The sequence below is a fragment of the Dama dama genome, chromosome 13 (assembly GCF_033118175.1).
Source record: "Dama dama isolate Ldn47 chromosome 13, ASM3311817v1, whole genome shotgun sequence".
Lineage (NCBI taxonomy): Eukaryota > Metazoa > Chordata > Mammalia > Artiodactyla > Cervidae > Dama > Dama dama.
The window spans coordinates 30,994,276-31,247,257 of NC_083693.1; the positions used below are offsets into that span (position 1 = coordinate 30,994,276).

A 252,982-nucleotide genomic window follows, 5' to 3' on the forward strand; every position below is an offset into this window, starting at 1 on the left:
CAGAGTCAGTGGCCTCACTCCCAGGCCCCAGGGCAAGCCTCTTCCTTGCTCCCTGCAGCCCCTGCTCCCCTTGAGTGTCACAGGAGGCCCTCCTGACTGGACGTCACAGCTGTCTCTTAGTATCTGGGTGCCACCCCTTCCCCAACCTCCTTTCCTGGACCACCTGTACACACATCACCTGGCCAGTCACATTCCTGGGAGGACTGTTGGCCCCTCAAAGACAGGACTCAGACATTTCTGGGTCCTCATGGTGCTCAGCACAATGCTGGGCTTGTGAAAAGTAGGGGTTTCCCAGGTGGCACCAGTGGTAAAGAACCTGCCTACCCATGCAGGAGACTTAAAGAGATGCAAGTTCGATCCCTGGGTCGGGAAAATTTCCCTGGAGCACAGCATGGCAACCCACTCCAGTATTGTTGCCTGGAGAATCCCATGGACAGAGGAGCCTGGCGGGCTACAGTCCATGACGTCACCAACAGTTGGACATGACTGAACTGACTTAGCATGTACTGAGCACATATTGTGAAAGGTGTTAAATGAGTATTTATGGAATGGAATTCACCTTCTGTCAGAGGCACCAGCATGCATGCCGTGCTATACCTGTATGGACTGCTTCCAGCTCAAGGCTGTCCTGACCCAGGGGACTCCTTGGTCATCCGAGCAGCAGACTCTTACCCTCTCCTCCACCCACAATGCTCCTTCTTCCTCTTCTTGCACCTGCAGAAGCTGGGAGCCCCTTGAGGGTGAGACTGCAAAAATACACTGCTTAGAGGAGGTGCCTGTGCTGGTACCAGCTGCCTGTGCCTCATTCAGTTCAGTTCAGTTCAGTCACTCAGTCGTGTCCTACTCTTTGCGATCCCATGGACTGCAGCATGCCAGGCTTCCCTGTGCATCACCAACTCCTGGAGCTTACTCAAACTCATGTCCATTGAGTTGGTGATGGCATCCAACCAACTCATTCTCTGTCGTCCCCTTCTCCTGCCTTTAATTTTTCCCAACATCAGGGTCTTTTCCAGTGAGTCAGTTCTTTGCATCAGGTGGTCAAAGTATGGGAGTTTGAGCTTCAGCATCAGTCCTTCCAATGAATATTCAGGACTGATTTCCTTTAGGATTGACTGGTTGGATCTCCTTGCAGTCCAAGGGATTCTCAAGAGTCTTCTCCAACACCACAGTTCAAAAGCATCAATTCTTCAGCGCTCAGCTTTCTTTATAGTCCAACTCTCACATCCATACATGACTACTGGAAAAACCATAGCTTTGACTAGACAGACCTTTGTTGGCAAAGTAATGTCTCTGCTTTTTAGTGCCTGTGCCTAATTGCACCCTAAGCAGTAGCTTCTGGGTCAGGATTGGCCTGGATGCTTCCACTTACCCCACCCACAGTCATGACAGGCATTGCTAATCAATCACAGCATTTCTTGCAGTGAGTCCAAAAGGGGCTTCAGAATCCAGATGAGCTCAGTACTGGACGAGCCCACCACCAAGTGATTCAAGGTGGGTTTACCAGACCCCAAGGACCCAAACTGATTTTGTGTCACTGGCCTGGAAACATCTCAGGTTTTGTGAAACACTCTAGAAATTAATGAGGACAGGGTTGCCTAGTGGTTAAGGCTGAGGGGTTAAGCTGCTAGCTCATTGTGCTCTATATACATGAGTTCAAATCCCACCTTCATCAGATGTGTACTTTGGGGCTTCCCTGGTGACTCAGATGGTAAAGAATCTGCCTGCAACTCAGGAGACCTGGGTTCAATCCCTGGGTCAGGAAGATCCCCTGGAGGAGGAAATAGCAACCCACTCCAGTATTCTTACCTTGGAAATCCCATGGACAGAGGCTATAGTCCATGGGGTCAAAAAGAATCAGAGACGGCTGAGTGACTAACACTTTCACTAGGAAATCAAGGGGGATTAAAGCAGAGAGGGATCCTTGCAAAGAGTGAATCCTGTGAAAGACCTTTGTCCACTCCAGGTTTGTATATTGCTTGTTTATTCAGTCAAGTACCTAAGATCTTACTTGGCCTGATTTCCCAGTACTGCAGACTGCACAGCTGAAAACAGAAATTAATTTTGTCACAGTTTTGAAGGCTGGAAGTCCAAGGTTAGGGTGCCTGCATGGTTGGCTTCTGGTGAGGTCTCTTTTCCTGATTTATAGACACCACCCTATTGCCGGGTCCTCATACAGCAAAGAGAGACAGCAGCTCCCCAGTTTCTTTTAATAAAGGCCCTAATCTCGCCCATCATGGGAACACCACTCTCATGACTTCATCTAACCTGGCTTACTTGCAAAGGTCCCCATCTCCAAATACTGTCACACTGGGGGTTAAGGCTCCAACATAGGAATCTAGGGGCACACAATTCAGTCTGTAACACCTACTATGGGCTGGACTGTGAGCTAGGTAGGGGGACAGTGGTGAACCAGACTGAGTAATGAGCTAAAGAGCTGGAAAATTCCTGCAAAAAGAGGATCCACTGGGAAGGGAAGCCCCAGCAGAGGCTGGGTGGAGATGGCCTCTGGGGAGGAGTCCTTGAGAGGAGGGAAGGGGAAAGTGACTCCAGTGGGGCTGGTGGGGTGGGTACCCATCGTGGCCTGGCCAATGGCATTTTCTGAGGCTCTTAGTATATTATAAAGTGAAAATAATGCCAGAATAGGATTATACAAATTGCCACTTAAATTTTTATATATTTTAACACAATACACTGTAGTATCAGGTTATCTACAAGATAACAACAGCATTCTTTTTTTTCCCCAACTAAAGCCCAAGTCAATAATTTAAACAACCATTTCTATTTATACCAAATATTTGAAAGCACTGAATCCTAGTCACTAGACCACCAGGGATAAATCAAATATTTGAACATGCTTGTGTGTTTTTACATAAATTAGGTTTCTTGAAATATGCAGATTCTGTGTTCTTCTATACCTGGTGTGATATCAATCCACATACAAGAAATATTTATAATTTTTAAAAAATTGATTTTATTGAATGTATAATTGATTTGCAATATTGTGTTAGTTTTCCATGTATAGCAAAGTGATTCAATTTTATATATATGTGTGTGTGTATATATATAGTTTACATCTGCTAATCCCAGACTCCTAATCCATCCCTTCCCTATTACTCTTCCCCCTTGGCAACCACCAGTGTTCTCTGTGTCTGTGAGTCTGTTTCTGTTTCATAGATAAGTTCATTTGTGTCATATTTTAGATCCCATATATAAGTGATATCATGTGGTATTCGTCTTTCTGACTGACTTTGCTGAGTATGATAATCTCTAGGTCCATCCATGTTGCTGCAAATGGCATTATTTGTTTTTTATGGCTGAGCAGTACTCTATCATATGTATATCTGTATGTATATATGCCACATTTTCTTTGTCCACTAAACTGTTGATGTAAATTTATGTTGTTTCCATGTCTTGGCTATTGTAAATAGTGCTGCTATTACATAGGTGGTTCACACAGGGCTTCCCTGGTGGCTCAGAGGGTAAAGCGTCTGTCTACAACGCAGGAAACCCAGGTTTGATTCCTGGGTCAGGAAGATCCCCTGGAGAAGGAAATAGCAACCCACTCCAGTACCCTTGCCTGGAAAATTCCATGGACGGAGAAGCCTGGTAGGCTACAGTCCATGGGGTCACAAAGAGTTGGACACAACTGAGCGACTTCACTTTCTTTCACTTCAGACAGTGAAGAATCCGTCTGCAATGCAGGAGATAGAGGTTCAATCCCTAGGTTGGGAAGATCCCCTGGAAAAGGGAATGGCTACCCACTCCAGTATTCTTGCCTGGAGAATTCCATGGCCAGAGGAACCTGGTGGGCTACAGTCCATGGGGTTGCAAAGAGTCAGACACGACTGAGCGACTAACACTTTCATGAGCATGGTGGGTACGTGTATCTTTTCGATTATAGTTTTGTCTGGGTATTCACCCAGGAGTAGAATTGCAAGGTCATATGGTAGCTCTATTTTTAGTGTTTTGCTTTTTTGTTTTAGTTCTTTTGAGAGACCAAAGAGACCGCCATACTGTTTTCCATAGCAGTCGCACCAATTTATATCCCCACCAACAATGTAAGAGGGTTCCCTTTTCTCCAGACCCTCTCCAGAATTTGCCGTTTGTAGGCTTTTTAATGATGGCCATTCTGACTGGTGCATGGTGGTACTTCATTGTAGTTTTGATTTGCATTTCTCTTAACAATTGGTGATATTGGGTGTCTTTTCACGTGCCTGTGGGCCATCTGTATTTATCATTTTAAATTCAGCTCTGGTGTGATGGCCTGGTCAGGGACTCCTCTTAGTCACATGACTATATGAATGGCTGCATTTGGAGAGAGCAGTAAGAGTCGACATCGGAAGCCCTTTCAGGATTCGAGGCTCCTGCCCCCCTCCTGCTGCTCCCTGCATGTGCCTGACCACGAGTGAAAGGAATTGAAAGGGCTTTGCTCATGGAAAGGCCTGGATGCCCAGAGGGTGGTGAGAGCAGGCCTTTCCCAGACGGGGCTGGCTGTGGCTGCCCATGGAGCTGACTGCAGATTGGAGTTGACCACAGCCAGGCTCAGAGCAGCAGAGTGCCGCCCGTGGGGGCACCACAGAGGGATTGTCCTGCCTGTGGGGGGAGGGCAGTGAGAACGGCATGCCCTGTAGGGAATGTCACTGCCACGAGGTTGGGGGGTGGGGCCCAGACAGCTGCCCACTGTGGGGGTGTCCAGGCCTCACTCACATCTGGGATCAAGGGGCAAATGCAGGGTGGGTAAGGAGAAGGGGGCAGCCTGGAACACCAGAGGCTGCGTGAGGCCCCACATAGTGGGGTTCACTCTGTGCTGGAGACCATTTTCTGCCCCCCCATTTCATCCTGGACCAGTCCTTGTATAAAGTACAATAAAAGTGAATTACTGGGAAAATAATAATAAGAAAGGCATCTTTATTATTTGATTCAATGAACATAAGATTACTCTGCTATGCAGTTTCTAAATGTCACTTTCAACACCTGTACGTATGTTACTGCAGACCCGGAAGCAGATGTGGACCACAGCAGTCCATGCTGTGAATAACTCTATCCTATAGCATTTTCTGTTCTTAATGAAAACTCTTCAGAGCACTGTCTCCTCAGATGATTTGTCCTGTGTTTCATACGCACTAAGGGGAACTGGGGAAAGGCCATGGGACTCTGGTTGGCATCCATGAAACCTGCCTTTCGTATGATAGCATGCATGTAAAATTGTAAGGGCAATAGAAGAATTCGAAACGATGTATGCAAATGCTCCCCACTCAAGCAGTGAAGCATTACTCCCCACCTCTTAAGGGTGGACTGTGCTTAGTGATGTTCTTCCAAAGGGGACAGTATGGAAGCAGGGAAACAGGAAAGAAACTTTGCCGCAGAGAAGCCTGGTAAACACTTCTTTAGCCAGGTGGTCACAGTTAACCTCTTCAGTGGTAGGTTCAGTTAAGAACACGCATGCTTGATATGTTGTGTTGAGAAGGGCAATTCACCTCTGTGGTGCTCCTCCCCAAAGCTCATAACCTCAGTTGCTAAGTGGTGTCCAACGCTTTGTGACCCCATGAACTGCAGCATGCCAGGCTTCCCTGTCCTTCACTGTTGTCCTGAGTTTGCCCAAACTCATGTCCATTGAGTCGGTGATGCCATCCAACCATCTCATCCTCTGTCGCCCCCTTCTGCTTTTGCTTTCAATCTTTCCCAGCATCAGGATCTTTTCCAATGAGTTGGCTCTTCACATCAGGTGGCCAAATATTGGAGCTTCAGCTTTACCATCATTCCTTCCAATGATTATTCAGGGTTGATTTCCTTTAGGATTGAGTGGTTTGATATTGCTGTCCAAGGGACTCTCAAGAGTCTTCTCTAGCACCACAATTTGAAAGTATCAATTCTTCAGCACTCAGCCTTCTTTATGGTCCAGCTTTCACCGTCCAACCCCAGTCTAACCATGAGAAAAACATCAGACAAACTCAAATTGAGACACAGCCGACAGAATATTGATCCTCAATCACCCTCAAAAAGGGTGTCAATTAGAAGCAGGGAAGCTCTGAGAAACTGTCACAACCCCAAGAAGCCAAAGGAGACACAATGACTCAATGTGTATCACAATACATTGAATTTTGTCCCCCCCCAAAAGCTATGTCCAAATGCCAGCCCTCACTACCTGTGAATCTGACCTTCATTGGAAGTAGGATTTTACAAATGTAATTAGGTTAAGGACCTCAAGATGAGATTATCCTGGATTTCGTGTGAGCCCTAAATTCAATGACTGGCTGTCTTTATAAGAGAAAGGAGAGGGGAGTTTGAAGCACACAGGCCCAAAGATGCACAAAGAAGATCGTATAAAGAAGGCCACAGAGATCAGCATCGTGCTCCAAGATATAGCCCACCCCAAGCCAAGGAGCACCTGGGGCCACCAGAAGCTGAAAGAGGCAGGAAGGGTTCTCCCCTAAAGACTTTGGAGGGATGGTACTCTGCACACTTAGGACTGCTAGCCTCCGGAACTCCAGAGAATACATTTCTGTTGTTTTCAGCCACTAAATTTGTGGTGATTTGTTCCAGAAACACTAAGAAACTAATCCAGGTATCTTGCATGGGATCCTGGAATGGAAAAATTACATTAGGGAAAAACTCATGAAATCCAAATATAGTGTGGAGTATAAGTTAAAAACATTGATATTTCTCTATTTGTTATGATAATCATAGTAACTGGGAGAGGAAACTGGGTGGGGAGATCTATAGGATACATGGGAACTCTATTATTTATACAGCCTTTCTGTAAATCTAAAACTATTTTAAAAATAAAAAATTTTTAAACTGCTTGGGATAGGCTTCCCTGGTGGCTCAGTGGTAAAGAATCCACCAACCAGTGCAAGGAACACGAGATCCCTGGTCTGGGAAGATCCCACATGCCACAGAGAGCTAAGCCCATGTGCCACAAATACCAACCGGAACTCTAGAGCCTGGGAGCCACAGCTACTAAAGCCCCCTCATCCTAGACCCTGTGCTCTGCAATAAGAGCAGCCACCACAATGAGAAACCCTTGCAACTAGAGAGTAGCCCCCTCTTGCTGCAACTAGAGAAAAGGCCACGAAGCAATGAAGACCCAGCACAGCCAAATAAACAGTTGCATGGGAAAAACCCTGCAGGGACACAGATTTTTTGTAACTTGTAATTCAGCCCAGGGGTAGCTCTGTCCTAGACAATGCTTGTTCCAGCCGGCAACCAATCAAGATCTGTGAGTCAGTCAATGGGCCCCATTTACTCTTTCCATTTATTCATCCTGCTCTCACCTCTGTTGACTCCTCACTTTAATTCAAGCGCGTGCCTTCGGCTGAATATGAACTAGTCCTGGCCTCTTTACAACCGCATGGAGAACATTATCTGCTTGAAATTACTAATGACTCAGAATTGGTGAGCCCTGAGTTTGCACAGGACTCTGTATATAATTTTGAGGCTGTCTGTCCCTCCCAACTTTTCTGAGAATTTTTATACCCACAGCGTGGATGGTCTCTGTCATCAGAGAGATTTTACGTTTGAATCACAAGACTCCACCCCCATGACCACTGTAGACTGAATCAGCACTGAACACCTGACTCAAGAGAAGCAAATCTATGGTCATGTCAATGGTCTCTCACATTTTGGGGAAAGAGATCAAACTAAAGGAAAAAAAAAACAAACAAAAAAAGAAACCGAGCTCTGAGCTGAGTCATCACAGCGGGCCTGGCTTGGCGCTGATTTCGTTTCCACCCTTCCTTCAGCCTCATTGCTCAATTTTTCCTTGGATTCAGTGAGAGCTGAACTCTTTCCCAAATCCCCTCTAACCTGAGCTAAACAAGAAGGTTCCGTTTACTTTTCAGTTAAGAGGATGCCGCCTAGGAGTACCACATTGTTCAGCTCCTCATTCCACTTGAAATCAGGTGTTCATCGTCATCTTCTTGCATACCATCCAAACAAGAATCTCACTGCTTCTCCAGGCAACCCATCTCATATTGGACAGCTCCACTTCTTTGAAGGTTTGTTTTGATTCTGCATCAAAAAGTGTTCTTTTTTGATCCCAGTTATGCCATTCTGGGCTACTCAGAACAAGTCCAATCGTGTGTGTCTTTATTGTTCTTCCCTCCCGCCAAAACCAAAGTAATACTTGCTCATTGGTTTTTATTAAAAAATCACATGTTACAGAAGCCTTATGGAAATGTTCTACTCTCTCTCCACAAGACAGCCCTCCAACTGTTCAAAGATGGCAACCATCCAGTCTTCTTTTCTGAGCTGGGAACCTTGAGTTCTTTCACTTGTTACTCACATAGGACATAATAGTTTCAGAAGTTGCCCCAGACTTGATTCACAGTTGTTCTTCACTGATGTACAGACAGTTCATGAGTCATGAGCAAGTTCAATATTGAAGCCAGAATACAGGGTGGTAAATAAGATCTCATGGGTGTAACCAAGATGATGTGTTGGGGAAAAAGAGTGAATATAGCCTTGGGAGGGTGTTTGAAAGAGGCAGACCTCTTAGGATGGAGGAGTGTTAAGAAATCCACAGAAATCCACAAAGCTGGAAGCTTGTGTGTTGAGAATAAAATGCCAGGAGGAATTGTCATGGAGGGGAGAGAATGGAAGGAAGTCCTGACCCAAATCACAAAGCAGACCAGAGCTAGGATACGAATGGAGTGGATGGGACCTTCTCTATTGGGACATCTATTAGGATTCCTACCTACCCTCCATCGGGGTACAACAAGTTCCTAACTTGCCTGGGGAGTGATTTCCATTCCAGAGGGGGAGGGGAATTGCTGTTTTGGACCAGGTTCTGACAAAGACATGGAATGGTAACGTGGGAGTAACTGCCCACAGAGACTTTGTGAGTGGAAGTGAAGGAGAAGCTGGCATAGCCAGGCATTGATTCCACACTTGAAAATACAGCCATTCAGGAAGAAGTCAAAATGGAATGCTGGTTCTGCTGTAGTAAAATATCCCAATGAGAAAAGGAAGGCAGAGAGGACAAAAGAAATCAGCATGGTTATAAATGAATATTTGGGCAAACTACGGGAGATGGTGAGGGACAGGGAGGCCTGGTGTGCTGCAGTCCATGGGGTTACAAAGAGTCGGGCAATACTTGGGGACTGAACAACAGCAACATAAATTAGTATCAGGAACCTGGCTTACAAGAATTTAAAAATAATGGTCACCAAAATCTGACCAAAGAACACGTGACCTAGTGTGGGAAAGATGGCCTCCCTGCAGTCTCTAGCTTGCTGACCACTGCCTTAGATAAAGGGACACACCCTCCATGTCCCTGAAACATTTCACAATGTTGCTGCAAGCCTGCTGGAACACAGATTCAAAGGTGAGCCCCCTTAGGTCGTGGAGACAAAAGCAACAATCCAGGGATGGGGCAGCCACAAGTTAGAAGGAGCCTGAGCCCCAGAGGTCTTTGAAGAGCAAGACTGCCATTGCAGTGCAAACTTTATGTGATTGAAGAAGAATATGTATCTTGTACATGTCTTATTTGGGATCTTTGTCATACACACCCTGCCACTGGACAAGAAGAGCAAGACAGGCAGGAAGAAAGAGCAGCTTTGCCTTTTCCCTGTGGGGTTCTTGATGAACAAATGGGAAACAAGACCAAACTGGAGGAACTTCCCTAGTGGTCCAGTGGGCTTTCACTGGGGGAAAAAGTTCAATCCCTGTTCAGGGAACTAAGATCCTACAGGCTGCCCAGTGCAGCCAAAAATGTTTTGTTTTGTTTTTTAAATAAAAATGAAGAACAAGAGAGAGGTAACCTTATGAGGACTGTTTGGAACAGATTTCAAATTCTCCTATAAGTTTATGTGCTATTTGACTTCTCTCCAGTCACCTTCCATATCTTTTTAAGATGGGGCTCATTTTTCTTTTCCATTTTTTTTTTTCTTTTCAACTATACCTTACGGCTTGCAGGATCTTCATTCCCCAACCAGGGATCAGACCTGGCCTGGCAGTAAAAGAACCGAGTCCTAACCACCGGTCCACTGGGGAATTCCCAAGATGGGACTCATTTTTCATATAAATGAAGTAAGATAGGCAATTGGAGAAGAAGATGGCACCCCACTGCAGTCTTCTTGCCTGGGAAATCCCGTGGACAGAGGAGCCTCGTGGGTTACAGTCCATGGAGCCACAGAGTGCTGTACACAACTGAGCGATGGAACAGACACAAGATAGGCAATAAACAGAGCTTGCGTGTCTGACTCTTTGCGACCCCGTGGACTGTAGCCTGCCCGGCTCCTCTGTCCATGGGATTTCCCAGGCAAGAATACTGGAGTGGGTAGCCATCCCCTTCTCCAGGAGATCTTCCCCACCCAGAGATGGAATCATGGTCTCCTGCTTTACAGGTGGATTCTTTACCACCTGAGCTGCCAGGGAAGGCTTTTGAAGCTACTACTAACAGCCCACCTACTACACGTGGGCTGTTTCTGCTATTCAGCGCCAGCTGACAAAGGACAAATTTTGCTTTCCCAAGCAAAATTTTTGTTTTCCTTTCCAAGAAAAAAAGATAAATTATTTAGGGATGAGATGGGAAACTTGCTTTGTGAACTAAAGATTGCTTTTATCTCCTGAAACTTGGTTTCTCAGTAAGATTCTTTTCTACTTTTAGAGGCATTGCTTGTTTATATTCTAACCAATCTACTTTTTTCAAAGCCAGAGCCTCCATTAGAGGAGAAATGAACTGTATCAAAGCATACAACTTTCAAAGGATCTTTTCTTCCACAGTGACCCAGAGACAAGTATCTCTAATCTCCTTTGTTGGGACCCGGGGCAGGCTGGGTTTTGCAGTGTCAGCTGTTTTGAGCCAGAATGTGGCCAAATGCTGGAGGCTGGGTCCAGGGTCATCTTGGTAAGAACAGAACCCCAAGTGAGAAAACTTAGTGGCTGGTAGGGGAAAGGACATGACCTGTCTGCTGAAACGTTTCATCATTCAGTGAATCAATGTCATCTACCTAAGCTAGAATGAATTCCAGGAAGCTCAAGTCAGCAGCTCTCAACACACCTGTGGGTTTTATCCTTTGTGAGGTGTGTCACAGTCATTTACTGTTGTTGTTCAGTCGCTAAGTCATGTCCAACACTTTGCAACCCCAGGGACAGCAGCACACCAGGCTTCCTTGTCCTTCCCTATCTCCCAGAGTTTGTCTGAACTCATGTCCATTGAGTCAATGATGCCATCTGATGATTTCATCCTCTGTTTCCCCTTCTCGTCCTGCCCTCAGTCTTTCCCAGCATCAGGGTCTTTTCCAATGAGTTGGCTCTTTGTATCAGGTAACCAAAGTATTGGAGCTTCCATTTCAGCATCAGTCCTTCCAATGAATATTCAGGGTTGATTTCCTTTAGGATTGACTGGTTGGATCTCCTTGCTACCCAAAGGACTCTCAAGAGTTTTCTCCAGACTAGTCATTTATTGGTTTTCTTATAATAGTGCAAGTACTGGAGTTTATGAACGATTTACCTTTTTAATAGAAAATATATAAGTCAAAGCAGTATTTTACTCAGAGTTCATCTGGTTGCAAGCCACAGAAAACAAACAGTTCCAGAGAAAAGGAGAGGATGGACTCTCACCAGAAAGTTGCAGGAGGACAGCCCCAGGCAGCGGGACCCAGGGATGGTCCAGGACTCTCTCTGTGCCTCACGGCCCCTGCTTTTCATTGCGCTTGTATCTTCCTGTGTACACGGTGACTTCCTGCTGTAGAACTGGCTTTCTCCATAAGGCTGGGATCCTGGCCGTCGGAAAATCATGGATTCACATGGAAGCTTACTTCCCTCCCTGACAGCTCGTTGGAGGAATAAAAAGTGGGCAAATCTCCAAGAGTGTGATTGATCCTGTGATTGAGGTGTGGTCATGTTCCCTCCTCCAGGCCAGTCACTAAGGGCTGGAAGGTGGGATGTGCTCATTGGTCTAGTCTGGCACTTTTCCCTACTCCCAAATCTATCACTGTGACCCGGAAGGCAGAGATGGCAGCTTCTGTTCAGACAGCACGGTTGGAGGCAGGGGGTTGAACAATTCCGCCAAAGAATGGGGAGTGTTGTCCCCTGAAGAAAGGCAGCTATTCTTTCCATATATCTGTAAACACTTGCAATGCTACCACATCTTTAAAAAGTCTGAGAGGACTTCCTTGGTGGCCCAGTGGTGAAGAATCTGCCTGTCAGTGCAGGGGGCATGGGTTTGATCCTGGCTCCAGGGAGTTCCCACATGCCAAGGGGCAACTAGGCCTGCGAGCCACAACTACTGAGCCCGTGCACCCTAGATCCCATGCTCCACAACAAGAGAAGCCACCACAATGAGAAGCCGGCCCACCGCAGCTAGAGAGTAGCCCCTGCCTGCTGCAACTAGAGAAAGCCTCATGCGGCAATGAAGACCCAGTGCAGCCATAAATCACTAAATAAAACATTTAAAAAATGTCTGAGATAATAGAACTAATGGAAATTTTGAAAAAACTAGGATAAAAGGGACTAATTTTCTGAATGCTTATTGTGGTACAAATTATTTGCATATGCCATCCTGTATAGTCCTCAAAAACAAAACAAAAACAAAAACCCCTAAAACTCTGTGAAGCAGATATTATTACCCTCATTTTACCGCGAGGAAACAGCACAGAGTGCCTTGCTCCAAGACACACTGCTCCATGGCTGAGCCAGTCTTTGAACTCAGTTCTGTTTGATTTTAACCCCAAACTCTTAACCATCATAATACTTGGCTTCCTCATGAATCTACCCAATGAGCCAACACATGTGTGAAAACATTAATACCCTATTCTTGTTCTGATTAATAGTATTGGACTTCTGCGGCAGTTTAAAAAGGTGGCTGTGAACTCCCTTTGAGAGGCCAGTTCATGTCCCCTCTCCTTTCATCCAGGCAGGCTTGTGACCACTCTGATCAGTAGAGTCTGGGGAGACGATGCTGTAGGACTTCTAAGGCTGAGTCGGTCAGCCTTTGGTTACTGCTGTAACACTATTGTGTTAGTCTGGGTGGCTTAATCAACAAACATTTATTTCTCACAATCCTGCAGGCTGGGAAGTTCAAGATCAAGATGCTGGCAGATTTGGTGTCTGGGGAGAACCCTCTTCCTGGTTTACAGATGGCCACATTCTGGCCCTGTCCTCCCTTGACCAAGAGAGAGAAAGCCATTTGAGTCCTCCCAGCTGAGGCCTCAGACATCACGGAACAGAGACAAGCCATTTCTATGGTGGTGGTGGTGTTTAGTCATGTCCAACCCCCATGGACTTCAGCCCTCCAGGCTCCACTGTTAATGGGATTCTACAGGCAAGCATACTGGAGTGGATTGCCATTTCCTTCTAGCAGGTGTTTGTTGTTGTTGTTGTTGTTTTTTGCTGAGCTGCCGGGGAAGCCCTTATTCATGATGAAAGTGAAAGTGAAAGTTGCTCAGTGGTGTTCAACTCTTTGCCACCCCATAGACTCTACAGTCCATGGAATTGTCTAGGCCAGAATACTGGAGTGGGTAGCCTATCCCTTCTCCAGCAAATCTTCCCTATCTAGGAATCAAACCGGAGACTCCTGCATTGCAGGCGGATTCCTTACCCACTGAGCTATCAGGGAAGCCCTTACTCATGGTACCCCATGCAAATTTCTGATTCACTGAATCCTAGTGCGTAACAGATGGTGGTTGTTTGATGTGACTAGCTTTGGGAGGATTTATTAGACAGCAGTGAATGGGTGGAGCGGCTCCAGGGTAGGAATCAAAGATGCGTGGTCTCAGAGTGTTTGAAATAAGAGGATGAAATTGAGGACTAGCCCGGAACAAGCCAAGTAGCAAAGCAGTCGTTTTTCCCAATAGGGAAGCTGTTGCAAAAATCTTTGGCTCCAGGCTGCAATCTCCCTTCCTCCACCAGGTGGCGTAGATGCATCGGCCGCTGCCTCCTCGGCCGGTCCCCACAGCGCGGTGAAAGAACCGGTGGGTTATGCGATACTGGAGAAGGCAGGGCGGCTTCGCTGGTGGCTCAGACAGTAAAGCTCGATCCCTGGGTTGGGAAGATCCCCTGGAGAAGGAAACGGCAACCCACTCCAGTACTCTTGCCTGGAAAATTCCATGGATGGAGGAGCCTGGTAGGCTACAGTCCGTGGGGTCGCAGAGTCAGATACGACTGAGCGACTTCACTTTCACTTTCAGAGCCTCCAAAGGAGGGTAGACCTGAAAACAAAATTTTCCTGGCGGGATCCACCATCCCACTACAGGAGGGATCAGTCTCCTCATTGGGAGCCCCTTCAAATGGCTCAGTTTCTCCTATCAATAGGATTTCATCAAGGGACATTGTCCTCAGCCCTCCTGATGAAAAGCCAGAGAATCCTGGATTTACTGCTTCCTTTTCTCACTTCTTTTCATTCCATCCAAACCAGAGTACTCCATACACATGATCTAACAAGTCTAACAGTACCAGAAAAAGAGTATACCTCCTGCCTGTGTGGGTCAATTATTTTCTTGTCTTTCTGATTTTGGTGGAAAATGCAAACACAGGAGATGAAAATTTTCTGAGGCATTGCATACCTTAAAATGTCTCTATTCTATCATTACATTAGGTTACTAGTTGACAGGGCATAGGATTTAAGTTTGGAAATCATTTTCTTTTATAGTTTTTAAGACTTTATCCAGCTGTGTTCTGGCTGAGAAAGCTGATCTCACTTATTCTCATTTTTGATCACTTGTATGTTAATGACTTTCTCCTTTCTGGAAGCTTTTAGAGTAATTTCCTTATCCTTGGTATTCTAGCATAATAATGGATCTTTTTCCATTCTTTGTGCTGGGAATTAGGTGGGTCTTTTTTTTTTAATTGATATATGATTGACTTTTAATATTATATGAGTTACAGTGTATAATATAGTGATTCACAATTTTTAAAGGCTATACTCTATACTCCATTTATAGTTATTATAAAATGCTATATTTACTACACTGTACAATATATCCTTGTAGCTTATTTTATTTTATTTTTGGCTATGCTGGGTCTTAATTGCCGTGCGGGCTCTTCTCTAGTTGTGGCGAGTGGGGGCTACTTTTTAATTGCAGTGCACAGACTTCTCATTGTGATGGCTTCTCTTGTTGCCGGGCATAGACTCTGGGCATGGACTTCAGGGCTTGGGCTCAGTAGTTGTGGCGCATGGGATTAGTTGCTCCAAGGCATGTGGGGTATTCCCAGATCAGGGATGGAATCTGTGTCTCCTACACTGTCAGGCGAACTCTTTATCACTGGAAGCCCCTTATAGCTCATTTTATACCTAATAGTTTCTACCTCTTATTCCCCTTTCCTCTCTCCACTGGTAACCACTAGTTTGTTCTGTGTATCTGTTAGTCTGCTTTTTGTGTGTGTGTATTATGTTCACTAGTTTGCTTTATTTTTTAGATTCCACATATAAGTGAAATCATATAATATTTGTCATTCTCTGTCTGGCTTATTTCACTCAGCATAATGCCCTCCAAGTCCATCCATTTTGCTGCAATTGGAAAAGTCACATTCTTGTTTATGGCTGAGTAGTATTCCATTGTATATATACATATACCACCTTTTCTTTATCCATTTATCTATTGATATGGTTGTTTCCATATCTTGGCAATTGTAAATAATGCTGCTATGAATTTTGAGGGTGCATATAGCTCTCCAAGGTGGGCCTTTCAATCTGTGAATTTGTGTCATTGAACTCTGGGAAGAATCATGGAATTCTCTAGGCAAGAATACTGGAGTGGGTAGCCATTCCCTTCTACAGGGATTCCTTTTGTTATGATTCCACCATTATTTCTTTTTGGAACAATTATTTGACTGTTGGACTCTCTGGATTTATCTTCTACTTTACTACTATGGTCTCTTTGTGATTTTTGTTTGCTTTCTTGCAATTGTCCCTTAAGCTTATCTTCCAACTTCTCTCTCAATATTTTTCCTGCTGCCATAATTTTAATTTTCAAATGCTTCTTCCTTATAATAGAGTTTTATTTGTTTTTAGCATCTTTTTTCTGTTTCATGGGTGTAATACCATCCCCTATGTGTCTGAGGATATTAATCATTTTAAGGCATTTTTCTCTGTCCATCAGTGTTGTCTCTGAGCTCTCCACTCCTTTTTTTCTTTTTGTTTTTAACTTCTGTCTTCTATATTGGATTCTCTCTTCAGATATCTGGTAATCCTTTGTTCAGTCTTATATTTCTTTTCTTTTCCTTTTTTCCTTTCTTCGCTGTGCTAATGCAGCTTGCAGGATCTTAGTTCCCCACCCAGGGATCAAACCCATGCCTTCTGCAGTAGAAGTGCAGAGACCTAACAGTACTTATATGTCAGGACAGATCACTGTCCTGGGGTCCTTGTGTTTCTCTAGGGAAGAATGTTCCAGTGTCCTGCCTGAGGTGTATCCATTGGGCAGAGAGAATTCTGAGAATGGGGTGGCACAAAGCAGGAGGACTTAATCTCTCACTTAATCCCTCTTTTAAAATACAGAGCCTTGGGATTTCCCTGGCAGTCCAGTGGCTAAGACTACACATTCCAATGCAGGGGGTGCAGGTTCCCTGGTCAGGGGCTAAGATCCCACATGCCTCGCGGCCAAAAAGCCACAGCATAAAACAGAAGCACTATTGTAACAAATTCAGTGAAGACTTTAAACATGGTGCACATTAAAAAAAAATATTCTAAATAAATAAAGTAAAATACAGAGCCACATCCCCTCCACTGTGCCTGTTTCCCCGATTCAACCTCTGCTCAGAATAAAAGCCCAGTTTCCTGTGTGTGTGTGTCAGAGGCTGGGGCATCCTTGGGGCTGCCTAGAGTGGGCCGGTGGGTTGGGGACCCCACTTCCAACCCTGCCTTCGGCCCCACCTCCACTCCTACCTTCTGCTGAAACAGGTGCCTCTGAGTCCTTCTCAGCTCTGCCCCTCCTTCGTCTGCATCTCATCTTCCAAAACATCAACTTCTCTTCCCTCCATTGTTGCTGCTCCCATTCTCTTTGTCCTTCCTATTTCATCAACATCTTATTTCTCTCCTGTCTTTTCAGCGGGGCTTTGAGAACAAACAGCTGAATGCATGTGCTCCATCCTCCATGTTTCGCTGGCAGACCGGAGTCTACCGTGCGGGAGCAGAAGGGCAGGGTGAAGTGAGAGGGCGGGCTCCAGAGCCAGGCACGTCTATGGCTGAGTTCTGGCTTCACGTCTCCATATCCCTGGGTGACCTTGGGCAAGATGATCAGCCTCTCTGAGCCTCGGACTGCTTACCAGTAAAATGAGCCGAAAATGACCTGTTAACTCACAGAGGTGTTGTGAGCACTAGCTCTGATGAGGCTGGATTTTCACCCCAGGCCTGTTGGAGCGCAAGGCCACACTCTGAGCCATCACACCGGCCTGCTTCCCTAGAGAATGGCACAAGTCTGAGATGGGCTTCTTGGCCAGCCAGGGCTCCGGGATAAAGACACATGGAACAGAACAACCCCCAAGCTGACTTAACACTGTTAAGTGAGGGAAAAATCTTTTTTTTAATTGTGAAAGGCCTATATAAGAAAAAAAGTTCTTTAACAAATTGAAATGACAAAATTAATCTATTATTGCTCCAAATTGCACATTTGTTGGAGAGTTCTCAGCAATGCCAAATCCCATATAAACCTTCCATTCACACTATGTATATCATGGTAACAACTAACGGGTTAAAAATGTGTTTAGTTAGCATTTAAAAAAAAAAGATATATTTATTTATTTTACTTTTTGGCTGTGGTAGGCCTTCGTTGCTGACAAGGACTTTCTCTAGTCGCAGCTGCCTGGGGCTACTCTCGAGTTGCGGTGCGCTGGCTTCTCATTGCAGTGGTTTCTCCTGCGGTGGAGCAGGGGCTCTAGCACGCGGCTTCCGTAGTCGCAGCATGCGGGCTCAACAGTTGCGGCAAATGGGGGCTCTAGAACACAGGCGCAGTGTTTTGTGCTGCACGGACTCACTCGCTTCAAGGCACGAGGATAGCCAAGTGGCTGATTCCGAAGACGGCCACTCGAAGAAAGAGAGGAGGGTCCCTTGGTGGAAGAACAGCAAGGGGCGTCCCTGGGTCTGTCTCGTCCAAACCCTGTTGAAGCAAGAGATGGATTCTCAGGACTGTGGAGTGTGCTGCCTGAGACTGAATGTCTTACCAGTTCAGTGGGATAGTGAGTTTGAGTCAGATTTAAATTGAATTAGAAAAAAAAAAAAAAAAGAAACAGGCCAGACCACTGCAGGTTTGCAGTCCCTAACCCTGGTGCTTGCTCTCACGCCCACCAGCAAGCAAGTGGCTCCCTTGTGGCCCTCCCTGCAGGAGCAGATGCCCACCGATTGTGTGCTCCTGAGTGGGGCCCCCCAAAGCCTCCATCCTGAGGTCCTGCTAGAATGGCCTGTCAGAACACCTCCTGACCAGAGGGACCAGGGGAAGCAGGGCCCAGCTCTGGAAGCAGGGGAGAGGCCACCGCGCCCAATGGTGGGCAGGGGGTGGGACACCCATCACCCCGTGAGTGGCAGCGGACAGGGCTGGTTCATCTTCAACACTGGCCTGGCCTGGATACCTTCCTGGCGGTCCTGCTACATCTCATCTTGACTCAGGACAAGCCGTGGATGACAGCTGAGCGGTACACAGGTAACTGGCTGGTTAAGAGGCGGGAGGTCCAGGTATCCTTTCAGGCAGTGCCAGCTCCTTACTGTGGCTCATGAAGACTGTTGTGATCCACCTCTTGATGACCCCCCGTCATTCCATCTCTAGCCACTTCCCAGCACAGCTTCATATGACGCAGCCATGAAAAGGAGTGAAGCTCTGACACGGGCTACAATGTGGATGCACCCTGAACACACGATACTCAGTGAGAAAGACTCACTGTCTTAGTCTGCTTGGGCTGCCATAGCAAAACAGAAGGCTGGGAGCTTCAGCAACAGGAATGCATTTCCTGCAACTCTGGAGTCCAGACGTCTGAGATCAGGGCATCAGGATGGTCAGGTTCTAGTGAAGCTCTATTCTTGGTGGGGGCCAGAGTCTTCACTGCATCCCCACATGGAGGAAGGGCTGAGGGGGACTCCTTGGGGGTCTCTTTTATGAGAGAACTAATTCCATTCATGAGGTCTCTACTCTCATGACCTCATCACCTCCTCAAGGCCCTCCTCCTCACACCATCGCCTTGGGGGTTAGGTTTCAACATGTGAGTTTGCAGGGAGGACACCAACATCCAGCCCAGAATAATCACAAACTATATGGTTCCATTTACAAGAAACATCCAGAACAGGCAAATGCAGAGACAGGAAGTTGGTGAGTGGTGCCAGGGGCTGGGGGAGGGGAAGGGCAATGGGAGGACCTGAATAAATCCTGCACCTTAGGATGTTCAGGAATAAGCCAGTTCTGACTTCAGAACTGTTAGAACTGTGTCTTTGACTTGCTCTCTGTTACTTTTGTTACTATAAATCACACAGAATCCTGCCTCTCTGCCTGGCTGCTAAGCTCAAGTGCCTTCATTCAGAACCCTGTCTGCTGGTAGATGGCAGGAAGGGAGAAATTAACACATCCCCTGAGGCTTGCTGTTCTACAAGATATCTGCAAGATTAATGGCCTTTTTAGTTTGTTTCTTCACCTCCTCCTTCTCTAATTTATAAAAGAACCTGGCATCCAGACCCTGACAAGATGGTTATTTGGAGACATTAATTGGCCTACTTCTTTGTCAGCTGGTCCTTAGAATACAGTTGTATTCCTTGCCTCAACACCCCGTGTCATGCAGGGAGCATAGCAAGCTTGGACTTGTGCGTGTCCACACCTGAGGGACTCCTGACCCTGCTCCTGGCCTCTGTCCTTGGCTGATTTTAGTCTGCATCCTAAGCAGCTCTGTGGAGCTGCAAAGAGAGGGAGCCTGTTCACACGCCCCTCCCAGGGCAGGCAGGGGGCCCCTCTGCTAACCGGGGCAGAGCCCTCCCAGGGCCGGGCCGTCTGGGCAGGGCTCAGCGCACAGGAACTGTTCAGAGCACTGTTGCAGAGCACCTCCCAGCTCTCTTCCTGAGGTCAGGAAGAGCTGGCCCTGAGCACCTCAGAGCAGGACACGGACTAACAAACAGCTAGCTGCTCCTGGGCAGGTCAGTAACCCTGGACTTCACTCTCTGCTCCCTCCTTCCGGTGGGTCTTCAGAGGCTTCCACTGCACGCTGTCTGCACCTACCACCCCTCCTCTCCCTGACTCCTGGGTTCCTCTCCTTAGGAGAAGGTATTCTTAAAATTTTCTCCCACTCCTGGGCCAGATACAATGATTAGAAATTAAGTCAGAGCTGCAGCCCCATATCTATCCCAACCCTCAGACCCACACTTGTTCCTTGCACCTGGCCGGCACAACAAGGCCCATTTTCTGCAACGGTGAGCCCCTGATGGGTGAGGATTGGCTGCCCTGGATGAGTTGGCCAGCCCTTCCCAGCAACTCCTGGGTTGAGGTCTTTATAAACAAGCCCCCTCCAGGCAGCAGGGCTTCCCTGGGGGCTCAGGTGGTAAATGAATCTACCTGCAATGCAAGAGATGCAGGCTCGACCCCTGGGTCAGGAAGACCCCCTGGAGAAGGGAATGGCAATCTACTCCAGTATTCTTGCCTGAGAAATCCCATGGACAGAGGAGCCTGGTGGGCTATAGTCCATGGGGTCACAAGAGTCAGACACGACTTGGTGACTAAACCACCACCACCATCCCCTCCAGGCAGCAAGAGTGCCTACAGCGGCACCTGAGACCATCTTCTCTGCCCGCCAGGAGCACAGCTGGGCTGGAGACAAGTGGTGAGGGGCCACACCTTGTGGGCTGATTTCTTATTTTTGGTTTATTTTTCATTGTTCTAAGAGGTGGATCCCAAAAGAACTTGCTGCAATGAATGTCACAGCTTCTCCTGCCTGTATTTTTTCCTCAAGAATTTCATAGTATCCAACCTTACATTTAGATCTTTATCCTGAAAGTCTGTCACTAAGTTGTGTCCGACTCTTTTGCAATGCCATGAACTGTAGCCCTCCAGGTTCCTCTATCCATAGGATTTCCCAGGCAAGAATACTGAAGTAGGTTGCCATTTCTTTCTCCAGAAAATCCTCCCGACCCAAGGATCCAAACCTGAGTCTGTTGCATTGGCGGGCAGGCTATTTACCACTGAGCCATACTAAGGTGGGATCATTATCTTTGTTGTTCAGTCGTTCAGTCATGTCTGACTCTTTGCCATCCCAAGGACTGCAGTACGTCGGCTTCTCTGTCCTTCACCGTCTCCTGGAGCTTGCTCAAACTCATGTCCACTGAGTCAGTGATGCTGACCAACCATCTCGTCCTCTGTTGCCCCCCTCTCCTCCTGCCTTTAATCTTTCCCAGCATCAGGGTCTTTTCCAATGAGTCGGCTCTTCGCATTGGGTAGCCATAGTACTGGAGCTTCAGCTTCAGCATCAGTCCTTCCAATGAATATTCAGGGTTGATTTCCTTTAGGATTGACTGGTTTGATCTCCTTGCTGTCCCAGGGACTCTCAAGAGTCTTCTGCAGCACCACAGTTTAAAGGCATCAACTCTTCAGTGCTCAGCCTTTTTTATTGTCCAGCTCTCACATCTGCACATGACTACTAGAAAACCCATAGCTTTGACTAGGTGGACCTTTGTAGGTATAGTGATGTCTCTACTTTTTTTAATACGATGTCTACAATTTAATACGATGTATATGATTGCTTTTCTTCCAAGGAGCAAGCATCTTTTAATTTCATGGCTGCAGTCACCATCCACAGTGATTTTGGAGCCCCAAGAAAATAAAGTCTCACTGTTTCCATTGTTTCCCCATCTAATTGTCTTAAAGTGATGGGACCGGATGCCATGATCTTAGGTTTTTGAAAGTTGAGTTTTAAACCAGATTTTTCACTCTCTTCTCACTTTCATCAAGAGGCTCTTTAGTTCCTCTTTCCTTTCTGCCGTAATGGGTAGTGTCATCTGCTTATCTGAGGTTATTGATATTTCTCCCAGCAGTCTTGGTTCCAGTTTGTGCTTCATCCCAGTCCAATATTTTGCATTATATATTCTGCATATAAGTTAAATAAGCAGAGTGACAATATACAGCCCTGACATACTCCTTTCCCAATTTTGAACCAGTCCATTGTTCCATGTCCCATTCTAATTGTTGCTTCTTGACCTACATACAGGTTTCGCAGGAGGCAGATAAGGTGGTCTGGTATTCCCATCTCATTAAGAATTTTCCACAGTTTGTTGTGATCTACACAGTCAGAGACTTTAGCATAGTCAGTGAAGCAGAAGTAGAGGTTTTTCTGGAATTCTTTATCTCATTTGGAGTTTACTCTTGTGTGTGGTGTTTGGGAATATTCTAATTTCATTCTCGTTTCCACTGTTGAAGGAACCAGTGAAGTAGGAGATAGATGAGCTCCAGGTTGGAAATTCGCAATCAGCCAGCCTCTTCTTTTCATTTCCTGAGGCAACATAGGTAGGTTCCAGTTGAGAAATATACAACCAATCCCGTCGGAAATTGAGGTAACAGCAGAAACGGGGGAATGGCCAGTCTTTGTCTCTTGTAAACACCTCCAGGGAATAACCTTGGCAAGGACAGAGAGAGGCAAAGCCCTGTCTGACTAAAGGATTAGGGAGAACGCTACACATGCGCAGAAAGGCTCCTTGGAGTCAAAAGTCAGAGGCTAATTCCAGGCCATAATGAGTCTTGCTCCTCCCAGAAGCCTTCACTTTGAGATCCATCTTGGCTAAGGTTTGTGTGCACCCCAAGGGCGGGTCCTGAGACACAGTATCTGGGTGGGTGGGGGCGGCGGGGAAGACAAAGCAAGATGATTGGCCAGAGGGAAGACAAAGACTTGGAGAACCGGCCCCTTATAAAGGCACTGCTCCGTCTCTGAGCCCGCCCCTGCCCCTTTACACATATACTTTTCTTTTCAGTAAACTTTTTACTTTACTCTTCACCTTCTGACTCCTCACCTGAATTCGTTCTTGACTAGGCAGGCAAAGACTAGGGACCTTAGCCCTGACTGCTGGCTCTGTGGTCCAGTGGTTAGGACTCCTGGTCTGGGAAACTAAGACCCTGTTTCTAGGTACCCCTGGCTGCCGCTTACTGCTGGGCACATCGGAAATGACCGGCGCACTGTCCTCCAGACTGGCTGTCACCAATTTGTGTTTCCAGCAGCAGAGGAGGAGGGTTCCCCTTCCTCCACAGCGTCGGCAGCGTTTAACCTTTGTGGAGTGTTTAGCAGTGGCCGGTCTGACGGGTGTGAGGTGATAGCTCTTGCAGGACTGACAGGACCTCCTCAGCGATGTTGACATCCTGTCATATGACCTTTTTCTTAAAGGATGTGAGTTAAAGGCGAAATCGCCTGAAGTCGACTCCCTGAACATCGGCCCAGTTTTGAATTCTTTTTCGTTGACCACCCCGGGGGACTTCTGGAGAGCAGTTATTTACCTCCAGGCCCAGGGACCTTGGGGATAGGAAGTGCCAGTCAGCACAGTTGCTGTTACAAAAAATGTCCACAAGGAGGCAGGATTTCTTCGTGTCCCACCTTTCATTTTTCCTTTTTCTGGACCTTCATTGTTATTTCGGAGTAGTTGCTTTCTGATACTGTGTTTGTTTCAGGCATATGGGAGCTTGATTCACTTATACACAGACGTTTATCAGTTCCTTTTGGGGTTCTCTTTCCCATGTAGATAATTAAAATGCATTCCATAGACTACCTTGTACTTTTCAATGTATTTATTTTGATCAACTGTTCAATATCTATTAATGAGCATGTGGTATTAGCAATTTATCCCTTAATTTATCCCTCAATCCTAAGATCTTTTTGGATAATCATGTTTGTTTTCTAAGTTTGTGAGTCTGTTTCTATTGCATAATATCCAACATTTACATTCATTTCAAAAATATACCTCTCAGGGATACCCTGTGATATTTGTCTTTCTCTCTCTGACTTCCTTTACTGAGTATGGTAACCACTCTGCCCTTCCACGCTGCTTTCAATGGCATTCTTCTGTTCTGATTCATGGCTGAGTAGTGTTCCAGTGTAGAGGTGTATCACTCGGTCCTCATTTTTCTGTCAATGGATATCTTGGTTGAATTTGTTGCAGTGAAAGGGAAAAAAAAAAAAAAAGAGGAATGAGTTTTTTCTTTCACTTTCCTGAGAACAAAGACAATAAAGAGAACAGTGAGCAGGACTGAACATTCCATTTTTTACTTTAATGCTCCTAACTCTGCATGTCTGTGACTAAGTTTGCTTTTCTGTCCCCTAACTCTGCAGGCTACACTTTGCACCAATTTTCCTTTGACTCTGGTAAATACATCCCTATCTGGTGTTTACTCTTACAACACCCTTCCTCTTGTAGTTGCACATCAGAAAGAAGGCCGCAGAGCCACCGAACTGCCAGACTCAATTACTGGGTTACTGATGTCAGTCTATGACTGTCTTTGGAACAATGTAAGAGGAAGAAATCAAGATCCTATCAGCTTTCCTCATGACTGATTCCTGACTGAAGCCCTCATCTTATTAAGCCCCTAGACTCCTCATGGTGGGGAGGGCGCACAGTTCTTGAGGCATGAGCCTCCTATATTCCTCTCTCTGCTGGGTGAGAATTAAAGTCACTTTCTGTTTCCTCCAAAATCTGTCTCCATATTTTTTATTTGGCTTCAGTGGGCAGAGAAAGCCATTATTTTGTCCAGCAGCAATTCTAGTTCTTGGCCGTTGTTAACCGTGCTGCCCTGAAAAGAAGGATGCATGGGTTATTGTGAATTCTGATTTTCTCTGGGTTTAAGTCCAGACGTGGGATTGTCGGACCATGTGGTTTCTAGATGTTAAGTTTATAAGGAACCTCCTTGCTGGTTTTTATGATTCCTGTACCCATTTACGTCCGCACCAAGGCGTAGTTTCCCTTTTGCCTCCATGCTCTGCAGCACGGATTCTTTGTGGATGGTTTAGATGGTGGCCATTCTGACCAGTGTGAGGTGACTTTTCATAGTAGTTTTGATTTTGTTGTCATTGTTCAGTGGCTCAGTTGTGTCTGACTCTTTGCAACCCCGTGGCTTGCAGCATGCCAGGTTTCCCTGTCCTTCACCATCTCATGGAGTTTGCTCAAACCCACGTCCATTGAGTCGGTGATGCCATCCAACCATCTCGTCCTCTGTCGTCCTCTTCTCCTCCTGCCTTCAATCTTTCCCAGCATCAGGGTCTTTTCCAATGAGTCAGTTCTTCACAACAGGTGGCAAAAGTACTAGCGCTTCAGCTTCAGCTTCAGCATCAGTCCTTCCAATGAATATTTAGGACTGATTTCCTTTAGGATTAACTGGTTTGATCTCCTTGAAGTCCAAGGGACTCTCAAGAGTCTTCTCCAACACCATAGTTCAAAAGCATCAATTCTGCAGTGCTCAGCCTTCTTTATGGTCCAACTCTCACATCCATCCATGACCACTGGAAAAACCATACCTTTGACTAGACAGTCTTTTGTTGGCAAAGTAATGTCTCTGCTTTTTAATATATTATCTAGTTTTGTCATCATTTTTCTTCCAAGGAACAAGCGTCTTTTAATTTCATGGCTGTAGCCACCATCCATAGTGAATTTGGAGTCCAAGAAATTATTATATTGTCCTCATTATACTGCTGCCTAATTCATTTATGACATACACATACAGCATATCTCTTTTTTTGGATTCTTTTACCATAGAGGAATTGCATAAGGTCTAGCAAAGTTCCGTGATGAACATCAGATCTTTGTGGAATATTTATTAGAGATACAGATTTCTGTGTATATGTTAAAGATACAGATTTTGGTAATATATGTTAGACCTACAGATTTTTGTTTATATCTGGAGGAAGGAAGCAAGGGAGGAGATAATCTTGCTGATTATCTCTTACAGATATAGATTTCTGTGTATATGTTAGTGATACAGATTTCTGTGTATTCACAGAGATTCTGAGATTTCTCTATTTGTGGAAGGAAAGTTAAAAAAAAGTGAAAGTGTTAGTCACTCTGTCACGTCCAACTCTTTGCTACTCCATGGACTGTGGGATTCTCCAGGCAAAAAATACTGGAGAGAGTAGCCATTTCCTTCTCTAGGGGATCTTCCCAACCCAAGGATGGAACCTGAGTCTCCTGTGGCTCCTGCATTGGCAGGAACAGCCCCAGAGCCCTTGTTAATTGGAGGTGCTAGTAAACACGCAGTGGGTGAGTTATAGTTACAGGAAACGTCCGCAAGGCGGCAGCACTTCTTCATGCCCAACTCTGGTTCCACCTGCAACCCCAGCCTTAGGGAAAGTGGGCTTCCTGGTCTATGAATCAGAGTGAGATGTGCCTGAGCAAACCTCCAAGAGCCTGTGTCTCACTACTTCTTCCCCCTAAAGCTTCACCCCTTCCCTCCAGCCTCATCTGAACCTGGGGCACGGCTCCTTGCTGAGGCTGCACTCTTAGGAAGGAGGCTTCAGCTGGGACTCCAGCGCCAGTGAACCTGGATTCTTGGTGACTTTACCCTGGTCCTCAAGGCCAGAGGGTCAGGCCACCATCGTTAGGGGGCACTAGGGATTCTGGTTCCAGCCAGGGCAAGCCAGACAGTGCAGGTTTAACAGGGATGTCAATGAAGGGCACCTCCTGGCCTGTCTCGACCCCACCCCAGTCCAGCCGTGGGACTCAAAGTCTACTCAGGTTCCAGGAATGAGATATCAGCCCAAGTTAAGGAGGTGGCAGGGTGTAAACTAGTGATTCCTTTTCTTTAATCTCATGGGATGCTGTGCTGGGATGGTTTTCAGTTTTGTGCCTGTTGGCAGTGTACAGCCACCTGAGTCAGTTGTGACATATACAGACAGCTTATCTGTTGTTTTCTTCAATTATTTCTCCATAGAGGATATTGCACAAACTCAACTAAAGTTCAGTGTGATGATCCTCAGGTCCTTGTGGAGTATCTATTAGAGATAGAGTTTCTGCACATGTGGAAAGAAGGAAGGAGATAAAGCCTTTATTTATTCATTTTTTGGGCTTATTTCATTTGTGTTGGAAATCTGAAAGTCTCTTTTTGTCTTGTAAATTAGTTCCCTGTATCTGCTTTTTTTAATTTTCTAGAATGGACTCATATGCTGTGGTCTCTGTCCATTGACTTCACTTAGTGTGGGATCTTCCAAGGTCCACCCCTGTGGCTAGCAGGGGTGTTACTTCAGTTTCAGCAGCAGTTTCTCTGGGGGAGTAACAGTCCACTGTCTACATGTATTGCACCTTCTATAAGTTTTAGCCTGTGGGGGAACATCTTGCTGGTTCTGTGTCTTGGCTATTGTAAGGAGTGCTGCAGTGAAGGTTAGTATGCACGTGCCTTTTTGAATGTTGATCTTCTCAGGATATCAGCTGAGGTGTGGGAAGGTCAGATCAGAGGGTTAACTGTCTCTACCCCACCCTAGTCCTTCCTTCCTTGTTTATCTTTTTTGGCCAGGTGTGTGTTTCAATCCTTACCAAATTTTATTTGGGTTGTTTGGTATCATGTGAGTACAGATCATTTATCTGATATGTGGTTTGAAAATAGTCTCTTCCAGTTTGTGGTTCATTTTTTGATTTTCTGAATGAGGTGTTTCATAGTGTAGAAGTTTTTAATTTTATAAATAATTTTATAATTTTTATTTTTCTGAGGAACTTTTTAATTTTTTGAGGAAGGTTTTAACTTTCTAAAGAAGTTTATTTTAATTGTATGAAAGTGAGTAATTTTATGAAATGAGTAAATCTATGAATATTATTAATGTATGAAAGTTATTTATTTTAAGAAAGTTAATAATTTGTGAAAGTTATTCAATATATAATAGTTATTCAATTTATGAGAGCTATTCATTTTATGGAAGTTTTAATTTTATGGAAATTTTCAATTTTATGGAGGTTATTAATTTTATGGAAGTTATTAATTGTATAGAATATCTATCTATGTAGCAATATAAATATTTATCTACCGAGAGATATAAATATCTATCTACCTAAACATGTAAACATCTATAGAGAGATACAAACAATGCTCTAGATACTGATATAAATTTCTATGTACATATCTGTTTATATTCTTTGGCCAGGTATGTATTTCAATCTTTATCAGGTTTTAAGGAGCTGTTTGATATACTTTGAGTACAGATCCTTTATCTGATATGTGTTTTGGAAATAGTTTCTCCCAGTCTGTGGTTCATCTTTTGGTTCTGAATAAGGTGCTTCATTTCATGGCTGTAGTCACCATTGCAGTGATTTTGGAGCCTGTTTCCATTTCTTCCCCATCTATTTGCCATAAAGTGATTGGACCAGATACCATGATCTTAGTTTTTTGAATTTTGAATTTTATTCCAGTTTTCTCACTCTCCTCTTTCACCTTCATCAAGAGGCTCTTTAGTGCCTCTTCACTTTCTGCCATTAGGGTGGTATCATCTGCATATCATTACGGAGTAGAAAAGATGGCAGAGTAGAAGGATGGGTGCTCATCTTCTCCTGTGAGAACTCCAAAATTGCAACACGTTGCTGAACCACCATCAATAGGATAATGTTGGATCCCAGCAAAAAAAGATACCCCACGTCCAAGGGCAAAGGAGAAGCCCCAGCAAGATGGTAGGAGGGGTGCAGTCGCATTTAGAATCAAACCCCATACCTGCCAGAGACACTTAGAGGGCTCAAACAAAACCTTGTATGCACCTGGACCCAGAGACCCCACAGAGACTGAGCCAGACCTGCCTTTGACCTGTGGACACACAGGTCAGCAGTGGCCGCATGGGGACAGGGGCTCTGGCTGCAACAGTCCTGGGAGGCGTGGCATGTGGCATAAGTCCTCTTGGAGGAAGTCACCATTAGCCCCACCATACAGCAACTGAGCAGACGACCCATAAATTGGAGAACAATTATATCAAAGAAGTTCTCACACTGTTGCAAAAGTTCTAGGGCCCACAACAGATTTCCCAACCTGGGGATCTGGCAAAGGGACTGAGGACCCCAGTGAATTTGACTTTGGAGGCCAGTGGGATTTGATTGCAGAACTTCTACAAGACTGGGGAAACAGACTCCTGGAGGGCACAGTCAAAACCTTGTGCGCACCAGGAGAAAGAAACAGTGACCTCACAAGAGACTGACCCAGACTTGCCTGCGAGTGTCCAGGGGTCTCCGGTGGAGGCACGGGTCAACAGTGACCAGGGGCATGGAATACGATAGTTCCGGGAGCTGCAGGGCATGCTGGCGTAAGTCCTTTTGAAGAAGGTCGCCATTACCCCCACCATGGTTTGGCCTGTGGCTACAGCTCCACCATGATGAGGGGACACAGCCCCACTCTTCAACAGAAAATTGGATTAAAGATTTACTGAGCATGGGCCCACCCATCAGAGCAAGACCCAGATTCCCCTACAGCCAGTCCCTCCCATCATGAAGCTGCCACAAGGTCTTCTCCTTATTCATCAGAGGGCAGACAGAATGAAAACCACAATCATAGATAACTAACCAAACTGATCACATGAACCACAGGCTTGTCTAACTCAATGAAACTATGAGCCATGCCATGTAGGGCCACCCAAGACGGGGGTCATGGTGGAGAGTTCTGACAAAACATGGTCCATTGGAGAAGGGAATGGCAAACCACTTTGAATTCTTGCCTTGAGAACCCCATGAACAGTATGAAAAGGCAAAAAGATAGGACACTGAAAGATGAACTCCCCAGGTCAGTAGATGCCCAATATGCTACTGGGGAAGAGTGGAGAAATGGCTCCAGAAAGAATGAAGAGGCTGAGCCAAAGTGAAAACAACACCCATGTGGATGTGACTGGTGATGGAAGTAAAGTCTGCTGTTGTAAAGAACAATATTGCATAGGAACCTAGAACGTTAGATCCATGAATCAAGGTAAGTTGGAAGTGGTCAAACAGGAGATGTCGAGAGTGAACGTTGACATTTCAGGAATAAGTGAACTAAAATGGACTAGAATGGGAAAATTTAATTCAGACGACCATTACATCTACTACTGTGGGCAAGAATCCCTCAGAAGAAATGCAGTAGACCTCATAGTCAACAGTAAATGCAGTACTTGGGTGCAATCTCAAAAATGACAGAATAATCTCTGTTTGTTTCCAAGGCAAACCATTCAGTATCACAGTAATCCAAGTCTATGCCTCAACCACTAATGCCAAAGAAGCTGAACAGTTCTATGAAGACCTATAAGACCTTCTAGAACTAACACCAAGAAAAGATGTCCTTTTTATCATAGGGGACTGGAATGCAACAGGAGGAAGTCAAAAGATACCTGGAGTAACAGGCAAGTTTGGCCTTGGAGTACAAAATGAACCAGGGCAAAGGCTAACAGAGTTTTGACAAGAGAACACACTGGCCATAGCAAATACCCTGTTCTAACTACACAAGAGATGACTCTTCACATGGACATCACCAGATGGTCAATACTGAAATCAGATTAATTATATTCTTTGCAGCCAAAGATGGAGAAGCTCTGTACAGTCAGCAAAAACAAGACTGGGAGCTGACTGTGGCTCAGATCATAAACTCCTTATTGCAAAATTTAGACTTAAATCAAAGAAAGTAGGGAAAACCACTAGACCATTCAGGTATGACCTAAATCGAATCCCATACGATTATGCAATAGAAGTGACAAGTAGATTCAAGGGATTAGATCTGATAGACAGAGTGCCTGAAGAACTATGGACAGAGGTTCATGACATTGTACAGAAGGCCATGATCAAAACCATCCCCAAGAAAAAGAAATGCAAAAGGGCGAAATGGTTGTCTGAGGAGGCCTTACAAATAGCTGAGAAAAGAAGCAAAAGACGAAGGAGAAAAGGAAAGATATACCCATCTGAATGCAGAGTTCCAAAGAATAGCAAGGAGAGATAAGAAAGCCTTCCTCAGTGATCAATGCAAAGAAATAGAGGAAAACAATAGAATGGGAAAGACTAAAGATCTCTTTAAGAAAATTAGAGATACCAAGGGAACATTTCATGCAAAGATGGGCACAATAAAGGACAGAAACAGTATGGACCTAACAGAAGCAGAAGATATTAAGAGGTGACAAGAATACACAGAAGAACTGTGCAAAAAAGATCTAATGACCCAGATAATCACAATGGTGTGATCACTCACCTAGTCAGACATCTTGGAATGCAAAGTCAAGGGGGCCTTAGGAAGTATCACAATGAACAAAGCTAGTGGAGGTGATGGAATTCCCTCTGAGCTATTTCAAATCCTAAAAGATGATTCTGTTAACATGCTACACTCAAAATGCCAGCAAATCTGGAAAACTGAGCGGTGGTCACATGACTGAAGAAGGTCAGTTTTCATTCCAATCCCAAAGAAAGGCAATGCCAAAGAATGTTCAAACTATCGCACAATTGCACTCATCTCACACACTAGCAAAGTAACGCTCAAAATTCTCCAAGCTAGGCTTCAACAGTACATGAACCAAGAACTTCCAGATGTTCAAGGTGGATTTAGAAAAGGCAGAGAAACCAGAGATCAAATTGCCAAAATCTGTTGGATCATAGGAAAAGCAAGAGAGTTCCAGAAAAACATCTACTTCGGTTATCAACGCGCGCCCGGAGTCCTGTGGGATCGGGAAGGGTCGCCGTGGCGGGCGCCTGGGCCGCTGGGTGCAGAACTTCGTTTTCTCCGACCGGTAGTCGTCTCTGCAGTGACTCCAGGTCTTTTCAAAGCAACGCCACTGTTCCTTGGTGTGCACGAAGATAACCCATAGACCTGAGGAAGTCACCAAGAAGCGTGTGCTGGGGATGCAATAATTAAAAAAAAAAAACAAAACAAAAAAAAAAAACATCTACTTCTGTTTCACTCATATGCTAAAGCCTTTGACTGTGTGGATCACAAGAAACTGTTGAAAATTCTGAAAGAGATGGGAATACCAGACCACCTTACCTGCCTCCTGAGAAATCTGTATGCAGGTCAAGAAGCAATATTCAGAATAGTACATGGGACAGTGGAATGGTTCAAAATTGGGAAAGGACTACATCAAGGCTGTATATTGTCACCCTGCTTATTTAACTTATATGCAGAGTACAGCATGCAAAATATTGGACCGGATGAAGCACAAACTGGAACCAAGACTGCCGGGAGAAATATAAATAACCTCAGATAAGCAGATGACACCACCCTTATGGCAGAAAGTGAAGAGGAACTAAAGAGCCTCTTGATGAAGGTGAATGAGGAGAATGAAAAAGCTGGCTTAAAACTCAACATTAAAAAAATGAAGATCATGGCATCCCGTCCTATCACTTTGCAGCAAACAGATGGGGAAAAAATGGAAACAGTGACAGACTTTACTTTCTTTGGCTCCAAAATCACTGTAGATGGTGACTGCAGCCATGAAATTAAAAGACAGTTGCTCCTTGGAAGAAAAGCTATGACTAACCTAGACAGCATATTAAAAAGCAGAGACATTACTTTGCCAACATAGTTCTGTCTAGTCAAAGCTATTGTTTTTCCAGTTGTCATGTATGGATGTGAGAGTTGGACTATAAAGAAAGCTGAGAGTCGAAGAGCTGATGCTTTTAAACTGTGGTGTTGGAAAAGACTCCTGAGAGTTCCTTGGACTGCAAGAAGATCAAACCAGTAAATCCTAAAAGAAATCAGTCCTGAATATTCATTGGAAGGACTGATGCTGAAGCTGAAGCTCCAGTACTTTGGCCACCTGATGCAAAGAGCTGACTCATTTGAAAAGACCCTAATGCTGGGAAAGATTGAAGGCAGGAGGAGAAGGGGACAACAGAGGATGAGATGGTTGGATGGCATCACTGACTCAATGGACATGAGTTTGAGCGAGCTCGGGGAGTTGGTGATGGACAGGGAAGCCTGGATGCTGCAGTCCATGGGGTCACAAAGAGTTTGACATGACTAAGCAACTGAACTGAATAGTTACTCCACAGGGAACTGATGTTTGGCACAGAGAACTTTACTCAACCTTGTTCAATAACCTCTGTTGGCAAAAGAATCAATAGAAAGTAATAAAAACTGTATGTATATGTCATAACTGAATCAGTCCATTGTATACTGAGGACAAGCACAAAACTGCAATTGACTAGACTTCAACATAGCATCGGCATGAGATGAAAGAAAAGGAAAGGAAAGAAAAGTCATTCCCTCCGGCCTCCTTGACTTGAGATGCTATCAGATCCCTGGAGCCTGAGGAGGCATGAGACCCAGGGCTGGACTGATGTGGAGTCAAGGTGAACGGTGTCCTTCATAGAGGCTCCCCTTAAGCCTGTGCTGTCTGGTTTTCTCTGGCTTGGACCAGAGTCCCTATTGCACCCCAAAGATGGTGGCCTAACCCTCTGGCCTCGAGGATCAGGGTAAAGGCACCACCAGGCGTTGGGGTACCCAGTTGCAGCCTCCTTCCTGAGAGTGAAGCTTACTAGGAACCACAGCAAGGAGTGCTGTCTCAGGTGCAGAATAGTCTAGCACGGAGGGGGGAAGCTTCAGAGGGGAGAAGTAGTGGGACCCAAGCCCTCAGGTGTTTGCTCAGGCACATTTCACTCTCTTTTTTTTTTTTTTTTTCACATTTCACTCTTAATTCACAGCCCAGGAAGCTGACTTTTCCTAAGGCTCTGGTAGCAGGTGGAACCCTGGGCATGAAGAAGTGCTGCCGCCTTGCGGACATTTCCTGTAACTACAACTTGACCACCAGTGCTTCAGTTCAGTTCAGTCGCTCAGTCGTGTCCGATTCTTTGCGACCCCATGGACTGCAGCACGCCAGGCCTCCCTGTCCATCACCAACTCCCAGAGTTTACCCAAACCCATGTCCATTGAATCGATGATGCCATCCAACCATCTCATCCTCTGTCATCCTCTTCTCCTCCCACCTTCAATCTTTCCCAGCATCAGGGTCTTTTCAAATGAGTCAGCTCTTTGCATCAAGTGGCTGAAGTACTGGAGTCTCAGCTTCATCATCAGGCCTTCCAATGAATATCCAGGACTGATCCCCTTTAGGATGGACTGGTTGGATCTCCTTGCGGTCCAAGGGACTCTCAAGAGTCTTCTCCAACACCACAGTTCAAAAGCATCAATTCTTCGGCACTCAGCTTTTTTTATAGTCCAACTCTCACATCCCTACATGACTACTGGAAAAACCATAGCCTTGACTAGACAGAGCTTTGTTGGCAAAGTAACGTCTCTGCTTTTTAATATGCTATCTAGGTTGGTCATAACTTTCCTTCCAAGGAGTAAGTGTCTTTTAATTTCATGGCTGCCGTCGCCATCCGCAGTGATTTTGGAGCCCAAAAAAATAAAGTCAGCCACTGTTTCCCCATCTATCTGCCATGAGGTGATGGGACTGGATGCCATGATCTTAGTTTTCTGAATGTTGAGTTTTAAGCCAACTTTTTCACTCTCCTCTTTCACTTTCAACAAGAGGCTCTTTAGTTCCTTTCACTTTCTGCCATAAGGGTGGTGTCATCTGCATATCTGAGGTTATTGATATTTCTCCCATTAATCTTCATTCCAGCTTGTGCTTCTTCCAGCCCAGCGTTTCTCATGATGTACTCTGCATATAAGTTAAATAAGCAGGGTGACAATATACAGCCTTGATGTACTCCTTCCCCGATTTGGAACCAGTCTGTTGTTCCCTGTCCAGTTCTAACTGTTGCTTCCTGACCTACATACAGATTTCTCAAGAGGCAGGTCAGGTGGTCTGGTATTCCCTTCTCTTTCAGAATTTTCCACAGTTTCTTGTGATCCACACAGTGAAAGGCTTTGGCATAGTCAATAAAGCAGAAATAGATGTTTTTCTGGAGCTCTCTTGCTTTTTCTATGATCCAGCGGATGTTGGCAATTTGATCTCTGGTTCCTCTGCCTTTTCTAAAACCAGCTTGAAAATCTGGAAGTTCATGGTTCACATATTGCTGAAGCCTGTCTTGGAGAATTTTGAGCATTACTTTACTAGCGTGTGAGACCAGTGCTCACTGGCACCTCCAATTCACAAGGCCCATGTGCAATTTATGACAGCTGTCCTCAGGAAAGCTCCTACAGTGGGTTGTTGCAGAAATAAATTCCAAACACAAACAACTTTCAAGAAGCCAATTATAACAGGTAAATTTTCCTCACATCCTTTAAGGAAAAAAAAAAAAAGAGAAAAAAGACCCAATAGGCCAGAGGACAAGACGCTCTGCATCCCTAATTAGGACAGAAGGAATGCCAACTAAAAGGACAAGAAATCAATTCCCAAAGAATAGCCATCCTGACTGTCTGCAAACAACAAATGGGGCAGATAGCTGGGAAATGACAGAACCCCCTTCACATTCCGTGGGAATGGTCATGGGCAACAGCCCCTAGGAAGGTTAGCCTCCACTGGCCAGGAAAAAAAAAAACTTCAAGAGAGCTAAACCTAGGATTTTAATACCCATGCTACTGCTGCTGCCAAGTCGCGTCAGTCGTGTCCGACTCTGGGCAACCCCATAGACAGCAGCTCACCAGGCTCCCCTGTCCCTGGGATTCTCTGGGCAAGAATACTGGAGTGGGTTGCCATTTCTTCCTCCATATCTGGGTCTATATTACGAAAAATCATCCCTCAAAATGACACATGCACGACAGCGTTCACTGCAGCGGTACTTCCGGTTGCGAAGACACAGACCTAAGAGTTGGGCATGGAGAAGTGCTGCCGCCTTGTGGACAGGTCCTATAACTACAACTTGACCACCAGTGCTAAGGGCACCTCCAATTCACAAGGCCTGTGGGGCTGCTAACAGCAGTTGCTCTCAGGAAAGGTCCTGTGGTGGGTATTGCAGAATTAAATTCCAAACACAACCGACTCAATTGAAACAGGCAAATTTTCCCTCATCTTTCAAGGGTAAAAAAGAGAAAAAAACCCAAAACCAAACAGCCACAAGACAAGATGCTCAACATCCCTAGTTATTACAGGAGGAATGTCAATCAAAACGACAAGAAACGAAATCCCATCTGACAGAACAGCCATCCTGACTGCAAACAGTAAATGGTGGAGAGAGCTGAGAGATGATGGAACCCCCCCTCTACACGTTTTGTGGGAATGGACATTGGCAACAGTCCCTAGAAAGGATAGCCTTCATAGGCCAGAAAGAAAATTTTGAGAGAGCTAAGCCTAGGATTTTCATACCCACAGCTGGGCCTATATTACAAAAAAGCCATCATTCAAAATGACACATGCAACCCAACATTCACTGCAGTGCAACTTCCAATAGCCAAGATACAGACCCAAAAAATCATCCATGAACAGATTAAATCTTAGAGAAATGTGGTACTTATATACAATGGGCTTTCCTGAGACATGGAAAACCACCATTGAAATTATGAAATTCTGCCAATGGTCCCCACAAGGATGGAATTTGGAGGATCATTCACTTAAGTATAGTCAGCAACAGACAAAGAAAATAGCAGATGATGTCTCTTCTAGGAAAAATTTAAAAAAGAAATACAGGGTAAGTAATTTACAACACAAGAAAAGACTCTGAGAATTAAAACACAAAGTTTTCAAAAAAAAAAAAAAAAGGAAAAGCCAGGGATGAATTGGGAGGTTGATACTAAGATATACCCAAAAAGCTGTATCTGTAATAGGTAGTCCACAAGGATTATTTCCTTCTTTCATTCTTCCACATTTACACAGAAATCTGTTTATCTAACAGATACTGCACAAACACCTGATGTTCACTACAGGGAACTTTGTTTGAAATTCTGCAATAACCTCTAGAGCAAAGCAATCCAAAAAAGAACAGATATGACATATGTTAATATATATATTACTGAATCAGGTGGCTGTATAATGACCACAGGCACCAAATGGCAAATCAACTATATTCCCATATAGCATCACCATTAAGGGAAAACAAAGAAAATCAAAGCGTAGTTAATCTCCTCCCTGACTTGGGCTGCTCTCCCATCCCTGGAGTCTGCGCAGCCTTGGATCCCATGACTGGCCTGGAGTGGGACTGAACAGCCACGCTGGTGATCCCGAATTCAGCCCCCTCTTTAACCTGTGCTGTCTGGCTTGCTCTGGCTGCGACCAGACATCCTAGCTCAACCAAAGAATGGTTGCCCAACCCTCTGGCCTTGAGTTTTAAAAAGTAATCTAGACTCCAGGTCTATTGGTGCTGGGGTCCCCAAATCAATCCTCTTTCCTGAGAGAGGAGCCTCTTAGGCACCTCAGTAGGGCTCTGTGGGCAAGGTAGGGATGCGTTGGGAGGTGAAGAGGGAAGTGAAGCGTTGGGGGGAAGCGGTAGTTTGTTTGTTGTTCAGTTGCCCGGTCGTGTCTGCACTGGGATACCCCATACTGTTGGGGATCTCCCCGACCCAGGGGTTGAATTCACATCTCCGGTACAGAAGGCATATCCTTTACCACCTGGGTCACCAGCGAAGCCCTTTGGCTTCCTAAGGGTTTTCTGAACATTTCCTAGGAAAGCACGTCACTTCAGAGATAACGTCCAGCCATCTCCAAAGGTCTCAGCATTTCCTTTTTTCCAGGGCATACGTGACCTTCCAGAGCCCCGCTGGGGAGGAGTCAGGAAGATGTAGATAGCCTGTATTTGCAGCAGTGTTGCAGGACTCTTCCTCAGAACACCAGGCCTGCCTGTTCATTAAAGGCCTCTGGGTCTGGGACCTGACTGCAGTCTGGAAATGTGGCAGCTGAGCCACCTGGGCAGCCCAGTGGTAAGTTAATTTGCCTGGTCCCAGGAATGCTTAGGACTGGGGCAGGAAAGTATTTTCACTTCAGCTATCCAAGCTGAGTGCAGAGGACAACTCAGCCATACTGGAGCAGGTAAAGAGGCTTTTGGAGGGACACTTAAAAAAGAAATGAAAGTGACAGCACCTCTTGAGAAATACCTTAGGGATGTCTCAACCTCTTAAGAGAGGTTAAGTTAATTGAAAGTTTGGGATCTTATATAAGTAAGCAAGTAGACAGACAAAAGCCAATTATTTACTCAAGGGGAAAACAAAGCATTTTGCAAGGATGGAAATCATAGTGTACTAAATGACTCCGCCATAATTATGCATAACTGTAAAAATGGAGTGTAGGGAATTCCCTGGGTAAGGAATTAAGGTTTTATTTTAAGGTTTTACCAAGGCCTCAGAAAGAGGAAGAGAATCAGGGCTGCTCAACTCTGAGATTCTGACCTGCAGGCAGTGGTTAAGAAAACAGTAATTCTGCAGCATTAACACACTCAAAAGAACATCCCCCAAAGGATAGTCAGAAGCAAGGTAGCTCTCACTGCTAAGGGCACAGGTTTGATTCCTGGTCGAGAATTAAGTCCCACAAGCTGCACAGTGTGGCCAAAAAAAAAAGGGGGGGGGGGTTGTAATAATAGGTATAATATAAGCACCTAATAATGTTAAAACTAAGATTATGTTGGGGTGTGTAGGGATTGGATTATCAGGGAGAAAAGCTGAAAAATGGAAGGAACAGTGAATAAGTAAGGAGTCAGCAGCTCACGAGAGAACCCCAGCCGCCTGGTTCTAGACTCACACGTTTGGCCCTGGAGGGACCTGTGACTCTTTCCACAAGTGTTGTGAGCAGACTGTCTGCTGAAACTTGAAGATGAGCATCAGCATAAAGGGTTGTGAACACATGAAAACCTGTGACGGAACTAAAGGCTTAGGGTTGGCTAACGTGGAGTATGTTTTTGAAACCTTAGTATTTTTTATTGTATGTTGTGATGACTCAGAAGGATTTTGTTGTTTTCACTGAAGGGTCAACCTGTCTTCTCCAGAGACACCAGGGAATGCCTCTTGTCTGTTTATCGGCAGCCTCAGCCACAAACAATAGAATTGCTCTCTCCAAGCCTTGTATGTGGTGTGAAAGAGATGCTTTTAGAAAAACTAGCTAGCTCTCCACCAGAATTGAGGGCCAGGAGGAATATAATGCATTGTTTTCTACTTGCAGAAAAATTAGACACTATGTGTCCATTATCAGAGTGTGCAATGGCAACAATAAGGTATGTAGGGGGAGCCCTGGGGGCCCAGCAAGATTTCCCTTACTGCATCACTAGGCACTCAGAACTAACGGCTTCTGATATTTATTTCTAGGTGGAGAAGATAGCTGAAAGTGTTCAGACTGACAGTTACACAGGTACGGTGCCCTGTATTCATGCTTAGGGTTCACTGAGCTTTTTTTTTTTTCATTGAGCTTTTGAAAAACTGAAAACAGGCCCTGCCTCCGATGAGCTCACCTGGTGCGTAGGTGGCACTGTGTTTTCCTAGCGCTGTAGCAGCATCTCTCTCCCCGACTCCCAGGTCCTGAGCACAGGTGGGCATTCTGACAGGTGTCCAGGGCACGTCTCACCTCCAGTGCATGCACGTCCGTGAAGCTGTGCTGAGCGGAGTGTGGTCTGTCAGCCTGATGCTTGAAGAGGCAGTGGTGTTGGTGTCGGACCACGTCTTCAGCGGGGACACCCCATCAGACCTGCCTCACCTCAGGGCTGTCTCGGGAGGACTTAAGTGGGGGAGACACCTTACAGACCAGGCTCCCTTTTTACAGACAAGGAGATGAAAAGCCCCATGATTTGCTCTGGGACATCCAGCTAGGAAGTGGTCAGCTGGCACTCAAGCCCAGACGGCCAGCTCCAGGAGTCTGAGGCACGTGCTGGGACAGTTCCCCTGGGCACCGGGAATGATCAGGCTTTAACCTGAAAAGAGGAGGGACATATGGACAGCAGGGGCACACAGCAGGTGATCAAGAATGACTGTTACTGGGGAGGAAGGCAGGGGAGCGAGGCACGCTCCAGACAGGGAGAGGTGGACTGGAGTGAGGAGACGGGTGCAGAGGAAAAGCGATCCAGGCATAAGAACAGTGACTAAAGAGGGAGAGTGCAGTGTGTTCTACAAAGAGCGGGGCAACGTTCCGACTGGTACAAAAGGTGAGTGTGGGAAGGAGGTGGGATCGTGGAGGGTCCTTCGGTGTTTGGGGGGAATGAGGATCTCCATCTGGAGGCAGCAGCCTCAGTCGTCTTCGCATCCCTGGTGCTTGCCTTAGAGCCTGACCTGCCCCAGGCGCTCAGCGAATGTTTGCTGAGCAGCAGAAAGGGAGACGAAGGAGGGAACTGCAGGAGGTCACAGCACAGCTTCTCAGCCTGCCGTGTGGACACCGATCTCCTTGGAGCTCAGAGGGAGGAGACGCAGCAGTCTGAGTGGCTAGAGTAGGTGTGGCTGGACGGGGTAATGAGCATTTGGGCGGGACACCGTGTCCCCGGTTGGAGGCGGAGGAGCAGAGTCAAGGCTGTTCCTGAGACAGGAGAGCTGTGTCCCTGCAGCTCACTTGTGGGCCAGACTGCGAGAGATCAACAGCCCACTCCAGTATTCTTGCCTGGAAAATCCCACACACAGAAGAGCCTGGAGAACTACGGGTCACGGGGTCTCAAAAGAGTCAGACATGACTGAGCACACACACACATCTGGTTTGTCAGCCTCTGTATCATTTCTGCACAGAACTATCAAATTAGACAAAATATTTTAAATACTGTCATTTATAGAAACTTATTATGAAACAGGTGTGACCACAGATTGGAAGGCGTGTATATCAGGAAGCTAAAAGTGTCATAGTTTGTCTCGGAATCTATGTTAAATAATACAGTGGAAAATTATGAGTGAATTGCAGAACACTCAACAATAAAATCTAGATCATCTAAATCAGCAACAGGTCAAAACCTTAGGGCAAAATTCCTTTGCATCTGTGAATCAGTGAAGCATGACATCAATAGGGCTCTTGCTTCCAAAATGTAGTGATGGGATAGGCATATTGTCAGGTGATTGTATGCTCTTCGGTTCTGTCTCGTCACAACAAAGATTTGGAGTGACAGACAAAGTCCTCGGCGTGTCACAGCTCTCGGGTCTTGGACAGACCGTGTTATAGCTCTCAGGTCTTGAACGGGCTGTGTTATAGCTCTTAGACAAATCAGTGTTACAGCTCCGTGTGACAGCCCCATTTTATTTAGAAAATAGCAGGAAAATCCATCCTCAAGGCGTGAGGGCATGTCGACCCAAAGACACGAAGAGAAGAGCGCCCCAGCACGTGGGAGAGAGAGAGAGAGCCCTTTGGCTCCTCTTTTTATATGTTTTTTTTCTCCCCCTGGGCCTGCCCTATGTAAATTGGGCTAGCCAGGAGTGTTGTTTGTTCTACCTGAGGTCCTCATTCCTGCCCTCGGACCTTCCTTTCTTCTATTTTTGAGGGCTTTTCCCTTCCTTATCTTTTAGCCACCACCACTTTGGACTCCTTTTCCCTATTCTAACTACCTAACATTCCCCCCTCAAGAGATTGGAAATTCCCAATTCTTTGGGAATGGGGCATCGAGGTCTCTCTGGCTACTTCCTGCTGAACTGGGATGGCGAGGGGTATTGGGCCTCCCCCTCTTGCTAGTCTCAAGCCTCAGAGTCCTGATAGCGGTGTCCATCTAATGGTGAGTGATATTCTCCGTGGTCGGCTATAGCTTTATATCTTTGTTGAACTGGCACTGCATGTTGTAGCTTCTTGACCTGGAAAGAGACAAAACAGATTAGACAATTGATAATACACGGAGCAATCATAAGCAGCATCAATATGGGATAACAAGGACTAGTAGGGGCATTACCCAACTCCAAATTCATATAACACATATGATAATAGTTATAGACATTCCTATTCCAGGAAGGAAGAAAACGGAACAGACATAGAAAGGAGTTCCTTGTCCTGATGAGTTTCAGAATTTGGCCCTGCAGAATCCCTTTCCCTGGTGGCTCAGATGGTAAATGCAGGAGACCTGGGTTGGGAAGGTTGACTCCTGGTTGGGAAGACCTTCTGGAGGAGGGCGTGGCAACCCACTCCAGTATTCCTGCCTGGAGAATCCCATGGACAGAGGAGCCTGGAGGGCTACAGTCCGTGGGGTCACCAAGAGTCAGAAACGACTGAGTGACTAAGCACACAGCACAACAATAAAACACACCACCATTAGAAGTGATGATCATAGAGAATTAAATCACAGGGGAAAATGTTTATGACGAATACAAATTCAAGGGGTAAAATCATACCTAGTGTATGTTCTTGGTCATGAAGATGACAAGGAGGAGGAGGTGTGGTGACGGTGTTGTAACCACACTGCCGTCTGGGAGCCCTTCCCTCCTTGGGCAGGGGCTCGAGGCCTGCTGGGCGTCCCTTCACCTCCTCCTCCCCACAGCCCTGCAATGGTTGACAGATGAGGAGGCTGAGGCTGAGAGAGGTGGGCTCGGGGAAGCCAGGCTGCAGATCCCCACGTTATCGAGGAGGTTCACGTGTTGGTTACCAGGCCTGGTTGCCAGCTGGAGACTGCCTCAGGGAGTCGGCTCCGTGTGGGTTCTCTGTTCTGACCTTCTACCTTTTTATGTCCTTTCCTCTTTGGTGTTGGGGGGGCAGGGCGGCTAACTGTGTAGGAACTGGATTATCAAGAGGAACAGCTGAAAAATGGAAGGAACAGTGAATAAGTGAGGAGGGTCTGAAGATGAGCTCTTCCCATGAGCATTTGCATGGGGGTCGCCACGCCCCCAGCAGAGATTTCAGAACTGATCTTGTGAAAGCGGACAGACAGGAGACTTGAGCTAGGCTGCCCAGGCAATCCATTTTCCACCTGGGTCATCTCTGGGTCCTGAGGGCCTCTGGAAGGTCAAGAAGGGGTGAAACGCCCTAGGCATGCAAGGGCCTATGGAGGCTTGAGGGATTTTCATAGTTTCAGGACTTTGGTCATTCTGGGAGGAATTTACAACATTTTATGTGAGTGTCTTTTCCTACCCGTTCACCACCCAGGCTTCTCCCCACCCCAGAGGAACTGGGTCTTGACAGGAGCAACAAAAAATTAACAAACAGTAGAGCGTAAGACCTGCCACCTACCTCAGCTAATTTAGATGGATTAGGTAACAATCTCAAGCAGAACAGTGGAAAGCACCAAAGGATGCCTTGAAAAACTGAACCAGAAATACTCACGGATTTCAGTTAATTGAGTTGTATTTATTGTTCCCGCCATATATGAAACAAAGGGCCTGTGTAGCATTGTCTTTCAGAACGTTTCTCTCCTGGGTAGCAGCAAGCTGAGTTATAAAACGTCATTGTTACAGACACAGAGAGGCTAATGTGTGGCCTCGACTTGCTAGATGGCTTCCTCTGTCCTCTCGCTGGCCTGTGACCTCAGAGGTTCAGTCTAGGGGGTCACATGCCTCCCAGTGCCTTGAACCAAAGGAGGCAGAGTTGGTCTGCCAGAATCCCAGGCTTGGTAGGATGGGGAGGGAGCTGAGCCGCCAGGTAGCTCTGGTCCTGCCCCTTCACTCGGGCCTGGAGGAGGGTGGGAGACAGTGACTGAGGCCGCGCTCGCCCTGATCCCTGCACCACCTGGTCTCTCCACAGTTTCCAGCCAGAGACGACACTCTTCCATGGCCCGGATTCATTCCATGACGATCGAGGCGCCCATCACCAAGGTGACACGGCGACCCCCAACAGTGATGAGGCTCCCCTAGTTGTGCGGAGCGGCTGCCTCTGCGGAGAGAGGAGGGCGAGGGGAGCACTCTGACTGTCTTAAGTTAACAACGAGCCCTACCGCCAGCCCGACTCTTTGGATTGCTCTCTCATTGCCTTTAAGGTGATGAGAGTCAGGACTTTTCTTTCCGTATTATTGTAGGTCATCAATATCATCAATGCTGCCCAGGAAAGCAGTCCCATGCCTGTGACAGAAGCCTTAGACCGTGTGCTGGAAATTCTAAGAACCACTGAATTATATTCACCCCAGTTCGGTGCTAAGGACGATGATCCTCACGCCAACGACCTCGTCGGGGGCTTGGTGTCTGTGAGTGTGCTGGCAGGCTGCCGCCTCGGTCCCGCTGCTCTCGCCTGTTTTCTGAGGCTGCTTGTTGACAGCCTGCCCCACACAGCGCTCTTTGTGTGCGGGGTCAGCCAAAGCCTAGATCATCCATTGCCCAGGCTCAGCTGCCCTCCGGCTGAGCCGTCACCCACCTGCGGCCTGTCCGGGGGGGTGTGGGGTACAGCGGGACCTCAACTTGGAACAGAGGGAGGAGCGTGTTCAGGACAGCCAGCTTGTCTGCTGCGTTGGGTCTCCATTTTTACTTAAGGGCTCTACAAGTAGTCGATTTAAATAAAATTTGAAGATTTTGAAAACTGGGGCAGAAAAAAATATGAAGTGTTTCATACCACATTACAGAACAAAATGACTGGCTCCCTCCAGAGCATCCTGTACAGACTAGGTGACATCATGGGAGGAGGCTGGGGGATCATGTGTTAGCTGGAGGCTCTGGCCCGTGGGCTCCAGGTGCCGCCTCCAGCCATCTAGGATAGAGGCCTCCAGCTCTGTGGGAAACAGACCATTCCATTACCATCTGTCACCTTCTGTCTTGGTGACAAAGTTCAGAAATAAAAATTCACCTCCCTGCCTAATTCCTGCTTGCTAAAGCCACTAGATTTCATACCAGTGAGGCTGTCAGCAGTCATCAGATGGGTGATCACCGGGGAGCTTCAGTGTGTGCATGTGGATGGAGAAGGCTGCCCGCAGCTGTCCTATGACCAGCTGACTGGAGGTTTTCAAGGAGTGAGGAATACTTGTGATTTCCCTGTTTCTTATTTCCTTGATTTTTATCAGGATGGTTTGCGAAGATTATCCGGGAATGAGTATGTTCTTTCAACAAAAAGTAAGTTTTTCCTTTATAATTTTTTGTATTGCTATTAGTATTTTAGCTAATACTACTGGGGCTTCCCTGGTGGCTCAGATAATAAATAATCTGCTTGCAATGAAGGAGACCTGGGTTCGATCCCTGGGTCGGGAAGATCCCCTGGAGAAGGGAAAGGTTACCCACTCCAGTTCTTGCCTAGAGAATCCAGAGAGCCTGGCAGGCTACAGTCCATGGGGTTGCAGAGTCGGACACGACTGAGCGACTAAGTTTCATTAGTATTATAGCCACACTTAAGTGATGAAGAGAAATTTTCAGATAATAATTTTGAGGTTTTTTTTAATCAGTAAGAAGTTTTTGGTTTATCATAAACCCTAAGAAACAAAGCATCCGCCCCCAAAGATCTACCGCTCCCCCTGAGGGACCGAAATCGCCGTCAAGCCTGTTGATTCTGTTCTGTTCACCCTGCAGACCTTCAGCAGGTTCCCAGCAGCATCATCGTCCCCGTCTCCCTTCACGATGTCCCATCACAGGTAACTCGGGCCATGGAAAAGGAGGAATACTGGGACTTCAATATTTTTGAACTGGAGGCTGCCACTCATAAAAGGTGAGCCCATGGAAGCTCAGCAGACAGGGAGTTTGATTCCAAGGGCCAGTGTGGAGAAAGTCTCCCCGGGAGTGTAGGCTCTGCTCAGAGCCAGTCCCTGGTCAGGGAGGAGGCCCCAGGGAAAGAGCAAGAGGTACCTTGAGTCTCCAGGGCCTCGGCGTCAGCGAGGGATCAGGGAGAAGCCAAGGGGAGTTTACCTGGCCATGACTGCCGCAGAGAGAGCAAGTGTCGTAAGTCAGAGTCTGCAAGTAGCAGAGGTTTTCTTTTTGTAAGATACAGTTATTAATTTCTCCTGTAGGTATTAAGTAGTGATATGTTGACATTGCCACAAAGAGCCTCACTTTAGAGCTCAGAACCATTGGCAGTCCAGTGGTTAAGACTCCACGCTTCCAATGCAGGGATCTTGGGTTTGATCCCTGGTCAGGGAACTAAGATCCCACATGCCACTCAGCACAGCCAAATAAATAAATAAATACACAGATGTGCATGCTGATAAGAGCTGTCCCCAGATCTTAGTTGCTGTGTTCGTGACAGGCATGGGGACACTTCAGTGTCCTGACCTGAGTGTGGTCCCCAAGAGCAAGGTGGGATTGGGTTTCCCCTCCCATTTCATACCTCTCTGGAGAACACTCAGCTAGAGCCATGTGGTTGGCCTGGCACATGGGAAGGGCGTTCAGACCTGATGCCAGCCAGCGCCGCCCTTCAGGAGGGTGAAGCGTGGACCCCAGCAGACAGCAGAGAGAGGCGGTTATAGGAGACTTGTCGGGTCCCGTCCCGGGTGGGTGGTGGTCCCCGTGACAGCCCCTGCCCTTTGCTCACACTCAGTGCGAGTCAAGCTTCTGAGACACTCTGCATCCGCGTGCCCCACAGGGCCAGTGACAGCGGCAGACAAAGCTGTGGGCACTGGTTTACGTCCTAATGTGAGCTGGGACGGGGCAGGTCTGTCCAAGTCCTGAGAGCCCAGCCGGCTTGGACACTGCCTCAACAGAGCCAAGAGCAAAGGCCAGAGGCTAGATGACGGTCACTCTCAAGGACAGGCCTCATTTGGCATCATCTGGTCACCTGTCTGGGGAAACCCCCACCTCCAGAGTGTTGAGACCATCACGGGATGTGTGCCAGCGTCTGGCTGGTGTGCTGCCGTGGGGAACTGGTATCTGCTTCCAGCAAGACGTCTGGCCAGTGACACATGTCCAGCAAGGCCACAGGGGAGGATGGGGTTAGCCTGGCAGCATGTTGACCTGGAGACCCTCCTGGTGCCGGGAGGACTCTGCAGCAGCTAGGGCAGTGGGGAGCACCAGGCGGGTGCCCCCAGAATTGCAGCTGGGCTCTGCCCAGGGCTGGTGCAGGCCACCTTCACAGGCTCCACTTTGCTGCCCCACTCGCTCCCTGAAGTCTGGCTCAGGTTTGCTTGTTGGATCTGAACAGATCAGACACTGCCAGTTTCTCTGCTATTTTAATGCTGTGGATATTTTTCTCTATAGGCCTTTGATTTATGCTGAGATCCTGGTTAAAGATGATCGAAGCCAATTATCACACTTCCAACCCCTACCACAACTCCACACACTCCGCTGATGTGCTGCATGCCACTGCCTACTTTCTATGCAAAGAGAGGATCAAGGTGAGCTGTGTTGGCGCCCTGTGCTTCACAGCAGGGATGAGGGTGCAGGGTGTTGGGTGCAGTCTGGCCTGGGAAGGGTGCAGCCTCCTGAGAAGCAGGACCACACCCTGGCTCTGGGGAGTGGATAACTAATTCCCAACTAATTCCCAAGAGGGCGACAGAGTGCCCCCTGCAGGCCACCCTCATAGGCTCCACTTTTCTGCCCGGATTATTCTGTGAAGTCTGTGGCTTAGGTTTGCTTGTTGGATCTGAACAGATCAGACACTCTACCCGTTTCTCTACTTTGATTTAATGCTGTGGATGTTTTTCACTATAGGCCTTTGATCTGCCTTTGTCTCAAAGTGTTTGCTTGCTTGGGAGTCTGTGAATTCTTAAAATGCCCTGAGGCAACGCTGAGATCCTGGTTACACATGGTGACCCCATGACTATACAGTCCATGGAATTCTCTAGGCCAGAATACTGGAGTGGGTAGCTGTTCCTTTCTCCAGGGGATCTTCTCAACCCAAGGATGAAACCCAAGTCTCCCACATTGCAGGAGAATTCTTTACCAGCTGAGCCACAAGAAAAGCCCATCCCTGCTGGGGAAGACAAGCAATTTTTAAAAGTTACAAAGTGTCCCAGTAAGGCTGATAAAAAATTAACTTCATTCTGCTGAATGCTTTAAAAATCACGTTTCTACATCACGGGATCTCACCAACTGAAGCCTCCATCATAGGAGCGGTCCCCTGCCTCCCAGGACGGATACTGCCTGTCCTGAGCCCATGGGGCCCCCATGTTGGGGCTTGCACCCACCACCGCCAACACCCAGTGCGCCAACAACTGGTCAGGGAGAACGCTCTCCCGCCATATACCAGCACCTCCACGGCCCTCACGTGCAACCTGTTGTGCCCAGCTTCACCCCTCAGGGACTGAGGGCACTTCTCTGCCCGGGGACGCCACCAGCCACGGAGGCCAGGGAACAACACCCACATGAGTGCTGGAGCAGCGAGCAGCTGAGAGGAGATACCCATGTCCAGTGCCCAGGAGGAGATACCCCAAGTTCAACGTCAGGAGCAGTGACTGTGATGTGCTGGAGCAGCCGTGAAGAGATATTCCACGTCCAAGAATGTATTGTCCAGAAGGCGAGAAGAAGCATCCCTCGGAGGTCAAGAACATCAGTGACGAGCTGGTTGAAGAGAGTTAGTTGTTGGCCACATAATAGGGTGCACGCTATCATTGACCCAGATGAAGAGCTCCCTGAGGACCAGGTGGAGGAGGTATCCAATTCAATGCTGGAGGAAGAGGCTCTGCCCACCTCTGTGACATGCGAAGCAGACAACGAACATGATATCCAGGAGGACCTGATTGAGGAACTGCACCAGGCCTGGGATGAGCAACAGTCTCTGAGTACCCTGAATGAATATGAAGCAGTCTATGAACACGCTTCCCAGGAGGACCTGGTGGTGGAAGTGCACCAGGCCTGGGCTGAGGAAGAGCCTCTGAGGGCCCAGAAGCCATGTGGAGCATTCCATGAACACGCTTCCCAGGAGAGTCTGGTGATGGAACCCTTCCAGGACTTGCCTGAGGTAAAGGCTCTGAGTACTGTGAACGAATCTGGGGAAGCCAATGAACACGCTTCCCAGGAGAGTCTGGTGATGGAACCCTTCCAGGACTTGCCTGAGGTAAAGGCTCTGAGTACTGTGAACGAATCTGGGGAAGCCAATGAACACGCTTCCCAGGAGAGTCTTGTGATGGAACCCTTCCAGGACTTGCCTGAGATAAAGGCTCTGAGTACTGTGAACGAATCCGGGGAAGCCAATGAACACGCTCCCCAGGAGAGTCGGGTGATGGAACCCTTCCAGGACTTGACTGAGGAATCCGGGGAAGCCAATGAACATGCTCCCCAGGAGAGTCTGGTGATGGAACCCTTCCAGGACTTGACTGAGGAATCCGGGGAAGCCAATGAACACGGTTTCACTGAGGACCTGCCAGTCAACCCAGCTTGTGACAAGACAGAAGAGACTCCATGTGCCGCCAAGGTGGCGCTTTCAGAATGTGAAAGTGGCTCTATGCTGAATCCCTAAAGACCTGGACCCCATTCTGGACCCCAGAGGGGATGGAGCCCCCACAGCACCAGGAGCCTTATCTGCACCAGACCGAAGGAGGCCTCACAGCTTCTTTCCTGAGGGCCCTCATTTAGTATAACTTAAGTTGTTTTGTTGTATAGATAGTGTTTTCTATTTCATTTCAGTTCAGTTCAGTCGCTCTGTCGTGTCCAACTCCTTGCGACCCCATGGACTGCGGCACACCAAGCATCCCTGTCCATCACTAACTCCTAGAGCTTGCTCAAATTCATGTTCATCCAGTCGATGATGCCATCCAACCATCTCATCCTCTGTTGTCCCCTTCTCCTCCTGCCTTCAATCTTTCCCAGCATCAGGGTCTTCCCTAGTGAATCAGTTATTCACATCAGGTGGTCAAAGTATTGGAGCTTCAGCATCAGTCCTTCCAATGAATATTCAGGACTGATTTCCTTTAGGATTGATTTTCTGATTACACGGGCTTTAAGTACAACATGCATGCTAAACAACGGGAATCTTAAATACATGTGCAATGAAGCAGGTCTGATACAGTACCCCGGCTTCACAGGCTGGCCGCCCTTCCCTTTCCACCACGAGAACCAGAACAACGTTCACACTGACTGAACGTTCAGGGCCGCGCCAGAATATCCTGGGGGGCTGGGTTTGGGGGGCGTGTCCTCCGCATTCTCTGTCCGGTAGGGAATGGATTCAAGCGCCTCGGTCAAGTTCACGGCGGTCCCTCGCCCCAGACGGCGCGAAAAGACGACGCGGTTCGGGGAGCGTCCTCCTCACAACTCGGCTAAGCGGGGCCCCCAGGGACCGGGGTCGGTCCTCCTCCCGGCGCCGCCCCGGCCAGGACGGTCCGCGGGCGTCCGTCAAAGCCGGCCGAGAGGGCACCGCGGCCGGGGACGGGGCCCCGCGGGAAGGCTGCCGCCCCGCGGGGCCCGAGTTTCACCGCGGACCGCAGCCCCGGAGCCCCTTCTCTTCTTGCCGCTGCCGCGGCCTCCGCGAGGCTCGGACTCTGCGGGTCGAGGCGGCCGTCCTCTGGCCGGGTGGGAGGCTCGGCCCGCCGGGCGCGAGCGGCGGCGCCGCGTACACGATGGCGGGCAGCCGCGCTCCCGGCAGCTCACGGCCAACATGGCCTCGGGGCTCCAGCGAGAGCCGCGTCATCGCCTCGTGGGCGGGGGGTGGGGTGCGGCGAGCAGCGGGAAGGGCGGCCGCCCCTTTTCGTCGCTGCCGCCCCTCAGGGCATGCCCTTCCCGACCTGAGGGCGGCCGCCTCCCTCACAGCCCCGCGCTTCTCTTCATCACGGTGCAGCTACTGTCCAGTGCGGGGCTGTTAGAAGTGATCTGTCATGAGGGATACTTGCTAATTTGGATTTTTAAGTTATTGAAACCTAAGGGATTTAAAAAAAAACAACAAAAAACTCCTTTCTTTGCGTTTAGAATTTCATATGTGGACTTAAAGTTGGTTTTATTCATAGTTGCTTATATATACATAAGTTATCTCTGGAAAAATGCACAAGACCCTGACAACTATGACTGTCTCCAGGGGAAAGAACAGCTGTAGTTGCATAGAGTTCAGTTTATACTCTTTGTATCTTTAGAATTTTTAATTACATGGTTTCCATCCTCAAAAAATTTTTAAAATAAATATAAAGGACTAGAGGAAGAGGCATCAGGTACGCCCCATTGATTCTCTCAGCTTTCAGAAGTTCCCCCTTCTGTGTTTCTGGGAACCAAAATTGTTGGGTCTCAAGGTTCCTCTGTTGGGGTACCTTCTTCATAACCCCAGCTGCCTTAGTTCCATCTCTTTTTATCTTGAGAACTCTATGCCTTTTGCTTATGACAGCACTATGAACCCTCTATCTATAGTCTTGCCCCTAAGCTTCCAATTTTAACTTCTGTTCAGGTTCCCCTTGCTAACAACAGTCTTGGCAGCAACCTTTAGCCTCCGCATTCTTTAAAGCATGCCCTGCCACTGCTGTCCTGGAGAAGGGAATGGCAACCCACTCCAGTTTTCTTGCCTGGAGAATCCCATGGACGGAGGAGCCTGGCGGGCTACAGACTGTGGGGTCACAAAGAGTCGGACACGACTGAGCAACTAAGCAGGCCACTGCTGTCCGGTTGGTTAGAATCTCAGCCGCAGTGGACACAGGTCCTAGATCACAGCTAGTTTTCAGGAGCACCTGTCTGGTCTGGATCAGTAATCAGCAGCAGTCTCTCCTTTTTCATCTGAAACAGGAATGATTACCAGATGCTGCACCAGGGTATCATCGACATGGTCTTAGCCACAGAAATGACAAAGCACTTTTGTCAACAGCATCAGCAAGCCCTTGGTAGCGTTAGAAGATGAAAAGGTAAGTGAGCTGACTTCAAACAGAGTCTGTGTTTAAGGCCCTTCGTTCTATGTGTTGTGGGGAAACCTGGGCTTAAGAAATCATGAATGTTATCATCCCTGCACTGGGCTCACTGCATTTAAATAATTTTTTAACCAATGGAAATTAAAGTTCAAAGACTTGGCAAGACATACAAGAATAGACATGACAATTCTGAAGGGATTGATGATAGACTACCTTTAGATAGGTGGGCCATTCCTGCACCCTTTCTCAACAATTGCCCCGTTCCGCTCCTCTGAGTATTTTGGAGTCAGTTGGAGCCATGAAGTCTTTTACCAGCCACTACCTGCTGGGCAGCCACACCTGTCCTCTGCTGGTTTGTGTCACAGGAGGGTGGGGGTTGGGGAGGCTCCTGAATTTGGACCACAAGGATGTTGGTGTTGTTGGCTTTGAGGCATGGAGTCCAGAAGCACTTCCTGCCTAGGAGAACATTAGCCACTTCCCCAGGCAGGAACCCACAGCTGAGAAAGCAGCCAGTCTGAGTTCTCAGCTTTCCTTCTCCGCTTCCTTGTCTCAAATGGGCACAATAGCCCTTGAGGCACAACATTGAGGACATGGCACAAGCTATGCTCTGGATAAATAGCACCTGTTGTGTTCGATTCAGTGTGAGCACACCACCCGGAAAAGCATGCTGTCCCACGAACCCTCTCCCTGAGGCCCACGTCTGCCTGACCACCAACCCTACATTCCTCCTCCCCAACCCCATCACCCCCCTGCCAGTCTTCACCGAGCACAGAGATGACTTATCCTAAGAGGACAGCCCTTTGAGCTCCAACTCTACTTCTGCGGCTCACTTGTTTGGCTGTGGCTTTTGTCTGTCCCTGGCTTTCTAGTTTATCACCCTTCACACTTGTCCCTGTTTCACCTGATCTGAAACCTGGTGAGAACTCTGCTTGCCTTACCCTGCCTTACCCTTGCCCATTCTCCAGTCTGTCAGTCTGCCTTTACTTTGCGCCCTTTCCAAGGACTCAGTCATTTTTTCATATACAGGCACCTCTCAACAACACTCTTAGCCACCTTACCATTGTTAATGTTTACACCACATGTCTACGGAGTATTTATTAAGGACACTGATATGTTCACCAACATGCATCATGCTATGCCACAGAAAAGATTCAGTAAATTTAAAATAATTGAAATCATATAGAATCTATTCTCCAAGCACAGTGGAATTAAATCAGAAATTAGTAACAGTAAAGTACCTAGGTAAACACCAATTATTCAGAAACTGACAGCACATTTCTAAATAATTCATGGTTCAGAAAAAAGAAATTAGAAAAAAAAAAGAAAACAAAATAGAAAACAAAACAAAACAAAAAAAGAAATTAGAAAACAGATAGAATTAAAAGATTATGAAAGTATATTAAAATTGTAGGATGCAACCAAAACAGTGATCAGAGGGACATTTATAATTAGAGGAAAAGCCCTAAAGTTAACGTCTTAGATTTCAGTTTAAGAAACTAGAAAAAGACAAAGTAAACCCAAAGTAAGTAGGAAAGAAATAATGTAAGAGCCAAAAAATGAGGAAACAGTAAAGAAACACTAGAAAAAATTAAAGGAAACAAAATGGTAGAGTAGAAGGACTTGAGCTCATCTCCTCTCATGAAAGCACCAGAACCACAACTAACTGCTGAACAACCTACCTAGAAAGATACTCTACACCCAAAGACCAAGAAGAACCACAAGACAGGAGGAGGGGTGCTTTTACAATGTACTCAAATCCCACACCTACAGAGGTTCTCCCATCGGAGTGAATTCTGAACCCACATTAGGCTCCCACCCTGGGGGTCTGGCATCAGGGGGAGGAGCCCCCAGAGCATTTGGCTTTGATGGCCAGCTGGGCTTGAATGCAGGAGCTCCACAGGACTGCGGGAGACAGACTCCACTCTTGAGGGCACTCACAAGGTTTCATGAGCCCTGGGGCCCAGGGCAGAGCAGTGAATCCATTAGAGCCTGAACCAGACCTACCTGCAGGCCTTGGAGGGTCTCCTGGAGGCGGGGGTTGGCTGTAGCCCACTGCAGGGGCAGGAACACCAGTGGTGGAGGCCCTGTGGTATATTCCTCAGCTGAGCTCTCCTGGAGGTCACCGCTTTGGCACTGAGACCTGTCCCCACCCAGCAGCCTGCAGGCTCTAGTGCTGGGACGCTTCTGGCTTTCTTGGATTGGAAGAATCAGTACTGTCAAAATGACTATACTGCCCAGGGCAATCAAATTCAGTTTAATCTCTATCAAATTGCCAATGGTATTTTTACAGAACTATAGCATTTTTTTTTAATCTGTATGAAAACACAAAAGACTCCAAATAGCCAAAGCAATCCCAAGAGAGAAAACCAGAGCTGGAGGAATCAGTCTCCTTGACATCAAGCTATATTGCAAACCTATAGTCATCAAAACAGTGTAATGTTGGCAAAAAATAGAAATATAGATCAATGGAACAAGATAGAAAGCCCAGAAATAAACCCATGTACAGTGTGCGCGTATGTGTGTGTGTGTGTGTGCTCAGTCATGTCTGACCCCCTGGGGTCAGCCTGCCAGGCTCCTCTGTTCATGGGATTCTCCAGATAAGAATACTGAAGTAGGTTGCCATTTCCTTCTTCAGGAAATCTTCCCAAGCCAGGGACCAAACCTGTGCCTCTTGTGTCTCCTGCACTGGCAAGCAGATTCTTGACCACTGCTGTGGAAAACAATTACACTCGCGCATGGGTATTGTGAGGCTGAGATGCAAAAATTCAGTCCGAGGCCCAGCTTGGTGTGGCTAAGCCGGTGGTTCAGGCCTGGATCTCTCACGAGGCTGTGGTCAGACTGTTGGTTGGGGCTGCAGACCCTTGAAGGCCTGATCAGGGCTGGAGGATCCATTTCCAAGATGGCCCCCTCCTAGGCTTTTGGTTAGAGGCCCCAGTTCCTCTGTACGTGGACCTCTCCTAGAGCTCCCTGAGTCTTCATCCCACCACGGGCTTCCCTGGTGGCTCAGGTGGTAAGGCTGCCTGCAATGCAGGAGACTGGTTTGATCCTTGGGTCTGGAAGATCCCCTGGAAAAGGGAATGGCTACCCACTCCAGTATTCTTGCCTTGAGAATTCCTTGGACAGTGGAGCGTGGGGGGGCTACACCCCACAGGGTCACAAAGTGTTGGACACAACTAACACTTTCACCCCATCTCGGCTGGCTTCCTCCAGAGTGAGTCAACCAAGGGACGGAGCAAGGTGGAAACCACAGTGACTTTTACCTCATAGCTTAGAAGTCACCTGCTGGCATTTCTGCAGTGTCCTGTTGTCTTCACATCACAGAAGTACTTAACATGAGAGGGACCACACAAGGGTGCACATACAAGGAGGTAGGGGTCATTGGGTCATGTTGGGGGCTGGGAACCACGTGACCCCTCTGAGCCACTAAGCCAGTCCTGGAGCACCCGTTGCCTGGCTTCTTGTTATTCAACATGAGAAGTCCTGTTATTATTGTGCTATTTAGAGCCTGAAGCATCCTGATAGCCTTTCTCCCAAATTCCTTTTTTGCTTAAAACAGCCAGTGTTGGATTCTGTGACTCACAACCTAAGCCCTTGACGGATACAAGAGAGGAAGCCTGGATCACCAGCCTTGTTTAGGGAAGAGGGAGACGTGGGCTCCTAGGCTGCAGGCCCCTCTGTGGCCATCACTGCAAACCTCACAAATCTGACCTGGTCGTCCAGGGTCTAAGAACAAGCACTGTGAGGGGAAAGAAAACCTGGCTTTTACATGCCTAAATAGTCATAGTTAGGTGAGAATACAAAAGAAAGGGACTTCCTTGGCGGTCCAGCAGTTAAGGGGCTTCCCAGGTGCTCAGTGGCAAAGAACCCGCCTGCAATGCAGGAGATGTAGATTCAGTCCTTGGGTTGGAAAGATCCCCTGGAGAAGGGAATGGCAACCCACTCCAGTATTCTTGCCTGGAGAATACCTCGGACAGAGGAGCTTGGTGGGCTGCATCCCATGGGGTCAAAAAAGAGACAGGCAAGACTGAGCAAGTAAACAACAATGACACCCAGTGGTTAAGACTCCGAGCTTCTACTGCAGGGGCCACAGGTTAGTTCCCTGGTTGGGGAATTAAGATCCCATGTGCTGCGTGGCACAGCCAAAAAAAGAAAAGAAAAGAAAAGAAAACTGCTTGCTATAATGATACGACTTTGGTGCTGTCTGCTTCTCCAGCTAGCTCTGTGGCTAAGTCTCTGTGAAGGGGTGGAATCCTTCTCCTCCTTTTCTCCAATCTGAGATTTCCTGCTCAACTTTGGAATGGAGCTAATTCCAGCTGAGACTTCTAGCTTCTGTCCTTTGGATGGCCAGAAACCAAGAGGATCTCAGAATTTGCCACCAAGAGCCAGGAGAACAGTAAATTTACACAAGTGTGGTCTCCCCGGTGGCTCAGACGGTAAAGAATTTGCCTGCAATGCAGGAGACCAGGTTTGATCCTGGGTCAGGATGATCCCCTGGAGAAGGGAATGGCAGCCCACTCCAGTATTCTTGCATGGAGAATTCCATGGATGGAGGAACCTGGTGGTGTACAGTCTTCAGGGTTGAAGAGAGTCAGACACGACTGAAAGACTAACACGAGGTTCTCCTCCTAAAGGTGGAGAGTCTTTTTGGACTCTGATCCTCTGGATCAGCTGCAGCTGGGAGCACGGTCATCAGGTGATCCATGGAGGCCAGCAACACCATCACTGCCAAGGTTACTAATTACAAGCTGGGAAAACATCCTGCCCCACCCAGATTTCTGTACATGTTCTTCTGGGTCTCAAGGGCACACATGCAGAGGGGCAGGCTGCAGGGCGGGAGATTATCTAAGATCATCTTTATCCAATCTTGTACTCCCTTCCCACTCAGAGAACTTGTGAGCGACATGATGAAGCATTTCTTAGAAACAAGAACTGACCTCCATCATTGCAGTGAGGCTCAGACAACGGGGGTAAGGTGGGGGAGGCTGCAGCAGCCTGGGGTCCGAGTTCTGTCACACACAGTGTGGCCTTGGCCAAGTCCCCTTTTGCCAAGCCTGCTTCCTTCTTTGAAAAGAGAAGCCAAGTCATAGAATCTTAGATCTAAAAGGACAGGGAGAACTTCCCTGGTGGTCCAGTGGTTAAGAATCTACCTGCCAATGCAGGGTTACATGGGTTCAATCCCTGGTCCGGGGAAGATCCCATATACTGTGGGACAACTAAGCCCATGGGCCACAACTACTGAGTCTGCACGCCCAGGGCCTGGGGGAGAATGGATATACGTGTCTGTGTATGGCTGAGTCCCTTAGCTGTTCACCTGAAACTATCACAGCATTGTTAATCGATTATACCTCAATACAAAATAAAAAATTTGCAAAAAAGAAAGAGGGATTTCCCTGGTGCTTTGGTGGCTAAGACTCCATGTTCCCAATGCAGGGGGCCCGGGCTTGATTCCTTGTCAGGGAATTAGACCCAACATGCTACTGCTAAGACCTGGAGCAGCCAAATAAATAAATATTTTTTTAAAAAAGAAAAGCCCGCACAGCACCACTAGAGAGTGGCCTCCACTCGCTGCAGCTAGAGAAAGACCACATGCAGCAACACAGACCCAGCACAGTCATAAATAAATAAATAAATAATTTTTTAAATAAGGAAAAAAGTAAAAGGACAGGGAGATTCAACTGGTGGCCTTGTATGTCAGGTAGAGGGCTTTGGGCTGCAGATGACAGGAGACCCAGCTAAAAGTAGCTCACACAATGAAACAGTTTTACCCTGTGTAACAAGGAGTTCAGACGCTGGGCAGGTCTACGATGCCCTGGGGACGGTGATGACACAGTTCTGGTCCATCTTTCTGCGCTGCTATTCTCAGGGGTTGGTGGCTCTCCCCTCATGGTGGCTGGACCGCTGAAATGGCTCCATGCATCCTTTTCTCACCCAGTCATTCCAGAGGAAGAAAGCGTCCAATCCCTCTCTCTCTTGTTCTTTTGGATATGGATCATTTTTAAAGTCTATTGAATTTGTTACAACATTGCTTCTATTTTATGTTTTGGTTCTTTGGCCTTGAGGCATGTGGGATCTTGGCTGCCCGACCAGGGACCAAACCTGCACCCCATACATTGGAAGGTGAAGTCTTAACAACTAAACCATCCGGGAAGTTCCCATATGTCTTTTTTGTGTTTCTTTTTCAAAGTGAGCACACCTTTCCAGAGACCCCTCTCCACACCACCCCCTGAGAGCACCCCAGACATCACATGGGTATGTCACATGCTCATGACCAAACCAATCCCTGATGTGGGGAAAGGTATGACCACGATTGGCTGGAACCAATCAAGCATCACACCATGGGCTGGGAAGGACCCAGGAAGCAGGTGAGAGGAGGACAGCTACCTGTCTCTCCAACAGGTAACAACCGTGTCTGCCATGGCTGGGTTCCTCTTTTTATAGATGAGGACCTGAGAGGGAGGGGGCCTTTCTCCAGTCCGTGGCCTTTCTCCACCACGAGTTGGTGGCAGTCAGGGGTGAATGTAATTCTGACTCTCGGACAAACTGTTTGATCACAAGCTGTTGATTCCGGCCTGGGTGATCTCAAGTCTGGAACTACAAATCTGATTCTCTGTGAAAATATTTTTTCTCTAGAGTCACCGTAAGTCCATGGTCATCCTGGGACATGATTCTTCAGCATTAACTCAAGCCCTTGAAATGTGTCTGCCTCCAAATTCAGTAGAACCTTAATGAGAAGTTGCTGTAGCACAGTGGTTAAAAGCTCCCAAGGCAGACCAAGCAAGATCAAACCCCATCTTCCTCTGCCTTATCTGCTATTTGCTGAGCCCAGTGGACTTCCCTGGCAGCCACTGGGAGTAACACCTTCTGCCAATGAGAGCTTAACAGTCACTCCAGCGGTGATTACATCCATCTATGGCCAACCAGGAAATTACAGACCTCTCTGAGATGTCTCAGGCAAAGATAATGATTTAATGAGGGGAATTGGCCAACAGGTGTCGAGGAGCTGGAGACACAGAAGCGTGACAAGGGTGTTCCCAGGGTCAAGAAGCTGCTTAGCTCCAGGGGGACACACACCACGCCGCTGAGCTGCTAGAGGTCCTGCTCCTGTGCTTACCCACCCCCCGCTACTGCTGCCACCAACCCAGCCACAGCCACTGCCATGATGCTGCCAGAGCCAGACCAGCTTTTCCCTTCCTCCTGCCCGCTAATCCCTTCCCTGGTGGCTCTGACGGTAAAGAATCTGCTTGCAGTGCATGAGACCCAGGTTCAATCCCTGGGTCAGGAAGATCCCCTGGAGAAGGGAATGGCAACCCACTCCAGTATTCTTGCCTGGAGAATTCCATGAACAGAGGAGCCTGGTATGCTACAGTCCACGGGGTCTCAAAGCGTCAGACACGACTGAGCACCTAACACTTTCCTAGCCTTCTAACCTCTTTCATGCATCCACTGGCTGAACCCAACTATTAATACAAATCAGCTGGTCAGAGGAGTGGGATGGAAGGGGAGGAAGGATGGAAGGGAGGTCTCAGTAGACCATATGTGGGACAGAAACCTGTCAGATGAAGATCAACAGTGTAGATCTCAGAGTCAGAGAGATCTGGGTTTGTGTCCTTAGTCTGTGACCTTGAGCAAGTCACCTCTTGTGCATGAGTTTTAGCTTCCTCACCTGTAAAACAGAAATGATGGTACTCATCTCAGTGTTGCTGTGAAGGCTCAAAGGAGAGTGATCATAAAGAGCTTCAGGCCAGCGGCCAGCAGCTTAGTTGCTGGCAGTCGGGTGAACGTAATTCCAGCAGCTTAGAAGGGGCTCAGTTCCTAAAAGCATGCTCCTCCTTCCTCTCACTTCAGGGCCTTTGTACTCTGGACTTTCTCTGACCTCTGTCTGGAATGTTCCTTCCTGCATATTTCATAGATGTATAATTAATGTTCCTTCCCATGGGTTTCCCTTGTGGCTCAGCTGGCAAAGAATCTGCCTGCAATGTGAGAGACCTGGGTTTGATCCCTGGGTTGGGAAGATCCCCTGGAGAAGGGAACAGCCACCCACTCCAGTATCCTGGCCTAGAGAATTCCATGGACTGTATAGTCCATGGGGTCGCCAAGAGTCGGACATGACTGAGAGACTCACTCACTCGCTCATGTATATCCTATATATGACTTTCTGACTCATCCTCCTAGCTCAGATAGGACATTTTTAGTTGCAAGAGACCAAAATTTTAGACCCACAAAGAGGCTTAATCAAAAGCAGAAGTCATTAAACGTAAAAACTCCAAGCGTAGTTCTAACTTTAGGCATGGCTTGATCAGGGTTTCGACCAATAACACTGACACTCATTAACTCTGGATTGGATCACATGCCTATTTCTAGATCAATTTCTATAGCCAGGGATGTGGTGCGTCCTAAATATTCCACCCAAATAACTTGAGGTGATACTAGGGGTGACCATGGGTTCCCAGAGGAAAATGAGGTAGCTATAAGATGAATGCTGGAGAAGACTCTTGAGAGTCCCTTGGACAGCAAGGAGATCAAACCAGTCAATCCTAAAGGAAATCAACCCTGAATATTCATTGGAAGGACTAATACTGAAGCTGAAACTCCAAAACTTTGGCCACCTGATGCAAAGAACTGACTCATTGGAAAAGACCCTGATGCTGGGAAAGATTGAAGGCAGGAGGAGAAGGGGACGACAGAGGATGAGATGGTTGGATGGCATCACCGACTCGATGGACATGAGTTTGAACAAGCTCTGGGAGATGGTGAAGGACAGGGAAGCCTGGCGTGCTGCAGTCCATGGTGTCACAAAGAGTTGGACACAGCTGAATGACCGAACAACAATAAGGATGAATGGGTGCTGGGCATGAAGAACAGCTATCTAGTCCTATTTCAGCTTAGGGAAAACATCCTGGTGCTCACCCTCCTCCATCCGAGGTTAAGTCATTTCCTGCTGTGATACACACTTAGAGCTCCTTGTGCGTCACAGCACTCATCAACTTATAATTATACTCTTACGAAGTTGAACAACGCCTGCCTTCAACCTCAGCTTATGAGCTCCATTAATGGGCAGGGGCTATGTTGCCATCCCTGAGTCCCCAGTATCCAGCCCAGCGCCTACACATGCTAGACGCTCAAGAGAGTCTGTGCATGAAGGGATAAATCTGGGACCCTGGTTACGACAATGAGACTCTGCCTGTCACCTTGACTTTTTCCAGCTGCACTTGACTGTTAGGCTGGAGTCTTCCCCCTGCGAAGCCTTCTCTCCCCCGCAAGCAGGCCTGGGAATGCTTACACGGGACACACCTCCCCAGAGAAGCAAATGACAATTTTCCCATGGAACCTGGGAGGCCTGAGACCCAGAACTCTGGGCTGGTGATTCAGGCCAGCAGAAGCAACTCGATGAATCAGGAGAGGAGCCAGCGGAAAAAGGAGGGTTCCTCTGGATTAAGGGCTTTAAGAGGAGTGATTCACGATCATCGCGGCTGACATTTCAAAAGCCCCAAATACTTTTGGTAAACAGTGTGCTGCCCTGCATTTCATCTCCCATTTATCCTGGGAGTAAAGCAGCCTGCATTTGCTCTGGGATGTGTCATATTTCACTTTCTGCTTCTCGAGTATCCATGATGTTTGGCTCCTCAGTTTCCCACATGTAGCTTATTTATCAGGGTTGCCTTGGTGGCTCAGCAGTAGAGAATCTGCCTGCTAATGCAGGAGATGTGGGTTCCATCCCTGGGTCTGAAAGATACCCTGGAGAAGGAAATGTCAACCACTCCAGTATGTCCATGGGAAAGCCCATGGACAGAGGAGCCTGGCAGGCTACAGTTCATGGGCCTGGACATGACCTAGCAACTAAATAAGAACAACAACTTATTAAAAATAAGCCAAAGCTTATTTTTGTGGAAGTGCTGGCACAGTGGAGACAGGTTGGGCTTTGGTGTCAGCTCGGGCAGCCTGGTTCTGCTGTCTGGTGTCTGTGTGACCTAGGATAGGTTATTTAACCTCTCTGAGCCTCCCTTTTCCCTCTGATAGATAACATTAACCTCATGGGGCTTTGGGGAGATGTAGATGGTGATATGTCTATTTAGTGCAGGCTCCAGGTTTAGCTGATGCTGTGGCAGGTCGATGGAAGGGGTGGGAAGGAGCACGTTTGTCCAGTGAGGGTGGAGAACAGGGAAAGTCACCAGGCTCTGGGATCTCCCTACACGACCCAGGCATGGGTGTGAGTCTGAGTCCCCAAGAGAAAGTCTGTGGACTGACGCTGGAAGGATTGCAAAAGTAGCCATAGATGTTTTGCCCAAAGTTTTCACTTTCGTCTCAGGTTCAAAGGATTTGTTAACAAAAGAAGCCACTTGTTATATACAAATAAATAATACATATATTTATTAGAGAATTATCTAACTTACTTTCAATATACTAACATTAAAAGAAAATAGAAATATAAAGAGCAGAGGACACATCACCAAACTGGGTTTTGACCAACATCCAGACTTAAACAGCGCTGGCGAGTCCCTTGTCACAGCACATCTGGAGTCCAGGTCCCAGGCAGCACGTCTGCTCCATGGGTAAGACTTCAAAGATTGCAGTTCTGGGTTCCGGCTTATAATCCCAGACTCAAACTGATATCATCATCAGTGACCATATTGCAAGCCTGGTTTCATTTTAATGCTGTTTGTTTTGTCTTGTAAAACTTGGAATGTTGTTAAGCCTGGGGCTTGGTTGGCCAGGTCCCCTCCAGGGGCTCAATAATCTCAAAATCCTTCTCCCGTGTTATCTATGGTGCTGCAAGTCTTACACTCACGGCAGGCAGACACTCAGAGTCAGGGCCGTGTCCAGGCAGGTTAGAAGCAAGGTCAGAGGCCTGTTCTGCTTTGTTTCCTAAGCCTAAACAAGATGATTATTTAATTTCCCTAACAATAGACAATGTGTAAACAAATGGGTGTGACTGTGTTCCAATAAAACTTCATATATGGATGCAGATATCTGAATGTCATAGACTTTTCACATGTTAATATATATGTGTGTGTATGTGTGTGTTTAGTCACTAAGTTATGTCTGACTCTTTGTGACCCCATGGAGCCCACCAGGGTTCCCTGTCCATGGGGTTTTCCCGGCAAGAATACTGAAGCAAGTTGCCATTTCATTCTCTAGGGGATCTTCCCTACCCAGGGATTGAACCCTCCTGCATTGCAGGCAGATTCTTTACTGCTGAGCCATCAAGGAAGCCCCGAAGGGCTCTTTGCCCAGATACAAACTCTGCAAGACACAGGGCACAAACAGCATGGCTTTAGGGCCTAGGAGACAATGAGAGACATTGTGTGTGCGTTTATATGCACACGTGTGTGAGTGCACACGTGTGTATGAAGGAGGTGTAGGATGATCAACCAGCCTGGTTTGCCTGGATTGCGGGTTTCCAGGGTGCAGGACTTCCAGTGTTAAAACCAGCAGGGTCTTGGGCAAACTGATACATGGTTGGTGACCCTGTGTGTCCTTTTTCCCCAGTGTGTGCCTGGAGCCCCGGGCCCTAAGGACCCCAGAGCCTCAGCTTTCACAGCATCAGGAGTCTGTGCCAGAGGCCCTGCAGTCAGCATGGTACAGGGGTACCCGCAACAGAGAGAATGGGGGGTGATCTCACTGCCTTCCCAGACCCACCCTCAGACACTCCCAGAAGTAACCGGGGGGACGTGGCTGGAGGCCTGCCTTAGTGGAGGGGAAAGAGCCAGCAAAATGTGGGTTATGACCACCATGGTGACCCAGGTAAAGTCTGGGGAAACCTGGGTTCCATTTTGTCATTGTATTTTCTGACGGGCCCTTGATAGTCTAGAGTATCACTCTTTTACTTAATTAAGGTATGTATTTATTGGTAGCTGTGCTGGTTCTTTGCTGCTTTGCCCGGGTTTTCTCTGGTTGCGGTGACTGAGGGTTACTCTCTGCTTCGGGTGTGGGCCTCTTGTTGTGGGCAGGCTTCAGAGGCCACAGCACGCCGGCTCAGTAGTTGCGGCACACAAGCTTAGTTGCTCCACAGCATGTGGAATCTTCCTGGACCGGGGATCGAGCCAGTGTCTGCTGCACTGGCTGGTTGATTCTTAACCACTGGACCACCAGGGAAGTCCTCCTGGTCCCTTTCAGATCTAACATTTTGTGATTCAGCCTCTCATTTCAAAAAAGGTAAGTCTCCGTTATTTACTTCTAATCTCGTCACTTTAGAGAAAGCTTTATTCTTAATAACTCTTGCATTGATTACTGAGTATCTTAGATATAAAGCTATATTCCCCACCACTAATGATCAATTTTCTCTCCAGTCCCAATTTCTGTGCTATCATTTCTAAGCCGTGCCTCATTGCATTTCTCAGACCATCTAGACAATACTAGGTAACAGTGGTGTGGGTGGTTGCCCTTTATTTTATTTCTGAATCTATTAATTATGCTCCAGTCAAGTGCTTTTTGGTCTTGGGACTCTCTTTAGAGTAGACCTGCTGTATCCCAGCCCTGGGGAGTGTTCTAGGGCTTTACTATTAAATATCTTGAAAGCTCTTAGCTGGAAATAAATACACTTAATTATATTAAAGAAGCATCCTTCTGTTTTTCAGAGCCTTTACAGAGGATAGGTATTGGGTTATTAAAGACCTGCATCAGCCCTCGTTCTAAAAAACGTCCGTGCCTTTGGAATAAATGAGGTCACACACGTGGAGTGCTTGGCAGAAATCCTAACACAGTCTGGCTGGCTGGTATCGTCAGGGTCCCATCTCAGGGCTGTCTGGACACACTGCTCTCCTCCTCTAGGCTGGGGGACCCTGTGTTGCTCCCCTACTCCTGCTGTCATGGAGGGGAAGCCAACAGTTATCCACTCCCTGTGGCCTGCTTCTTGAGGTGGCCATTCCTGAGGAAACCCGAGGCCTGTCCCACCTGCCAGGGAGGTAGGGTGAGCCCAGAGGCTGAGCCGGGTTGGGGTGCTGGGTCCAGGGCAGACAGAGGCAAGGACTGTTGTAAAACAACAGGACCTTCAGGGAAGGCCCTGTGAATTTTTCCTGAGACATCACCTTCCTTGCTGGCACTACCCTATTCTTCTCTCCCCTGCACACACCTGAACAAAGCACTTCTCAGAGGAGGGAGGCAGAACCAGCTGCAGAACTTGTGGGGCCCAGTGTGACATGAAAATATGGGGCTTCTTGTTCAACACTTGTTAGGAATTTCAGGATGGTCATAGCCGAGCATCAACCAAGACTGGGGCCTCTCTGAGCATGGGCTCCTGAGGGTAGGGACACTCCAAATTGGGAACCTTGGACAAGGAACTTTCTCTGCAGTGGAAACTGACAGTGTCGTTGTGGGGCTGGGAAGGTAGAGATGGGAGCTCCTAAAGGTCATGTTTTCAGCATCATAAGAAATTATGTCTGGTGAATCAAGCAGTCAGGACTGTGAGACGGTCCTAGTGGCATCTGAGGCCCTGATCTGAGCTCCCTTTCCCTTCCTGTATTCTGGGGAAATGAAGCAAGAAGTACCTGGGTTCGATCCCTGGATTGGGAAGATCCCCTGGAGAAGGGAATGGCAACGCACTCCAGTATTCTGGCCTGGAGAATCCCATGGACAGAGGAGCCTGGCGGGTTACAGTCTCTGGGTTCACTAAGAGTCGGACACAACTGAGCAACTAACATTGGCTGACCTGGAGAGTGCGGCTCTGATGTTTACAACCAAATACAGCAGTGTTTGGGATCTGAGACTGTCCCTAGTAGGTGGGAAAGTGTGGTTGGAGTCGAGGGTAGCAGGAGCCAGCACTGGAGGCTGAGCCCCCTTGTTGGGAGTGGAGGAGTCTGAAATGGCAGGTGCGAACAGGGTCATTCTGAGAAAGAGGGTGCATAGTGGGTGGTCACTTCTAAGCTCCAGGAGAATCCTGAGTACCAAGGTCCAGAGCCAAGCAGAGGAGAGACGTGCTGGGGTGCACCTGGGTTGTGGAGTCAGAGGACAGCATCTGGGGGCTTCTCTCTGCTGTCCTCACCTATGGGAACTGCTGCTCTCTCCTTACGGTTCTGGCCTTCAGGGCGGATCATCCAGTCCCTTACCGGAGAAAGGCAGGAACATTCAAACACTGTACTCAGGGCTTGGAGGTATGGAGAGAAATGAAGGTAAGCCGGCCAGGGGCCTGGAAAGGATGATCAACAGAGGTTTTATATCTGGGGTGGTTGGATTCTCCCTATCCAGGAGCAGAGGGCGTGGCTAAAGGGTTCCCCCTTTCAATTGCTCAGCTCAGCCTGGCTCTAAGTTTTCATTTCCTTTCATCCCTTCTGGAGCTGGGATGGGATGAGAGGGTACATACCTTTTCACCAAACAATTCAACTTTTAGGAGTCCATCTTAACAGAAAAAGATACATTCAAGGATGTTCACTGCAGCCCTGCTTCTAATAGCAGTGTGTGTGTGTGTGTGTGTGTGTGTGTGTGTGTGTGATTATTCATAGAAACAGGTCTGGTAGCATATGGTCCAAACTGTTAACAATAGTTACCTCTACGGAAGGAAGGGAGTGGGGAAGGAAGAAAGGCTTTCCTTTGCCTCTGCACATTTTATATGATTATGCTAAGTTTAATTTTTTTTTTTTTACTATTTTTCTAGCACATATTAATGTGATTTAAAAAGATTTAAAAATCACGTTGTAAAAAAAAAAAAATCACGTTGTACAAAATCTTGCAATTTAGAGAAATGAACTGAAGTCTGATGGCACAGATTTGTAGTGGTATGGATCCTCGGGGTAATTTTATTCCGTCCAGCAGTTTTTGGCAGTCTGGGGGCAGGCCTGCAGGAAGATGGTGTTGAAAGGACCCAGGAGAATTTGGCAAGCTAAGACACAGGCGTTCAGTAATTATTCTGGGCATCTGACATCGGTTAGCCTATTTAATCCCTGAGGGGTAGATATCGTTAATCCTAGATTTACAGTGAAGGAAAGTGGCTTGGAGAGAGGGCGTGTGGCAGGACTGGGATTCACACCTCAGGGTGTGGGATCTCTCCCGCTTATGGCTGCTTCCAGCTGAGTTCAGTGGGGAGGCAAGGAGAGGAGCAGAAAACTGGGTGCCAGTATCAGCCTTTGAATGCTAACTCCCAGGTGGAGGAGGAAGTAAAGCCAGGAGGGAGCACCAGTTGTAAAAAAAGGATCAGCTTAGGTGTGAGAGGCGAGGAAGCCAAGTTGGTTTGGGTTTTACATAGAATAAAGCTGTGTGGAATGCTGCATCTTCATGTCTCTTATGAACTGGGGAGGGGGTCAGAGGACTGAGGAGTCTCCTGGAAATGGCCTGTGTGTGGGGGTGCCAGGCTGGCCTCTGTCTCTTGGCTGAGTCCTTTCCCAGTCCCATTGACCTCATGCAGAATAAGTACTGAAGTCGACATTCAGTGACAAGTGTGAGCCTGGTGAGGGGTCAAGCAGTCCTGTTTAGGGGTCCCTGCAGTGGGGGGAAGAATGGATTGGGGTGGTGGGGGAGTATATTCTCCAGCATGCCACCAACTTCCAGGTACCCACATGACTGGTTGCCTCTCCTGCAGCAGCAGTGGGGTTGTGTGTGCGCGCTTTCCACACACATCCACGTGGAGGGCTTCTTCACAGGGACTCAGGTGTCCTGGGTGAGCAAGTGAGTGGCACATGCCAGTGAGGTTTGTGTTAGTTCTGTCACTGTGACTCCTTTTGTGTCCCTTGTCACTGAGGTCTGGGGAAACTGGGTAGAGAAGTGTTCAGGGACTTTGAGGTTCAGATGATGGCCAGGGAAGGAGGGCTGTGGTGGAATTGGTGTTAGGCAGTCGAAGCTGAGGTGAGAGGGGAAGCTGTGACTTCCTGGAGTGTTCTAGGCTGAGTTCCAGAGTATGGATGAATGTGAGTGGGGGGTTGCTCCTTGTGACCCCAGAAGTAGGCAAATGACTCCCACCATTCCTACCTGCTCCTACTTCATTCTTGGTTTTAGGTCTCTAAGTTTAGTGTTCCTAAATTGCAGACCTGGAAATCAGTTAATGTGCCTATGCAACAGTTCTCTGAGAACAGAGGGTAAGTGACCAGCTCAGGACAGCACAAGGCAGCGCAGGAGGCCAGCAAGGGGATAAGGGGATCAGGGTCAGCTGGGGGTAAGTGTCCTCACCCCTAATTAGAGCAGGGCTCAAGGATTTCCAGAGAGAGGCCAGGACAACAATGTCCTGTATTCGAAGGTGGGCCCAAGAGGCACCCTGGAATGCCAGAAGGAGGCAGGGTCAGTGCTGGGAGTTGTCAAGGCCAGACTTCTCAGTGAGGCAGGGCAGGGAGGACAGAGGGTCTGAGACAGACTTTCAAACTCTCTGATGGTTCAAAGCATTTTCTTCACCAATTACTCTTTATTTAGAAGAGTCAAGGTTCTGCCTGGAAAAATTACCTTCTAAATCCAGCAGCACAGAGGCAGAAAACACTGCAGTTTTGGTAGTATTACTGGTGATAGTAAAAATCTTCCCTTGTGTCTTTTAAGACATCGTCATTGAGCCGTTGGTACTTTTATAAAGCAGGGAGGCGTATTATGATTATTGCTAAATGTGCTTGAACTTGATAATGTAAGTCATGTGCCAGTGGCTTGGGCCAGTTAGCCTAGTAAAGAGGGCTGGTAGCGGGAAGCTACTCCCCGGTTACCAGGCCTTTCTGATCGGCTGCCCTCGGGGAACTGCCCGGTGCCCACCTCGGGCCCTAAAGATCCCTGCTGCAGGGGGCGCGGGGGGCTGTGGATCTTAGGTTCCGTGGCACCGTGAAGCCTGAGCCACCGCAGGGAACCCGGCGCTGGGGCCCCTGCGGCAGTGCCAGCGCCGCAGCAGGGACTCCAGCCCGGAATACGCCTCCAGGTCTTCATAGTAGCCGGGACCAAGGCGGGAGCGGGCGGCACCTCAGGGTCGTTCCAGGGCCGCGCTAAGAAAGGTGTGGAAGGCGGCTGAGGAAAGGGACCCGCCGTGCCGGGGTCTCGGCTGACCGCGAGCCGCCGGGGATGGAGGGGCGGGAGTGAGGGTGGGTCCGAGGTGGGCAGCTCGAGGGTACGTGATGCACACCTAGGGGTGCCACCCTCCAGTTGATCGTGGGAGGGGACCCAGGCACAGAGAGCCTAAGTGATTCGCCCAAGGTCACACAGTGAGCGGGTGGCGATGTGTGTGGGGTGCCCTTCAGCCAATGCGCCTGGCGTCATCACAGGCCTCCTCTGGTTAAGACAGTGGGAGGGCATCCCCAGCCTGACACGAAATGTGGCTTTTTGTCATCCCAGCCTCCCAGTCGCTGGTGTAGGCGGGCCTAGGGCTCCAAGTCTTGGCGCGTGACGACACAGACTGAGCCCGAGTCAGTAACACCCGGCACCCCCCACCCCCAACCCCGGCTCTTGAATGGCTCAGAGACAGGGCCCTGACCGAAGTCACGCAGCTGCTAAGTTTAGGAGCCGGGATTCGAACCCTGCGGTATGGGTTTCAGTGACCACAGGCCGGAGATCAGAGACCACTGGCTCGGGAGTGACCACGTGCGGCCTTGGGTAAGTCGTTCTCCCTCTGGTAGCCCGGCCGCGCGCCCCTCCCGTCGTGGCCGCGCATGCTCCAAGGCGGGCGGAGCCGGGAGGCGGCGGCGGGCGCCCCAGCTGCTTTGCATTGACGCCAGCACCCGCTGGAGGTCACCGCTGGGGGCTGGGCGCGGCGTGCTGCCGGCAAGACCCGGCCCGGAATACGGAGCCGGAGCCGCGCCGCCGGAGCTCCCCAGCGAGCGCCTCCGCTTCAGCGCTTCTCGACGGCGCGGCCTCAGGTCCGCGTCCCTCCGTCCCTCCCGGGGTGGACGCGGCCTTGCTGTCCCGACGGGATTCCTCCGGCCCGCACCGCTCAACGGCCAGAGATCTATTCTAGGTTTCTCAGCCACCAGCCCTCGGACCAGGGGCATTTATCCGTGGGGCGGCCGGCGGAGCGACGTGAGAGCCCGGGGCCTCTAGAGGCGGCAGCCACAGCGCCTCCGGAGCCGGAGCGGGCGTAGCCCGGAGCTCACCTCCCCTCGGGGGGTCGCACCGCCTCACGGCGAGGGCGGCGTCGCTCGCGCGGCGGGGACTTGTCGGCTCTCGGGCCGGGAGAGCGCAAATCTCCTCCCCCAAAATTCCCCGGAAGCGCGGCGCGGCCGAGGCGAGCGCGGCGATGTGAGGGGAGGCGGCCGGCGGCTCCCTCCTCAGGAAGGGCATGTTCGGAGGGGCGGCCGCGGTGCGCTGCCCGCCCCACCGCCGCCTCCCCACCGCCGCCGCTGCCGCCGCCGCCGCCGCCGCGCCCGCACCGCGATAAAAGGGGCGGCCGCACTTCCTGACGGGAGACCCGCGCTCGCCGCCGCCGCCCGCCCAGGCGGCGATGACACGGCGCACGCGGCGGCCCCGAGGCGCCGGGCGGGCCGTTTACTGACCGGATCGCGGCTGCCCGCCAGCGTGTCCGCGGCGCTGCCGCCAGCATGGGCTGCGCCCCGAGCATCCACATTTCCGAGAGCCGGGGGGTGTACCCCGGCGGCAAAGAGGCCGAGGACGTGCCGGGCCCCGCGGCGCCGCCGCTCGCGCCCGGCGGGCCGAGCCTCCCACCCGGCCAGAAGACGGCCGCCTCAACCCGGGCCCCCGGCTCCAGCCTCGCAGAGTCCGAGCCTTGCGGAGGCAGCGGCAGCAAGGTAAAGGGACACCGGGCGGGCGGCTCCGGGGTTGCGGTCCGCGGTGAAACTCGGGCCCCGCGGGGCGGCAGCCTTCCCGGGGGGCCGGGCGGGGCCCCGTCCCCGGCCGCGGTGCCCTCTCGGCCGGCTTTGACGGACGCCCGCGGACCGTCCTGGCCCGGGCGGCGCCTGGAGGAGGACCGACCCCGGTCCCTGGGGGCCCGGCTTAGCCGAGTTGTGAGGAGGACGCTCGCCGAACCGCGGCGTCGGTTCCCGGGGCACGTCTGTCGCGCCGTCTGGGGCGAGGGACCGCCGTGAACTTGACCGAGGCGCTTGAATCCATTCCCTACCGGGCAGCGGATGCGGAGGACACCTCCCCAAACCCAGGCCCCCAGGATATTCTGGCGCGACCCTGAACGTTCAGTCAGTGTGAACTTTGTTCTGGTTCTCGTGGTGGAACGGGAAGGGCGGCCAGCCTGTGAAGCCGGGGTACTGGACCCTACCGCCCCGTTGTGTTTTCCCTGTTTGGGCTTTGCACAAGCCTGCAGTGGCAGTTTTCCATTTTCTTTGGACTATTTAAAATGTAATCTGGAATATCAGCTTTGCCTCATTGCACATGTATTTGAGGTCCCGGTTTATTAGCATGCATGTTGTTCTTAAAGCCTGTGTAATTAGAAAATACTATCAGAAACCCAGTTTTTGAAGCATTCAGCAGAACGAAGTTAATTTATCAACCAGTCTTACTGGGACATTTTGTAACTTTTTAAAATTGCGTGTCTTCTCCAGCGCCTGTTGCCTAGGCTGTGTTTAGCCAAAGTTTCTGGGCTTTGTCTTTGTTAAGGTTTTCTAAAAGAAAGGTGTTTTCCTTTTTTAAAAAAGGAAAAAAAGTTCATGAAGACAGACTGCAGACATTTTCGGGTTCTGTGATTTGAAATTTTAGAGCTGGAATTCACGCGTTTGTTTATTAATCTAGGGGGACATTTTCCTGTATGCATGGCTATATAGATTGTTGAGGCTCATCAGTCTCTTTGCTGCTGTATTTTAAGAGTCATTTGTAGAATTGTCTTGATTTTCTTGCTTACTGCTAGATCTTCCAGTTAGAGGGTTAGAAATTGGTTCATTTTCTCTCTTAAATTTCCAGCAGTCATCATGCCTTTTCCATGTGAAAGTGAAAAGTCTTTAAAAGTCTTTTTCAGTGTTGCATAACGTAGATGCAACACTCCCCCTCTCATACGTGCTCTGAAAATTCAGGTTCACTCTGTTCATCAGATTTGGGAGTCCTTCTATGGAGTCATTGAAGAACCCTGTGATAGTTTTGAACTACTTACCTAAGCTGCTCTTAATACTGTTGTAATGCTTGTGGGTTAAGCTACCTAATTGGCTTTTTTTTTTTTTTTTAAGTGTTACACAGGTGAAATTGAATAGCAAAGCTTTAACAGCTTTCAAGTTTTTGACCCAGATCTGATATTGGTTATCTTACATTAAGTAATATTAAGTTTTTAGTTAACACGAGTAGCTTTTCAAGAAGTCTTGTGCCTTATTGGCCTACTGGGGGCAGTTGTGGATGTCCTGAATTCACCCAGGTGTCTTGTAAGCATCTCCAGTGCAGCAGTTTGCTCTCTGCCACCCACTTTGCCAGGAGGACCCCTGAGTTTCTAAGAGTCTTGCCAGGCCATTGTGTTGAGTGGGGACCCAGAAAAATACATTCATCATTACAGTGCTTAATCCAGTGGCATGCATATAATAGGTGCTGAATAAATGTTGAATTTGATTTTTGTTATTAATGAAATGATGAAACTTTTTCAGCCACTGGAATTGGATTCCATAAAACCTTGGTGCAAGATTTAAGGTTAGTTTTTCAAGAGGAGGAGCCAAATTATAAATAACACCACAGTCACAGAATTAATAGTCCCATGCTTGTTATTCATGAACTACAACATGTTGATACCACATCTCAGTTACAGATATTTGTAATTAGGCCTGTCAAGTGAGACACCAGGGAAGCCCATATCAAGTGATGGTGGTGGTTTAGTCACCAAGTCGTGCCCTGTCAAGTGATAGGCAGAGGTAAATATCAGCATATTTTTGATTCACTATTTTTCTCTTTAAGGGAATGAATCTTCTGAAATTAAGATACTCAGTATGTTCTGGAAATTAAAAAAACCCATGTTTAGAGAAGATAAGCTTTCAGCAATTTAGCAAAGTCAAATTATTACACCATGAATTTAAATTCCCTTATATAAACATACCAAGATCCAATTTTAGCTCATTAAAAAATACTTCATATTAAAATATACTAAGTCAGCTTATTGAATGAATTCCAGTCAGAAATTCACTGGGGAAATTTTTGTATTTCTATACCATGTCGTAAAAACCAGTTTATCAGAGTGCTTGGGAGATTGATAATCAATTGCATTTTCACAGTAATTAAACAGTGCATCCCCTACACCTGTAGTGTATCCCACATGTGTTCCATGAAGCAATTTGTGGACCGTTAATAAGCATTAAATGGATAAAGGGTCCGTGGTCAAGTTAGTTTGGGAAATACTGGCTCAGGCTAAATTTGTCAGATTTCTTTAATACAGGATTTGTCAGAAAACTTAATTTCCTAAAACACACTGTGAACCTCCAAGCCAAGAATGTGCAACACTTCCCAAATGTGTTTGATTATGGAACCCATTTGTTGAGGTATATCTTAGGTAGGCCGCATGTTAAGTCATGATTCCTAACATGAGATAACTAGTATTCAAAGTGCAAGAAATATACTGAACAGTGCAACTCAATAAATATAATTTGCTCCTTAATGATTCCAAAGGTACTTCAGGATCTCGTAATACACGAAGCTGGCTCATCTTTATGAACTCATTTAAGTATTACTAAAAATACGCTGGCTGTTTATTCATTTCAGGAGTTATAGTCTCTGTGGTTACAGATAATGAATGCTGTGTTCAATTTGAACACTTACAGTTTTGTTTTGTTTTGAATCAGGGTGCACTTTAACTGTAACATTTAATATTTTCTTGTCAGTCTTTAGATTTACTCCATTTTCCTTTTCCTTGGCTAGGACTCTGAGTTGCCCTTGAAAGATCTGAGTGTGGGGGCGGGAGTGTCCAAGGAGACCTTCTGCTCCCCCCTCTCCCTTTTTGGAGACACACAGGGAACAACTAAAGGTGGGTCCGCCCTCTCCCCCTGGGTCACTCATCAGCCCTGTGAAGGGGCAGCCCCTCTGTTTTGTTCACTGCTGTGTTCGTGCCTGCCCACCCCCCTCCCCCCCCCACACACACACAGTAGGCCTTCCATAGACATTGGTTGAATTGGAGAATTGTGTGAACTAGACTGTTAGAAGTGGAAAATCCAGCCAGCCCTAGTAAAGGAGAAATAGAAACTAGTTTTACCTAGAGTGGCGGCTGTAGAATTTAGACTTGAGTTTTTGGAAGTGTCTGGTATTCCTTTCTCAGCGCTTTTCTACCCAGGAAGTAATCCATCTTCGCTCTTGTGAGCCCAGGTTTCCCCGTGAAGACTTAAGGATTAGTGCGGCAGGGTGGGCAGTACACAGAGGTGACCGGTAACAGCACGGCCAGCGCTGACCTCTCACCAGGGGTTCCTGCCGTCAGCTCTCAGGCCGACTCTGTCCTTCTCTAGTATTTGCTGTGTCATTTTCTTTCCCTCCACCTAGTTTTCTCTTATTTTTCACCACCTTCCCCTTCTTCCCAGTCTTTTCTCCCTTCTTTACCCCACTAGCCCACTGGTGACATGAATCACCCTAGGCCATCAAAATTTGCTGGTTTCTTAGTGTTTCCTAGCTCTGGAATAAAATTTGTTGCCTACTGTTAATATATAGAGTGGATTAATCCAACTTATATTTCCCTAAAAGAAAGTAAAGTTTTCTTTTTGTGTGACCTGAGTGACTACTCTCCCCCCGCCTCCCCAAGAAGGGTCATTGACCCTTGAATTATAGATTATGTAAATTACTGAAACTTTCCCTGTAAAAGTTTAGTTGAGAAAATGGGACTCAACTTTCTGTTCCTGAAGTAAGAAGAATTTTATCTTGAGCTCATGGGCTCTGAGTTCTCTAATCCTTATGTCCTTATGCCTTTTGGTGTGTAGAATCTCATTATCTTGCCAAGCCTAGCTATAAAGATAACTGCTTTTTAAATTTTCTTGAATGCCTATTATATACATAAATACTTTGTATGATACACTTTTTTTTTTTTAGTGCTTAATGTCATTACCACCATGACTGTAAGTGTGGTTCTTAAGAGTGATGTGATGAAGGTCACAGCTCTGTCAGCTCAGACCTGCCCTCGGCCGGCCTTGACCTTCTCCTTGCTGAAGTAAGTGTTCGGTCCCTTCTGGCATAAACGTTCCCTGTCAAGTGTCTTGTGATGCTGGTGACCCCTTGGACTGCTTGCCTGTTTGGATTGGGTTCCTCCGTAGGGAATGGTTCGGGATGTGAGGCCATGGGGTGAGGCAGGCATCTCCGAATTACCTAAAATGCCTTAAAGGACAGAGTATTTTTAAAAATTAAAAAGAAATCAGAAAACAGAGGGAGAAGTTGACTGGCACATGGGTAAGCCCTTGGGTGTGTCTGCTGTTGGTGGCTCCTGCCTGGTTTCTCGGCACACAGGGGTGGGTGGTAGGAGGCCTCGGACTCTGAGATTCTGGGAGTGCAAGCTCTTCGTCCGAGTTGCACCTGGCTTTCCACGATGCCTCCTGTGTTGTAGGCACTTTGCTGGATGTCTTGTGGACCTTATCTCTCTTCCGCCCTGTGAGGTGGCTGGTGTCATTTCCGTTCTGCAGATAAGGTGCCAGAAGTTAGAAACTCACCCAGGACCAGACAATTAAGCAGGGATGCAAATCCATTGTTTGTGGCGCTTATCTCCTGGCTGGTTGCTCTGATAACCAACCACCCCTGTCCCAGTGTTATATCCACCGTTCTCTGGCCTCCCACTCAGCTCTGAGCATCGTGGGTCCACCTGGGCTTTAAGCAGGCATCCTGAGTCTGTTACTAAAATTTCAAGTCTTGATTTACTGGGGAGATTGGTTCCAGTCCTAGCTTAGGTTCCCATGTCTGCGGAAGTTGCAGCTGTATTCGGCCCTGTCCCGGGTAATGGCCTCCAGTCAGGCATTCTGTGAGGCCCTCTGATGTCCCCTCTTAACTCTCTTAACGAGTCGGCAGGCATCCCTCAGGGCTGCTTTCTCCTCCCTTTCCTGCTCAGGCTGCAGGTAACCTTCCTTAGCTAGGACCTCCATAGGAGCCAGCCTGCAGGGCAACCCCTCACCCCTTCTTCTGCCCCCAGTTCCACACATACACACCCTCCCTTGAGCTCTCGGTTGTACTCTCCTCTGCTCTTGGGACCTCCTGTATAGCTCTCGTGGGCTCAGATTTCTCTCCCAAGCCTGCTGCTTGATTATAGGCCTCTGGAGGGCAAGGGCTATGTCCTGGTTTCAGTACAGTTCCCAAAGCGTTTGGCACACTGTGTTTGGATAAAGACACCAGTCTCTAAGGCTGAAAGGGCTTTTATTTCTATTCCTTGGGTCTATCTCACCTGTTTAAAGTTAACAGAAATTATTGGGGGTGTGTTATGCTTTAAGAAAAAGCCAAAATATCCTGAAGCCAGTGATTAATCTGCAGGATGATTAGTAAAGCTTTTGCCTCTCATTTTGGCCATGTCAGGGTTGAGCAAACGTGCCTGGGTCCCGGCCCTCTGCTCTGCTTTTGTTCTGCTCTGTAAGATGAGTGCTGGAGTATCTTGTGAGAGAGCTGTTTTGACAAGTCTTGTACTGGAGTTTCTTTGCTACAGGCCTCATCTGCACAGATGGGAAGGCAAGCTCAGTTTTCCCCACACTTTCTGGACGGCCTCAAAGAACACCAGGACTTGCCTGGTGGCTAAAGAGTAAAGATTCTGCCTGCAGTGCAGGAGACCCGGGTTCAGTCTCTGGGTCGGGCAGATCCCTGGAGAAGGGCATGGCAACCCACTCCAGCACCCTTGCCTGGAGAGCCCCCATGGATAGAGCGGGGATGGCCAGCTTTTATGCTGTGTGGGCTGAAAATTCACCCTCGACCTGTGGAGACCGTGGTCGTCGCCTGCTCAGCGTGCGTCTCCCGCCCGCGTCCTGCCCTTCAGTGCGGCACTGCTCCAGCCTTGTCCTCTGCTCCTGGGACAAGCAAAGGGCTGGAGGCCTGGGGCAGTTTCCACGCGGTCTTCACACGTTTGAGATTTACAGCAGCTCCCAAGTGAGGCGTGTTGGAGAGAAGAGAAGTGGGGGAGCCACAGGTGTCTGTGTTTAAAGCCAGCACCATGAGGTACCAGCTGTGTGATATTCAGCAAGTTCTGACCCACGTTTTCTCAAGCATGAAATGAGACTAGAATACCTGGATTTTGGTGAAGATCATTTAAAATAGTCTGTGTGCATATGTTTTATTAATTCCAAAGCACTAGTACATGTAAGGATCTTTTTCTTTCAGTTACCTTTCTCAAGGACAAACTTTGCTTAAATATATTTGCTTATATTTAATTTTTTTTTTTTTTTTTTTGACTGTGTGCACAGCGTGGGAGATCTTAGTTCCCTGACCAGGGACCGAACCCAAGCTGCCTACACTGGCAGTGTGGACTGGACTGCCAGGGAAACCCTCTATCTGCTTATTTTTTAAAGCATATCTCTTCCTTTTAAAAATACATTTTTATCTTTCCCCTAATATTTTATTAGTTTGAAAAGTTTCAAACATATAGCAAAGTTGAAAGAATTCTTACGTGTGTACCCACCACTGAGATTTTATAGGTAACACTTGCCTTTGTTTGCTTTATCATTTCTCTATTCACCCACAAATCTGTTTTATTTTTGGAGCCATTTCCAAGTAAGTTGCACACATCAATATACTTAACTCCTAAACACTTCACTATGCATATCACCTAGAGATCAAAATTTGTCTTTTTTTTTTTTTTTGACAAATGTGTATGCCTGTGTAATGCAGAATCTCTGTTCAGGATACAGAATATTACCGTCACCCTAGAAAGTTCTCTGTGCTCCTTCTCCATTCCTAACCTTAACCCTCAACAACCACAGTTCTTATATTTTTTTCCATTATAAATTATTTTTGCCTATTCTAGGCTTCATAGAGATAGTCTTGAATGTATTCTTTTGTCTAAGGCTTCAGCATAGTATTTTTGAGATTCATCTATGTCACATGAGTCAGTAGGTGGCTCTTTCTTGCTGAATCGTATTCTGTTTTGTGACTAGATCACAGTTCACTTACTCATTCTCTTGTCAATGGCCTGCATTTCATTTTCGGCTATTAAGAGTACAGCTGCTATGAATATTTTGGTATAGATTATTACATGGGCATGTACTTTCATCTTTCTTAGGTTAATACCAAGAAGTGGAATTGCTGGGTCATAGGATAGCTATTATCTACTATGTTTAGCTTTCTAAGAAACTGCTTGACCTTTCTTCAGGGTTCCACAGTTTCACCTTCCTGCCATCTGTGTATAAGGAAAGTTTGGTGGTCTGCATCCTTGCCCCAGTTTGGTGTTATCGGTCTTTTAATTTTGGCCATTCTGGTGGGTATGTAGTGATATGTCCTTGTGATTTTGATTTTGATTCCTTGATGGCTAATCATTTTGTGAATGTTTTCATATGTTGATTGTTTATGTAACTTCCTTTTTGAAGTTTTCATTTTAACAGTTTATTGAAAGGAAATATAAATGTGTCATCATGGTCTCTGGGTTCTGTTGTTCAGTCGCTAAGGCACCTCCAACTCTGGCCACCCCATGGGTTGTAGCCCTCCAGTCTCCTCTGTCCATAGGATTTCCCAGGCAAGGATACTGTAGTGGGTTGCCATTTCCTTCTCCAAGGGATCTTCCCGTCCCAGGGATTGAACCCAGTGCTTCCTGCATTGGCAGGCGGATTCTTTACCGTTGAGCCACCAGAGAAGCCCAAATGAAAAACAGTCTCCTGTTTGCACTAAATAAGTTACGCAAGGCATTACCATGAAGGAAAAGGGTGATAAATTAAACTAGATTAAAATAAAGAACTTCTCAACAAAAGAGAGTGAAAAGGAAGGAAACCATAAACTGGAAGATGATGTTTGCAACACTTAATACCAATGAAGGATTAGTATTCAGAATATATCTAGAACTCCTACAATAGATAAGAAAAAGATTAATTGAAAAAGAAGCAAAGTCTTGGACAAGGAGCTCATTAAAGAGGAAACCAAATGGCCATTAAATATGTGAAAAGATGTCAGCCTCATTGGAGAAATGCAAATTACAATGAAATAACATTTTATACCTACCAAATGGGCAAATGTTTAAAAGCCTGACAATATTTTAACTTTTTATTTTGTATTGAGGTATAACTGATTAACAATGTTGTGACAGTTTCAAGTGAAGAGTGAAGTGACCCAGCCATACATACACATATTTCCGTTCTCCCCCACATCTCCCTCCATGTGCTATACAATAGGTCCTTGTTGGCTGTCCATTTCAGACATATCCGTGTGTATGTGTCTGTCTCAAACTCCCCAGTTACCCCTTCCCCCCCGTGCCTCCCCCCACCCCCACAACCATAAGTTTATTCTACAAGTCTCTGGGTCTCTTTCTGTTTTTTAGTTTATTTGCATCATTTCTTTTTAGATTATACGTGTAAGGGATGTCATAGGATATTTCTCCTTCACTGTCTGACTTATTTCACTCAGTATGACAGTCTCTAGATCCAATCCATATTGGTGCAAATGGCATTATTCCATTCTTTTTAATGGCTGAGTAATACTCCATTGTTTATATGTACCACATCTTGTTTATCCATCCCTCTGTTGATAGATGTTTAGGTTGCTTCCATGTCTTCTACTTCAACAGTATAAGTAAAAGTGTAATTCAGTTCAACTGCTTGGAAAACCATTGTCATTACCAAGGAGAGCTAAACATGTGACCCTGTGACCTAGCAGTTTTAACCCTAGAAATACACGTGTACATATGTGTGCTGAGGTATGTACAAGAGTGTTCATTGGAGCATTGCTTTTATTGATAATAGCAACCTTTTTGATAAAACCCAAGTATCCCTCAGCAACATAATGGATGAATAAGTTGTACTATGCAAAAGAATGCTTTTCAGCTTTGAAAATGAATGGCTTAGCATGGAACTCCATGTTATGTGCCAGCCTGGGTGACAGTGGGGTTTGGGGGAGAATGGATACACGTATATGTGTGGCTGAGTCCCTTTGCTGCTCACCTGAGACTATCACAGCATTGTTGATTGGCTACACTCTAATACAAAAGAAAAAGTTTAAAGTTCAGGGAAAACAAGCAAAAAAATGAATGGCTTATAGCTACAGGTGTCAACATAGATCAGTCTCAAAACAATGTTGAAAGAAAACCTAGAGAAGAATTTATAAAGTGTGACCCTTTTAAAGATTAATAGCTAAGCAGTATATTATGTAGGAATGTATGTGATATACACATGCATATAGATATTAAAACTATGAAGAAAAACCAAAGAAATAATTACTATAAAATTCAGTTAGGCAGAGAAAGTTTATTTTACAGACTGAAATGACTGGCAGGTTGATTTGAGTGCCTCCTACAGAAGATCTGGAGCCAAGCAGGAGGCCCTGCCCTCAGGACACAAGTAGTCTTCTCTGGAAAGGTGGGGCCTCTGACCTGGAAGTGAGGGTGGCGCCTGAGGGGTGGAGTGGGTGTTCAGGGAACAGGCAGGATCTTGGTCTGGACCCATCATCGGTACAGAGGGCGGAAGGCGGGAGGGGCTTGGCCTGTGCTCAGAAGACCCAGGACTTGGGTGGGTAGAGAGTTGGCTGTTCCACAGACAGTGAGGAGTTGACCGGGGGCAGGAGGAGAGGCTTGAAAGCCAGGTTGAGGCATTCAGAGGCCCCCTCTGAACCTCGGCATTTTCATTTTCAACATTGTGGTTGCAGGATGAATATATTTTATGAAGTTTTAGGAGGAAGATGCACTGGGTGGAGTGAGGAGAAGCTGGAGGTGGGACGTGACTCGGGGCTATGGTGGTGGGTCAGGCGCAAGGTGTGACCAGGTATACGGACACAGTGCAGTGGTTTGGGAAGGAAGGGAAGGCCCGCTGACAGGCTGGGGAGTGGAGTGGGTTCAGGGAGCGGGGGGTGACAGAACGGGACCTACGGCTCAGGGCCGATAACATGCCTCCGTTTGTACTGTGCTGTCCATTGACTGGGTGCTGGTTTTTAAAAAATTGAAATATACTTGGTTTGCACTGTTGTGTTGATTTGCACTTTGTGTTGCTTTACACCGTTATTAGTTTCTGGGGTATAGCAAAGTGAATAAGTTTATATATATCCTTTCTCATTGTAGTTTATTACAAGTTAGTGGATATAGTTTCCTGTGCTATACAGTAGTAGGACCTTGTTTATTTTATATGTAGTAGTTTGTATCTGCTAATCCCGAACTCCTGATTTATCCCTCCCCTGTTTCCCCTTGGGTAACAAGAAGTTTGTTCTCTTTGACTGTGAATCTCAGAATTGTTTCTCTCCACGGAAATCTTCATTAAAAGGAGAAGGATTTATTTGATCTGAAGAGAAATCTGAGTGCAGTTTTTATCCATTATCTCATTTGATGCTCTCCAAGCTCCTGTGAAGTAGAAAGGACAGAGTTTATTTTCCCTGTTGAAGACCTAAAAGAAGCAGAACTTTAAAGAGATCAAATGACTTGCCCAAGTTTGTGGTAACTTCTTTCAGCAACAGGTTCACTATAATAGCATAGGGTAGAAGCCAGAGGAAGGAGAGGTTGGGGGGTTTTTTAGAAAAGCCTTTCTTGTCTCTTGGTTCTGGATTTATTTCATAAAAGTAAGTTTTTACATATATATTACCATATGTAAAATAGATAGCTAATAGGAAGGTACTGTATAACACAGGGAGCTCAACCCAGTGCTCTGTGACAGCAGGGGCGTGGCAGGGAGGCTCTGGAGGGAGAGGACGTATGGATACTTGCAGCTGATTGACGTTGTTATATGGTGAAAACCAACACAATGCGGTAAAGCAATTACCCTCCATTTAAAAATGAAATAGGAAACAAGAAACCCCGCAAACCAAAACAAAAAAAGTAAGCTTTTATTACTTTTTCTCATTACAAAAGTAATATTCTTTTTAGAAAACTTGAAAAAGGACACGGATCACTTAAATTGCATAATCAGGAGATAGCTACGCGTAAAATTGTGGTATGTTTCCTTGCATTCATGTAGATTACTTTAAATAACTAATTAAAAATATTTCTTAAAATAGTTTTATTCATTATTTGTTCTTTATTAGTTCTAGGAAACATTTAGCCGTTATTCTTTGAATTGTCACTCTTCTGTTTCCTTACTTCCCTTCTGCAGCTTGCTCCAATCATGGGAGTTAGGCACATCTTTGTGCTGTATTTCTTGACTACTTGTACTTCCCCATCATCTGTAAAGGTTTTTAAACTCTCTTAGCTCACTGATTCATTCCTCAGGGTCTACTTGGCTATCTAGCCCATTGAGTTTTGAAATGGGGCAGTTTCTGTGTTCAAGATTTATGGTGTGTGCTTTTTATAACTGCTAATTCATGGTTTTCTTTTCTTTTTTGGTTAGAGCATACTCTGTTATCTTTTTGAGTATATTAATTACATATGCTTTAAAGTCCTATTCTGAATGCTGTTTATTTAAACATTTTTTGAGGTATAAATGCAGCTAGCAAAGTATATAGAATCTTAAAGAGTATGGCTTGATTGAATTGTACCCATATATGCTACATGTAATGACCACCCAGACCAGGAGAGAATATTCCAGCACTCCAGAGGACTGCCTTGTGACTTTTGACGATTATTTAGTATTTCTAACATTTCATTAGACAATATCTCAAAGTTCTTGAAGGAATTTTGCAGTGAACACTTGTATACCTCAAACTCCTGTATTTTATGGTAGCATTTTACTCTACTTGCATATCATATATGTTCTTTACTGTACTTTATCATATATGCTCAGCCATCTGTTTGCATGGGTTCTACCTCTGGGGATTCAACCAATGAGGGTATGTGGGTATAATGGGGGAAATCCAGAAAGTTCCACAAAGCAAAACTTGAATTTGCCTTGTGGTAATGATTCACATAGCCTTTACATTGTGTTTCCAGTAATTTATGTAACATTTACATAGCATTAGGTAGTATAAGTAATCTAGAAACCATTCAAAGTACAAGTATACAGGAGGATTTACTTAGGTTATGTGTAACTTCTGTGCCTCTCATATAAGGGACTTTTGCATCCATGGATTTGGTATCTGAGGGAGTCTTGAAAGCAGTGCCCTGCAGAAACCAAGAAATAACTGTGTGTCAGTCTCTGTCATCTCTATCTCCTTTTCCTTTGATGCATTTTAAAGTAATTGCAGAGATCTATACTTTGCCTAAAATATTGCAGCGTGTATATCATTAATTAGAGTCCGGTATTTAGATTTTTCTTTTGAGATAAAATTTATATGCAGTCAAATGCATAAACATTTATTGTGCATTTGCCGAGTTTTGACAGATGCATACATTTATCTGTGTAATTCAAACCTCTGTCAAGGTTAGAATATTGTCTTTCCAGAAAGTTCACTCTTGCTCTTTCCCAGTCTCTTTTCCTGTCATCCCTGCAGCCACCTTTTCATTTTTTTTTCCCACCATAGGTGAGCTTTGTCTGTTTGAGAATTTCACAATAAGTGGAATTATGTAGTATATACTCTTTTATATAATATGTCTTTCACTTAGCATTATGTCTTTGTTAGCATTATGTTTTTGAGATTCATCTGTTTCATGTATGAGTGATTCACAGTACTGTGACTGTTAACTCTTTTGTTTCTGTTTTCTGGGTTATGCTGGGTCTTCGTTGCTGCGCCCATGCTTTCCCTGGTTGCTCGGAGCCAGGGCTACTCTTCGCTGTGGTGTGTGGGCTCATTGAGGAGGCTTCTCTTGTTGTGAGCACAGGCTCTAGGTGTGAGGGCTCAGCATTTGTGGCACACAGGCATAGATGCCCTGAGGCATGTGGAATCTTGCTGGATCAGGGATGGAACCCGTGTCCCCTGCATTGGCACACCGGGGAAGTCCCATGACTGCTGACTTTAAAGGCTCACGATCCACATTGTTAAATTGTCCTCCAGAAAGATGTGATCAAATTTTAATATCACAGGAGTATATGATAGTACTTCTTAGGCTTCCAACAATCTGATTGTGTGAGAGTGATATTTTATATTGGTATTTTAGTTATAATTTATTTCATTTATGGTTACCTTTTTCTTTTCCAAGTGTGTTTTGAACACTTGAACTTTGCCTTCACTGAATTTATGTCTGTTGCCTATTTCTCTGGGTTTTAGAATTTAAAAAAATTTTATAAGAGCTTTCTAATGTGTTTGGGAATTAAGTTTTGATTGCTCATGCTTATTGCATATCTTTTTCTCTAGTCTTTTTCTCTTTACTGAATATTTTATTAAAATTGTAAACATCTTATCTTTTTGTGAAATCTATACTCTTCCTTTTATGTTTTTTCCTATTTGCTTTATACAACATCCTGTCTTTAAAAAAAAAAAAAAAATCCTGTCTTATTACAGAGGCAGTATACAGAGTATGGAAAATTAGCTAGTGCCTCCACAACTAGAGATCACTTATTATGACATGTTAGTACAAGTCCTTCCAGATTCTTTATCTCCTCCTCCCTCTCTCCCTCCCCTGTCTCCCTGTCCTCCCCCCATCTATCTGTGTATATAATTACATTTTTCCACTGAAATTAGATTACACAGTACATAATGGTTTTTTAAAAAATCATAAAGTATACATAACATTTACCAATTTATCACTTTTAAGTGTACAGTTGAGTGACATTAAGTACATTCACATTTTTCTTCAGTCTCCACCACTGTCAACCTCTAGAACCCTTTCATCTTCCAAAGTTAAAACTTCAGACGTTAAACTCCTCATTTCCTCCTCCTCCCCAGCCTCTGGCAACCACCATTCCCTTTGGACTACCCTAGGTCCCTCATGTAAGTGGAACCATAGAGTACTTATACTTTGTCACTGGCTGATTTCACATAATACAGTGTCTTCAGGGTTCATCCATGTATTAACATGTATCAGACTTTCATTTCTAGGGCTGAATAATATCCCATTGTATGCACACACCACATTTAGTTTATCCGTTCATCCGTTGATGAAAACTTGGATTGCTTCCGCCTCTGGGTTATTGTGAATAATGCTGCATACACACATAGGTATACATATCTGTGAATTCCTGCTTTCAATTCTTTTGGGGAGTGAACTTGATGGATCTTACAGTAATTCTGTTTCTAATTTTTGAGGAACCACCATAAGTACATACTGTTTGGCAATAGACTTTGCAGCCAGTAATCTGCATATTTCCATTTCAGTTATTTGTTTTATCTAATAGCTATATCATACCATACCAGTATTCCCGGTGACCCCAGAAACGTCTCCTGCATCGCATCTGCTCTTCGTGACCCATCCGTTGCTTCTAAACTGGCCTGCCCGCCCCCACCTTTTATATTACACTGAGTTGTTGAAGAGACCTGACCACTTACTTGGTCCCGACTTGTGGATTAATCTTACTGGTTCCTTGTGGTGTCATTTCCTTTTCCTCTCTATCTGCTGTATTTCCTATAAACTAGAAATCACATCCAGCATGAATTAAAGTTAGATGTTTTGGGTTAGGCTATATCATTGGCGAGTCACAAATCACATCAGAAAATACATGATGTCTGATTGGCCCACCATTACAGATGCTCAGATTGACTACTGGGTTAGGGTGTTGACCATCTGATTACTCCACTAGAACTTTTAGATTCTCCTCATATGACTAGAAGGTGACCTTGTGGCCCTTGGCATAATATAAATGGATGTGTGTGTTTAAAGTGTATCTATCTATTTATTTATTTGGCTGTGCCCCAGGGCATTTGTGACCTTAGTTCCCCAACCACAGCCTGCACCCTCTTTGGTGAAGTATGGAGTCTTAACCAGTGGACCCCCAGGGAAGTCCCTACAAATGTTTAATTCACCATAAGCTGTTCACCTAAGCTTTCTCTTTCTCCCTCCCTCCCTTCCTTTATAGCACCACTTGATAATCCTTATCTAAAGTAACAGTTCTCCCTAGTATTAGGAAATGATGTTTCCTAATTCATTTTACTTTTCTCCATGCAGTAGTTAGTGTTCTTCTGTAAAGTAGAAATTTCTTCAACTACTAGGCCTATCACTACTATAAGATATAGTTCCTATTGGAAAGGTAGTATAAGTGCTTGATTTTTCCCTTTAACAGTTTTAACAGTAAGGAGTTGGTGCCTCAAATGGTAATGAATGTGTTGGGTTTTAAAATATTACTTTTAGGCTTTCCTGGCGGACATAACTCTCCAAAATAGTCATTATTCCAGCATCTTTTTATGTGGATGATTATTTTTTATTACCAGTTGATTTATACTCTCAGCTTTATCATATCTTTGCACTGTCTATTTTTGATTATCTAGCCTAACTTGCCCTGTTACAGCACTGACTTCATTTTTATAGCTTTATATGTTTTAATAGTGTCTGATAAGGTTAATCCTTTTTCTCATTATGCCCCATTAAAGAAAACTTCCTTAACCCATTCTTCTGTATCCTTCCATGTCAATTTTAGAATGATTTTGTTCTGCTCTCAAATTTGGGGAGTGAACTTGATGGATCATACAGTAATGCTGTATGTAATTCTCAAATTTGGGGGAGATTTTGTTTGTATTGGAGTTAGTGAGTGCAAGTCACTGAGTCGTGTCTGATTCTTTGCGACACCATAGATTGTAGCCCACCAGGCTCCTCTGTCCATGGAGTTTTCCAGGCAAGAATAATGGAATTGTTTGCCATTCCCTTCTCCAGGGGATCTTCCTAACCCAGGGATCGAACCCAGGTCTCCTGCATTGTAGGCAGACTCTTTTACCGTCTGAGCCAACAGGGAAGCCTGTATTGAAGTTAAATCCAGTGTAATTTGGGAAGAATTGGTAGCTTTATAGGATTCTTCTGTCATAAGTATGAATTTATTATTCACTTCTCTTTAAGTATTTTCATATGGGTCTCATTCCTTTGTATTAATAGGATAATTCTGTTGTAGCCAGAATCTTCATTAAATCTTCTATTTCAATTAGATGAAATATATTGATGATATCTAATTTAGTAAACAATCGTGTAGTTTCTCAGTTGATTGTCTTTTTTTGTAGTTGTGAAATATATGAATTTTAACTGTATAGTGTCTTGGGTTTTTGAGGTAAATGTTCATGTTATTAGCTGACTGATGGTTTTGGGTTTTCCTTTCCAAAAGTAATACTTCATCTCTTATTTCCTTAGTGGCTTGGCATTTCAGAACTTTGTTAAATAATAATGATGTTAATGTGCATTTTTGTTTTATCCTGATGTTAATAGCAACATGTCTCGTTCTTCACCCTGAGGTGTGATATTTGCTTTTGGTTTTAAGACAATATGCTTCAAGATATTTGTACATAATATATTAGTAACTCTTTGCATTCTTTTTTCTTATGCACGCATAGAAAATTTTAAATTTAAAAAATTGTTTTTTGCTATTTTTTTAAAATTGAAGTATAGTTGATTTAATCTTCCCCGGTGGCTCAGACAGTAAAGAATCTACCTGCAATGCAGGAGACTGGGTTTGATCCCTGGGTCGGGAGGCTCCCCTGGAGAAGGGAATGGCAATCCACTCCAGTATTCTTGCCTGGAGAATTCCATGGACAGAGGAGTCTGGTGGTCTATAGTATAGTCCATGGGGTCGCAACGAGTCAGACACAACGGAGCAACTAACACACACACATACACACACACAAACACACAGCTGATTTATAGTGTTTCAGGTGTACACCAAAGTGATTCAGATATATATATATATGTATATATATAGCCTTTCCAAATTTTTTTACATTATAGGGTATTATGGGATATTGCATATAGTTCTCTATGCTATACAGTAGGTCCTCATTTATAATTTTATATATAGTAGTGTGTATCCATTGAATCAATTTTTAAATGTAAATTTTAAGCAGGTACTTTGTACAGTTTTATATCCTGATTTTTAAATTTAATAATAAATTGCAACTGTAGTAGATCCTTGGTTATCTTTTTTTTTTTTTTTAAAGATCCGTGGTATCTGCAGGAGATTGATTCCAGGACCCCAGTGGATACCAAAATCCATGGATGCTCTAGTCCCTTGTATAAGATAGTACAGTACAGTGGGCCCTGTCTATCTGTGGGTCTCTACATGTGGGTACAGAGAGCTAACTGTATTTTCCCATGTCATTAAAATTTATTCAAAACATAATTTACATGACAGTGCTGTGCTGCCATGTCCATCTTAAGTTTTTGTGCATATTTGCGATCATTTTATCAGGGTTTATTTTCAGATGGAGTTCTATTATTTTTGAGTCTTGATTTAAGAACAGTTATGCTACAGCAAGTTTTAAGACCTTTTGGGCAGTCTATAATGAAAAAACATTATTTTTTTGTAAAATTTTTATTTGTGAACTTGGCCAGATAAATTACATTTACGTATCGAAATCTTTCATTCTGTTAGAATTTTATTACTTAGTGAAGATGTTTAACTTTACCCTTCCCAAGTTTCCATTTTATGGAGGAGGAAATGGCATAGTGTACTGTTGTCTAGCGGTTTGATTATATCAGAAGCAAAAAAGAAATCAAACACTTGAAATTTCTGATATCATTTGGGTATCAGAATTTGGATATTGTTAGTAGAGTTGCTTGATTATTGCGGAATGGTTCTGTTTTCATCTTAATGTCATGTACAGATACCTGTCTCTCTCTTTTAATTTTTAAATTGACGGATAATTGCTTTACAGATACCTGTGTCTTTATTCTCAGTTTGTAACTCATACGTTTGGACTTTGAATTGGTATGCAGGGAACCTACAGTATTTATATAGTCATTCACTACATACTTGACCAGTTCTCTTTACTACCCTAACATTTGTAGGTAAAAGCAGGAGGTTTTGTTTCTTTTTCTTCCTGAAGCACTGAAGTCATGTCTTTTTGTTATTCTAGCATTAAGAAATAGTCTTTATTCCTTTTCCGGTAAGCGGCCTGAGCTGACCCCTAAAAATGGTGCGCTATTCACTCGACCCAGAAAACCCCACAAAATCATGCAAATAAAGAGGTTCAAATCTTCGTGTTCACTTTAAGAATACTCGTGAAACTGCCCAGGCCATAAAGGGTATGCATATTCGAAAAGCCACCAAGTATCTGAAAGATGTCACTTTAAAGAAGCAGTGTGTGCCATTCCGTCGTTACAATGGTGGAGTTGGTAGGTGTGCACAGGCCAAACAGTGGGGCTGGACGCAGGGTCGGTGGCCCAAAAAGAGTGCTGAATTTTTACTACACATGCTCAAAAATGCAGAGAGTAATGCTGAGCTTAAAGGCTTAGATGTAGATTCTCTGGTCATTGAGCACATCCAAGTGAACAAAGATGCCCCAAGATGCGGCGCAGGACTTACAGAGCTCACGGTCAGATCAACCCCTACATGAGCTCTCCCTGCCACATTGAGATGATCCTTACTGAAAAAGAACAGATTGTTCCTAAACCAGAGGAGGAGGTTGCACAGAAGAAAAAGATATCCCAGAAGAAACTGAAGAAACAAAAACTTATGGCCCGGGAATAAATGCCGCAGAAAATAAATGCAAATAAAAGTAAAAAAAAAAAAAAAAAAGAAATAGTCTTTAAAAGTCAGAGATTCCAAGTGAGGTGAGCTGCAGTGAAGCCTTGCCTGGGATGAAAGTGTGCATGAGGTTTGGTCAGCCTGGCAGTGAGTCGAGCAGTGTCATCAAAGGCTCAGAACACTTACGGGGACACCTGCTAGGGGACATGTGAGCCAACATACACTCATTTTTAATACTCAAAAAAATTAGTCAGTACTTCTGTGAGACTCTGGTCTCTACAGTGAGATTAGTTTTCAGAGGCTGATTTGGAAGTGTTTTAGAGGTCTTCTGTTCTCACTTCTCCCCAGTGTAGGAATTCTTGCCTCAACTTTCCATCTCCACGAAGAACTCTGGTTTGGTGAGTTGGCATGATAGTCCCTGATTCTTTATTGGACCACGAGGTACTGGATCACAACAAAGCCTGCCTTCCTTCAATCAGGCCGCATTTATGTAGAGCTCCCTGCGCACCAGGCTCTGCAGTAGGCATTTTAGGTAACATGAGACGAGTGCTTGTAGCCCCCACTTTAGGGTACACATGTCAGGGAACGTGCTTGCCTCTGTTTGTGTCTTCCCAACCCTTGATTCGCCAATGCTTGTCCAGAAATCTGAACATACCCCTTGCAGTGATACAGTCAAAGAGGAGAGGGAACTGGTATCAGACTTGGCTTTGCATTCTGATGTTGGTACTCACCTGGGACAAGCTGTGTCATTTGTCCGTGAGCCACAGTTCCTCATATATGAAACAAGTGTTGGAGAGAAGGCGTGGAAAGATAGTTGTCAGGCACCATAAACGTGACAGACTTTTCTGGTGTCTGTTTGCTTATGGATCAGAATTGCATTTTCTCACCAGTGGGTTAGGAGAGTAGGAAGCCCTGTTATAGTCCTTTTGGTGCTGCTGAATATACAGATAATGGAAAAATAAACAGGGGTGCCATGGTTTGCTGGCCTGTAAACCAAAAAACAGTTTTCAGTGCCAAAACCTGTGTTTGTTTTGAGAGGCCAAGAATATTTATGCCTCAGATCCCAATTGAATCTCCTGGGGAATCGCACAGTTTTGGTTTGGGGTCACTTGTTTATGTGGCTAGCTCTGCTGCAGTGTACAGCTTGCTTCCTGTGCTCAGCTTCTGCTGGAGTAGAATCATGTGGGCTGGCTCCAGGGGGCCTCCAGTCAGGGCTAGAGGGCTTTGACCTTACTCTTCCAGTGGGCAGGCACTGACCAGTTGCAGCAGCACTCCTGACAGCTGGCTAGGCTCTAGAAAGCCCTGTAGGCCTGACACTCTTGCTGGGCTCCTGTTCTTCCCCACCAGGTTGCTTTGGAGTCGGGGGTTTTTGATGGGTGTCCTGAGGGCTTTGCCCCCTCCCAGTGTTCTTAGCCTTCTCCACTTCTCCAAGTTTCCAGAGAAGCAGGCCCCACATTCAGATGTCTGGAGGCCTGCTGTCCTGCAGACAGAAGTTTCAGAGGAGGTGTAGAAGGGTCGTGCCATTCCCTGCCTCAGACCCTCTGTGGCTGCCTACTGCCCACTCCTTTCCATGACCTCAACACCCAGCCTTCTCTAGCTTCATCCCATGCCTTTACAGACCGAACGCTTCATGCTCTTCCTTGTACTTCAGGGACTTAATAAACTGTGCAGTTTCCAGAAAAGTACTCTGCTGAGAATTTCTCCCCAATTTAATCAGAGAGAGCAAAAATAACTTTGAAGGCAGAGCTCTATGAAGGAAGTAGGTGATTGTTGTAGAAAGCATCTTATGTCTGGAACAAGTACCCTCAAATTTTTGTGTTTGTGAAATTCCCTTGTGGGGAGGGGAAGACAAGCCTAAGATGGGATGAAGGGTTCAAACTGTCAAGATCACGCACGCTCAGAAGATGGATGAGGTCCCCATGGGCAGGTCTGGGACCGCGTCTGTGTCCCCCCCCCCCGCCCCCTGCTGTCTCACTGTGGCTCCTGGGGGCCCAGAGAGTTGAAGGAGGTCGGAGAAAACAGATACGCTAGGGGACAGAGGGGATGCTGGTGTTTGACACAGTGCATCCTTGCTCACCTCCCAGTGGGTCTGTGGTGGTTGCTATCCTTAGTGGGCACCTGAAGCTGTCCCTTCATTACAGATGAAAAGAGCGTCAGGATTTGATGATGTGCTGTGACAGTCAGGTAGTGTGGGACAGACATGTTTTCTTCTACGGTCAGTGTGGTGCCTGCTTTCACCTGGCTTGATCTGCCTTGACTTGCTAAAAATGGGGGTCACTGACCGAGACATCAACTAAGTTGATAAAATGTAACAATAACGCACATATTGATGTTTACTGCATACCAGGTATTGTTCCAAGTACTTTATGTGTATTAACTAATTTAATCCTCAAGAAAACCCAGCGGGCTTGGTGTTATCCTAAAGACTCCCCTGTAGGAATAAGAAAACTGAGGCAAGTGGGAGGTTTAAAACACTTTGCCCAAGGTTTCCTGGCCGGGAGCTGGCAGCACTTGGATTAAATCCCAGTGCCCTGGTTTCTGAGTCCATACTTGACATTGCTATACTTCTGTACTTTTCATTTTACTTTAGGAGATCTGTGAGATGTTGTGAAATTTTTTGTCTTATCTCTTGAGGCAGTTTTCCTGATTATATTGCTCAGAATTGTTTTGATTGCAAGTGATATCAACCTGATCTAAACTAGCTGAGGCCACAAGTGAAATGTGTGGGCCATGGTAGCCTGGCTGATGTAACCAGACCATGAGAGGGACAGGGCCATGCCAGCCTCTGAAGCAAATGAAACCAGGACTCTTCTTCATCTTTCCCTCTCATGTGGTATCATTTTCATTTTCTTGGGCTGCTTGTTTTTTTTTTTTTCTTTTTAACTTTTTATTTTGTATTGTGGTATAGCTGATTAACTGTTGTGGTAGTTTCAGGTGGACAGTGAAGGGACTGAGCCATACACATATGTGTATCCGTTCTCCCCAAAACTCTCCTCCCATACAGGCGGCCACATAACACTGAGCAGAGTTCTCTGTGCTGTTCAGTGGGTCCTTGTTGGTTATCCACTATAAACACAGCAGTGTGTACATGTCCATCCCAAACACCCTAACTAGCCCTTCCCTGTCCTTCCCTCCTGGAAACAGTTAGGTTGTTCTCTAAGCCCCTGAGCCTCTTTCTGTTTGGCAAGTAAGTTCATTGTATCATTTCTTTTTTTAATCCCGCATATAAGGGGTGTCATACTATATTTCTCCTTCTCTGACTCACTTCACTCAGTATGACACTCTCTAGGTCCGTCCATGTTGCTGCAAATGGCTTTATTTCATTCTTTTTAATAGCGGAGTATTATTTCATGTATTGGTGTACCATATCTTCTTTATCCCTCCTTCCGTAGATATCCCTTTAGGTTGCTTCCATGTCTTAGCTCTTGTAAATAGTGCTGCAGTGAACATTGGGGTGCATGCATCCTTTCAGATCATGTTTTTCTCTGGATACATGTCTTGGTCTGCTTTTTTCTGCTTAGCAAGAAGCAGTGCCCACTGCTAGCTCCTGGCTTTAAATTTCACAGCTTCGTCAGTGGAGTGGGACCGAGTCTCTTCCGGTAGAGACTAGACTCTCTACTTAAGAGTCCATAGGAAGAACCTAGACGAGCCTAGCTTGGAACACCGGCCTGCCCAGTGGCCAGTAGTGGCTTCTCTGACGAGCAGCAGCTTTCACCGAAGTAGAAAGTTGGATGGGAGCAGCTCTCACAGGAAGAGAGGGGTGTTGGTCAGACAGACAATAGCCGCCCCTACACTGGGGTCCAGCCCAAGTCCCCAAATGCTTTTCAGCCTGAGAACTAATCCCACTTTTATGTGTAATGAGAGTTATCGTTCCTAGTTGTAACTCAGAGGCAATTTGCATTCTCACTTACCAGAGAAACTTTCCAGTAATTCTGTTCGGTAAGAGAAAAATGGATGACTTGTGGGGAAATTTCCACCAGGTTTGACATAGAAAGGGCTTCCCTGTTGACCTGCTTCCTTACTTGTGCATCCTGCCTCAAAGATACTTAGTGATGCTCTGTTGCTCATCACTTCTCTTTTTATCCGGTGCTTTCATATCTGTCACTTGTCTTCTGTTCCCTTTTTGCATTCTTGTGGCAAGATCATTGCATCCTGTGTTTTTGTGTTTGTTTTGTCAGTTAAGTGTATCTTGGGCAAGTCATTCAAACTTGCAGACCTTAATTTCTTCACCTATTAGGATAGGCTGATTGTTGTAACAAACCCCTAAATAAACAAAAGCCTTAACCTTGAAAGAAGTTGCTCAGTCACGTAAAGTTTAAAATTGTTGTTGTTTAGTCACTAAGTCATGTCCAACTCTGTAATCCCGTGGACTGCAGCCCACCAAGCTCCTTTGTCCATGGGATTTTCCAGGCAAGAACACTGGAGTGGGTTGCCATTTCCTTCTCCAGGGGATCTTTCCAACCCAGGGATCAAACCCATGTCTCCTGCACGGCAAGTGGATTCTTTACCACTGAGCCACCAGGGAAGTCCAAAGTTTAAAATAGGTGTTCCCAATCAGTGGAGGACTCTTCTCTAAGCGGCAACTCGGAGACCGAGGCTCATTCCATCTTGTGGCTCTGCTATCTTCAACACATGGCTCCCTGAGATCACCCTGCCTGTCTGTACAGATAGCTTGCAGAAGGAGAAAGAGCATGAAAGATTGTGGATGAGAGGTTTTGAGGGACCAGACCTGGAAATAGTTCATGTCTGTCTGTTCCATTGGCCACACCTCCCTGCTCTGGAGGCTGGGGAATATGATCTGTCTACGCCTGTTTATGCCCAGCAAGGAGAGGAACTGGCTTTCAACAGCCAGCCAGTCTCCACCACACCTCTTTGGAAACATTTGTAATTCTTCCCTTTTCCCTTCTCTTGTTCAGAGCACTAGTAAAGTTTGGGTGGAATTGAGCCCACCCCCAGCTCCAGGGGCTCCCTAATGTCCTTCTTGCCACAGTCATTTGTTCAGTAGTGGATACATCACCCAGGCTGAAGTCAGGCAGGACATGGATCCTCTGGTCCCAGTCACTAGTTCAGAGGCAGCCACGTGACATAAACTGTCTCAGTCAGACTGCAGTAGCTGGAGGATGGATGTGCCCACCTCCACCCCCCAGTGAGGACCCTGCCAGCTCGTGCAGGAACAGGCTTGGGGAATTGCAGTCACAGAGCCAGAGCCTTATGGAACCGATCCTGAGGCTCAGAAGATCTCACCCTGCCTGTTGCATTTGCATGAGTCCATAAATCCACTTTATCATAAAGTATTTGAGGTCGATTTTATTTACCTGCAGCCAGCTGTGTCCTGACTGATAGAACTTAAGAAAGGTCTTATGAAAGGGAGGGGGAACAGGGAGAGAGAAAGGATAGAGTCTGGATCTCCAAGTTCTGCTTTGGTTCATTGCTACCATATCTGTGATGTTTCTCCGAATACTTGAACACCCAAGCAGAACCTCAATGGACGTTATCCTAGTTTGACTTCTCAGTTACCTGGAATTACAGCTGAGATAAGTGTTTTTTTAACATTCTTCTCCTTTTTTTTTTTTAAACCCTTTAGACAATGATTTCTTTCTGAATTGAAAGATAGTTTCATTGAAGAATAAATTCAGTTTTTTTATTTGTCTTCTACCAAAGTGAACAGAACATAGTTCATATGCTTTCTTTTCCCGTGTTTTATATAGCAACTTCTCTAAACTTTTCTTTTTCATCAGGAAAATATTACAGAATAAATATATCTTACACATTGCAGGATACATTTGGCTTACATAGCTGAGTATTATCTCTATAGGGTATATAGGTCTTCTTTATTTCTTGAATTGAAGTGTTTAAGCCTTTCTGAAATTTGAACAATTTGTCAAATTTGTTGATTTTATAGAAGCTCTATCTTGAAAAAAAATTGCCACATGGTATTCTTTTTTTTTTCCCATTTATTTTTATTAGTTGCAGGCTACTTACTTTACACACATGGTGTTCTTTAAGGAACAATTTGGGAGAATTATATGGTACTCACTAAGGCAATTGAAAATAATCTGGTATTTAGGAATTATTCAAGAAGCTAATTTGCACAGCCAAAAGCCATCAGCTCAGCACACAGACACCTCCTGCCACTGTGGTGTCGAAATGTGAACCATGAAGGTCCCGCCTGACTCGCTCAGTCCGGAGAACAGCAGAGGGCTGACAGCCCCATCATTAGAGCTGCCCTCCTGTGCTTTACCTCAAAAGAGATTTGAGGCAGAGAATACTGACTGCAGGCTTAAAAAGCAAGCAGAGAGGACAGGGCCGAGGGAGCACAGGGGTGGGTGGGTCAGTTGCGTCGGGAGTCAGGTCGTGTGTGGCCGTGCCTGCCAGGGGGACTTGGATGGTCACCAGGGGTTTGGGTCACACGTCTGGCGCGGAGCTTCTGTAGCCTCCACAAATGGGAAAACAGCCCCAGAGTTCCCGAGAAGTCACAGGAGCTCGTGACTCAGGAGAAGGTGGTTTCTGAGCCGAAGCCTGAAGAAACCCCCCCAGCCCCCCTGGGCCCTTTCTGAGGGTCAAGGCTCTCAATAATGTTCGCATAATAAATACGGTGGAGAGGGTCCCTCAGTGCAAGCTGAGGGCATCGTGCTCCATGTGGGCTCCAGGTCCCCTGCTAAGTGGATTCAGGCATTAAAATTCATTCTCTGTGAGAACAGTATTATCACTTTTTTTTTAAACAGTAGAAGAAATTCATTTTTAAATGAAACAAAGAAGGATATTTTTATTGATAAAAGGTATATCACTTTCTAATCTTGGCCAATTTTATTTACATTTCTTTGATTAGAAGTCTTTTTCCAGATATTTATAATTTCTATCTTGTATATTGTCTGTTTCTTTGGCCATTTCCTATTGGAGAACCTGGAAGGAGCTCTTTTCTCATTTGCATAAAATTTCTTAAAAGTTAAGAATCTTATTAGTCCATTTGTCTTTTATGGTTAATAACTTTTTTTTTTCTAGTTTGCCTTTGAAATTTGCTTATGGGAAATGTTTCTAGGATTGCCTACTGGAGTGAGATAAGCGACCGTGCTGGGGTGGGGAGGATGGGGTTAGGGAACCTGGCTTGAGAAGGGGGAATGTAGGGAGCTGCCTCTCCGAGGAGGGGAGAAGGAGTGTGCAGGGACCTATAGAAAGCACCGTGGGCTGCACGTGGCCCCCAGCCATCTCTTGACACTGTCCTGCAAGGTCACGTGACTCTAGCAGTACTCGGCCAGTCTTGTGTGTGTGGGCCTGAGCTGGGCAGTTGGGCTTATCTGAAATTAGAGTTTGGCATTTCTCAGAGTGTCCACTAGCTATTGACAAGGCAGATGAGAGGGCAAGAGTAAGGTCTATGAGTTTGGGTTTAGCAGGAGTACCCGACCGAAGAAGAGGCCTGGGCACCTAGGAGAACAGGTGGGCTGAGACCTGATAATCTCCATGAAGGGAACACGAGCCTAGTGCTGAGCACAGCGTCCGCCATGTAGCACCCCTCAGCATCGCTGACTGTCCACAGCAGCCTGCGCCGGCGGTGAGCAGAGAGGCCAGCAGAGAGGCTTGGAGATGATGAACGAATCCTGCCGTCAGAGGCCGCACAGTGGCACTGGAAGGGGAGCCCGAGGGGCCTCCAGGACACTAGGAGTGTGGCTTCTTCATCTGGGTGCTGGTTGTGCAGGGGTGTTCAGTTTGTGAAAATTCATCTACTAGTGCATTTACAGTATATGTACTTTCCTCTGTGCATGTTCAACAGAATGTAAAGAAATGAGAGAGCAAGAGCACACTTTGGTGCCAGACCACCTATTTTCAAACCCCAGCTCTCTGTAGCCACTTACAGCTGTGAGACCTTGGGAGAGTTATTTACCTTCTGCACCTCAAGTTTCAAGTCATGACATGTGAGATAATAACTGCACTCATACTCCAGGAGAACTGTGAGGGTTAAATGAGTCAGTACAGGTCAAGCGCTCTAAGTAGTGCCTAACATATAGTAAACACTCCTTAGTATTTGTTACTTTTGTTAACAGTGGTTATTGCTAGTATAAACTGAAAAGATAGGAGACAGAAGTGATGAATTGAGAATTTGTGGTCAGAGAAAGCTGGTGGACACTCTGTCAGTTGATGTCCTGAGTGGGGTGGGGTGGACCTGGGAGCAGTCAGAATTAAGTGGAAGGAACCCTGGTGTGCTGGTGTGGCCTCATGGACTGTGACCTTGCCTAGGACTTGCGGTGGAGAAGGCTGATGTTGAGAGGCCAAGGCCCTTAATGAGTGTGAGTGGCCCGTGGCATCTCGGGGTGATACAAATCTCAGACGGTCAGAGCTGGGGGCTGACTGGGGTGATGCGGGGGGATGAGGAGTGGCCTCCCTCTGGAGAGGAGAGCAGCTGTGGCCTTCATGGAGTTTTATCCCAGGGCTTTCCCAGCAGTCTCTCTGTCGTGTAGCTAGCTGGTGGCCCAGAGAAATGTCAGAAGCCAGGTGACGTATGCTGGGTTGTGGCAGTGAAATATAGGTTAATGACATCTGCTTAAGTGTTTTTTCTGAATTCCATTCCCAGTCTGCTGACACCTGTGGTGGTCTGCCTGGCTTCTTGTCCGTGCCTTTCTCCTTGGACCTTGGCTAGATTTATTTGGCCCCACCTGACCATTCCTTCTCAATGTGTAACTCCTCCCCCGCAATTTGTGTGTGCACTCTGTTGCTTCAGTCCTATCCGACTCTTTGCGACCATGTGGACTGGGGCCCACCAGGCTCTTGTGTCCATGGGATTCTCCAGGCAAGAGTACTGGAGTGGAATTTAGTTGGAGGAAATTAAAGTCATCCAAGTTCCACGCTCTGGGACAGCTTCATTTCTGGCAACTGGCCGTTGTTGCTGCAGACGTACTCCCATCTTTAATTCCACTGCCAGGTGTGGGTCTGGCTCTGACATTCTCTCCTAGATTCCTGCCAGTGCCCTGGCTTCCCCTCAACAGCTGAGGCCTCTGTTGAATTTGGCCCTTGCCCCCTTTTCTGCCTGCAGCCACAAGGGTGAGGTCCTAGCACCCAACAGACGCCCACCCTCATTCACCCTCTCCCTGAATCTTCTGTTGCACCTCCGCCCGGCCCCATCTTGCCCCGATGCTGAGCCACTGCCTTCCACTGAGTCTCTCGCAGGCAGGGTCTGCCAGCATTGTGTGCTGGGTTTCAGTCTCTTCCTGCCTGAGGGAGCCTCCCTCTCCCAGTGTCTGAGGAGCCAGGCACCTACTCCACCTTCGTGAGCCTGTGAGGCAGGCAGGTCGCCTGCCCGCCTGTCCGCCTGGCCACCTCCCAGGCCAGCCCGTCCTTTGTCTTCAGGGCTCCTGTGCTGACAATGGGCACATGGGAGGGACAGATTTTGAGTCCTGAAAAAAGAAAAAGGAAGGAAGTGCCCTTCACAGGACTTCTGCACGTTTTTCCTTGTTCTTCCTGGGGTGTTGTGTGTGTGTGTGTGTGTGTGTGAGAGAGAGAGAGAGAGAGAGAGAGAGAAAGAGAGAGGGAGTGATGTTTTGTTGTTTTGGGGTGGGGGGTATTGAAAATGGAGAAGGGTGAGTGGGCAAGTGGAAGAGGAATTTTTATTTTGTGAGTAGGCAAAGGAAGTCTTATAGAAAGTTAACCTGAGACCATCTTAGCTCCCTTCCACCTTTTGATAGAATACTGGAAGACCTTTCAGCAGTATTTACTCTCATCCATCAATTCCACTCCTAGATATATACCCCACAGAGATATGTGCACATGTTCACCAAAAGTTGCATACTAGAATGGTCATAGATGTACTATTTATAATAGCTGAAAACTAAAAATAACCCCATGGTCCGTCAAAAGGAGGATAAATTGTGATATAAGAATACAAGGAACTACTCTGCAGCACTGGAAATGAAAGAACCATGCCACATGCAACAGCGTGGATGAATTTTCACAAGCCAAGTGTTGAGTGATAGAAGCCAGACTAAGAAAGATTCCATGCCATGTAGCTTAACTTAGACAAAGTTCAAGCTCAGGCAGAGCTGTGGTGTCAGGAGTCAGCATGGTGCTGACCTTTGGCAAAGAAGGGGGACAGGGACTTGGAGGAGGTGTGACGGCCTTGGAGTGTGGTGATGTTCTGTTTCTTCCCCTGGACAGTAGCTCTGAGGGCAAGTTAGTTTTATGATAATCCCACACTTAGGATTCATATTATTTTCTGTAAATATGTTAGTCTTCAATAAAAATTTGTATTAAGAATCTCAGCTGTGTATCATATTTGAGTCAGAGTTTTCACGGATGTGCAGCATCTGTCCGTCTGGTCTCCAGGACTTACTTGGCACGTGCTTCTGCCGCGGTCTCGAGTGTGAAACAGTCTCTCCCCCCTCTGCCCGCAGCTCCTTCTCATCCTTCTGCGTCTCCCGTGGTGAGCTGCTCGCCTCCCTTCTCCAGTCACGCAGGGTCCAGGTTTCCTGTCACAGGCTCTGTTGGTATCAAGTCCTGAAGCACAGCTTTGACTCCACATGTCTGTGTGAGTATTTGCAGGCCTCTTCTTCTGATCTTAGGGGCTTCCCAGAAGGCTCAAAGGTAAAGAATCCGCCTGCCAATGCAGGAGACTAGGTTCAATCCCTGGATCGAGAAGATCCCCAAGAGAAGGAAATGGCAACCCACTCCAGTGTTCTTGCCTGGGAAATCTCATGGATAGAGAGGAGTCTGGTGGGCTACACCCCATGGTGTTGAAAAGAGTCGGACCCAACTGAGTGACTGAACATGCATGCGCGCCTCCTGATCTTAAGCTCCAGGAGGGCAGAGGCCAGGCCTGGCTCCACCAGCCACGGTGTCTCCAGGGCTACCCCAGTGCTCACATCCATTGCTGGTTGTCAAATGAATAAACTGAGTGTACCGACTTTAAAGGGAGCAGCCTTTTTTTTTTCTCCACCCTTTTCTGCTTTTAGGTGGGGGAAGTGCAAGCTTGAAGGAGCCATGAGCTTGAACTTCCCTCATGAGATTGTGTGGAACGTTTTGAGATTATGGTGACTTTAATTGCCTTCAAGTGTGACCTGTAGAGGAGTGGAAAGAATGATGCAGAGCTGGCTAACCAGCCACTGTCCCTTAACCTAGTTTTGAGCTCTGTGCCCACTAGTCATGTTATTGAGGACAAACAGTTTATATATGATGACTTCATTTGTCCTGGCTTTTCTCATGACAATCCTAAGGTCAAGCCTATTTTAAGCCTGAGAAATATGTCCTGGAAGTTCATTCCAGAGTCCCTGTTTCCTTTTTCTTTCCTTAGTATTGAAATCTTGGCTGTCTTCCCTACCCCTTCCCTCCTAAATTGTTCTCTGAAGCAACTTTGAAAGTAACGTAAATATCTTCTATGTTGATCTTCTCTGAACTTAAGTTGTCCCTTTCAACTTGATGTGGGAAAATGGAGAGTTCTCATATACTGTTCTAACCAGCAGCATTAAGCTAAGAGCTTTGCTCTCATTGACCCAGAAAGAAGCATTTAAGACAGTGCATTTAGACTTAGGTTTGTTTGTTGGATGATTTTTGTAGATTTTTTTCCTTCTTGTGGAAAGTGGTCAGGAGCTGAGCTGTAGAGCCAGGCGGTACTGGTCTGAATCCCAGCCCTGCCTCTCCCTGCCTTTGACCTTTAGCAAGTCACATAACCTCTCTGGGCCCAAGTGTTTTATTTTTAAAGTAAGGGTAGTCATCACAATTTGATTACAAGCACTATAAAACAATCTGCGCAATGCCTAAAAAATTATAAACACTCAACAAACAGCACTTGCCTAAAATGAAAGATTCAGCTTTGTCATTAGAAAAATGATAGTTTTAACATATAGTATCTATTAGAGTCTAAAAAATAGATTAGGGCCTTTTGTTTGTTTCTTCTTTTTATTGGCTTGTGGGATCTTAGTTCCCTGACCGAATATTGAACCTGGGCTCCAGCAGTGAAAGCCCAGAGTCCTAACCACTGGTGTGTGCGCATGTGTGCTCAGTCGTGTCTGACTCTGCGAGCTGCAGCCCGCCAGGCTCCTCTGTCCATGGACCACCAGGGAAGACCCTCAGGAATGCTTTTATACTTTTCTGCATAGAGGGTTTTATTAAGCTTAAGTTTAAATTTTTTTTTTTGCTTTTATAAGTAGTGTTTTCTTTTTTGATTGTATTTTATAACTGAATTTCCTGTAAATGAAGCCCATTGGTTTTTGGTATGTTTATTGTATAACCTGCTAAATATTCTGATTAATAATATTTTTTTACATCAAGTCTTTGATAATACTATGATATTATGTGTATTGTTTTACATCTTCTTTCCCAGTTCTTAGATCACTAATTGCAGTCTCTTACTGGTTACATTAGATAGTATCTCCAGTGCAGTGTAAAATAGAAAAGAGAGTGTTTCGTTTTTAATATAATATAGTATTTTATTTCTAGTTTCTCAGGAAATTTCTTGTTTTTCCTCCATTTTCTTCCTTAAACTTTAGCAGACTTCTACATTGAGAAAAGGAACACTGGAAGGAAATTACATGGAAAAATTTTTTATTTGTTATTCCTTTCAAAGTTGGGTAAGAATATACTCAAGGATGGTTGTAATAAATGTGATCATCTCTGCTGCTCTCAACTTTGTAGTATAGTATCTAATCATTTTCTCAATAGTTGATGAAATTTCAATGGCTGTTTTCAAATATGTGAAAATATATACTATATTTAAGTGATTTAAAAAATAGTAGAGGCTTTCCTGGTGACTCAGTGGTAAAGAATCTGCCTGCCAGTGCAGGAGACATGGGGTTGATCCCTGATCCAGGAAGATCCCCCGTGCTTTGGAACATCTAAGCCTGTGTACCACAACTGCAGAGCCTGTGCTTTAGAGTCTGTGTTTCACAAGAGAAGCCACTGCAATGAGAAGCCTGCACACCGCAACTAGAGAGTAGCCTCTGCTCGCCACAGTTAGAGAAAAGCCTGAGCAGCCATGAAGACCCAGCACAGCCAAAATAAATAAATAAAATTATTTAAAAAAATTGTAGATACTGTTACTGTATAGTTCTAATTTTAAAAACAATTGTATAGGAAAAAAGATGAATGATGTTTAAAAATGAAACCTCAGGGGCTCTCCCGTCTTACGTCATTGCCATCTCGGCACCTCGTTCAGGGCTTTCTGTGGTAGGTGCAGAAGACAGCGGTGCCTTGCCCACCATCCAGTACGTGCCTCGCTGACATCGTCACTTAGTGCGCAGTCTCTGGGGTAGAACTAGCTTTATGGCCTCATTGCATGGAGTGGGAAGAGTAATCCTTGTGTGTGCCAAGAGAGAGAACCAGGTACGGGTGAGTGTGAGACGTCCCTGCCACACTCTAGAACCTTTGCTAGTGCTAGTTCTATAACCTTTTCAATTTTTACTATGGTTATTGTCCTGTTCTGGTTTTGTCTGCTTTTATAAATTTCTGTTTGTTTCTAGAAAAAAACTTTTTTTCAAGATTTTTAAATGTGTTTGCAGTGTATCTTGAATAAGTCTGGTTTGATGGGCATTTCAAAATGATCATTTTGATTCTATCTGAATGAAGCTGGGGGAAAAAAAGCCCCAATTACTTTGGCTGCTGAGTGGAAAATGGATTATAGGGGACACATAAGTAGCAGAAGGCTAAGTCCAATCACAGAGGTAGTTTGGGTTTGGTGGTAGCAGTAGATATGGACAGATGTGGGCAACCTTGGGATATGATTTTGAGAGGTCGAGTCTGTAGTGGTGGTGTTCAGGTAGTTACGTAGGCAAACCATTTCTAATTGTCTCGGGACAAGGTCAGGAGTTTGTGCCAGGTGTAAATCAACACACTGATTTCTTCACTGAATATCCTGCTGTTAAAAATTTTTTGTGGTTGATTCACATTCTGGCTCAAAGTCTTTATTTCATTGTGAGCTAGTAGCAGCGGGTCTGTGGGCCACTCTTTGAGCAGCACCAATCTCTAGTACTTTTGTTTTAATGCCACAATTTAGTTAACCAGTCTCTTATTGGGCATTGAGATGTTTCAGCACTTCTTCCCCACATCTTCTTTTTGGCATTAGAAATAAGTAATACTGCTTTGAATTCTTATTTATGTAGTTAGGTGTGTATCTCTTCTGATTCCTTTTATTAAAAATGTACTGATTATTTTTGGCTGCTCTGGGTCTTTGTTGCTGTGCCTGGACTTTCCCTAGTTGCGGTGAGCAGGGGCCCCCTTCATTGCAGTGGACAGGCTTCTCTCACTGATGCTTCTCTTGTGGAGCACAGGTGGGAGGGCTTCAGTAGCTGAGGCACTTGGGCTTAGTTGCTCAGTGGCATGTAGGATCTTTCTGGACCAGGGATTGAACCTGTCCCCTGCGTTGCAAGGTTAATTCTTACCCCCTGAACCTCCAGGGAAGCCTTCTTGTGATTGTTTTAGCACAGTTCCTGGAAATAGAATAAGAGTTTTGGAACATATTGGAAAAAATTGTTCTCCAGAAAGATTGTACCCACTTACAGAGCAGCGTTGGTGGTATAGTGGTGAGCATAGCTGCCTTCCAGAAAGATTGTACCCACTTACAGAGCCATATTTTTGCTATCGCTGAATTTTTTTTCAAGAAATTTTTGCTAATTTAGATGACACATAACAAGTCATTATTTTAATATGCATTCATTTGATTACTGTAAGACTGAATAGTTTTCATGTATCTTTTTGAGAATTGATAGTTCTTTCTTTGCTAATATTTTACGTTCTTTGATCATTCTTATTTTGGGAGATAAGCACCCTTTACATTAAGGACATTTACTCTTTGACTCTACAGTGAAAATATTTTCCCCCACTTAAAAACAGATTTTCATTCAGTAAAAATTTTTTTTGCCTATGCTGCACGGAAGTGGGATCTTAGTTCTGTGATCAGGGATCAAACGCAGGCCCCCTCCATTGGAAGCACAGAGTCTTAACCAATGGACCACCAGGAAAGTCCCCTCAATTTTTTTTTAATAAATAAATAAAATTAGATTTTCATGCGTTTGTGTTACTTAGAAATTGTTCTATATGAGTCTCAGCAGCATAGTTAGTTGGGTGGTAGTGGTCCAGGCTCTCTGAGCCTTTGTCTAAAGAGGCTGCCCTCTGAGGCAGTCATTTCACTGTTGGTCCACCATTCTGGGCTGAAGGTCTTGGTGTGAGAAACTTAGGAGTTAAAAGCTCTTGTGTCAGGGACACGTGAATGGATGATAGATACTAATAGAATATTTTTAATTTTGTTAGACATGATAATGGAATTTTGGGGTAGAAAAGTAGACACACAAATCTTTAGGGGTGAAAAATGTCATAGATTTGTCTTAAAATACCATAACAGAAAAGGCATAGATATAGTAGGTGTGTCCAAATTATGATAATTATTGAGTCTGAGCGATGTGCAGGTTCTTTATACCATTCTTTATTTTTGTGTATGTTTGAAAGTTTTCATAATGAAAAAATTTTAAGAGGCTCTTCTTGGATCTTTACAATGCTGCTGGGGGGTTTTCTCTGGACTGTCTAGAATTCTTCCTGAGCCCCTTTCTCTTGGCACTCTGTAGGTGATGACCCACGCCACAGATGGAGCTACCGCCGAAGTCAGTTGTGAGTCAAGGAAGGAGGCTCATTATTGTCCCTTTATTTAGATGGTCATGGTCATTTGCAAATAATGTATGTTCTCTGTTTAGGTACAAAGTTGTAAGTATGTCAGTTAAATCAAGGGGTTATTAATCTTCTGAATCCTGTGTCTGTGTTTATTTTGTATGTGCCTAATCTGCCAAACAAGGGTGGCATTTTGAAGTCCTTCACTACGATTGTGGTTTTGGCCAGTTTTTCCTTATACTTCTCACAACTCTGGGCTTTTTTTTTTTTTTTTTTAAATATGGAACGCTTCACGAATTTGCGTGTCATCCTTGCGCAGGGGCCATGCTAATCTTCTCTGTATCGTTCCAATTTTAGTATATGTGCTGCCGAAGCGAGCACTGGGCTTTTTTTAAAAAAAAAAAACAAACACAAATTTTAAAATAACAAATAATTTCAGACTTACAGAAAAGTTTTAAAAAATATAGTACAAAGAAGTTCTGCATACTCTTCATTCAGATGCCCCAAATGTTGACATTTTAGCATGTGTTTTTATAATTCATTCTCTGCATCCATATTGCTGTTATTTTCAGAACCAGTTGAAAGTAAGTTGTGGATATGACACCCTTTTACCCCAGAATACTTCAGTGTGTTTCCTAAAAGCAAAGACATTTTCTTTTTTTCCCTTAACTTTTTAAATTATATTTTTAATTGGCAGATAATTGCTTTACAGCAGTGTTAGTTTCTGTCATTGATCACGAATCAGCCATAGGGATGTGTGTGTGTGTGTGTGTGTGTGTCCCCTCCCTGTTGAACCTCCCTCCAACTTCCCACCCTATCCCATCCTTCTAGGTTGTCACAGAGCACTAGGTTTGAGCTCCCTGTGTCATATGCAAATTCCCGCTGGCTTATCTGTTTTGCATATGGTAGGGTATGTTTTAATGTTACTCTGTCAATTAGTTCCTCCCTCTCCTTTCCCTATGGTGTCCACAAGTCTGTTCTCTATGTCTGCATCTCCATCGCTGCCCTTCATATAGGTTCATCAGTACCATCTTTCTAGATTGCATATATGCGGTAATATGCGGCTTGTTTTTCTTTCTGAAAGACATTTTCTATGATCAATCCAGTTATTAAAATCATGAGATTAATGTTGTTACAATACTTTTATCTAATCCATAGATGTTATTCAGATTTCATCAGTTTTCTCCCTACTTTCCTCTGCAGCCAAAGAGAAAGTTATTATATTTTCTGATCTAGGATCCAGCCCAGGATCACACATATAGTTGTCATGTCTCTTTAGCCTTCAGTCTGAGACAGTCCCTTGGTAGTTGTCTATTGGGATCCAGGCATTTTTGAAGAGTACAGCAACTTACTTTGTAGAATTGTTCTTTTAGGTTTGTCTGATGTTTTCTCATGGTAGATTCAGATCATACGTTTTTGTTGGAGTACTACCACAAGTGATGTTGTGGCCTCCTCAGTGCATCGTATCGGAGGGCACATTATGCTCTTGTTCCATTATGGAAGCTGCTCACTGTGCTTCCTTGATTAACATGGTGTCTGCTGGGTCCCCTAACTAATTTCTGCCTTTGAAATTAATGGATCTCTGGGCAAGTACTTTGAAGCTATGTAAACTCATTGGAAAAGACCCTGATGGTGGGAGGTATTGGGAGCAGAAGGAGAAGGGGATGACAGAGGATGAGATGGCTGGATGGCATCACCGACTCGATGGACATGAGTTTGAGTAAGCTCCGGGAGTTGGTGATGGACAGGGAGGCCTGGCGTGCTGCGATTCATGGGGTCACAAAGAGTCAGACACGACTGAGCAACTGAACTGAACTGAAATACCCCTTTTTTTCATTGAACTTTCACCAATCAGTTTTATTACCCGTTAATGATTTTTGCCTGAAAGAGTTACCGTGAGGATTAACAAGTGGTGAGTGTAAATGCCGGCCAGCATATTTTGATGTTTTGTTTTTCAGCCACTCCAGGTCTGTTTCATGCCTTTCTAGTTGAGAGGTATAGCAGCTTTATGGAAAAGAGCAAGCAGATCTCAACAGTGGTCCATGCACATGGGCACTTGGTGGTTCTGTTATACTTCCCTAGAGAGGACTTTGTTGCTGTTCAGTTGCTCAATTGTGTCCGACTTTTCGCAACCCTATGGACTCGAGCATGTCAGACCCCTCTGTCCTTGGAATTCTCCAGAAAGAATGCTGGAGTGGGTTGCCCTTTCCTTCCCCACCCAGGGATTGAACCCCACCTCCTGCATTGCAGGCGGATTCTTTACTGCTGAGGCACCAGGGAAGCCCATAGAGAGGACTGGTCGGGTCCATTTCTTCCCGCTGCTGCCTGGATGGGCACTGAGCTGCCTCTGCCTCTGCCTGTCTGCTGTCCTCTGAGCTCCAGCACCAGATGATGGTCCAGACAGCCATGTCTGCGTTTGGGGAGCTGTGTCTGGTTGGTTGGTTCTGTGTCACGTAGATTAAGCTAGTTGAGGTTGCCTCGTTCGGAGGGTTGTGTGTGGTATGGTAGCGTGTCATGGAATTATAGCCAAAGGGCTCAAGGGAAGGTTTGTTCTCTTTTTTTTTTTTTCTTTTTAAAGTGAGAGCTGTTTATGAGCATGTTAACATGCAAAAGAGAATAAGTCAGTAGAGAGATTAATGATTAAGGCAGAGGGTCCTCTGGTTGGGCTCTGAGCAGGAGGATGGACTTTTCTTTTAGGAAGGCATTGGAAGGAACAATGTGAGTGTGGAAGTGAACATCATTTTTTTTTTGTATAGATTAAGAGTAGGCTCAAATATGAGAGTTGTTGCCTGATTGCCTCATTTTTCTTACGAAATAGGAGCAAGGTCATATCTTGAAAGTGAAGAAGACATATCCTGAGAGTGAGAGGGTACAGATCTTGACGACACCCCTGGATAGGGAAAGCGTTGGGAGGAATAAGAGCTGGCTGGGCTCGCAGAAATGCTTCCAGGCATCTGAGGGTAGAGATCTTGTATTTCTGGTGGCCTCATTCTATAAGGCTGTGTGGTTTTCTCCAGCAGCCCAGGTGTAGAAATAGAGGAAATGAGCAGCTGCACTGATTGGGGCGTGTGGCTTTGCCACGTACTGTGTTGGAAAGGCAGGAGGAGGTGGGAGCCCAGAAGGTGGGTTGGGAGTGTAGAACTGTGGAGCGGTGGTCTGTGTAATGGACCATGTTGTCTGTACAGGATGGGAGGTGGTGAATTGAGAAGGAAGAGTGACAGGACCAGAAGTCAGAGAATTACAAGAGGAGGAATAAGTGTTCCAGAGAGCTGGCAGTGTAGGTATATGTCAGAGAAAAAGGATATTGGAGTTTGGCACTTCACTGTGGGACAGTTGTGGGTGATGAGAGGCCAGCGTGGAGTAGGGTGGAGGTAGAGGTCAGGGGGTTGTCAGGGAATTTGGAGTTGCTGGAAGTGCTGTCTGCCTGGCTGTTGACATTACCAGGTGACAGCAGGACGTAGTTGGTGGAGGGGAGGGGGGTGACTGTCCCAGTTGTTCAGGGAAGGAGGGGGAGTTTAGCAGGGATTAAGCTGGGCAGCAGGAGCGCATGGACAACCTTCAGGGAAGGTGACATATCGTCTGCCAAGGTTGACTGTGGATGTGTGCTGGAACTGGCTGTCCACAGTTTCCACAGATGCCTGAAGGTTAGTGGAGAGTGCCGTTTGCTCGAGTTTCCAAAGGGTGGTCAGTAAGTCTTTGCTGACATCGTTTCTTCTTCCTGTAGCCCCCTTTGCTGCACACTGTATATCATCATTGTCTGTCTGTCCTTCTCTCCAGGACCCTGTAACCTCCTTCATGGCGGGAGGGACAGTGTCTTTGCATCCTGGGCACAATGCCTGGCACACATTTGGTTGAACTGTATGGAATTGCCATCTCCTCAGTGAGTTTGCTCTAGTTTGTGATTTCTTCCCTAACAGACGACCTTCCTTTGTTAGCCCATGTTGAATCTTTTTCTGATGTCACAAGACTCTTTCTTAGTTTGAACTTAGCCAAGTTCCTTAGGCTGAGGAGGTGTCTCAGTGGTAAAGAACCCATCTGCCAATGTAGGAGACGTAAGAGACACGGGCTTGATCCCTGGGTTGGCCAGATTTCCTGGGGGACGGCATGGCAACTCATTCCAATGTCCTTGCCTGGAGAATCCCATGGACAGAGGAGCCTGGTGGGCTATGGTCCATGGGGTCACAAAGGGTCAGACAAGACTTAGTGACTAAGCAGCAGTAGCTGCCAAGTTCCATGCAGGTGAATGAGTTGTTTCTTAGTGACCAGCTAGTGTCTATGCAGGCCACAGTCCCATCTCCTCATGCTGCTCAGGCTTCTGTTTTTGTTAACTTCCTTTTTGCTCCCTTCTGCACGTAGTAGAAGAGGTTAAAAGAAACTAGTTTGTCCTCATTCTTTCCCAGTTTCCCCAAATTTCCCAGCCTCTTTGTCCATGTATTTCATTCTCCTGTGGATTCTTACTGAGTACCGACATGCCAAGTAAAAAGCAGGCCTTTTTCTGTGCTTCTGTCTGTCTCATGCTGGTGCTCGCTGGCTTACGTGTGTGGATGGGCCTGCAGCTGTGCTCGGTGCCTGCTCTCATCACCAGTGACTTCAGTTTATTTATCAGTTGCTCCAGACAGTGTTTCAAATACCCAGTGACCTGTGCTTATTACACGTTAAAGAATTAATCAGTGCTCGCTTCAGCAGCACATATACTAAAATTGGAACATACCCCACGGAATATTACTCAGCCATTAAAAAGAATTCATTTGAATCAGTTCTAATGAGATGGATGAAACTGGAGCCCATTATACAGAGTGAAGTAAGCTAGAAAGATAAAGACCATTACAGTATACTAACACATATATATGGAATTTAGAAAGATGGTAATGATAACCCTATATGCAAAACAGAAAAAGAGACACAGAAGTACAGAACAGACTTTTGGACTCTGTGGGAGAAGGTGAGGGTGGAATGTTTTGAGAGAACAGCATCAAAACATGTATATTATCTAGGGTGAAACAGATCACCAGCCCAGGTTGGATGCATGAGACAAATGCTCGGGGCTGGTGCACTGGGAAGACCCAGAGGGATGGGGTAGAGAGGGAGGTGGGAGGGGGGATCGGGGTGGGGAATACATGTAAATCCATGGCTGATTCATGTCAATGTATGACAAAAACCACTACAATATTGTAAAGTAATTAGCTTCCAACTAATAAAAATAAATGGAAAAAAAAAAAACTTAATCAAACAGCAGTACATCTATATTAAAATAAAGATAAAAAGGACTCAAACCAGATTTATCTCAGGTAATAACCGTACACCCTTTTCCTTTAGAGGTTAGGGGAAGACATGTATAAATCAGTTAAGTTAGTTTAGGCTTCTTCACTGGTTTCCAGTTTACCTTTCTGGTTGACCTTCCACTGTCTCAAGCTCGGATGTGTGTGTTCTTGGTTTTGCAGTCACTGAGAATGTAATATAGACAGACTCTTCATATCCCAAGACCACCGTAAGTCCTGCATCAGACCTGCTCCCCTTGAAGTCACCTGAATTGTGACTTGAGAGCCCCTCAGCCCCTACTCCCACTACTTCTCTGATCTGGACCTTTGCTTTCAAGGCGCACTCCCCCGAGGCCAGTCCCTTGAGAGGACCTGCTTCCATGAGGAGGGTGTGCTGAACTCGCTGCCCCTCCCTGGGAGGTTTCCTCACACTTCCCATCTCAGGCTGTCCTTCCTGGCAGTCCTATGCTACTCATGAATTTCCTGCTTTTTTCCTCAGAGGCAGTACTGTAATATTAGTATAACATTTAAAGAAAGAAAAGCCCAATTAAAGAAAAGCCCAATGACAGTTAAAATCTCTGGGCCCAGACCCGCTGGACACTCTCCATTCATCAGAAATGCTTTCATCCCCACCCTGTCTTTTTAAGAATCTGCTAATCCTTAACAGATTGATCTAAGTTTATATTTAGATAGAAGTTATACATTGACAGAAGAGTCTGAAACCATAGGGCTTTGACGGCATTGAGAGTGGATATAAGTAAATAGGCAGCTTTTAGACCAAACCATTTTTGTGGAGACCCATAAGTATCCGTTCTGGCAGCTGTTATGCAGTGGCAGTGCGCCGTCCCTCGGAAGCTGGGAACACCTGAAGACTCAGACGAGAACAACATGATCCAGCTTTCAGCGTCATTCACCGTGTTTCAGAGTTTGGCCCCAGTGAATCGGAAACCTTTCTGATGCTGGCACATTTATGTGGGGTCCAGCACTCCACTGTCTACCTTACCCCACCCCATCCACCCCATTTGCTCCCAGTTGTAGAAATTTCAGCCTGTCTGGGTGTGCACAGACTCAGCAGGAACTTTGTCTGGTTGCATGCCAGGCTTCCGGTACTCAGTCAGTGTCCTCTGAACCAGTGATAGTCAGTCTGCCCAGATGGATCATGACATCGAGTTTGCAGGTTATGCCCAGCACTGTTGTTCTAGTTATTATGGCTGTGACCCACCCACCCCAAACTTAGTGGCATTCAACGACAGTCGTTTTCTTATACTCATGGATTCTGGGAGCAGGTATTTAGACAGGCATGATAGGGAGTAGATTGTCTCTATTCCAGGAGGCCTGGGGCCTCAGATGGCAGGGAGTGATTCAAATGACTGGAATTTAGAATGCTTTGAAGTCTCTTTCACCCGCATATCTGATCTCGGGGCTGGGATGCCATGAAGGATGATGGGGGACCCACTGGGGTTGAGCAGAGCACCAGAGCGCCTGCATGTAGCCTCTCCATGTGGTTGGGACTTCTCACAGCATGGTGGCTGGTTTTACAAGAGAGAAGGTTGCTAAAGGAAGTGCCCAGAGAGCATATATTCTCTGTTGTTTGAAACAGTCTTGACCCTGCCCAGATTCAGGGGGAGGGATCAGGGTCGAAAAGTGTGTGATTATCTTAAAAACTGTTTTAAATTATTTTATTTTTTGTTTTGTTGAAGTCTTTATTGAATTTGTTACAGCATTGCTCCTGGTTTATGTTTTGGTTTTTGGCCTCAAGGCATGTGGGATCTTAGCCTCCCCCGACCAGGGGTCGAACCTGTACCCCATGTAGTGGAAGGTGAAATCTTAACCGCGGGACCACCAGGGAAATCCCTGGGTTATTTTTAAATGAAACGGAATATAAAATAAAGAAGTGCCCCCTGTAGTAAGAATAAATACTATTGTGAAACTGGTGCTTCAGTTATGTGTATGTGTATATTCTGGTTCATGATGTAACTTGTTTTCCTTACATTTCTACAAAATGTTTTTTTAAAACACTGCTCAACTGTAGTAACATCTAATTTTGTTTATGAACACCACATTTTATCTCTTAACACCTCAACTAATAGGTTACCATGGTGTAGTTCTTAGTCACTGATGAAGACCTAAGAAATTGATTGTTATTTGCCTCTGAGGCCTTTCCTGTTTGGGTCTGTTATTACCCACCAGGAGATCCTTGAGGCCCCTTTGGAGAGTCAGTGCACTTCAGAATGGGCTGTGGGCTGGACTGGCAGCCTGAACTTCCCCTGAATTCTTTTTGTTTTAATATTTATTTATTTGGCTGCTCTGGGTCGTAGTTGCAGCACGTGGGATCTTCGTTGCATCACGTGGGGTTGTGGGGTCTTTTGTCATGGTGCACAGGATCGCGTCGTGTCACACTGACTTCAGTAGTTGCCTCTTGGCCCCTGACCAGGGATCAAACCCATGCCCCCTGCATTGTAAGTGTGGAGTCTTAACCCCTCGACCAACAGGGAAGTCCCCTCCTTGGAATTTTAATCTAAGCTTTGCCTGTTGGTTTCCTAAAAGGGTAGGCAAGAGGTGTGAAATGAAGAGGGCATACTTCTCTTTGTAGATGATCAGGAAATATTTAAAGATCTGTTTGCTGAAAAATGACCCCTCTGTGAGGAAAGGGGTGTTTCCAGTAAAACGGTCTCGGGAAAGGTGTGCCCCTGTTGGTGTTGAAACCACAGTGAAGTATTGATACTGGACTCTGCTAGGACAATCTGCTTTCCTCTCTTCCTTCCTGCAGCTACTTCTGCCCTTTCAAGGAAATGTGTAAAGTTGACTGAGCAGTGACATTCACTGTCATCTCACAAAACGTACTGTATTTGAGGAGTGAAGTGAGGTGCAGTGAAAGTCACTCAGTTGTGTCCGACTCTTTTCAACCCCATGGGCTACACAGTCCATGGGATTCTCCGGGCCAGAATACTGGAGCGGGTAGCCTTTGCCTTCTCCAGGGGATCTTCCCAACCCAGGGGTCAAACCCAGGTCTCCTCCATTGCAGGCAGATTCTTTACCTACTGAGCTATCAGGGGTAGTATCATAAAAAAGACAACATTTTGATTCAGATATCTTAGAAAATTTACATAATTTATGTTTTCCTCAATGTGAAAATGATGCAGGTTCACTTTAGAAAGCTAAAAAATACAATAAGTCAAAATGTACCAAAAAAATACAAATAAGTCAAAATAAAAATTGTCTGTTATTTTACCACTCAGAGAAAATCACTGAATTTTTTTGTTGCATATCCTTCTTGTCATTTTTCTGTGGCTATATGTACATTTAAAAACAAATGGGTTCTTATAGTACATTTTTCTGAAACCTTTCTTAAAACTTATGTTAACACATTCCGTGTCAACTAGTGTACTTCTGTTATTTTAAATCCTTCATAGCATTATGTTGTATAGGGATAGACCTTAACTACTTGCTGACAATATTTGACTGTTATAAACAATGTTGTGGGGACCCTCCATATAATTAAATATCTTTTGCCACACCGTCATTACTCTTAAACTTTTTTGAGAATGTAATATATGCACTTGATACAAAATACGATGATTTCTCTTCAGGAGAAGTTTATGTAATTTGAACTGCTAAATCAAAGAGCATGAACATTTAGAGATACTTTATACTGCTAAATTGTCTTTTACCAGTTTATACTCCTACCAAAAGTGTTGTCTGTTGCTAGTATTTGACAGTTTGATAGGGAAAAAGCTCACTTCTTGCTTGCTTGTGTGACTTGAGTAGTTGTAGCCTCCTCTTTGCCCTTTTGGCGTCTCAAAAGCCTGCTTGTCCTTCAAAGCTCATCTCCAACCCCATCTCCTACTTGACCCCTCCCACACCTGCTCCCAGCACAACAAAGAATTCCCTTCTGCTCTGCCCTGTGGGCTTGTCTGGTCCTTTTCAAACACCTGTAGTTTGCTTGAGAGCATCAGACACTATCTTTCTTATTTGATTTTTAAAAAGATGTATTTTTTATTTATGGCTGTGCTGCGTCTTCGTTGCCGCGTGCTCTTCTCTAGTTGCGGCAAGTGGGGGCTGCTCTGTAGTCGCAGTGCGTGGGCTTCTTGCCTCTCTTTTTCTTTGGGATGGTTTTGGTCACTGCCTCCTGTGCAGTGTTGTGAACCTCCACCCACGGTTCTTCAGGCACTTTGTCTACTAGATCTAATCCCTTGAATCTCTTCATAACCTCCATTGGATGATCATATGGGATTTGATTTAGGTCATACCTGAATCATCTAGTGGTTTTCCCTAATTTCTTCAATTCAAGCCTGAATTTTGCAATAAGGAGTTCATGATCAGAGCCACAGTCAGCTCCAGGTCTTTTTGATGACTGTATAGAGCTTCTCCATCTTTGGCTGCAAAGAATATAATCAATCTGATTTCAGTATTGACCACCTGGTGATGTCCATTTGTAGAGTCGTCTCTTATGTTTTTGGAAGTGGGTGCTTGCTGTGACTAGTGTGTTCTCTTGGCTTGTAATTGCAGTGACTTTTGTTGTTGTGGAACACAGGCTGTGGGCGTGTGGGCTCAGTTGCGGCTCCGACTCTAGAACGCAGGGTCAGTGGTTGTGGTGCACGGGATCAGCTGCCCTGTGGCATGAGGCATCTTTCCAGACCAGGGGACCATCTACAGAGAGAAGTATGCCCTCTTCATTTCACACCTCTTGCCTACCCTTTTAGGAAACTGACAGGCAAAGCCCCTGAATTGGCAGGCAGATTCTTTACCACTGGGCCACCAGAGAAGCACTATCTTTCTTATTTTTTAAAATCTTCTCTTGCATGCAGCATATTTCAGTGTGGGTGTTTAGGACTTAGTAAATACTGAGTTAAATTGGAGTCCACCAGAAAGGATTGATGGCTGCAGAAAGTAGGCTCTTAGGAGAGAGAGAGATAAAGAATAAAAATGCGCATCAATTAAAGACCATGCAGAGCCCTCTGGAGAATGAATGGTATTTCATTTAGGCAGCCAGCCTTGAAATGCTTTGTTAATAATAACTGACAGTTTCTTATTTTAACCATAGGTAGTAGGATCTCCTTAAGCCAGAATTTTCTTTTAAATGACCCAACTTTCCATTAAAAGTTCTTTTCTTAATAAATTGGGGAAGGGAGCCCAGTCTGGTGCTTGTGATGACCTAGAGGAGTGGGATGGGGGAGGGAAGGGAGGTGAGCTGAAGAGGGAAGGGGTGTGTGTGTGTGTGTGTGTGTATGTATAAAATTATGACTGATTTGTGTTGTTGTACAGCAGAAAACAACACAGAATCATAAAGCAATTTCCCTCAATGTAAAAATAAATGAAATTTAAAAAAAAAAAGTAATTTAGTGTTAGCTACAGTCAGGAAGTTAATGTTTCTTATTTTTACTGCTTTTCCCTTCCCTCCACACCTTGTGTTTTTGCCTCGAAAACTCCTTCAGATCTAGTCTGTCCTCATGGGTGTTTTATTACTATTATTTTAATTGGAGGATAATTGCTTTACGATGTTGTATTAGTTTCTACCATATAGCATCATGAATCAGTCATAACTATATATATCCATCCCCTCACCCTTGAGCCTGTCTCCCACCTCGCACTCCTCCTGCCGCCCCTCTAGGTCGTCACAGAGCACCCAGGCTGAGCTCCACGTGCTGCAGCAGTCCCTGCTAGCTGTCTGTTTCACACCTGGCAGTGTGTATGTGTCAGTGCTGCCTTCTCAGTCCGTCCCACCCTCTCCTTCCCCAGCTGTGTCTACAAGTTTGTGTCTCCATCCCTTCCCTGCAGTTAGTTTCGTCTGTAAAATTTTTCTAGATTCCATATATATGCTTTAATATACTACGTTTGTTTTTCTCTTTCTGACCTACTTGGCTCCATAACAGGCTCAAGGTTCATCTAACTCAGTTCACCTGACTCAAATTCATCCCTTTTTTATGGCTGAGTAATATTCCATTGTGTATGTGTACCACAACTTCTTTATCCATTCGTCTGTCCGTGGACATTTAGGTTGCTTCCATAGTTGTAAATAGTGCTGCAGTGAACATTGGGGTACATGTGTCTTTTTCGATTGTGGTTCTCTCAGGGCATATGTATGGCCAGTCGTGAGATTGCTGGGTCATATGGTAGTTTTATCTCCACGCTGTTCTCCACAGGGTCTGTATCAGTTTACAGTGCCACCTGTAGTGCAAGGGGGCTCTCTCTTCTCTGCATCCTCTCCAGCATTTATTGTTTTGTTGACTTTTTAATGATGCCATTCTGACTAGTATCAAGTAATACCTTATTGTAGTCTTGATTTGCATTTCTCTAATAATGAGAGATGTTGAACATCTTTTCATGTACTTATTGGCCATTCATATGTATTCTTTGGAGAACTCATGGGTGTTTTTTAAACTTTCTTTAAACTTCAGCACATCATTCAAAAATTTGCAGACATAATATTTTTTTAAACCAAAGGTTCTTTTCTGTACTTTAAATGTCCATTGCATTTACCTTCTATCCTACTTCTTCCCAACTATACAGCATTCTATTTCCACTTATTTATTTATTTATTTTTTCCTACTGGGATATTTTTGGTGATGCTGAGTAAAACTGTGAGAAGGTCCAATAGTGAAACCTTGGGGGAAGACACATTTTCTGTGCCAGACTCCGCTTTACAGTTTTCCTTCCAGGCCTCAGTCAAGACCTTTGAAGCTGCCCCTTCTGGTCTGTTCTTCTCTGAATCTTGGACTGTCTGTGCTGCAGTTAACAGCATTCACAACTACAAAGCTACTTACTTTTCTCATGTAACGAAAAGTCTGGAGGAGGGGTCCTGGGATGGTTAATTCAGCATCCCTGAGGCAGAGCCTGTCTGCCTTCAACCGCAGGGCAGCAGTTCTGTCCTCAGCATCATGTACTCACACGATATGGTCTCAGGCAGGAAGGTTCACTCTTTTTTTGTTTGTTTGGCCATGCTGGGTCTTCACTTCTGCATGGGCTTCTCATTGCTGTGGCTTCTCTAGAAGCGTTTGGGCTTTGGTAATTGCGGCCCCCTGGTCTCTAAAGCTCAGGCTAGGTGCCTGGGCTTAGTTGCTCCACAGCAGGTGGGATCTTCCCAACCCAGGGGTTGAACCTGTGTCTCCTGCAGTGGCATGCAGATTCTTTCCCACTGAGTCACCAGTGGGAAGTCCAGAAAGCTTCATTCACTCTTTCAACAGGGAGGAAGCAGTTTCCCACCAGACTAGTGTCCCATTGGGGCTTCCCAAGTGGCACTAGTGGTAAAGAACCACTTGCCACTGCAGGAGATGCAAGAGACCTGGGTTCAATCCCTGGGTCAGGAAGATCCCCTGGAGGGGGTCATGGCAGCCCACTCCGGTATTCTTGCCTGGAGAATCCCATGGGCAGAGGAGCCTGGAGGGCTACAGTCACGCCTTCCCTGTCAGCAGGCTGCCCCTGGGGTCCGGTTGTCCCGGGGCTCTGGGTGCCTTTGCTCCACAGAGGGCCACAGCAGGAAGTACCCGTGGGGGGTGGATGGGGAGGTGCTGTGGAGAGGGCATCCTACAGAGGCCATCTCAGGTGTTCTCCTCTCACGTTCAGCTCAAAGCTCTCTGTCAACTTCCATGGGCCCGGCCTACTAGGCGAAGCCCCACAGCCATTTCAGCTTTTCTCTCTGTGTATGAAGTCCTTGAGAAGTCTGACAGCGACTGTCACAGCTTTTCCTGAGTTGTGTCTTCCTGCCTGTGAAGTATCTTGAGTTCCCTGAACCTCAGCCTCCACTGAACCCGACCCAGTTTGCCTTGATCTCCCAGCTGCTGCCCCCACCAGTCCCCCAGCCTCACTGGTCTCCTGCTCCTGTGGGACTTAGTCGCTCACTTCTGGTTCTGTCGGGGATATGGGAGTGGCTTGAACCTGCTGCTGGGGTTTGGGAGCCATTTTATTATTTTTACCTGGAGTTTGTGCCTGGGCCCTTGCGTACTCACCTAACTGGGGCACTGCTAACTGCTGAGGCTGCTGGTGAACCCGGCCGTCTGCCCTCTGACCTGACCCCCTCTGCAGTCTTACTACCAGGGAATCTTCCATCTCAACCACACTGAGCCACTGGCTGTTTCTGAACATGCTGGCTCCAGCCTGCCTTTGCCACAACATTTTCTCTTTCTAGAATGCTCCTTTCCTTTTCCTTACTTGGCATAGCCCTGTAGTTCCTTGAGGATTTACCTGAGTAGGCATCACTCTCCTGAACACAGTCAAGAATTTTGCATCCCCCTCTGCTCCCCTGCCAGCAGGTTAATCAGTTACTTCTCAGCCATGCTCTGTACAAGTTTTTGTTGTTAAATATTCACAAAGTGTTGTAATGATTATTTTTATGTATTTCTGCCCTTCTATATTTATTCTATATTTAGCTTCTGGAAGATAAGATCTATATTTTTATTTCTATAAACTCAGTACTCAGTAAGGTTTAGCCCATACAAAGTGGCTCTATAAATATTTGTTGGAATGAAGGAATGACAGTTTCACATCCAAACCTGCTGATTAAATAGCTAATTTCATATACTTTTTACAAAAGGAAATCTATATATCCTAAAAGATTATAAAATACATGAGATACTATTATGTTACCTAAACGTGATTGCCCATTACATTCCTTACTTGGCTGACCAGACCGAGGCCCTGAGATGTAAGTGACTAACCCAAGGCCACATGATGATGAGAGGCAGAACTGGGACCAGACTCCTATCTTTGTCTCTCACATATCTCATCCTCCAGTTTCTTGAATGGGAGTTTGCCAGATAGATGGGACGCGGGAGGGGGCGGGCGAGGGGGAGGAGATCGTGTAATTAGCATCACCCACATGGCTGTCAAAGACTGCCTGTGCCTTCTTTTTCTGTATGCTTTTGCTTACAAGAACTTTGCCCTTTCTCTGCCTCTCTGCTTGCCCAAGTCCAGCCTGCCTCTCCAGACCCAGCCTGATTCTTGCCTCTTCTGCCTTTCTTGATCAAAGGCGCTTTACCCCTTTTCTGAGTTCCCTTAACTGTTTAGCTCGTGAGGCAGTGTAGTGCAGTGCAGGCGTGGGTCTTGGGGTGTTACTCAGCTCTGGTTCCAGGTTCCGTTCCCACACTTACAGATTAACCTTGGAGTCTGTTTCCAGTCTGTAATCAGGAGTAATGATAACAGTTCCTATTTCATAGTGTTGATGAGAGTATTGAATTAGAAATTCCTTGGTACATAGTAAACACCCAGATGTTACAGGCTGTTATTGGTGGTGGTAGCTTGATTATAGTAAACCACTGAGGCAGATCACTATGCTTCTCGAGCTCCAGGTCTTCTTGGGCCTGACTGCTTTATTGCTGAATCAGGAGTTGCCCAGTTTTGTAAGGGGCATATCCTAACCTCCAGGCTACGCTCAAGTACTTGTTGGGGTATTTTTGTGAATAATATTCACTCACAACTGTTGTTACTTGGTGCCTGCCAGTGCTCTGCCATTTGGAGGTTTGCTTATTTGTGTCAGGGATGTTTTGTAGAAAGAAAAAATGTCTCTGTGGTCCGCTGAGCGAAAGAACAGAATGTTTTCTGTTTACTGAACAGCTCCAACCAGCTTTGAGGGTCAGTGTTTATATAGTTCTAAGTCTCTATTGTCAATAATTAAGGAAATGGATTAGAAAAGGCAATTTAATGAAAAATCAGACTGCAGGCAATTTGCATGCATTCCCTGGTTTGACACCATGGTGCAGGCTCACCTCGGGTTATGAAAGGGGCACCCTGAAATTCTCTAGACTTTTCTTGATTAATAACCTGTAGAGGCTGTCCTTAGTATAAAACTTGGATAATTTTGTTGCTTGGATTTTCTCCTCCTTGTAAATGGGAAACCAGGAAAATACAGTGTATTTGTTATATACAGGGAACAAAGGTCTTGGAGACAGTAACTTTTAAAAAGAACCCTTAGTAACCTAGCTTTTAAAGACCTAGGCCTCCTTGCTTTATTTCTAAAAGCCAGTGGAATAAGTCCCTCATTTTCTCAGATTTATACGGAAACTAAAACATGGAAAATTTGGTCTTTAAAGAGGCACGACTTCTAGTTTTATTGGGTTGTTTTATTTTAAAGTTTAAACATTTCAGTGTCTCATGATACTCTCAATTAAAAGGAAGTTCTTGTGAATATCATGTAGCTATTACAAATTGTAACTTAGATCCATATTTGCAAGAAAATTCTCAGTTTTAAGGGAAACAAAGTAGGAAAAGTTGATTTATGTGTGCATCAGGATATGTGCTCATTTGCTAACATGGAGTACTACTTTAGGTTAATGAGATAGATTTCAGGTCACAGCTTTTTCCCTTTGCATCCTTTCTGTACTGTCTGGATTTTGGAGTAACCATGTATTACTTTAGATTCAAAGAAACTATAAAAGCGTTTTCTTTTTGGAGGAAAAAAAGGAAAACTTAAGATTTGAACATGGTAAAGTTAGCCTTTCTTCATACTCCCCTTGAAAATTATCCCAAGCAACCAGGAGGGGGTTGAAAAAAAACCCTAGAAATGAAAACTCTGTCTTTGGAGAAATTAGGAGATGTCTGCAACCTCAAACCAGAAAACAAGTGGAAAAAGTTCTTGAAAGATTGGACCAGGGATAGAGAGGAAGTAGAAAACACTCGTAGGAAAAGAAAACTCAACTAGCAAATAGCACTTTCCAAGGTGAGGGATACACCCTGGGGTTCAGAACCAAAATGTCTGGTTTGAAAGAGTGGAAGCGACTGTACAGGCTGGTGGCAGGAGCTTTACCGGATCCAGTTTGATTCCAAGACGTAGAGGAGGGTGCACCAAACGAGAACTTACTCAAGTAATGTTTGTGGGGAGCAGGCTGAGCTGTGGGGGCAGGAAGGACAGGACTCTGCTGTGAACAGCGCCCACAACCACCTGGGTGGAGGACGAGAAGCTCAAGAATATCTCCCCCCACCCTCCACCCTGAGTGCCCACATACACCAGAAAAAGAAAGAGTACTCCCATCCCCCTGGACGTGGCTCTGGCTCCTCTCCCAAGTGAACCTTCTTCAAATAACTGAACCAAGATAGATTAAAAAAATGGACCAGGTCAGGATCTTGTCAAACATAATTATTTTTTTAAAATGATGAAGAAACATGAAAATACAGAGCTGACGATGAACAACACTCACTAGAGAAGCAGTGGCACAGAACAAGTGAAAATTTGACCAAATATTTCAGAAGTTAAAAAAGTCAGCTCACTGCTGTGAAGAGTTGGGAGCACAAATCAGAAATACAGGAGCGTTGGGAAGAGGTGGCAAGTCGGCAGGCAAGAAAATCTAAATTCAGGAATGTGAAGGAAAAAAATGAAAGCCATCTAAGAAATGAGGGCAGAGTTAAAAGTGACATAAGACAATGTATAGAAAATAGAAGTGAAGTAAATAAGTGAAGTGAGAATAGTTTATAAATCTGATAGTTATGAAAAGTACAGAAATTTGCTGAAGGAGGAAAAAAATAGTAGACAAAATAAAAATTTGAAAATGGAAATCATCAGAAGTGCCCAGAAAGGAGAATTTGAACCTGTAGTTTGAAAGGACGCACTGTACCCAGGAAAAATTAGCAGTGAACGGCCAGCCTTGCAGTGCATCCCCGTAAAGTTACTGAGCTTTACATTCCAAGTCCAATCTGGGGGCTTCCCTGGTGGCTGAGTGGTAAAGAATCCACCTGCCAGTGCAGGATACGTGGGTTCGATCCCTGGTCCGGAAGGATCCTGTATGCCGCAGGGCAACTAAACTCATGCACCACAGGTGCTGAGCCTGTGCTCTAGAGGCTGGGAGCAGCACTTACTGAGCGCATTCACCCTGGGGCCCCTGCTTGGCAACAAGAGAAGCCGCCACGATGAGAAGCCTGTACATCGCGACTACAGAGTAGCGCCCACTTGCTGCAACTAGAGAAAAGCCTGTGCAGCAATCAACCCAGCACAGTCAAAAAAGAAAAAAGAAAAAATTGTCCAAATGACAACTAGGCCAAAAGATAGACTAATGTATAAAAGGGGAAAATTTGGCTGCTCCTTATAATCAATCAATCTGGGAGAAGACTGACAAAATCCTTAAGAAGGTAAGTTTGACTCAAGGATTTTATTCACTGAAATTGTATTTTTTAAGAAGACAAGTTTTTAAATAGATGAAATTGAGAAAGAATATTCCCATGAATTCTTCTTGAGGAATCTAGTCAAAGACAAACTTCAGTCCACCAAGTGGTAACTGGAAAAACTCCAGCAAAACAACTGCTATGAGCTCTGTTTACCTGTAGGTTAAAACAAATTTGAAGATCAGTGCAATAGAACAGAAAGTAAAGGTTATATGACCTGACAATACGAAATTCTCTATCTAACCAAATTTGAGAGAAGGGGAAAGAAGATAGTGGTAAGTTTAGAATCTTTTCCCCTCATCTCTAATAGCTGAGGTTCAAAGGGTATCGTTTAAAGCTAACAGACAAACTAATAGAGGTGTAGGTATATATTTGAGTACAAAGTTAAACATGCTATAGTGTGATGGATTAAAATAGGATAGTGGAGGGATGGTGCAAGAGAAGAAAATACCTTAATTGCATCATTCCTCATGGGGATACCCTCCAAAGAAAGACGTTTTCCAGCTATTAATAAAAGTAAGTACTAGATTATAAACCTAAATATCAAAATATACACACAAAGGAAAATGAACAGTCTCTACAAAGGGTAACAGAACTAATTGATGAAACTAAGGCCACAGACTATTGTGTCAGTAAATATAAGTGGAAATTGGAGGTCATCAGTCGAATCACATACTCCACTGATACGGATCCCTAACAGCAGAGGCACTGTGGTGGGAGGGACATAGCCAGACACCCCAGAGAAACGACAAAACTCTCCCTCCTTGAGAGAAAAAAAAGCTTTAAAACTCAGCAGGCCAATTAAAAAAAAAAAAAAAACTCAGCAGGCTCCTAGAGTGAGAGATGGGCGAATAGTACCAGTCAGGTGAGACCTCCTCTCTGGTCCTACACTCCCTGCCTCAAAGCAGCAGCTGGCAGGGAGGGGAGGAAGTGGGGGGAGAGGGGTGACAGCCGTCCCCTAGAGGCATGCCGCCCACCTGGGCCCTGCTGATGGAGAGAGAATCTTCCTCAGACGAAAACTGAAGAGCTGTTAAGCTGCTGGACTGATGGCTTTCTTGTTAAAGTACCTAAACTCTTTTTGAAAGTTAATGCAGTTAATGCGTAACTCAGAAGTGTACAACCTGATGAATTTGGTAAATGTGATAACCAGCATCCCAATCAAGAGCTAAAACATTCCAGGAACCTATGAGGCTTCCTGGTATTCTCTTTCAGTCACCCACTGTCTCCCCCCTCCCCCCCTGCAACTACCTCCCTGCCAAAATATACTATAGATTAGTTTTGCCCGATTTGAGCTTTATGTAAATAAAGTAGACTGACCATTTTTAATTACTAAATTTAGGCTATATGAGTGACTTAGTGTACTGGGTTGAGCAGTGTCCTCAGAATGAATGTCCACTGGAACCTCAGACTGTGACTGACTTGAAAATCATCTTTGCAGGTGTAATTAGTTCATTAAGGTCATACTGGATTATGTGTGCCCAGTCATTTCAGTCGTATCCAACTCTTTGCGACCCTGTGGACTGTAGCCTGCCAGGCTCCTCTGTCCATGGGATTTCCCAGGCAAGAGTACTGGAGTGGGTTGCCATGCCCTCCTCCAGGGGATCTTCCCCACCCAGGGATCAAACCCAGGTCTCTTATGTCTCCTGCATTGGCAGATGGGTTTTTTTTTTAACACTAGTGCCACCTGGGACACCCCATATTGGATTTGGGTGGGCCCTAAATCCAGTGACTGTTGTCCTTATAAGAAGGCCTTGCCATGGCCAAGGCAGAGATGGGAGTGACACAGCCACAAGCCAAGGACTTCCGGCCACCACCAGAAACTAGGAGAGAGGCGTGAGATGGCTTCGCCCTCAGATCTTGCAGAAGGAACCAACCCTGCTCACACCTTGATTTCGGACTTGCAGTCTCCTGAACCATGAGAGGATGCCTTGCTGTTGTTTTAAGCCATCTAGTTTGTGGTCACTTGTATGGCAGCGCTAGGAAACTAACAAAATGCAACTCTAGGATTAAGATAGAAAGGGCAGATCCGGTTCTCCCACCGCCCTCACCATGGGTCCTAGCAGCTTTGGCAGGGGGGAGGAGAGGCAGTGGTCAGGCTACTCTGCTTTGCAAAGGCTCTCTGTGAGCTTCAGCCTTCAGGCACCTGCCCTGCGACGTGATACCCTGCCTGAGAGGAAGGTCACGAAGGAGGAGCCCAAGAGGAGATCGGGGAGGTTATCAGCTAAACCTAAACCGGCTCCTGCAAAAGTGGAAACAAAAAAGGCAGTGGGAAAGGATAAGTCTTCAGACAGATAAGTGCAAACAAAAGGAAAAAGAGAAGCAAAGGGAAAACAGGCGGAAGTGGCCAACCAAGAGACTAAAGAAGACTTACTTGCAAAAAATGTAGAGACTAAAAATGAGGAGAGCCCAGCCTCTGATGAAGCAGAAGAAGCCAAGTCTGACTAATACCACACACCCGGTCCTCTCAGTGGTCCTTGTTTCCCTTCTTGTACAATCCAGAGGAATATTTTTATCAACTATTTTGTAGATGCAGGTTTTTTAGTAGCTCTAGAAACATTTTTAAAAAGGAGGGAATCCCACCTTATCCCATTTTTTAAGTGTAAATGGTTTTTTTTAGAGGTGAAATCACTTGCTGGTTGCTGATTTTTTGGTACAACCAGAAAATAGTGGGATATTGAATACGGGAGGCTTTGATTGTCTTGGGTATCAGCTTAACATTCCATAGATGGGGGGTAGCTTTTATATCCTATAATACAAAGCATACTGAATGGCAGTTTGGAGTCAGTTGTGCATTTAATGTCTTGAAGACTTTAAATTACTTCTCTTCCCATATTGTTTTGGTAGTAGTATTTCCTAAAGCAAACCACTCACTTCTTGATCTTGGCTCTCCTGGTCAGAATTTTGTGCACCGTATAACATCTTTGGTCGTGGTGGTCCAGTTTTCCTAGTTACTTCTTTAATGTGCTGTGAACGATTGACAGTTTGAGTATGTAGTGTATATGATATTAAAATGTGAATCAGTGGGATTTAGGATGTAACAGCATGTCAATATTTGAAGGAATTGGTACTTAATATCCTGTTAAGGAAAATTTGCTCCAAATTTTAAGCTGTAAAGTCACTGGAATAACTGTTAAGAAATACAACTACATGATTTTTTAGATTTTTGGTATGTATGTGAAGAATTGCATACAAATTGAAATATCTGTGTACTGATCCTCAAAACAACCAATAAAATCTCAATTATGAAAGAAAAAAAGAGAGGGCAGAAAATTTTACAAGACTTATCTTTGTTTTGGGCTTCACTGGTGGCTCAGTGGTAAAGAACCCGTCTGCCAATGCAGGAGACAAAAGAGATGGGAGTTCGATCCCTGGGTCGGGAAGATCCCCTGGAGGAGGGCATGGCAATCCACTGCAATATTCTTGCCTGGGAAATCCCATGGGTTAAAGGAGCCTGGCGGGCTACAGCCATAGGGTTGCAAAGAGTAGGTCACAACTGAGCGACTGAACAACACAATTCACAGATACAGACACAGACATTTTTGTTTTAGGAATAGAGGAAGTACTCTTTGCATTAACAGGTTTAAAGTGGGAAAAAGATGTAAAGTCACCTTTGGTTACCCTGCACTAGAGCCTGGCATATTCAACATACCAGTTGCATACGCAAACTGTTGGTTCACTGGAATATCAGACTCTCCAATGTTCACCTCCAGAAGGGCCATAGAGATAGAACTTTTCCCACATTTCTTTCATGCATTTCATTCACTATCAGCTCTTTCTTCTGAATCCCCTTTCCCCAAGCACATTCACCTCTGTGAGTAGATCTTCAGTGATTCCTGTGGGGCCCTGACTTCAGACCCACCACACTTAAGATGCCCCAAAGTGATTGCTCTGCCTGGCAGTGCGTAGAGCTAATCCAAGTTAAATGGCCATGAAAACGAAACCACATATTCAGACTTTCTGTTCTTTTCCGTTGAAAGTCTTTTTTTAGACTAGCTATGGTATGGTAAATTAAGCTAGCCCCACCATGGATCCCACAGTGACTTTCTCTGAAAAAGTTTTCAGTGTGCTAGGAATCTGATTTCCCAAAATCCTTCACCCACCTGTTTGCTGAAAACTGTTTGTGAAATATTAATGTAGAATAAATGAAAGCAGCTACTCATTTATTTTCTGAGGCTGATTTATGAATATAATTTCATGTTTTAGATTTATTCCTTATCACTGCCATGTATGTTTGATAGTTTAACACTTTTTCATTTTTAAAAAATATTTTTTTATTTATCTGGCTGCACCAGGTCTTAGTTGTGGCATGTGGGATCTAGTGCCTTGATCAGGGATAGAACCCAGGCCCTTTGTGGTGGGAGTGCTTAGCCACTGGACCACCAGGAAAGTCCCCTCTAATACTTTTTCTAATAAGTCTTTCTATTGGGAAAGTTTTCCTACACTATTAAATCAGTATGATAAAATTCAAGTTTCATTTACTTTGATATGTAAAGATATTTTGAGTGTATATAGGTATACATTCAAAATTTGTTATTAGTCTCCAAAATATTTTTGCTTTTATTTATTGATTTGTCTTACACATTTTTCTACTAAGTCACATGGTCATATCCTAACATTTTTATATGAAAATTGTGCCTTTGATTGAAGTAGAGAAGGCTTACTTCCTGTTTTTTTATATCATGCTTTCTTTTGAGACTCCATTATGCATGCTCAAAACCAATGTTATTTTTCACTTATTATATGTTATAATTTAATGGAAAACAATTTTTCAAAAGGAGGTCAGGCTCTTTCTATGATACCTAAACAAAACGTGGTTGACAACAGCAGTTCAACTGGAGAGCCAAAATGCCCAGAGCAGCAGCAAGACAAGAATCTAATCAAGCAGAACTTAGTTTGACTGTTGGACTAATTGACAGTATACTCACCAGTAACAAAACTGAAGATTGGACCATTGCTTTGCAGACCTTTGAGAGTGAGATGGAATATACATTCAGCTGGAAAGATCTCACAGTGAAATTAGAGAGCAGAGGGACTTATCAGGAAGCCTTTCTGGAAACCTAGTCTATCTTGATTTTACTCTAACATCTGGGATTATTGTTCATCCTTTATTTTCTCAGGTATTTCCTTTAGGAACATTTATTATGGAAACATGGGGCAATATTGGGGATTTCAGTCATTTAGTAATTGAGTTCAGAATTCATTAGTTGATTCAGCAGTTATCAAGCGCTCTACTTTCTTAGGTTCCAGTTTTCTTAAAGTGAATAGAACTCAGAAGCCAGTTTGGTAGGAAAAACAAGTGCATATAATCCCACTATGATTAAGATAAACCCAGGATGCCTTGGAAACACATCAATGTGTGACACCTCATTCAGATGGAGGTTGGGGCCAGAGGTGTAGGTAGGGTTTCCCCTTGATAGAGTTTAGAAAGATGCGGAGGAATTAGGGGAGAAGAGGAAGAAGTCAGAATGTGCCACACTGAATGAGTGATGTGGCCACAGCAAGACACATGGACTTTCAAGGAGTTCTGAGAGGTTGGGGCAGTTGAAGTTCAGGCTTTAAACACTGCAGGAGCCTTGAAGGCTTTACCTCGGGCAGTGTGGGGCCTTTGAAGGATTTTACACATACTGTATTTATGGGTCATATGATGTTTCATTCCTTTTGAAATTTAACATTCTGATGTTCTTGTGCTTTGGATTAATATGCATTCCTCACCCCTCCCAGCTCCCACAGTATAGTTCATCTGTTATATTCAGGTAGTCATGACAGAAGGAAGACAGAATTGACATTTTTGGTCTTGATGTTCACAAGACTGTTTAAATGTAATGGATGTGAAATGAGCAGGAAGGCATCTTGAAATGTTTTCTGTTAGTTCTTTATGTATTTTTGTACATCCTGTAGAAATGTGTCATTCCCTGTATATTTTCAGGCGCTTGTGAAACTTTAGGAGTATGAATTCATTTTTAGGACTTGGGTGGATGTATTCTCATTATTAATTATTACTGAAGTGCAGAGGAAATGATATCAGCAGATGTGCAGAGCTTTTATTTGCACTGAATACACTATTCATTTAGACAAAAAGATCATTTCTCAATTCAAATCGGAATATTCTAATTTAAGGCCTAAATCAGTTGTGTCATAATCCCTATGGAAACAAAGCTTTGTACTGTGTAGTAATTGCATAAGTAACTCATTTCCCCTTGTAGATACACAAATTGTCAATGCAGATGCTTTTTCCATTTTCTCTCAAGAACTCTCTTAAAATAGAAGAGATTTTAGCCAATGACATTTGTTTATGTTTTATAAGGTTTAAAATATCTGTTCGAATTTCCTGCTTACATACATTCTTATAAAATTGTTAAAACTTAAAAAAATTTTTGATGAGCTCACTTTCTTTTCCTGGTTGGAATTCCGACACAGAGGACTGAATTATCCTTCCCAGTTCCTAGAGTATTAACATCATCCGCCTGTGCAAGACTCTCTGCAGTCGGGTTGTCTAGTTTTGTCTCGCTGATCTTCAGGCATTCTTTATATATTATGGGTATGCATCCTTTCTCAGTTATATGTTATGCAGATCATTCTGTTACTTAACCTTTTCAGTCTCGGACTAGGGTCTTTTGATGAACAAAACTTCCTAATTTAAAAAATAAAATAAATAAAAAATAAAAAATCTAATTTATTAACCTTTTTCTTTATGGTTATTACTTTTAAAAAAATAATTTTTATTTCATTATTTATTTATTTGGTCTGTGCCGATGTGTTGCTGTGTAGGCTTTTCCGTAGTTGCAATGAGCGGGGGTTACTATCTAGTTGCGGTACGCGGGCTTCTCATTGTGGTGGCTTCTCTTGTTGTGGAGCACAGGCTCTAGGCACTGGTCTTCAGCAGTTGAGGCACGTGGGCTCAGTAGTTGTGGCTCCTGGGCTCTAAAGCACAGACTCAATAGTTGTGGTGCTTGGGCTTAGTTGCTCCACGACTTGTAGGATCTTCCCAGATCAGGGATCTGACCTGTGTCTCCTGCATTGGCAGGCAGATTCTTTACCACTGAACCGCCAGGGAAGCTTGGTTATTGCTTTTTGTGTTTAAAAATCCTTGTGTATTTCCCAGGTTTCCTCTCTTTTTTTGTTGTTTGGTTTGTCTTTATTTGATTCTCCACTCCTTTCCTGCCTACCACAGGTGACCATTCTAATGTATTTACTGTATGTCATTTTGTTTTTATGTATTCTTAGAAAATATGTTTTGTTATGTACTTAAGTATTTTAATTTATATAAATAGTGCTATATTCCAGATCTCATTCTGTTTTCTTTTTTCACTTAGCATATGCTTCTAAGATCTGTGACATTGAACTTCCTGGTGGTCCAGTGGTTGGGACTCTGTGCTTCCATTGCAGGGGGAATGGGTTCAATCCCTGGCTGGGGAACTTAGATCCTGGTGTGGCAAAACGAAAACGCGTCTATCATATTACTGTCCCTCAGTTAGATATATCTATATCACTTGTAACTCCTTGCCACTGTATAACCCTGGACAAACATCTTTGCACATATACCCTAAAGATCTTTGTGAATAGACCCAAAATTCTCACCTCTGGAATGCAGGGTATGCATAGGCAGTTTTGGCTTAACCTTAATAGCTGGTTCCTGAACATCACATCCCTTAAGTGAAAATTTCAAGTAGGAGTCATTTCTTACTATTTCGAATGGGAAAGATTACAATTCATTATAAGTGAACTCAAAACTCTGAACTTATTTCCTAAAGCATAACTGAAACTGACTAAACTACTACACATAAATAACAGTCTAGCATATTAAAGTGTAAAATGCTTAAAATAACACCTTCAAATCACCAGTGGTTATTAACCAGTGGTTGCTTTGAAGGCACTAATAAGGACCGTTTGCCTGCTCCCTGCAACCCCATCACCTGTCAGAGGAAGCAGAGAGTGGGCCCAGGGAAGATGGTTCTGGGTTGGCCTCTCTGCAGCATTTCAGAGATGCACATTCCCTTAGACACTTCCTACTTTCCAAAATGCTTATACAGTTATGGCTACTGTCATCTAACAAGTATATTTGGATTGTAATTTGAGACTTCCTGCATGTAATTTTATTCAAAATGTATTGGACTTCTGGTTTCCAGTTCTGTACATAAGGTGTTTGGAAGTCAACACTCTGACCTAACAACTGAAGCTGTGTGTTAATCACTGGTCGTGTCCAACTCTTTGCAACCCCTAGCCTGCCAGGCCCCTCTGTCCATGGAATTCTCCAGGCAAGAACACTGGAGTGGATTGCCATTCCCTTCTTTAGGGGATCTTTCTGACCAGGGATCAAACCTGGGTCTCCTGCATTGCAGACAGATTCTTTACCATCTAAGCCACCCAGGGAAGCATTTAATGAGTAAATCTGAACAGAGGTACTACATATGATGGAGACACCAACTCTCCTAGAAGACATAACAGTTCTTAATATGTATGCTCCCAGCAACAGAGCATCAGACTGCATCAGACAAAAACCAGGAGAACTGCAAGGAGAGATAGTGGATTAACATAGTAGGGAACTTCAGCACCAATCTTTTGGAAATGGACAAATCTAGCAGGCAAAAATCTATGTAAGGACATAGTTGAACTCAATAGTGTGTGCTCAGTCATATCCAACTCTTTGCGACTCCATGAACTACATGTAGCCTGCCAACTTGCTCTGTCCATGGGATTTTTCCAGGCAAGAATTCTGGAGTCTGTTGCCATTTCTTTCTCCAGGGGATTCTCCTGACCCAGGGATTGAACCCGTGTCCCCTTCATTAACAGGCAGATTCTTTTCTACTGTGCCACCTGCGAGGCCCTGAACTCAATAGGACCATCAGTCAGTTGGATAAAAGTGATATCTATTGACTACTTCATCCAGCAGTATCAGAATACACATTTTTCTTAAGCTCATGTGGAACACTTATTAAGACTACATTCTGGGCCACAACATCTTAACAGATTTAAAAGACTAGAAATCAAACAGTGTCTGGCCTCTGACCATGGGGGAATTAAGCTAGAAATGAATAACATAAAGGTAGCTGGAAAATCCTCAAACAATTGGAGATTAAATAATATACTTCTAAGTAATACATGGGTCAAAGAAGAAATTTCAAGAGAAATTTTCAAATATTTTGAGCTGAATGAGAATGATAATGTAATTTATCAAAATCTGTGGGCTGCAGCAAAAGCAGTGCATGGAGAAAAATTTGCGGCATTGAACGCACATGTTGGAAAAGAAGAAAGAGCTAAAATCCGTAATCTAAACTTAGAGGAAAAGAAGAACAAATTAAATCCAAAGTTAGCCAAAGAAAAATAATAAGAATTAGTATATTCTTTGCAGGTGAAGATGGAGAAGCTCTTTACAATCAGCAAAAACAAGACCTGGAGCTGACTGTGGCTCAGATCATCAGCTCCTTATTGCAAAATGCAGGCTTAAATTGAAGAAAATAGGGAAAACCACTACACCTTTCGGGTATGACCTAAATGAAATCCCTAATTATTATATAGTGGAGGTGACAAATAGATTCAAGTGATTAGACATGGTAGACAGAGTGCCTGAAGAACTATGAGCGGAGGTTTGTAACATTGGACAGGAGGTGGTGACCAAAACCATCCCCGAGAAAAAGAAATACAAGAAGGCAAAGTGGTTGTCTGAGGAGGCCCTGCAAATAGGTGAGGAAAGAAGAGAAGCTAAAGGCAAAAGAGAAAGGGAAAGATACACCTAACTGAATGCAGAGTTCCAGAGAATAGCAGGGAGAGATAAGAAAGCTTTCTTAAGTGAACAATGCAATGAAGTAGAGGAAAACAATAGAGTGGGAAAGACTACAGATATCTTCAAAAAAATTGGCGATAGCCAGGGAACATTTCACACAAAGATGGGCACAATAAAGGACAGAAATGGCAAGGACCTAACAGAAGCAGAAGATATTAAGAAGAGGTGGCAAGAATGCACAGAAGAACTATACAAAAAAGGTCTTAATGACCTGGATAACCACGATGGTGTGGTCACTCACCTAGAGCCAGACATCCCGGAGTGTGAAGTCAAGTGGGCCTTAGGAAGTATTACTACGAACAAGGCTAGTGGAGGTGATGGAATTCCCAGCTGAGCTATTTCAGATCCTAAAAGATGATGCTGTTAAAGTGCTGCGTTCAATATGCTAGCAAATTGGAGAACTCAGTAGTGGCCACAGGACTGGAAGAGCCCAGTTTTCATTCCAGTCCCAAAGAAAGGCAATGCCAAAGAATGTTTAAACTACCGACAATTGCACTCATTTCACATGCTAGCCAGGTAATGATCAAAATCCTTTAATCTAGGCTTTAACAGTATGTGAGCCGAGAACTTCCAGATGTACAAGCTGGGTTTAGAAAGCCAGAGGAACCAGAGATCAAATTGCCAACATACATTGAATTGTAGAAAAAGCAAGGGAATTCCAAAAATATATCTGCTTCAGCTTCATTCACCATGCTGAAGCCTTTGACTATGTGCATCACAACAAACTGTGGAAAATTCTTAAAGAGAAGGGAATACCAGACCACCTTACCTGCCTCCTGAGAAACCTGTATGCAGGTCAAGAGCAACAGTTAGAACCAGACATAGAACAATGAACAGGTTCCAAATTCGGAAAGGAGTACATCAAGGCTGTATATTGTCACCCTGCTTATTTAACTTATATGCAGAGTACATCATGCTAAATGCCAGACTGGAAGACTCACCAGCTGGAATCAAGATTGCTAGGAGAAATATCAACAACCTCAGATATGCAGATAATACCATTCTAATGGCAGAAAGCCAAAAGGAACTGAAGAGCCTCTTGATGAGGGTGAAAGAGGAAAGTGAAAAAGCTGGCTTAAGAGTCAACATTCAGAAAACTAAGATCATGACATCAAGTCCCATCACTTCATGGCAAATGAATGGGGAAATAATGGAAACAGTGACACATTTTATTTTCTGAGGCTCCAGAATCACTGCGGATGGTGACTGCAGCCACGGAATTAAAAGCCACTTGCTCCTTGGAAGAAAATCTATGACAAACTTGGACAGCATATTATAAAGCGGAGCTATCACTTTGCCAACAAAGGTCCCTATGGTCAAAGCTTTGGTTTTTCCAGTACTCATGTACAGATGTGAGAGCTGGACCATAAAGAAAGCTGAGTGCTGAAGAATTGATGCCTTCAAATTGTGATGCTGGAGAAGACTCTTGAGAGTCCCTTGGGCAGCAAGGAGATCAAACCAGTTAATCCTAAAGGAAATCAGTCCTGAATATTCATTGGAAAGATTGATGTTGAAGCTGAAGCTCCAGTACTTTGATGCAATACCTTACATGGTTAATACAATACCTGATGCGAAGAGCTGACTTGTTGGGAAAAACCCTGATGCTGGGAAAGACTGAGGGCAAGAGGAGAAGAGGACAACAGAGGAAGAGATGGTTGGATGGTATCACTGGCTCAATGGACATGAATTTGAGCACACTCCAGGAGATAGTGACGGACAGGGAAGCCTGATGTGCAGCAGTTCATAGGGTTGCAGAGAGTTGGACACAACTGAGCACCTGAACAACAAGAACTGAAGTCAATGAAATTGAAAACAAGACGTCAGTAGAGAAAATTCTTGAAACCAAAAGCTAGTTCTTTGAAAAGATCAGTAAAATGTATTAGCCTCTGTGGAAGGCCAACTACAAAAGAGAGAAGATACAAATTACTAATTTCAGAAATGAAAGAGGAGACTTCACTACAGATCTCATGGAAATTGAAAGGATAGTAAAAGAATGCTTTCACAGCTCTGTGCCCACACTTTGATTACCTGGATGAAATGGATCAGTTCCTTGAGGAGACAGTATCTGCCAAAGCTCACCTGAGAAGAAATAGATCTGAATAGACCTATCTACTGAAGAAATTGGGTTAGTAGTCAGTAACTTTCCAAAACAGAAAGTCCCAGGCTCATATTGTTTTATTGGTGAATTCTACCAAACATTTTTTAAATTTGTATTTTATATTAGAGTATAGTTAATTAAGAGCATTGTGTTTTTTTAGGTGTACAGCAAAATTATTAATTTATATATATACATAAACATGTATCTATCGTTTTTCAAATTCTTTTCCCATTTAGGTTATGACAGAATGTTGACCAAAGTTCTCTGTGCCATACCATAGTTCCTTATTGGTTATCTATTTTAAATATAGCAGTGTGTACATTTCAGTCCCAAACTCCCAGTCTGTCCCTCCTCTTCCCCCTTCCTCCCTGGTTTCTGTAAGTTTTTTCTGTAAATCTGTCAGTCTGTTTTGTAAATAAGTTTAATTTTTTTTTATTTTTTAGATTCTACATGTAAGCAATATCATATGATATTTGTCTTTCTCTGTCTGACTTACTTAGTATGATAATTTCCTGGTCCATTTGTGTTCCATCTATGTTCCTGCAAATGGCATTGTTTTTATTCTTTTTTCAACAGCTGAGTAATATTCTGTTGTATATGTGTACCAACCACATCTTTATCCATTCATCTGTCAGTGGACATTTGGGTTGCATCTTTGTCTTGGCTATTGTAGACAATGCTGCAATGAACATTAGGGTGCATGTATCCTTTCAAATAATGTTTTTCTCTGGGTATATGCCCAGGACTGGGATTGTTGGATCAGTATGGTAGCTCTATTTTTAGTTTTTAAAGATACCTCCATACTATTCTGCATAGAGAGAGTACCAATTTACATTCCCACTAACATTCTAGGAGGGTTCCCTTTTCTCCACACCTTCTCCAGCATTTATTGTTTGTAAATTTTTTGATGATGGCCATTCTGACTGGTGTGAGCTGCTATCTCATTGTAGTTTTGATTTGCATTTCTCTAATAATTAGTGATATTGAGTATATTTTCATGCACCTCTTGCCCATCTTTCTTCTTTGGAGATGTCTCTTCAGGTCTTCTGCCCATTTTTTTATTGTTTGTTTTTTTGTTTTTTTAATATTAAGCCCCATGACCTGTTTGTAAATTTTGGAGACCAAGCCCATGTCGGTTGCACTGTTTGCTCATATTTTCTCCCATTCTGTGGATTGCTTGTCTTTTTATTTTGTTCATGGTTTCCTTTGCTGTGTGAAAGTTTTTGAGTTTAATTAGGTCCCATTTGTTTTTATTTCCATTACTCTATGAGATGGATTGAATAAAGATATTGCTGCAATTTATGTCAGAGAGTGTCTGATGTCCAAAATACATAAAGAAGTCTTAAAAGCTCTAATTAAAAGTGAACAATCTGGGATTGACATGTATACACTACTGTGTGTAAAATAGATAGCTAGTGAGAACCTACTGCACAGCACAGCGGACTCTGCTCAGTGCTCTGTGGCCACCTAAGTGGAAAGGAAATCCAAGGAAGAGGGGAGATATGTATGTGTACAACTGATTCACTTTGCTCTACAGCAGGACCTAACACAACACCGTGAAACAACTATACTCCAATTAAAAAAAAGAAAAGAAAATGAATAATCTGGTTAAAAAATGAGCCAAAGACCTTAACAGATACCTCACCAAAGATATACAGATAGCAGATAAGCATATGAAAAGATGCACCCCATCATGTGTCAAGGGAAACGTAGATTACAGCAACAGTAAGATACTGTTCCACACCTATTTAAATGTCCAAAATCTGGAACACTGACAACACCAAATGCTGACCAGGATGTGGTGCAGCGGGCCTGGGTGGGGTGGGAAATGTACGCAGTGCTGGGGGAATGCAGAATGGCAGCCACTTTGGAAGACAGGTTGGCAGCCTCTTACAAAGCTAAACACACTCCTATCATAGATGTAGCGTTTGCTCTCCTTGTATTTACCCAAAGGAGTTGAAAACTTACACTACGCAAACACCTGCACAAAGGATGTTTTTAGCAGCTTTATTCATAATTGTCAAAACTTAGAAGCAACTAAGGTGTCCTTCAATAGGTGAAAGGGTAAATTGTGGTACATCCAGACAGTGGAATATTAGTTAGTACTGAAAAGAAATGAGTTATCAAGCCACAAAAAAGTCACGGAAGAACCTTAAATACATATTACTAAGTCAAAGAAGCCAGTCTGGAAAAGCTACATACTTGTGTGATTCCAACTGCTTGGTAGTCTAGAAAAGGCAAAGAGCTATTGAGCCTGTGCTCTAGAGCCCAGGAGCTGCAGCTACAGAAGCCCGTGTGCCTAGAGCCTGTGCTCTGCAAGAGAAACCACAGCAAGAGAAGCCTGCGGACTGCAACTAAAGAGTATCCCCCACTCAACTAGAGAAAAGCCAGTGCAGCCATGAAGACCTAGCACAGCCAAAAATAAATAAAATTATTAAATATATATATATATATATATATTTAGCTCGGAGGCTGTAAATATGCATTTTAAAAATACAAATAACAGACAACTTCTGGTCAAGATTTTGCCTTAAAACCATTAGGAAGATGCAGCCCTGGGAGAAGACAGCCTCCCCAGGGAGCCTGTTGCCTGGGCTGTTTGCTGCTGTGAGCACTGAAGGGGGAAACAGGGATTTTCCATGACTTAGGGCCAAGGCTCTAGCCATTCTCCCCTCAACCCCCATGCTGAACCCCCATCTTGGATCCAAGGCCTTCATCTGCCCCACGGGTTCCTCATCTCTGTTGATAGTGTTACTATTTAATACATACCTCTTTTCCCAGTGGTTTCTCTTCTGAAATTCAGAGTTCAGTTTTCTAAACCGAAGATGACTTCTTCCTGGGTTTTTCTGAGCTGGTTATTTGAAATTTGGAATTAGACATAATTAGTAGTGAAAAATGTTCCAAAAGAAAGTGTTAAAGAAGCCAGTATTATTTGTTAAACAAAACCATGTAGGCCCATTACTTAGACTCTCTGGATAGCCTCGTAAAAGAGGACTGGGAGATGGTTTCAACAGTAGACCCAGAGATTGAGAACTGCTGTGTTCAGGGCATCTGATGATTTAACACAGGGAGGAGGTGGGGATGAGCAGTGTTAACTCTGTGTCTTTTTCAAATAGCTTTCCGTTTGGAAGCCCGCTTTCTGCCAACATCTACGTGTTTAGCTTCCACACCTAGTGAGGATTTCGTCCTTGCTCCGGAAGCAGACAAGGGGCACTGCGATTGTGTATGCAGCCCCTTTCACTGGTGATAATGGCCTCTGCCATGGAGCACTTCCCTCTATGCTGGCACCATACAGAGAGCTGCGAGTCTGTTACTCATTTCTGCTCCACAGCCACTGCTTTTTCCAGGCGAGACTTAGCAAAACGAAGAAACTTGCCTAAAGTTACTGTTTTTTGAGGGGAGAGAGGTCAGAATTCAAACCCCTATCTCTTCCACCTCAGGAATACCGGTGAAGGGAAGCTTGGGTGATAGTGGAGAATTCATTTCGTTGGGTGGGTTGTCATTCTCAGTGTAACCCACTTCAGATAACATTGAGGTTTATGAAGCTAACCTGTTAAAACCTGGGCTGGTGTTTGCTTCGGGATGGCTGGTGTGGTCAGCTAGCGGCAGGCAGCTGTAGGGCCTGCTGAACAAGGTGGACTGCTGTCTGAGTGTGCAGCGTGTGTGATAAACACGACCCGTTCATGAAAATATGCCTGAAATAGACTTGTCCCAGACAGAGGCTGGATGCTAACTTATTAATCTTTGGTCAGGAATATTCCTCTTGTCTGCACGTCGTCCATGCCTTCTGGATTCAGGTTTTCTCTGGGAGAGAGCTGAGTCAATAACAGTGAGTTCTCAGTGTCTCTCTCCTCACTCCCCGGCAGCCTGTATACCCTTCTTATTCTGACCAGTTCATACAAGTGGTCATTCTTTTCTTTTAGGAGGATCTGGGGGAGAAGTGGGCTTCCCCGATGGCTCAGCAGGTAAAGAATCTGCCTGCAGTGAAGTAGACACGGGAGAGTCAGGAAGATCCCCTGGAGAAGGAAATGGCAACCCACTCCTGTATTCTTGCCTGAAAAATCCCATGGACAGAGGAGCCTGGCGGGCTACAGTCTAGAGGGCTGCAAAGAGTCGGACACAACTGAGCGACTAAGCAGGCATGCGTGGGTGAGAAATCGGCTCTCGTCTGGCCTCCGTGGTGTTACAGCTCAGATTTCTGCTGTTGGATTTGAGGGAGTCTTAAATTTCAGTGACACAGTTAAAGAGAGGCACATGGGTTGGGTTATCCTTCAGTTGGCTAGCCTCATTTTTTTCTGGGTTGGTTCTTTATGTTTTCACCTTCAGAGGCAGTCAGCCCTCTTCGAGGGTTTCAAGAAAACCTTTATTTGTCCCCTTTACTAACTACATTAATATTTAAGAAGTGGGTCCTATTTTTTTTTTTTACAGTATTTTAAGGTATCATGATGTTCATGGTCCTTATTTAGCGATTACCTGAGTGTTCTGTAAGAAATAGCTGTTTGGAAAAATATAGTTTTAAACATGCCTGTATGTGTGTGTGTTAGTAAAAGTATACTTTCATAGCAAAAACTTCTTGGAAAACCTTTTCTGTAGGTATTTAGAATTTACTGCACATTACTCACTGTTGGGAATTGTGTTAAGCTCTTTAAATAGCTCTTTTATTCCAGACACCATTTTTTGCCCAACACTATGGGGTTTGGGGGAGAAAGAGCCTGAACAGCTTCACTGTAGCCTGTGGCTTGATTTTGGAATCCAATTGAAGTAACACATAAAAGGCTTCTTGTAAATATGTGCTGTGTAAATTGACTGGAGGGCACATTAAGAGTAGGTAAGGGGAGAGAAGAGACTAGGACATTGAAAGTGGATATTGGGTTTCCCAGGTGGCAGTAAAGAACCTGCCTGCCAATGAAGGAGACAAAAGAGATTCGAGTTTGATCCATGGATGGGAAAGATCCCCTGGGGGAGGAAATGGCAACCCACTCTGGTATTCTTGCCTGGAGAATCCCATGGACAGAGGAGCCTGGTGGGCTACAGTCCAGGGGATCACAAAAAGTCGGACATAACTGAAGCAACTTAGTACGCACGCTTGGAGTGTTTAGATTGCCCTGAGAGAAGGACCAGGGGAAGAAGCTAGGAGGGAGCTTTGCCTCAGGGTAGCTCTTGGTGCCATCTTGTGGGTGGATCTGGAAAAGACCAAGCAGATCTACACCGCTTCTACCAGGATGCCCTGCTTCAGAACCCCAGATTTCTACACAACACTGATAGAAAACTTTTGGTCAGATATGACAGCTATGATCTGGGAATCAGTGGATTTGGTTGTATTCTGTTCATCAACAAGTCCTGATCAGTCCATCTCCAAAACATATTCCAGATTCATCTATCCATCTCCATGGCAACTACCAGGCCAAGCAAGCATCTTCTCTTACCTACCTGGACTGCTACTCCAAGAGCTTTCTTCCTGTCTCTCTGCCTCCCCCTCACCCTCTCACTGACTCTTCTCCACAGGTAGCTGAAGGGATCTTTTTAGAAAACAAGAATCGGATCATATCATTCCCTAGTGTAAACTCTCTGGTGGCTTTTCATGAAATGTAGAGTAAAACCCCCGTTTCTTGTCCGGGCTTAGAAAGCTCTGCACCTTACAGCTCCTGCCTGGCCTTAAGCTCGTCTCCCTCTCTTCCCCTCCTCTCCTCAGATGTCCCCCTGGTCCCACCCCCAGTCCTGTGTTTGCCTGGGCCCCCCCGTCCATTCCTGGCATGGCTGACTCCTCCTCGTCCAAGTCTCGCCTTCCCAGTGCCACTCTGTGCCACCTCAGGGAGACTTCCTTGACTCTGATTCCAAACAGCAGCCCTGTTACTCTCCATCAGATCCCTCCCTGCTGTGTAGAGATGTTTTCTGGTCTCTGTTGCATGCCCAGTGCCTGGGAAACCGTTTGATACCTTGTGGGTGCTTGACAGAGGTTTGTGGAGTGGATGGATGATGCTTTCCAGGTTCTTGTCTTGTTTCAGTTAGATACAGGTTACGATCAGATGTCTTTCCCAGTAGATCATGAAAAGACCATGAGAATTAAGTTTCCAAGAATTGGACCCAGTTGCCACCATTGCCTGTTACCAGTGCTTTAACCATACTGCTCTAAGCTTCAGTTTGGTGGTGGTGGTGGTAGCTCAGTCATGTATGACTCTTTGCTACCCAGTGGACTGTAGCCCCCAGGGCTCCTCTGTCCATGGGATTTTCCAGGCAAGAATACTGGAGTGGGTTGCCATTTCCTTCTCCAGGGAAGCTTTAGTTTTGCCATCAATAAAATGGAGTTAATGAGCTTATCTTACTCATAGGGTAGGGACTAAGTTGGATTTAAATATGATCGGAAGTGAAGTATTTCACACACAGTAGACACCTTCTTTCTCTTTTAAACCTGCACCACATTGTCATCCTTTACGTATTCCCCTGCTACCACTCAAGGACAGGATGGGCATTTGGTCTTTGCACTCCTAGTACCTGGCTCTCTGCATGGCTTGTGGTCCACAAATGTCTGAACTAATTTTGTCTCTTCCCACCTAAGAACACACCTGACTCTTTCCCAGGCTGTGCCCCTTTGATGAAGTTAGCACTCTGCTGGGAAAGGCAGACAAGACAGCCACTGGCTGCACAGGGAAGCCAGGAGGGGACGGACATGCTGAAGACAAAATCTGATTTACATCTTTACTGTAGTTCCTGGGTTTGTAAACAATTAATATAAATTGATCCCAGCATAACTTTCTGTTTCTAATAAGGGGTTATAGGAAAAAGATAGATCACATGATTCTTCTGTGGTTCCTGGTGTTCAGGCTTTTCCGAAGGTTCCTCCCTTTGTTTGTGTTCCATTAATAAGTGAAAATACTCTGAAACCTGGAAGTGCTGTGTTATATACCCGTGTTATGTATAAGCTTGTATGAGTATGATTTTTAGATAAATGATTGGTTAAAAGAGATTAGCTGTTGAGTAAACATTGATTCAGAAGTATTTTTTGACTGCCTACCACGTGCCAGGGACTGTTTTGGGTATTGGAAATTTAGTAGTGAATAAGGCAGATAAATCTTGAGACACTCTTTTAATAAGATAACAAAATATGTAGTGTGGGAAATGGGGACTAAAGCTACAGGAAAAAAAAAAGCAGGCAAGGGACAGGGAGGGTCAGGGGAGTAGAATATTTAGACAGGATGGAATTATATCTCTCTTTCCTGTCCTCCCTCACTGTGAGCAAGATTCATGACATGGTAACTTGGCCCTGCAGCGTCATGTTTGCCCTGTTAGGTCAGTTAGGCAAACAAAAGAACCACCAAAAGTGGTTCTTCAAGGTGTCTAATAATAATTTATTTTAGACTTCCATGAGTCATATTAACAAAAAATTACTTTAAACTGTTAAAGTACAAACATCATCCTAATCTAAGATCCCAATTTAACAATAAATCTTAACAAACATATAAATATTAAAAAACCCGAAAGACTAACTCAGCCCCTTGTATAATTACTAATATAAGCCCATAAATATACTGTTGTTTTTATATTACCTAAAAGTATCCATTGCTTTTGAAGCTGATAGCTGTGTTATTAAAATTGAAAATGACTATTCCCTTCTAAAATTAATGTGAAAAATAAATAATTATTAAGAGGGCCGTAGTCTGAAATATTAGATCAGTTTGATTTTGATTTTGATACACAAAGAAAGAATGGATTCACCAATTCTAGTCGTTCCGATCTCCTTATCCAGAGCGCTTGGGAAGTTGTTTACTCTCTGAGGACCAGCTGCTGACGTCTGCTCGCTGAGTAATGTCATCAGATTTCCTGGTGGTGGTTATTTTGGGGGGGCAGTGGTAAGTAGCTGTCTGGCCCTGCCGGGACACTGCTCAACAGAGGTCCTGAGAGCCGGACATACCCCGTAGACAGGATGTAAGGTTAGAATGCAGTCAAGTTAAGTAAATACAGTCAGTGTTCATGACAAAATAGAATTGCTGAGACATTAATGTTTAAAATGACACTGCTAAAATTATATTGAGGTGGAATCCAAGATCTTTAAAGACAATCTGGAACTTCTTTTCTTTCTTAGAATTAATGCAATGGTGAGTTATTTTTATAAGTTGAGATCATAAAGTTACATTGTCCTTTGTAAAAGTTGCTTCATCCACTTTTGGTGAAGACCATGTCCTCAGGATTGTTTTCCCAGGAGGAGTGGGACTTTTGCCCTTAGCTGTCCATATTTTTATCTTGTCCTTCAGCTTGTGACCAACACTATATACAAATATATATGTATTTTTTTAAATCAAGCTAGTCATTAACATTTTAAAGTTTTACTAATTATTGCCTTTAACTTATTGTTCTCTCCCCCATTTCCTTAAGTTGAAACTATTGATTTTCTCATATTTAGTGAATTGGAAGCTTAGTATATTGACTTAATTCTTGTTTCATGACAGAAAGATCTAAGACTAAGTTTTGCCTCTGAGTAAAATTTTCTAGTATCCTGTAGGCCTCGTTACATTATATTATCATTTTTATTATTTTCCAAGTAATCTATAGGTAGAGTTTGCATTCCCCTCTCTGATCCAGCAATTACATGAGTTAATATTTTTAAAATTTCCAGGGAGGGGCACTTTCTTATGTTTTTAATTTTGGTTTGCTTGCTTTATGGTTGGAAATAAAAACTAGACAAGTTTTGCTTTTAGGAATATGTTTTAAGATTTTCATCTCCTTGATCCTTCATAGCAAATGTCATGAGCATCCTTTGTAAGAGGCTGTAGCCTGTGGTTCACATCGAGGACCCAAATGTTGCAGCTGCTTTATCCTGGGCAGTGGCACAGCCCTCCTGTTGACTGTTTTCTCTTTTCTTTCATGAAACTCCACCTCTCAACACTGTAGAAAATTAGCAAAATGAATTTTCCTTATTTTTCCTGTCATTTTCTTCCTTCTTCCTCAGTGGCTTCACTGTCTTCTTCAAGCAGTAGGCTTCTATCATTTCTTGTTCTTTGATTTCATTCATTTCTTTGAACTTTGTTCATAAAAAACAACAAAAACCTCATTGTTCTTGGTCTCTCTTGGTGCTTCTTGCCTTCCTTCCTACTGCATTGTGAGAGTGACTGTACAGAGTGCCTCTCTCTCTCTCGAGACTCTCTTGGGGCCTCCTGGATCATCATCTCTCAGAAATTCTGGCTTCAGTATCCACCTGTGGCTCCCGATGAGGCTGGCCTGTGGCTGCCCAGCTCCGGAGGAGAGACGGTGCCATAGCATGTCCGTGCTCACCCTTCCTTCACACGGCAGAGATCCGTCCTCAGTCTCGGGTCTAGAGGAGCAGCGACCCTCATCCTTACACCTTCTGAGAGATGAGGTCCCTATAAAGCAAGGAAACTGAGCCTTTGTCCCATAATTAGTAGATATTGGCTTCTCACAGTTAGAAATAGACACCGATGTCCTCCGTCACTCTGCAGGTTTTGTTACATGGATTTATTGTAGGATAGATCACTGCTTGAGGGGAGAGATGGGACCTGGGCGGGCAGGTAAGAAGTATCTTGTGAAAAGGTTTCCAGATCTAGTTCTACTGCTGCTGTGGTTTTGGTTTGAAATTGTACCATCACCCAGAGGCCTCAAGTAGTGTAGGAGTCCCGCCAACACACACAGTGTTTCTGGAGAAACTGCAAAAATGTGTCTCTTCTTCCGGGTAGCAGCCCAGGGCCCGGGCTCATGGCTTGGGGCTGGATTTCAGCCTCCATCCCCCTCCCTTGTGCTCCTTTTGTAGCGCACAGACTTTCCAGCCCTTCCAGTGGCCCTGGGTTTGCAGCACAGTTTATAGAACTAAACAGACTGGTTGGCGCAGTCCCAGCTCCTGTGTGGCCTTAAACAAAGTACTTGGAACCTCCGTTTCCCAGTGTGAACTCTCAGCATGTTGCAGAGATGCAGTGAGATATAACCTATGTTCAGCCCTTAGTGCAGCACCCAGCGTATGCGGAGCTCTCCATTGGCGCTGTGATCCTTATTACTTGTTGGGGTTTGGTTATGACATTGTATTTTTAAAAATTATTAATTATTTATTTGGCTGTGCTGTGTCTAAGTTGCAGCACATGGGATCTTTTTTATGTTTGCGGCATGCAAATTCTTAGTTGTGGCATGTGGAATCTGGTTCTCTGACTAGGGATCGAACCTGGGCCCCCTGCATTCGCCACATGGAGTCTTAGCCACCAGACCACCAGAGAAGTCCCCAATGATACTGTATTTATCTTTGTGTGTTGGTTTTAAGTTCTCAAGTAGATAAGCTTTTTTTTTTCCCCCCTCTGTGTGGCTTGTGGGATCATAGTTCCCCTACCAGAGGTCAAACAGGGGCTCCAGCAGTGGGAGCACGGATTCCTAACCACTCGGCCGCCAGGGAATTTCCAATAAGCATTAATTGATAACTATCGTGTATAGAGAAGGTGTCTTTGGCTCTAATGTCCTGTGGTTCTGCTTACTGGATTTCATTATTTTTGTGCCATTTTAGATGTAAGGGTTCATTTTCCGTCAGGGGAAAGATGGGAGTAGACATGGAAGGACCCAGTGTTCATTCAGTGTCTAATCTGTGGGGCTCTTTATATTATATGCCTCTTGATCTCTGTAACAAGTGAGGAATTGAGGCTGAAGGTGGGCAGTTCACTTAAGAGTCACATGCAGCTAGAAAAAGAAAAGCCGAGAGCAGACACATTTTATTTGTCCTTCTCTGCGCTCCACCTTTCCTGGGGTTTATAAGGAGAAACCTGGGCTCCCTCCATCTAATAAGTATTTATGTAATTTTTCTCTAGAGTAGAAATTTCACTTTCATCTGTGGCACTGATTAGAGAGAGCAACATTTAAGCAAGTTTATCTTTTTTTTTTTTTTTTTCTTTTTAATTTTAAGCAGATCTTTTTCTTTCAGATAGCAGTAGCTGATGTGCAATTTGGCCCCATGAGATTTCATCCAGATCAACTCCAGGTAATAATACACAGTGCTATAATCCTCACCTTAATTGTCTCTAAAGATGGGGAGGGAAAGAATCTAAAGGTGTACACTGAAAGTAATCTTCTCTTTTAGATAAAATATTGGATCCATGTTAAATTCCCTGAACTTGATAGCAGTACTACAGTTATATCAGGGAATGTTTTTTTTCTTAGAAATATAGATGAATTTATTCCGTATGAATCATCTGTATTTACAGATGAAGAAATGTCTGCAACCTACTTTAAAAGTTAACAGGTTCAGCAAAATAATAATAATAATAATAATTGTGTGTGTGTGTGTGTGGAGAGAGAGAGCAAAGGTGTAAAAATGTTACCAATTCATGAAATTAGAAGAGGGGGTCACTAGTATTCAGTGTCATTCATAACTTCCTGTAGGTTTGAAATTTTCTAAAACAGAGTAAAAGTGTAATGAATCAGTTCCAGCAGAGAGAAACTATCTGTAAATTTTCTAGTCCAAAATCTTAAACAAAATAACCAACTGAAATTAAGCTCCAAAGTGACCTGATGCCTCACGTACACAAACTGTTAGAATTTTTAATATGTGAAAAGCACTGGCGGAAACGTGCTGTTTGCTTTTGTTGTATTTGTGTACCCTAGTAAGCGCAGAGGAACCCAATCCTCAGGAACAGGGTTTCTATCGGCTTTGCAGCCTCTTCCTCTCAGGCCGGTCAGCCTGGGTATGAAGGGGATGGGGCGGCGCGCCTGTACCAGGCTGGCGCAGGGACCTGGCTGCGCAGGGCAGAGGCAGCCGCAGGCCTCACCTGCCCGGGCCGGGCACAGGGACAGCCTGCTGGCTCCTGCACCTGGAGCTATTCCCGTGTCACTAAATGAGCAGGTTTGAAAGTGTCAGGTTTTGGTCTGCTTTGAATCTCCTCTCTTACAATCAAAGTAATTTTTTTTTTTAAACTTGGAGGGATTATGAAGTCTTGAGTCAGAATATTTAATACTTTATTATTTAAAGTATTAAGTATTCTAAGAGCTTGACTGAAATATTGGCATTTGCCATCTAAGGACTTAACCTAGTTAACTTCCTGTTAACTAAAATTTGTGTTTTGGTTGATTTGATTTGAAGATGAAATACTTTAAGTCTTTGTTGAATTCTTCCAATGGGCTTATTATTAGCAAAAGAAATAAGCATTTGGCCCATGCTCTGACTTCCAGACTCAGAACAGCTAGAATAGCACTTGTTTCAGGGAGCTGAGCAGTAACGTTGCTGAGTTACATGGAGGAAAAGGATTTACTCAACAGATTGTAGTGCTCACATCTGTGTACTTGCCTTGAAAACACTTGGGAGTTTTCTGTGGGCTTCTAAGACATGACAGTTCTAACAGCATCTTTTTAATTTACTTTTTTAAAAAGAAGTGTTCATGCTTTTTTGATACAGGTACTTTTAGTGTTTACCAAAGAAGATAACCAGTGTAATGGATTCTGCAGGGCATGTGAAAAAGCAGGGTTTATGTGTACAGTTACCAAGGAGGCTCAGACTGCCCTCGCCTGTTTCCTGGACAAACACCATGACATCATCATCATAGACCACAGAAATTCCCGACATCTGGATGCTGAGGCACTGTGCAGGTGAGCCTGAGAAGTGGGCCTCGAGAGTCCTGTGGCATTTGTGACAATAAATGCAGTCCTGAGATACATTCAGTTGAATTCAGTGTCTTTTAAGTTGCCTCCCATGCGTGTAAAGTGAACAAGACGTTAGACTATATTATTGGGCTTCCCTGGTGGCTGATATGGTAAAGAATCCATCTGCAATGTGGGAGACCTGTGTTTGATTCCTGGGTTGGGAAGAGCCCCTGGAGAAGGAAATTGCAACCCACTCCAGTATTCTTGCCTGGGAAATCCCATGGTCAGAGAAGCCTGGTGGGCTATAGTCCATGGGGTCAGAAAGAGTTGGACACAACCAAGCAACTAACACTTTCACTTCAGAATATTATTACTTCTAGGAGTGATCTTTATCTCTTTTGTTTCATTTTGCTTTGCTTAAAGCAGTAAGAAAATATGAATGTGAACTGTTAAGGGTTAAGATGAAATCCCATATGTCATTAACCACAGCTGTCACTTGCAAAGGACTGCAACAAGCAACAAGAGTTATTGTCATTTTCTAGATGTTATTTAAAGTTACAACACATTTGAAAATTGTCTTCCAACCTTAGGCAAATGTGCCTTGTTTTTAATACTTGCAGAAAATCAGTATCATGAGAGAATTTGTGTAGCAGACATAAATCTAAGAAAGGTGCTTTCTCAAAAAAAGTCATTTGTTGCTGATGGAAGCAAAGCAAAAGTGAAATATCAGTTTTATTTAAAAGGAAGCTTTACTTGGGGGAAGACAAATCGTAATTTGAATATAAGGTAAAATTTTGTAATGTGTTAATGTTCCAGTTCCATTTCAGTCACTCGGTTGTGTTTGACTCTTTGCAACCCCATGAACTGCAGCATGCCAGGCCTCCCTGTCCGTCACCAACTCCCGGAGCCTACCCAAACTCATGTCCATTGAGTCGATGATGCCATCCAACCATCTCATCCTCTGTCATCCCCTTCTCCTGCCCTCAATTTTTCCCAGCATCAAGTCTTTTCAAATGAGTCAGCTCTTCGCATCAGGTGCCCAAAGTATTGGAGTTTCAGCTTCAACATCAGTCCTTCCAATGAATATTCAGGACTGATTTCCTTTAGGATGGACTGGTTCTTCTTGCAGTCCAAGGGACTCTCAAGAGTCTTCTCCAACACCATAGTTCAAAAGCATCAATTCTTCGGCGTTCAGCTTTCTTTATAGTCCAACTTGCACATCCCTACATGACTACTGGGAAAACCATAGCCTTGACTAGACAGACCTTTGTTGGCAAAGTAATGTCTCTGCTTTTTAATATGCTGTCTAGGTTGGTCATAACTTTCCTTCCAAGGAGTAAGCGTATTTTAATTTCATGGCTGCAATCACCATCCGCAGTGATTTTGGAGCCCCCAAAAAATAAAGTCTGCCACTGTTTTCCCATCTATTTGCCATGAAGTGTTGGGGCTGGGTGTTAATTTTAGGGGTGTTTAAATCTTGGCTTTTAGGAGCTAGAAAATATTAAAAGCTAAATATTAAGGTAACAGTTTAAAAACTGAGCTGACAAGAAATTGACATCCCATCAGAAGGCTGTTTACAGGTACATGGTGACTTCTGTGTACTTGAGAATTCACCTGTCAGGAGGTCAGACAAGGTGGCTTTCACCTTGGTGTGATCCACGTCTGTTAAAACTTGCCCCCGGCCTTGGTCTCAGGCCTGCTGTGCTGCCTGCGTCGCTTTCCTGTTACTGTCGGGTTGATGTCAGTTAGCCATTGTCCCTGGAGCCATATCTGTCGGACTTGCCATCTGGCAGTGCACCCGTGAGGGCGGCGGAGGTGTGGAGGGAGTCCTGACCCCGGGGCCTAGCCTCTGGCCTTCAGGTCACTTTACATCTTCTCTGAGGATGTGTTTTCTCAGCTGTAAATCTGGAACATTTGGTTTCCAAGATCCTTTCTCTTTCAAACATTTGATGGCATTCAGGGGAATGGAAGAAAATGTCTCAGTTACATGGTGCTTATGGTCTTAATGGACTGCTGCGAGGCAGGAGAGGTATCTGAAGAGGGCCAGAGAGCCCAGATAGATGAGGTGAGAGGGGTGAGGCGCTGAGGAAAACCTGGCTTCCTTCATAGTCTTATCCAAGTCCAGACCTAGCCACAGATGTGTGTAGAACACTGACCTTCACACTTATAAACATGGCCTTGCTAAACCGCCCAGGGCTCTAAGGGAAAGATTAAATTGTGGTAGTTAGGTTCTGCTTTTTTTTTTTTTTTAACTTTTTATTTTCTATGGGAGGATAGCTGATTAACAGTATTGTGGTAGTTTCAGGTGCATAGCAGAGCAACTCAGCCATACGTATACATGTATCCATTCTCTCTGAAACTGCCCTCCCATCCAGGCTGCCACATAAGATTGAGTAGAGCTCCTTGTGCTGTACAGTAGGACCTTGTTGGTTATCCACTTTCTTTATTTATTTATTTTGGTTATCCACTTTAAATATATGCTCTACCTTTTTTTTTTTTTTTTTTTTACTGTGGAATACAAAAGTAGGAAGTCAAGAAACACCTGCAGTAACTTGCAAATTTGACCTTGGAGTACAGAATGAAGCAGGGCAAAGGCTAACAGAGTTTTGCCAAGAGACCACACTGGTCCTACCAAACACCCTCTTCAAACAGCACAAGAGAAGACTCTACACATGGACATCACCAGATGGTCAGTACTGAAATCAGATTGATTATATTCTTTGTAGCCAACGATGGAGAAGCTCTATACAGTAAGCAAAAACAAGACCAGGAGCTCACTGTGGCTCAGATCGTGAACTCCTTATTGCCAAATTCAGACTTAAATTGAAGAAAGTAGGGAAAACCACTAGACCATACAGGTATGACCTAAATCAAATCCCTTACCATTATACAGTAAAAGTGACAAATACCTTCAGGGGATTAGATCTGATAGAGTGCCTGAAGAACTATAGACAGAGGTTCATGACATTGTACAGGAGACAGGGATCAAGACCATCCCCAAGAAAAAGAATTACAAAAAAGCAAAATGGTTGTCTGAGGACGCCTTACAAATAGCTGTGAAAAGAAGTGAAAAGCAAAGGAGAAAAGGAAAGATACACCCATCTGAATGCAGCATTCCAAAAAAGAGCAAGGAGAGATAAGAAACCCTTCCTCAGCCATCAGTGCAAAGAAATAGAGGAAAACAATAGAATGGGAAAGACTAGAGATCTCTTCAAGAAAATTAGAAATACCAAGGGAACATTTCATGCAAAGATGGGCACAATAAAGGACAGAAATGGTGTGGACCTAACAGAAGCAGAAGATATTAAGAAGAGGTGGCAAGAATACACAGAAGAACTATATAAAAAAGATCTTCATGACCAGATAATCACAATGGTATGATCGTTCACCTAGAGCTGGACATCCTAGAATGCAAAGTCAAGGGGGCCTTAGGAAGTATCACTACGAACAAAGCTAGTGGAGGTGATGGAATTCCAGTTTAGCTGTTTGAAATCCTAAAAGATGATGCTGTGAAAGTGCTGCAGTCAATATGCCAGCAAATTTGGAAAACTCGGCAGTGGCCACAGGACTGGAAAAGGTCAATTTTCATTCCAGTGCCAAAGAATGTTCAAACTACTGCACAGTTGCACTCATCTCACACACTGGTAAAGTAATGCTCAAAATTCTCCAAGTCAGGCTTCAACAGTGCATGAACCGTGAACTTCCAGATGTTCAAGCTGGATTTAGAAAAGGCAGAGGAACCAGAGATCAAATTGCCAACATCTGCTGGATCATTGAAAAAGCAAGAGAGTTCCAGAAAAACATCTATTTCTGCTTTATTGACTGTGCTAAAGCCTTTCACTGTGGATCACAACAAACTGCAAAATTCTTTAAGAGACAGGAATACCAGACCACTTGACCTGCCTCCTGAGAAATCTGTATGCAAGTCAGGAAGCAACAGTTAGAACTGGACATGGAACAACAGACTGGTACCAAATCGGGGAAGGAGTACATCAAGGCTGTATATTGTCACCCTGCTTATTTAACATACATGCAGAGTACATCATAAGAAATGCTGGGCTGGATGAAGCACAAGCTGGAATGAAGATTGCCAGGAGAAATATCAATAACCTCAGATATGCACATGACACCACCCTTATGGCAGAAAGTGATGAACTAAAGAGCCTCTTGTTGAAAGTGAAAGAGGAGAGTGAAAAAGTTGGCTTAAAACTCAGCATTTAGAAAACTAAGATCATGGTCTTTGGTCCCATCACTTTATGGCAAACAGATAGGGAAACAGTGGAAACAGTGGCAGACTTTATATTTTGGGGCTTCTAAATCACTGCATATGGTGACTGCAGCCATGAAATTAAAAGATGCTTGCTTCTTGGAAGAAAAGTTATAGCCAATCTAGACAGCATATTAAAAAGTAGAAACATTACTTTGCCATCAAAGGTCCATCTAGTCAAGGCTATGGTTTTTCCAGTAGTCATGTATGGATGTGAGAGTTGGACTATGAGATAGCTGAGCGCCGAAGAATTGATGCTTTTGTACTATGGTGTTGGAGAAGACTCTTGAGAGTCCCTTGGACTGCAAGGAGATCCAACCAGTCCATCCTAAAGGAAATCAGTCCTGAATATTCATTGGAAGGACTGATGCTAAAGCTCCAATATTTTGGCCACATGATACAAAGAACTGACTCATTTGAAAAGGCCCTGATGCTGGGAAAGATTAAAGGTGGAAGGAGAAGGGGATGATAGAGGATGGGATGGTTGGATGGCATCACCAACTCAATGGACAGGAGTTTGAGCTAACTCCAGGAGATGGTGAACGACAGGGAAACCTGGCGTGCTGCAGTCTGTGGGGTCGCAAAGAGTCAGACACTACTGAGTGACTGAACTGAACTGAACTGAAAAATACACATAAGGCTTCCCTCGTAAAGAATCTGCCTGCCAGTGGAGGAAGCACAGGTTCCAAATCCCTGGGAGTCAGTAAGATCCCCTGGAGGAGATGACAACCCACTTCATTTTCTTGCCTGGGAAATCCCATGGACAGAGGAGCCTGGTGGGCTATAGTCCATGGGGTCACAGAAGAGTCGGACACAACTTAGTGAATAAACAACAACAAATATATATAACCTGCAATTATGCTCCACTTTTTGAGGTGGGAAAATGTTCTGTTTTTACACATTTTGGGAATGGAATCTTCCAGACCCAGTAATTGAACCCGGGTCTCTCACTTTGCAGGCAGATTCTTTACCATCTGAGCCACCAGGGAAGCCCTCTAAACAAATAGGGTAACTTATTCAGCAGATTTTTATTGATATATAAATGTACAGTTTTACAGTTTGAAAATAGAGAAGGTGACTTGGGTTGCTTCCTATGTGGTTTTAGAGACGCACAGACTGTCATGTGTGCATGTCCTCTCCAAGTCCCCACCACCATCTGTCCAGCCTCTTCTGGGGGTTAGGGGTCCCAAGGGGCAGTCCTGAGTTTCAGAAGTTCTCCTCCATGTTGAGCCCAGCTTTGTCCATATTTGGTCCAAGGGTCACTAGAACAGTTCTAATCCCTTTCCCCCACTTTCCCACATTTGAGGGCAGGAATGGTCTTTTTGGGGTGGACGCATCCTCACTGTTGTCACAAAGTGTGGTCTCATATTCCAGTCCCAAAAAGAGGGTCTCTTCTCAGTACCTTCCTCTAATCAGGAGCTCTTGTCAGCCTGGCTCCAGAATTGAAAAGCCCACAGGTTTGGGAGGACGAGTGTGGAGCAAGCAGAGCAATGTTCCCCTCTGTGTTGGCTGGAGAACTGACCTCTACACACGCACCCCAGTCACATTCCCTTCCTGATGACTGTGTCACAGCCCCGTCGAGAATCTGGAGTCCCTCTCACTAGCTGTTTTCTACCACATCGTATTTGTCTTGTTGGCTGAGGATTTGCAAGGGGGAGGGACCCTTGTGCCACATGTAAGGAGTTTTCTAGAGGCAAGAGTGGGCCTTGATTTATCTTGCTGGTCAGTTTCATGTCCATTCTGCCCCTTACTGGTTTATGTCCCTTGAGATCATCCCTTTAAGGGGGCCTGCCCACTTTGGACTCTCCCTTCAAGGACTCTCTCCAGGATCTCCCTCCTGAACCTACTCTCCACTTACATGTCTCATAAGACCTTAGCCCTGGCGGAGCTCTGTCTGTCCTTTCATCTTCCTTTTGGGACACCTGATCAACACCCCTGAGTAGGGTTTTTCGTCAGTTGCTGACTTTTCTCAGCAGTCGTGGTTGCCACTTGGAGAGTGAAGTAGGAGATGGACAGGGCGGAGGCCAGCCAGCCCACTGAGGCCAGGGCCCCCTCCCAACTTCTCATGGCGACAGAAGCTGACCACAGCCATTAGCAAACCAAGATAGGATGACAGATGTGTCAAAAGTCAGGAGACGGAGAAGGACAGGTTCCCTGCTAAGTCTCTTGTGCTGTGGGGACTAGTACAGGAGCCTGTTCCGGGAATGTCCTCTGCAGCTGAAATCCCAGGCCCTAGAGGAAGGAAGAGGGAAGAAGCTAGCTTCACTCCAACTGCGTACCTCTGAGCCTGCTGCTGGAGCCACACCAACCAGAGCCGAGCATCTACATCCCCTGGAATTGATTTCTACATCCCCACAGGACAGGGAGCAGAGGGAGGCAGACAAAGATATGGTTTCTCCTGCTGTGTTTAAGAAGGGTGGAGGCCTGAGGAGCCTGACATCAGTCTTTCACCTACTGCAGTATCAAAGCAGCAAACTGTGTTAATTCTCAATGTAGAGAAGGAGAGAGCGAGCAGGCCAGGAGGCCGCTGTGTGTAGCAGACCCGTGCACGCCTGCTGGCGGCGTGCTCTGAGCGTGAACCTGCTCCCGTTGACTGCTCTGCAGGCCCAGACCTAAGAGGAGGATGGCTGCTAACGCCCAGGGAGACGCCTCGGACCCTTCCTGCTACAGATACGCTGCCTGGTTGATGACGCTCCAGTTCAAGAACAAAGATGGGGCCCTGTAAAAAGCTGCCAAGTAATGGAGGGGGAAAGAACAGCATTAAAGACTAAGAAAATTATTTTCTATAAGCAACTGAAGGGACTTCCCTGGTGGTCCAGTGGCTAAGACTTTGTGCTCCTAATGCAGGGGGCCCGGGTTCCATCCCTGGTCAGGGTACTAGATCCCACATGCTGCAACTAAGAGTTTTCAGGTGACAGCTAAAGATCCAGCATGACAACTGAGACCTAGCACAGCCAAATAAATAAATATATATTTTTGAAAGCTGCCACAAAACCCCCCCAAAGAACCTTTTAGAAGACATACGCTTAGTGTCCTCAGAAGAAATGAAGAAATACTCCTCTGTGCAACAGGAGCAGGGCACTGTAATGAAAGGGGAGACTTTTATAAAAGGAGATAGGGGAAATAAAGCACCACACAGAAACCCCACATACATGGACAGAATGTTCTGTGTTGAGTGTAGAAGCGAGACTGCACTCAGCGTGCTGGATGCTTTCATAACCATCTCTGCATTTACCATGGTCTGAAGATCATCCTTTATTTACTACTGTAAATTCCATTCTTGTCCTTGTGAACCTCATTCCCCGTGGCAGAGGGAACAGTGCCAAAGTACACATGATGGAGTTGTGCTTTTGTAAAATTTAACTCATGGAAAGGCTTTGCTGTGTTCTTACAGTGAGCCTCCAGCTTGTGGCCTTTCTCTAGTTTCGTGTCAAGACCATCGTCAGAATTACTTGTAGTTTCCTGGTGCATCTTGACACTGGTAGTTGCCCGCCCCGCTCCCATCCCTCCATACCCATTTCTACTCTTTTCTTTTCTTCTTTTGGCCATCCTGTGGGACATGTGAGATCTTAGTTCCCTGACCAGGGATCGAACCCACGCCTCCTGCAATGAAAGTGCAGAATCTTAATCACTGGACCACCAGTGAAATCCCTACTCTTTTCTTAATAGTAGAATTTCTAGTGTTTCGGTGGGAAGACAACCACGTAGAACGTACACTGCACCCCCTGGCTTTTCTTGCCGCTGGTCAGTGGGCATGTCACATGCATTTTCTGGAAAGTGTCCATGAAGGGAGAAGGCAGGCACTTCTTACTGTTCTCTAGATTATGGCTAGAGCTTGGCATCTGTCTTGGGATTATGGGAAGAAACCAAGACAGGAGAAGCCAGGTTCCTGATGTTGCAAAGTGCCATAGCAGCTTGGATTCCCTGCCTCTGCACATCTTTCTTGTGGGAGCTGAGTCCTGTTGAAGCCGCTTTCTCTGGAGTTTCCTGTTGCGCACAGCCGAGTCGGACACGAGGGTCACGCCAGGGAGCCTGGCTCTGGGGCTCCCCGTGTGTTCGCGAGGCCTTCAGAGCACCATGCTGTGGACTCACGCCCCGTCTTTTTTCTGACTTCTTGAAGTCGTCCTTCCTTACATCTGGGGGTACATCTTGATGGCACCATGTCATCTCTTTCTTGGTTTTCATGAATTCTAAAGTAAAGAGTCTTAGTTTTCAATCTAGATTCCTGACATTTCTATTTCCTGGTCAGTTCTTCTTTCTTATGGACCAGAAAAAACCTAGAATACACTCCTACCTTTTTTTAAATTTATTTTTTTAATTGAAAGATAATTGTTTTACAGAATTTTGTTGTTTTCTGTCAAACATCAACATGAGTCAGCTATAGGTGTACATATGTCCCCTCCCTCTTGAACCTCCCTCCCATCTCCCTCCCCATCCCACCTCTCTCCGTTGATACAGAGCCCCAGTTTGAGTTCTCTGAGACATGCAGCAAATTCCCATTGGCTATCTATTTTACATATGGTAATGTAAGTCTTCATATTACTCTGTCCATACATCTCATCCTCTCTTCCCTTCTCCCCGTGTCCATAAGTGTTCTCTGTTTCTCCACTGCTGCCTTGCAGATAAATTCATCAGTACCATCTTTCTAGATTGCATATATATGTGTTAGTATACAATGTTTCTCTTTGTCTTTCTGACTGACTTCAGTCTGTATAATAGGCTCTAGTTTCATCCACCTCGTTAGAATTGACTCAATTGTGTTCCTTTTTATGGCTGAGTAATATTCCATTGTATTTATGTTCTATGACTTCTTTATCCTTTCATCTGTTGATGGATATCAAGGTTGCTTCCATGTTCTAGCTATTGTAAATAGTGCTGCAGTGAACATTGGGGTACATGTGTCTTTTTCAGTTTTGGTTTCCTCAGGGTATATGCCTAGGAGTGGGATTGCTGGGTCATATGGTGGTTTTATTCCCAATTTTTTAAGGAATCTCCATACCGTCTTGCATAGTGGCTGTATCGATTTATATTCCCACCAACTGTGCAAGAGCGTTTCCTTTTCTCCACATGCTTTCCAGCATTTATTGTTTGTAGACTTTTTGATGATGACCGTTCTGACCAGTTTGAGGTGATACCTCATTGTAGTTTTGATGTGCATCTCACTGATAATAAGCGATGTTGAGCATCTTTTCCTGTGTTTGTTAGCCATCTGTATGTCTTTGAAGAAATGTCTGTTTAGGTCTTTTTCCCAGTTTTTGATTGGGTTGTTTTTTTTTTTTTTTTCTGGTATTGAGTTGTATGAGCTGCTTGTATATTTTGGAAATTAATCCTTTGTCAATCTTTTCATTTGCTATTGCTTTCTCCCATTCTGAGGGGAGTCTTTTCATCTTGTTTATCATTTCCTTTTCTGTGCAAAAGCTTTTAAGTTTAACTAGGTCCCACTTGTTTTGTTTTTATTTCCATTACTCTAGGAGCTGGGGTAAAGAATCTACTTGCAGTGCAGGAGACCCTGGTTTGATTCCTGGGTTGGGAAGATCTCCTGGAGAAGGGATAGGCTACACACACTCCAGTATTCTTGGTCTTGCCTTGTGGCTCCGCTGGTAAAGAATCTGCCTGCAATACAGGAGACCTGGGTTTGATCCCTGGTTTGGGAAGATACCCTGGAGGGAAAGGCTACCCACCCACTCCAGTATTCTGGCCTGGGGAATTCCATGGATTGTATAGTCCGTGGGGTCACAAAGAGTCAGACACAACTGAGTAGCTTTCAGTCTTTCAGGAGGTGGGTCATAGAGGATCTTGCTTTGATTTATGTCATCGAGTGTTCTGCCTATGTTTTCCTCTATGAGTTTTATAGTTTCTTACATTTAGGTCTTTAATCCATTTTGAGTTTATCTTTGTGTATGGTGTTAGAAAGTGTTCTAATTTTATTCTTTTACCTGTAGCTGTCCAGTTTTCCCAGCACCACTTATTGAAGACTCTATCTTTGCTCCATTGTATATTCTTGCCTCCTTTGTCAAAAATAAGGTACCTGTAGGTGTGTGGGTTTATTTCCGGGTTTTCTGTCTTGCTCCATTGGTCTGTATTTCTGTTTTTGTGCCAGTACCACACTGTCTTGATGACTGTAGGTTTGTAATATAATCTGAAATCAGGAAGGTTGATTCCTCCAGCTCCATTCTTCTTTCTCAAAACAGCTTTGGCTATTCAGGGTCTTCTGTGTTTCCATATGAATTATGAAATTTTTTGTTCTAGTTCTGTGAAAAATGAAATTGGTAATTTAATAGGGATTGCACTGAATCTGTACATTGCATTTGGCAGTATAGTCATTTTCACAATATTGATTCTTCCTACCCAGGAACATGGAGTATCTCTCCATCTGTTTATGTCATCTTTGATTTCTTTCATTAGTGTCTGATAATTTTCTGTATATAGTTCTTTTGTTTCCTTAGGTAGGTTTATTCCTAGATATTTTATTCTTTTTGTTGCATTGGTGAATGGGATTGATACCTTAACTTCTCTTTCTGATTTTTCATTGTTAGTATATAGGAATGCAAGTGATTTCTGTGTATTGATTTTGTATCCTGCAACTTTGCTAAATTCACTGATTAGCTCTAGTAGTTTTCTGATAGTATCTTCGGGGCTTTCTATGTATAACATCTCATCATCTGCAAACAATGAGAGCTTTACTTCTTTTCCAATCTGGATTCCTTTTATTTCTTTTTCTTCTCTGATTGCTGTAGCTAGGACTTTCAAAACTATGTTGAATAATAGTGGTGAGAGTGGACACCACCCCTGCCTTTTCATACAGTGTTAGGCCTCCTTTGGAGGGATGGGCTTGTCTCTGGGAAACAGTCTTTCCTCCCACTTTGTCCTCAGCCCCATGTCCCTTATCCCTGTGTCCCGACCTGCTTACTGAGGTCATCTGTGTGGTTGCCTACCTGCTCTGTTAGCACTCAGATCTCTGTTTCTCCTGTAAAAAGACATGAGCTGGTTTGAGGTAGCTGGTGGCATACTTCAAAGTTGCCATTTCTCCCTCTAAATCTTCATGATATGATAGAAATATAAACAGATGAACAACTAGAAATGTCCTAAGAAGCCCTGGAACTACTATTTGCGAGTCCACATCTTTCATTCCCTGTTTAAGGTTAGTGCTGGGGTGAGTATCAGCCAGCAGGTTTGAAAAGTGGCTGGGGCCCGGCTGTGTGAGTGTCTGCCATGCCACTTAATGCTTCTGAGCTCACACAGCCCTTTCCATGGCTCCTGCTCCAGGAAGGTAAGCTCGGCTCTGTTCCAGGCAGGCAACCACGATGGAACTGGGGCCTGGTCAGCAGGCCCTCCAGTGACCTCCCTGAGAGAGCCATGCAAGGAGCGCCCTTCAAGTTGGTTCCCTCTGGAGATGCTAGGCAGAAATGGAAGCTATAGGACTAGAGTGGACACTGGGAAAAGCAAAAGTGTTGACAGAGAGTGTGTATGTGTTATGAGCCGTGTGGCCCATGAGAGAGACTGGCCTTTCCCTGGAGATGGAGAAGCGTCTTCATCCCTGAGCAGCTTCCCAACCAGAGCTACTCTGCATATACTGTTTGGATTCTAAGCCTTGCTCCTCCTGAGCTCCAGAAGAAAACTTAGCCTCAATACCCTGAGGCAGGGGTAGGCACAGGGGAACACAGGCAGGCCCATTCATTTATGTATTGTGTGTGCCTGCTCTCATTCAGGGGCAGGATTGAGTACTTGTGACAGAGTCCATATGACATGAAAAGCCTAAAATACTTACTGTCTGGCCCTCTGCAGAAAAATTTTGCCCAAACTGAGGCATCCTTTGCATATGATGACTTGACTTTTCCCTTACACAGCTGGGATGGTTATGTTCTGTGTCATCCTCGGGACAGTGGAGAAATAGTCACGTCAGTCATTTTCTGTATTCTGTGATTCAGAAGTGACACAAGTGATTCTTTTTTTTTTTTTCTCACAAGTGATTCTTGAACCAGCAGAACTGAAGTCAGGCAGTGAGTCTTGACTCTTCTCTGTCCCATCGTGGACACATCCTCCAAGGGCCAGCTTGCTTCTGTCTTGACAGGGGGAGTCCAAATCCAGCCCTCTGCATACCTTTCCATCTGCAGTCACCCTCTTATGTGCATCTCTTCCTTCCAGGCCAGTGGCCAAGTTCCTCCCCCTTCCTGTGGCCTGGCTCTTCTTCTCCAGAGAGTCCTTCTCTTTCCTGCAGTGTAGGGTGGGTCAAAGCCATTGCGCATCTCAGTGGGAAGTTTATATTGCTTCTGCTCTTCTCCGTCATGTTTATCTCTGCCCTCTCTCATCTCTTGGCTGAATTTTCATTCCCCATGGCTTCCTTGGGAGCTGCTTCTCCAGAAGGGTTAAATTCAGTCCCTTTGGCAGCCTCATTGCTGTTTAGTTGTTAAGTCTTGTCCAACTCTTTGCAACACCATGGACTATAGCACAGTCTTCCCCATGGACCCCATGAACAGCCAAGCTTCCCTGTCCTTCACTATCTCCCAGAGTTTACTCAAACTCATGTACATTGCGTCAGTGACACCATGCAACCACCTCATCCTCTGTCATCCTTTTCTCCTCCTGCCCTTAATCTTTCCCAGCATCAAGGTCCTTGTCAGTGAGTTGGCTCTTCACATCAGGTGGCCAAAGCATTGGAACTTCAGCTTCATCATCAGTCCTTCCAGTGAATATTCAGAGTTGATTTCCTTCAGTAGTGACTGGTTTGATCTCCTTGCCATCCAAGGGCGGCCTCATACTCCTTGGGTAACTTCAGTAGAGCAGTGTCTTCTACTTTTCTCCATCAGTCTTCTGTCCTTAATTTTTCCTGTCAGGTTTGATTCTCCTCTTTCTGATGCATAAGAATATTTTGCATTTCTGAGTTTTAAATATTTATTGTTACTGTTTTGCCTGCATCCTGCTTGGGAGCCCTTCTCTGCACTGCTTAGAATGCAGTGGAGATCTGGCCCTCGGGCTGCCTCACCCCCACTGTAATGGTCGCCATCCGCTGGCTGTGATACATGTAGACCTGCATCTTCCTTTGATAGGAAGAGACGAGTGGCCCTTCTCATGTAAGGGAGATTCCCCAGATACGGAAGACTCTCCACCTGAAGCAGCTCAGACCAGAACAAGTAGAAGGCACGTCATCAGAGCTGGCTGCTGTCTTCATGCTCCGTAATTGTGAGGGTCACCATGGGCCACTGGTTAGCAGTTTGTCCCCTGAAGAAAGAAAGGTCAGGTTAGTCAAGAAGGTTTCTCCAGAGTGTGGAGGGGTCTTTCGCTCTCCCCCAACTTTAACTGTCCTACCAAAATTTAGGTTTAGGTGTGTTTAGTTTTTAAATAATTGCTTTAAATTTATTTTAATACTTTTTTTAAAGGTCTATCAGATCATCAAAACTCTCAGAAAACACCGTTATTATTGGTGTAGTACGCAGGTAAGATATTTTTCTTTTTTAAGTGTTGAAATTCAGATGTCAGTGTAATGTGTGTTCTTAACAGAGGCCTGAATTACAGCTTGTGGCCTGTGACAGGCATCACCCTTTCTAGTTTGGTCTTTTCCTCTTTCTTATTTTCTTTCATTTTGGCAGTTAAATTCATGGCTGGAGTTTGTACTTTAACACTAGGTTTTGTGATTTTGGACTGTCTTTCACTTTAGAAAAGGGACAACCAAGGGAGAATGCCATTCCTGAAGTATGAATGTTTTCTGGATATATTTCTTAGGGACTTCTAACTCCAAATATCTATGAGAATTTACATTATACATAATTGGGGGGAACCTTATATTTCATTTTAAAATGGGAGGTAAGAAAAGAATAAAAATAATTCCGTTTAAAATTTATACATATCACATAGCTACGTGCTCACTCTTGTGTTCTGGCTCTTAGTGTAATCTCTATATTTCAAGCATTTGTATCTATTGTCAAAAAGCCAGTGTGAAACTAAAACAGAAAATTGTTTTAACTTTGTACATTTGATTTGTACATTAATCTAATTCATCTAAAAGTATTCATTATATGCCAATGATAATATTATATAAATCAGTAAATAAAGATGTGAGATGTAACTGATTAGAAAACTGTCTCTAACCGTTTATTTGTCCTTTTAAAGGGTGGATAGAGAAGAGTCATGTGTAATGTCCCTCATTGCTGCTGGCTTCACAAGGGTATGTACTCACTTCTTTGTTATGCAAGTATAATTCAGCATGACAAATTATTTTATCTCAGCTTTAGAGCCTGGCAATAGTTTTGAATTAATTTGAAAAAGAAAACTCATCCTTGTGCTGTGTTGTAGTTTGATTTAATTTTATAATCTGGTAATCTGGTAATCCACAATACTTTGCTTTCTCAGTTGCTCAAAACTATGCCTGCTAAATGCATCTAAACATAAAAACATCTCCTTCAATGGCTTACTCATGAGTTAAAAGCTGTACCACAGGATGTGTTGTCATAAAGCTCACAGACATACCTGCAACTTTAAAGCCAACTCAAGGATTCTGGAAGTAAGACCTACACAACATGGCTCCATTTCTTTCTACCCCTGGCTCTAATCTCTTGGTTTCCCTTAAGTCAAAAAGCTTATGCAGGCTTTAGTCAGCTAGTTGCTAGTGAGCCTTGGGAATCATGGTGGAGAGCTCACATAAGACTGATCATTGGGCAGACTTGTAGCCCAAATATCAGTGAGGTCATGGAGAAACCTCACCCCTTGATTCTGGCTGGTAGCACTCCCAAGTATCTGGAAGAAGCAAATATGCATCCTCCCAGAGGGAGATTCCTTCTTCTTCAGCCTCGGAGAGTCTCTGCAAATAATCATTCAAGGGCAGCAGGCAGCCCTCAGTCAGCATTAACCTGTCCACAAGGAAACACAGCATTCCAAGTGGGAACTAGCAGGGGAGAGAGGCAGTGGGAGCAGGCCCTCACAGTTCTCAGAAATTACAATTGTCAGATAAAATTGTGAAATGATTATGCTTATTATATGTAAAGAGACAAAGATAGGACAAGCTTGGAAATATCTTCAAGGAATAGGAAGCTATAAAAAGTGACATAGCAAATTTTAAACATAACATAATTGGATTTTGAGAAATGTACATATAATAACTGAAAATTTTAAAACTTAGTAGGTCAGAAGAGATTATCCAGCATGTGGCACAAAGATCCAAAAACAGAAAATAAGTTAGAGAAGTTGAGAAAAGTGGAGGATAGAGCGGATGGTTTAGCATCTGCATAACTGGAGTTCTGGAAGAATAGGAGAGAGAATGGGGCGTTATATTTGAAGAGAATTTTCCAGAACTGATGGAAGACTATAATCCACAGATTCCAAAATTCCAAAGTAGGATAAATAAAAAGAGAACATACCATAGTGAAAAAACAAACAAAATAAAGAGACAATATTAAACTTAGAGGGAAAAAAATTAGAACAGCAGACTAACAGCTGGCTTCCTGGCAGCAGTAGGTTGATGTTAGGAAACAGTGGAATAGTGTTTTCAATGTGATAAAAGAAAATAACTGCCTTCCTAGAGTGTTGTACTTAGAATGTGCTCAGTTGCTAAGTTCAGTTGCTCAGTCATATCTGACTGTTTGCGACCCCATGGACTGTAGCCTGCCAGGCTCCTCTGTGCATGGGATTTCCTAGGCAAGAATAACTAGAATGGATTGTGTCTCCTGCATTGGCAGGCAAATTCTTTACCACCGTGCCCCCTGGGATCCCTTATACCTAGCATAAATACTTCCAAAAATGAAGGTGAAATCAAGACTTTCAGAAATATGAAAATGACACAAATTGTAACTAGCAGATTGTCAAAGGAGAATTCTGAAGGATGTGCTTAAAGCAGAAGCAAGATGAGTCCTAAGTCCCGAGTGGGAGGCCTGAAAGGTAAGAACGAGTGAGGAGCAAGAAACTGTGAATGTGGGCTGAACACAAACACTTTTGTTGTTGTTCAGTCGCTCAGTCGTGTCCGACTCTTCGCGACCCCATGGACTGCAGCACACCAGGCTTCCCTGTCCTTCACCATCTCCCGGAGTTTGCTCAAACTCATGTTCATTGAGTCGGTGATGCTGTCTGGCCCTCTCATCCTCTGCCGCTTCCTTCTCCTTTTGCCTTCAATCTTTCCCAGCACCAGCATCTTTTCCTATTGTGTAAAGCAGTAATAACAGTGTCTCACCTGATTAGAGATCACAGATGGAAAAGGATCATAACCTGAGAGTCCCACACCAGCCAAGTGATTGTTCACCCTTCAGGGCACAAGAGGTATTCCTTTGGGCATTATATTAATACATAAAACTCAGAGATGTATTTCCCCAGAAGCCTTGTCTGAGGAAAATAATTAAATAAGGACTTCAACCATTCAACAAATGAAGTAGAACGGAACTCTAAGATGAGGGAGAAAGTAGTGGAGAGAGTGGTGTGTTTACATAATACACATTTGTGTGTGTGTGTGTAATGTAGAATATGTATCTTTATATGTGATTATATAACATCCAATAATACCTCAGCATTTAAATTCTAGGGTATCTAAGCACACCCTGCCCTAGGTGTCTTCAAGGTTTCAGGGCACAAAGTGGAAATAAACGCATTCTTGTAGCTCATCTAGCAGACAGGGAAGTGGGTGGGCAGTGAAAGTATTCTGAAGTTTTCTTCTTTGTGGGAAATGTGCAGACTAGAGCACTGCTCATGGGAGACTTTGTTCTGGAATGAATTGGTACCTTGTTTTCAAATAATAGTAAAGAAATCTATGTCTGCTTTTGAGATCAGTGAAAAGGAAAGTAACCAATAATAGAAAAGTTTAAGAAAACTTCTGGGGGCTTTCCTGGTGGCTCAGTGGTAAAGAATCCACCTGCCTAAATAAAATACATTAATTTATTATTAAATAAATTAAATTTATTTAATAATCTAAATAAATCTACTTAGGTTATTAAAATGATCTAATAAATTTTAGACTCTTATTACATAGTTTTGTGGTTCAAACCCAGGAGACATTGGTTTGATCCCTGGTCCCTGAAGATTCCACACGCCCTGGAGCAGAGCAGCTAAGCCCGTGAGCCACCAGTACTGAGCCTGTGCTGTAAAGCCTGGGAGCTGCAACCACTGAAGCCCGCATACCCTAGAGCCCGTGCTCTACAGTGAGAAGCCTGCTCACCACAGCTAGAGGGTAGCCCCTGCTTGTCACAGCTTGTTACAGAAAAGCCCTCATAGCAACGAAGATCCAGCATAGCCAAAAATAGTTTTTAAAAAGAACTGAATTAATAAAATATGGAGTTTGTGGGAATTCCTTGGTGGTCCGGTGGTTAAGACTCCATACTTCACTTCTGAGGGCCCAAAGTTCAATCCCTAGTCAAGGAACCAAGGTCCCTCAAGCCTTGCAGCAACCCCTGCCCAAGAAGTATGGAATTTTTAGCAACTGGATCACACTGGCATATCCAAGGAAGAGGAAACAACAGTGAAATCAGTGATAAACACAGAGTAAGATGGGAGCAAAATCAAGTGCATGAAAATGGGCTGGATTCTCCCATTAAAGGAGAAGCCATTAGACTGGGTTACGAAAGTACAATTATATGTTGTTTATAAGATAGTAATAAAAGGAACTTAATAATAAAGAAAAAGGTAACAAGTAAATGCAAACAAAAGGAACACAGGAATTCCAATATCAACATCAGATATGGTAGAACTTAAGACTTTGTTTTAAATACACATTTTATATACAAATTTTACATTGTTGTTATTATTACATAGTTTTGTGGTTCTCCTTTTTTGATCCCACCCTCCCCAACATTCACATGTGTCAGCACCTGTCCGCATTCCCTGACTTCCAGTTGAACTTGTATGAGAACAGCCATGCTAGCCAGCGTGCAGGCGAGCATCATAAGGATACCAGGTTGGAAGTTGTGGGTCACATGTTCCCAGCGGATCCTTAGGTCTCCCCTCCTTAAACTGCCTAGGGAAGCATTCACATGAGGAAGAAACTTCCCCTGAGAACTCCGAAGTTCCTTGTGTTAGTACTCTTAGGCTACAGAACTGGCCATTCTTAACAAGGACCTTCGATGTTTCTGACTTTCCAGTGAAGCTGGTGAAACTGGGAGGACAGATTATTCATCTTGCCTTAAGTTGTTTGCTTACCTATAGCTGCCATAAACAGTGACAGACTTTATTTTCCTGGGCTCCAGAATCACTGCAGATGGTGACTGTAGCCGTGAAATTAAAAGACGCTTGCTCCTTGGAAGAAATGCTATGACCAACCTAGACAGCATATTAAAAAGCAGAGACATTCCTTTGCTGACAAATGTCTGTCTAGTCAAAGCTATGGTTTTTCCAGTAGTTATGTATGGATGTGAGAGTTGGACTATAAAGAAAGCTGAGTGCTGAAGAATTAATGCTTTTTTACTGTGGTGTTGGAGAAGACTCTTGAGAGTCCCTTGGTCTGCATGGAGATCCAACCAGTCAATCCTAAAGGAAATCAATCCTGAATATTCTTTGGAAGGACTGATGCTGAAGCTGAAGCTCCAATACCATGGCCACCTGATGTGAAGAACTGACTCATTAGACAAGACCGTGGTGCTGGGCAAGATAGAAGGCAGGAGGAGAAGGGGATGACAGAGGATAAGATGGTTGGATAGCATCGCCGACTCAATGGACATGAGTTTGAGCAAGCTCCAGGAGTTGGTGATGGACAGGGAAGCCTGGCATGCTGCAGTCTGTGGGGTCACCAAGAGTTGGACAGCTGAGCAACTGAACTGAACTGATAGCTGCCAGCAGTCATTAAGCTTTTTATTTGTATGAGGTTGTACAAGCAATATTGGAAATACGTGTTTAAAATTCTGTGCAAGGAAGTCCATCAGCACAGCTTCATGGACTGCAAAGTATATCCTGGTAGAAAGTCTAGTTAACCATGGGCCTCGTGTTTTCTTAGTACAATTGAGTTATCATTAAACTGACTGTAAAATTCAAAGGTAACTGATGCACACTCTCTCCCTGCCCTCTCACCTGCACTACTTAATCAAAGTATTCCCTGCAGCCTCTGCCAGAATTGTGGTTAAGTGCATGTCTATGAAAAACACTTCATGCAAAAAGCACAGGTTTGAAATAGTCATTTTAGAGGTCTGTGACTTAGGAAATGTGGAAGTAGCAGTCTCACCACTTAGTAAGTGACGAATCCAACTAGGTGACCGTGCGAGACCGTGCGAGGTAACTTGTCTTCTCACACAGAGCCCCGTACTCTCAGGTGTCAGAAGGATGCTGAGGTGACAGGGGGCACAGAGAGCAGAGCATTCAGGCCTGGAGGTAAGGTGGTTTTCCCAAGTCTCATGGCCGGGAGGCAGTGTGGCCCAGGCTTGAGCCCAGCCCCAGCCATCACTGCAGTGAGATCTCTGGATTCATAGGGCAGACAGCTTTTCTGTAGATTGGCCATAGTTCAGGATTCCACAGTGGATGCACACTTGCTTACCTCCTCAGTTGGACTTGGCCTTTGAGCTTTCTGACTAAAATCTCAGAGGTTAGGGAATTTTTTGCCCCTCTTATTTTTTTCAGATATGAAAACACGATAACACACTTACAGGAGACTTGGAAAATACAGAACAAAGTTACATATAGTTCCACTATATAATACAATTTTTTTTAAGTAGATTAAATTAAGATTTTTAGTTGTAGTTTCAATATCAAACTCTTAAATTAATAGAATGCATATACAGAGAAGTAGAATCTTACGTAGACCTGAAAAGCACCATGAACCAATTTGAAATAATTATGATTTATTATACAGTTTTCACACAGCAGTAGGATACAAATTCTATTCAAGCTCCCATAGATTATAAACTAGGAGACACTGAAAGATATCCAGGGACATAAGACCAGGTGCAAAAATTTGGTGGTCTAAAGTTATTAAAATCATAGAGTGTGTTCTCTTATCACTGTGGAATTATGTTAGAGATCAATATCAAAAGATATTTGAGAATAACCCAATCCATATATTTTCAAGTGCAGTGTGACTTTACCAAGAGAGATCTTTGACTTAGCCATGAAAGCCTCAATAAAGTTAGAAGACTGAAAAAACACAGGGTGATTCAAGATAAGAAAGCATTTAAATGTGAAATTAGTATCAAAATTAGAAATTAATATCAAAGATACCTTAAAAATCCCATGCATTTGGAAATTAAAGGTCCACTTTTAAATGATGGGTGTATCTAAGAAGCTATAACAAGGAAAATTAGAAAAATATTTGTATTGGAATAAAAATGAAAAGAGAATTTACCAGAATTTGTTGCATGTACCTGAAGCTGCTCAATGTAATATAATACAGTGTGGAGTCTTGAATAAGGTATGAAAACAAATAATGGACACTAACATAAAATTTTGTGAAATTTAACAAAGTCTGTGTTTAGTTAATAATACTGTATCACATGTTAATTTCTTGTTTGTTTGTTTTTTACAATATTGTATTTCTTTATAGCCTCAGAATTGGATTAGAAGTTTCAAGCCTCATTCAAAAAAATTGTCTTTAATGTGACTAAGATAAACTTTCTAGACTTTTAGCAGTGCAGTAATACTATATGCCAAAATACATGGAACTGTGTCAAAGTTTTGAGTGAATGTAAATTATAAATCTAGCATTCTATTCATACTAAGTCAAATGTGTAGAATCAAAATGTCATAAATGTTTTAGATAGGCAAAAATTCATGTTTTCTAAAATATATATAATACATACTGTTTATGTTTACAAAAGCTTTTTGACTGCACTTGGTACAGGCTTGAGAAAGAACATTTAAAAAAAAAAGATGAGAAATTGGAAAACATAAATGAAATATGAGCACTGAATATGAAATAGGAAAAGTGAAACCATCTAGATAAGAGTAAAAGATCATCATATAATCCAGTTGTTTTTAAACATATCTGCTCATTAGAAACACATCTGGAGCTTTGGAGGGAAAAAGCAAAACCTGGGCATTTGTATTTTTCAAAAAATTCCAAGATAACTCTGATACACATCTGGATTTTAAAAAGTGATTACAGATTTTCCTATTTAAATGGTAGTTTTAGTGATACAGAATTCTTTTCTGTTGATCAATCATGGTACAATGGTATTAAACAAATAATAGTTACATAATCCCAGTAGTAAAAGATATTTATCAGTTTTCACAATCAGTAGTCTGACAAAAAATAAAAGATCATTACAATTGCAAGCCATAATGAAAACATGATTAGTCTAACAATATAAAATAATTTCCTCCAGTTTGGGGGGTTAAGCAGAGTGATGTGGTAAGTGGAAGTGCATACATGCACATGTTTTCATCTGCCCAGCCAGTCTATGTCTTTTTGTTGGTGCATTTAATCCATTTACATTTGAAGTAAATATTTGTGATCCTATTACCATTTAAATTGTTTTGGGTTTATTTTGTGTAGGTCTTTTCCTTATCTTGTGTTTCCTGCCTAGAGAAGTTCCTGTAGCATTTGTTGTAAAGCTGATTTGGTGGTGCTGAATTCTCTTAACTTTTGCTTGTCTGTAAAGCTTTTGATTTCTCCATCAAATCTGAATGAGAGTCTTGCTGGGTAGAGTATTATATTTGGTTGTAGGTTCTTCTCTCATCATTTTCAATATATCATGCCATTCCCTTCTGGCTTGTAGAGTTTCTGTTTAGAAATCAGCTGATAACCTTACGGGAATCCCCTTTTTTGCTGTTTGTCGTTTTTCTCTTGCTGTTTTAATATTTTATATTTGTCTTTAATCTTTGTTAGTTTGATCACTGTGTTTTGCTGTGCTTGCTCCTCCTTGGGTTTTTCCTGCCTGGGACTCTCTGTGCTTCCTGGATTTGGTTGACTATTTCCTTTCCCATGTTAGGGAAGTTTTCAGCTATTATCTCTTCAAATATTTTCTCGGGTCCTTTCTCTCATCTCCTTCTGGGACCCCTAAAATGCAAATGTTCTTGCATTTAATGCTGTCCCAGAGGTCCCTTAGGCTATCTTCATTTTTTTTTTTTTTCATTCTTATTTCTATATTCTGTTCTGCATCAGTGATTTCCACCATTCTGTCTCCAGGTCACTTATCCTTATCTGTTCTGCCTCAGTTATTCTGCTATTGATTCCTTCCAGTGTATTCCTTCCTCTCTTTATTCTTTAGTTCTTCTAGGTCTTTGGTAAATGTTTCTTGCTTCTTCTCCATTATTTTTCCAAGATCCTGGATCATCTTTACTATCATTATTCTGAATTTTTTTTTTTTTCTGGAAAGTTGCCTGTCTCCACTGCATTTATTTGTTTTTGTGGGGTTTTATCTTGTCCTTTCATCTGGGACATAACCTGCTTTTTCACCCTGATTAACTTTCTGTAATATGGTTTTCATTCTAGCCACTATGGGATTGTGGTTCTTCTTCTTATGTCTGCCCTTTGGTGGATGAGGCTAAGAGGCTTGTGTAAGCTTCCTGATGGGAGGGACTGGCATAGGAAAACTGGGTCTTGCTGGTGGGCAGGTCTCAGTAAAGCTTTAATCCAATTATCTGCTGATGGGCGGGGTGATCCCTCCCTATTAGTTTTTTGGCTTGAGGCAACCCAGGCCTGGGGGCTGCAGGCTCTATGGTAGGGTTGATGGCGCCCTCCAAGGGGCCCTTCCAGGACTGCTGCTGCCAGTGCCCCTGTCCCCTCGGTGAGCCACTCACCCCACACCTCTGCAGGAGACCCTCCAACAGCAACAGGTAGGTTTGGTTCAGTCCCCTGTGAGGTCACTGCATCTTCCCCCTGGCTCGTGGTGTGCACCAGATTTTGTTTGTGTCCTCCAAGAGTGGAGTCTCTGTTTCCCTCTGTCCTGTGGCAGTCCTGTGATCAAATCCCGCAGGCCTTCAAAGTCAGATTCTCAGGATTCCTGGTCCCTTTGCCAGACCCCCAGTCTGGGAAGCCTGATATGGGGCTCAGAGCCTTCACAGCAGCAGAAGAACTTCTTTGGTATTATTGTTCTCCAGTTTGTGGGTCATCCACTTGGCAGGTATGGGATTTGATTTTATCATGATTGCACCCCTTCTAACCATCTGACTGGGGCTTCTTCTTTGTTTTTGGATGTGGGGTATCTTTTTTTGGTGGGTTCCAGCATCCTCCTGTTGATGGTTGTTCAGCAGCTAGTTGCAATTTTGGTGCTCTTGCAGGAGGAGATGAGTGCACGTCCTTCTACTTTGCCATCTTGAACCAGAACCTTGAGGTTAGGGTTTGGTGTCTCTCGGCCCTAGTCATGCATTAGAACCCCCTAAGAAGCGTCCCTGAGGAGGCCCTGGTTCTGTTGGTTTGGGCAGGGGCCTGCACCCTGGTGTTATTTTGTAGATTGCAGGGAGTTCTAATGTGCAGCCAGGGACAGAGATGCACTGGGGGTGGGGGGCCCAGTGGGCGTGAGGTGCTCTGGGGAGAGGCAGGTTGAGCTGGCTTGGGAGCCAGTGGCCCCACCCCTCTCGTGGGCTGGGCTGGGGTGAAGAGACCAGCTGCTGCTCAAGCAGAAGGAACAGCAGCCTGATTCCTGAAGCTCCTTGGGCCTGACGCCCTTCTCTACCCTCCACAACGCTATGGAATCCTCAGGACATGAATGAAACCTGCAGAAGGGTAGGAAAGACAGGATGTTTAGACACAGAGCCAGCAGAGGCAGCAAGGTGGGGAGCAGACAGCAGGAGAAAGATGCGCTGCTTCTGTTAACGTGCACTGGTTTTCTAACCTGAACACCCACCTTTGGGATAAAAATGTTTGGATGCACACATTCACACCCAGTGAAAACTCTGGCCACATGCACAGGAGGCTGTGATACACGATACACATGGCTCCCTGACCCAGGATTTCGCAGAATAGGTGAGGCCCGGCAAGTGCGAGGATAGCTGGGGACCCCTGTCCACCTCAGGTCCCCCACCTCTTGTCTACTGGCGGCACGCTCTGTGCCCCAGAAATCTCGCCGCTGTTCCTGCCCTGTCAGCGGTGGGCACCTGTGCAGATGAGCAGTGTTCTTGGGTGTTCCTGTGGCATCGTGACACTGAGGAGAGAGCTGCAGGGCCAGTGCTCTCTCTTTCTTTTTTTAAATAATTTTATTTATTTATGGCCTTTCTGGGGCTTCAGTGCTACACAGGCTTTTTCTCTAGTCCCAGCGAATGGAGGCTCCTTTCTAGTTGTGGTTCACAGGTTTCTCATTGCAGTGGCTTCTCTTGTTGCAGAGCACAGGCTCTAGGGCACATAGCTTCAGTAGTTGCGGTGTGAGGCTTGGTTGCTCTGTGACATGTGTGCTCTTCCTGGACCAAGAATCAAGCCTGTGTCCCCTGCACTGACAGGTGGGTTCTTAACCACCAAGCCGCCAGGACGTCCCAAGGCCAGCAGTCTTACTCCTCCCAGTTGGTGGGAGCTGGCGGGCATGTCCCCTCTCTGACTTGTGTGGTTAGGAATGGTTGTGTTTGGCCTGCAGGCCTAGGGACCATCATGCCCATGGCCAGCGGGCCTGGCTGTCCCTCCCAGGGGACAGCAGTGACTGCTGTGTGTTCATGCAGCAGTCCGCAGGTGCAGTGCTTTCTTGTGGTCATGGTCAGAGATGCAGGGTGGTCTTGTTTTGCGGGTAAGGAAGAAGGCTCTGGAAGCTTCAGGGCCTCGTAGAGGATCATACAGCTTTAAAAGACATGAACCAAGGGCTGGGCTCTTAGATTACTTGACACACAGACAAGATCACGGTTCCAACAGGGGGATGTCTGCCTTCACTGGTGGTAGAAGGAGCATCACAAGAAGCCCCATGCCCCAGGCTGGTCTGGCTTTGGCTTGTGGATAGTGGCCTGCATATACCCTACCTCTGAAGCCTCAACTTCCTCGTCACCAGGTAGAATATTATCCATGTGTTGAACAGGTGAAATCAAGAGCATGCCACAGAAACAGGGGCAAGTAAATACAAGTATTACAGCAGAGTGGAATTACATGATAGTACATAGTGACATGTAAGATGTCTTCATGAAATTCTTAATCTGGTAGTGGAATGGGCTCAAGCTTCCCATTTTCATGTGGTCTGCTTTGTTGAGATGTTTTCATCATGTAGAGAATAGTTAGTGTCTGCAGGAGTAGGAGCGCCTGGGGAAGCCATGGCTCTGCCAGTCCCTCTGCTGTGGAGGATGATCCTTTGTCAGCTTAGCTGCGCTGCTGTTTGACGTTAGTAAAGGGAAATGTTGCCTAGTGGGAATGACCTCTGTGACACAGCTGTGAAGAGGTGTGCAAGTGTGTCTTTGCTCACCGTGAGCTTGTGCAGCTCGAAAGAGGACAACATACTGCTCATCTAAGTGACGAGACTCCGAAAGTTAATATAAATGGGACTTGCGTTAATAAATTTCTTCCTTCTGCGTATTCTAGCCTTTACCAGTGACATGTAGACATCAAAAAATCCTCATAGCTCAAGGCACTAAAAGAAAAGTATTCTTAAGCCCTGGTTTTTTTCCCTTGAGCTTTTTTTTAGTGGAAGAATTTACACTATTGTGTTAGAACAACACAGAAAAGTGTACATAAAAGTGAATTAGTCATATATATACGCTTTTGCTGTTCTTCAGTTGCTCAGTCATATCTGACTCTTTGTGACTCCATAGACTGCAGCACGCTACGCTTCCCCGTCCTTCACCATCTCCCAGTTTGCTCAGATCTGTGTCCATTAAGCTGGTGATAACATCTAACCTTCTCATCCTCTGCTGCCCCCTTCTTCTTTTGCTTTTAATCTATCCAATAATCAGGATCTTTTCCAATGAGTTGGCTCTTTGCATCAGGTGGCCAAAGTATATACATACATGTATATACTTTTTCAGATTCTCTTCCATTAAAGGTTATTACAAGATACTGAAATGTAGTTTCCTGTGATACCTAGTAGGACCTTGTTTACTTATCTTCCATACAGTAGGGTGTATCTGTTAATCTCAAGCTCCTAATTTATCCATCCCCACATCCCTTACCCTTTGTAACTATAAGTTTGTTTTCTATGTCTGAGTTTGTTTCTGTTTTGTGAGTAAATTCATTTGTATATTTTTAGATCCCACATATAGGTGGCATCCTATGATATATTTCTTTTTCTTTTACTTCACTTAGTATGCTGATCTCTGGGTTTATCCATGTTGCCGCAAATGGCATTGTTTCATTTTTTATGGCCAAGTAATATTCCATTACACACACCCCACACACACACCCCTTCTGTTTCCATTCCTGTCAGTGGACACTTAGGAGGTTGCTTCCATCACACACACACACACACACACACACACACACACACACACACACACACACACACCCCTTCTGTATCCATTCCTCTGTCAGTGGACACTTATCAGCTATTGTACACACACACACACACACACACACACACACACACACACACACACACACACACACACACACACACACACACACACACACACACACACACACACACACACACACACACCCCTTCTGTATCCATTCCTCTGTCAGTGGACACTTATCAGCTATTGTAGATCGTGCTGCTATGAACTTGGGGGTGCATGTGTCTTTTTGAATTATAGTTTTCTCTGGATATGCCCAAGAATGGACCCTGTTTTTCCAAATTTCATTTATTGACTACTTAATTGAGATACCATTCATTTTCTATGTAATTCAGCTATTTATTTTAAAGTTGATATAACATTTTTATAGGAGAAATACATAAATAATTATAACATGATTTTCCATTTCTTCATGTCACTTGACAGTGTATCTTGTGCATCATTCCATATAAATTCACATCCACACCATCACGTGCTGTTTCATTAAATGGTTATACTAGTTTTAAAAAATTATTTTAAAGATTTTTAATTTTATCTTTTTCTCTTTCCAGCAAACACTTTCCTTTTTCTTTCTTTCCTCCTTTCTGCCTTTTTTTCTTTATTGAGGTACAGTTGACCAATTCAGCCACTTAAAGTGTACAATTCAGTAGTTTCTTAATATGTTCTCAGATATGTGCAAGCACTGTATGCTGATTTGGTATTGTAAGTTTTCATCTCATTTCCTGTTTATCATTGAAGATAAATTATTTTTTAGATTTCAGGTACCAAATTGAGAAGTCTGTTGGAAAGCATTATTTTGTATATATGTGTATAATAATTTAAAGGTACACATGTGTTGATCCGCACCATCCCCTTTCTGTTTGTAGAGGTATATAGAAAACCCCAGCCCCATGGCCTGTTACAATGAACTGCTCCAGCTGGAGTTTGGAGAGGTGCGCTCACAGCTGAAACTCAGGTAATTCTGCTGCTTCGGGAAAGCCCACCATACCACTCAGGGTGTGGCTGCAACTGAGGACTTGAGTGTGGACAGCTGGCTCCATTTTGGCTCTTACTGACTTTCTGCTAAAGTAGGGTGGGGTGGTGGGAAAGCACCTCTCCTTGCATAAGACTTTCAGAGTCTGCCTGGATGTCTAACAGATAGGCATGTTAGTGATATGAGACTTAACATCTAAAGATGGAGCTCCAGTGGGGACTTCCCTGGTGATCCAGTGTTTAAAATTCAGTACTCTCACTGCCAGGACCCCAGGTTTGATCCCTGGTTGGGGAACTAAGATCCCACAAGCTGCATGGCACAGCCAAAACAAAAAACGATGGGGCACCAAAATAATAGCAAATAAAAAAGCAGGATGTGAAAATATATATACTGAATTACCTGTTTTGTTTTTTATTTAAAAATTCTTTTTGATATGTACATACATATTTCCAGTAGGTGACATGTTTTCTTCTTTACAATAAACATTTTGTAATTTGCTCTTGCTAAACAGTTGTTTTTTTTTTAACCTGAAAAGAATATAAACCTAGTTCTTTGTAGAATGAGAAAAGCAGCAAAATTAGTAAAATTATCTGAGGTTGACAGAAGTGAAAAAAAAATATCAGTAGTTCTTTCTCATCTTCATTCTCTTCCTTGGGTTCTGTTTGACATTTCCCTTACCAGGATCCAAGAGAGAATGGAATCACTCTGTACATGCTCAGGGGGAGATAAGGGGGTTAGAATTTGGAGTATAAAGATTGGTGGGGACCAGCGCCAGGTACCACATGCGGAGAAGAAAATACTTCATAGACAAAATGAAATGAAGCGTGAGGTAGCAGAGAAGTGCTGTGAGCAGAGATGTTTCAGGGCTGGTGAGGTCTACAAAAGAGCTCCTTTTTGTTGCCAAACTCTTCAGGGTAGCTTGAGATGGATGTCTGGCCTTGGGCCTGCCCCTTTCCTTACTCCTGGGTCTTCCACAGCCTGGCTGCCACACTTCCCGCTGAGAGCCATGGAGCTTATTGTTGGCGAATTAGGAATCATGATGCAGAAACTGATACCGGGGAGGTTAACTGACTTTGGCCCAAGCTCGCACATGTGGCACAGGACAGAGGTAGTCCTCTGGGCTGTAACCCACATCTTCAGGACTGCACTCACCGTCTCTCCTCATGCTGCGCTTCATCTCTGGTGTGCCAGCTGACAGCCAGAGGGAGATGGCCACTGTTAGGGAGACAGGATGACAGGAGAGGGAAGGGATGGGTGCGGGCTGAGCACTGAGGGCCACAGAGAGAGGCTTCTTCTGAGATACTAAAATGCACTAAAAAGCTATGTGTGACAAGCATATCTGTGTTACTGCTAGATCAGTAACCTAGAATGTAAAGTCTAGAAATATGGCGGTAGTGATGAGTGTATTTAAGCATGAGTGTATTTAAGAATTGAGAACATAAGTATATATGTTCACCATGGCAGTTTAAATCCACACAGGAAAAGGTGGATTTTTCAGTGAACAGAATTGTGACAATTTATTAACTATGTGGAAAGAAAATTAAGTTATATCCCAATCTTACACCCAGTTCCAAAATAAACTCCAGTGTGCATCATGTTAAAAAGTAGGGCCACGAAAGTACTAAAAGTATAAGTGAACATATGTCATTGGATAATGAAGCCTTGGTAAACCCAGTGTGATGTCAAAAAGATTTCATAAAGGAAGAGAAGCAGATTAGGCAAGATAAAAATGTTAAGCTTGTCCCAGTGAAAACACTTTGTGTGTTAAGTTGCTTCTTTCGTGTCTGACACTTTGTAACCCTATGGACTGTGGCCTGCCAGGCTTGTCTGTCCATGGGATTCTCCAGGCAAGAAAACTGGAGTAGGTTGCCATTTCCTCCTCCAGGGGATCTTCACAACCCAGGGATCAAACGATCCAGCGATTGAACCCACATCTCTTGTGTCTCCTGCATTGGCAGGTAGATTCTTTATCACTACCACCACCTGGGAAGCCCTGGAGGCTCAGGTGGTAAAAATACCTTAACACCAGGCTCCTCTGTCCATGGGACTTCCCAGGCAAGAATACTGGAGCGGGTTGCCATTTCCTCCTCCAGGGGATTTTCCTGACCCAGGGATCGAACCCACATCTCTTGCATCTCCTGCATTGGCAGCTGGGTTCTTTACCACTGGCACCACCTGGGAAGCCCATATAATGTTAAAAATTTAGACAAATAGCAAACTAGGAAAAAATACATTCATAACATTCAGGACAGACAGATTAATATCCTAAATATGTAAAGAGCTTTGATGAATCAGTTTAAAGATGGAAACACCCAGTATAAAAAAAATTACAAAGGACATGTCATAAACAAGTAGTTTATAAGAGATACTGATGGCCAGTGAACATGAAAAAAATGTTCAGCTTCAGTAGTAACCAAAGAAATTAAAATGATTCACCATTTTTTACTTACCAGATCTACAAAAATTTAAAAACACGTGATAAAACCCAGTAGGGCTTCTCACAGATCCATCTCCTCCTAGCTTGCTCTATCAAAGGTGGAAACTTCTTATTTTTTCATTCTTGTTTTTTTAAATAACAGCTTTATTGGGCTAATTCACATACCGTCTCTTGAGTTTTATATGCCAAGAAAGAAGGACTAGTTTTTATTGGCTAAGCTGTTTTGTCTTATTTACCTAGACAGCTTAGTAATACCAAGAATAAAGTAACAGCATTGTATGAACAATTATGAATTTTATGAAGAAGTAGACAGTTGCATTCTTTCTTTTTTTAATCATCTGAGGCATATGCAAAAAAAGCTGAAAGCAACCTAAATGTGTAGTCATGGGAAATTTGTTTGAATGAATTATTGTGTAACTTTAGAATATTACATGTTATTAAAAGTGATGATAAGGAACTAATTAATGATGTGGAAAGATATTTATATAATTTTTCAGTGGGACAAGATTATCAAACTGTAGGGTATGATTATACTTTTATAAATATATATATTGCATGTATTTTTTTGCATGTATATTTATATAAGAAATTGCCTAGAACACCAATTGATTTGTGTTCAGTTCAGTCGCTCAGTCGTGTCTGACTCTTTGAGACCCCATGAATCGCAGCACGCCAGGCCTCCCTGTCCATCACCAACTCCCAGAGTTTACTCACACTCATGTCCATCGAGTCGGTGATGCTATCCAGACATCTCATCCTCTGTCGGCCCCTTCTCCTCCTGCCCCCAATCCCTCCCAGCATCAGGTCTTTTCCAGTGAGTCAACTCTTCGCATGAGGTGGCCAAAGTATTGGAGTTTCAGCTTCAGCATCAGTCCTCCCAATGAACACCCAGGTCTGATCTCCTTTAGGATGGACTGGTTGGATCTCCTTGCAGTCCAAGGGACTATCAAGAGTCTTCTCCAACACCACAGTTCAAAAGCATCAATTTTTCAGTGCTCAGCTTTCTTCACAGTCCAACTCTCACATCCATACATGACCACTGGAAAAACCATAGCCTTGACTAGACAGACCTTTGTTGGCAAAGTAATGTCTCTGCTTTTTAATATGCTATCTAGGTTGGTCATAACTTTCCTTCCAAGCAGTGAGCGTCTTTTAATTTCATGGCTGCAATCACTTGATTTGTGTAGGTGTTGGGATTTCAGATGATTTAATCTCATGTACTTTTAAACAGATTTATTGAGATATAATTTACATTCTATACAATTCACCCATTTAAAGTACCCAGTTCAATGGCTTTGAATATATTCACAGAGTTGTGCAACCACTGCCACAATTTTAGAACATTTTCATGACCTCCAGCCCTAGATAAGCGCTAATCTAATTTCTCTGTATATATAGTTTTGCCTATTCTGGACATTTCATTAAAATAGAATTATGCAATATGTGGTCCTTTTGTGACTGGCTTCTTTTAACTTAGCATAATGTTTTTTAAGATTCATCCATATTATGGCACACGTGAGGACTGTGTTTCCTTCTGTATCTGCATAGTATTCCATTGTATGGACATATCACATTTTGTTCATCTGTTCATCAGTTGATGGACATTAGGGTTGTTTGCACTTGTGGGCTGTAAGTTTTTGTGTGGACCTATGTTTTTGTTTCTATCGGGCACCTCCCTAGGAGTAAAATTGGCAACTCTGTGCTTAGCAGCTTGGGGAACTATCAGACTGTTTTCCAAAGCAGCTGTGTCATTTTACACTCCCACCAGCAGTGTTTGAGGGTTCCTTACCAACACTGTCTTTGATTATAGCCATCCTAGTGTGTATGATGTAGTATTTCATTTATTTTCATTTTCTAATTAAAAAAAAAAAACCCCGTTGTTACCTGTGTAACTCAAAAATGTTTTCAACCACCAAGGACAGGGAGAATGCTCACAATATAAGGTAAGTAGAAGCAGGGAACAAAGCCAGTGATGTCGATGATCTGTTTTGTGAAAAGAATTTGTTGACGGTGGTAGCTGCAAACGATGGGCTGCCTCTTTTCTGCCAGGTTTTGTGCGGGGAGCTTGAGTCCACTTTCTCTTTGAGTCCTCATGAGGACTCTGCACATGGTGAGAAGGGAGAGACCCAGGGAGGCTCAGTCACGTCCCACAGCCAGTGAAGGGCTGTCCTCTGGCCCGCAGCGGGCTGTGGGTTCCCCTGGTCCACTTGTTCTTAGAATGGAAAGAAAAGTACCAGGTTGTGCAGAGTCATGATTCCAAGTGGCAGGATTGCAGGAGACGTTTATTTCTTCCTTCTGCTTTTTAATCTTCCCCCCTTCTTTTTCTCAAGTTAGCATCAGTTACCTTTATAATCAAAGAATTCATTTAAGTAAGTTAATGTAATATCCCAAGACTATAATTCATTTTATAATATTTATATTAATCAGTCCTTTTTCTTTTCTACCCATAAAGGGCTTGTAACTCAATGTTTGCTGCATTAGAGAAAAGTCAAGAAGCAATTGAAATTACAAGTGAAGACCACATTATCCAGGTTTGTTATTTGGGAAGCTTGTCCCTCATTTCTGGTTTGTTTGCATTTTTAGGGTTGAACCCCTTTGGTTTTGTTTTTTTTTTTTTCTTTCTCTCTGAAGTTCAAGGGATCAGTTTTTCCTTAGAGGTTTATTAGAACAAAATGTGTAAAATATAAAGTCTAAGATAGGTTCCCTCTGGGGTAAGAAAAGTTTCTAATAATTACTTAATGTGTTAGAAAGTATTCTGTAGACATATGGCACTGGCATTTATTTTTTCTCTCCTTTTTGCTTGTTTATTTATTATGCAAGGAGGGGCCTTTATCCAGGATTTTGGAGCTGGGTGGGGAGAGACTGTTGCAATAAGGACAGGCCCTGCCCATAAGGGCTGTGTGCTCTTTCCTTTCTTAACTGTTTTTGATGGTAGTTTACTATAGAAACTATAAAAATTTACTGGACACTACTCAAAATTTTAAAAATAATCTAGTACTTAACAAATTATTAGCAAAGTGGCTTCATATAAGTGACTTAAGATAATAAAGCTTTCATTTAAAAATGGTCCACAGTAAAAGAAAATAACCTTTAAAAAAATAGATAACCAACAAAGACCTATAGTATAGCACAGGGAACTCTACTCAGTATTTTGTAATGACCTATATGGGAAAAGAATCTAAAAAAGAATGGATATATGTATATAATGTATACATATGATTTCCTTTGTTGTACAGTGACTAGACTTCAATAAAATTAAAAAGTGAAAGAGGGTCACATGGCTTTCAGATAACAACCAGGTAACATATGTTCTCAGATAACAGCAAAAGAGGGAGTTGTGCCAGGGGGAATGTTCCTTGTGTCTGAGAATGAGCCCCACTTTGATTTTAGTAATGAGCACTGCAGTTCTTCACTTCAACTGTGGCTTTCTTGGTAAAGAGCCTGATGATGTCCACATGCAGGAGTCGGTGCCCTGAGACGTGACACTGGCCGGTGGTTGAGAGCACAGGCTTGGTATCAGTCAGGCCTGCGTTCCATTATTCTCGGCCTCTACCGAGCTGAGCATCTATGGGCGGGTTACTCAATCTGTCTGAATCTGCTCTTCATCTGTACAAATGGGAATAATATTAACATTGACAATCACCTGCCTTTCGTAAGGATGTTCTGAGGACTGAAAGGAGTAGATGTGTGTAACTTGCTTGCTGTGGTGCCTAGCAAGGAAAACAAACCTTAAACAGCATGACTGTTGTTTATCATCATCATTATTTGTTATTTTTATTAGCGCACACACAGCTTTCCCAGGCATTTTCTTGTACTCTTACAGTCCTATTTGAAACTTAACCATAAAGCCTTATATTTGTAAACATTTCCTCTGTCACAGCCTGCTTTCCAAACTCACTTTTCATTTGCATCATGTGAGAGAGGCTAAATAAATGTTTCATCCCCATTAAACAGATGTGCAGACTGAAACCTGGGAGAAGCTAAGTGACTTTTGGAAGTAGGGGCTGGGTGGGTCAGACTCCCAGATGGTGCTTTCTTTCAGTATCGTAATCCCAACAGCCCGTGTGCAGCAGCCCCAGGTGTCTCCATGCTCCTTTCCTCCAAGGGTGTTTAAGTGGGAGCTAGCCTGCCGCCCTCCCTGGACCTCAGGAGAACACGGCAGCAAGCCCAGCCCAGCATCACCAGAGCAGAGGCTTCTGCAGACGCCAGGGATTTCCTGGGGTTGTGCTCTTGTAACTTTAGAATCGTCATAGTGAGCGCCAGGCTCCTGGGCTTTCTGGGGGAAAACTATGATGGTTTAGGTTGAACACCTTTGATTGTCCTCTTTTCAACATTTCTTTTAATTGACTTGATGTTTTCTCTTTTGTCTCCCCACCCCCCAGTATGCAAATCCAGCGTTCGAAACAACAATGGGCTATCAGTCAGGCGAGTTAATAGGGAAGGAGATAGCAGAAGTGCCTATAAATGAAAAAAAGGCTGATTTGCTCGATACTATAAATTCATGCAAGGTGAGTAAGAGAGTGGCACCCTGGTCCCTTCCACAGAAGCAGAGAGGGGTGGAAGGAGGTTGAACACTCGCTGAGCACTGCCAAAGCTGGGGAACCTCAGGCCTGGGGAACCATAGGTGGTGGTATCCCTGTTGTGCCCACTTTGCAGATGAGGAAACTGAGGCTAGGAAAGTACATATAACCTGACCAGCCAGGAAGAGTAAGTTTGACACATAAAGTCATTGTTTTCATTTTTGTAATAAGTAAGTTGATCTTTCTAATAATTAATCTTCTCAGTGATGGATGTTGGCAGTGGTCAGGGTAAAGGATGGCCAGTGAATCCACACGTTCTCAGAACACAGCTGAGCCCATCAGTTCTCTGGGCCTTGTTCATTTGGTCAGCATTTTTTGAATGCCAGGCACTGTGCTGAATTCCGGTATAGAAAGATGAGCAAAGAAAAACTGCTCAGAGAATACGTTCCAGGACACAGAACAGACAGATAAACTATGACATGAGGAGTTGCAGTACTGTGGTGCTAAGGACAGACACAGAGGCGGGCTCCGGCTGGAGGTTGTTTCTGTCTCTGAACCCTGGCTTCTGTCAACACCTCACTGGTATTAGCTTTTAAAATACGCCAGGAAGGAAAAGGCCACTGCTTTCCATAGTCATTCCCAGGCTTTTCTGCTGGGCTCTATTTAACTTTTAGAAGTTGGGATAGTGAATATGATTTTTTAAAACATTTGAGAAGTTGATGAGCTGCTGTCCTGCCAGCCATTGGAGGCCCTTGGAAGTGCTGTCCCTGGGGCATGTGGCCCCACGCCTGTCTGGTCACCCACAAGGGCAGGCTACCAGCGGGGGCAGAAGGGCTGTGCAGGGTTCATAGCCCCACTTGGCTTGGGCCCCCCGAGGACCCTGTGAGTGGGCGGGTGTCCTGTGCACTCAGGGGTGGCTTTGCAGTGAGAACAGGGAAGGGTCTGACCAGCTGCGGGGCCGGGTGATGCACCTTTGGGGAGTAGCCGATGTGGGCTCTGAATGCATCCTGATTTCCTTCAGCTCTCCCTTCTGTCAAGGAGGAAGATTTTCTTACCAGAGAGAGTGGCAGTTTCTCTGGAAAGAGAAACAGAGGTGGTAATGAACGAAGAGAACGTAGGAACTCAGGCCCACCAGTGTTCCCTTGCTGGGCCGAGGGGGGCATCCTCCAGAGGCAGCCACAGGAGCAGCCATGCAGACCCACGGTGGCCTCCCCAGTCGCGGCGGCCAGGTCCAGGGCAGCCACGGGGTCAGCCTGCAGTTCTGTCATGAGGCTCTGTGGGCTGCCAGACAGACACGAGGGCTCTTGCACCCCTCTATCTGGCAGCAGCAGGGTCAGTGAGGCACTCCTCTCCCTCTCAGGAGAGCAGGTGGAGATGGGGTGGGATGGGGGAATCCAGCGGATTAGCTGCAGGTCCAGAGATCCCCCCAGACCCCTGTGGGCAGCGTCTCGCCTCCTGAGTCTTGCCATGGGGCACCAGGTATGAACGGCCTCAAACACCAACAGCAGGACACATGTTCTCTACATCTGTGTTTGCTGTGAGCAGCAAATACTATCCTATTATCAACCTCTATACTTAACTGCTTTATTTCAGAATGGAGCCAGGGCATTGGTTCTGTGTGATCTTGAGTTCCTGGGGAGAGTGTAAGAGCTGCCACATGTCCGTTGCTGGTCATTCCTACTTGGCTGGCCACACTGCAGCAGGACAGACCACTTAGCTGGGCAGGTTTTTTTTCGTTTGTTTTTTTGTTTTTGAGGAGAAAGATACATGGCCTTTCTAATGGAATCTTCCCAGGGATACGAAGGGCTTGTTGAGAAGCGGCCAGCCTGGACAAACAGTGGGCTGTGGTCCGTGGAGAGGGTTCAGATCTGTGCTGGGGACGGGGCTGGAGCCTTCATAGAAGGTCAGATGACGGTCGGGGCTTTGGAGTGTCAGGTTCTAGGTGTCCAACCAGCCAGATATTCTGGGGGGCACAGGAGAAATTCCAGTGATGTTCAAATGGAAAATATTGCAAACAAGGAGCCCTTCAGCTTTTTATAATTTTTTTTCCTTTTGGCTGCACCGTGCAAATTGTACCCTGAGCAGTGGAAGTGCAGAGTCCTAACCGCTGGGCCACCGGGAGTCCCAGCTTTTCACCCCTTGCACCCTCTGCAGCCCCCGGGACTCCCCACTTACCCCTCTCTCCAGTTCCCCTCTCCCCATCCTTTCCTCCCAGGTTTACAGGGTGCTCTGTCCCCTGCTGGTCCCTCAAAAGCTCTTGTGTCATTGAGCATCCTTTCTCCTCTGCATACCTGCCTCCCATTCCCCAGTTTTCACCTGAAGGTCTTTTCCAAGGTTTGTCTCAACACCTGCTGTCATCTTGGAACCAACCTGTAGAGCGATGATTCTCTCTCATCCCCCACTGACAGAAAGCTTAGTCTCTCTCGGTCCTCATCTGTCTCTGCTTGTTGACTGTCTTCACACCTGCTTGGACTTTGAATCCTAGACTCGTTTTGGATTCTCCCTCCCCCTTTGTCCCTCTTTATCAAATCCATCAGCAGGGCTGAATCCATGGCCTGGGCCTGACCACGTTCAGGACCTCCTCCCCACATTCCAAGACGGCGGTAGCTGAACGCAGTTAGGCCTCCTGGCCCAGGACCCTCACTTCCAATCAATCCCCCCGCACTGCTGGAGATGAGTCTCGCCGGGTCATCACTGATGATGTCACCCCCTCATGGAGCGCTCAGGTCCCTTAGCCTGGCTGCCAGGATTCCGTAGTCTGACCTTGGTCTAGCTTTTCCATTCAGTGAACTAAGGCCCCAAGTGGTCCTTGACCATTTACCACGTGCCAGCTCTGTGCTCACCCCCAGATAGGACAGCTGGATGGCGATGATGGAATTGTTAAGGCCGCGGACCCCACCACGAAGAGCCTGTCCCAGTAGTCAGAGAAGTCCCGTTCACTGCTGAGCTAGCCCTGGAGTAGAGGGAGGTGCAGGCCTCATGTCATTCTGAGAGGAGTGCAGACAGACAGACACATGTGCAAAACCAAACAGGCCCCTTACTGGCCCTCTGTGTATGTCAGCACTTGGCAAGGAGTTTGTGAGTGTTACCAGATTTTCTCTTCATAATAGCCTTCTAGGTAGGACTTTGTTATTTTCAGGATCTGAAACTTTGACTTCTGTTGTATTTTGCTAAGAAATAGGATCTGTGTTGAGTAAATACTTTTTGTTTCCATTTGACTGGGAAACTTACAGGCGACTCTGTTATCTAAACAGTCACTGGCTGAATTGTCCTCCTTAGCTGGATCTTGTTCTCCTAATTGCTCTAGTGGCCACTGGGAGTGAACAGGAGGTGGAGGATGTTCTCAGGTTCATGTTTGGAACACAGTGTATAATGACGCTCACATTCCATTTACAGGAATGGCAAGGAATTTACTCTGTCAGGAAGAAAAATGGAGATAACGTACAACAAAATGTGAAGATAATACCTGTCATTGGACAGGGAGGGTAAGTAGAAAAAACAAGTACTTCAGTCAATATACCATGTTTGGCTTATTGCAGCATGTGCTTTAAATACTTAAGTAAGTTAAGAACCGCACATGGAAACTTATAAGAAGGACTGGTAACCAGGTCAGTTACCACCAAAGTGTGACCTTCCAGGGTGGCTTCCTCATGGTCACAGCCTGACCCTCCTGCTGGTGACCCAGAGCTGCAAGACTCCGACAGTCCTGCTTAAGCTGTGTGACCACATACATAAAAGATGAAAGCATTTAAATCCAATGCCACCTCACTGAGCTTTGTGCCAAGAACACTCACTGGTGGACTCTGTATTTAAAAGATTTCTCTCTGGCTTAGCAGGTAAAGAATCTGCCTGCAGTGCAGGAGACTCAGATTCGATCCCTAGGTTGGGAAGATCCCCTGGAGAAGGAAATGGCAACCCACTCCAGTATTCTTGCCTGGAAAATCCCATGCACAGAGGAGCCTGGAGAACTACACAGTTCATGGAGTCTCAAAAGAGTCAGACATGACTGAGCACACACACACATCTGGTTTTGGTAGCCTCTGTATCATTTCTGCACAGAACTATCAAATTAGATAAAGTATTTTAAATACTGTCATTTATAGAAACTCATATGAAACAGGTGTGACCACAGATTGGAAGGCAGTGTATATCAAGAGCCTAAAAGTGTCATAGTTTGTCTCGGAATCTATGTTAAATAATACAAACAGTGGAAAATTGAGTGTGAATTGCAGAACACTCAACAATAAAATACACCACAATTAGAAATGATGATCATAGAGAATTCAATCACAGGGAAAATGTTTATGATAAATACAAAAGTCAAAATGTAAAATCATACCTAGTGTATGTTCTTGGTCATGAAGACGAGGAGGAGGTGTGTAACAGTGTTGTAACCACGATGCCATCTGGGAGCCCTTCACTCCCTGGACAGGGGCTCAGGGCCTGCTGGGCGTCCCTTCACCTCCTCCTCCCCGCAGCCCTGTGACGGCGGCTCTGTGACCGTCTCTGCTTGACAGATGAGGAAGCTGAGGCTTGGAGAGGCTCAGCCCAGGGCCTGGCTACAGCGCTTGGCAGAGCCGGGCCACAGACCCCCACGTTGCCCGTGAGGCTCAGGTGTTGGTTACCAGGCCTGGTTTCCAGCTGGCTTCTGCCTCAGGGAGTCGGCTCTGTGTGGGCTCTCTGTTCTGACTCTGCCTTTTTATGTCCTTCCCTCATTGGGCGGGATTGGATTATCAAGGGGAAAAGCTGAAAAATGGAAAGAACAGTAAATAAGTGAGGAGAGCCAGCAACTCTCAAGAGAACCCCAGCCACCTGGTTCTAGACGCGCACATTCATTCGGTCCCAGAGGGGCCTATGACTGTTTCAATGAGTGTTGTGAGCAGGCTCTGCTGAAACGCGAAAACGAGCATCAGTGTAAAGGCTTGTGAACATGAAAACATGTGACAGAACTAAAGGCTTTTGGTTAGCTAACGTGGAGTACATTTTTGAAACCTGGGTCTTTTTAATTGTATGTTGCGATGGCTCAGAAGGATTTTGTTATTTTCACTGAAGAGTCAACCTGACTTCCTCAGAGACACCAGGGAATGCCTGTAGACTCTTGTTTGTTTATTGGCAACCTTGACCACAAGCAAAGAACTGCTCTCTCCAAGGTGTGTGTTGTGAAAGAGAGATGCTCTTTTCATAAGGGAAAAACTAGCTAGCTCTCCACCAGAATTGAGGGCCAGGAGGAATATAATGCATTATTTTCTACTTGCAGAAAAATTAGACACTATGTGTCCATTATCAGAGTGTGCAATGGCAACAATAAGGTATGTAGGGGGAGCCCTGGGGACCCTGGGGGCCCAGCAAGATTTCCCTTACTGCATCACTAGGCACTCAGAACTAACAGCTTCTGATATTCATTTCTAGGCGGAGAAGATAGCTGAAAGTGTTCAGACTGACAGTTACACAGGTACGGTGCCCTGTATTCATGCTTAGGGTTCACTGAGCTTTTTTTTTTTTCATTGAGCTTTTGAAAAACTGAAAACAGGCCCTGCCTCCGATGAGCTCACCTGGTGCGTAGGTGGCACTGTGTTTTCCTAGCGCTGTAGCAGCATCTCTCTCCCTGACTCCCGGGTCCTGAGCACAGGTGGGCATTCTGACAGGTGTCCAGGGCACGTCTCACCTCCAGTGCATGCACGTCCATGAAGCTGTGCTGAGCGGAGTGTGGTCTGTCAGCCTGATGCTTGAAGAGGCAGTGGTGTTGGTGTCGGACCACGTCTTCAGCGGGGACACCCCATCAGACCTGCCTCACCTCAGGGCTGTCTCGGGAGGACTTAAGTGGGGGAGACACCTTACAGACCAGGCTCCCTTTTTACAGACAAGGAGATGAAAAGCCCCATGATTTGCTCTGGGACATCCAGCTAGGAAGTGGTCAGCTGGCACTCAAGCCCAGACGGCCAGCTCCAGGAGTCTGAGGCACGTGCTGGGACAGTTCCCCTGGGCACCGGGAATGATCAGGCTTTAACCTGAAAAGAGGAGGGACATATGGACAGCAGGGGCACACAGCAGGTGATCAAGAATGACCGTTACTGGGGAGGAAGGCAGGGGAGCGAGGCACGCTCCAGACAGGGAGAGGTGGACTGGAGTGAGGAGACGGGTGCAGAGGAAAAGCGATCCAGGCATAAGAACAGTGACTAAAGAGGGAGAGTGCAGTGTGTTCTACAAAGAGCGGGGCAACGTTCCGACTGGTACAAAAGGTGAGTGTGGGAAGGAGGTGGGATCGTGGAGGGTCCTTCGGTGTTGGGGGGGAATGAGGATCTCCATCTGGAGGCAGCAGCCTCAGTCGTCTTCGCATCCCTGGTGCTTGCCTTAGAGCCTGACCTGCCCCAGGCGCTCAGCGAATGTTTGCTGAGCGGCAGAAAGGGAGACGAAGGAGGGAACTGCAGGAGGTCACAGCGCAGCTTCTCAGCCCGCTGTTTGGACACCAGTCTCCTTGGAGCTCAGAGCGAGGAGACGCTGCAGTCTGAGTGGTTAGAGTAGGTGTGGCTGGACGGGGTAATGAGCATTTGGGCGGGACACCGTGTCCCCGGTTGGAGGCGGAGGAGCAGAGTCAAGGCTGTTCCTGAGACAGGAGAGCTGTGTCCCTGCAGCTCACTTGTGGGCAAGACTGCGAGAGATCAACGGCTGGCTGCAGCCAGCGCACTGCTCCTGTCCTTGACTGCCAGGGAGTTCCTCTTTACCTCCGAGGTGCTGAGGGTGTTGAGCAGGTGAGCCATAGACTCAAAGTGGTTTATTAGTGGTGCTCTGGTTTGTGTGTGTGCATATGTCTGGAGAAGCAGATGCGTGTCTGTTGAGCATCTGCAATGTGCTGGCAGTGCTAGTCACCCAGGAAGGGGTGGGAAAGGTCATTTCTGCCTTCATGTCATTCACAATTAGTGAGGGAGCTGCACAGTAAAGCCGGTGGTTCCTGGTGGGGTGGGGGTCAGGGTGGGGCTGAGGCATTAGGGGAAGGCTCCCCAGAGGGGATGATACCTGAACCACCTCTGACCTGCATCTCCAAGAGGATGGAGTGTTAACCAGGCGGAGAAGGCAGCCAAGGAGGGGGCGCCTTCCTAAGTGGGGGTGAGCAGTTAGTGCCACGGCAGAGAGGTCTGGGAGGTGGCTTACCACATCTTAGGTAACTCGTGGTAGCTGGAGAGATGAGGTTCAGACACAAGGGACCCTGGGTCCACACTGGGGAATTTACATCTGACCCTAAAAACAGGGAAGCACCATTACAGTGTTTTAATCAGAAGAGTGAGCACTGTCTGGAGAGAATGGGTCGTAGAGAGCAAGGCTGGGGCTGGTAGGACCGGTGAGGCAGGCTGTCCCTATAACCCGAAGGACAATTGACAGGTGTCTGAGCCTGGACAGGGAAGGAGTGGGGAGAGACGTTTAGGACGTGGAATCTAGACATTTATCACACCTGAACACTTGAGGGAGAGCAGCAGGGAGCCGTCACGGACGACTTGTCTCCAGCTAAGTGGAAAGGTAGATGCTGCCCAGTGACTGGGATGAGGAATAGCCTGGGAGAAGATGACGAGCTCATCTGAAGTGCTGAGGGCTGGGTGTCCCCGTGGAAGTGATGAGTGACCGGGGAGGATGGAAGTCTGGGGCTCGGGAGGAAGGCCCGGGATACAACAGCTCGGGACTGAGTAAAGGCTGTGGGGAAGAATGAGGAGACTCTGCTGTCTGAGAAGAGAAGGGGGTGCAGAGGATGAACCTATGGGAACGCCGGGGTGCTGAGGAACAGGAGACATGGTGATGAAGACCAGGAAGGAACAGCAGGAGACACAGGGAAAGCCAGAGTGGACGTGTGCAGAGCAGTTTTCAGAAAGCAAGCTCAGTCTAGCACTGACTAGTGTCTAGTACACAAGTCAGAAGAGTCAGGTAACGACGGACTCGGGTCCTTCAGAGGTAGCAACAGGAAGGTCATCGGCGACCTTGACAAGGTTATTGTCAGTGCCCCCATAGAAGAGAACGTACCAGAGAGCAAGTGGAGAAGGTTCTGGATGGTGGAGAGGAGTACTAAGAGCCTGCTTTTGGATCCTGTATGCGAGCAAGAGTCCAGGGGAGGAAGCCAGGAGAAGGCAGAGACGATTGGAACTGCCAGTGGGAAAAGGGAGAGCCAAGCTCATCTCACAGGGCTCCCAGTGTCCTCATCTGTGAAATGAGAACAGGCTGGAGAGGCTTGGCACCCCGGGTGACACCCAGGAGGGCGCAGGAAGGAAGGTTAACTTGGCCTTGTCATTGATCGGTGTGGGGTCCGGGGGAGAGAGGAGGCAGACACCTCCTGTTTGGGCTGGAGGGTCAGTGGTGCCATCCACAGAAATGGGTCTCAGAGAAGTAGACCCCAGACCACCACTCCCTGTCCTGCCTCCAGAAGAGAGGCATAGTCTCCCCTGGGACATTTTAGGGCTTGTATTGTAGAAAAAACACAGAAAAGATTTTTTCACTTTGGGACAAGGGTGGATGGGGATCAGAATTTTCCCACCACTTGTTCAACTATGTAGAAGTAGGTGAAATTCTGAGTTCATTTCTGTGGCTTGAGACTCTGTAATTACACAATCTAGAAACTGAAAAGCCCTCGTTTATGGTGAGCGGAAAATTTTTTGAGAAAGTTTGTCTCACTTAAACCCAGGTGTTCAGAGACTTCATCTTGGTGTACTGTGTTGATTTTTGCAGCATCCTAAGTGGTATTCTAAATCTTAAATTTTGTCTTTTAAAGCTTTCATATTGGTAATTATACTAATATGTTGTTAAAATCTCTTCACGGAGGTAATTTATAATTTATTTCCACAGATAATCAGTCAGGCAAACATAAAGACAGGAGAAAAAGCTCCCTAGATGTCAAAACTGTTGCCTCTCGAACAAATGAAGGTAGGTGACAAAGACAAGAGGAAAAAAACGTGCTCCTCTGAGTGGTGGGCACATGGAAACATGAGGCTCCCTTCCTCATCTTGTCTGGGTCACTGCCCCCACCCTCAAGCTCAGCAGACGGGAGGGGTCCCTATAGAAGTCTGCGTGCATTTCTCCCTTGCCCCTGACTCCTTTGCCAGTAGGTTCATCTGACCCTTCTGATGGAGTCAGGGAATAAAGAATAGATTCCCCGCCTCTGCTGCAGGGGCAGGGGGCAGAGGTGGTGCAGGGAAGTGTGTGTACTCGGGCCTTAGCTTGACCTTGGTTCAGGTCCCAGCTTCATCTACTCTCTGTGCAGCCTTGGGAGTGGTCTTGAGAGCTTCCCTTTCCGTATCATCAGATGGGGATAATTCTGTCCGCAGGGGACAGTGTAAGGATTAACTGAGGGGGTGCAGTGCCTGGCAGGGGTCATGGCAGCTGCTGGCACCATCTTCACCATGGTCCTCGCTGCACGGCCCTTGAGCAGAGCAGAGACCACTCGGACGCCCCAGACCATCCTCGCTGCCACACTCTGACTCCTCTTCATCCTTTGTGTTACTTTGTCCATTTCTCTATTTTGAAGAGTTAAACATTTTTCTTTTAATGTTTTGGGGTTTTAACCTCTGTTCTTTTTGATTGACTTGTAATTTACATATAATTCATATTAAGTGTTGAGTTCAATATGTTTTGACAGTTCTGTACCATTGACCTGTATAGACTGTTACCACCCACCCCAAACTAGATACAGAAAAGACACACATGCAGGCCTGCACTCGCATACAGATCTCATCACACAGAGGCATCCACTGATTTCTTGCACATGAGTTAATTTGGCCTCTTCTTGTGCCTCATAGAAATGGAATCGTACAGTGTATATGCAGTATGGCCCCTTTCCCTCGTCTTAGCGTTCTGGAGGTTCATCCACGTTGCTGGGGGTATTAGCAGGTCGTTCTTTTCTATTGCTTGGTAGCACTTCATTGTTTGTATATGCCACAATTTGTTATCTATTCTCTTAGGAATGGTCTTTTTGTGTTCATCTTTCCCTGTGAGGGCTCTTACGGGTAGGGCTGCTGTGAGTGCTTGTATGCAAGTCTTCCTTTGTGGACATGTGTCCATCCGCTAGGATTGGCACTGTGGGGCCTCTGGGCTCCTGTGCACAGTTCTCCAACATGGGCTGTACCTCATGCCATCACTCATCTCTGAGTGTTCCAATTGCTCCTCATTCTCTCATACTGGGTTACACTAGGTTCTAAACTATAGTTACTCTACCAGATGGGGTTTTAATTTTAATTTTCCATACGACACCCCTTTCATATGCTTACTGGCCATTTGGATATCCTCTTCTGTGAAGTGACATTCATAAATTTTGCCCATTTTTATCATTGGGTTATCTCTTGCTTGTTGGTTGTAGGAATTCTTTTCATATTCTAGATGTGGATATAAGTATTCCAGACATACTGTTCTTAGTTTGTGGATTGCATTTTCACTCTTAATAGTCTTTTAATGAACAGAGGTTCTTAATGAATCTTAAAGTTCATTTCATCGGTGTTTTCTATTATACCTAGTGCTTTTTTGTGTCCTGTTTAAGAACTCTTTCTCTATCCCAAGGTCATGAAGACTGTTCTCCCACATTTTCTTCTATAAGCCTTATTGTTTTATCTTTCACTTTGGCTCTATGATTCATTCCAAATCGGTTTTTATATTGAGTGAGGGTAGGGATCAAGGATGAATTTTCTCCCTACAGGGAAACCCAACTGTCCCATCACCATATTAAAAAACCATCTTTTCCTATAGTATCATTCTTGTAAACCAGTTGACTATATATATATGGTCTGTTTCTGGACTCATGTATTCTGTTTCATTGTTCCGTTAGTCCTTGCTTGCACCAATACCACAATCAGTTACTACAGTTATATGGTAAGTCTTCATATCTGGTAAAGTTCTTCAAGATTATCCTGACTATTCTAGGTTCTTTGCATTTCCATATAGCATTTAGAATCAGCTACTTAGTTCACACACACACACACACACACACACACACACACAAAACCTCCTGGGATTTTATTTGGGAGTGTCTTAAATCTATAGATCAAGAGAAACTTGAAATCTTGATAATACTGAGTCTTTCAAAACATGAGCATGCTCTTTATCTTTATTTAGGTTGTCTTTTTTCCTCAGCAGTGTTTCGCATTTTCAGTGTTTAAGTCCTACACTTTATTTCCATTAGATTTATTCCTGAATACTGATTTTTTTGATGCTTTCATAATGGTTTTTTTAATTTTAGTTTCCAGTTGTTTGTTGCTAATATATAGAAATATAATTGACTTTTGTGTATTAACATTCCACTCAGTAATGTTGATAAAACTTACTGATTGTAATCAGAGTAGCATTTGTAGAGTCTTTCAGATTTTCTGCACACATAGTCAACAACAATCTTTATTCTTTTTCACCTTATTGTATCGACTGTATTGTTTGGTTTGTGTATGTCACCTTCACTATATTTTTTTAATGAGAACAAGTCCTATTATGACATAGGGATAGAATAGTGGTTTCTACTTTCGGTTTAATGACCTTGTTGGGTAAAATGGAAAGATAGCATCCATGTGGCGGTCACCAACATTAGATTTAGGGAGTTTTTGTTGGTCTCTGCAATTTAAAATATGTGAGAGCCCCTGAGTAGGTTAGTCCTGGTTGTTTCTGCTCAGGCCCTATTTCGGTAAAATAAGGCTGACATCTCAGCGGGTAGAGCAGTGTGTGGTCGTCTCTAGCCTTTGGTAAACAGCATGTGGCTGGACAGTGGGGCTTTCAGGGAGAGACAGAACACCACTGAGTGTCTTTTCCTGCCCGTTCACCGCCCAGGCTTCTCCCCACCCCAGAGGAACTGGGTCTTGACAGGAGCAACAAAAAATTAACAAACAGTAGAGCGTAAGACCTGCCACCTACCTCAGCTAATCTAGACAGTTTAGGTAACAATCTCAAGCAGAACAGTGGAAAGCACCAAAGGATGCCTTGAAAAACTGAACCAGAAATACTCATGGATTTCAGTTAATTGAGTTGTATTTATTGTTCCCGCCATATATGAAACAAAGGGCCTGTGTAGCATTGTCTTTCAGAACGTTTCTCTCCTGGGTAGCAGCAAGCTGAGTTATAAAACGTCATTGTTACAGACACAGAGAGGCTAATGTGTGGCCTCGACTTGCTAGATGGCTTCCTCTGTCCTCTCGCTGGCCTGTGACCTCAGAGGTTCAGTCTAGGGGGTCACATGCCTCCCAGTGCCTTGAACCAAAGGAGGCAGAGTTGGTCTGCCAGAATCCCAGGCTTGGTAGGATGGGGAGGGAGCTGAGCCGCCAGGTAGCTCTGGTCCTGCCCCTTCACTCGGGCCTGGAGGAGGGTGGGAGACAGTGACTGAGGCCGCGCTCGCCCTGATCCCTGCACCACCTGGTCTCTCCACAGTTTCCAGCCAGAGACGACACTCTTCCATGGCCCGGATTCATTCCATGACGATCGAGGCGCCCATCACCAAGGTGACACGGCGACCCCCAACAGTGATGAGGCTCCCCTAGTTGTGCAGAGCGGCTGCCTCTGTGGAGAGAGGAGGGCGAGGGGAGCACTCTGACTGTCTTAAGTTAACAACGAGCCCTACCGCCAGCCCGACTCTTTGGATTGCTCTCTCATTGCCTTTAAGGTGATGAGAGTCAGGACTTTTCTTTCCGTATTATTGTAGGTCATCAATATCATCAATGCTGCCCAGGAAAGCAGTCCCATGCCTGTGACAGAAGCCTTAGACCGCGTGCTGGAAATTCTAAGAACCACTGAATTATATTCACCCCAGTTCGGTGCTAAGGACGATGATCCTCACGCCAACGACCTCGTCGGGGGCTTGGTGTCTGTGAGTGTGCTGGCAGGCTGCCGCCTCGGTCCCGCTGCTCTCGCCTGTTTTCTGAGGCTGCTTGTTGACAGCCTGCCCCACACAGCGCTCTTTGTGTGCGGGGTCAGCCAAGGCCTAGATCATCCATTGCCCAGGCTCAGCTGCCCTCCGGCTGAGCCGTCACCCACCTGCGGCCTGTCCGGGGGGGGTGGGGGGTACGGGGGGACCTCAGCTTGGAACAGAGGGAGGAGCGTGTTCAGGACAGCCAGCTTGTCTGCTGCGTTGGGTCTCCATTTTTACTTAAGGGCTCTACAAGTAGTCGATTTAAATAAAATTTGAAGATTTTGAAAACGGGCAGAAAAAAATATGAAGTGTTTCATACCACATTACAGAACAAAATGACTGGCTCCCTCCAGAGCATCCTGTACAGACTAGGTGACATCATGGGAGGAGGCTGGGGGATCATGTGTTAGCTGGAGGCTCTGGACTGTGGGCTCCAGGTCCCGCCTCCAGCCGTCTAGGATAGAGGCCTCCAGCTCTGTGGGAAACAGACCATTCCATTACCATCTGTCACCTTCTGTCTTGGTTTTTATCAGGATGGTTTGCGAAGATTATCTGGAAATGAATATGTTCTTTCAACAAAAAGTAAGTTTTTCCTTTATAATTTTTTGTATTGCTATTAGTATTAGCTAATACTACTGGGGCTTCCCTGGTGGCTCAGATAGTAAATAATCTGCTTGCAATGAAGGAGACCTGGGTTCGATCCCTGGGTCGGGAAGATCCCCTGGAGAAGGGAAAGGTTACCCACTCCAGTTCTTGCCTAGAGAATCCAGAGAGCCTGGCAGGCTACAGTCCATGGGGTTGCAGAGTCGGACACGACTGAGCGACTAAGTTTCATTAGTATTATAGCCACACTTAAGTGATGAAGAGAAATTTTCAGATAATAATTTTGAGGTTTTTTTTTTAATCAGTAAGAAGTTTTTGGTTTATCATAAACCCTAAGAAACAAAGCATCCGCCCCCAAAGATCTACCGCTCCCCCTGAGGGACCGAAATCGCCGTCAAGCCTGTTGATTCTGTTCTGTCACCCTGCAGACCTTCAGCAGGTTCCCAGCAGCATCATCGTCCCCGTCTCCCTTCACGATGTCCCATCACAGATAACTCGGGCCATGGAAAAGGAGGAATACTGGGACTTCAATATTTTTGAACTGGAGGCTGCCACTCATAAAAGGTGAGCCCATGGAAGCTCAGCAGACAGGGAGTTTGATTCCAAGGGCCAGTGTGGAGAAAGCCTCCCCGGGAGTGTAGGCTCTGCTCAGAGCCAGTCCCTGGTCAGGGAGGAGGCCCCAGGGAAAGAGCAGCAGGTACCTTGAGTCTCCAGGGCCTCAGCGTCAGCGAGGGATCAGGGAGAAGCCAAGGGGAGTTCACCTGGCCATGACTGCTGCAGAGAGAGCAAGTGTCTTACTCGGAGTCTGCAAGTAGCAGAGGTTTTCTTTTTGTAAGATACGGTCATTAATTTCTCCTGTAGGTATTAAGTAGTGATATGTTGACATTGCCACAAAGAGCCTCACTTTTTAGAGCTCAGAACCATTGGCAGTCCAGTGGTTAAGACTCCACGCTTCCAATGCAGGGATCTTAGGTTTGATCCCTGGTCAGGGAACTAAGATCCCACATGCCACTTAGTGCAGCCAAAAAAATAAATAAATGTACATGCTGATAAGAGCTGTCCCCAAATCTTAGTTGCTGTGTTCGTGACAGGCATGGGGACACCCCACACTCCAGCATCCTGACCTGAGTGTGGTCCCCAAGAGCAGGGCAGGGTTGGGTTTCCCCTCCCATTTCATACCTCTCTGGAGAACACTCAGCTAGAGCCATGTGGTGGCCTGGCACACGGGAAGGGCGTTCAGACCTGATGCCAGCCAGCGCCGCCCTTCAGGAGGTGAGGCGTGGACCCCAGCAGACAGCAGAGAGAGGCGGTTATAGGAGACTTGTCAGGTCCCATCCCGGGTGGGTGGTGGTCCCCGTGACAGCCCCTGCCCTTTGCTCACACTCAGCGTGAGTCAGGCTTCTGAGACACTCTGCATCCGTGTGCCCCACAGGGCCAGTGACAGTGGCAGACAAAGCTGTGGGCACTGGTTTACGTCCTAATGTGAGCTGGGACGGGGCAGGTCTGTCCAAGCCCTGAGAGCCCAGCCGGCTTGGACACTGCCTCAACAGAGCCAAGAGCAAAGGCCAGAGGCTGGGTGACGGTGACTCTCATGGACGGGCCTCATTTGGCATCATCTGGTCACCTGTCTGGGGAAACCCCCACCTCCAGAGTGTTGAGACCATCACGGGATGTGTGCCAGCGTCTGGCTGGTGTGCTGCCGTGGGGAACTGGTATCTGCTTCCAGCAAGACGTCTGGCCAGTGACACATGTCCAGCAAGGCCACAGGGGAGGATGGGGTTAGCCTGGCAGCACGTTGACCTGGAGACCCTCCTGGTGCCGGGAGGACTCTGCAGCAGCTAGGGCAGTGGGGAGCACCAGGCGGGTGCCCCCAGAATTGCAGCTGGGCTCTGCCCAGGGCTGGTGCTGGCCACCAGGAGAGAGGGTGACAGGGCACCCGCTGCAGGCCACCCTCACAGGCTCCACTTTGCTGCCCCGCTCGCTCCCTGAAGTCTGGCTCAGGTTTGCTTGTTGGATCTGAACAGATCAGACACACTACCTGTTTCTCTACTTTAATGATGTGTATGTTTTTCTCTATAGGCCTTTGATTTACCTTGGTCTCAAAGTGTTCGCTCGCTTCGGAGTCTGTGAATTCTTAAAATGCCCAGAGGTGACACTGAGATCCTGGTTACAGATGATTGAAGCCAATTATCACGCTTCCAACCCCTACCACAACTCCACACACTCTGCTGATGTGCTGCATGCCACTGCCTACTTTCTGTGCAAAGAGAGGATCAAGGTGAGCTGTGCTGGTGCCCAGTGCTTCACAGCAGGGATGAGGGTGCAGGGTGTAGGGTACAGTCTGGCCCTGGAAGGGTGCGGCCTCCTGAGAAGCAGGACCACACCCTGGCTATGGGGGGTGGATAACTAATTCCCAACGTGGCCCTGGGTATTCCACTTTAGAATAGGAGCCACTTTAGCTCCAGCTTTGAGGGCTCAGGAGCAAAGGGAATGTGACTGTGTCACAGTAAGGGCGTCACAGAAGAAAGTGCCATCCAAGGCACTCTGCTCACTGTCCACTTCCAAACCAAGCTTCCTAAGAAAGCTTTTCACATTGTAAACTATTTCATTAGGGAAATGTCCAAAGCAGCAACTAGACATGCACTGCTTTGCCAGAGTATTTTTATTGTTAGTATTTCCATCAGCATCCGCCATAAACTGGCACAGAAGGCCTAGGGAGCACTAGTGCATGGCCGTTTCACTTGTGGAAGTACTTGAGAGCAGAGAATCAGTGAGAAATCAGGGCCTCATGAGGAATGAAACAGGTCAGCCTCCCGGCACAAGTGCAGGGCAGGCAAGTCCAGCCTCCCTCTAGTTGTGTTGTTTGGTGGTTTTTTGTTGTTTTAACTAAAGGTCATGACTAAGACCATAGGTAGAACAAGAGTCCGGGGAGAGGTCTGTTTTTATAAAGTATGAACACAGAGGGCAGAGGACAGACATCTGTGTCAGTGTGGTTCAGCATAAAGGCAACCTAATTTTTGCTGCAATTTACTGCTTTTGAAACTCCTTGATCAATAACATACAAATACACATTCAGAAAGCTATTAATAACTTAATTTTAACAACTTATTGATGTAATTCACATCATAAAAGTCACCCATTTAAAGTTAAAACTACCTGGGTTGCTTCCCTGGTGGTTCAGTAGTTAAACTCCACGCTTCCAGTGCAGGTGGTGCAGGTCCAGTCTCTGGTTGAATCCTACATGCCATGCAGCATGGCCAACAAAACCTTTTTTTAAGTTAAAACTATTGAATTTCAATTTAAATAAATTTACAAGGCTGGTTTATTAGATATCCTACAAACACTTGAAGAAAAGGTGTATATTTCCAGAAATGATCTTGATACTAAGACACAGTCTTGATATACTTCAAAAAACTTAAATAAAAAAATGTCAGCCACTGCATATGAGAAAATACTTCGAACAAATTGGGGTTAAACAAAGAAATAAAACCAAAAATAACAGAAAACAACAAAATGAGAAACCTATGTATCAAAACCTATAGAATGAGAAGAGCAAAGTGATCATCTGGGATTGTTCTTTGAAACAACCAAGAGAATTCACTGCAAGCCAGACTAATCAAAAATACAGAAAACAGGAATATACACATTAGAAATGGAGAATACTAGAAGAAAGTACCATGCACTTCTGTACTTAAAGTTTTAAATGAAAACTTTTGGCCATGCCACATGGCATGTGGGATCTTACTTTCCCAATTGATAAAATTTTAAATCAAAGTAACGTTCGAAGTAGTAAGTCAATACCTCAGACGAAGGACCTTTTTTTGTGATGGGTCTAAAGACAGACTGGCTGAGGAGGTGACTCCTATCGGGTGAGGACACCCTGTGTCTTGGTAAATCCCTAACTTGTGCGAGACTGAGAATCCGATAATGTTTCCTCTGAAACATGCAAAGATGAAACTATTTCTGAGTAGAGTTAGGAAAACTGGATTTGCTCAACACTGCTTTTCTCAGAAGTCAGAAGGGCAGAAAGAGAACTACACAGAAGGCTACCTTGCTTTCAGTGCCATGCCCCAATTTTTAAAAGAACTCTTGTTTTCAGCAAACTTTAGACCCACTTGATGAGGTCGCTGCGCTCATCGCAGCCACTATCCACGATGTGGACCACCCCGGGAGGACCAACTCCTTCCTGTGCAATGCCGGGAGCGAGCTGGCCATTCTGTACAACGACATGGCTGTGCTGGAGCACCACCATGCGGCCTTGGCCTTCCAGCTGACCACCAGCGATGATAAATGCAACATCTTTAAAAACATGGAGAGGTAAGAACAGTGACCTGGAAAGTATGTTTCCTTTTGCTCTTTAAAAAAGAATTTTGTTGAGATATAATTAGGTACTGTACAGTTCACCCATTTAAAGCGTGCGGAGTTTTTGGTATATTCCAAGTTGTGCAGTCATCCGTATAGTCGACATTTACAACATTTCCATCACCCCCAAAGGAACCTTGAGCTCCTGAGCAGTCACTCTCCTGCCCCCTGGTAGGCAGAAACTGATCTACCTTCCGCCTCCGTAGCTTTGTGAGTTCTGGGCATTTCAGACGAATGGAAGCACCTGAGGATGTGGTCTTCTGTGTTGCATGATGTTTTCAAGGTTCAGTTCCTTTGTGTCCTGAACATTTCAAGACAACAGTGTAAGGCCGACACCTTGACAGATTCAGAAGCTGTCATCTTACATCTCTGCCTGGCAGACTCCCAACAAACTCTGCCCAGCAAACTTCTCATGTCTGATTGGTGACGCTGTGAGATTACAGTGTCTTCTCTTCTTCATGGTGCCCTCACTGTCTAGCAGAGAAGGCAATGGCAATCCACTCCAGTACTCTTGCCTGCAAAATCCCATGGACGGAGGAGCCTGGTAGGCTGCAGTCCATGGGGTCGCAGAGTCGGACACAACTGAGTGACTTCACTTTCACTTTTCACTTTCATGCATTGGAGAAGGAAATGGCAACGCACTCCAGTGTTCTTGCCTGGAGAATCCCAGGGATAGCAGAGCCTGGTGGGCTGCTATCTATGGGGTCACACAGAGTTGGACACGACTGAAGTGACTTAGCAGCATCAGTGTCTAGGGTGGGGCTGTTAGACAAAAGTGATCTGTCATGAGGGATACTTACTAATTTGGATTTCAAGGGAAGTTATTAAACCTAAGGGATTTTAAAAAAAAAAAAACCGAGGTTTTTTTCTATGTTTTAGAATTTCATATGTGGACTTAAAGTTGGTTTTTTTCATAGTTGCTTACATATACATCAGTTATCTCTGGACAACTATGACTGTCTCCAGGGAAAAGAACAGCATAGCTGCATGGAGTTCAGTTTATACTCTTTGTACCTTTTATGTTTTTAATTAAATGGTTTCTATCCTCAAAAAATAAGTTTTTAAAATAAATATAAAGGGCTAGAGGAAGAGGAATCGGGTATGCACCATTGATTCTCTCAGCTTTCAGATGGTCCACCCTCTGTGTTTCTGGGCTCTAAAATTGTTGCGTCTCAAGGTTCCTCTGTGTGGGGTACGTTCTTCATAACCCCAGCTGGCTATGTTCTAGCTTTTCTTCAGTCTTAAGAACTATATGCCTTTTGCTTATGACAACACTATGAACACTGTATCCATAGTCTTACGCATGTGCTGTGCTTAGTCACTCTGTCATGTCTGACTTTTTGCAGCCCCACAGACTGTAGCCCACCAGGCTCCTCTGTCCATGGGGATTCTCCAGGCAAGAATATTAGAGTGAGTTGTCATGTGCTTCCCCAGGGGATCCAAGTCTCCCGCATTGCAGGCAGATTCTTTACCATCTGAGTTACCAGGGAATCCCAAGAATACTGGAGAGGGTAGCCTATTCCTTTTCTAGGGGATCTTCCCAACCCAGGAATAGAATCGGGGTCTCCTGTATTGCAGGCAAATTCTTTACCAGCTGAGCTACCAGGGAACCACATAGTTTTGCCCAAAGATTCTCATTTTAACTTCTGTTCAGGTTTTCCTTACTAATAGCAGTCTAGGCAGCAACCTTTAACCTTCACATTCTCTAAAGCATGCCTTGCCACTGCTGCGCAGTTCCTTAGAATTTCAGCTGCAGTGAACACAGGTCCTAGATCACAGCTGGTTTTCAGGAGCACCTGTCTGGTCTGGATCAGTAATCAGCAGCAGCCTCTCCTTTGTTGTCTGAACAGGAATGACTACCAGACGCTGCGCCAGGGTATCATCGACATGGTCTTAGCCACAGAAATGACAAAGCACTTTGAGCACGTCAACAAATTTGTCAACATCATCAACAAGCCCTTGGTAGCATTAGAAGAAGATGGGGTAAGTGAGCTGACTGCAAATGGAGTCTGTGTTTAGGGCCCTTCCTCCTATGTGTTGTGGGGAAACCTGGGCTTAAGAGATCCATGAGTATTATAATCCCCACACTGGGCTCACTGCATATAAATAATTTTTTAACCAGTGGAAATTAAAGTACAAAGACTTGGCAAGACATACAAGAAAAAACATGACAATTCTGAAGGGACTTGATGATAGACAGGTGGGCCATTACTGCGCCCTTTTTCAGCAGGTGCCCCCTTCCCCTCCTCTGAGCATCTTGGGGTCAGTTGGAGCCATGAGGTCTCTTACCAGCCACTGCCTGCTGGGCAACTGCACCAGTCCTCTGCTGGTTTGTATCACAGGAGGGTGGGGATTGGGGAGGCTCCTGGATTTGGACCACAGGGTGCTGGTGTTGTTGGATTTGAGGCATGGAGTTCGGAAGCACTTTCTGGCAAGAGAAGAACATTAACTGCTTCCCCAGACAGGAGCCCACATCTGAGAAAGCAGCCAGTCTGAGTTCTCAGCTCTCCTCCGCTTCCTTGTCTCGAATGGGCACAATAGCCCTCGAGGCACAACCCTGAGGACATGTTGTGCTCGATTCAATGTGAGCACAGCACTTGGAGAACATGCTATCCCAGGAACCCTCTCCCTGAGGCCCATGTCTGCCCGACCACCAACCCCACGTTCCTCCTCCCCGACCCCATCACCCCCCTGCCAGTCTTTGCGAGCACAGAGATGACTTATCCTAAGAGGACAGCCCTTTGAGCTCCAACTCTACTGCTGCGGCTCAGTTGTTTGACTGTGGCTTTTGTCTGTCCCTGGCTTTCTAGTTTATCACCCTTCACACTTGTCCCTGTCTCACCTGATCTGAAACCTGGTGAGAACTCTGCTCTCCTCACCCTTGCCCGTTCTCCAGTCTGTCAGAGACTTTACGCCCTTTCCAAGGACTCAGTCATTCTCCCATGCACAGACACCCCAGCTGACCCCACCTCACAGAAAGAAACCACGTACCTCACAGACTTGGCTTCCTCCATCCATTCTGGGAAGTTGCAGACTCAGCGGAATCTTCATTCTTCTTAACAGTCATGTTCCTCCTCTCTGCTGTCACAACTTGGATTTTTACTGAGAGACTGGGAACCAGGATCCAGTGGGTCATTGCTGGTGGAAGAAAATAGTTCCCGGTGGGCAGTACTGAACAGTAGTCACACACCTGCAGAGAGAAGGGTCAGCACAAAGCTGGTGGGCAGTGGGAGATGCAGAGAATCACTGAGGACACGGTCTCTGTCACTTTCTAGGAGACCAGGCAGCCTGGGCTCAGGGTCCCCCCTACCCATCTTTTCCCCACTGAGAGGGGATGACTGTGACTGCTCACAGAAACCACGTGGCTGATTCCTCTGGAAAGCTGCTTGATGGGCCCAGAATCAGAAAGAAGAGATGCTTGCTCATGTCTTCGACCCAGTACTCCCTCTTCCAACCTGAATTTGCTTCAGGGGGCCCGTAAGCAGAGGGCCCCTCACAGCATGGGCTGAGGCTATGTATCCAGAGGGGCTCCCTGTGAGTCAGATAGCAGGTACTGCTTTGGAGAGACACAGTCCAAGACTAGAGGCAGGACTCACGCTCTTATCTTGGGTCAGCTCAGTACCTCTGAGTCTCTTCACCTCGTGGAGTCCCAGCATCCTCATCTGTAAAATATAATGGTGAATTATACTGATTTTCATGCCTACCACAAGATATCTTTGTGAGTGCAGATCAGAAGACTGTGACTAAGTCCTCTGTCCACCATATAATGTGAGGGCAGAGTTTAGGGAACATCAGCGTGTCTGACACACTGTGGTACACCGATGGTGGACTCCCAGGGCTGGGTGGGGAGAAGCAGAGCCCCTGGTGGACCACAAGACTGCCTGTTATAAGGGTAGAGAAAGGTTTCACTTTTCAGTTCACATTGTTTTTTTAATGAATATAAATAATAAAAGATAAAGCCAGTCTTTAAGTATTTAGCGAGTGAATGATAGAAAGAAAAGGCAACTGTGAGAAACAGTCAAGATGGGGAAAGGCAGATATGCCAGCCTCCAGTGCTAAGCTCTACTTCCGGGTTCTGCTGGAATCTCACTGGGCCTTGGTTTTCCCCGCTGTAGAGTGAGGGCCAACCTCAGCTTCCCCGGCACTATTTTGAGAGACCCTAACCGTAGATCCCAGACAGAGCCTCACTGTGGTTACGGTGGGGCCACACCAGTAAAACAGGGCTTGGTACCTGGGGTCCCGTTTTGATTGCTTTGAATTCCACTCATGCTTTAGGAAACTGATAAAGATCAAGAAGCCATAAACACCATGCTCAGGACTCCAGAGAACCGGACTCTGATCAAACGGATGCTGATCAAGTGTGCTGACGTGTCCAACCCCTGCCGGCCCCTGGAGCAGTGCATCGAGTGGGCCGCACGCATCTCAGAAGAGTATTTCTCTCAGGTAAGATGCAGCTTCTGAAGTTCCCTCAAGTAAAAGAGAGAAACACCATAAGGACCATAGGAAGTAATGGACTTAAAACTAGAAGTGGAGTTCTAAATGAAATTCTGTCCTTGAAGAACATTGGTTATATTACAGGCTTACTGGCAGTGAATTTTATTAGTTTTCCCTTATTTGAAAATGTGTTTTATTTTGCCTTTGCTTTCATTCTTACAAGATATTTTCAATGGATATTTGACATTTTCTCCTAATAGCACTTTAAAGATATTATTACACTGTTAGCTGCCCCTCCCAGTTTCTCTAGGTAGAAAAAAATTCTCGTGGGGGGAAAAAAAAAATATATATATATAATGGCTAAAATTTTTCCAAATTTAGTGAAAGATATATACATACAGATTTAAGAAACTCAACAAATCTACCCATACCCAGATATGTCATACTCAAGCAGCTACTAGCCAAAGATATAGAAACAAAATTGAAATCACTCAGAGAAAAATGACATATTACTTACAATAACTTCCTGTCAGAAACTATGGAGGCCAGAAGACATTGGAACAACATCTTAAAAATGTTGTTAGGAGAAAATTGTCACCCTAAAATTCTGTATCCAGTGAAAATATCCTTCAAGAATGAAGGCAAAATAAACACTGTCACACTGTGGAGAACAGTATGGAGGTTTCTTATACTATTACTAGGAGTAAAACTACCATATGACCCAGCAATTCCACTGCTGGGCATATACCCTGAGAAAACCATAACTCAAAAGCTACATGTACCCCAGTATTCACTGCAGCACTGTTTATGATAGCCAGGACATGGAAGCAACCCAGATGTCCATTGACAGATGAGTGGATAAAAGAAGTTGTGGTGTGTGTGTGCTCAGTCGCTTCAGTAATATTCCATTACATGTAAAAGGAAAGAATTTGTCAGTTCTAATGAGGTGGATAAACCTAGAGACTGGCACATACAGAGTGAAGTAAGACAGAAAGAGAAAAATATCGTATATTAATGCATATATGTTGACTCTAGAAAAACAGTACTATCTGCAGGGCAGAAATAGAGATGCGGATGTAGAGAACAGACTTGTGGACACATGGGGAAGGAAAGGGTGGGACAGATTGAGAGAGTAGCACTGAAAATGGTAAATAACAAAACCATGTGATAGCACTTCACATCTGTTAGAATGGCTATTATCAAAAAGATAAGTATCATCAAGGATGTGGAGAAGAGAGAGCCCTTGTGAACTGTTGGTGGGAATGTAAATTGGTCTAGCCACTATGGAGATGCCTCAAAAAATTAAAAATAGAACTACCGTGTGATCCAGTAATTCTACTTCTGGGTATTTATCCAAAGAAAACAAAAGCACTAACCACCCCCAAAAGATACATGCACTCCACGTTCACGCAGCACTACTTGCAATAGCCAAGTTGGAAGCAACCTAAACATCCATTGGTAGGTCAGTGAGTAAGATGATGTGGGTATGTATGTGTACACATAATGGGATATTATTTAGCCATTAAAAAGAATGAATCTTGCCATTTGGGACAACATGGATGGACCTTAAGTGGTTTATGCTAAGTGAAATAGAAAAAGACAACTATTATATCATCTAACTTATATGTGGAATCTTACAGAGAACAAATTTGTGGTTGCCAGCTGAGTGGATGCAGGATGGTTAAAGGGAGTCAAAAGGTACAAACTCCCATTTATAAAATAAAGAAGTCATGGGGTTGTAATGTACAGCATGGGAACTGTAGTTAGCAACTTTCAAATATGCAGTACTATATTACTAAGAGAATAGATGTTCAAAGTTGTAATTATAGGACAAATTTTGTAATTATATATAGTGACATGTTAAGTAGATTTATGGTGGTAATCATCTTGCAATATATGAAAAATTTGAATCATTATGTTGTACATCTGAAACTAATATAATGCTGTGTATCAAATTCCTCAGTAAAAATAAAAACACTTTAAAAAATGATAAACAGCTGGGTAACTATAAAAGTTTTTTTCCTTCTTGGAATGTCTCTAAATACATAGGACTATTTTAAGCACAAGTTATAACACTGAATTGTAAAGGATATAATATATGTAACCATAAGCTATATGGCAACTATAGCATAAAGGATGGCAGGAAGTAAAATGGACCTACCTGAATCCAAGGTTTCTACATGTTACATTAAGTGTTATAATATTAGCTCAGTAGACTGAGAAGTGAAGGATATATTTAGTAATCCCAAAAGGTACTTAGTAATCCCTAGAGCAATCAGTGTACCTTAAAAGCTAATAGATAGATATATAATTATAATGGAATTCTAAAATTTTTTAAATTATACAAAGGCAACAGGAGAAAACAAGAATAATAGAAAAAAACAGTCAAATGGCAGCTCCAACTCTAATCATCAATACTTACTTAAATTTAGTGAACTAAACACTCCAAGGCAGGATGGATCTTTAAAAAATAATCCCAACTACGTGCAGTCTACAAAAGACCCACTTAAATTATAAAGAACAGAGAGGGGTAAAGTGAACGGGTGGAAAGAGATATACCATGGAAACTGTAAATATAAACATTAGAATGGCTATATTAATCTCAGACAACATAGACATCAAGACAATAGTACCAGAGATAAAGTGAGACACTTCATAATGATAAAAAGTCCTATAGGAAGACATAAACATAAGTGTATGTGTATCTAATAACAGAGCTTCAAAATAAATGAGACAGGTACAACATGGTTGGAGATTTTAATACCCCCTTTCAGCAATTGATAGAACCACCAGATTAAAATATCAGTAAAAACACATAATCCCAACAACACTGTGAGCCACCTTACCTTATTTAATGTTTGCAAAACACTGTATCACACGTCTACAGAATATTTATTAAGGACACTGATATGTTCACCAATATGCATCATGCTGGGTCACAGAAAAGATTCAGTAAATTTAACATAAGTGAAATCATACAGAATCTATTCTCTAGGCACAGTGGAATTAAATCAGAAATTAGTAACAATAAGGTACCTAGGTAAACACCAAATATTCAGAAACTGACAATACATTTCTAAATAGTCCATGGTTCAGATAAAGGATTAATCAAAGTATATTAAAATTGTGGGATGCAAGCAAAACAGGGATCAGAGGGACATTTATAATTAGAGGAAAAGCCCTAAAGTTAACATCTTAGGTTTCAGTTTAAGAAACTAGAAACAGACAAAGTAAACCCAAAGTAAGTAGGAAAGAAATAATGTAAGAGCCAAAAAATGAAACAGAAAAGAAACACTAGAAAAAATTAAAGGAGACAGAATGGTGGAGTAGAAGGACTTGAGCTCCTCTCCTCTCATGAAAACACCAAAATCACAACTAACTCTTGAACAACCTCATCAAAGAAGGATTGGCACCTACCTAGAAATACTGTACACCCAAAGACCAAGAAGAACCACAAGACAGGAGGGGCGCTTTCATGATGTAATCAAGTCCCACACCTGCAGAGGTTCTCCCACAGGAGTGAGGTCTGAGCCCACATTAGGCTCCCAGCCTAGGGGTCTGGCATCGGTGGGGGGTGGGGGGGAGCCCCCAGAGAATTTGGCTTGAGTGCAGGAGCGCCACAGGACTGGGGGAGACAGGTTCCACTCTCGAGGGCACTCACAAGGTTCCATGAGCCCTGGGGCCTAGGGCAGAGCAGTGACTCCATTAGAGCCTGAACCAGACCTACCTTCAGGTCTTGGAGGGTCTCCTGGAGGCGGGGGTCGGCTGTGGCCCACTGCAGGGGCAGGAACACCAGTGGTGGAGGCCCTGTGGTATATTCCTCAGCTGAGCTCTCCTGGAGGTCACCGCTTTGGCACTGAGACCTGTCCCCACCCAGCAGCCTGCAGGCTCTAGTGCTGGGACGCTTCTGGCTTTCTTGGATTGGAAGAATCAATACTGTCAAAATTACTATACTGCCCAAGGCAATCAAATTCAGTTCAATCTCTCCCAAATTACCAATGGCATTTTTCACAGAACTGGAACAAATTTTTAAATTTGTATGAAAACACAAAAGACTCCAAATAGCCAAAACAATCCCAGGAAAGAAAACCAGAGCTGGAGGTATCAGTCTCCCTGACATCAGGCTATATTGTGAACCTATAGTCATCAAAACAGTGTGGTATTGGCACAAAAATAGAAATACAAATCAATGGAACAAGATAGCCCAGAAATAAACCCACGCACCTGTGGTCCTTAATCTGTGACAAAGGGGGTGAGAAGATAGAGTGGAGAAGAGACAGTCTCTTCAGTAAGTGGTGCCGGGAAAACTCTTAACACCATACACAAAAACAAAACTCAGTGGGTTAAAGACCTGAATGTAAGACCAGATACTAAAAAAGTCTTAAAGGAAAGCATAGGCAGAACACTCTAACATAAATCACAGCAATATTTTTTTGGATCCACTTCTAGATTAATGAAAATAAATGGGACCTAATTAAAAGCTTTTTGCACAGCAAAGGAAATCATAAACAAAATGAAAAGAAAACCCACAGAATGGGAGAAAATATTTGCAAATGAAGTGATTGACAAGGATTAATCTCCAAAATAAACAAATAGCTAATATAGCACAATATCAAAAAAACCCAAATAACCCAATAAAAAGATGGCCAGATCTAAATAGGCATTTCTCCAAAGATGACATACAGATAGCCACAAAGCACATGAAAAGATGCTCATCATCACTAATTATTAGAGAAATAGAAATCAAAAGTATAATCATTTACCACCTCACAGTAGTCAGGAATGTTCATCAAAAAGTCTCCAAACAACACATTCTGGAGAGGGCTTGGAGAAAGGGAACGCTCCTACACTGTTCAGTTCACTTCAGTCACTTTTGCGACCCCATGAATCACGGCATGCCAGGCCTCCCTGTCCATCACCAACTCCCAGAGTTTACTCACACTCATGTCCATCGAGTCGGTGATGCCATCCAACCATCTCATCCTCTGTCGGCCCCTTCTCCTCCTGCCCCCAATCCCTGCCAGCATCAGGGTCTTTTCCAATGAGTCAACTCTTCGCATGAGGTGGCCAAAGTATTGGAGTTTCAGCTTCAGCATCAGTCCTTCCAATAAACACCCAGGACTGATCTCCTTTAGGATGGACTGGTTGGATCTCGTTGCAGTCCAAGGGACTCTCAAGAGTCTTCTCCAACACCACAGTTCAAAAGCATCAATTCTTTGGCACTCAGCTTTCTTCACAGTCCAACTCTCACATCCATACATGACCACTGGAAAAACCATAGCCTTGACTAGACAGACCTTTGTTGGCAAAGTGTTGTCTCTGCTTTTTAATGTGCTATCTAGGTTGGTCATAACTTTCCTTCCAAGGAGTAAGCGTCTTTTAATTTCATGGCTGCAGTCACCATCTGCAGTGATTTTGGAGCCCAAAAAAATTAAGTCTGACACTGTTTCCACTGTTCCCCCATCTATTTCCCATGAAGTGATGGGACCAGATGCCATGATCTTAGATTTCTGAATGTTAAGCTTTAAGCCAGTTTTTTCACTGTTAGTGGAATGTAAATTGGTACAGTCATTATGGAGGTATAGAGGTTCCTTAAAAAGTGAAAAACAGCTACTGTATAATCCAGCAATCCCATTCCTAGGCATATATTCTAAGAAAATCATAAAGTATACATGCACCCCCATGTTCATTGCATCACTATGTATAATAGCCAGGACATGGATGCAATCTAAATGTCCATCGACAGAGGAATGGAAAAGAAAATGGAATATTATTTAGCCATAAAAATGAAACAATGCCATTTATAGCAACATGGATGAACCTAGAGATTATCATACTAAGTGAAGTAAATCTGATAGACAAGTATTAATATCATATCAGCTTCTATGCAAAATCTAAAAAAATGATACAAAGCAACTTATTTACAAAACATAAACAGACTCACAGACTTCAAGGGAGAGGGATAAATTAGGAGTTTGGGATTAACAGATACATACTACTGTATATAAAACAGATAATCGACAAGCTCCTACGGTATAACACAGGGAACACCAGTATACTCTAATAACCTATATGGGAAAAGAAGCTAAAAATGGGTGGAGATATATATATATATAAATAACTGATCCATTTTGCTATACACCTGAAACTAATACATTAAAAGTGAACCATACTCCAATAAATTTTTTAAAAAGATACATGTATAACTGAATCACTCTGCTGTATACCTGAGCCTGATACAGCATTGTAAATCAACTATACTCAGCATAAAATAAAAATTAAGAAATATTTAAAAGAATAATAAAAATTTTCAAAGCCAAAAGTTGATTTTTTTGACAAAATTAATAAAATTGGTAAATACGCAGCTAAAATAAGAAGAATGCAAATGACCAATATCAGGAATGTCACAATAAATTTGACCACTTAGATGAAATGGATGAATTCCTTAAACACTGTCAATACAATTTACCCTAACTGACATGATTAAGTAATAACCTTAGAAAGTCCATAGTCAAGAAATTTTTTGTCAAAATGTTTTCATGATTTCTTTTTTTAATAAAGAAAACTCTAAATGATTTCATTGAGGAATTCTATCAAACATTTAAGGAATAAATAATGCTAGTCTTACAAATTAAACCAGAAAACAGAGGTGAGATATTTTCCAACTCATTTTCTGAAGCTGTTATTATCCTGGTACATAAACCTGACAAAGGCATCCCAGGAGAAAGTCACAGCTCATTACCCTCAGGAACACAGATGCGGGATTCTTAACTGAACAGCTGCCCAGGGAAGGCATGTGAGGAGAGCGCCCACCCCAGGACCTGCTCTCTGAGCAGTCAGGCCGATGGGCTGTGAACCCAAGGCTGTTCTGCACCCACCACCCCCTGCCTCTCATGCACCAGGGCAGAGACGCACACGGAGCTGACCCTGCTGAGCCAGCACTGGCCTGAGAGCAGAAACCCAGACGTGTCAGTATTCCCTACTCATGCCCTGCTTAGAGCCCCCGACCCTGCCACCCACGCCTCCTGGGGTGTGCTCCTGGCCCGACAGCTGGTGTAGATGGTCTCTGCCCAGCCTCTCAGGAAAGCCTGGCCTGAGCAGTTGCAGCCAAGCTTGTGTGCCTCGGCTCCCAGGCCTGGAACAGCAGCGGCTTCTCCTGCTGGCTTCTCCCCTGGCCCAGAGCCTAGCACCATCCACCTGCACATGGGAGCCCAGGCCTCTTCCTTGGAACTGTCACCAACACAGTCAGCACCTCCTAGCATAAGCACATCTCTGCAGCACGGTGCTACGCGCAGAACGGTCCCTCCAGGGAGAACTTCCAGAGGTTACCTATTGTCCTCCAGGGGAGAGTGCATGTTGAGAGCTGTAGTGAATCACTGTCCCCTGCCTTTAGCTGTGGAGCCCAGTTCTTCCAGCGTCTCGGGCCTCGGACCCACTGACGCGCAGGGCAAGGTGGCCGTAACTTCTCACCAGTCCCTGCCACCCTGCTGGTGATTGCCAGGCCTCAGAAAAGACAGAATAGAAGCGGAACGGAACCAGCTGTCCAGAGCAGTCCTAGGCTGGGGGGATAAGGAGGACTGCCCAGTTTGCCCTGTGGGAACAGCTCCAGGTATAAAAGTTGGGGGGACAGGCTTCCAGCCCCAAGTGTAGGTCTTCTTTTGCTCCCGTGGAACACCTGAATTCTGGTCCCCGTATTAGATGCTTAACAGAGGTCCTTCACTCTCACACAGCCCTGCAGAGCTCAGCCGCGAGACCCAGGCTCTGGCTGATGGCCGAATGCATTGCATACCTCCCGTCCTCAGCCCTTGCTCTCACTGACCCTCCTCCAGAGAAGCCAGGACTGGTCAGCAGGTCCACTCGTCCCAGGATCTCCACCCCCCTCTGCTGGATGCCCCTAGAGAGCCAACTCCTGCACCCACATCAGGCTTCCTAAGTGTTAACTCCCTGCCTGTCTTCTGTGTTGAGCTGCCCCTTCCATCACCTTCTCACTAGCTGCCCACAGGGCAGCCTGCTTAGACCAACAGAACAAAGACCCCGGGCCCCTGAGGACAGCTGTGCCTCCAGAGCCAGGGGATGGCTCCAGTCCTCTCGCCAGGCTCACCCCAGCCTTACTTGGTCCTGCACTCAAGACCCCTCAATCCTGCCCCTTGGGTAACCATCTATTTAACTCTCAGCCCTGGCTGCCTGACTCCCCAGGGAACTCTCAGTGATTTCAATGGTGCCCTCAAACCCTCCAAGTTCATACTTCAGTCCAGGAAGAACCCCCTGCTTCATCATCACCCTCCGGGCATCACTTCATCCTTTCTCCTGGATCCTTTGATGAAAGCAACATGATGAAAACAAAGAACAAGACATTCCCTTATATCTTTTAAGATAAACCTGCCTCCCACCCCCCACCAGGATCTTCATTATATTTCCAATTTTGTACACATATTATTGGAATACTGAAGATGTTCTGGAATGGTCTATCAAAGTACATAAAATCTTCATCCTAGAGCTTTTTTGCCTCAAGGGTGTTCAGACCTTTTTTAAATAAAACAATCTGGCCTGAGGTGAGAAGCAGGCACTTGTCCCTTCTCTGTGGAGGGGGCTGTTTGTCACTCCGCACTGCGGCCCTGGCTCAGGCCCCTGACACACCCACAGGTGGGCGACGGCTGGGCAGACTGGTGTGCTCACGCACTGCAGGAACCCCGCACAGCACCCACAGGAGCTTCGGCAGGAGGCTTCAGGTGCCGAAGATGTGGGTGGGGTGGTCCCCTTGGGGACGACGTGACATGTCGTGGAGAGTCCAGGTGCTTGGCTGGCGCTGTGACCGGCTTCTCCCACGAGCTCTCTGGGCTGCCAGGAGAGGCTCCGGTGGAGGGAATGCTCCTGGTGGGCGTGGAGCCTGGTCCTGGGGTCTCGCAATTCTGGCATTTTCTGCCTTGCAGACAGACGAAGAGAAGCAACGGGACTTGCCTGTGGTGATGCCAGTTTTTGACAGAAATACCTGCAGCATCCCCAAATCCCAGATCTCCTTCATCGACTACTTCATCACAGACATGTTTGACGCCTGGGACGGTAAGAATGCGCGGAATGTGTCTCCCTCAGTAACGGGGAGCCCACGTTAAATAGCCCATATTCTGACTGGTATGTTTGGGGGCTCAGCATGCAGAGGCCGAGGAGAAGCCAGGCGCGGTCAAGGAGGTCCGGGAGGACGGGGCGCTCTCTGCTCTTTCTCCTCAGCTGCCCCCGGCTCCAGGGCTACCTGTTGTCGCAGTCACAAAGACGAGAGCACTGAACATGGGGCTGAAGGGGCTGCTGGCCAAAAGCCCCGGATTCAAAACCACTTCCGTTCTGAGGGAGCTCGTCCGCTGTCCGCTCCCCCAGCTTCGCCGCCTCCCCGGGTAGCCGACCTGAGGGCAGGCCTGTCTCTGACGGGGGCACGTCCCTCCTCGTAGCCCTCAGTGCGGGCGGAACCCCCTGGCAGGTAGAGGGTTTTGAGGCAAGGGGCCCTGCCGGGAGGCAGACCCACGTCCAGTCCGGACCCCGTCAGCAGGAGACGAGCCCATGTCTCGGTGCTGAGGGGCGGGGGACGGAGGACTGAGGTGGCGGAAGGCACTCAGGCCTCCGGCCAGACTGCAGGCTCTGCTGACTGCTTCTGGGCCGAGACCAGGCGGGGGCACTCCCGGCCCATGTTGTCTTCACTAGCTCGCTGCTCGTGCCACGTGCTGCAGGTGGAAGGGGACGGGACCAAGGAAGGGGGATGGGACGCCCAGGAGAGCCGCTCAGGGCCGGGATCAGGCACCCCAGGCCCCAGGCTGCTGATTAATGGTGACAAAACCGGCAAGCCCCTTTGCTCCATCCGCCAGAGCTGTCAGCTGGGGTTTCAGCTTACCCAGGCCGCGGGCCGTGCCATGTCTGCCGAGCACGGAGCACTGTCCCCTCCTGTCCGTCCCTCTCCTTAGAAAGCCTCCATGTGCACCCTGGGAAGGTGCAGTCTTACCACACTCCCGTCTTTCTTGCAGCCTTTGTAGACCTGCCCGAGTTAATGCACCATCTCGACAACAACTTTAAATACTGGAAAGGACTGGACGACATGAAGCTGCGGAGCCTGCGCCCGCCCCCCGAATAGCGCGGTACCCCGTGGTCACCGGGGACTCCTGAGGGCGGCCAGCGTTCCTTTCAGTATTAGCCAATCAGCCCCCTGACGCACAGAGCCTGCGAGAGCACCCAGGGTCACCTTCCTGAACCACCTGATGCCATTGCCGTAGAGTGAGGCTTCCTTCACTCACTGCGCCAGCCTGCTACCAGGGCTCCGCAGAGAGTCTCAGAGAACACGGCTTGCATCAGCATCCGTCTGTCCAAACCTGAGCTCGGGAGGCCCAGCCAAGGACGCTAACGGAGTTTCTGCCGGTGACAGAGAATGTCTTGTTGCAGTTGCTCTCGATTATGTTCAGCACTTAGGAACAGCTAATGGCAATCGGATCTTTTCCACATCATAGAAGGTGCAATCACTCACTTTGGAACACTACTGAAAGTGACTTCTCTTTTAAAATTAAATGGCAAATGAAAAAGACAAATTCTGAAGTTGATTATTAATATCAATTATTAAAAATGTTTTATTTATTTTATTAGAAGTTCACTATTTTCTATGAATTTAAAAATACTTCAAAGCCAAAGCCAACTTTAGATACCATGACCAAATTTACATGATTCATAGTCATTAAAAATACGCATCACTTGGTGTATAGACTTATTTTCATAATGCAAATGTAAAATAAATGATACATTTTTACTGCACTATAGAAATATTTGTGTATGTTACGTGTACCCCAGTGTTCATCATAGCACTGTTTATAATAGCCAGGACATGGAATCAACCTAGATGTCCATCAACAGACAAATGGATAAGAAAGCTGTGGTACATATACACAATGGAATATTACTCAGCCATTAAAAAGAATACATTTGAATCAGTTCTAACGAGGTGGATGAAACTGGAGCCTATTATACAGAGTGAAGTAAGCCAGAAAGAAAAACCACCAATACTGTATACTAACACATACATATGGAATTTAGAAAGATGGTAACGATAACCCTATATGCAAGATAGCAAAAGAGACAGATGCATAGAACAGTCTTTTGGACTCTGTGGGAGAAGGCAAGGGTGGGATGATATGGGAGAATGGCATTGAAACATGTATATTATCATATATGAAACAGATCACCAGAACAGGTTCATATGAAACAGATTGCCAGTCCAGGTTCAAAGCGTGAGACAGGGTGCTCGGGGCTGGTGCACTGGGACAACCCTGAGGGATGGGATGGGGAGGGAGGTGGGAGGGGGGTTCAGGATGGGGAACACATGTACACCCATGGCGGATTCATATTAATTTATGGCAAAAACCACTACAATATTGTAAAGTAATTAGCCTCCAACTAAAATAAATTTTTAAAAAATAAGTAAAAAAATTTTTTTAATGCAAAAAAAAAAAAGAATTATTTGTGTATGTTAGGCTTTTTTGATTGATGTTAATTGGGAAAACTGTTTTGAAATCCAAAAAGGCACAATGGCTGTCTGAGGAGGCCTTACAAATAGTTGAGAAGAGAAGAGAAAAGTGAAAGGCAAAGCAGAAAGGGAAAGATACACCCATCTGAATGCAGAGTTCCAAGGAGAGATAAGAAAGCCTTCCTAAGTGAACAGTGCAAAGAAATAGAGAAAAACAGTAAAAGGGAAAAGACTAGAAATCTTTTCAAGAAAATTAGAGATAACAAGGAACATTTCATGCAAAGATCAGCATAATAAAGGACAGAGATGGAATGGACCTAACAGAAAAAGAGTAAGATATCCAAACAGAAGTTACTATGAAGAGGTGGCAAGTATATACAAAAGAACTATATAAGAAAGATCTTAATAACCCAGATAACCTTGATGGTGTGATCACTCACTTAGAGCCAGACATCCTGGAATGCGAAATCAAGTGGGCCTTAGGAAGCATCACTATGAACAAAGCTAGTAGAGGTGATGGAATTCCAGCTGAGCTATTTCAAATCCTAAAAGATGATGCTGTGAAAGTGCTGCACTCAATAAGCCAGCAAATTTGGAAATCTCAGCAGTGGCCACAGAACTGGAAAAGGTATATTATTATTGCAATCCCAAAGAAAGGCAATGCCAAAGAATGTTCAAACTACCACACAATTGTACTCATTTCACATGGTAGCAAAGTAATGCTCAAAATTCTCCAAGCTAGGCTTCAACAGTACGTGAACCAAGAACTTCCAGATGTTCAAGCTGGATTTAGAAAAGGCAGAGGAACCAGAGATCAAATTGCCAACATCCATTGGATCATAGAAAAAGCAAGAGAATTCCAGAAAAACATCTGCTTTGTTGCCTACACTAAAGCCTTTGACTGTGTGGATCACAACAAACTGTGGAAAATTCTTAAAGAGATGGGAATATCAGACTACCTTCCCTGCCTCCTGAGAAATCTGTATGCAGGTCAAGAAGCAACAGGTAGAACCAGAAATGGAACAACAGACTGCTTCAAAATTGGGAAAGGAATATGTTAAGGGCTGTATATTGTCACCCTACTTATTTAACTTATATGCAGAGTACATCATGTGAAATGCCAGGCTGGATGAAGCACAAGCTGGAATCAAGACTGCTGGGAGAAATATGGATAACCTCAGATGTGCAGATGATGTCCCCCTTATGGCAGAAAGTGAAAAGGAACTAAAGAGCCTCTTGATGGAAGTGGAAGGGGAGAGTGAAAAAGCTGGCTTAAAACTTAACATTAAAAAAACTAAGATCATGGCATCCAGTCCCATCACTTCATGGCAAAGTGATGGGAAAACGTGGAAACAGTGACAGACTTTATTTTCTTGGGCTCCAAAATCACTGCAGATGGTGACGGCAGCCATGAAATTAAAAGAAACTTGCTCCTTGGAAGAAAAGCTATGACAAACCTATACGGTGTATTAAAAAGCAGAGACATTACTTTGCCAACAAAGGTCTGTATAGTCAAAGCTATGGTTTTCTCAGTAGTCATGTACAGATGGTGAGAACTGAACCAGAAAGAAAGCTGAGTGCTGAAGAACTGATGCTTTTGAACTGTGGTGTTGGAAAAGACTCTTGTGAGTCCCTGGGACAGCAAGATCAAACCAGTCAACCCTAAAGGAAATCAGTCCTGAATAGTCATTGGAAGGACTGATACTGAAGCTGAAGCTTCAATACTTTGGCCACCTGATGCGAAGAGCAGACTCATTAGAAAAGAATCTGATGCTGGGAAAGATTGAAGGCAGGAGGAGAAGGGGACGACAGAGGACAAGATGGTTGGATGGCATCACCGACCTGATGGACACGAGTTTGAGCAAGCTCCAGGAGATAGTGAAGGACAGGGAAGTCTGGCATGTTGCAGTCCATAGGGTCGCAGAGAGTCAGACACAACTGAGTGACTGAAAAGCAACTAGTGACCCCAGAAGAGTTCGAAAGGGCTCTTCTGTGCAGCAGCCAAAGCACCAACACTGGCTCTGCAGGCAGCTCCCCAAGGCGAGGCTCTGCGAGCAGCTCCCCAAAGTGAAAGAAATTGGACTTCACACTTATTTTTCCTAAAAATTTTATACTTGAATTTCCAAAAGTCTGCCTTATTTTGTATACAGTGTTTCTATAGAATATTCCCAATAAAAAACAGAGAAAATGGAATATTTCGTGAATTGACATTTTATAACTAATATGTTTTCATCTGTATTTGGAGTCTTTGATTCCAGAAATTTATAACGGTTCTGTATCTTCACATTTTGAACAAGTTCTAGTATCATTAAAAAAAAAAAAATGACACGATTACATGTCAAAGTTCTTGCTGTTTCCTTTTAAACTTGTATGTTTTTACAGATAAAAATGAAATTAAACTATTTGTTTTAAAGAAAACATATGTCACCTTTTCTTTGAAGTCTTATAGTTAAAATACTTTATCTTTTTCTCCATATATATAAAGAAGATACCTTTTTTTTTTAACAGAAGAAATAAATAGTTAAATGACTTTTTCAGATCACAAAGGGCCAGAATATGTTGAAGAATTCTCAGAGATACCTTTAATTCACCACTAGGTGCCCATTCAGAGAGGTCATGTGCCCTGGAGGACTGGCAGAGGGGCTTCCCAGGGACGGTCCCGGGTTCCTGATGGCCATTCAAGATGTCAGGGCACTTGGGAGGTCTGACAAGGCTAGCCCCTGAGGGGTCTCTCTGTCTAAGGAAACAAATCCCCCCTTTTCCTGTGTGGAGACAGACGACCCAAGTTGGTAACTGTTGACTGATGTGGGAAGAAAGCCCTCTCCCCTCTAGGAAAGAAAAGAGAGTTATCCCATGAGGAACTCAAACATCATGAGGCAGAGATGGAATAATCAGCAAGAGACTCTAGGATGAAAGCACTTAACATGGTTGAAGCAATGGAAGAAGCAATGAAAACCATAAGGTAAACCAAGGTAGTTCTGGAAAAAAAAAAAAGAAAATCTGGAAAAGAACCAAAGAGACATTCTAGGCATGAAGACTACAGTCATTAAAACAAATGGAAAACTTCTGCGTGGGTTTAACAGAAAACCAGACATAACTAAAGAGAGAAGTAGCCAATTGGAAGATTTAAGGAAATGACTCAATGTGTAGCACAGAGATTAAAAATGGAAAATGTGAAAGCAATATTAAAAATATGGAGGGTAGAATGAGATGCTCCAAACTTTGTCTAAATTAGGTGATCTGGGGGGAGGAGAAGTGGGGAGAAGCACTATCCAGAGAATGCCTGGGAGTCCCTCCAGACCTGACAAGCCAAGTCCTCATGTTACAGGGCACATCAGATCTCAGATAGGATGACACAGCACCATGAAAAGGCAGAGTGTTCAGCTTCAAGAGAAAAACCTGACACCTGTGAGAACAGACAGATCACTGACAGAGGAACTGGCATTTGACTGCCATCCGAATTCTTATTTGCAACAATAAGGGAATAGTATTTCAAAATACTGAAGGAAACTGTCAGCCTAGAAACATACCAAACTATGGTTCAAGAGTGAAGGCAAATAAAGATTATTCCAGGTGTGCACAATGTTAATCATAAACAGAACACTATGGGAAAAAAACTGCTGAAACATTTACCTCTTTAACAAGTTCAGAAAGAGGAGGTGGGGTATCTATAGAAAGCAGTGGTAAGCACAGATTGGTAAACATCCAGACAAAATTAAGTAGGTATAGTTGTGGGGGAGAAACAGGTCACATTCTGAGGTTTCAAGGTATTTGAATTTGGGGGGAGATTATTCAACCTGCTGGGCTTCTCAGGAGGCTGAGTGGTAAAGAATCTGCCTGCCAAGCAGGAGATGCGGCTTCATTCCCTGAGTTGGGAAGATCTCCTGGAGGAGGAAATAGGAACCCACTCCAGTATTCTTGCCTGAGAAATCCCATGGACAGAGCCTGGTGGGCATTAGTTCATGGGGTTGCAAAAGAGCCGGACACAATGGGTGACTAAACCACAATTCATTACAGATGGTGATACCCACCCTGCACACTCTCTTGTTCTTATCTGCTTGCTCTGATGAGGCAAGCTGCCATGTCGTGAGCTGCCCTATGGAGAGGCCTGCATGGCAAAGAAGCCAGCCTTCAGCCCATGGCCACCACAGAGTCATGTGTCAGCAACCACACGAGTGTGCTGGGGGCAGATTCTGCCACAGCTGGGCCTTCGGATGAGACCACAGCTGCAGCAGACACCTGAGACCCTGGGCCAGAGGACCACCTCAGCCACAGCCAGGTTCCTACCCACAGAAGCGGGGAGATGGTAAATGCTGTTCCTTGCCAGTAAATTTTAGGATAATTAGTTACACAATAACAAATAACTAATACACATGCAATACACAGCAGTTAAAAAGAATGAAGTAGAGCTGCAGATGTCAACAGGGAAAGGCTTAAGAATATTGACAGAAAAGGCTAAGTTGCAGTATGATACCATTTGCATCAATTTTTTGAATACCTGAAACAATACTCTATTGCTCATGGAAAAATTAATAGTAAGAGCATTAAAATGTTCAGGAAGTTTACCAATGCTGTGATCTGGCTTGTGTGACACCAAGCTCCTGGTGTAGACACAAACTAGAAAAGCAATTGCTTTTCCCTCCACACTCCCTTAGGTTCCCCTGTAAGATGGAGGGGCTTCCCAGTAAAGAACCCACCTGCCAATGCAGGAGATGTAAGAGGTGAGTGTTGGATCCCTGGGTCGGGAAGAGCCCCTGGAAGAGGGGATGGCAACCCACTCCAGCGTTCTTGCCTGGAGAATCCCAAGGACAGAGGAGCCTGGCGGGCGAATGTCCATAGGGTTGTAAAGAGCTGGACATGAGTGAAGCGACGTAGCACATACATGCACATCAGATGCAAATGTGCAAGGCTCTATGTAGAAATGTTTCACAGGGACTTCCCTGGCGGTCCAGTGGTTAGGACTCTGTGCTTCCACTGCAAGGGCTGCAGGTTCGCTCCCTGATCAGGGAACTAAGATCCCTCATGCTGTGCTGTGCAACCAACATTAAAAGAATCACGTCATAAACGGAGAACATGTGAAGAGCTGTTGACTTTGCATTCTCCCCACTGGCAGCGCTGACTGCAGTGGAAGCAGGAGGCTCTGGGGCACAGCAGCTGACTCAGCTCAAGCCCTGATCTGTATTTTAGGGAGACTTTCCAGGAAACTCAGTCAAGAGTTCTGATAAGTCCCTTCCATTGCGGCTAGCCTGAGGGGGTTCTGCAGTCTCAAAATCAAGGCCTCCGACCATGACCAGAAGGGCACACTGCAACTTCACAAAGGCGGTGACCTCAGGGGCAGGGGAGGCACTGTTACTGGAGAGACGTTCAAAGGAAAGAAATCTAAAGCAGACATGGCAAAATACTAACATTAATTCTGGTGATGGGTATGTGCTGCACGCTAAGTTGCTTCAGTTGTGTCCGACTCTTTGTGACCCATGGACTGTAGCCCACCAGGCTCCTCTGTCCATGAGGTTCTTCGGGCAAGAATACTGGAGTGGGTTGCCATGCTCTCCTCCAGATCTTCCCGACCCAGGGATCTCTTACATCTCCTGCATTGGCAGGAGGGTTCTTTACCACTAGCACTGCTTGGGAAGCCCTGGTGATGGGTATATCTGTCTTTTAAAAATGTATCACTATACTCTTCTAAATGTTGAAATATTTCATCATCTTTTTTTTTTTAATGTGGTCACCATGCCTGGTGATTAGATGGCTAGGAGAATATTTTAAGTAGAGAAAGTCTAACTGGGAAGCCATATGAAAAAAACAGTAATGAGCTCAACTATAAAAATATTCTAGATACCAACCACAATAAATCAAAAGAAACAAAATGTTTCTAATTCATTTTACAAAAAGTGTACTTCCCAAAATACCAATTTTTGTGAGCTTAATAAGTAAACAGTAGGAAAAATAGGAAAATGATATGAACAGAAAGTTCATAGAAAAAAATATAAAAAGATTCCAGTTTATGCTAAGTCTCACTGAGAGTGACTGAAATGCAAAGTAGAACCAATTTGAGATATTTCTCACTTTTAAGATTAGTAAACAAAAGAGACAGTGTTGGTAGAGTGTGGACACAGGCACTCTTACACGTTGGCGGCGAGTGTAAACCAGTACAACCTCTGCCGAGTGCGCCCGGATCACAACTACAGGTGCATTGTGGCCGAGCAGTTCCACTTCCAGAAACACCTTCCTAAAGCCATGCTCCAGCTCTGTGACCCCACGAACGGTAGCCCACCAGGTTCCTCTGTCCATAGGATTTTCTCCAGGCAAGAATACTGGAGGGATTGGGATGGGGAAGACGTGTAAATCCATGGCTGATTCATATCAATGTATGACAAAACCCACTGAAAAAAAAAAAATAAAAGCTCATGGAAGAATGCAAAAAAAAAAAATAAATAAATAAAACCCACAAAAAAAAAAAAAAAAGAATACTGGAGTGGGTAGTCATTCCCTTCTCCAGGGGATCTTTCTGACCAGGATTCAAACCCAGGTCTCTCACGTTGCAGGCAGATTCTTTATCATCTGAGCCACCAGGAAAGCCCCAAAGATAGGCTCATGTGTGGGAAATGATTCATAAACAGAGTTGTTTATGACAGCCCTGCTTGCAATAGTAAAAGATTGAAAACACTAAATGTCTATGATTTAAGAAGGGTGAGTAAATAAATGATGGTTTGTCCCTACAATAAAATCTTATGCTTTTTTTAGGTATAAAAAGGAATGAGAAGGTTCTTCATGTGCTAATATGGAGAGATTGCCAAGATATATTAAAATGTGGGAAAAGGACATAACAGAACAATATATATACATGCTAGCATTTGTTTAAATACTACATAAACAAAATCTCTGGTTATGCACACACAGAACAAGTGACATGGATTGCCTGTGAGGACCAGGGGTCACTCTGTGTCCATGTGTGAATTCTGAACAGTGCTCCTGAGGAATATAAAAGATCTGAATAAATGAAAAGGCAAACCCTACTTTAGGATGAGTTAATTTTGTAAAACTATCAATTTCTCCCTAACTTATTGTATGGATTAAAAATCTTTTTAATGTAGTTGTCATTCTCATGCTAATCTGTCGTATGAAGGAAAATCAGGAACACTCTGAAAATGATGAGTGAAGAGAGAGGACTAGCCTAAGACATGAAAACACAAAAAGCCGCCATGATTAAAACACTGAGACACTGACCCCTACTTAGATGAATAAATAAAACTGAATAGAGCCAGGAATATATCAGAACAGATGCAGTTTAGTAGAATAGTACAGGTGCTGCTTCTCACCATTGGAGGGAAGATGGATTTATTCCACAAATGTTGTGAGGATGACTACGTAGCTATCTGAGAAAGTGATTCTTAGTGTGCCCATGCTTCAGAAGTGAAAATGAGATGGTTGGATGGCATCACCGACTCAGTGGACAGGAGTTTGAGCAAGTTCCATGAGATGGTGGAGGACAGGAAAGGCTGGCGTGCTGCCGTCCACGGAGTCGCAAAGAGTCAGAACGACTTACCAAGTGAACCACAACTGCTGGTCCAGTGGTTAAGACTCCATGCGCCTAATGCAGGGGCCCATGTTTAATCCCTGGTCTGGGAACTAGATCCCACATGCCACAACTAAGAGTTTGCATGCCACAACTAAAGATCAAAGATCCTGCATGCCACAACCAAGACCCCATGCAGCCAAATTTTTTTTTTTAATTATAGAAGTAAAAATTAAACATAAAAGCATTAGAAAAAACACATGAAAAAAATATCCTTATCATCTCACAGTGGAAAAGGCATGATATAAAATACAAAGTTTATTTCAAAACAGAACAATAAAACCCTGCTAATTTCACCCAAGTTTAAGCGACAAGGCAATCGGCCCCTGGGCCAAAGCCAGGACGGGCTGGAGAGGGAGGGGGAAGCTGGAACACAGCACTAACTCAAGCAATAACCAGCGAGATGGGGACCACAGGGAAACCTCAAGGGAGTGACCACAGCTATTTATAAGTTAGAAACTGGGAACAGTCGAAATGCCCAGCAAAGGGGACTGTTGAGAAGAAAACTTTGGTGTGATTCCAAAATGGAGTTGTTTGCAGTCACTAAAAAATGATTTAGTAAATCAAGGAAACAGGACAACCTCAAGGCTGTGTTATGAAGTGAAAATTCATTGAAGAATATGCAATGACCCATTTTGGAGGGAGAGGAGAAGATACATGTGACTAGGAAGAAGAAACTAGAGGAAGGAAATGCACTGGCACTTCTGTGGGGCTGTCTCTGGAGGCAGGGGCTGCTGTGGAGGTGCGGGCTGTCTTTGGAGGCGGCGGTCACTGGGGCCTCACCGCCAGCCTTGTGCTTTTCTGGGTTTCTCTAAACCTAATACCTGTGGTTATTCCTATAACTCCAAGGTCTGAAATCTGAATGACGGAGGAGGTGGTGTGAGTCCATAACCAGGATTCGAGAGGGGAACCACTAGTCCAGACGGGGATGTGACCGCTGAGGGCCTGTGGACACCAGAGGAGGGAGGCAGCTGGAGGTGGACTCTGGACTCTGCAGTGAAGCCTACCTCATGTTTAATTCTGTGGACACCACACAAGCTTGGAGCAGTCAGGGGCAAGGCGGGGAGAGGGCAGACGGAGGGCGCAGCTCTAATCCCTGCTGCTGGGGTCCCTGGGGCGGCCGCAGGTGAGGTCTGAGCCCTCGGGCACTCCAAGGCGAGGGAGAAGCAGAGCAATAACCGTGTTCCACACCTTCCACCTCCTGCCTGAGCCTCACAGAGGACTCGGCAGGAACGGACAGTGGTGAGTGGGCGCTGCCTGTGTCTCCTTGAGAGCAGAGAGAGGCCCAGGAGCAGAGGAAAAGGTCTGTCTGCCCACCTTGTTTGAGCTGAACCTTTCCAGCAAGGGGAGAAAAAGGTCAAAGGAAAGTAGGAAGCAGTCTTGCTCCCCCATTTTCTTCAAAGAAATAACTGGATGTGGAAGAACGGGCTTCTGAGTCACAAGGAAACCTTGTCCCCAAGGATCGGGATCAGAAACAATAGGGAAAGGAGTTATTAAAAGATCGGCTCACAACAAGCTCAGGAAGAAGCTGAATAAACTTTGAACAATTTGGCTCATCCTGCTATAAAAAGAGGAAATTTTGGAAAGTCAGGAACCATCACGTGCGCACAGTTAGAAGCCCTTTCACTCCATTGACACGGTCATGGCTCACGTCACAAGAGAAAAGCTCGTCTTCGCTCCTCCCGCAAGGCCTGTGCACCAGAAAACGAGACCTCTCACAGCAGGGACAGCGCACCGGCAGCCTGGGCACTGCCAGCGGCTGGCTGGACACGCCGCCTCCTGGCCCCCGACCTGCTGCCCAGAGCCTGCCCTTCAGCAGTCTGGGCCCAGCACGCTGATTCTGAAAAGGTTTAATAGATACTCTCTTTGTAGAATGAAGGGCCCTGCAACATGGTGTTCTCACAAGCCACCCTTCCCATTTCCTGTCACCCCCACTTCACCAACGCCTCAGACCCCAGCTGAAAGGCCCCATTCTTGTCCCGTGGAAAAGATCCTATTTAAAACCGAGAAAAGGAGGAAACACACTCAGCCGTCAGGAAGCAATAGCATCAACTCAGGGGCCAAAAACAACACTGCAGGCCTAGAACAATGCAGGAGGCGGCGTGGGGAGGATCAAGGCAGCTTCGTCGGGTGCTTCTGGTCCCCGAGACTGAGAGGGGGCCCGAGTGCGAGTCACTCATGGAGGGCGGAATAGGCAGTGTTTTTAATAATAGAAATAATAAGAATTTATCTGAGCATTTTCATATATTAAGAATATGTTTCCTTCTGGACAGAGATTGGCTTCACATGAGGCACTGGTCTCTCACTCCATTGTTCAGCTCAAAATATCCCCAGGTACCTAGTGATGTGGCCACAGACCTGCAGGTGGTGGAGCTCTCAAAAAGAAAATGATTTTGGAAGAGAAAAAAAAAAAGATTTACCTTCCAAATGATTTTACAAAAAGTAAAGACTCAAGTTTCCCTTAAGATAAACATTTAAAACCTGAAAATTAAAAATACTATTTTCAATAAGCTCCACTCCAAGAATGTATAGTTTCCAGAAATTTCACACACAATTAAAAAATGAAGATTAAAAAAAGCTAATGGGAGGGTAAAACATGCCAGAATGTCCCATAATTGCTCCAAGTAGGAGCAAGTTTAGCTTAGAGTTTCCTGGCAGTCAAAGGGAAAATAGAACAAGATTGATGTGGATTCTTAAAGAGATGGGAACACCAGGCCACCTTACCTGCCTCCCAAGAAACCTGTATGCAGGTCAAGAAGCAACAGGTAGAACCAGACATGGAACAATGGACTGGTTCCAAATTGGGAAAGGAGTACGTCAAGGCTGCATATTGTCACCCTGCTTATTTAACTTATACGCAGAGCACATCATGTGAAATGCCAGGCTGGGTAAAGCACAAGCTGGAATCAAGATTGCCGGGAGAAATATCAATAACCTCAGATATGCAGATAACACCACATTTATGACAGAAAGCAAAGAGGAACAAAATAGTCTCTTGATGAAAGTGAAAGATGAAAGTGAAAAAGCTGGCTTAAAACTCAACATTAAAAAAAAAAAAGATCATGGCATCCAGTCCCATCACGTCATGGCAAATAGATGGGGAAACAATGGAAACAGTGACAGACTTTATTTTCTTGGGCTCCAAAATCACTGTGGATGGTGACAGCAGCCATGAAATTAAAAGATGCTTGTTCCTTGGAAGGGAAGCCATGACAAACCTAGACAGCGTATTAAAAAAAGCAGAGACATTACTCTGCCAACAAAGGTTCATATAGTCAAGAAAGAAAGAAAAGAAAGAAAGTGAAGTCACTCAGTCGTGTCCAACTCTTTGCGACCCCGTGGATTACAGCCTACCAGGCTCCTCAGTCCATGGGATTTTCCAGGCAAGAGTACTGGAGTGGGTTGCCATTTAGTCTAAGCTATGGTTTTTCCTGTAGTCATGTATGGATGTGTGAGTTGGACCATAACTAAGGCTGAGCGCCAAAGAATTGATGCTTTTGAACTGTGGTGTTGGAGAAGACTCTTGAGAGTCCCTTGGACTGCAAGGAGATCAAACCAGTCAATCCTAAAGGAAATCAGTCCTGAATATTCATTGGAAGTACTGATGCTGAAGCTGAAGCTCCAATACTCTGGCCAATACTGATGGGAAGGGCCGACTTATTGGAAAAGACCCTGATGCTGAGAAAGATGGAGGGCAGGAGAAGAGGACAACAGAGGATGAGACGGTTGGGTGGCATCATTGACTCAATGGACATGAGTTTGAGCGAGCTCCAGGAATAGTGAAGGACAGGGAAGCCTGGCAATGCTACAGCCCATATGGGGTTGCAAAGTGTTGGACACGACTGAGTGACTGAACAACACCTGTGACATAAAGACCTTAGGACAAAGCTCCAAGTTCAGGTTTAATGCTAACTCTCACTGCCTGCAGGAAGGCCACCATCTCTGCTTCACGGATACTGAGGTTGCCTCCCACACCGAATGCTTACCCTGCATCTATCAGTGAGGGTTTCAGCAATGGACAGGTGACCCTATCCTGCTCAGGAAGCCATAGAGAGAAATCCGCAAGAATGACTGTGAATCAAGTTCTAACTCCCGCCAGAGAGCCATAGAAAGAGTATCTCTCTTTCTCTCTCTCTCTCCTCTCTCTAGGTGGGTTGGGTCTGGATGTGACACCCAGCACTGTTGCAGCCATATTGTTCCTAGTTCAAGGATGAAGCCACCTCCAACAGAGAGAATGCTGAAGGACGGAAGAAACCTGGGTTTTCAGTGTTATCAACCAGGCCTGGAACCCTCAAAACTCTAGACTTCCTGTTCAGTGAGATAACTGCCTGTCCTGTGGTAGAATACTAGATTCATTCAGGTTTTTCATTTCTATGGAAACAAAATGTAAAAGCCCAGGGTATAGAGGGCAAACACGAAACTAGAAATGGGAATTTTCTACCCATAACAGAAATCTTGAATAAATAAGACTATTCATCCCAGCATTATGTTTTTTTTTTTTTTTTTTCTTTAAATCCATCACAGGAATGGAGGAACACCCTTCAGCAGACATTTTCCTCAAGTCAGACAAGTCTATGTCAGCCTGTCTGCAAGGACGTCAACTTATGACATAGCCTGCCACATGTGGAAGCCTGTCTCTGGTGCAGGAAAGGCTAGAAAGAGATCTCTTTGTCATCAAGCCTCTGCCAGCTCCTATATAACATATGTGGCAGAGTCAAGTCCATTTGAAAACTTAACACATGTGCCAGAAAGAAAACTACCGCAATCCAGCATCATTTAAAAGAGCAGAAGACTGGATACAGTCTTAATATACATCATTGAGTGAGTGGAGACAGATATCCATCATAAGTTACTGGTCAAATGCATGCACAGTATCTCAGAGAGCCATAAAAAAGAAATGGGGACACTTGCCTTGTGGTCCAGTGGTTAAGAATCCCCCTTGCAATGCAGGAGTCACTGGTTCGATCCCTAGTTGGGGAGCTAAGATGCCACATGCCACAGGGCAGCTGAATCATCACACCGTAACTACCAAAGCACATGCACCACAAGTAGAGTCCGTGTGCCACAGCAAAAGATCCTGCATGATGCAACTAAGACTCGATGCAGCCAAATAAATTTAAAAAAAAAAAAAATAAGAAAGAAACCACTATTCACTAAGTAAAAAACGTGTAGAGCACTGTGTAAAGTGTGCTTTAGTATGTATTTAAGAGCAGAGAAATATATGTATTTCCTTACAAATGGTATCACTACCTAAAAAATTACTCAAACCCTTAGCAACTTCAAGAACAGATGTTTATTATCTCAGTGTCTGTGGGTCAGGAATTTGGGGGTGCCTTTGTAGGATGGTTTTCTGGTTTAGCCTCTCTCTCAGAGTTACAGTCAAGATGTTACCCAGGGTGTGGTATCAGTAAAAGTGGAGAAAGGACCTTCAATAATTCCAACCAACCTCCAGAAAGGCAGTAAGAAAACTGACAAAAATGATCAGAACCAACTTTTCAGAATCTGGAAATTAACCAGAAGAGTGCAGCAATCTGGGAAGTTTCAATCAAGAAAAGTGACTGAAGCTCAATAATGACAGTGAGCTTTGGGGCACTTTAACTTGTCTTATTCCCACCCCACTCTCTCTGGCTACATGACAGCCTTGAAAATCAGCAACCACAATCACAGTGGAAAACGGCAGCCTGGCAGACAGCAGGAGGGGCAAGCCGGGGTCGGAGCTTCTTGAAAGCCTCATTCCCACAGAACTGCCATCATGTGACCTGTCTGGTAGCTCCTGGAAGCCTCTATTGCAAGGCTGTTCTTATTGATTAGACTTGGAGCTTGTCCAGTGTGAAAAGTCTTTTCCTTGAGGGTGTTGGTAAAAACATTTCAAGGTCATTTTTTTTTTTATGCTACGGCTACTGCAGGCAGTAGGTAACAATTGAGGCAAACAACAGGTTACCTCTAAAAGTTTAAGATCTAGGGTGGAGATGTCCATAAGGGCTTTGAAAAATCTGAAATGTTCCTCAGAATCCAGAAGGCTGAGGCACAGGTAGTAGGATTGTGTACATGCTCAGAAAACAACTGATAAGGCCCTCTCACTGCAAGCTGACACTCAGGCTCTTTACAAGCAGAAAGTGAAGTGTAAGTCTCTGGCAGAGTGTTGAAGGCATACCACGACAAGCATACAGAACTCCTTGGCAATGACCAGGTGATTTACTGTTCCAGGCATTAAAGGAAACCTTCGATCAATTGTTGGCACTAACCTAACCGAGCAGACACTTCAGTGGACACACACAAGAAAGCATACAGACCTTACAAAATAGTTCAGAGAAGTCACCCAACAAGTAACTTCAGCAACTACAAAAACCTCTGAGGATGAGGAAAGAACCTGATTTCCAAAGCTGCCACATTATATTAATTTAAATGGCCGATTTTCATGAAAATATTACAAGACATGGAAAGAAACAACAACAACAAAAAATGTGATCCAGATAGGGCGGGGTGGGGGGGGGGAGCAGGGGGCGGCAAAGCCTTCTCAATAAGAAACAGTTTCAAAGACCAGACTAGAGACTTTAAATCAGCTACTTAAAATATATTCAAAGAACTAAAGGAAATACTATTTGAACTAAAGAAAAGTATGAACACAATGTATTACCAAAGAGAGTATCAATAGAGAGAAATTATAAATAAAGAGAGTCTAGAGTTAAAAAGCACAATGACTGAAATGATAAATTCACTACAACTATTCAATAGCAGATTTCAGCAGATGGAAGAAGGAATTGGTAATCTTGAAGACAAGTAAGCTGGGTTTACCAGTCTTGAAAAGTAGAAAGAAAGATAAAGAACACGGAACAAAGCCTCCGAGGCCGCCAGGACAGCACCAAATGCAGCAGCATACATAATGAGAACTCTAGAAGGAGAGGAACAAGGGCAAAAAGGATGTGTGAAGAAGTAATGGCAGAAAATTACCCAAATTTGATGAAAACATTTGCCTACAGACCCAAGAAGCTCAATGAACTCCAAGTATGATAAACTCAAAGACAACCCTACCAAGACACATCATAATCAAACTATTGAAAGCTGGAGAAAGAGAATCTTAAAAGCCAGAAGAGAGAAGTGACTTAGCACATATCATGTGTAAGACATCCTCAACAAGAGTAGCAGCTGATTTCTCATCATAAAACTATGGAGGCCAGAAGGCAGTGACATGCCATGGCACTGGGACGTGGGTGGGCATCCAATATATAAAGATTTAATGTGCATGATAACAACACAAAGCAAGAGAGAAATAGAACTGCATATGAGCAAAATTTTGCATATTATTGAAATAAAGTTGGTATTAATCTGAACTAGATGATTAGATTATTATAAATGAAGATATCCAGAACAACCACTAAGAAAATAATTCAAAAGACACATAATAAAAGAAATGACAAGGTAACTTAAATGGTGCACTAGGGAATATCTATTTAACAGAAAGAAGGCAGTTGTGGAAAAACAGAGGAACAAAAAAGATGTGAGACACAGAGAAAACAAATAGCCAAAGGGAAGGCATACCTTCCTTACCTCACATACCTACCTTATCAGAAAGGATACTCAAGTGGATCAGACACTACACCTAAAGGTGGAGACTGTCATAAGGGATTTTTAAAAACAACCAAACTATATGTTATCCAATCAATACAAGAGACACACCTTAGATTCAGAGACAAAATAGGTTGAAACTAAAAGGACACAAATGGTCTGTCCCTCAGTAGCTGAAAGGGAACTGAAGTGGCTATACTGATATCAGACAAAATACACTTTAAAACAACAACAAAAAACTGTTACCAGGGACAGAGGACATTTTATCATGCGAAAAGAAGCAATCTATCAAGAAGATATAACAACTAAAACATATATACCTAATAAGAGCACTAAAATGCATGAAGCAAAAACTGAAAGAATTGAAGGGAGAATTAGACAATTTAACAGTAATCATTGGAGGAGTCCTCAATACCCCGCTTTCAATTATGGGCAGACAGAGGATCAACAAGGAAATAGATCTGAACAACACTATAACGCAACTGGGCTTCAAAGATGGCACTAGTGGCAAAGAACCTGCTTGCCAATGCAGGAGACATGAGACACAGGTTCAATCCCTGGGTCAGGAAGATCCCCTGGAGGAGGGCATGGTAACCCACTTCAGTATTCTTGCCTGAAGAATATGACATGCCAAGATACAAGGCTCAATAAGTTTAAAAGGACTGAACTCATACAAAGTATGTTCTTACTCAAAAGGAAATAAAACTAGAAATAAATAACAGAAAAATTTGAATATTCACAAATATGTGGAAGTTGAACAACATAATCCTTAATCACTAAAAGATTAATGAATAAGTAACAAGAGAAATTATAAAATACTTTGAGATGAATGAAAATGAAAATATAAGGGTCAAAAAAAAAAAAAGAAAAAAGAAAATATAAGGGTCTAAAATTTGTGGAATGTAGCGAAAGCAGTGCTTGCAGAAAAATTTACAGCTGTAAATTATACATTAAAAAGATGACAACTCAAATCAACAGCTTTCTGCCTTAATAAGTTAGTAAAAGAAATGCAAACTAAATCAAAGCAAACCTTAGGAAAGAAATAATAAAGATTACAGCAGAAGTAATTGCAACAAAGATAGGAAAACAATAGAGAAATAGCAACAGACCAGAAGTTGATACTTTGAAAGATGAACAAATTGAAAAACTTTGGGCTAGATAGAAAATAAAAAAGAGAAAATCATGAATGAAAGATGGGGTCACATTGCTACCAACCTTACAGAAATAAAAAGGATTATAAAAGAACACTATGAATAGCTATATAACAACACTTGAGAGAACTAGGTGAAATGTACAAATTCCTAGAAAGACACAAATTAATGAAACTGACTCAGTAAGAAATTGAAAAGCTGAATAGATCTATAATAAGCAGAGGTAGAATTAGTGACCAAAAAATTTCCCACAAAGAAAACCTCAAGGCCAGACGGCTTCACCATTGTATTCTACCAACATCTAAAAAAGGATTAACACCAATTCCTGTCAAATTCTTCCTAGACACAGAAGAGGAAGGAACACTTCCCAGCTCATTTTGAGGTCAGTATTACCCTTCTAGTACCAAAACTAGACAAATATATAACAAGAAAACTATCAATCATTGTCATTTATAAATATAGATGCAAAAATCCTCTACAAAAACACTAGCAAACTGAATGCAGCTACACATAAAAAAGTGAGATTTATCTCAGGAATGCAAGATTGGTCCAATGTTGCAAAATCACTGTAACACATTTCACTCAAAGAATAAAACTACATGATTATCTCAAGAAGCATTTGATAAAATTTGACACTCTTCCATGATTTAAAAAAAAAAAAAAACAAAAAAAACTAGAAACTAGAAATAGAAAAACCCACAGCTGACTTCTTGCTTAACGGTGAAAGACTGGAAACTTTCTGCCCAAGATCAGGAATGAAACAAAGATACCTGCTCTCAATAGTACTCAACATTGTACTGAGGCAAAGTACCAGGAAAACTGGGGGGGGGGGGCGGGGAAGAAAGAAAAGTCTCCAGATCAGAAAGAAAAAATTAAAATTATGTCTATTTGCAGACAATATGATCTTGTATATAGAAAACCCCAAGGAATACCCCCACACACACACAAACCCATTAGACCTAATGTTGGGGATCAGAGGGGTTTCCCTGGTGGCTCAGATGGTAAAGAATCCGCCTGCATTGCGGGAGACCTGGGTTCGATCCCTGGGTTGGGACGATCCCCTGGAGAAGGGAAGGGCTACCCACTCCAGTATTCTGGCCTGGAGAATTCCACGGACTGTATAGCCCATGGGGTCACAAAGAGTCGGACACGACTGAGCGACGTTCACTTTCATTTTCACTTGAGATCAGAGCAGGCCACTCCAAAATATGCCACAATGATGATCTTGAGTTGAAGTTACTTGAGAAATAGAGGACAGAATGATATAAAAAATACTCTGACCTCCCTGTTTCCCCCTGAAAGAGGGAAGAAAATCTCCTCCCTATACCAGGAGGACAGAAAGCACCCTCATCACCAGAGTTAGGGAATTCAAGGCTAAGAAAGCTGTATGAACAAAATTTTGCAACTTTAAGCACAAGCCCCTTCATTAAATTTTCACAGATAATTGTTTCTTTGTTTTAAATTGATATATAAAATATCCTGCTTTGGTCACTTTGGGAGTCTCATTTCTATGAGACCTCCATGTGTACAAAATAGTTTCTTTCCTTCCTGTTAATCTGTTTTGTGTCTATTCAATTATTATACCAGCCAAAAGAACTCAAGAGGGGTAGGGGGAAATGTCCTCCTTTCCAAAAGTAGCAAGGTTGCAGGATACAATTTCAATATATAAAAATCAAGTCTATCACTTCACTGTATGTAGAGCAGAGACTAACACAACATTGTAAAGCAACTATATTTCAATGAAAAAATCACCTATTTCTACACACTATGAATGATTAAGAATGAAATTAAGGAAATACAGGTAACATAATAATCTATAATGGAAAAGAATCAAATATATAATATATACTGTTATGATTGTTCAGTCAGTTGTGTCTGACTCTTTATGACCCCATGGACTGCAGCATGCCAGGTTTCCCTGTCCTTCACTATTCCCTGGAGTTTGCTCAAATACATGTCCACTGAGTCAGTGATACCATCCAACCATCTCATCCTCTGTCGTCCCCTGCTCCTCCTGGTATATTATATATACCCTTCCAATAGCCATATGTTCAAATCTCAACCCCAGTGCCTCAGAAGTGACTTTATTTGTATTAGGGTCATTTGTGGGTGTAATTAGTTAAGACAAGGTCACCCTGGAATAGGGTGGGCCCCTAAATCAATATGATTGGTGTCCTTATAAAAAGGTGCCATGTGTGATGCACCTACAAGCCAATGAACACCAAAGGTTGCTGGGAAACCACCAGAAGCTAGGAAGAGACAAGGATGGATCTACCTATAGGACTGAGGAAGCATGGCCCTGAAGATACCTTGATTTCAGACTTCTAATCTCCAGAACTATGAGAAAGTTGATCCCTATTGTTTTAAGACACCCAGTTTGTGGTTCTTTACTATGGCAGCCCTAGGAAGCTAATCTATGGATTCAACACCATCCGTTTTAAAGGCCCAATTGCCTTTTTTTCCTTTTTTTTTTTTTTTTTGGCGGGAATTGTCAAGCTGATCCTAAAAATTCATACGGAAATACTAAAGACCTGGATAGCCAAAACAATCTTGAAACAGAACAACAAAGTTGGAAGATGCACACTTCATGACTTTAAAACTTTCTATACATGCTAAATCGCTTCAGTCGTGTCTGACTCTGCAACCCTATGGACTGTAAGCCCACCAGGCTTCTGTCCATGGGGATTCTCCAGGCAAGAGTACTAGAGTGGGTTGCCATCCCCTCCTCCAGGGGATCTTCCTGATCCAGGGATCAAATCTGCATCTCTTATGTCTCCTGTATTGGCAGGAAGGTTCTTTAACACTAGCACCACCTGGGAAGCCCAAAACTTTCTATAAAGCTTCAGTAATGAAGACTGTGTAATACTGGCATAAGGATAGGTATATTGGTTAATGGGATAGAACTGAGAGTCCAGAAATAAACCCTTACATTTATAATTAACTGATTTCCTACAAAGGTGCCAAAATCTTCCAGTGGGGGGAAAGTACAGTCTTTTTAACAAATGGGGCTAAGATAGCTGGATATCTCCATGCAAAAGAATAAAGTTGGACCCCTACCTCACATCACATAAAAAAATTATCACAAAGCAGATCAAGGACCTAAACATGAGAGCTAAAACTACAAAACTTTTAGATGAAAAAGTTTCCCCGGTGGTTCTTATTTCCTGGGCTTCCCTGGTGGCTCAGCAAAGAATCTGCCTGCAATGCAGGAGACCTGGGTTCAATCCCTGGGTTGGAAAGATCCCCTGGAGAAGGGAATGGTACCCACTCCAATATTCTGGCCTGGAGAATTCCATGGACTGTATAGTATTTAGATGAAAACACAGGCATAAATCACAGTGACCTTCGGTTAGGCAATGATTTCTTAAAGCACAAGCAACCAAAGGAAAAAGCAGATAAATCAGATTTCAACAAAACCTAGAACTCTGTGCTTCAAAGGACACTATTAGGAATGTGAAAAAACCATTCATAGAATGAGAGAAAGTATTTGCAAATCGTATATCTGATAAGGTCACAGTAAACAGAATATACAAAGAATTCTTATAATTCGACCAAGTGGGCTTTATCCCAGGAATGCAAGGATTCTTTAATCAATTAATGTAATACACCACATTAACAAATTGAAAGATAAAAACCCTATGATTATCTCAATAGATGCAGAGAAAGCCTTTGACAAAATTCAACACTCATTTATGATTAAAACTCTCCAAAAAGCAGGAATAGAAGGAACATACCTCAACATAATAAAAGCTATATATGACAAACCCACAGCAAGCATCACCCTCAATGGTGAAAAATTGAAAGCATTTCCCCTGAAATCAGGAACAAGACAAGGATGCCCACTCTCACCACTACTATTCAACATAGTGTTGGAAGTTTTGGCCACAGCAATCAGAGCAGAAAAAGAAGTAAAAGGAATCCACATAGGAAAAGAAGAAGTGAAACTCTCACTGTTTGCAGATGACATGATCCTCTACATAGAAAACCCTAAAGACTCTACCAGAAAATTACTAGAGCTAATCAATGAATATAGTAAAGTTGCAGGATATAAAATTAACACACAGAAATCCCTTGCATTCCTATATTCTAACAATGAAAAAACAGAAAGAGAAATTAAGGAAACAATACCATTCACCATTGCAACAAAAAGAATAAAATACTTAGGAGTATATCTACCTAAAGAAACAAAAGACCTATACATAGAAAACTATAAAACACTGATGAAAGAAATCAAAGAGGACACAAACAGATGGAGAAACATACCATGCTCATGGATTGGAAGAATCAATATTGTCAAAATGGCTAGTCTACCCAAAGCAATCTATAGATTCAATGCAATCCCTATCAAGCTACCAAAGGTATTTTTCACAGAACTAGACCAAAGAATTTCACAATTTGTATGGAAATACAAAAAACATCGAATAGCCAAAGTAATCTTGAGAAAGAAGAATGGAACTGGAGGAATCAACCTGCCTGACTTCAGACTCTACTACAAAGCCACAGTCATCAAGACAGTATGGTACTGGCACAAAGACAGAAATATAGATCAATGGAACAGAATAGAAAGCCCAGAGATAAATCCACGAACCTATGGACACCTTATCTTTGACAAAGGAGGCAAGGATATACAATGGAAAAAAGACAACCTCTTTAACAAGTGGTGCTGAGAAAACTGGTCAACCACTTGTAAAAGAATGAAACTAGAACACTTTCTAACACCATACACAAAAATAAACTCAAAATGGATTAAAGATCTAAATGTAAGACCAGAAACTATAAAACTCCTAGAGGAGAACATAGGCAAAGCACTCTCCGACATAAATCACAGCAAGATCCTCTATGAGCCACCTCCCAGAATATTGGAAATAAAAGCAAAACTAAACAAATGGGACCTAATGAAACTTAAAAGCTTTTGCACTACAAAGGAAACTATAAGTAAGGTGAAAAGACAGCCCTCAGATTGGGAGAAAATAATAGCAAATGAAGAAACAGACAAAGGATTAATCTCAAAAATATACAAGCAACTCCTGCAGCTCAATTCCAGAAAAATAAATGACCCAGTCAAAAAATGGGCCAAAGAACTAAACAGACATTTCTCCAAAGAAGACATACAGATGGCTAACAAACACATGAAAAGATGCTCCACATCACTCATTATCAGAGAAATGCAAATCAAAACCACAATGAGGTACCATTACACGCCAGTCAGGATGGCTGCTATCCAAAAGTCTACAAGCAATAAATGCTGGAGAGGGTGTGGAGAAAAGGGAACCCTCTTACACTGTTGGTGGGAATGCAAACTAGTACAGCCGCTATGGAAAACAGTGTGGAGATTTCTTTAAAAACTGGAAATAGAACTGCCATATGACCCAGCAATCCCACTTCTGGGCATACACACTGAGGAAACCAGATCTGAAAGAGACACGTGCACCCCAATGTTCATCGCAGCACTGTTTATAATAGCCAGGACATGGAAGCAACCTAGATGCCCATCAGCAGATGAATGGATAAGGAAGCTGTGGTACATATACACCATGGAATATTACTCAGCCGTTAAAAAGAATTCATTTGAACCAGTCCTAATGAGATGGATGAAACTGGAGCCCGTTATACAGAGTGAAGCAAGCCAGAAAGATAAAGAACATTACAGCATACTAACACATATATATGGAATTTAGAAAGATGGTAACGATAACCCTATATGCAAAACAGAAAGAGACACAGAAATACAGAACAGACTTTTGAACTCTGTGGGAGAAGGTGAGGGTGGGATATTTCAAAAGAACAGCATGTATACTATCTATGGTGAAACAGATCACCAGCCCAGGTGATATGCATGAGACAAGTGATCGGGCCTGGTGCACTGGGAAGACCCAGAGGAATCGGGTTGGGGGGGGGGGGTTGTGGATCAGGATGGGGAATACGTGTAAATCTATGGCTGATTCATATCAATGTATGACAAAACCCACTGAAATGTTGTGAAGTAATTAGCCTCCAACTAATAAAAAAAAAAAAAGAATTCTTATAATTCAACAATAAAAAGATAAATAATCCAGTTCTTAAATGAGCAAAGAATTTGAATAGACATTTCTTCAAAGAATATACACATATGGTCAATAAGCACATGAACAGATGCCCAACATCCTTAACCATCAGGGAAATGCACAACAAAACTGCAATAAGACACCATTTCACATACTCTAGTGTGACATCACCAGAAAAGGACAGTTAATAAGTTTGGCTGAGACTGTGGAGGAATTGGAAACCCCATACATTGCTTGCTGGAATGTAAAATGGTGCAGTTGCTTTGGAAAACAGTTTGGCAACTTTTCAAAAAAGTCAAACATCAAGCTACCGTGGGACCCCAACAAGTGCACTCCTAGATACACACTCAAGTGAAATGAAAACTTAGGTTCATACAAAAAATTTTATATGTTCATAGCAGCACTATTCACAATAACTAAAAAGTTGAAACAACCCAAATGTTCATAGATTGATAAATGCATAAACAAAATGTGGTATCACCCATACACTGGAATATTATCAGGCCATATAAAGGAGTGAGATACTGATATACTGCAACATGGTTGAATGCTGAAAACATGATGCTAAGCGAGGGAAGTCAGGTACAAAAGACCATAATATTATACAATTCTATTTATATGAAATCTCCAGGCAAATCCATAGAAATTAAAAGCAGGTTAGTGGGGACATTCCTGCTGGCTCAGTGGTTAAGTATCCACCTGCCAGTGCAGGGGACACAGGCTCCATCCCTGGTCAGAGATTTCACATGCCTCGGAGCAACTAGGCCCACGCACCACAACTACTGAAGCCTGTGTGCTCTAGGGGCCATGAGCTGCAACTACTGAGCCTGTGGGCCACAACTACTGAAGCCCACGCACCCTAGAGCCCGTGAGCCGCAAGTTCCGAGCCCATGTGCTGCAACTACTAAAGCTTGTGAGCTCAGAGCCTGTGCTCTGCAATGAAGAGCAGCCCCTGCTTGCCACAACTAGAAAAACCCCAAGCACAGCAATGAAGATTCAGTGGCCCCAAACAAATGAATACTGTTTTATTTATTTTTTAGGTAGATTAGTGGTTGCCAAGAGCTGGGGGTAGAGAAATGGGGACTGAATTGGTACGAGGCTTTCTTTGGGGATGGATGGGCATGTTCTGAAATTAGATAGTGGTGACAGTTGCACAATCTTGTGACTATACTAAAAACCACTATGTTTATACTTCAAAAGGGCAAACCTTATAATATGTGAATTATATCTCAATTTAAAAAAATAAGATGTTATCTGGGGTGCAGTCATCTGAAAGTGTCCTGGGGCTGGAGGGCTGGTCCACATCCAAGGCGACTTCCTCCCCTTGTGGTTGTGGTTGTCTCCTAGTCACCAGATGGACCTCTCAAAAGGCTGCTGAAGTGTCTTTCCAACAAGGCAGCTGGCTTCGCACAGAGCAGTTAATCCAAGGACGTCACAGAGTATTCTGATGACCTCGTCTTGGACGTTACAGACTGTCCCTTCTGTCGTGTTAAGTGAGTCACTAAGTCCAGCCCATAACCAAGGAGAGGGATGAAACCTACACCTCTTGAAGGGAGGGAGTCTTAATGCGTGGGCACACTTCATGGATCACTGCCTTGTCGTGGTGAAGGGCCTTGCATAACTCAATGAACCTATGAGCCAGGCTGTGCCGGGCCACCCGAGACATCACAGTGGAGAGTTCTGACAAAATGTGACCCACTGGAGGAGGAAACAGAGCAACCACCTCGGTATACTTGCTGTGAGAACTCCACGAACTGTATGAAAAGGTAAAAAGATATAACACCAAAAGATAAGCCTCCCAGGTTGGAAGGTGCTACTGGGGAAGAGTGGAGAAATAGCTCCAGAAAGAAAGAAGAGGCTGGGCGAAAGCAGAAATGATGCCCAACTGAGGATGTGTCTAGTGATGAAAGTAAAATCTGATGCTGTAAAGAACAATACTGCATAGGAACCTGGAATGTCAGGTTCATGAATCAAGGTAAATTGGAAGTGGTCAAGCAGGAGATGGCAAGAGTGAACATTGACATTTCAGGAATCAGTGAACTAAAATGGACCAGAATGGGCAAATTTAATTCAGATGACCATTATATCTACTATTGTGGGCAAGAATCCCGTAGAAGAAATGGAGTAGCCCTCACAGTCAATAAGAGTTTGAAATGCAGTGCTGCTGCTGCTAAGTCGCTTCAGTCGTGTCCGACTCTGTGCGACCCCATAGACGGCAGCCCACCAGGCTCCCCTGTCCCTGGGATTCTCCAGGCAAGAGTACGGGAGTGGGGTGCCATTGCCTCCTCCGTGAAATGCAGTACTTGCGTGCAATCTCAAAAACGACAATGATCGCGGTTCATTTCCAAGGCAAACCATTCAACATCACAATAATCCAAGTCTATGTCCCAACCACTGATGCTGAAGAAGCTGAAGTTGAATGGTTCTATGAAGACCTACAAGACCTCCTAGAACTAATACCCAAAAAAGATGTCCTATTCATCATAGGGGATTGAAGTGCAAAAGTAGGAAGTCAAGAGATACCTGGAGTAACAGGCAAGTTTGGCCTTGGAGTACAAAATGAAGCAGGGCAAAGGCTAACTGAATTCTGCCGAGAACACACTGGTCATAGCAAACACCCTCTTCCAACAACACAAGAGATGACTCTACACATGGATATCATCAAATGGTCAATACTGAAATCAGATTGATTATATTCTTTGTAGCCAAAGATGGAGAAGCTCTATACAGTTAGCAAAAACAAAACTGGGAGCTGACTGTGGCTGAGATCATCAGCTCCTTATAGCAAAATTCAGGCTTAAACTAAACAAAGTGGGGAAAACCACTAGGCCAGTCAGGTCCGACTTAAATCAAATCCCCTATGAATACAGTGGAGCTGATGACTAGAGTCAAGGGGTCAGATCTAGTAAATAGAGTGCCTGAAGAACTATGGACAGAGGTTCATAATATTGTACAGGAGACAGTCAACAAAACCATCCCAAAGAAAAAGAAATGCAAGATGGCAAAGTGGTGGTCTGAGGAGGCTTTACAAACAGCTGAGGAAAGCAGAGAAGCGAAAAGCAATGATGAAAGGGAAAGGTACACTCAGCTAAATGCAGAGTTCCAGAGAATAGCAAGGAGAGACAAGAAGGCCTTCTTCAATGAACAGTGCAGAGAAATAGAGGAAAACAACAGAAGAGGAAAGACTAGAGAGCTCTTCAAGAAAATTGGAAATATCAAAGGCACATTTCATCCAAAGATGGGCACAATAAAGAACAGCACACAATAAAGACCTAATAGAAGCAGAAGAGATCAAAAAAAGATGGCAAGAATACACAGAAGAACTGTACAAAAAAGCTCTTAATGACCTGGATAGCCCCTGGATGGGCTGGATAGACCTGGATGGTGCAGTGCCTCACTCAGAGCCAGACATCCTGGAGTGTGAAGGCAAGTGGGCCTTAGGAAGCACTGCCGCCAATAAAATTAGTGGAGGGGACGGAATTCCAGCAGAGCTATTTCAAATCCTAAAAGATGATGCTATTAAAGTGCTACACTCAATATGCCAGCAAATTTGGAAAACCCAGCAGCAGCCACAGGACTGGAAAAGGTCAAACTTCATCCCAATTTCCAAGAAGGGCAGTACTAAAGAATGTACAAACTACTAGACAATTCTCCCATGCTAGTAAGGTTATCCTCAAAATCCTTCAAGCTAGGCTTCAGTATTACGTGAACAGAGAACTTCCAGATGTTTAAGCTGGGTTTAGCAAGGCAAAGGAACCAGAGATCAAATTGCCAACATATGCTGGGTCCAAGAGAAGGCAAGAGAGTTCCAGAAAAACATCTACCTCTGTGCTTCATTGACTTCACTAAAGTCTGACTGTGTGGATCACAACAAACTGTGGGAATCCCTTAAACAGATGGGAATACCAGACCATCTTACCTGTCTCCTGAGAAACCTGTATTCAGGTCAAAAAGCAACAATTAGAACCTTATGTGGAACAACTGACTGGTTCAAAATGGAGAAAGGAGTAGGACAAGGCTGGTTATTGTCACCATGTTTATTTAACTTATATGCAAAGCACATCATGTAAAATGTCGGGCTGGATGAATTTGCAAGCTGGAATGAAGATTGCCGGGAGAAATATCAACAAACTCAGGTACGCAGACGATACCACGCTAATGGCAGAAAGCAAAGAGGAACTAAAGAGCATCTTAATGAGGGTGAAAGAGGAGGGCGAAAAAGCTGGCTTAAAATTCAATATTCAAAAAACTAAGATCATGGCATCTGGTACCATCACTTCATAGCAAATAGAAGGGGGAAAGGTGGAAGCAGTATCAGGTTTCCTCTTCTCGGGCTCTAAAATCACTGTGGATGGTGACTGTAGCCATGAAACCAGAAGATGACTGCTTCTTGGCAGGAAAGCTATGACAAACCTAGACAGTGTATACAAAGCAAAGACATCACTTTAATATAGTCAAGGCTGTGGTCTTTCCAGTAGTCATGTATGGATGTGAGAGCTGAACCATAAAGATGGCTGAGCAATGAAGAACTGACTAAAGAATTTATGGTTTTGAACTGTGGTTCTGGAGAAGATTCTTGAGAGTCCCTTGGAAAGAAAGGAAATAAAACCAGTCAGTCTTAAAGGAAATCAAACCTGAATACTCATTGCAAGGACTGGTACTGAAGCTCCAATACTTTGGCCACCTGATGCAAAAAGCTGACTCACTGGAAAAGACCCTGATGCTGGGAAAGGCTGAAGACAGAAGGAGAAGATGGAGACAGAGAATGAGAAGGTTGGCTGGCATCACCGATTCAATGGACATGAACTTGGGCAAACTCCAAGAGGTGGTGAGGGACCGAGAAGCCTGGTGTGTTGCAGTCCATGGGGTCACAAAAAGTCAGACATGACCTGGCGACTAAACAACACTTTAAAACCTCCCACATGTATGTGTAACATATCTAGGACATATTAGAAGCTGACAACAGGGCTCCATGAGCCAAGGGGGAGCCAGCAGGCTGAAGGACATGAGCTGGATGGAAACTGCTCACTGTAAACTCATTTGTAACTTTTGAAATGTGAACCACGTACATGCTGCCTGTTCAAATAATTAAAAACAATTTTTTTAATTAAAAATATTCATTTTCTTTTAAGAAGGAAAACAGTCTTAACCTGTAACTTGCTTTGCTCACTGAATCTGTTAAGTCCTAAATCAAACTGCACTTTTATAAACACAAATTTATTATTATATGTTTATATTTATCTCTCCATACATGGATACTTTTTCATGCCCTAGCTCCTAACAGCCAAGGTTTAACAAAAGACAGAACTGGAATCCTTCTTTGGGCTCTAAAATAGGATAATCTGGATGAAACTGACAAATTCCTCAAAATACACAAACTACCTAAATTGACTGAAGAAGTAGAAAATCTCACTAGACCTATAACAAGTAAAAACATTGATTCGGTAATCAGTAACTTCTGAACAAAGAAAAGTCTAGGACCACGTGGATTCACTGGTGAATTCTACCAAAAGTTAAAAGAAAAACTGATACCAGTTCTCAAACTCGTCAAAGAAATAAAGTAGGAGAGAACACTTTCCATCACATTCTATGAGATCAGCACTTCCCTGGTACCAAAACCATATTAAGATAATCACAAAAAAGAAAATTAGAAATCACTACCGCTTATGAAAAGCAATGCAAAGATCCTCAACAAAATATTAGCAAATCAAACTGAGTGTGTTAAAAGGACTATACACCATGACAAAGTGTAATTTATAATAGAAATGCAAGGATTCAACATAAGAAAAAAGTGAATGTAATATATCACAGTAGTAGAAGGAAGGGAAAAAATACTGTCAGTTAATACAGAAAAGGCATTTACAAAAGCCAACACTCTTTCATGATAAAAGTGCTCAGAAACTATGAAGAGAGGGACGATTCCTCAACATGATAAAGGGCATTTACAGAAAAACCACAGCTAAATTTATGCTCCACAGAGAAAAGACTGCAAACTTTACTTGTAACTTCATGAATGAGACAAGAATGCCTGCTTTTACGACTGCTATTTAACACTGTCCTAGAAATTCTAGCACAGCAATTAGACAAGAAATAAAAGGCATCCATATTGGAAATGAAGAAGTAAAGCTATCTGTATTTGCAGGTGACATGACCCTATACACAGAAAATCCCAAGGAATGTATCATAAAGTTATTAAAGCTAATCAACAAATTCTCAAAATTGCAAAAAATCAGTTGTTTCTATATACCAGTAATGGTTAGAAAAGAAAACTGAGAAATCAATTCTATTTATAGTAATAGCTGTGTGTAGGTTTTCCACACCAAGCAATTCTCAGATTCTCTGTAGACAACAACTGGTGTCCTACAATTTCATTCAGTTCTGACACTCACTACCCAGAGTTAGCACAGAATCCCCCCCTGGTTTAAAATGTCAATCCACCTACTTCAGCCATGAGCCCCCAGGTTATCCACACTTCTGTCTGACTTGGTTACAAATTGGGGGCTCCCTTGACCCCATCTGAGGTTCAGTAATTTGCTATAACAGCTTACAGAACTCAGGGGAAAACATTATTATTATGGGTTTATTATAGAGGACACAGGTGAACAGCCCAGTGAGGAGTTACACCTGGTGGGTTCTGGAAGAAGCCCAAGCACAGGCTCTTCGGTCTCCAAGGAATATGGAATGTACCCTCCCAGTACTCATTCACTAACCCTTATCACTTAAGAGTTTTTATGGAGGCTCAATTATATAGATGTGATGGATTAAATCATTGGCTACTGGTGATTAACTCAATTTCTAGCCTCTTAGCCCTCTGCATGTATGGATGTGAGAGCAGGACCATAAAGAAGGCTGAGCACTGAAGAACTGACAAGAATTTATTCTTTTGAACTGCAGTTCTGGAGAAGACTCTTGAGAGTCCTTTGGACTGCAAGGAGATCAAATCTGTCAATCCTAAAGGAAATCAACCCTGAATATTCATTGGAAGGATTGCTGTTGAAACTGAAGCTCCAATACTTTGGCCACCTGATGCAAAGAGTTGACTCCTTGGAAAAGACCCTGATGTTGGGAAAGATTCAAGGTAGGAGAAGATGACAACAGAGGATAAAATGGTTGGATGGCATCACCGACTCAATAGATATGAGAAATAATCTCCCTCGTGAGTTGTAGAGGAAATGCCATTTAAACTCCTTTTTTACTGAACTAATTACAAAAGAAACTTGGGCAGTGGAAAATGAGAGAGGTGAGGGTGTGGGGAAGCAAGCAGCTCAGCACATCTGGATGATGGTTTCTCTGCCTCAATGGATTCTCTGAGATGCCACCTTTTAAAAGAGCAGTTATAACCTTTCATCCTCTGATGCAACAATTCCAATTCTAGATCTCTTTAAGGAAACAGCCTCTCCCAGAACTTTATAGATACAAATGCATGTTGCAGCATCATTGGCCAAAAACTGAAAACAGCGAAGATATCAATGACTGTGTTACATAAATGACGCTATGTTTATTGATGAACTATTATATCACCATCAAAATATTGTTTAGAAAGGGTTTATGATAGTCTGGAAAGTCTTATACTGTTCATTGTTAAAGTGGATTCCCAAATTATAAAACTTTCCCCCTTGCTATGATAAAAGATTGCTACTTGCACTGTTTTTCTGGGAAAGATTGAGGGCAAAAGAAGGGGGTGGCAGAGGATGAGACAGTTGGATGGCATCACTGACTCAATGGACATGAGTTTGAGCAAACTCCAGGAGACAGTGAAGTACAGGGAAACCTGGAGTGCTGCAATTCATGGGGTCACAAACAGTTGGACATGACTGAGTGACTAAACAACTCCCCTCCACAGAAATCAGGGATGGGGCTTAAAGTTCCAGTCCTCGAATCACCTGGTTGGTTCCTCTAGCAACCAGCCCTCATCTGGAAGCTATCGATACCCTACCAAGAGTCACTTCATTAGCATAAACTTAGGTATGGTTGAAAGGGCTTATTATGAATAACAAAAAAGGGTCCCTGGCAAAAAAAAAAAAGGGTCCCTGGTGGCTAAGACAGCAAAGCATCTACCCAAATGCAATGCAATGTAGGAGACCTGGGTTTGATCCCTGGGTCAGGAAGATCCCCTGGAGAAGAGAATGACTACCCACTCCAGTATTCTTGCCTGGAGAATTTCATGGGTAGAGGAGCCTGGTGGGCTATACAGTCTATGGGGTGCAAAGAGTCAGATACAACTGAGGAATTAATATTTTTACTATTCTTCACTTAATGAATAATAAATCATGGGCCTTCCATCTTTAACACTGAGGAAATTCCAAGGGTTTTAGAAGATTTTGTGCCAGGAACTGGGGAGAAAGACCAAATATGTATTTCTTATTACATCACAATGGGCTTCCCAGGTGGTGCTAGTGGCAAAGAACCTGCCTGCCAATGCAGGAGACAGGTTCCATCCCTGGGTGGGGAAGATCCCCTGAACGAAGAAATGGCAACCCACTCCAGTATTCTTGCCTAGAGAATCCCATGGATAGAGGAGTCTGGCAGGCTATGGTCCACAGGGTCACAAAGAGCTGGACATGACTGAAGTGACTTAGCACACATGCGCTTATCACAATAGCACAATCTGAAAGAATAAAATGCCTAGGAATAAATTTAAGCAAGGAGTACAAGAAACTGTTCCCTGAAAATTACAACGTATTCCTCTAAGAAATTAAAGAAGATCTAAATAAGTGGAAAGACATCACATGCTCACGGATTAGAACACTTAATATTGTCAAGATGTCAATACTACCCAAAGCCACCTACACAATTCAGAGCAACTCCTATTAAAATTCCAGTGGGCTTCTTTTGCAAAAACAGAAAAGCTGATCCTCAGATTATGGAGTCCATGTAAGAGGCTGAAGTGTATTCCCCAAAATTCACATGCAAGGGTCTTAACCCTCAATACCTCAGAATGTGACTACATCTGTAGACAGGGCCTTTAAAGAGGTAACCATGAAAAAAAAAAAAAAGAGGTAACCATGTCACAATGAGGCCCTTAGGGTGCGCCCTCATCCACTCCTCCTGGTGTCCTTATAAGATGAGGAAATTTGGACCCACAGTAAGACCAGGGCTGTGCATGCAAAGAGAAGATCACGTGAGGCCACAGCAAAAAGGCAGCCAGCTACAAGGCAAGAAGAGAGAAATCAAAATTGGGAGAAATCAAAGCTGCTCACATCTTGATCTGGGGCTTCCAGCCTCCAGAATGGCAAGAAAATAAATCTGTTTAAGCCACCCAGTTTGTGGTATTTTGTTATGGCAGCTCTAGCAAACTTACACAGCCCAGGTAAACAAACAAACAAAAAATCTTGAAAAAGAACAAAGTGGGAGGACTTAAACTTCACAGCTCACTCAAAGCTACAGTAATCAAAACACTGTGGACTGACGGAGGAACAGACTTACAGATCAGTGGAACAGAATTGAGAGTTCAGAAACAAACCCGTACATTCATGGCTAACTGATTTTTGATAAGGGTCTCAAGTCCAATCAATGGGAGAGGAACCGCCGCTTTAACGGATGATGCTGGGAACAACTGGACTTCCATATGAAGGAAAATGAAGTTGACACCCTACCTCACTACATATACAAAAATTAACACAAATGGATACGTGTATATGTATGACTGAGTCCCTTTGCCGTTCACCTGAAACTACCACAACATTGCTAATTGGCTATACCCCAATAACAAATAAAGTTTAGAGGTTAAACAAAATATGATCACCCCCCAAAATTAACACAAAATGCATCAAAGAATTAAGTATAAGAGCTAAAACCATAAAATTCTTGAAAGAAAACACAGGGATAATGCTTCATGAGGATTTGGCAAAGGATTCTTAGATATGACACCAAAAACATAGGCAATAAAAAAATAACTAATTGAACTACATCAAAATTTAAAACTTTTGTGCATCAAAGGACACTATCACCAGAGAAGGCAACCTCAGCCCGCGAGGAAATACATGCGAATCATACCCAATAAAGAATTAACATCCAGAATATACAAAGAGCTCCTGCAACTCAATAACAATAAAACTCAGTTTAAAAATGGACAAAGAACTGGAACAGATATTTCTCCAAAGAAGATATACAAATAGCCAATCAACACACTAAAAGATGCTCAACATCTTTAATCATTAAGGAAATGCAAATCAAAACTACAATGAGATACCACTTCACACTCATGAGTATGGCCATTATGTGTGTATACATATATATATATATATTTGTGTGTGTGTATATATATATACACACAATATATATATTGTAAAATATAACTATTTTATATTGTATATATACAAAATATATATATATTGTAAAATATATACAAATATATATATATATAAATCTACTAGGGGCATCCTTGGTGGCCCAGTGGTAAAGAATCTGCCTGACAATGCCTAAGACACAGGTTCCATCCCTGATCTGGGAAGATCCTACATGCTACAGAGTGACTAAGCCCATGTGCCATAACCACTGAGCCTGTGCTCTACAGATGGGGTGCTGCAACTACTGAGCCCATGCGCAGCACTCCTGAGCCCACACGCACCACCCCTGAGCCCACGTGCACCACTCCTGAGCCCATGCGCCACTACTCCTGAGCCCATGCACCACCACTCCTGAGCCCATAAGCACCACTCCTGAGCCCACGTGCACCATCCCTGAGCCCACGCGCACCATCCCTGAGTCCATGCGCACCACTCCTGAGCCCACGGCCACCACCCCTGAGCCCACGCGCCACCACCCCTGAGCCCATGTGCACCATCCCTGAGTCCACGCGCACCACCCCTGAGCCCACGGCGCCACCACCCGAGCCCACGTGCCACCACTCCTGAGCCCATGAGCACCACCCCTGAGCCCACGCGCCACCACCCCTGAGCCCACGCGCACCACCGCTGAGCCCACGCGCACCACTCCCGAGCCCACGCGCCACCACTCCCGAGCCCACGCGCACCACCCCCGAGCCCACAAGCACCACTCACGAGCCCACGAGCACCACTCCCGAGCCCACGAGCACCACCCCCGAGCCCACGCGCACCACCCCCGAGCCCACGCACCGCCACTACTAAAGCCTGCACACCTAGAGCTACGTGTTCCACAACAAAAGAAGCCAAAACAATGAGAAGGCCACACACCACAAGGAAGAGCAGCCCCACTTACTGCAACTAGAGAAAAGCCCACACAGCAACAAAGATCCAGTACAGCCAAAAATAAATACTTAAAAAAAAAATAAAATAAACTCAGAAAGTAAGAAGCTTGGGCAATGATGTGGTGAAATTAGAAATCTTGTGCACTACTAGTAGGAATGTAAAACAGTGCAGTTGCTGTGGAAAATAGTACATTTCCTCAAAAAAATTAATTGTAGATTTACCATATGATCTAGCAACTCCACTTTTTGGTAGCTACTCAAAACAACTGAAAGCAGGGGTTTGAACTGGCATTTGTACACCTGTGTTCATAGCAGCATTATTCACAAGGACCAAAAAGCAGAAGCAACCAAAATGCTCACCATAAAATGAATGGATAAACAAAATATGATATGGGAGAATAAGGAGTTATCGTTTAATGAGTACAGAATTTTTGTTGGGAATGATGAAATACTTTAGATATAGCAATTATGGTTAGCATAACACTGTAAACATATTTAATGCCTCCAAACTGTACACTTATGACTGGTTAAAGTCAAGTCGCTCAGTCGTGACTCTTTGCGACCCCATGGACTGTAGCCTACCAGGCTTCTCTGTCCATGGGATTCTCCAGGCAAGAGTACTGGAGTGGGTTGCCATTTCCTTCTCCAGGGGATCTTCCCGACTCAGGGATCGAACCTGAGTCTCCCGCATTGCAGGCAGACACTTTACCCTCTGAACGGTTAAAATAATAAATATTTTATGTTTTAAAAAACTTTACCACAATTAAATAACACTTTACCAAAATTCATGGAAGTGATGATGGTTAAGTCTATGAGAGTAAAATTCATTGTGAACAGTTACTAGTTCAGTAACTGATAGACTTATTTTCTGTAGAATACATATTAATGAGTAATGCAATGAACAGCACGGGTTTTAAACACTTTAGATTTCTGCAAGCTTTTAATTCTGTACAAATAAGGTCCTTTCTGTTGCACATATTTCTACCAACATCAGCTATAACATTAGCTCAGCCAATTCTCACTTCAGGTCATGTTGAATCAGTGATTTATCATCTTTAAAAATATTCTCACCAGTAGCTGTTCCATGCAGATTACTCTACAGACTTAATTCTTCAGACTCTTCAAAGTTGGCACCGACTCTCGCATAACCGAGCAGTATTGGTAACATTCTTTGACTTATCAAGAGTCAAGGAAAACCATTCAGAATTATCTACTTTGTTTTAAATTGACTATTCATATTGCTCCCAATGTTTTCAGCACTTTAAACAACCACTCTCACCCAAAGACTAACGGTTTTAAACAAGCTAATTTATCTGGAAGAAACACATGCAGAGAAAACAAACTCAGCACTGATAACAACTTCTGCTGCCCACCTACCGAATGAGCCACTCATACCTTAACACTGAGAGTCCAGATTTCTCTTTTTTAATGAAAGTATGCACTAACAATTTGTAAAAAATAAAATGTGATGATATGGTGATCAGTATGGCCCTCAAAACACTATGGTGTAATAAATGTGTAACTGCAATCTGTAGTGTAATGTGATCACAGTGCCTCGTTACTGTCTCTATGGCAACTATGTAATCCAGCCATTAAATCAGGAACACAGCCATCTACAGTTTGTAAACAAAAGAATGTGGCTGCGTCCTAATGAAATTCTGTATGTAGACACTGACTTCAATTTCACATAATTTCCATAGCCCACAGGATTCTCCTCTTGCTGCTGCTGGGTTTTAACGCAGTGGTCCCCAACCTTTCTGGTGCCAGGGACCGGTTTTGTGGAATTTTTCCACGCACCAGGGTGGGGGTGGGGGGGCGGGATATGGTTTCAGGATGATTCCAGTGCATTACATTTATTGTGTACTCTATTTCTATCATTATTACATCAGCTCCACCTCAAGACATCAGGCATTAGATTCTGGAGGTTGGGGATCCCTGTTTTAAAGCATTTAGAAATGTGAAAACCATTTTTAGTTCATGTCTTATTCACAAACGGGCAGCTGGGCACAGTTTGCTGACCCCTGCAGTCGAAAAAGAGAAAACGAGCTTTACTCACATTCTTCACAATTGAATCCGGCTGTTTGTTTTCTCCAGCATCTAATGAGGAAAAGCGGCAACCTCAAGTAAAAAGAAAGTTAAAACTCCTGAAACTATCAATAAAATAATCAAACATCTGACAAGTTTAATTTAGAAAGCAAATGTGACATTTAAAATGATTCACATACCAATAAAACTGAAAATCTTAATGACATAGGCAATACACAGAATATGAATTTATATATTCACGGAGATAGGATATACATCTACGAGTTTTGCCCTCAGATAGAGGCGAAGCTTGTGCTTCAACTGTTAAGCGCAACGACCTGGGTTGCTTCCCCCCAACCCCCCCAGCACTCCAGTGGGAGTCTTTCTTCCTTTATCTTTTCAGAATCTTTTGGCAATGGGATGCTTCTCCTTAGGGGCATATTAAAATCAGCCTCATCATACACAAAGGTAGAAGTGGAGCTGCTCTGTTCCAAGACCGGGTGAAGGACCCTGACTGTTGCTCTGTCTCCCCCTTGTCAGTCACAGAGACTATTTCACAGCGTCCTGGGAGCCCATAAAAGGTCTGAGAACCTTTAGTTTAGTATAAAGACCACTGGCGGGGAGACCCAGATTCTCAGTTAGAAATGGAGCTCAGGCCAAGTTGTCCCATGGTGGAAACCAGAGCAGAATGACCTAGGAGCTCAGAGACTGTCTCAACAGCAGTGAGTCAGCCAAGTGGGGGAAGGACGTTGGCAGAGCTCCCATGCTTCCGCCAGAGGAGCTCCTCTTACCAGTGTTTTCTTTTACTCAAAAAAAATTTTTTTTGGTTTTTGATTTTTACAAATGTTGGTGTACAACAATGCGCCAATCAGGCTATAATTATATATACATCCCCTCCCTCCCCACCCTCTCTCCCATCCCCAACCTGGGGTTTGATTCAGATTCTAAACAGAGGTTTTGCATCTTTCGCTGCCTTAAGAGCTATTGTAATTACAACTCTCCAAGTTGTAGACGTCTGACAATGCAACTAATTCTTACCTATAGACAAATGTAAATAAATTCTGTTGGCTAGAGGTTTAGCGGACTTCCCTCCAGTGGAAGAAGTCGGTCTTGTGTCCATTTATAAATTCAGCATTCCCTTTCTCCAAATTTGTCCCTGACTTCTTCTTTCAACTGACTGTAACATCGATTTTTTAAAAATTAGGTTTTTAAAAAATACTTACCAAGTTCATTTTATATCTGTGTGACAGTCATTTCACTTTGTTGAAAACTGTACGTTAACAAAACTAAGGACAATATGGGCTCCCTGGAGGCTCCGCGGTAAAGAATCAGCCTGCAATTCAGGGGCCGCAGGAGACGTGGGCTCGATCCCTGAGTGGGTAAGATCCCCTGGAGAAGGGCATGGCAACCCACTCCAGTATTCTTGCCTGGAGAATCCTCATGGACAGAGGAGCCACGGGGTCGCAAAGAGCCGGACACGACTGACCGACTTAGCACAGCACACAAGGACAATATAGGAAAAAAAAGAAGAAAATTACCTTCAAAACGTTCCTGGGACTCTTTGAAATCTCCAAGCAGCAGAGTCGGTGACACAAAAGGCAGAAGACTATCATATTTCATGACATATGCCAATAGACATTATCAGACGCAAACAACACAGGAGAGACGCTAGTCCGGTGGCGTCCAGCCCACCTGGGCTGGAACCGCCCGCGAGAACACTTAGCACCGAGTGGACACACCTGAGCCGCGCGCCCCGCCCCTCCACGCCTGAAGCCGCGCAATCTCAGGCTGGGGGCAGCGCCTCTCCACCTACTTTTAACAAGTTCCACAAGAGGTTCTAAGGAGCCCAGGGCTGATTTTACAGATGCAAGAACCAAGGCCTAGGAGAAGCTCCTCAACGCTGATGGAGAACGAAACCGCTTCTCTGTGCCGCCCCGGTCGGCTCCCTGCTCCTCCCCAGCCCTTCCCATCCCTCATCTCACTTACCTGGAGCCTTAGAGGTGGACCCGCCGGCAGGCGTGGAGCTGCGATGGCACTTCCTCCTAGTGGCGAGGCACGGCAAACACCACAGCACACAGCCTTGTGTTTTAATTTTCTAGTTTCTCTCCCATACAGAAAGCCCAGTCCTTTCCTCATCATCGACACGGAAAACCGAAAGAGGGAAGGCTTCTTTACACAGAGCCATATGTAGAAGGCAAGGTTACTTGCTGAGAATGCCCGACTCCACACCAAGAAATGGAAAGAAATGTTCTTGGTGAAGAAGAGAAAGCTCCTTCCCTACTGTACAATACTAATAAATATAAGGTAATCATGGAGGTAAAATAACAATAGATGCTAAAACCAGTGAGTGAAGGGTTGAACAACAGGGTATTTAGCCACAAAATACCTTCTTACAACTTAACAGCGGAGAAACTTGAGAGATACACCTTAATCCAAGCACTTGAAGTGAACATCACTGAAACTGTGACAGATATTCTGTGTCTCTCAGTATGATGCATCGAGTACACAGTATCACTTCTGTGGTACAGATCTGCCTTGACTTAGGATGGGGTTATGTTGCAATAAACCCATAGTAAATTGAAAATACCCTAAGTCAAAAATACATTTTATTCACAACCTACTGAACATCATAAATCTTCCTGCCCATGCGGGAGAAGCAGGAGAGGCCAGTTCAGTCTCTGGGTAGGGAAGATCCCCTGGAGAAGGGAATGGCAACCCACTCCATTATTCTTGCCTGGAAAATCCCATAGAGGAGCCTCGCAAGCTGTGGGGTTGCAGAGTCAGACATGGCTGAATATCATAGCTTACCTGAGGCTGTTTTTAACATTGTAACGCATTAACCTAGTTGAGCCAAATCAACTAGACAAAGTCCACTTTATAATAAAGCACTGGGTCTCTCTCATATGTGCAAGATCAAGCCAATCACTCCTGAAGGAAATCAACCATGAATAGTCACTAGGACTGTTGCTGAAGCTCCAATGCTTTGACCACACAATACAGAAAAGCCTACTCATCGGAAAAGACCCCGATGTTAGGAAAGACTGAAGGCAAAAGGAGAGGGGGCGTCAGAGGATGAGATGGTCAGGTAGAATAAGTGACTCAGTAGACATGAATTTGAGCAAACTCTGGGAGATAGTGGGGAACAGAGGAGCCTGGTGTGCTGCAGTCCATGAGGTCGAAGTCAGACTCGTCTTTGTGACTGAACGTCTCATGTACTGAACACTGTACTGAAACAGAATGTGTAACTACAGAATAGTTAAGTCTATTTGTTGCTTTGAGATCACATAAGCTGACCAGGAGCTGCGGCTCACTGCCCCTGCCCAGTCAGGAGTTAAACCACTATCCTAACCTGTAAAAAGATAAAAACTCAGTTCTCTGAAGTAGTTTCTACTGAATGCCTGTCACTTCCACACTATACTAGTCAAAAAATCTTA

General features: G+C 44.5%; 2 protein-coding genes, 1 long non-coding RNA gene, 2 other non-coding genes and 2 pseudogenes across 11 annotated transcripts; 3 read left to right on the forward strand and 4 right to left on the reverse strand.

Moving 5' to 3' along the window:
• Window positions 1–39,159: 39,159 nt before the first annotated feature.
• Window positions 39,160–45,779, forward strand: LOC133067824 (high affinity cAMP-specific and IBMX-insensitive 3',5'-cyclic phosphodiesterase 8A-like). Of its 2 annotated transcripts, XM_061158793.1 has the most exons (5): window positions 39,160–39,781; window positions 43,267–43,337; window positions 43,538–43,702; window positions 44,510–44,558; window positions 45,009–45,779. In XM_061158793.1, the coding sequence occupies exons 1-5, from the start codon at window positions 39,604–39,606 to the stop codon at window positions 45,146–45,148; spliced, it is 603 nt and encodes a 200-aa protein (XP_061014776.1). In that variant the 5' UTR covers window positions 39,160–39,603; the 3' UTR covers window positions 45,149–45,779. The 2 variants fall into 2 exon arrangements, with proteins under 2 accessions (XP_061014776.1, XP_061014775.1); XM_061158792.1 differs by having other exon boundaries at window positions 43,538–45,779.
• A 22,404-nt stretch (window positions 45,780–68,183) lies between these two features.
• On the forward strand, window positions 68,184–214,351 carry PDE8A (phosphodiesterase 8A). Of its 4 annotated transcripts, none has more exons than XM_061158789.1 (22): window positions 68,184–68,665; window positions 144,177–144,233; window positions 145,644–145,834; window positions 159,473–159,529; window positions 160,203–160,257; window positions 173,213–173,301; window positions 178,209–178,287; window positions 180,139–180,264; window positions 183,673–183,761; window positions 185,534–185,585; window positions 185,686–185,728; window positions 189,100–189,177; window positions 192,649–192,719; window positions 192,920–193,084; window positions 193,660–193,708; window positions 194,158–194,293; window positions 195,809–196,007; window positions 197,829–198,046; window positions 199,942–200,074; window positions 202,367–202,534; window positions 211,456–211,585; window positions 212,533–214,351. In XM_061158789.1, the coding sequence occupies exons 1-22, from the start codon at window positions 68,597–68,599 to the stop codon at window positions 212,637–212,639; spliced, it is 2,361 nt and encodes a 786-aa protein (XP_061014772.1). In that variant the 5' UTR covers window positions 68,184–68,596; the 3' UTR covers window positions 212,640–214,351. The 4 variants fall into 4 exon arrangements, with proteins under 4 accessions (XP_061014772.1, XP_061014771.1, XP_061014773.1 ...); XM_061158788.1 differs by lacking the exon at window positions 68,184–68,665 and adding an exon at window positions 69,592–69,813; XM_061158790.1 differs by lacking the exon at window positions 68,184–68,665 and adding an exon at window positions 98,854–98,983.
• Window positions 80,242–80,369, reverse strand: LOC133068746 (U5 spliceosomal RNA; annotated as a pseudogene).
• LOC133068371 (large ribosomal subunit protein uL22-like) lies at window positions 87,902–88,502 on the forward strand (annotated as a pseudogene).
• LOC133068758 (U6 spliceosomal RNA) lies at window positions 104,321–104,427 on the reverse strand. The gene has a single exon (XR_009695705.1). It is a non-coding gene; the product is annotated as a U6 spliceosomal RNA (small nuclear RNA).
• LOC133067826 (uncharacterized) lies at window positions 198,056–202,436 on the reverse strand. 3 transcript variants are annotated; one of them, XR_009695413.1, is made up of 4 exons: window positions 202,323–202,436; window positions 201,688–201,753; window positions 201,083–201,229; window positions 200,102–200,519 (listed from the first exon to the last, which is right to left on the reverse strand). It is a non-coding gene; the product is annotated as an uncharacterized LOC133067826 (long non-coding RNA). The 3 variants fall into 3 exon arrangements; XR_009695411.1 differs by adding an exon at window positions 198,056–198,392 and having other exon boundaries at window positions 200,381–200,519; window positions 201,083–202,414; XR_009695412.1 differs by having other exon boundaries at window positions 201,083–201,753.
• Window positions 214,352–226,211: 11,860 nt separating the features above from the next.
• LOC133068733 (small nucleolar RNA SNORA12) lies at window positions 226,212–226,359 on the reverse strand. The gene has a single exon (XR_009695684.1). It is a non-coding gene; the product is annotated as a small nucleolar RNA SNORA12 (small nucleolar RNA).
• Between the last annotated feature and the right edge of the window lie 26,623 nt (window positions 226,360–252,982).

Bases quoted from the DNA above. Each gene is read 5' to 3' on its own strand.
- PDE8A (XM_061158788.1), top strand. From the start codon at position 69,607: ATGGGCTGCGCCCCGAGCATCCACATTTCCGAGAGCCGGGGGGTGTAC. The intron at 193,085-193,659 runs GTGAGTGTGCTG...GGTTTTTATCAG, and splicing joins TCGTCGGGGGCTTGGTGTCT to GATGGTTTGCGAAGATTATC. The intron at 196,008-197,828 runs GTGAGCTGTGCT...TCTTGTTTTCAG, and splicing joins TGTGCAAAGAGAGGATCAAG to CAAACTTTAGACCCACTTGA.
- LOC133067824 (XM_061158792.1), top strand. From the start codon at position 39,604: ATGACTGTTACTGGGGAGGAAGGCAGGGGAGCGAGGCACGCTCCAGAC. The intron at 39,782-43,266 runs GTGAGTGTGGGA...GTCTCTCCACAG, and splicing joins CGTTCCGACTGGTACAAAAG to TTTCCAGCCAGAGACGACAC. The intron at 43,338-43,537 runs GTGACACGGCGA...GTATTATTGTAG, and splicing joins TCGAGGCGCCCATCACCAAG to GTCATCAATATCATCAATGC.